General features: G+C 38.9%; 3 protein-coding genes and 1 long non-coding RNA gene across 8 annotated transcripts; 1 reads left to right on the top strand and 3 right to left on the bottom strand.

Annotated features, from left to right (window-relative positions):
• Window positions 1–3,539: 3,539 nt before the first annotated feature.
• GEMIN2 (gem nuclear organelle associated protein 2) lies at window positions 3,540–25,408 on the bottom strand. Its single transcript, XM_003587579.5, has 10 exons — window positions 25,262–25,408; window positions 24,797–24,881; window positions 23,333–23,422; window positions 23,001–23,060; window positions 18,006–18,119; window positions 16,459–16,503; window positions 14,961–15,029; window positions 13,572–13,682; window positions 12,178–12,236; window positions 3,540–3,955 (listed from the first exon to the last, which is right to left on the bottom strand). The coding sequence occupies exons 1-10, from the start codon at window positions 25,396–25,398 to the stop codon at window positions 3,916–3,918; spliced, it is 810 nt and encodes a 269-aa protein (XP_003587627.2). The 5' UTR covers window positions 25,399–25,408; the 3' UTR covers window positions 3,540–3,915.
• A 140-nt stretch (window positions 25,409–25,548) lies between these two features.
• On the top strand, window positions 25,549–106,447 carry SEC23A (SEC23 homolog A, COPII coat complex component). 3 transcript variants are annotated; one of them, XM_024981874.2, is made up of 22 exons: window positions 25,549–25,692; window positions 29,845–29,911; window positions 41,079–41,161; window positions 45,495–45,736; window positions 47,112–47,169; window positions 47,389–47,475; window positions 48,384–48,620; window positions 49,814–49,893; window positions 51,115–51,259; window positions 57,974–58,132; window positions 59,517–59,632; window positions 64,291–64,414; window positions 73,309–73,389; window positions 75,044–75,133; window positions 76,754–76,860; window positions 81,568–81,721; window positions 85,505–85,582; window positions 87,256–87,417; window positions 89,344–89,430; window positions 92,250–92,405; window positions 95,680–95,745; window positions 104,803–106,447. In XM_024981874.2, exons 4-22 carry the CDS (start codon window positions 45,516–45,518, stop codon window positions 104,890–104,892), a joined length of 2,298 nt encoding a protein of 765 aa, XP_024837642.1. In that variant the 5' UTR covers window positions 25,549–25,692; window positions 29,845–29,911; window positions 41,079–41,161; window positions 45,495–45,515; the 3' UTR covers window positions 104,893–106,447. The 3 variants fall into 3 exon arrangements, with proteins under 3 accessions (XP_024837642.1, XP_005222157.1, NP_001422014.1); XM_005222100.5 differs by lacking the exon at window positions 29,845–29,911; NM_001435085.1 differs by lacking the exons at window positions 25,549–25,692; window positions 29,845–29,911; window positions 41,079–41,161 and adding an exon at window positions 41,573–41,712.
• LOC782598 (kinesin-like protein KIF20B) lies at window positions 64,708–70,488 on the bottom strand. Its single transcript, XM_059879348.1, is given in 3 exon segments — window positions 64,708–68,606; window positions 68,608–68,868; window positions 68,870–70,488. Coding segments are annotated over 3 exon segments (5,484 nt in total). The 5' UTR covers window positions 70,364–70,488; the 3' UTR covers window positions 64,708–64,877.
• On the bottom strand, window positions 86,078–129,066 carry LOC101904185 (uncharacterized). 3 transcript variants are annotated; one of them, XR_009492181.1, is made up of 4 exons: window positions 128,694–129,066; window positions 128,430–128,583; window positions 102,473–102,639; window positions 86,078–86,192 (listed from the first exon to the last, which is right to left on the bottom strand). It is a non-coding gene; the product is annotated as an uncharacterized lncRNA (long non-coding RNA). The 3 variants fall into 3 exon arrangements; XR_009492182.1 differs by lacking the exons at window positions 86,078–86,192; window positions 102,473–102,639 and adding an exon at window positions 127,642–128,112 and having other exon boundaries at window positions 128,694–129,029; XR_239182.5 differs by lacking the exons at window positions 86,078–86,192; window positions 102,473–102,639 and adding an exon at window positions 127,642–128,032 and having other exon boundaries at window positions 128,694–129,019.
• Window positions 129,067–246,040: the final 116,974 nt, after the last annotated feature.

Below are 246,040 nucleotides of genomic sequence, written 5' to 3'. Positions count from 1 at the left end.
ATACGATACGCAGGTCCATGAAGATGCTAAGCATCATGACCAATGAGGGAGATGTGTATCAAAACCACCATCAGTTACTGCCCCACACCAGTTAGGATGGCCATTAAAAAAAACCCAAACCAGAAAATGTGTGTTGGCAAGAATATGAATAAATTGGAAGCCTTTGCACTCTCAGTGGGAATGTTAAAATGATACAGCCACTGTGGAAGATTTCACAAAAATTTAAAACTAGAACTACTATATATTCCAGCAATCCCACTTGAGAGTATTCATTACAAATAATTTAAATCAGGATGTTAAAGAGTTATCTGCACTCCCATGTCCACTGTAGCATTATTAATAGCCAAGAAGTGGAACCAACCTAAATGTTCATTGTATGTATAAGGATTTTCACTATTTGCTTATATTCATTGATGGCACTTGATTTGTACTGGCAAACAAGGAAATAATGTACAGCCAGTAAAAAGGATGAAATAGAGCTGTATGTATTTGCTTACATGGAATGATGTTAATTGGTCTTAGAAAGTTTTGTTTTTTTACAGGATACCACACATGCAATATATAAAATATATATTATAAACATAAATATACATGACTATGAGTGTATCCAAAAGACTTGAAAGTTATAAGTAAATTGTACAGTTTAAAGTAATCCCACAATAAAGATTTTTTTGGGGTATCTTTCTGTACAACTACATTTTAATTATAGTCATCAACAGCCCTAAGTGAACAGTAAACTTGTGTTGAAGAGCAGATGTATGTTTCAAAAGTAAATATACTATATGAATGACAAACTGTGAGGCAGCTTTATAAACTGTAGTCAGTGGCCTATTCTAACCATGATGACAGTTCAACCCTTGTCCACTAGCCAAACCTCTATAAAGGAACTTAAGCCTGGAGATGTCAGCAGAACCTGTCTTGGTCCATTTGGGCTGCTTTTCTACTATATACTGCTATACTCATCTTTCTCAGTTTCTAATGCATTTTTATTATTTTTGTCCCCAGATGGTAAAACTGGTAACTTGAACCACTTTTCATCTAGTTTAGTCTCTAACTGACTTATTCTGCTAAGAGACACAGATGAAATAATCTTATCTTAAAAAAAAAGTGTACAATAAAAGTACAAACAATTTAATGAATGCATAATGTTCTCCTGACCAAAAGAAGTAATGAATCTTTATGTGAAAAAAAATAGGTGCAATCCAATTTATCTGGTCCATACCCCCACAGACCTGATTAAACTACTGTATGGTAGCTATTATTTTCAAAATAATTACCTCTAAATTCTGTATTTAAAATGTGTAATTTCTCAATGAACTTAAAGCATTTCTGTGTCAAAGAATTGGAAAAATTTTCCTCTTCAATTTCTCATTAACATCAGAAGACACTTTTATTTGTTAAAGACTTGATAAACCCTTCAGCTATATTGGTAGTCTGCCTAATTATATTTGTGACTTAAAATACCTTGTTTCTACATTCCTGAAAAATATCCTTATGCCAAGTTAAGTTATTACAAAAATTGGTTTTCAGTTAAATATTAGAGACCTACAGCTTGCTGGAAAACAGAGGTATAACAGCATTAAAACAGTATAAATTGTTATACTGTTATATATAAACGATATATAATGTTATATATAACAGTATATATAATATAATATAACATTATATATACTGTTATATATAAAGTGTTATACCACGTCTTCTGTACATGCAAAATTGCGTTTTTTGTTTCTAGTCCTCAGGAATGTTAATTCTTCTGTGTGAGTAGTGACCATAACTACATGCTTAGCCACTAGCCATGGAAAAGTTATACATTAGTTACAACAATAACTGCCACTTTATACCTTTACTATTAATAAATCAGTCCCTAGCCTTACCCAGTAAAGATAAATAGCAAAGAACATGAGTCTATTACAAGGCTACTTGTGGTTATTGGTTGGAAATCTAAACTCTTCATGGTAGACACTGCTGGCTGCCTACTCAACAGCCCTTCTCCCCTCTGGTCTAACAGAACCATTTTTGGTAGGAGTGACAATGTACTCACCAATAATTACATTTTCCAGCCTTCATTCTAAGTAGAAAATATCGTAATTCTGGCAAATAATGTGTAAGTTGAGGATTTCTTATAATACTTTTCTCCCCTGATAAGACATCAGGAAGTGTGGTACCTTTTTATCCTCCCTGGAATGTAGATTCAAAGAGATAACCATATCATAACTAAAAAGATGAAAACTATCCTCTTAGATTGATGAAAGAGAAATCTGGATATAGCCTAGGATATTTAAGATATTGTTACAGCCAGCTGCTACACCAGCTCTGAACTTCTCAAGCCAGAATTAATGAGAAAAAAAATAAATTCTTAATTTTTAAAACCTCAGCTAAGTTTCAAAAGCAATACTTAACTGTTGGAATCTTATGACTTTCAATCCTACTCTTGGGAACTTCTGGTCAAAGAAAGGAAAAATTGTACATAAAGATATTTTCTATATTGGATTAACACTGAAAACATTAAATACCCAACAATGAGAGAATGTTTAAATTCTGGTAAAACACAACTTAAGACTACTAGGCTACCATTTAAAACTCAGTTTTTTGAGGGAATTTCCTGGCAGTCCAGTGGTTTGGACTCCTTGCTTTGATGGCTGAGGGCCCAGGGTTCAATCCCTGGTTAGGGAACTAAGATCCCACAAGCCATTGTGTGCCACCCCCCTCCCCCACTGCCAAAACCAACCTTTGGAAGACAACGTGGTAGAAAAGATTAAAATATAAAATTATATCTGCTCCATTTATAACTAGTGGCAAAACTATTGGTGGCCCGATCCACGTTTATTCCCAATCCTCTTTTCCTTTTCCATTTCCCATTAGAAAGATTGGAAAAGCTTACAATTTCGTTTTCCCATTCTTCTTGAAGCTAGAGGCAATTTATACATTCAAGGCCAACAGATGAACACAAGTCTGCTGTGGATTTCTGGAGAAGGTTTTGCTTTTATGAGAAAAGACTCAGATGTGGGAGGCTCTGCCTCCTTCCCCCACTTTTCTGTCTTGAACACAGACACACTGCGCTGCAGTGGCCATCTTACCATGAAGGAAACACTAACAGACTTTCGGACACCTTGGTAGAGTGGAGTCACTGAACCAATGCCAGCTCCTCTAGGATTCTTGTTATATGAGAAAAATAAATCCCTATTTGAAAAACCATTGCTACTTGGATCTTCCATCACTTAAAGTATGAAACACTCCCACCTGATATAGAAGTAGAAAAATTGTAAGTGATATGATAAAAGATGTGACAGAAAAATTAAAAGAGTTGACCTTCTATAGTATTACACAAAATGATTTGTAAAGAAAAAATTGCGTTTATGCAAGAAAGCTTTTAAAAATAAAAATACTGAGCTTAAAGGGAAAACATGAGACTAACTTTGTTGCTAACCATGACCACACATGCCATATAAACTAGGTCATCTTAATTCTAATACCAAGGACATTAGTCTGCTGTCTTGTTTTGTTAAAGAGTCAAACAAAATTGAGTAACCAAAACATATTTTCAATAAAATTTTATATGTGTATATGTAAATAAACAACAAAACAGCACCAAAGACCTCTGTACAATTTCACCATACAGTTTCCGTGTAGGATGCTTCATCAATCAATCTTTCACTTTTGCTTTAAAAGCACGTGATTACAGAAAACTGCTTATTCATTAAAAACTGGGTAAGATCTTTCAAAGATACCTCAGATGTTCAAAATAATACAATCTGTCTTCTGAAGATCAACGTGAGTTGCACAGGTTAAGCTGAAGACTCTTCACACAGTGCTGAAAATGTGAGGCAATCTGCACTTGAACTGGCACTGCACTTCCTCACACTCAGGCTGTCTTCATCACAAGTATCTTCTATCCCTCAGATATCAGCTACATCAAGATGGCTCATCAGCCAAGTCACGCTGGTCAAAATACCTGGTGAAAAAAGAATTTGCACAGTGAAGGAAAGCATAAAATGAAAAGGGAACTTATGAACTGGGAGAAAATATTTGCAAACAATGTGATCCATGAGGGTATAATTTCCAAAATAAAAAAAGCAGCTCATGCAACTCAAAAACCAAAAAACCCAATAAAAAAAATGAGCAGAAAACCTATAAAGACATTTCTTCACAGAAGACACACAGCTGGCCAAGAGGCACATGAAAAGATGCTCAACATCACTAATTTTTTGAGAAATGCAAATCAAAACTACAATGAGGTATCACCTCACGCCAGTCAGAATGGCCATCATCAAATGATGGAAAGGGTATGGAGAAAAGGGAACTCTCCTACACTGTTGGTAGGAATGGAAATTGGTGCAGCCACTATGGAAAAACAGTATGGAGGTTCCTAAAAAGAATTAAAAATAGAGTTACCATATGATCTAGCAATCCCACTCCTGGGCATATATCTGGAGAAAACTCTAAAAAGGTACATGTATATACACATATAAGGAATATTACTAAGCTATAAAAAACAATGAAATAATGCTATTTGCAGCAATTTGGATGGACCTAAAGACTATCATACAAGGTGAAGTAAGTCAGACAAAGATAAACACCATATGATATCACTTTTATGTGGAATCTAAAAAAACGATACAAATGAACAAAATGATACAAAACAGACACAGACCCACAGGCATAGAAAACAAGTTTATGGTAACTGAAGGAGAAAGGTGAGGGGCAGGGCAGGGGAGAATGAATTAGGAGTTCCCAATGAGCAGATAAGTCCCTAGCAGTCCACTAAGGACTTCCCTCTAAGGAGACACCCCTCGTCCAAGGTAAGGAGCAATGGCTGCACTTTGCTGGAACAGCCGTGAAGAGATACCCCACGCCCAAGATAAGAGAAACCCAAGTAAGACGGTAGGTGTTGCAAGAGGGCATCAGAGGGCAAACACACTGAAACCATACTCACAGAAAACTAGTCAATCTAATCACACTAGGACCACAGCCTTGTCTAACTCAATGAAACTAAGCCATGCCCATGGGGCAACCCAAGATGGGCGGGTCATGGTGGAGAGATTTGACAGAATGTGGTCCACTGGAGAAGGGAATGGTAAACCACTTCAGTATTCTTGCCTTGAGAACCCCATGAACAGTATGAAAAGGCAAAATGATAGGATACTGAAAGAGAAACTCCCCAGGTCAGTAGGTGCCCAATATGCTACTGGAGATCAGTGGAGAAATAACTTCAGAAAGAATGAAGGGATGCAGCCAAAGCAAAAACAATACCCAGCTGTGGATGTGACTGGTGATAGAAGCAAGGTCCGATGCTGTAAAGAGCAATATTGCATAGGAACCTGGAATGTCAGGTCCATGACACTGGCAAGGCAAACTGGAAGTGGTCAAACAAGAGATGGCAAGAGTGAATGTCGACATTCTAGGAAATCAGCGAACTGAAATGGACTGGAATGGGTGAGTTTAACTCAGATGACCATTATATCTACTACTGCGGGCAGGAATCCCTCAGAAGAAATGGAGTGGCCATCATGGTCAACAAAAGAGTCCGAAATGCAGTACTTGGATGCAATCTCAAAAACGACAGAATGATCTCTGTTCGTTTCCAAGGCAAACCATTCAATATCACAGCAATCCAAGTCTATGCCCCAACCAGTAATGCTGAAGAAGCTCAAGTTGAACGGTTCTATGAAGACCTACAAGACCTTTTAGAACTAACACCCAAAAAAGACGTCCTTTTCATTATAGGGGACTGGAATGCAAAAGTAGGAAGTCAAGAAACACCTGGAGTAAAAGGCAAATTTGGCCTTGGAATACGGAATGAAGCAGGGCAAAGACTAATAGAGTTTTGCCAAGAAAATGCACTGGTCATAACAAACACCCTCTTCCAACAACACAAGAGAAGACTCTACACATGGACATCACCAGATGGTCAACACCGAAATCAGACTGATTATATTCTTTGCAGCCAAAGATGGAGAAGCTGTATACAGTCAGCAAAAACAAGACCAGGAGCTGACTGTGGCTCAGATCATGAACTCCTTATTGCCAAATTCAGACTTAAATTGAAGAAAGTAGGGAAAACCACTAGACCATTCAGGTATGACCTAAATCAAATCCCTTATGATTATACAGTGGAAGTGAGAAATAGATTTAAGGGCCTAGATCTGATAGATAGAGTGCCTGATGAACTATGGAATGAGGTTCGTGACACTGTACAGGAGACAGGGATCAAGACCATCCCCATGGAAAAGAAATGCAAAAAAGCAAAATGGCTGTCTGGGGAGGCCTTACAAATAGCTGCAAAAAGAAGAGAAGCGAAAAGCAAAGGAGAAAAGGAAAGATATAAACATCTGAATGCAGAGTTCCAAAGAATAGCAAGAAGAGATAAGAAAGCCTTCTTCAGCGATCAATGCAAAGAAATACAGGAAAACAACAGAATGGGAAAGACAAGGGATCTCTTCAAGAAAATCAGAGATACCAAAGGAACATTTCATGCAAAGATGAGCTCGATAAAGGACAGAAATGGTATGGACCTAACAGAAGCAGAAGATATTAAGAAGAGATGGCAAGAATACACAGAAGAACTGTACAAAAAAGATCTTCATGACCCAGATAATCACGATGGTGTGATCACTCACCTAGAGCCAGACAACCTGGAATGTGAAGTCAAGTGGGCCTTAGAAAGCATCACTACGAACAAAGCTAGTGGAGGTGATGGAATTCCAGTTGAGCTATTCCAAATCCTGAAAGATGATGCTGTGAAAGTGCTGCACTCAATATGCCAGCAAATTTGGAAAACTCAGCAGTGGCCACAGGACTGGAAAAGGTCAGTTTTCATTCCAATCCCAAAGAAAGGCAATGCCAAAGAATGCTCAAACTACCACACAATTGCACTCATCTCACACGCTAGTAAAGTAATGCTCAAAATTCTCCAAGCCAGGCTTCAGCAATATGTGAACCGTGAACTTACTGATGTTCAAGCTGGTTTTAGAAAAGGCAGAGGAACCAGAGACCAAATTGCCAACATCTGCTGGATCATGGAAAAAGCAAGAGTTCCAGAAAAACATCTATTTCTGCTTTATTGACTATGCCAAAGCCTTTGACTGTGTGGATCACAATAAACTGTGGAAAATTCTTCAAGAGATGGGAACACCAGACCACCTGATCTGCCTCTTGAGAAATTTGTATGCAGATCAGGAAGCAACAGTTAGAACTGGACATGGAACAACATGTTCCATGTTGTTCCAAATAGGTTCCAAATAGGAAAAGGAGTTCGTCAAGGCTGTATATTGTCACCCTGTTTATTTAACTTATATGCAGAGTACATCATGCGAAATGCTGGGCTGGAAGAAACACAAGCTGAAATCAAGATTGCCGGGAGAAATATCAATAACCTCAGATATGCAGATGATACCACCCTTATGGCAGAAAGTGAAGAGGAACTAAAAAGCCTCTTGATGAAAGTGAAAGTGGAGAGTGAAAAAGTTGGCTTAAAGCTCAACATTCAGAAAACGAAGATCATGGCATCTGGGCCCATCACTTCATGGGAAATAGAGGGGAAACAGTGGAAACAGTGTCAGACTTTATTTTTCTGGGCTCCAAAATCACTACAGATGGTGACTGCAGCCATGAAATTAAAAGACACTCACTCCTTGGAAGGAAAGTTATGACCAACCTAGATAGCATATTGAAAAGCACAGACAGTATTTTGTCAACAAAGGTCCGGCTAGTCAAGGCTATGGTTTTTCCCGTGGTCATGTATGGATGTGAGAGTTGGACTGTGAAGAAGGCTGAGCACTGAAGAATTGATGCTTTTGAACTGTGGTGTTGGAAAAGACTCTTGAGAGTCCCTTGGACTGCAAGGAGATCCAACCAGTCCATTCTGAAGGAGATCAGCCCTGGGATTTCTTTGGAAGGAATGATGCTAAAGCTGAAACTCCAGTACTTTGGCCACCTCATGCGAAGAGTTGACTCACTGGAAAAGTGTCTGATGCTGGGAGGGATTGGGGGCAGGAGGAGAAGGGGACGACAGAGGATGAGATGGCTGGATGGCATCACTGACTTGATGGACGTAAGTCTGAGTGAACTCCAGGAGTTGGTGATGGATAAGGAGGCTTGGCGTGCTGCAATTCCTGGGATCACAAAGAGTCGGACACGACTCAGCGACTGATCTGATCTGATCTGAAGGACTTCCCTCGTGGCTCAGATGGTAAAGTGTCTGCCTATAACGCAGGAGATCTGGGTTTGATCCCTGGGTTGGGAAGATCCTCTGGAGAAGGAAATGGCAACCCACTCCAGTACTCTTGCTTGGAAAATCCCATGGATGGAGAAGCCTTGTAGGATATGGTCCATGGGGTTGAAAAAAGTCAGACACGACTAAGCGACTTCACTTCACTTCACTTCAATGAGTAGATATAAAGTACTACATACAAAATAAACAAGGTCCTACTGTACAGCACAGTGAACTATATTCAATACCTTGTAATAAACTATAATGGGAAAAAATCTGAAAAAGAATAGAATATATATATATACACATGCATAACTGAATCACTTTGCCAAACACCAGAAACTAGTACAACATTGTAAATCAATTATATTCAATTTAAAAAAATTATACTTAAAAATATTAATTGCAGCACATTCGAAAAGATATATCTATATACATACATAAGGAATATTACTCAGCTATAAAAAATAATGTTTTTGTAATAGCAAAAGACCACAAACAACCCAAATATCCATCAATAAAGCGACTGGCTCAATAAACTACAGTACATCTACACAGTGAAACATTACAAAGCTTTTATAAAAAAAGGAATGAGGAAAATATCTACACTGCTACCATGTGATTCCCAGGATTCATTAAGTGAAAAAATAAAGCACAGAATGGAAAGCTAAGTACGTTATGTTTTGTAAGCATGTGCAGGGTATATATACATTTGCTTATATTTTTAGAAAAGAAACAGTGAATGGGAGGATAAATAAAAAATTAACGATAAAACAGATAACTACAAAAGGGAGAAAAGAGACTAGAGGATAAAGGTGGATTCTAAAATGCTCCAATACAAATTACAATTTTAACTTTGGAACAATGTGAATATTTTATGAAATTATAAAACAAGTTTAACTGAAAATACCATCAGTAACCAGACTCCACTAAATGAATCTTCTCCTATACTGGGTTGGTGGCATAAATCAAACAGGAGAATAATTCCAAGTAATCTTAAACATGATGTTCTGATATATGTAACTAGTAAGATATAGCATGGACAAAAAGAACTGCAAAGAATTCTTAAAGGGACTTCAACAGTTTTACAACTGGCCATATTGTTAGTATTGTTATTCTGAAACTACCATGTGCATATTGTAGGATAAAGTCAATAATTACGTTATTAAGAAAAAATCAAGTAATCTTAAATTAGAACTGAAATATCAACTTAGACCTATGATTTTATTTTTCTTTCTAAAAAATACATACTTCATACCTGTGTTCAATGAAAAGGCCTAAATGCAATGACCAACCCAAAAACACCTAGCTTCCCTAATGTTCAAATTGTGGACTCTAGATACCATTTTCTACTTTGAAAGAGGAACGAACACTCCCAGGAGAAGAGATTAATTCCAGATCTGGATCCAGAAGTGCGCAAGATATAACTGAGTCATTTTGGCAGAGCAGAAAGTAAGAAAGCTATCAAAAGACCACTGAGGTTATAGACCAAAAAGCACAGGAACTGATCTGAAGGGTTCCCACTATCGAAAATAGAACAATTTGAGCATCAAAAAGAATGACTGCTATATCCCTTTACCTGAATGCGAAGATCAACCTCACACCGCTCTACCAGAGACAACTAGACACTGTATGCTTCCTGATGTGACACAAGAGCACACAGTTGTGTAAACACACACACAAACAAACCCCGTTATATATAATCAAACCTCTAGACCTACCTACCAGTTTACAGAAAACATGCAAGATAAATGAACCATTAAACACCACCATGCAGTTAGCTGTCAAAACCAAAATATGGGAAATTTTACAAGTCAAAGGATCCCGTTTTTTCAACAAATAAATAGCAAAGAAAAAAACCAGAAGGCCTGATGGGGGTACTTAAGAGACATACCAGACAAATGCAACGAGTGAATCCTACTTGGATCCTGGTTTGAACAAACATAAAAAGACATTCTTGGGACACTTAGGGAATATGAAACGACTGGGCATCAGATACTGAGTTATCACTAAATTTACTGGGTATGAGCCCAATATTACAGTCATGTTTTTTTAAAAGCCCTTTATCAGTCAGATACACCAAAACAGGAGAAATAATATGTCCAATATTTGTTTAAAATATATTAACAAAACAGATAAATGAAACATGCTGGTGTAGTTAGTAACTGTGGAACCTGGGTGGTGGATTGGTCTGGGGGGTTTATTTTACTATATTTTTATGTGTTTAAAAATCTCTAAAATAAGAAGCATAAAAATTAATTATGATTGGTAAAATAATTAAGGTGGCTAACAGTTATTGAGGGGCTTCCCCAGTGGCTCAGTAGTAAAGAATCTGCCTGCAATGCAGGAGACCCGGGTTAGATCCCTGGTTTGGGAAGATCCCCTGGAGGAGAGCATGGCAACCCACTCCACTACTGTTGCCTAGAGAATCCCACGGACAGAGGAGCCTGGTGGGCCACAGTCTAGAGGGTCACAAAGAGTCAGACATTACACTGAAGCAACTATGCATGCACAACAGTTATTGGATCCTGTTTGAATGGCATCCTACTCATCTGATAAGGTATTTCTATGAATTAGCAGCCATTGCCTTAAAGCTATCAAAAGAAAACCAACAACAAAAAACACAAAAGACTTATAACCATTTAAGTTACTTACACTGAAGCTGTTACAACAGAGTCAAGGCCTATGTTATCTGGTTATCAAACCTGCTATAACCTATAGGTTTTCCTAAGTCAAGTCTATAGCCTCAGAAATGTCTGCCCTACCTTCTAAGGATTAAATGAGTTCCTATTTTGAAGCACTAAGAAAAATGCCTGGCACAAACTGACCAGTAAGTATTAATTACCATCATTAGCATAATTATCGGAGAAGGCAGTGGCAGCCCACTCCAGTACTCTTGCCTGGAAAATCGCATGGATGGAGGAGCCTGGTGGGCTGCAGTCCATGGGGTTGCTAACAGTGGGACATGATTGAGCGACTTCATTTTCACTTTTCACTTTCATTCAGTGGAGAAGGAAATGGCAACCTACTCCAGTGTTCTTGCCTGGAGAATCCCAGGGACAGGGGAGCCTGGTGGGCTGCCGTCTATGGGGTCGCACAGAGTGGGACACGACTGAAGTGACTTAGCAGCAGCAGCAGCATAATTATTATAGATCAAGAAACTACATGCTGAATGTGTTTATATTTTGAAAAAGTATCTCATTTGGTAATGGGAAAAATGAACATAGTATTACTTAACATCCCAATATTTAAATATATTATAAAACATTTATAAGTTATTAGTGTTGGAATAAAAACAGACCAATGAACAAAAATAGCAAGTCAGAAAGAGACCTAAAATAAATACGTGTTTATGTATACACATATTCACATACAAGAATTTAGAATATGAAGACAGTTTCATGTAAATTCCAGGTGGAATTTTAATGTAAGAAATGAAATAAAAAATATACTAAATAAAAATATGTCCCAACTGAAAATGAACAAAGGACACAGCAATTTAAAAAAACTGCAATAAAATGGAACATATTCTATCCTTATGGATAACCATACAAAGAAAATAAAAATAATCTGCATCTTTTTATTACTAGAATGGAAATATTTACATCAACTGAAAACGCTCAGTGTTGAACAGTAGAAGATGGGCACTCTCACCAACATTTTAGTGGGAACCCAGAGTGGTATGATCTTTCTAGAAGGCAAATGCAATAAATATCTCAGTTTTACAAGTACATGCAAGCCCTTTAATTTATTTCCAGGAATTTGCCCTTAAGCAATAAATAGAGCTGTATGTATAAGAATCTTCAATGCAGCATTATTTATAGAGAAAAACTAGAAATAAAGGGAATTGTGATACATATAATGCTGTTTCCTTATGCCTCAACTTCCTCACTGTAAAATGGAAACAATACTTTCTACCACCATTAATAATGCTATTATAAAGCAAGAAGTCAAGGATTACTCACCTGCTAACCAAGCAGATTAATAAATTCAAAGCAGGAACCCTTTCATCATCTTTGCTGTCCTAAAAAGTAAGAAGAAAAAAAGAAAGCTTGAAATGTCATTTGTTATCCCCTAATTTTTTCTTCTTCTTTTATTGTGGCCTCGCAGCATTTGGGATCTTAGTTCCCTGACCAGAGGTCAAACCCATGCTCCCTGTGGTGGAAGCAGAGTTTTAACCACTGGATTGCCAGCAAAGCCCCAACCACCTAATATTCTTGAAGGAAGTTTCCTTTCAAGGTGCAAACCATGAACATTTTATTAGATAACAATAATAATCACATGGATATAGAAAACATCAAAGAAAACAGAGAAACTGTAGAGTTAATGATTCCTTGAGAAACATCTAAGATGTTCTTTTAAAGAAAGCTCCTGAATAGGTCCTAGAAAGGAATAAGAGTTTAGAGCTCTAAGGAGGTTAACTTGGGAGAGATACTTTTTCTGATTGCCAAGACTGAAAAAAGCCTGTGTCCTAACTGAACACTAATGGAAAAAACATATATAAACATATTTTAAAGAAAATATTTCAGATCAGGGCTCTCAATGACAAAGGAAGTTGTTCCTGAACTATACATTTCCTAAAATTCACTTTAAATATCTAGTGAGTAGTAAGTTACATTTTGCTCGGAGTACAGGGCATTTAAATTAGTCTGTGTCATCTCCTGGAAGTTTAATGAAAATATTTTGGAGTAGTCAGTGGAGAACAGTTATATATTTTGTACAGGTGAAAGAAGGAATGAAAAAAAAATCAGCTTAGCCTGGCATCGAATTAATTTACATTGTAATGCTGCAGGCATGAGTTAAAGGGTCTAACCTGAAAAATTCAAAACCATTGTTATGCCAGAGACTGTTGGTTGACCACTCTGGCTTCTTGATTCCCCTTATTATGTAGCAAATGAAGCTCATTTTTAGATGGGTACACTGCCACTCAACTAAAATAAACATTTCCTATAGTTCCTTATGGTCATGTGACCGAATTCTGGCCAGATGTGCTTGTAAGAGGCTCTGAGAAGGCTCTTCAGAGGGGAGGACCTTCCCTTCTCCCCAGCTTCCTTTAGTGAAACATACTGGCGGAGCCTGGATTGTGAAGTGAGCCTGGGGAGGGAAACCCCAAGTGGCAGAACCCGAAGGCCTGGTTATGCCACCTTAGGTCTAATCTGCCTGCCTTCAGACTCCCTTTGTCTGAGAAAAACACCTCCATTTTACTTAAGATAATGCTATTTTGGACTCTTCTACTACACGGCTAAATCTAATCCTGACTAACAACATAGTCCACCTTTTGTTATTTCACTGAAATCATTCTTTACCACCACAGAAGCTGCTGAGTGCTTCCGACGTGAAACAGTGAGTCTGAACTTACCACCAGAAGCCTCACTTCAGAGCACCTTCTTGCAAGCTGCCGAATCAGTGAATGAGCCTCCGGTAATAAAGGTTTTTCAAGACAAGCCAATAAAGCATAAAGCCATCTTCCCTATACAGGATTTAAAAAAGTAATAAGTAGGCAAACTACACCATAAGTTTAATTTATAATCACTTAATTGTACCTCAGAAAGGCCGTTATCAAGTTATATTCCACCAGCAGTACACATGACTGAGTTTATTTGGAGCAACACATCACTCCAGGGACTACTCAAAAGTGTTAGAACAAAGTTTAAATAGCCATTTGTGCAACACACTAAGTTAGCTCCTCAAGGAACCCCAAGTCAATGGCTTTTTTTTCCATTTAAAAAAAAAAAATGGTTTCGCTCTATTCAAGCTTTATTTCAATGACTTTTTCTTGAACAAAAAGATTCACATCTAGGTTTCTTTCATAAAGGGTGAGTGGGATTCTCTTCTACGTGAAAAGAGCAGGTATACATTTAAACTTGACCAGAAGCTTCTGGATGGCAAAGATTATATCTTGTGTTTTGACTGGGAGCCTTGAAGCTTCAGATACACTCTCTTTTGCAAATATCCACAATAGTGAAAAATACTTGTTTTTAAAATCAAATCTAACTGCAAAGGATGATAAAATTTCTTATTAGGGGATTAAGTGGGCAATTCATTTACATAACATCTATCAAATTTACCCAGTTTTGAAGGTGAAAAATTTTTAAGCTGTGAGTGTAAAGCAATAAAACAGAAGGGCAGTACAGTCGAGTTGGTCAGAGTACAGCCAAACTGCCCCAGCATGAGTCTCAGTTCTGCCAGTTATAATCTGTGTGCCCTCAGGGAAGATACTGAATCCCTATGTGCTCCAGTCTCCTCATCTATAAAATGGAAATAACAGCTCACAGGTTATTGAAGGATTCAAGGAGTTATTATACATAAAATCCTTAGAACGAAGCCTGGCACATATATTTGCTATTATTCCTATTTCTGATATTCTTTAGTGGACTGGATTTCAAAGCCATTTTAGAAAACGCATTTCAAACTTCTCTAAGCCAGGACTATTTGAAATGGGGTCTGCGGACTGGTAGCCATCCTGTTTGTTACTGATCTGTGAAAATATAAGCAGATTCTCCCAGGATATAAACCAACTATTCGGTTGATTTTTTTTTCTCCCCAATGCAAGATTCTCAATGAAGGAAGTACTATGTTGATTAACATTCTATTGTAAGTTCCTTATTTTACTGCAAACAAGCAATTGTCTGCATTATACATACAGATGAATAACACACATATATATATAATGTAGAACCATAGCTTACATATAAGGTAAGTATATATAATTTGTCTGCATTATGAAAAGAAAAAGATGCAGTACTACCAATTCCGGAGTAAAGTCTCTTTCTCCAAACCAATTATTCAGATATTCCAAGACACTGGTTACTGTTGCCTAAAAAAAGGGGGAGGGGTAAGAGATGGAAGAACATCATTAGTAATAAAACACTGACAAGTTCAAGCTGAGTTACATTAAGTTCAGTGAGAAAGCAACTCTGTTTAAAATGGACTTCTTCTTTAGACTTAAAGAGAAACCTTTAACTCTATTTAATAATTTGATTAGATGGAACACTCAGTGAGATGAGGCTGTTTTGAGAAATATTTTTATATATTTTCTATTATCAACACGGTTTAAATCCTAGGATTTAGTTAGTAACTACTAATGTAGTTCAGAACTATTTTTTTAAAATTCCCCACTCTCTTAAAAAAATGTCTTTGCATAAATTCAGCTTATTTGCATTAAATCAAAGTACAAATCTAAACACAAAGTTAGCTAGAGAAAATTAATTTTAAAGCTATATATCGATAGACTTTATCAAATTCTCTAGCTTATTCTAGTATAGATGCTGCTGCTGCTAAGTCGCTTCAGTCGTGTCCGACTCTGTGCGACCCCATAGACGGCAGCCCACCAGGCTCCCCCGTCCCTGGGATTCTCCAGGCAAGAACACTGGAGTGGGTTGCCATTTCCTTCTCCAATGCAGGAGAGTGAAAAGTGAAAATGAAGTTGCTCAGTCGTGTCCAACTCTTAGCGACCCCATGGACTACAGCCTACCAGGCTCCTCCATCCATGCGATTTTCCAGGCAAGAGTACTGGAGTGGGGTGCCATTGCCTTCTCCGTAATATAGATGGGACACTTACAAGTCACTCTCATTGAATTTAGTATAATCATTAGAGTATCTTAATGTAAATGATCAAGTAAGTAAAACTGTAGGCCAGTATATTATTTACAACAGAGTATGACTTGTTAAAAAAATTTATTTTCCAAGGGTATCCAATATATGTGAATACTAAACAATCAAAGTTTTATTTGCTCTTTAAGTGGGTAAAAGAGTTCCTAGTGCTGAGAGACTAAACAACTAAAATTCATATTGCTTCCCTTTTGACGCAAGAAATTCAAATTTCATTCTTAATGAAGTGTGCCCAACATCTGGAACTAGAAATAGCAATCTAACCTTAGTATTTTTTTCAAACCCCATCATCTAAGACTTATGACTGAAACATAAACGTATGAATAGTTTAGCACCATGATAAAGAGCATGAGTTCTGAAGTGAGATCAACCTGGGACTGAATTCCAGTGCTGCCATTAAAATTTGCTAATAAACCACAATGACTTAATCGCCAACTGTTTCCTCATTTACTAAAAAAAAGTAGATTAATAATAATTCCCCATATAAGGTTGTAGTGAGGATTAAATAAGAATTTTAAAGAGTTTAGGACAGGATCTTACATACTGTAAATATTAAATAAATGTATTCAAATATCTTAACACACACTGCAAACAGAAGAATGCATATATTCTTATTATTATTAGATATATTTTACCTGATTCATTCTGCTAACAATACTAAGCAAGGGAGGAAAACCAATCTGAAAGAAAAATGAGATTGAAGTTTACATTTTTTTTAATTGGTGAATTTCTCAAAATGCTGTTTTATAAAAACAAAAAATAGACAAAATTCATTCCTTATATATTACAATAAAACATTCCATGAACTACTATGCTAATAATGCCCAAGAAAACAATGTCTTGACACATGAATATATAAATGTAAAAATATAGAATGATTTGAGTAATGAAGATATTAAAATAAAGCATGTAATAGAAACACAGTATGGTATCAGTAAGTTGTGCACACTCTTTCAAAAATCTTTAGCTAAAGTAAACATTTTGGGGAAGTATGGGTACTTGAATGAGTTCTTTCAAACCTAATCTCCTTTAAATACAATTATTTTGGACTTTAATGTTGAGAGCTTTGATTATGAAAACAGTACCGACTTAGAGAAACTTAAGTGGACACACATTAAAGTGTATTTTGCAATAATAAACTGAAAAAATATACATTCTTTGCCAAATTAAAAAATTTTGAAAAGTAACATACATTAGGGATATAACCCAATAGAAGAAATGCTGTATGAGAAACAGCATCAAATTAGCTCCCAGAGAACTGAATCTGTCTACACTCCCACCACCATGCATTAAGAGTGCCTGTTTTTCCAGCCCTTATTAAGAGTATGTCAAACTTGCTTTACCAATGGTAACTGAAAAATGCCAGCTCAGTGGAGCTGTAAGTAATGTTTTGATTTTAAGTGAGTTTCCGCATCTTCTCATATAAGAACAATTTGTATTTCCTTCCTGTGAAATGTCTCTTTACATCCTTTGCTTGTTTTTTTTTTTTAAATTGGGGTCTTGGTCTTTTTTAGTGATTTTCAGCGCTTTGACATTTAGGGGGTAAACTACTTTTAAATGAGAAAAACAAAACGTGACACCAAAGAGGAAACAATAAATACCTATTCAACAGAACAGACAACATGGTATAGGGAGTTACCAGTAATGCAGATGTATGAACATCTGCAAGCTTGGGGGCAGGTGAATCCTGAAGGACAAGTAACAGCTGGCCACATACTTTATTATTAAAGTCATATGAAATATAAATAATCTTTATATTTATAAAATATAAATTAAATATAGCCTCAACATTTCACTGCCAGAAAATGCAATTTATTAAGCATTTTTAAGCACCTGAGTCAAGTTTTCCTTTGTTTCTCTGACTACTCAGAACTCATTGTTTGACCCTTGCCTAATCATTAAAAAAAAGTCCTATCTAGCTCAAAAAATTATTAAACAGCTAAAGCACATACTGTTTTAGAAAATACGCTGATATAAACCAGTCATATATTATTTGCTTTTTAAAACTTTTTTACAACCTTGGAAAACAAAAAAGCTATTATGCTTCTACGTTTAGCAAATGGGCTTACAAAAAGTCAGGAGACTGGATTTGGCCTAAGCTATATTCTGCTAAGTCTCTATACTGAATCTTGCACCAAAACTATGGCCTGTTTTTTGTTTGTTTAGTCACAGTATCACTTACTTGTACATAATCGATTCCAGGACTTTCACTTGCAGGTGGTCCAATAGCCCCTTCAGCACATAACCTTTCACCTAGACAAAATTTTTTCCAGCCTTCTTCATCTTCAGATCTTGGCTAAAAGAAAAAAAAAAATGAATTTACTTATGTATTTTCTTTAATACTGAACAATGAAAAAACAAGCGAGGATTCCTTCATATTCCCACCAGCTCACACAAGCATACAGTGCTTGTAATGGAGTGAACTGTGTCTCCTCAAAATTCGTACGTTGAAACCCTCACCTCCAGCATGTGATGGTTAGGAGACTGAGTCTTTATATCAGTGATTAAGTTAAAATGAGGTGGGAAGAGTGGGTCCTAATCCAATCTGCCTGACATCCTTGTGAGAAAGAGGAAATTTGGACAAAAAGACATTAGGGATGCATATGCACACAGAAGGCCATGTGCGGACACAGCTAGAAGATGGCCATCTGCAAGCCAGAGAGAGAGAGTGGCCCTTAGAGAAACCTGCTGACACCTCGATCTCAGCCCTCTAACCCACAAAGCTGTGAGAACACACCTTACTGTTTGGTAAGCTGCTCCATCTGTGGTGGTTTGTTACAGCAGTCCTAGCAAACCAGTACAGGACCCAAGTGGTCACACCACATGTGGGACACTTTTAGTCTGGATCATACTTTAATGAACACTGACAAGCAAGTATGTGCTCAAAAGAGGGTGATAAAGACGTAAAAAAAACCACACTAAGAATGCTTTCAAGAATGAAGCCTGTTTATCCCAAGGAAGGAGACATAATTACGTACTTCACATAAAAGGCTGTCCAATCAAAGAAGGAATAGATTTATTCTACACTGTCAGATGAAAAAAGCATGACCTTTCAGCACAACCTTAACAGAACCTAAAATTTTAAAAATATATATTTATTTATTTATAGTTGCTTTATAATACTGAGTGAGTTTCAGGCGTATAGCAAAGTGATTCAGTTAACAGAACAATTTTTATTTGGGCACATCACCTCACAAATCATTTTACATACACATGCAGTTTCCCCCCATGAGGATAAAGAGCTTTCATTATATTCTCAGGAGAACAAAACCCCTAAAAGGTAAAAGCCTACTGTCCTGGAACAACGTTTTCCCATTACTCCATTAAATCAGAGACTGTTTCTGCTTCAGGTAGCACTGAAAATCCTAATTATTACATATGGTTGGTGTTTAACAAATGATTAGATCAATCAATCAATGTTCAAATTTACATAGTTGCCTTCAGAGGTTGCTTTAAAAATTCGTCATCTTATAATTTACATATTTCTGCCATGATGAATATATATGTTCAGTTCAGTTCAGTCGCTCAGTTGTGTCCGATTCTTTGCGACCCCATGAATTGCAGCATGTCAGGCCGCCCTGTCCATCACCAACTCCCGGAGTTCACCCAGACTCACGTCCATCGAGTCAGTGATGCCATCCAGCCATCTCATCCTCTGTCGTCCCCTTCTCCTCCTGCCCCCAATCCCTCCCAGCATCAGTCTTTTCCAATGAGTCAACTCTTTGCATGAGGTGGCCAAAGTAATGGAGTTTCAGCTTTAGCATCAGTCCTTCCAATGAACAACCAGGGCTGATCTCCTTCAGAATGGACTGGTTGGATCTCCTTGCAGTCCAAGGGATTCTCAAGAGTCTTCTCCAACACCATAGTTCAAAAGCATCAATTCTTTGGCACTCAGCTTTCTTCACAGTCCAACTCTCACATCCATACATGACCACTGGAAAAACCATAGCCTTCACTAGACGGACCTTTGTTGGCAAAGTAATGTCTCTGCTTTTGAATACGCTATCTAGGTTGGTCATAACTTTCCTTCCAAGCAGTGTCTTCTAGTTTCATGGCTGCAATCACCATCTGCAGTGATTTTGGAGCCCAGAAAAATAAAGTCTGACACTGTTTCCACTGTTTCCCCATCTATTTCCCATGAAGTGATGGGACCAGATGCCATGATCTTCGTTTTCTGAATGTTGAGCTTTAAGCCAACTTTTTCACTCTCCTCTTTCACTTTCATCAAGAGGCTTTTTAGTTCCCCTTCACTTTCTGCCATAAGGGTGGTGTCATCTGCATATCTGAGGTTATTGACATCTCTCCCGGAAATCTTGATTGCAGCTTGTGCTTGTTCCAGCCCAGCATTTCTCATGATGTACTCTGCATATAAGTTAAATAAACAGAGTGACAATATACAGCCTTGACATACTCCTTTTCCTATCTGGAACCAGTATGTTGTTCCACGTCCAGTTCTAACTGTTGCTTCCTGACCTGCATATAGGTTTCTCAAGAGACAGGTCAGGTGGTCTGGTATTCCCATCTCTTTCAGAATTTGCCACAGTTTATTGTGATCCACACAGTCAAAGGCTTTGGCATAGTCAACAAAGCAGAAATTGATGTTTTTCTGGAACTCTCTTGCTTTTTCCATGATCCAGCAGATGGCAATTTGATCTCTGGTTCCTCTGCCTTTTCTAAAACCAGCTTGAACATCTGGAAGTTCACAGTTCATGTACTGTTGAAGCCTGGCTTGGAGAATTTTGAGCATTACTTTACTAGCGTGTGAGATGAGTGCAATTGTGTGGTAGTTTGAGCATTCTTTGGCATTGTCTTTCTTTGGGATTGGAATGAAAACTGACCTTTTCCAGTCTTGTGGCCACTGCTGAGTTTTCCAAATTTGCTGGCATATTGAGTGCGGCACTTTCACAGCATCATCTTTCAGGATTTGAAACAGCTCAACTGGAATTCCATCACGTCCACTAGCTTTGTTCGTAGTGATGCTTTCTAAGGCCCACTTGACTTCACATTCCAGGATGTCTGGCTCTAGGTGAGTGATTACACCATCATGATTATCTAGGTTGGGAAGATCTTTTTTGTACAGTTCTTCTGTGTATTCTTGCCACCTCTTCTTAATATCTTCTGCTTCTGTCAGGTCCATACCATTTCTGTCCTTTATCGAGCCCATCTTTGCATGAAATGTTCCCCTGGTATCTACTGCTATGTAATATTCCACTGTTTTGATGGAGGATCTTCATTTGTTAAATCAATTAATTATGTTGTCATTTCTCTTTTGACAAAATTATATCATTATCATGTTACTGATGCAGCTTCTTTTTGAATTACATAGGTACTCAAAAGTCCTTACCTTGAGCAAGGAAAAAATGTATCTACCTACCTACTGCCCTCTCCCTCTTCTTACCAGGAGGCCTCACCGTACAGTGAAAGGCTTTCGAATCAGACAAAGTTTGGTCTGTATCTCAGCTATACTTTTTATGAGTTAAATGATCTTGGGCAAGTGATCTTAGTGTCATTCACACTTTTCCTAGAGCAGAGCTTCCAACTAGTATACAGAAGCATATAGAGAGGTTATACTGAATCTCTCAGATTTCAGCTGGTAGTCTTAGGCCATGAGAACAGCTTCCTCCACTTATCCCAAAGTGACATCATTTAAAAGATGTTAGGAAGCACTGCCTAGAAGAAGCTTCTAAAATCTGAAATCTATGGGGAATTCCCTGGTGGGCCGATGGTTAGGACTCAGTGCTTACACTGCAGGAAGCACAGGTTTGATCACTGGTCAGGGAACCAAGATCCCACAGGGAGCATAGCATGGTCAAAAGAACCCCCTGAAATCTATGAACCACCTGAAACACTGAGCAAAATTGTATGAATAGGTGCATTTTCCCCTCTCTGAAAATAAAAAGCTTTCTTTTGATTCTCCAGATGAATATGAGACTCCCTAAGAGGTTAAAGAGGTTCCCTGTTTGCTCAGTGGTAAAGAATCGGCCTGCCAATGCAGGAGTCTCAGCTTCAATCCCTGGGTTGGAAATATCCCCTGGCAAAGGAAATGGCAACCCACTCTAGTATTCTTCCCTGGGAAATCCCATGGACAAAGGAGTCTGATGGGCTACACTCCATAGGGTTGCAAAGAGTCAGACACGACTGAGTGACAAACACTTTCACTTTTTCAATGGAGATACAGACATAGGGTACAGACTTGTGGACACAGTGTGGGAAGCAGAAAGTGGGAAGAATTGGGAGAGCAGCGTGGAACATACAAATTACCATGTAAAATAGACAGCCAGTAGAAATTTGCTGGATGAGACAAGGAACTCAAATCAGGTGCTCTGTGACAACCTAGAGGGGTTGGATGGGGTGGGAGGTACAAATGAGGTTCAAGAGGGAGGGGACATATATATATACCATTCATGTTGATGTAGGGCAGAAACCAATATAATATTGTAAAACAGTTATCGTCCAATTACAAATTTTAAAAAATTAGTCTGCTGCTGCTGCTAAGTCGCTTCAGTCGTGTCCGACTCTGTGCGACCCCAGAGACGGCAGCCACTAGGCTCCCCCGTCCCTGGGATTCTCCAGACAAGAACACTGGAATTGGTTGCCATTTCCTTCTCCAATGCATGAAAGCGAAAAGTGAAAGTGAAGTTGCTCAGTCCTGTCCAACTCCTAGCGATCCCATGGACTGCAGCCTACCAGGCTCCTCCGTCCATGGGATTTTCCAGGCGAGAGTACTGGAGTGGGTTGCCACTGCCTTCTGAGTCTAAGCTGATAAAACATGAAATAGTACCTTCCAGTCAGCCTGACAAACTTTACTAAAAAGTCAGTCACTGGTACTGGTACCATTACCTCATGAGGAAAATCCAAGAAGCCTTTATTCAATCTTTTTGTAAATACTGAAAATGTATTTACTTTCTTGAAAAAATGTCTAGAAGAACCTTTGCAGACTTGTAGAGACTGATCCAAAGTCTCTCAAGATGTGGATTAAGGGTGTCATAAACATAACTTGCATTACTTATTCTATCCTTTTCAGGCAAAAAGATAATGGAACTGTTACTATCAATAGTAGATGGGAGAGAATGAAAATAATATGGATTAAACAAGAGAATCTTTAAGAACTGGAAGTAAATACGGACTATTTCAAATAGTTATACACTGTACAACCTAAAGAGAGAAACTTACATACCATGGTCACATTACTATCCAACTGTTGTGATTTCCAGTGACTTCTATGTCTGTTCACACTCTAAAGGAAGAGAAATCAGACATATGATCTTCATAGAATGGATAACTCAAAAGAAATCAGTTGCTGCACAACATTCTAACAATCTTAAAGCCTGGAAAATATTTCAAATTGTATTATGTTGAGTGATTATAATAATAATAATTTGGTAACTGATTCATGAATATTCTTATCTTTATATATTTAGTAGTCCCAATTTTTCCAACTACAGTCTAAGAACAGAAAAAAATCTGAAGGAAGGCTTTAATTTGATTAAATGATTAAAGCACATCTACCTGCCGAACAGTCGAAAATTGTGCCACTTGTTGCTGTTGCCACTGAAGAGTGGGGGAGTATCCTTCCGGGGCAGGCTGGCATCCTGAAAGCTAAAGATCAGTTCATAAATTTTAGAATCAATGTTAAGTGTTACCACTAGAATCTCAAGCCTCTGCAAAGTAAAAGCAGAATCAAGAGGAAAAATGAGTAATAAAGCAAGTAAGACTATACAAGAAAGGAAGTACTTTTTGCAGATGTAAAAAAGGAGGCAATTCATTTATGTCTGAGTTTAAAACATCAGGAAAAGATCCTTATATAGTTGCTTTAGTAAAAGCAATGGAACAGTTTATAGTTGGAGTTTCTATAAAATCCAAATATGAGACCTAAAGATATAACCCAGTACTACCTTTCTATAATAGCAAAACTATTTGAAACAAAAAGACATAATGCAAATAAAACATTCTGGTATGAGCAGAATGCAAATAATTCAAGACATCTGACTTTACAAGGGCTACTTTTGTTTCTCAAAACAACACACAGGTCACAACTGATCACATATTGCCTTGAAATAAAAATGAGTATGGTCACATTTCAAAAGTCAGGTATACAAGATATCATCTGTCATCAACTAAATATTTCTGTAAAGGAATTATATGAAACATTATAGTGTCTGAGTTAAAATCTCCTGATAATAAACATCAGATAAACAAATAATTAGAACACAAAAGGAAAAGGAACTGTGGTAATTTAAAAACTGCTACTCTCCTTCCACCATAGGTTAAACAGCATCAAGTGGACCTTCTGTGGCTACTCCGTCCAGACTAGTTCTCCCTGTTACTTACTGGTCATTATATGTTAACTCTCTTCACAGCAATAGATATGATATATAACTGTTTGCTTTTTCAATGTTTTCCTCAGGAGAAGCAAATTCTACAAGGGTAGGGACTTTCTGTCTCATCCTCTGTTGTATTCCCAGTGCCTGGCACATACAGTTGCTTGGTTTAAAAATGTGCTGGATAAATAAGTGAATGAAAAGGTTCACAGTGGGCACCTAGGTAGAAAAGTGTGATACTTGGGTTTTTATTTTTAAAAAACAAAATCTAGTCAAATTCAAAACATACGAACTACTCTAAGATTAAACGCCAGCCCAATAATAATTATGAACTGGTAAAAGGTACCTTAAAAATAAAGGCTAGCATAAATAACCTATTTAAAGACTCCATGAAGACCGGATCATGCTCCTAAAATGTTATGAGCAAATCTCCAGGAATGTCAGGGTTACTGAAAGCCTCTCTGGAGGTAGTAAACGCCAGTTGTCCTTTTGGGGGAAAAAGTACAAGCAATTGTCTAACTGAACATACATAAGTCAAATCTTACATTGTAACTTAACCTGTCTCATACTTTCTTAGGGTGAGCCTCCATCTTTTAATTTGCGGGGAAGGAAAAAAAAAAAAAAAAATCCCCTGACATATAATAACACTCACAGAAATATTCACACTTTGCTTCCTTTTCAACTTCTTTGGGTCAATTTGAGCTACCACAACATCTGGACATTGAGCTGCTTCGATCCTACAAACAAGTAATAAATGCAAAAAAACGTGATTACTATTGTTCACGTGTAGTGTTAACAAGCGATCCAACTTCTACAGTTCAACATAAAATTACAAACTTCAGAATTGCAATGGAAGCTCTAAACAATAAATTTCTAAAATTATCTGGACTGAAAGCAATTTAAGAGCATGTATCTTGTCACGAGTAATCAGGTTTAATAAAATGAAGTTCACAGAAACTCGCTCACACAAAGATGTAATCAAGGGATTTTGTTCTGACAGAGTATGGGGACGGGACAGTACTGGGGCTTTATCGCACTTTGGGGTCGAGCGGGGTACGGGCGCTGTGCCCAAGGGCGTAAGGACAACCGGCCCACCCGCACAGGGTCCAACACTCACTGGACCCGCCTCAGGTATTCCTGGGGAGTCCTCGGAGGTACGCTGGGATCGAAACTTTCCGTCAAGTCGCAGGGCTCCACCGGCAAAAGCCGTGGCATCAACTCCTCCACCGCAGACTCCGCAGGTACCCACGCCATAGTTTTCAATGAAGAGCGTCCCACCCAGCGCATGCGCCAGAGCTGGGGGGTCACAGCGCAGGCGCACGTGAGGCGGATTAGGCGCGGAGTTGAGCAAGAGGCCGGCCTTAGGGGGCGTAACTGCGCATGAGCAAACCTGAAGTTTGTCCCAGAGTTAAACGTCCGGTGCTGTCGTGAAGACTGCGAACTGAGTTCCTTGTAGAAGTGGTTCTGAAGTTTTTCTGGGTTTTATTCTTATACCTTTCTAAGACTGAGGGTTATTAACTTTTATGCATCGTTAGTATTGAAGGAACTGTAAGTACTTTTTAAGTTAATGAGCAGCTACTGTAACAATCATGTATTGAGCTTTAAATTCACATCACCTGCATTTCCTCATTTAATTTTTACTGTCTTTTAAAGTAAGTGGTATTATGCAAGGTCTGTGGGGGCGGAAATCGACTGAAAGAGGGGTTAAGGACAATTGTAATTTTCTTATAAAGCAGAACCATTGGAAAAGACCCTGACGCTGGGAAAGACTGATAGCAGGAGGAGACGGGAGTGACAGATGATGAGATGGTTGGATGGCATCCCCAACTCCAGGGATATGAGTTTGAGCAAACTCTGGGAGATGGTGAAGGATAGGGAAGCCTGGCGTGTTGCAGTCTATGGGATCGCAGAGTCAGACACCACTGAACAAGAACAACAAAAGAGAAGAGCCAATTCCAACCCAGATTTATCTGACGCCAAATGAATGTAAAATTAGTTTCCCAGAGGAATTTCTTGTACTTGGCTGTGCCAAAGATCAGTTTATATTTATCCAAAATTGATATTATTACTACAGTAGCCATTCCTTTTTGTTTTTAAGAAAGATTTCTTAAATAGCGCAAAGAACAAAGTTAATGCCAACACCCAGAAGTTATCATTATTCTCAGGGGAAATCTTGTGAGGGGGTACTATTATTTCCACTTTACAAGTGAGTAAACAAGGCAGCAGCCATGAAATTAAAAGACGCTTACTCCTGGGAAGAAAAGTTATGACCAACCTAGATAGTATATTAAAAGGCAGAGACATTACTTTGCCAACAAAGGTCCGTCTAGTCAAGGCTATGGTTTTTCCAGTGGTCATGTATGGATGTGAGAGTTGGACTGTGAAGAAAACTGAGTGCCGAAGAATTGATGCTTTTGAATTGTGGTGTTGGAGAAGACTCTTGAGAGTCCCTTGGACTGCAAGGAGATCCAACTAGTCCATTCTAAAGGAGATCGGTCCTGGGTGTTCTTTGGAAGGAATGATGCTAAAGCTGAAACTCCAGTACTTTGGCCACCTCATGCGAAGAGTTGACTCACTGGAAAAGACTCTGATGCTGGGAGGGATTGGGGGCAGGAGGAGAAGGGACGACAGAGGATGAGATGGCTGGATGGCATCACTGACTCGATGGACGTGAGTCTGGGTGGACTCCGGGAGTTGGTGATGGACAGGGAGGCCTGGCATGCTGTGATTCATGGGGTCACAAAGAGTCGGACACGACTGAGCGACTAAACTGAACTTACGCTAGGTCACAAATTGCAAGAAACTGTGAAATTACTCTATCTCAGTCTTTTCTAAACAAGCTCTGAGTGAATACAATTGTTTTCTAAGGTCTTTAATTTAAGGCTTTTTTGCTTGTTCTTAAATCAGTTTTTAGATTGCACACAGTTGATTTTAAAACCAGAATGTAACTTTATAAACTGGAGATAAAGTAAGGACAATCTTTAGGTTAAGCGCTTAAGAATTAGTGCTTATAAATACTAACTAAACAACTGGAGATATGGAAAGAAACTGCCTGGCTGCAAACTAGAAAGTTATTTGGTTAAAAAATCTTACTGATTTTAGAAGAAACAAACTTATAAGAGATGTGGAGAAACACTCCTGTCAACAAACATTTTGGTGATGATCAAGAATAAATTAGAAATCATGATGTGTCATTTCTGGATTTTCTTGCACATACTTTTTTCTTTGGAAAGTAGCATATTAGCAGTTTTCCCCCATTTTTCTATAGAAAAGAACCTACTAGATCAACCACAAAGGGAACAATTCTTAATACTGGACTCCATATAAAAGTGCATGGCAAAACTACACATGGATGAAGGAAACAAGGAGAGAGATAACAAAATAAAACAAAGCTTGTCCCAGGAAATAATAAGAATTTTTTTTCAAAAGAAGTGTGTAATGAAAGACATCAATAATTCTGAAATGGTTCTAAAATTTTAAATACGCAGGGATGAATTCATTCAAGAGAGAGGAAATTAATTAAACATTTATAAGGGTTACTGTCTGCTCTTTAAAACTAATCTTGCTTAAAATTAAGGAATGAATTTTGGAACACGTTTAATATGGTTATAAATAGGAAGTTGCACTAAGTATTTTTTTAAGTCTTTATTGAATTTGTAACAATACTGCTTCTGCTTTATTTTTGGTTTTTCGGTCATGAGGCGTGTTAGCTTCCTGACCAGGGATAGAACCCGCAACCCCTGTATTGGAAGGTGAAGTCTTAACCACTGGAAAACCAGGGAAGTCCCCTGCACTAAGTATTTTTGAGTGTTTTGATTGAGATATGAGACAGTTGAGAAGAAACTATGAGACAGTTGATGAAGTTATTCTGAAGAAAAACAACTTATTAGAAATCTGAACATCTAAGACTATAATAACCATTTCTTCCTAGGAAGAACTATTTCTAAGATACTTAACTGCTTCTGAGGCCCTGTTTTTAAAGATTTCCAGTCACTTCTCAGTTTACAGTGGAAATATTTTTATGTTTCAATGTTTCTCACATTGGTGTTTGGCTGTAGGAGTAATATGAAGGTTGTGAGCACAGAATGTCTGTTTATTGATGACAGCAGCATCTGCTAAGTCAAACTTGCAGAGCTAAATGAAAAATTTGTCCCTGTATTTTATGTCCTTTTAAGCAGCTCAGTTATTTTCAAGTATTAGTGTATATAAGAATTATCTGCAAGAAATTCTTTAAAATACAGACTCCTGGGTCCTATAACTCTCTCCTCCAGAGTTTCTGACTCTGTTTATTGGCTGTAGGACTCTGAAACTGAAATTTTTCAAAAGCATTCCAAGTGAGAAACATAGCTTAGTACATCCATTTTACCTTTTCCTCCTTATTCTTTAAGATTTACTCCCGTAGAATTTGGGGCTTCCCAGGTGGTGTTAGTGGTAAAGAAATCACCTGGCAATGCAGGAGACATAGAGACATGGGTTCGATCTCTGGGTTGGGCAAGATCCCCTGGAGGAGGGCGTGACAACCCAGACCAGTATTCTTGCCTGAAAAATCCCATGGACAGAGGAGCCTGGCAGGCTACAGTCCATAGGCTGTCAAAGAGTCAGACATGACTCAAACAACTTAGCACACACCCTAGAATTCTGTCTTACCATACTTTGTCAGTTCTTTTCTCCTTGGCTACAGTCTGAAATTTAACTTCTCTCTTTTATGCATTAAACTTTAATAAATTCAGTCATCCAATTAACGTTTCAATTCAGTTAGTTCAGTCGCTCAGTCATGTCTGACTCTTTGCAACCCATGAACCGCAGCACACCAGGCCTCCCTGTCCATCACCAACTCCCAGAGTTCACCCAAACCCATGTCCATTGAGTCAGTGATGCCATCTAACCATCTCATCCTCTGTCATCCCCTTCTCCTGCCCCCAACTCCTCCCAGCATCAGGGTCTTTTCCAGTGAGTTAGCTCTTTGCATCAGGTGGCCAAAATATTGGAGTTTCAGCTTCAACATCAGTCCTTCCAATGAACACCCAGGCTGATTTCCTTTAGAATGGACTGGTTGGATCTCCTTGATGTCCAAGGGACTCTCAAGAGTCATCTCCAACATCACAGTTCAAAAGCATCAATTCTTTGGTGTTCAGCTTTCTTCACAGTCCAACTCTCATATCCATACATGACCACTGGAAAAACCATAGCCTTGACTAGATGGACCTTTGTTGGCAAAGTAATGTCTCTGCTTTTTACTATGCTGTCTAGGTTTATCAGTTTTCTATGATGTGTCAGACACGATCGTGGGCATTGGGCTTTATTAGGTGATGTGGGGACAGTGGAGGTTTGCTGTCAGGAAATGGGGACAATTTTGAGGAGGACAATTCTGATGAGTTCTGTTCCTTGGTTAAATACCTATATGTGATTTTTTAGGCCTGACCAGGTGTGCATGCTCAGTCGCTTCAGTCATGTCTGACTCTGCGACTCTATGGACTATAGCCTGCCAGGCTCCTCTCTCCATGGGATTCTCCAGGCAAGATGCTGGAGTGGGTTGCCATGTCCTCCTCCAGGGAATCTTCCTGACCCAGAGATAGAGCCAGGCTAATTTCAGGTTTTCAGAAACTGCTTTTCTCTTTCTTTGGGCTAAATATTTTATACAAATTATCATGATATGTTGTTATTCTAAGTGGTAAATACAATTATTATGTTTATTTTCAGATGAAGAAACTGGCTCAGAAAAGGTTATATAACATGCCCAGATCATACAGCTAGGAAGTGGATGGAGGTGAGAGTCCATCTTGGGTAGTCAGATTAATTAACCATTGCTCTAAAAATTACTATGCTCTACAAGATACAGCTTATCTCTTGTGAGAGCCTTTATGACCCACTGTAAAGAGCAATATTGCATAGGAACCTGGAATGTTAGGTCCATGATCAAGGCAAATTGGAAGTGGTCAAACAGGAGATGGCAAGAGTGAACATTGACATTCTAGGAATCAACGAACTAAAATGAACTTGAATGGGTGACTTTAACTCAGATGACCATTATATCTACTACTGTGGGCAGGAATCCCTTAGAAGAAATGGAGCAGCCATCATGGTCAACAAGAGAGTCCAAAATGCAGTACTTGGATGCAATCTGAAAAACGACAGAATGATCTCTGTTCATTTCCAAGGCAAACCATTCAGTATCACAGTAATCCAAGCCTATGACCCAACCAGTAACACTGAAGAAGCTGAAGTTGAACAGTTCTATGAAGACCTACAAGACCTTTTAGAACTATCACCCAAAAAAGATGTCCTTTTCATTGTAGGGGACTGGCATGCAAAAGCAGGAACTCAAGAAACACCCAGAGTAATAGGCAAATTTGGCCTTGGAGTACGGAATGAAGCAGGGCAAAGACTAATAGAGTTTTGTCAAGAGAACGCACTTCTCATAGCAAACACCCTCTTCCAACAACACAAGAGAAGACTCTACACATGGACATCACCAGATGGTCAATATTGAAATCAGATTGATTATATTATTTACAGCCAAAGATGGAGAAGCTCTGTACAGTCAGCAAAAACAAGACCAGGAGCTGACTGTGGCTCAGATCATGAACTCCTTACTGCCAAAATCAGACTTAAATTGAAGAAAGTAGGGAAAACCACTGGACCATTTAGGTATGACCTAAATCAAATCCCTTATGATTATACAGTGGAAGTGAGAAATACATTTAAAGGCCTAGATCTGATAGATAGAGTGCCTGATGAACTATGGATGGAGGTTCGTGACACTGTACAGGAGACAGGGATCAAGACCATCCCCATGGAAAAGAAATGCAAAAAAGCAAAATGGCTATCTGAGGAGGCCTTACAAATAGCTGTGAAAAGAAGAGAAGCAAAAAGCAAAGGAGAAAAGGAAAGATACAAACATCTGAGTGCAGAGTTCCAAAGAATACCAAGGAGAGATAAGAAAGCCTTCCTCAGTGATCAGTGCAAAGAAAGAGAGGAAAACAACAGAATGGGAAAGACTAGAGATCTCTACAAGAAAATTAAAGATATCAAAGGAACATTTCATGCAAAGACGTGCTCAATAAAGGACAGAAAAATGATATAGACCTAACAGAACCAGAAGATATTAAGAAGAGGTGGCAAGAATACACAGAAGAACTGTACAAAAAAGATCTTCATGACCCAGATAATCACGATGGTGTGATCACTCACCTAGAGCCAGACATTCTGGAATGTGAATTCACATGAGCCTTAGAAAGCATCACTATGAACAAAGCTAGTGGAGGTGATGGAATTCCAGTTGAGCTATTTCAAATCCTGAAAGATGATGCTGTGAAAGTGCTGCACTCAATATGCCAGCAAATTTGGAAAACTCAGCAGTGGCCACAGGACTGGAAAAGGTCAATTTGGATTCCAATCCCAAAGAAAGGCAATGCCAAAGAATGCTCAAACTACCACACAATTGCCTTCATCTCACACACTAGCAAAGTAATGCTCAAAATTCTCCAAGCCAGGCTTCAGCAATACATGAACCGTGAACTTCCAGATGTTCAAGCTGATTTTAGAAAAGGCAGAGGAACCAGAGATCAATTGCCAACATCCACTGGCTCATGGAAAAAGCAAGAGAGTTCCAGAAAAACATCTATTTCTGCTTTATTGACTATGCCAAAGCCTTTGACTGTGTGGATAACAATAAATTGTGGCAAATTCTTCAAGAGATGGGAATACCAGACCACCTGACCTGTCTCTTGAGAAACCTATATGCAGGTCAGGAAGCAACAGTTAGAACTGGATGTTGAACAACAGACTGGTTCCAAATAGGAAAAGGAGTACGTCAAGGCTGTATATTGTCACCCTGCTTATTTAATTTCTATGCAGAGTACATCATGAGAAACGCTGGACAGGAATAAGCACAAGCTGGAATCAACATTGCTGGGAGAAATATCAATAACTTCAGATATGCAGATGACACCACCCTTATGGCAGAAAGTGAAGAGGAACTAAAAAGCCTCTTGATGAAAGTGAAAGTGGAGAGTGAAAAAGTTGGCTTAAAGCTCAACATTCAGAAAACTAAGATCATGGCATCTGGTCCCATCACTTCATGGCAAATAGATGGGGAAACAGTGGAAACAGTGTCAGACTTTATTTTTCTGGGCTCCAAAATCACTGCAGATGGTGAATGCAGCCATGAAATTAAAAGACGCTTACTCCTTGGAAGGAAATTATGACCAACCTAGATAGCATATTCAAAAGCAGAGACATTACTTTGCCAACAAAGTCCATCTAGTCAAGGCTATGGTTTTTCCAGTGGTCACGTATGGATGTGAGAGTTGGACTGTGAAGAAAGCTCAGTGCCGAAGAACTGATGCTTTTGAACTGTGGTGTTGGAGAAGACTCTTGAGAGTCCCTTGGACTGCAAGGAGATACAGCCAGTGCATTTTAAAGGATATCAGTCCTGGTTGTTCATTGGAAGGATGGATGCTAAAGCTGAAACTCCAATACTTTGGCCACCTGGTGCGAAGAGTTGACTCATTGGAAAAGACCCTGATGCTGGGAGGAATTGGGGGCAGGAGGAGAAGGGGACGACAGAGCATTAGATGGCTGGATAGCATCACCTACTCAATGGACATGAGTTTGAGTAAACTCTGGGTGTTGATGATGGACAGGGAGGCCTGGCATGCTGCAATTCACGGGGTTGCAAAGAGTCGGACACAACTGAGCGACTGAACTGGAAGTGGAACTGGCTGTAGATTAGAGAGAGGCAATTCTATTAGATTCAAGGTCACACTTAGTCTTAGATCACACCCTTTGGGCATGAGCAGTCAGTCTCTTTATCTCTGAGAATGCTGTTCTTAAGCTTTTGAATCCAGATCCAACAAAGCTTACTTGATGCCGAAAAGTTGAGGCAAGGTCTAATTTAATTATAGAAACCCCAAACCCAATACTTTACTCCCCTTTTAAAGTAAAAATACAAATCTAGCTCCTTCCTTTTAAAGTAGGAGTTCTCTTCTTTGCTACATGGTTTTAATAATTCTTACGTTCTTTGGAAATCAAATAAACAGTAGATAAAAAGAAAAGGAAAAAAACTTCAAAAAATATTTTTCAAAAAATATTTTTTAAAAAATTTAAAAGTAACCATGTTCTGTTTCTTTAGCTATAACTGAATGAAGAGCAGAGCATACTGTTTCATATGTTTTGTTTGATTACATGTACTCTTAGTAATAATTATGTATTTGGTCAGAGTGGCAGAATGAAATGATATTGAAGTATAATACTGGTGGGGCACTCTGTGGAGTAGAAACAATTGCTGTTTGAACAAAAGCTAGAAATTTTAATGACAAGTCTCGCCAACATTTAAGGAGGATATGACAGGCATGAAACTAATACCAAGTGCTCTAGGTTTTAAATGGACATAAACACCCTGACCTTGGATATGCTACTTAAACTCTATTATCCTCACATTCATTTGTTATGTACAGGGATTAGACTAACTGATCACTCAGATCTGTTTGAGTTTAGAATTCTATAACTCTCATGTATAATTTTTTTTTACAAATTTATCAATTTTTTTATTGAAGTAGAGTTGAATTACATTGCTGTGTTTGTTGCTGCTGTACAGCAAAGTGATTTGGTTATAAATATATGTATATATTTATGCATTCTTTTTTTAATATTCTTTTCCATTATGGTTTATCATAGCATATTGAATATAATTCTCTGTGCTATGCAGTAGGAGTTTGTTGTTTATTCATTCTATGCATAAAAGCCTGTATTTGCTAGCCCCATCCTCCCACTCCATCCCTCCCCCTTGATAATCACCAGTCTGTTCTCTATGTTATGGTTCTGTTTCTGTTTCATAGGTAGGTTCATCTGTGTTATATTTTAGATTCCATATGTAAGTGGTATCTTATGTTATTTGTCCTTCTCTTTCTGACTTACATCACTTAGTATCATAATCTCTAGCTGCATCCATGTTGCTACAAATGGCATTTTTAAAATCACTGAGTAGTATTCCATTGTATATACGTGCCACATCTTCTTTATCCATTCATCTGTCCATGGACGTTTAGGTTGTTTCCATGTCTTGGCTATTGTGAATAGTGCCGCTATGAACATAGGGCTGCATGTATGTTTTTCAATTAGAATTTTGTCTGGATCTGTGCCCAGGAGAGGGATTGCTGGATCATATGGTAACTCTATTTTTAATTTTCTGAGGACTCTTCATGTTGTTTTCCACAGTGGCTACATCACAGTGGCTACATTCCCATCAACAGTGTAGAAGGGCTCTCTTTTCTCCATACCCTTTCCAGCATTTGTTGTTTGTAGACTTTTTGATGATGGCCATTCTGACTGGTGTGAAGTGGTACCTCATTGTAGCTTTGATTTGAATTTCTCTAATAAATTGTCATGTTGATTATTTAGGTCTTCTGCCCATTTTTGGAACTCATAAAATAGATCTACATTTTCATTAAGGTCAAACATGAATGAAAATTTATCACCATGTGTATACTGCAATAAGAATAGGCAAAACAAACTCCTGAAATTGAAAAGGATTCATCATTCAAGGTGATTTAAAACTAGATAACACTATAATGGAAAACTATTTTATGAAATTAATATAACATTCCAAGACTATTTTTCAGATTTTTTAAAATCACTTTGCTGATAAAGGTCTGTAGAGTTAAAGCTATGGTTTTTCCAGTAGTCATGTATGGATGCGAGAGTTGGACCAGAAAGAAGGCTGAATGCCAGAGAATTGATGCTTTTGAACTGTGGTGCTGTAGAAGACTCTTGAGAGTCCCTTGGACAGCAAGGAGACCAAGCCACTCAATCCTAAAGGAAATCAACCCTGAATATTCATTGGAAGGGCTGATGCTGAAGCCAAAGCTCCAATACTTTGGCCACCAGATGTGAAAAGCTGACTCACTAGAAAAGAAACTGATGCTTGGAAAGACTGAGGGCAGGAGGAGAAGGGGGAGATAGAGGATGGCATCATAGACTCAATGGACATGAGTTTGAGCAAACTCCAGGAGATAATGAAGGACAGGGAAACCTGGCATGCTGCAGTCCATGGGGTTGCAAAGAGTTGGACATGACTTAGCAACTAAACAACAGTTGTAGTTGTATGTGCAGACTATAACACTATATGGACTATGGCATCACATATGCAATATATATGGACACTCTGCTGATGCTTAGTATTACTTTTTCTAGTGAGTACTCCAAAAATAGTTGCGTGGTGTCTTATAATGTCACCATCTGAACAAATAGAAGACAATCCATGTTAGAAAAAACTACAGGTGCTTCATTTATTCCCTAATCTAGTGGTTAGGATTTGGTGCTTTTACTGTTGTGACCCGGGTTCAATCCCTGGGCAGAGAACTGAGATCCCACAGGACAAAACCCAAAAAACAGATTAAACCAGAAAGAAAAAGTAAAGGTGAAGGCACCATCTGCTGGTGACCATATGCAATTTCAAGAAATTTGTATTCTTTGACTCTACTACTGGAATCTCCAGTTTGGAAAAACCTGTGGGTTCAAAAGTGGGAAGGAAAATACTGGCTGTTACACATTAACTAGTGATTAAAGTGATTAATGACTGAAGACAAAGTCATAGGTTGTTTAGAATACTTGCCCCTAGATAGTCCCTGGAAAAAGTCCAAGGTCAGATATCTCTGGGAAATGTACACAAATGCCACTCTTAAAGATTCACAATGAATATTAACATATTAAAACTCTTGACAAATTAAGAGACCTATTTTACATAACTGGCATTTCCAGACTTTATTTGACCATGGGACCTCTCCTTCTTCCTCTTTTTAATTCGCTGTTGTTCAGCCACTCAGTTGTGTTCTACTTTTTGTGACCCCATAGACTGCAGTACGCCAGGCTATTCTGACATTTTCAAAAAATACCATTTTGAAGTAATTATCTTAGGAGTATTTGCTTTTAAAAAAGACTTTTTCTGTGGGGGGATTTATGTCAGATTTTATAGTTTTACAGTCAATCTAAATACATATGAATGATAATGATAAAAACAGTATTTTATAATTGTTTGTTTCATGCTCAATTCATAAATATTTGGGGGAACAGTCATTTTGTACTAGGACTTACAGGGTGGTGTAACTGAAAGCAAACAGTTATAATCAGTTGCATGTTGGTAAATGTTTAACTAGTATCCTTCAGGTTTACATATTGATCTAAAATGCCTTGGTCTAGGGATGTCTATAATTAAATAGAAAGCCAGTAAAGATTGTTTTGGGAGATTTTCCCTTTTTCCAATTCGTTGTCTGACTCCTTTCTCAGGAGCTCAAGAAATGTTCCATTCTTTAAAATGGCCATACTCTTCAAAGCAATCTACAGATTTAATGCAATACCTGTCAAATTGCCCATTACATTTTTCACAGAACTAGAACAAATAATCCTAAAAATTTTATGGAACTTCAGAAGACCCAGAATTGCCAAAGCAATCCTGAGGAGAAAGAACGAAGTTGGAGGCATAACCCTCCCAGACTTCAGACATTACTACAAAGCTAGAGTAATCAAAACAGTGTTGTTTTGTGTTGTTCAGTTGCTAAGCTCTTTGAGACCAGAATACTGCAGTGAGTTCTCCAGGGAATCCTCCCAGACCAGGGATCAAACCTGTATCCTCTTGCATTGGCAGGTGGATTCTATACCACTGAGCCCCCAGGGAAGCCCCAACAGTGTGCTAGTCCTACACATACTACACGTAAAACAGACATGTGGATCAATGGGACAGAAAAGAGAGAGCCCAGAAATTAGCCCACACGTGTATGGTTAATTGATCTTCAACAAAAGAGGCAAGAATATCCAATGGGGAAAAGACAGTCTCTTTAGCAAGTGGTGTTGGGAAACCTGAACAGTTGCATGTAAATCAGTGAAGTTAGAACACGCTCTCACACCATTTGCAAAAATAAGCTCAAAATGACTTAAGACTTAAATGACACGATACCATGAAACTCTTAGAAGAGAACATAGGCAAAACATTCTCTACTATAAATCTTACCTGTATTTTCTTAAGTCAGATGATCTAGTCAAAAGAATATATACACATATCTATCTATATCTATGTATCAGAATCACTTTGCTGTATACCAGACCAAAAACAAACACAACATTGTAAATCAACTATACTTCAATTAAAAAATTTCTTTCCCAGTCTCTATTCTTCTTCAGATCAAAACTACTTAATTTTCAATATATCAGAAAAAATAGTTTTCACCATTTACCATCTGGACTCATTGTTCTTTTTAAGTTTATATCTTCAAGTCATTTCATGAATAACCAATACATATTTAGATTAAAGGGATATTCAATAAAGCTATTATTTAAAAAAGAATAAAAGGATAATGGAAAACAACTTTATTGAAAATTTAAATAAGTATCTAAGCATAGAAAATCTCAGTTTTTATTCCCTATTTTCCTGGTTTTGAAGATAATACCGCAAATGGGCAATGTGCTCTGAATGCAACTACCTTCTCATTGCCTGCAATAATGTGTCTGGAACACACCCGTCTGGCACATGGTGACTGCAAATTCCAAATACATTACTACTGCATACTATGAATTGCTTATTGTTACTTCTGGTTCTTTTTGCAGTTGCATCATCAAAACACAAGACAAAGAGTTTTCTGAAACCTTTAAAAGCTCATCATTTTGTGGAATAGAGGACAGCCATCTTCTTTGCTACCTAGTTGCAAAACATTTGTATTCTTAGTTTAATAAATGAGCAACTCAAAGAATTTTTAATTTCTAGATTACCTGTTTCCTTATCATCTTTGTATACAAAACTGCCATTAGCAAATATCCCCTTAAAAATAATCAAGTAAATTATCCATATAAACATCATAAAAGATGAAAGAATTCCATAATATGTGCTCTTAGCAAAATAAGATCATGCAGATGCTTGCTGCAAATCTTGCGGAATGAAGTTATTCCTTTTGAATGAATAACTAAATGAGGATATCACAGTTTTTGTCTTTAGAAATATGTTGTTGACTCATTAGTTCTTGACTTTGAAACATTCATTTAGGAAATGGTCATCTAAAGATTCTAATTTAAGATTTTGCTCTTATTATTAGAGAGAAAGTTCTGTATTTCTATTTCTGTATTCATCTTCTGAATTCTCAACTATATTCAATGAAAGCTAGAGACATAGTATAAAGATCTTGAAAGAAGCTACAGTACTTGGAGCATTGTAAAAAGAAAACTGAAGGATAATGCAATAGTGATGCTTTACTTCACTATTCTATCATCTTAGGTAATTATATCATTTTCCATTTTCTTATTATTTGAGTATATTTTAAAGCATAGTTTGGAACAATTAATCATTAATGATGAAATAATTCCATGGATGATGAAGTAGCAGAATGTTGCAAGACAGGAAAAATAAGATCAGTAAGTTTCCATGATTTATCCTAGATTTACAAGAGTTCAATGGACCCATGTAACTACTGCAAATAGAATAAAGTTTTATCCTTTTTTTTAATTCTATTTTTTATGAATTTTTGTGTTTTGGAAGACCTTTAAGAAAGAATAAAAGTTGTAAAAAAATCAATCCTTACAAATAGTACTCCCAGAAGAGGAAATCTTTGAAAACTAAAGTTGGGTCTAATAGATCCTAATATGTAGAAGGGTTAACTCTTAAACTCATTAATCTTTAAGTACATAAAGACAGATATAATTGAATTTGTTACCCATCCTAACATTTATTTCATTGGAATAGGAAACAACAGCCTTTTGTCCAGTTGAAAACATAAACATTATGAGTTCTTAGACTTCATTGAGTTGGATGGCAAAGATCCCTCTCTGGGGACCATAACATGAATGAAATTACCAAAGGTGCTGTACTTTGATTTATTCCTCACGGAATTCCAGGATCCCAGTGGATCCTCTCATCTGTCTCTATTTACCCTACTCATTCTTAGATCTTGTTTTTTTCTGTGAATGTCCATATTCCACCTTTATATCATCGTCTACAGCTATTTACTTGCTGTACTTTCAGTCAAGAATCCTTGTTAAGGTGGCACACTGACCCCACTTTGTTTGCAGGTCTGTACAGAATTTTGATTCCCATTTCCTCTTCAGGAGTGTTTAAAATTTGACAACCAAAGTCACCCTCTTTTATCTTACAAAACAAGCTTAGAGAAAGTAAAATATATATTTGCTATGTATCTTCTTTCTTGTGAATATAAGCTTTGAAGAACAAAAAAATTAATCATTTTCTCTGTGCAGTAAAATGCTTATAGGGCTAAGCTTGGCAAGAATTTAGGTATTGTCCTTTTTGGAAATAATTTCATGAACAATCTGTTACGTGAAGTAACTCCTGCCATATCAATAAATAAGAAATGTCACAGACATCAGCAATTTTGGAACACAATGCCTTCTGTCCACCAGATGCTGCCATGCCCCCCTCCCTACCCTCCACCCCCAGGATTGCTGAGAAGCTAGGGGAAGCAGCCATCTGCCACATTTGCCACTCCTTAAGGTGAACAAGGAATTAAGGATGTAAACAATCATAAAACAGGATTTGGCCCCAGAGAGTTGAGGTCCATACGAAAGGAATGAAGTCAGTGAGCCCAGAGACTTGCATCTTCCCATACGTAGAATGCTAAATTCCTTAACTTGATATCTGATTTCCCTTCAGTTCAGTTCAGTTCAGTCGCTCAGTCGTGTCTGACTCTGCGACCCCTTGGACTGTAGCATGTCAGGCCTCCCTGTCCATCACTAACTCCTGGAGTTTACTCAAACTCATGTCCATTCAGTTGGTTATGCGATCCAACCATTGCATCCTCTGTCATCCCCTTCTCCTGCCTTCAATCTTTCCCAGCATCAGGGTCTTTTCCAATGAGTCAGTTCTTCACATGAGGTGGCCAAAGTATGGGAGTTTCAGCTTCAGCTTTAGTACTTCCAATGGATGTTCAGGACTGATTTCCTTTAGGATGGACGGTTGGATCTCCTTGCAGTCCAAGGGACTCTCAAGAGTCTTCTCCAAAACCACAGTTCAAAAGCATCAATTCTTCGACACTTAGCTTTCTTTATAGTTCAACTCTCACATCCATATATGACTACTGGAAAAACCATAGCCTTGACTAGAAGGACCTTTGCTGGCAAAGTAACATCTCTGCTTTTTGATAAGCTGTCTAGGTTGGTCATAACTTTCCTTCCAAGGAGTAAGCGTCTTTTAATTTCATGGCCGCAGTCACCATCTGCAGTGATTTTGGAGCCCCCCAAAATAAAGTCAGCCAGTGTTTCCACTGTTTCCCCATCTATTTGCCATGAAGTGATAGGACCAGATGCCATGATCTTAGTTTTCTGAATGTTGTTTTCTCTTACCTCACAATAATCTTTGATGGTCAGACTGCCTGCCTCACTTTGTTGTAAACTTGTATATAGCATGACTCCCCCTCTTGCCTCCTTGGAGCAGATTTCTCAGGTCTAGTGAGATGCTGCTTCTGGGCTCAAAGTCCTTAACATTTCCACCAAATAAAATACCTCTCTTCTTTAAGGTTGTGACTATATTATTTTTTTAGTCAACAAACTCCTCACTGAAGGGTGGGATTGCCTCGGACCATCAAGCTTCAGTGTCTTTCCAGCCAGTTTCTGTCTTCCCCATTTTGCTCAATTCTTTTCTTGAAAAGAGAAGCAGAAAACACATCAAGATGAATCAACCAAAGATTGTAGAGGGTGTGTGTGTGTGTGTTTGTATGTGTTTAGCGGGGAGAGGTGGCAGAGGCAGTGTAGGAGGGGAGGTAAACTGGGAATACATCAATAGTGTATAAATAGTATGTAAGTTCTTCCAGACCGAATATTTGGCCTTTTTTGCCTACGCGGTATCACAGCATCGCTACTGTGCCTAGCACAAAGCAGACGAACGTTCAGTAAATGTTTGTTGCACTAAGTGAAAGAATGAACTTCTCACTTTGCTTTTTCAGGGGAGATGCGGCTTGTTCTTGGAATCAACCAGGGCCCTAGAGGAGAGGATGTCCTCGGGAACACCTCCGTTTCTCTCAACGAGGTGAGGAGTCTGGCGACAGAAGGTCGTACATCGTGGAGGCCCACGGGGAGTGGGATCCGCCGTGACTCCTGGGAGAGGAGACCGCATCGCCACGACGCAGCCCCACCCTCGCGTTTTAGTTCCACCGGGTTTCCGCGCCTCTCCGGGGTAGTCGTGGTGGGTTTGTCACTGTCGCCCCGCCCCTCCAGCTCCGTCTCCGCCTTTCCCCCCTCCCCTCTCTCCTCCCCTTCTCCAACCTCCGGGCTCCGCCGGGGTCCCGCTCGCTCCCCTGCGGTTCGGCGGCTCGGTCGCCCCGCCCCCAGAATGGCCCCGCCCCCGCCCCAGCATGGCCCCGCCCCCGCCCCCCAGCTCCCGCCCCGCCCCTCCCCCTCCCTTTGACGTGGCAGAGGCGGCACCAGCCATGTTGGTCCAGCGGTGTTCTGTGCGCAGGCCGGGGGCGGGGCTGCGCGGTCCCTGATTGCGGTGCCACGGCCGCTGCCGCTCGGCGGAGGGGACGGATTTGTAAGGTAGAGGCTGCAACAGGCGCAGATCTCGTACGTGGTGGCACTGTGGTAAGGATCGATTTCGGGGCCGCGAGCGCTCACTGGGAAGCGGGGGAAGGTCGGCGGCGGGTCCGCGGGCCGGGGTCTCGAGGGTGGTGCCCACTCTGCCTTCTGGGTGCCCCAGGCCAGATGGGGGTGCGCAGGGGCTGCGACCCGGCCCGGCGGGGGCTGCCTTGAGCCCTGAACTTGTGACCTTCTCACCCACCCCCTCTGCTTAGTTCTATCAGGGCCTGGGAACCCGGCTCCCTCACCCACCTACCCCGGATCAGGATTGAAAGATAGAGTCGAGTGAAAAACAGCAGTTAGGGCATCTCTCGCAGCACCCCACCCTCCGTTCATGGCCGATCTGCCTTCCCCACCGCACCCCACCCCACCCCATCGCCGCTTCTGGGTACTTTGGCTTCTTGGTTCATTCCTTGTCTCATCCGAAGAGCCCTAGACTTTGGCCCGACGTGACTTCGTCACTCGTAGTTTGGCCTTGGGAGTTAAAGGGGATAAGGAGAAAAGTGCAGGTAGAGCTCACACCTTGGGCCTTGATTACAAATAGACTTGAGTTTTAAGATTGGACCCATCTTCCGTACTTCCATTCGGCCCTAAATGTTTTCCCGTTTTGGTGGGAAGGGAAAAGTCATAGTAAATCTGCTTGTAATCACTGGAGTGAGTATGTTGAATCCGGGAGCTTCCTCAAGGTCCACCGTTCAAAGGAGTGGATAACTAGCCAAGTGAACTTGGTTAAAAGAAGTTTTAGATTTAATTATAGATGTATGTTAAGTCTTCCTTTTCTGCCTTCTCCAGTAGTCTTAACTGACATCATTTTGGAAGTTCAGTCATTTTTAATTGGCTCAGAATTTTAGATTTGGAAGGGGCCTTGTAGTTTTCCAACCAAAACCCCTCATTTTACTGATGAGAATTTGAGGATCAGAGAGGTTAAGCTATTTGTACAGTATAGTAAATCTAGTCGTGGGAAGTAGTTGAAGACACTACTTTGAGGATTTTAGGACAGAAAAGTGGGAAAGCCACATTTAATTGTCTATTAACAGATATATCTGATTGGAAGGAACTCAAATTTTACTTGCAATTTACAATGTTTCTCACTTATCTACCTATAAAATGGCTAATGGGCATATATCTGATGTGCTAGGTTAAAGTGACTTAATGTTTCTTTACTTTAGTTATACCATAAGAAAGTACATTCCCAATGATTATAAGTTGTGCTGTACAGGAGACGTTTCTTTAGAATGGTCTTTTATGTTTTGTACCACTTAATAAAATGTAATGACTAGTATATTGTCTGCATCCTAGTTTAGTGTTTGAATCAAAATTTTTTAGTTTTATGCTTTTATACAGACAGTACTAGGGGAGAGAATGCTTATCAAATAATGCCATTTCATAAAGAGCTGGTTTGCAAAAGGACTTTATTTCAGATATGCAGTTGTTGAATATGGGACCAAGCCTGGCAGGATTGGTTCTAGAGTGAGTGATTTTAAGATTAATTTCTCCCTTGGAAAGGTGAGGGAATTTGGGGAGGTGTTTTGCATGTCTCTGTAATCGGACCAATTAAGAAGAAAAACGTGGGACTTTTTCAGACTGCTGTTGAAAAGTGATAATGTAAGAAATAAATAGATGTGATTTAGAGGACAAATATGATCTTAGAGCAGAGCGATTGAGGAGACAAACAGTGAGGAAGAGGAGGGGAATTGTACTTAAATATCAATCAGGTGATACTCAGTATGTCTCAGTAAAAAGTAAGGATGTCGAGTTACAATCCAGGCTTGTTACCTCTTGTAGAAACTTAAACCTGGCCAATGGCTGTGTGTAGATGTCTTCACGTTAAGTTTCATAGAGCCTGCTCTACCAGCTTCCATGCTTTTAAATTAAGCCCTAGAGTCCTAAGGAAGTGATTCTCAGGACCTCTTTATAATCTTAAACATTATTGAGGATCCAGAACAAAAGAAAAGAAAAAAAAAAAGTCCCTTAGTACGTCCTACTCTTTGCAACTGCATGGACTATACAGTACATGGAATTCTTCAGGCCAGAACACTGAAGTGGGTAGCCTTTCCCTTCTCCAGGGGATCTTCCCAACCCAGGGATTGAACCCAGGTCTCCTGCTTTGCAGGAGGATTCTTTACCAGCTGAGCCAGGCTTAATAGAAGACAGGTGGATTTTCGAATCTACTTGCTGTTTTGATATGTTGTCTGGTTGAACTGTATGAAGGAAATCTGGCTTCACGTATAGAGCTGGAAAACTCTTACTGTTTCCTATGCTAAAACTAATGTTGGCATCTTTTAACTCCCCTCTGATTATCCTTGACCTTTGTTTTATCATTATCTTTCAACAGCCATTTTTTTCTTGAATGCTTCTTTTTTTCTCAAAGCCATCTCCTATATTTAGCTTTAAAATAATCTTTTCTAAACAAATCTAGTTATTTTAGGATTTCTCTGTACCCTTTGTCAATCTTTGAAAAATCCATGATTGCTTTTGCTTAGTATAAAATTCCCTAGTTGTCTCTGAAATTCTGATAGGAGGAAATACAGTGTCTAATTTCTATTTTCTTATTATATTTTCAATTAGGATATAATTGACTAATAACATTCTTATTTCTTTAAAGAAGGGAAAGTTCTTAGCTATTTAAGATACTTAGGTTTGTTAAGCATCAGTTTCTGTAATTTGTATTATCAAAATATATTTGAGCATTTTTATGAAAACTATTATATCTAATAATACCTTTTCTTCCCTCACTTATATTTTAGAATCAGTTCCTCATCCCATCATTATTCTTAGCAACTTCAGCATCCATGCTGGCTCTGTTGGTACCCTACCTTCATAATTCTCCAATTCTTGATGCCATTCATCCCTCCCACAAATCTTTTAGCCAGCCAGATAGTACTTGAGATTCTATCTTCTTAGACCTTTAAATTTTATAATTTCCCTCCATCACTAACCACTGCTGCAGTTTGAGAGCATGAGACAGACCTGTTGCCTAGGTAGGAGAGCTGGCATCCTAGTCAAGCAGTTAAAGAATAACAAGGTGAAGATGTCTTTTGATACCGGGCCCTAACCAAAATGGCATCTCCCTCTTCTGGTAGTGAGTTTAAATGATTATTTTGAAATTATATATCTCAAATTAGAGTTTAAAATGCTCTCATATGTTGGAATGTTAGAAGTATTCTGAATTGTTTCTGCAAAAGAAGTAAGTGATATATACATCACATGGAACACACTTATCATGTGTTTATTTCTTGTTCCTCAAATGTCCTGTATTAGTATAATAAAAAATTGCCTGTCTAAAATAGAAGTACCTCATTTTAGAAAAATCTTTTTGTTGTGTACTCTTAAGCATTATATTTAACAAGTTTAATGGAAGCTTACTTCGTTCTGGGTAGAAAAGCATGTGAGTTTTAGAATTTAATGTTTTTGACAATCTGTTTATTAGAATGATGTAACTGATAAGGTTGATACAGAAAACTTAAGACCTGGATTTTCCCCATTTTTGACTTAAATCAATGGGACATCAATTTTATCATTTATTATTTTTTCTGTAGTTTTTTTCAAGAGTGAATGAAAAAAAGGATAAAATACCTCTTTGGGGGCCTAATGAGCTTTGGGTTCTGTAGAGCCATTCATTATTTTGTTATAATTGAGGTCATTGTTCACTTGCTAATTTTTTTCTAAGATAAGTATTTTCTTTCGTTTATGATTTCTAATGGATGAGTATCAGTGGAATTGGGAAAACCATACTTATTTTGAATTTTCTTAATAGGATTTAAAAATATCTTTTAATTTTGTTACAGAAATAAGAATCAAGCTCTACAATGACAACCTATTTGGAATTCATCCAACAAAATGAAGAACGAGATGGAGTCCGATTTAGTTGGAATGTTTGGCCGTCGAGTCGATTGGAAGCCACAAGAATGGTCGTTCCAGTAGCAGCCTTATTTACACCACTGAAGGAGAGACCAGATCTGCCACCCATTCAATATGAACCTGTTCTCTGTAGTAGGACCACTTGCCGTGCAGTTTTGAATCCTTTATGGTAATTAAAGCATATGGAAAACACTAAAGTGTCCTTATGATTTAAAAATGTAGTTTCTTACTTGTTCATTTATATAAAATGTTTTTGTTTATATTTTTTCAAATTAAAGTAGAACCAAAGAGCTATAAAATTTTAGACTCATACTAGCTGTAGTGAGTTACAAAGAAACCAAATACAAAATTGTCAGTATGTAAACTGTTAGATTCTATCAGTATTCTCTAGATACTGATGCTGGCTGTCACCTCATTTTGTGTCATTTGTAAAGTCATAATTGGGTAGTATGGTGTTTCGAAAATGTTATGACTTCTTGTTATATAAGCCAGAATCTGAAGAATCACCTTTTATTCCTCTTTCCACTCTCCCTCTCTTTCCACTCAATCCACTGGCAAATCTGGTGCATTCTGTCTTAAGAACAGTACTCATCCTGTCTCTTACTCTCATTCTCTGCTAATACGTGGTGCTTCAAAAGATGGTAATCTTTTCTTGGGTGGTTTCAATATCTTCCTAACTGATCTTCCTGTTTCCATTCTTGCCTTTCAGTAATCTCTTCTCCACCCAGAAGAGTGGAGAATTTACACTTATAATGAAAAATCCAAACCCCTTATCAAGACCTGTAAAGCTCTATATAATGTAGCCTGTGTATATTTCTGCCTTCATCTGTATCATCCATTTTCTTCATTTTCACCTACATTACACCTTATCTTCTTTCTATTCTATACTTAACTTATTTCTGCCACAGACTTTGTGCAATAGCTATACGTGCTGCCTGGATTGCTTTGCCCCCAGATTTTCCTGTAACTGGTTTCTTTTCATTTCAGTTACATTTTAGTTGTTTATTAATGAAGGCTTTCCTTTAAAGTTGCCCTCCCAAATACATTCTCATGTCTTGCTTTGTTATCTTTAGTTTTTATTATCACTTTCTAAAAGTATCTTCTGCATTTATGCATTTATTGTTTATTGTCTTTCACTTCTAGAATATAAGCTTTATGAAAATAAGACCTTTGATCTCATTTACTTATCATCAGTACCTAGAATAATGGCATTCAGTAACTATATATATTTTTATTGAATATGTGTTTTCTAGAGCTGAGTTTAGAAGTTACTGAGTCACTTGGAGAAAAAAAATAAGATTATCTTAATTTATCATTGGTATTTGCTATACATTAAAAGTTACAATATATTCATTTTGGTGAGCTTGTATGTGTTAAAAGTATGAATTAAATATTGGCAACACCTAAAAATAAATGGCTTTTAAAGATTGCTTTCACTGTCAATTTGAATTAATTCATTTTCAGAAAATAGTTAATTTTATTGAAATTGGAATTACTGCACAGTTTAGCTAAATCATGAGCTATTGTATCTTTTCTTAAAACAGTCAAGTGGATTATCGAGCAAAACTCTGGGCTTGCAACTTTTGTTATCAGAGGAATCAGGTAAGAAAGCCCCCAATGTAGATGTTAATGCTGTAATACTAATACTGTAGGAAAATACATATTTGAAAATAAAGATTACTTTTTTATAGGATTAAATAAATAAGTGATTAAAGTATCTATTTTTAAGTAATTAAGTGATCAGGAAATAATTTGTTTCAGTTTAAAAGTTCATTACTTGGTAATAATTTGTTAAAATATTTTGCTTTTTTCTGCCTATAGTTTCCACCGACTTACGCTGGTATATCTGAACTGAATCAGCCTGCTGAACTTTTACCTCAGTTTTCTAGCATTGAATATGTAGTTCTGGTAAGAACATAAAAGTAACTTTTTAAGGAAGTTTAAAATATCCAGTAATATAGCAATACTTTATACCAAAATAATTATTCAATTGAGCTGACTTAAAAGGCATCATTCTTCATTCTCACATTGAATTGATTGAGCATTTCAAAGGTAAGAACTGTCAAGGTCAGTTTGAGCAAGGTAATTTCTATTATAGTTATTTGAAAGGTGGCCAGGATTTTGGGTGGGGAGGTTTGATTTGCTATATCAAGTAGGTTAATAAATAGTAAAGTATCAATTTTGCTTTGTAGTTGGAAGGTTAGTTACAGATACTTGGTCAATATGAAACTGGAGCCTAATGATATATCCCAAAGTCTAATAATGAAATTACTCTTGAATTGGTTCTTGTTAGGAAAATAATTTTTCTTCCCTTTCTGAACAGCTTTATATAATTTATTTTAATATTAAGTATTAAGGTAATGTCTTTTATGAATGTTGTAGAGATAGCAGAATATGACTCACTTGAGTCTGTCACTGATTTGTCCATTCGGACTAGTTTCTAGTTCCCTTACAATGCAATTCAGATTAGATGATTATTTTATAAAAATCACCTAATTTTGCTGTTAAGCTTTAAAGTTACTGTGTTCTTGTTTTAAAAAAAGTGCTTGTTGTAAGAAATGAAACTTCATGCAGTTAAGTAAAATTGAAAGTGAAACTCCCCTTCTTGTAACATAACTAATGTTCATAAACTTAATTTTTCACTTGATGATGTATTAGATATATAATGTTTCATTTGTAAAATGGCTTTTTTAGAATTCCATTGTTAAACATATAATAAATTATTTAATTAGTCCTCTATTGATTATCCTATGTATTGAGCTGAAGTGTTAAACTTTTAAAACAACATTTTTTTTAATCACAATCTTTTTTAAAAGCGTGGTCCTCAGATGCCTTTGATATTCCTCTATGTGGTTGATACTTGCATGGAAGATGAAGATTTACAAGCCCTGAAAGAATCTATGCAGATGTCACTAAGCCTTTTACCACCTACAGCTTTGGTTGGCTTAATTACTTTTGGGAGAATGGTGCAGGTTCATGAACTTGGATGTGAGGGCATTTCAAAAAGCTATGTCTTCAGAGGAACAAAAGATCTGTCTGCCAAACAACTGCAGGTAAGCAACAAGAATGGTAGTTTGCCTGTCTCTGCACATCACTCTATGTGTGTCTAAAAATGCCTTCTAGATATATGTTTCCAGAAAATATTATGAATGACTAATATAGTTGTATTATAACAAAGCCTTTAAATTTAGTGATGGCCTCAGCTTTCTTTCGTTTGCCTTACACTGTAATCATAGAGATTGAAGACCCTTTACTTTTGAAGTATCTGTAAAACTTAGAGTGAAACTGAAGCTGTTTTACTAAAGATTTGAAGGCTTGTAGAAGAGTCATGCTGAAGACTGAGAGAAGGCAACCACTTTTGTTTCCTTGCATGTCACTTAGGAACTAAACACTTGGTGTTTGGCAAGGGGAGATATTTTAAGGCTTGAGAGTTAATAGGTGAACTGTGAATATATATATTTTTTCATACACTGGGATATTTTTGTCTTTGAAGCAAATTAAAGCCTTGTCTTCCAAGGCAGGGAGTTATGTGCAACATACTAGGATTATCTTGGTATATTTTTCAAAATCTTTTTCTGTCTAGATATTTTGATAGATGATGAGAGATATTCATGTTACTTTAAATATGTTCATCGATTGGAAGATAGTTGACAGGGCAGAGAATGTTCATATAAGTCAGAGAATTAAGAAGCATAGGCATGCAAGATGTTTATTACTTTATAATAATAACCCCCCTTGTATAACCCCCCTTTATACAATTGCGTATTATCTCTCCCTCATATTTATTATTACACTTATTTAGCTAATGCTTCAACTTTTGTTGGTTTCACCAGATTTAAATTTTCATACAGTCAGGGACTATTTATATTTTTCACCATTACATTCCTGGCCCATAACAGATACTTGAACTATATAGCTGCTGATGAATACAAGCTAAGAATACAGACATCCAAGTTACACAGTAATCTGTTTTGACTATTAATTAGAAGTGAAGTATTCTAGGCTAGTTTCCCCCTACTTTGCTCACATAGCACTTTGTACTTTGCTCTCTTATGATGTCTATTTCATTATATCACTGTTGACCTCATAGTCTTCCCAACTGGAAGTTTTGCTTTCAAGGGAAGAGATTTTGTGTTCTTTATTTTTGTGTTTCTAATGTCTATGGAAGCACCTTCCATGCCATAAATAGTTAATACATCTTTGTAGGAGTAATTAAACAGACATCACAGAAATAATCTCTTTACAGGAAATGCTGGGGCTCTCTAAAGTACCAGTTACTCAAGCAACACGTGGTCCTCAGGTACAGCAGCCACCTCCTTCCAATAGGTAATAAATATGTCAAAAAGAACTTCACAGTTTTACAGTTGATACATCTGTCTTCACCCTTAACTTGAACACAGGCCTTCAGTGATCCAATACCGTTAAATATTTTTAGGAATATAAATACTGAATTAGTATACTTTTTAAAGAGTTGTGGTAACATCACATTGCTGAAATGGTTGGTTTTTCATCATGACAATGTAAGGAGTTACTTCAGTTTTGATATAGTCTTTAAAATTTTTTTTTAAATATTGGAGTATAGTTGTTTTTTTTTTTAACTTTATGTGGGGCATTTTATTTATTTATTTGTTTGAATGGTACTGGGTCTTTGTTGTCGCACGGACTTTTCTCTAGTTGCTGTGAGCGGGGGTTCCTCTTCAGTTTCGGTGCAAGGGCTTCTCACTGTAGTGGCCTCTCCCATTGCCGAGCACAGGCCCTAGAGTGTACGGGCTCAGAAGTTGCGGAACACGGGCTCAGTAGTTGAGACTCACAGTAGTTGAGACTCGCAGGCTCCAGGGCACAGGCTCAGTAGTTGTGGCATAGGGGTTTAGTTGCTGTACAGCATGTGGGATCTTCCTGGATTCGAAATCAAACCTGTGTCTCCTGCATCGGCAGGCAGATTCTTTACCACTGAGACACCAGGAAGGCCCCTGGAATATAGTTTTGATATATTCCTGATTTTCTGTTTTTAAGTTCAAAAAATTTTATTTTTGTGCTTGAGGGCAGCCAAGCAAAAATAGGTCCCCATAAGCTTTTAATTTTGCCTTCTTAGTTTTGTGGGTAGCTTTTTCTGCTAAACTTACTAATCAGAGATGGTATTAGTAAAATCGAGTTGATGTATCTTCTCATAATTAATTCAGTAACTCTAAAACTTACTAGATTGGTAAATGGAAGATGCAGTCCCAAAGTAATACTTGGTTTGAGTGTTCTCTTTACAGTAATTGTACTCACTGAGTTCCTCAGCAGTAGACAGCATCACTTGGGAACTTATTTGAAATGCGAATTCTTGGTCACCACCCCAGACCTACTGAAACAAAACCCTGGAACCAGCAATCTGTGTCAGTACAAACCCTCTCACCGATTCTGATATACACAAAAGTTTGCGAACCATTTGGTCTGCCTTGTATTCAGCTTCTTTTTCTGTTTTTAAGAAAGTGGACAATTTGTTTCTTAAACCTTCACCCACAAACATTTATCAATGGCTTTTTATTTTGTTCTGTTTTGTAGATTCTTACAGCCAGTACAGAAGATAGACATGAATCTCACAGACCTTCTGGGAGAGCTTCAGCGAGACCCCTGGCCTGTACCACAGGGAAAGAGACCTTTGCGTTCCTCTGGGGTGGCACTTTCCATAGCTGTAGGACTCCTTGAGGTAGTGACAGTAACTTAATTTTGGAATGTAAATACGTACATGTATGTATGGACTGGTGTGCACAAGATGATGCTGGGTGGAAAAATCAGGTTACAGGATAGGACATACATGATTTTATTTAAAGTTTGATCTGTGGTGTATCCTTTTGTGTGTAGAGAAGCTTCTGGAATGATGTTTACCCAAATATTAAGAGTGGCAGGATAAGGAGAATTTTATGAAATACAATTTGAAAATTTTAAACTTGACGTATCTTAGCTTTATATTAATAATTAGAAGAGTTTTTGTAAAAAAAAGTTTTTTTTTTAAAGTTTGAAATGTTACTAGAAAAGTTTCAAAGGACTTTTTTCTCTGAACTATTTGTGATTAAGTGATGTTCCTAACTCCTTGAATACTTTAGCTATATTTTCTATAAACTAAGATATTCTCCTATATAACCACAATACAACTTTTAAAATCAGGTTTTAAAATATGTGATATATATATATCAGTATATATATATATACACTGATGTTTTATACAATACATGACACTGATGTATTGTTGTGTTGTTGTTGTTCATTTGTAAGTTCCATCTGACTCTTTGCGACCCCATGGACTGCAGCACACCAGGCTTCCCTGTCCTTCACTGTCTCCAAGAGTTTGCTTAAATTCATATCCATTGAATTATACAATACATAACACAGATATATTACTGCCATCTAATTCTCAGAACTCATTCGAGTTTCACTGATTATCTCAATAATTTTTTTTGCTTAAAAGGTTTAATTCAGAGGCATGTAGTGATTGGGCTTCACAGGTGACGCTAGTGGTAACGAACCTGCTTGCCAATGCGCAAGACATAAGAGATGCAGGTTTGATCCCTGGGTCGGGCAGATCCCCTGGAGAAGGGCATGGCAACCTTCTCCAGTGTTCTTGCCTGGAGAATCCCATGGATAGAGGAGCCTGGTGGGCTACAGTCCATGGGGTCATAAAGAGTTGGACACGACTGAAGCAACTCAGCATGCATGCACGCACATGTAGTGATTATGTCTGTTTAGTCTCCTTCACCCGAGTACATTTCCTCAGCCTTCCTTTGCTTTCATGACCTTGGCATGTTGAAAAATTCAGGCCAGTATATAGAATGTCTCTCAAATTAGGTTTGTCTTGATGGTAGCCTCACAATTAGATTGAGGTCTTGCATCATTGGCAGGAAGATCACAGAAGTAATGCTCTGTTCTTTTTATAGTCTATCAGGTGACACATGATTTTCATTTGTCCCATTATTGATGATGATCACTTTGATCATTCATTAAAATGTGTCTGGCAGAAGTCTCCACTGTAAAATTACTCTCATTTCTCTTCCCTTTATGATTAATAAACGTTAGATGGTGAGGATCTTTAAAACCATGAAAATATCCCATTCCTCATCAAACTTTCAATTTACTCATTTATTTATTAATATCACTGTGGGTTGATGGTCTCCTGTTTTATACGAGTTACAGTCTGTTACTTTCAGTTTTGTTTTTCTTTTAACTTTCTAGTTTGACATAATTCCAAACATAGGAAAAGTCACGAAAATCGTTCAAAGAATTCCTTTATATCTTTTAACCAGATTCCTCAAATGTTAACATTTATTGCATTTGATTTGTCCTTCTCTCTCTATATAGATAGTGAAACCATTTGAAAGTCAGTTATAACCATATCCGTTTACTTCTAAATACTTTAGTGTGTATTTCTTAATTACACAAGAACATTCCTTTTGTAATGCAGCTCATTCAACAGTTACGAGATTAACATTGATAGAACACTATTTTCCAAATCTTTAAGCTTTATTCAGATTTCACCAGTTATCCTAATTCTGTATTGTATTCAGTTGTTGTGTCTCTTTAGTGTCCTTTATTCTAATAGTTCCTTAGTTTTTCTTTGTGTTTTGTGACATTAATATTTTTTAAGAGTACAGTCTAGTTATTTTTTTAATTTTAATTTTGAAATTTTTAATTGTAGGACAATGGCTTTATAATTTTGTGTTAGTGTAGGCTAGTTATTCTGTAGAATGACTTTCAATTTGGGTTTATCTGATTTTTTCTCATGAGTAGATTGAGCTTTTGCACTTTTGGCAGGAATATTGCGAAAAAAAAATGCAAATACTGATTTGTGATCTGCTTAGTGCAGCATCTCAGGAAGTCCATGATGTGACGTTAACTTATTTTATTACTGCTGGTTTACTTAGCTTTGATCACTTGGTCGAAGTGGTTTCAACCAGGTTTCTTCACTGTAACGTTATATTTTTCCCATTGTAAGTATCTAGTCCCATCACTTCATGGGAAATAGATGGGGAAACAGTGGAAGCAGTGTCAGACTTTATTTTTTTGGGCTCCAAAATCACTGTAGATGGTGACTGCAGCCATGAAATTAAAAGACGCTTACTCCTTGAAAGGAAAGTATGACCAACCTAGATAGCATATTCAAAAGCAGAGACATTACTTTGCCAACAAAGGTCCGTCTAGTCAAGGCTATGGTTTTTCCTGTGGTCATGTATGGATGTGAGAGTTGGACTGTGAAGAAGGCTAAGCGCCAAAGAATTGATGCTTTTGAACTGTGGTGTTGGAGAAGACTCTCGAGAGTCCCTTGGACTGCAAGGAGATCCAGCCAGTCCATTCTGAAGGAGATCAGCCCTGGGCTTTCTTTGGAAGGAATGATGTTGAAGCTGAAACTCCAGTACTTTGGCCACCTCATGTGAAGGGTTGACTCATTGAAAAAGACTCTGATGCTGGGAGGGATTGAGGCGCAGGAGGAGAAGGGGATGACAGAGGATGAGATGGCTGGATGGCATCACTGACTCAATGGACATGAATCTGAGTGAACTCCGGGAGTTGGTGATGGACAGGGAGGCCTGGCATGCTGCAATTCATGGGGTTGCAAAGAGTCGGACATGACTGACCGACTGAACTGAACTGAATGGGGAGATTCCTTGTTTACTCATCAAACTTTTACCCAGTAGTTTTAGCGTCCATTCTTGATTCTTGCTTGATCGATTATTATTGAGGGGGGCTAAATAGTGACTTTCTAATTCCATCATTTCTTCTACATTTATTGACTTTCTACTTGAGTGTTCTGTTCTTCATTTATGTGAATCAATGTGAATTCTTATTTCATCCAATGGATTATATTCCTTTACTGTCATTATTTTTGTTTTGAAACTCAAATTGTCCAGATTTTGCAATGGGAGCCCTTTCAAGCTGGCTCCTGGGTCCTTATTATATGTCCTCATCACTGTTTGAACATTAACTTGCTTTCTAGTATAGTAAGATGCTCATCTTACATGGTCCCTGCCCTTGACCTGAAGTTGGCCATTTAGAGCCCTGGTTTCTTTTAGCTCTGTTTCTTTTGGAACATGACCATGCTTCTACTTCTGCTTTATTGACTATTCCAAAGCCTTTGACTGTGTGAATAACAACAAATTGTGGAAAATTCTTAAAGAGATGAGAATACCAGACCACCTTACCTGCCTCCTGAGAAATCTGCATGAAAGTCAAGAAGCAACAGTTAGAACCAGACGTAGAACAGCAAACTGCTTCCAAATTGGGAAAGGAGTGCATCAAGGCTGTATATTGTCACCCTGCTTTTATTTAACTTATATGCAGTACAACATGCGAAATGCTAGGCTGGATGAAGGACAAGCTGGAATCAAGATTGCCAGGAGAAATATCAATAACCTCAGATATGCAGATGACATCACCCTTATAGCAGAAAGTGAAGAGGAACTGAAGAGCTTCTTGATAAAAGTGAAAGAGGAGAGTGAAAAAGTAGGCTTAGAACTCAATATTCAGAAAACTAAGATCATGGCATCTAGTCCCATCACTTCATGGCAAATAGATGGGGAAACAATGGAAACAGACTTTATTTTTGGGGGCTCCAAGATCACTGCAGATGGTGACTGCAGCCATGAAATTAAAATACGCTTGCTCCTTGGAAGAAAAGCTATGCCCAGCCTAGACAGCACAGTAAAAACCAGAGACATTACTTTGCCAACAAAGGTCCATCTAGTCAAAGCTATGGTTTTTCCAGTAGTCATGTATGGATGTGAGAGTTGGACTAAAAAGAAAGCTGAGTGCCAAAGAACTGATGCTTTTGAACTGTGGTGTTGGAGAAGATTCTTGAGAGTCCCTTGGACTACAAGAAGATCCAGCCAGTCCATCATAAAGGAAATCAGTCCTGAATATTCATTGGAAGGACTGATGCTGAAGCTGAAGCTCCCATACTTTGGCCACCTGATGTGAAGAAGTGACTCATTGGAAAAGACCCTGATGCTGGGAAAAATTGAAGGCAGGAGACAGAGGATGGATGGTTGGATGGCATCACTGACTTGATGGACATGTTTGAGCAAGCTCCAGGAGTTGGTGATGGACAGGGAATCTGGCATACTGCAGCCCATGGGGTCGCAAAGAGATGGACACAACTGAGTGACTGAACTGATGGTTCATGTGCTCACTGTTACTAGAATGTCATTGCTTTTATGTCCTAGTGAATAGAGCTAAGAAGCAGATATGTATAAGAAGAAGATAAGTGTGTATGTTTCCCTTTCTCTCTATAGCTATATATTTATATATATACACACATACCCATATAATTGTTTATGTGTGCATATATTTACACATATATCTACATTCCCCTGCAAACATCTATGTCTATCTCTATTACAACCATAAACACTATATATATTAGAAACCAAGATTTCTTTCAAATATATCTAATTCCAATTTAGTACCACAGGATTTATTCTGTCCTTCCCACTTTGCATATTTGTAATTCCTTTGACCGTGAGAATCTGGCTGTGACTATTTAAAATATATTTACTTATTTGCTCAGTCTTAGAATACAGATAGACTAGTTTTAGAATTTTTAGCTCAGATCTCTGTGAAAAAGCCTAGGAGTTAGAGCTCAATGTTTATTTAACATTCTGAGGATATATAAGACAAAATACACTATACTCAAAAGTGAACTGGGTTAGTTATCCCCACCCTCCCCTCCCCCCACTTCATGTGGTTATGTTTTTGATTTGTTGCACATTCTGTACATTTCTTTTTAAAAAATCCCATTCCTCTTTTGCGTGTGTGTGTATGTAAAGTGAAACATTAACATGCCTCCAAATCAAAGTTGTACAAAACTATATGTTGAGAGTAGTGGCAGTCCCTTTGTTGTATGAAATTTGTCTTCTAGTAAATTTCTTAAGATGTAAGGGTCCAGAATTTCATAAACTGTCTAATGTTTGAACACTTCTTCTGTGGCTTTTTTATAGTTGAAGGATAACTTGGCAGGATATAAAAAGCCTTGCTTCTCACTTTCTTTCTGGTAGTTTTTGAAAATGATGCTCCATTGTTTTCTTGCTTTGATGATTTTGAGAAGACTGATGCCAGTCTAATTCTCTTGCCCATGTAAATTAGTTGATCATTTTGCTTGGAGGTCTTGAGGAATTTATCTTTATTATTTTAATAGCGTTATTAGAATGTCTTGTGGGTAAATATTCTCTAGTGTCTGGTGATCCTTTTTTATATGTGTATTCAAATCTTTTGTTTCTATAAAGTTTTCTTGTATCATAGTTTTAAGTATTAGTTTTTTAACTGTTTTATCTTCTTTAAGAACTTCAGTTACACATAAATTGGATCTTTGCCTGTTTTCCATTTCAGCCACTTTGTCTCTGCTCTCTTACTCTTTACTTAGTTTTTATGCTCTTGGGTATTTTCTTGCTTTTCTTCAGTTTCCTTTAAGTTTTCATTTGAGTCTGGCAGTTGTTCTGTGCTGGTTGCTAGCTCCCTTCTTTCTTCCCTCTACTTTTCCCCAAACTGCCCTTGCTCTGTGTGAAGGTTTGCTTGGGAGATAGCTCACTGGGACTTAGTGTTTATTTTTTTCTTTAAAAGTAATTCAAAGTTTAAATGTTTTTTGTGTTCTAGTTATGAAGATGTGCGGTTTGTATACTTTTATTCGTTCTTCTTTACTGATGTTTCAGCTTTACATGATTGGTATTACATCAGCAAGATGATACCCAGGATGAAAAGAGTATTTTTATTTATTAACCTAATTTAAGAAAGTCATAGAAGTAATAAGTATACCTAATAAAAACATTCCAACAATATATAAGGATATATGAAAATGAAAATTAAAAGGCAGTTTTCCTTGCTCTTCCCTAGATTTGTTAAGTATGTGATTTTTAAAATTATTATTAAAGTTTATATCACTTACATTCTTTTCTGCACTTGATCTTAGCCAAAAGCCCGAGAAGTGATATATTCTTTTCTGAATGTAATGAATAAGTAGCTTGAAAATGCACTCTGTATTTTTTTTTCAATAACTGCTTATAGAAATTAAAAATAAAAGCATTTTGAATATGATATTATTTATTTGTGGAACAAATAGAGTGCCCTATTTTCTTCTTCTTTCCCTACTCCTTCCTGTCTGTACTAGTTAAGAAGGAGGAACAACCTTGCTTATAGGGATTAGGTTTATAGATAATTTTAAAATTAGGAAAAAAAAATAAAATTAGGAAAACATGACCATTAGAATAGAATTTCAAAAGAAAGATATATCTTGTGTTTAAATTTTGTTAAACATTTGATTGTTCTTGAAATATGTGTGCTTTCCTGTTGTTTAGAAAGAATATATCAAAATTCAGTATCAGAAATGTGTATCCATTTGTTTCCCTTTAAACTCTTCTCATGGGTTACTTTTTCCTAATAGTGTACTTTTCCCAACACTGGTGCTCGTATCATGATGTTCATTGGTGGTCCAGCCACTCAGGGGCCTGGAATGGTGGTTGGAGATGAATTGAAGACACCCATAAGATCATGGCATGACATTGAAAAAGACAATGCCAAATATGTCAAAAAGGGAACTAAGGTAAGTTTGATTTTTAAGTCTTTTTGCCTTATTAGAAAAATTCATTTGGTGAAGAAGGAGGAATATAATTACTTGATGATAAATCCGATATTGTGATGATCCTATAGCTGCCATTCAGAATTAGAGAAATAGTCTTTTTTTCCTTGATAACTTAGGGTATTTTTTTTCTGGTTTTAAATATTTAGAAACTTAATTTTGTTGTTTAGTTGCTCAGTTGTGTCCGACTCTTTGCGACCCCATGGACTGCAGCACACCAGGCCTCCCTGTCTATTACCAGCTCCTGGAGTTTACTCCAACTCATGTCCATTGAGTCAGTGATGCCATCTGACCATCTCATCCTCTGTTGTCCCCTTCTCCTCCTGTCTTCAATCTTTCCCAGCATCAGGGTCTTTTCTAATGAGTCAGATCTTAGCATCAGGTGGCTGAAGTATTAAAAATTTAATATTTTTAAATTTAATTTAAATATTAACTTTTTAATTAAAAACTTAATAGTGGACACCAGTAGGTGTCTCTTTAAAAATTAATCCTGGGAGAAAACCTGTGTGTCTTTTTAATATTCACGTTAAAGAATGTCTTTCCCATAAGGAAGAATTTCTTAAATTTTCCTATTTCTCATTTCCAAGAGGCTGCCCTTTAGATGTGAATATTATTCGTAATTTGAATAGTCCATCATTTTCTCATGAGTTGTTCTGTGTTCATGAAACTTCAGTTTTACCTGGGTTTGTGTCAGTACATTTTTACTACTTTTGATTCTTGACACCCTTGTATTGGTTCTGCTTGTTAATTCCCAACCAACACCCTTTTAAAAAAATTCTCTAAAGTTTACAATTTTAGTTTAGTTGTGCTGTATTGTCTCATTTTTTTTTTTTGGTAGTCATTATTCAATTTTTAGTGTGTAGTTAATAACAGATAATTTTTGTTACTATTAATGGATACTATTTTCCTGACACCTAATTTCCCTTTTGAGCTTGGAATATTTCTTAGAGCTATAAAAAAAGTTTTGTATTTGTTTATCTTAACGATTTTGTTATTGTCTCTCTATTTTTTATGTTACTTGGGTATAGATTTAGCCAAGAAAAAGTTCTGTGTTGATTCTTCTATTATTTTTATGTATGAAGAGCAGGATGTTCCCTATGCTTTTCTTCAAGGTTAACTTGATTGAGGAGTTTAGAAAGAATTAAAGAATGTGAAAGTGCCAGACTTACTAGAATTTATTGTATTATTTTATGAGACATTATAGAAAATTAAATTAGGACAAATCCCATTTACATTATTATGGACTCTGAACATTTCTTAGATCATCTTGATCTATTGATGGTGAAAGAGTTATAGGATGATGAAGTTTGTACGTTACTTTGATTTGGTCTTCAAAATTCTGTTGTAGCATTTTGAAGCATTGGCTAATCGTGCTGCTACCACTGGTCATGTTATCGATATCTATGCATGTGCATTAGATCAGACAGGTCTCCTGGAGATGAAGTGCTGTCCTAACCTTACCGGGTATGTATTCACATTTTTATAAGTTTTGCAATTATAAACTAATAATGAGAGTTTACAAGTATAAACCAATGACAATTTTAGAAAAAGTAACCGAGTCATCATCCTGCCACTCTAGGGCAACAGCTGTTAAGTTTCTTATACTCCTTTCAGTGATGCTCACTAAATTTTTTGTAAAATACAGTTAAAAAGGCACAAGTTCTGTTTGAAAAGCTCATCTTGATACTCTTAACTCATTGTATTTTATTACTTTAGTGGCTTTTGTGAATTTTAATTAACATACCATAAAATTTACCCATTTAAAGCATATAATTTATTTTACTTTCTTTTGGCTGTGCTGCATGGTATGTGGCATGTGGGATCTTAGTTCCCCTACCAGGGATTAAACCAGTGCCCCCTGCATTGGGAGCACAGAGTCTTAACCACTGAACAGCCATGGAAGTCCTTAAAGGATATAATTTATTTTTTTAGTATATTCTAACTATCACCATAATTTAATTTAGGACATTTACATTATCCCAGCAAGAAACTCTGTACCCATTAGCAGTCACTCTCTATTTCTCCTTCCTTCCCCTCCCCTTTCAGCCTAGACAACCACAAAACTACTTTCTCTCTCTATAGATTTGCCTATTCTTGATATTAGGGGGAAGCCATTTTGTCCTTCACCATTAAGAATAACGTTAGCTGTGGGTTTTTGTAGATGCTTTTATCAGGTTGAATATGTTCCTATCCCTGGTTTGTTGGATTTTACTTTGAGTGAGATGGGAAGTCATTAGTGAGTTTTCGGGAGAGGAGTGATATGATTTGAATAAATGTTTTAAAAGGGTCACTGATTTCAGTTGTCTTCAGCGGTGAGATACAGGAATAGCAGGTGGTGGAATCACAGGTGGTGAGACATGGTTGGATTTTGGATATATTTAGAAGGTAGAAGATTTGCTGATAGGTTGGATCTGGGGTTTGAGAAACGCAAATGAGTCTAGAAGGATTGCGCTGTTCTTTATTGAAATGGGTACAACTGGGAGGAAGAACAGTTGGGGAGAAGATTAGGAGTTCAGTTCCGAACGTGTTTGGTTTAATATGCCAGTAGACATCCGTTGGAGGAGTTGAGTAGGCAGTTGGTTATTAGAACCTGGAAGGCAGAAGATAGGTCTGGATTTATATCTGTAGATATAAATGTGGGAGTTGCCAGAATATTACAGGTTTTTTTAAAGTAGTAAAAGTGGATGAGATTATAAGATTATGTAATTTATCACTAGGAAGGTCATTGGTGACTTTCCTAAGAGCATTGAAAGTTGACTTAGAATGAATAAGAAAAGGAACAGGAGAGGGGATTGGGAGCAGCTGGTATAGACCAGAACTTCTCAGACTTCCTTTTCACATTTACATGTCAGCTGGATATCTTGGTAAAATGCAGATTCTGGGTTTAGTATGCATAGGATGGGACTTGAAATTCTGCTTTTCAAACAAGACCCTTGATGATGCTAATGTTGATGGATCAAGGGCCACACTGACTAGGAAGGGTATAGACAGCTCTTGCATAAAAGTTTGTTGTAAAAGGGAACAGATAATAGGGTGCAGTATATGTTGCCATTAATTTAGGATGCTTAACTAGGTTTAGTGATAACATAGATCATTATAGATGGTATGTTTACAAAAATGGAAAATCTGAAAGAATGTACATGCTGACTATAAAATTAGTATGTTAGGTTGTCAAGACTTCTAAATCAGGGTCAGTGTACAAGCTTCAATTATATTTTTGTATACCAGTAACAAATACAGTGGGAGAAGGCAATGGTACCCCACTCCAGTACTGTTGTCTGGAAAATCCCATGGATGGAGGAGCCTGGTAGGCTGCAGTCCATGGAGTCACTAAGAGTCAGACACGACTGAGCAACTTCACTTTCACTTTCCACTTTCATGCATTGGAGAAGGAAATGGCAACCCACTCCAGTGTTCTTGCCTGGAGAATCCCATGGATGGAGAAGCCTGGTGGGCTTCAGTCCATGGGGTCGCACAGAGTCGGACACAATTGAAGCGACTTAGCAGCAGCAGCAGCAACAAATACAGTAGACCCTTGAACACCATGAATTTGAACTGCACAGGTCCACTTATATGTGGGTATTTTTTCAGTAAATATACACTGAATTACTACACCATCCTTAGTTGGTTGAATCTGGGGATATGGAACTGTGGATACAAAGGGGTAACTAAAAAGTTTTACATAGATTTTTGACTGAGCATAAGGGTCTGTGTCCCAACTCTGGGTTGTTCAAGAGTCAACAATAAAGAGCAAACAAAATTTAACAACATACAATCTATAATAGCATCAGAGATGACATAAATAAGGACTTCAGCAGTATCAAAAATAAAATTATTGTTGAGTACTTCTCTGGTAGTTCAGTGGCTAAGACTCCATACTCCCAATGTAGGGTGTCTGGTTTCAGTCCCTGGTCCAGGAACCAGATCCCACATGCCTCAATGAAGACCTGGCACAGTCAAATACATAAATAAATACAATCTTATTTAAAAAATTACCATTGATTAATTATACCACAGCGGTTTTATTCTTTTGCCTAATTTAATTTTTGATTGCTTTTATTATTTAAAAACTATACAAAATGTTTATAAATGTTTGTATTCATGTTGTTTATGAGTATATGTGTCCTCTTTTAATTTTTTACTAAAATTTTTTTTTAATCCCCCATTTAATGGGGGATTAAATGTAAACAGAAATTTTACATGCCTTCCCCTACTTTGGGCTTCCCTGGTGGCTCAGAGGGTAAAGCATCTGCCTGCAATGCAGGAGACTGGGGTTCAGTCCTTTGGTTGGGAAGATCCCTTGGAGAAGGAAATGGCAACCCACTCCGGTATTCTTGCCTGGAGAATCCCACGGACAGAGGAGCCTGGTGGGCTACAGTCCAGGGGTCACAAAGAGTCGGACATGACTGAGCAACTTCACTTTCCCCTACTTTGCATTTTTTCCTACTTTACATTTTTTACTCACATCCTGGAAATATCTTGAACAATTTGAGGATTAGGGGAACTGACCCTTTGCATAATGGAAAGTCTGAATATAATTTATAGCTGGCCCTCCATATCTCTGGTTCTTCCATATTTGCAGTTCTACGTTCTCAGATTCAACCATAGTGAATAGTATGGTTCTGTGTATTTACTACTGAAAAAAAAACCACACGTGTAAGTGAACCCATGCAGTTCAAAACCTGTGTTGTTCAAAGATCAATTGTATATTACTCTACTGTGTGGATGTACTGTATTTTATTCAGCTATTCAGAACTGTATTTATTCAGTTCAACAGATGATCATCTGGATTATTTCCAATCTTTTATTACTGTAAAAAATACTTAAGTGAATAGACTTGTGCCTATATTTTGCTTTTTGTTTTTGTTTGCCCAGTGATCTTTGGGATGGATTCCTAACAGTATGTTTGCTGGATTAAGGAGAAAATACATATTTAATTTTGTTATATACTGTCACATTCCCTTGAGTTGGGGTTGCACCATTTTCCATTCCCATCAGCAGTTATGAAAGTGCCTACTTTTCCCACAGTCTCCTCAACAGGATACATTGTCAGGCTGCTTTGCTGATTTATTAGGGTGGAAATGGCATCTTGGATAGTTTCTATTTGACAGTTAATGTTTTTTTTAAAACTTAAATTTATAGAAGTACATGGTTATGGAAAAAAATTAACAGTATGTAAGTGCATAAAGTGAAAATGCTCCCAAAGTATCCCTGTATTCTCATTCACTGGTATAACACTGTTAAGCTTAATGTGGCACACAGAGACCAACACATGCATATACACATACACGTGTAGATGTTCTGTTTGTAAAAATGAGAATGCATGCCATTAACTCAGCTGTCTGCACTAGCAGGAAGAACTGGGTAACTGGGGTAGGAGAGACACACATGTTCAGTTCGATTCAGTCGCTCAGTCGTGTCCGACTCTTTGCGACCCCATGAATTGCAGCACGCCAGGCCTCCCTGTCCATCACCAACTCCCAGAGTCCACCCAAACTCATGTCCATTGAGTCGGTGATGCCATCCAACCATCTCATCCTCTATCATCCCCTTCTCCTCCTGCCCTCAATCTTTCCCAGATTAGGGTCTTTTCAAATGAGTCAGCTCTTCGCATCAGGTGGCCAAAGTATTGGAAGTTTCAGCTTCAACATCAGTCCCCCCAATGAACACCCAGGACTGATCTTTAGGATGGACTGGTTGGATCTCCTTGCAGTCCAAGGGACTCTCGAGTCTTCTCCAACACCACAGTTCAAAAGCATCAATTCTTCTGCACTCAGCTTTCTTTATAGTCCAACTCTCACTTCCAACACATAGGTTACTGTGTACCCATTTGTGCTTTCTGAATTTTGTAATGTATGATGTATAACTTATTTAAAAAAGATTTTTAAAAAATTACTGAGGACAAATACAAGTGTTAGGGGCACTCAGGTACCCTCAGAATTGAGATTATTTGTGGGGTAGGAATATTTTCATATAATTGAGTTTTTAAAATTAATGTTAATAAACACATTTGAGGAAATATCTTTAAAATGTTAGTAGTGTTGAGAAATAATTTGCTTTTCTGGTTTTATCACATGGACCCAAGTACTCGCATCACATTGTTTCTTGTTCTTTTCATGCAGAGGATACATGGTAATGGGCGACTCTTTCAACACTTCTTTATTCAAGCAGACCTTTCAAAGAGTTTTTACCAAAGATATGCATGGGCAGTTTAAAATGGGCTTTGGTGGTACATTAGAAATAAAGGTAAGAGCTAAAACTTGACATGTGTGGTATGTTACCAAGAGAGAAATTTGTAGGCTTGATCATAATTTTAAAATACCATCAGTCAAATTCAATATATACTTTAAAAATTGTGGTTATTTTATATTGAAACCTGGAGTTAGAGATTTTATTCACCATAATACTGTTCATTATTAAACATATAATGAAATTTTACTTGAGCATCCATAGGTAATTGTTAAAACAAGAAAAAATCATATAAGTAAAATTTCCTTTGACTCCATTTTTTGTTTAAATAGGGTTTAACTTTTTTTTTTTTTTAACATGTTTTCTTTATTGAATTAAAATTATACCAGTACAAAATAACAATGTATATACAAAGGGATTTGATGCAACACAGTATATACAATTATCTTTAAAAAGTTATGATACAAGTTACAATGATTATGAATATAAAATTTATATTAAAATATTCTCCATAAGTGATTTATTTGACTGTTCTGGTTCGAAGTCGTCGTTTGAGAATCTGATGATCGCTTTCTTTCACTTTACGGTCCATCAAAATCACTTGGCCAGATATATCAATAGGAGATGAAATTTCATTTGTGTATAATTTTCGTTTGGCCCGTTTTGGTCGAGACACATTTTCTTTACTTACTTCTACATTTGAGAACTTTGAAGAGCTCATTGTTTCAATTATCTTCTTTGCTTTTGACTGAAGAATAGTTGGAGAATGTTGTAAGAAGTCTCCAAATTTCTGTAGCATTCCTTCTTTTTTCTTAGCAGACCCGTTTACACCAACTGTGGATGCATGACTCCGTAAAGAATAAGTTTTCTTAGATGATGGGTGTATGGAAACCTTTTGTTCCTTTTTGAAAGAATTTCTATGCTCAGAAACAGGGGACTTCAAATTAATTCTTGGTGTAGCATTCTTCTTATTTTCAAATTTCACAAAGTCCTCTTCCATTTCATGACTTTTCCTCTTTCGGGCCTTGGGAGTCTTAACCGTCACTGGTGAGGTACAACCTGGGTGTTTCACTGCCATTCTGTTTGGCTGTAAAGGTGTAAATTGAATCTCTAACTCAGGTTTTGGAAATCGAGTGCTTTGATTATTTTCTGTTGACACTTCACAAGAGTCAAGGACTACAGATCCATCCTCCACTTCACCTCTGGAAATTTCAAAACTTGTTGACTGAGGTGCAATTTCAACCCTGCCAGGATCTGTTGAACTCATTTGTGTGGGGTGGATATCCATGGTCTGTTTTTCTGTCTTAGAAGCCTCTGATGTGATCTTTTTTAATTGTTCGATTTCATTATCTTTTTGTACATTACTGGAGATCAGTGCTTTCAGCTGTATTTCTAAAGCTGCAACAAGTTGATCGCGTTCTTCCCGCCACTGCTGGAGGTTACCATCTTTCTCAGCCAACTGTCCTTTAAGTATTTCCATTTCATTTTGTTGCTTCAAACAATGCTCTCTGTCTTCGGCATATTTTTTCATCTCTTTGTTTCGTAGATTCTCAGCTTCTTTTGCTTGAGTGATAAGCATCATTTTTTCTTCTAACCATTTTTTTCTTTCAGCTTCATGTTTCTGTTCCGATTCCTGTAACTCATCTTGAAGCTTACTGAGTTTTGTATTAAGTACATCTGTGTTATCCTCAAATTCTTTATTTGAACTTTGATTGTGTTTGGCTTCCAAATCTTTGTATTTTTCCTTCCATTCTTCCAATTCTGTGGCCAGTCTTTCGGTTTCCTCTAATTTAGCCTCAAGCACTTGATCTTGTTCTACCTGAGTCTGCTCTTGTTCTTCCAGGGTCATTTGCATGTCTTTGATTATTTTTTCTTTAACACTCAGATCTTTGCACACTCTCTCATACTGTATAGCTTCTTCCACTTTTTGATTATTTAACTGCTCCTTAAGTTGCTGAATGGTTCGCTGTTTCATATCTATTTCCTGAGAACACTGGTTTTTCTTTTTCTCCAGTTCATTAATTTTAATCCTCAACAATTTCTCCTCATCACGCATTACAGAGATCTCTTTCTGTACTTGCTCAATCTGCTTTTTGGCATCAGCCAGTTTCTCTTTGAGCTCAGCATAATCTTCTTCCTTCCTCTGAAGATCAGCTTTCAGATTCTGGGTAAGAGTAGTGCTTGCAGAGAGCTCCTCTTTCAACTTTTCTGTTTCTTGCCAGTTTCTTTCCTTTTCTTCTTCCTTTAATTGAAGTGAATGCTTAGCATCTTGCAAATTTTTTGTTAATTGCATAATTTCTTCTTTCAATTTGACTTCCCTTTCACTTAAATCTCTGGCATTTTGGATAGAATCTTTAAGATTTGCTTGACATTCATTCAGATTTCTTGCTTGCTTTAAAATGATAGATTCCTTTTCCATAATTTCTTGTTCTAACTTGGCTGAATGGCTACATTCATCTTTCTTAGTTTCTAACATTGCTTCAAGTTCCTTTATTTTCACCTTATAGCAAGTAACATCTTGCGTAAGTTCTGAAAGTGCTCTCTTTCCTTCCACTACATGCTGTACTTCAATATCAAGACTAATGGTTTTTTCTTGCACTTCTTCCTTCAGCTGCTGTATAAGACTATCTTTTTCTTTTAGTAAATCATCTTGATTCTTTTTCTCCCTCTCCTCTATTTTTAGTCTATTGTTTTCATTTGTATAGTCTTTTACTTCTGCCTGTAATTTTTCAATTTGTTGTTCTAGTTCCTCAATCTGATGGGGTTTTTTGGAGGAAGTCATTACAATCTCTTTACATTCTTCCCAAATGGCTTCAACAGTAGAGTGGAAAGACCTTTCCCTACTAAGTTCTTGAATACCATGTTCTTTAACCTGCTTACTTATCAAATAATCATTATCCAAATGATGTAACTATGTGTTTGGCAAATTATCTTCTTGAGAACAACTGGACAGATCCCTGAGATGGAGTAAATCTATGTTTTCGATCTGAGAAACTGAATCAAGTCTACGCAGTTCATCTATTTTTGCTTGCATTAATTTTATTTGTGAAACATTGTTTGTGATGTTTCGTCCAGCAGTTTCTATCTCCTCTGACAATTTCATGATCCTTTCCTTCTGTTCTTGATTTATACTTTTCTGCACATGTAATTCAGAAATCACATTGTCATAACTCGACTGAATTTGTTGGATCTCTATACTAAACCCTAAACTTTTTTTTTCAGAAGAAGAAAGTTCCTGCTGCAAACTAACAATCTGTTTATTTAATTCTGTTTTTTCTTCCTTTTCATTTTTAAGTTCATTCTCAATGGTGAGTAAATGTGTTTTTAGCTCTTCATTATTTTCTTGTAGAAGTCTAATGTTTTCCTCATCTGAAATGGTCTCTTGCATTTCTTCACTTTTCTTTTGGTCTTCAGTGATAGCTGGACTAGCATGCGTAAGTCCTTTCTTTGCTGGTGGTTCATCTTGTTGAAGTTCATTTTCATTTAATCTTTTTCTTCCTGAATACGTTTTAGTTTTGCTGTCCTTATACATTTCAGTCGTTTCATCACAAACCAATTTACTGTTTATTATTAAAGAAGAATTACCAACATTGTCACTGCCTTTACATGTGTTTTCCATATGAAATTTTAGGTTCTGAAATTTGTTAATAGTATCCTCTTTTTGGTCAGTTTTATCCATCAACTCTTGAATTCTTTGATTCTGCATAATTATTTTCTTATTAGATTTCTCAAGCTCTTGAACCAATGAATTTAAATTAATTTCTGATTCACTTTCTCTCTTTTATAACTCTTCTCGGGTTTTGATTAATTCTTCTTTGGTTTTAGCTAATTCAGCTTTAACTTGATTAAACTTTATTTCTAAACAAGCAATAGCTTCCTGGGGGTCAGCAAGAGATGCAATATATAAGTGAGCAATTTCAGCCTGTTTCTTAATACCAGTGACATCATCTTGAAGAGAATCAATAATATCTTCAATTCCTACATAATTATGTCCTTCTTCAGTTTCATCTTTTATGGCATGATCTTCATTCTTTGGTTCCTCCTGAGCATCACATTTACCAATCAAATCCTTGAAAATAGCCAAACGACATTCAGCATTTTCTTCTAAAATTTCTCGTTCCTGAAGGAGAGTTTCCTTAAAGTCAGCTTCTCGTTGGGCCAAATACTGAGTAAACTCCTGTGTAACTTCGTCACAAATTTTAAATTCCAATGTTAACTTTTCCTTTCTTTCATTTATTAGTTTTTTTTTTCAAATCTTCTATTAAATCCAGAAGTTTTCTCTTCCCCGCATGGCTACTAAAAGCCTTATCATCCTCTAATGTATCATCTAGATCTTCATCAATGAATTCAGTTTCCACATTCTGCTTTTCTTCAGCTTTTTCTAGATCCTCAACCAAATCTTCATCTTCCACCACATCTTCTAGGCTACTTTCCCATGAAATCGTGGATCTTTTTTCATTTAGTATTTTATTATCTGAATTATTAATATCTAATGATTCATCTTGAGAAGAATTTGACAGGTCCAAATGATTTCTCTTGAGAGCAATTTAAAATATCTGGAACATAAACTTTTTGTGCAATGGCTGAGAACTTCAACACATTGAGTGTCTCATCATAGGTAAAAGAACATTGGCTAATGTTGACAATCATACATATCTTCCCTTTACCATTAAAAAAACTTTGAAAATAGTGGGTCAATTTACTTTCCCGGAAAGGCACATGCTGTTGAAACTTTGACTTTTCGCTATTCTTCAAAACACTGATACACTTTCCCAGAGTCAATAAAGAAGTGTTGATATTCCCGGTCTCTCTTAACCTTTCACCTTCATTCTGTGTCCTCATGCTTCGTTCTGAGCCAGCAAGATCACATAAAGACAATTCACTGACTCGTATTACATGTGGTATTTCTGAATCTTCAATCTGTAATATTCTAATGGTAAATATGCTGTGACTTCTACTAGAAGCATTGTTCAGTTTTGTGAAAGCAACACTCTGGTGCTTTGTTCCTAGCTTTAAAAGTCTATACGCTTCTTTGGCATCAGATACTTGAATCCACTGTAGATCTTTTATGAAAGAATAGCCCTTTACATCTTGGGAAAGGCGCAGTGTCTTTCTCTTTTGGAACTTAGATGATACAGGAACAAACAAATCGTAAATACATTCGTTGTAAATCTCAAAGAAAGATACCCACACAGAAAATTTTCTATTAATATCTATGTTCAAGTTTGAGTGTTCACAATCTTTCATGGATTCTTCAAACTCTGGGATACTCAAAGAGTTTGTTAGACTTCCATAAAGAGCACCATAACTGTCATTATGCATAACAACCTCTTTAATTTGCCGAAGTAATGCACTTTTGCTAGCGACTTCTTCTTTCTCTTGATCTGGTGATAACCGTAAGTATTCTCTGGACCTATGTGGTTTAAGGTTCATCTTTGTATACAGTCTTTCCTGAAGACTATCAAATAATACATTCAAAGTTCGAGGAAGAATGCCAGTATTTTCTTCTGTGCCTTGAAACGTGTAAGTTTTTCCAGAATTGGTTAGCCCGTAAGTAAAAATCAGCCGACTCTGTCCTTTCAAGAGGTCTTTAACTGGCTGCAGAATGCAACCCTGGAAGAATTCCTTCTGTGTAGTTTCTGGGCCAAAAACCTTGGAAAAACTGAATTTTTGTGCCATCTGCCCAGAGCTTTTCTCACTTAAACGACCAAGGGTAGTATACTGAGGATCCTTCAGGACAACAGTCTGTGAATCCAGAATATACACACAGCCCTCAGACTCATGTTCTTTTTCTGGCTGTGTGAATGGTCTTACTCGAAGACAAACTTGGAGATAATCTTTAGATTCAGAACTGTTTGCCTCAGTGCTTGAAGCAATTAAGGAAAATTCACGAGAGAGGTCAAGCTTAATGCCATCAAAATTTATTTCTGAAGGTCTTGCAAGTGGGTCAGCACTGAAAACATAAGATGGTCTAGACATCCCATCTTGATTTAAATTAGATTCCATTCTGGTATGTACGGAGTCCCCTATTTCCTTCCTCGGGCCCTCACCTGCAAATGTTACCCTGCCAGCCCCACCCCGGGTTTAACTTTTTAAGGCTAGGTATACCTTGTTTTATCATGCTTTGCAGGTACTATGCTTTTTACAAGTTGAGGATTTATGGCAACCCTGGTGGAGCAAGTCTGTTAGCACCATTTTTCCACCAGCATTTGCTTATTTTATGTCTCTGTCACATTTTGGAAAGTCTCACAATATTTGAAACTTTTTCATTATTATTGCATTTGTCATCTGTGATTTTTAATGTTACCATTAATACCATAATTGTTTTGGGGCACCATGAACCATGTCCATTTAAGACAGTGAACTTAATCAGCAAATGTATATGTTCTGATCACTCCATCTATCTCTGTCCCTCTTCTCAGGCCTTCCTATTCCCTGAGACACAATAATATTTTAAATTACATCAATTAATAACTGTGCAATGGCCTCTAAAGCATTCAAGTGAAAGAAAGAGTCCCACGTCTCTCACTTTAAATCAAAAGCTTACTGAGGAAGGCATGTCAAAAGCCAAGACAGGCCAAAAGCTAGGCTTTATGGCACCATTTAGTCAAGTTGTAAAGGCAAAGGAAAAGTTCTTGAAGGAAATTAAAAGTACATGAATGATAGCAAAAAGAAAGTGAAATAGCCTGATTGTGGATATTTTTAGTAGCCTGGATAGAGGATAAAACCTGCTATAACATTCCCTTAGGCCAAATCCTAATCTCGAGCAGGCCCTGCTGCTGCTGCTAAATTGCTTCAGTCGTGTCTGACTCTGTGTGACCCCATAGACGGCAGCCCACCAGGCTCCCCGTCCCTGGGATTCTCCAGGCAAGAACACTGGAGTGGGTTGCCATTTCCTTCTCCAATGCACGAAAGTGAAAAGTGAAAGTGAAGTTGCTCAGTCGTGTCCGACTCTTCGCAACTCCATGGACTGCAGCCTACCGGGCTCCTCCGTCCATGAGATTTGCCAGTCAAGAGTACTGGAGTGGGTCCTAACTCTCTTCAGTTCTTGGAAGGCTGAGAGAGGTGAGGGAGCTGCAGAGGAAAAATCTGAAGCTAGCACAGAGTCAGTTCATAACATTTAAGGAAGGTATGAGAGTGCAAGGGAAGCAGCAAGTGGTAATGTAGAAGCTGCAGGAAAATTATCCAGAAGATCTTGCTAAGATCCATGGCCTGCATAACAGATACTGGGTTAGTTAATGAAGGTAGTTAATTAAAACAAGTTTTCAGTGTAGGTGAAATTGTATTCTACTGGAAGAAAATGCCATTGAGAACTTTCATAGCTAGAGAGAAGTCAATGTCTGGCTTCAAAGGACAGTCTTGACTCTCTTGTTAGGGGCTAATGCAGTTGGTGACTGTAAGTTGAATTAAGACTCATTTACCATTTCTGAAAATCCTTGGACCCTTAAGAATCTTCTCTCCATGCTCTTTAAGTGGAACAGCATATCCTGGATGACAGCATATCTTTACCGCATGTTTACTGAATATTTTGAACCCACTGTTGAGACCTGCTGCTCAGGAAAAAAAGCTTCTCTTTTAAATACTACTGCTCATTGAAAATGCACCTGGTACTCCAAGAGCTCTGACGGACAATGAGATTCATGTTGTTTTCATGCCTGCTAACCCAGTATGTGTTATGCAGCCCATGGATCAAGCAGTAATTTCAATTTTCAAGTCATATTTTTTAAGAAATATATTTCATAAGGTCATGCTGCCATAGACGGTGATTCATTTGATGAATCTTGGCAGAGAATTCACCATTCTAGATGCCACTAAGAACATATGTGATTTGTGGAAAGAGGTAAAAAATATCAGCCTTAACAGGCATTTGAAAGAAGTTTCAAGCCTCATGGGTCTCTGAGGGGTTCAAGACTTCAGTGGAGGAAGTAATTACAGATATAGTGGAAACAACTAGGGAACTAGAATTAGATGTGGGGAATTAGAGCTAGCTAGAATTAGAAGGCGATGGCATCCCACTCCAGTACTCTTGCCTGGCAAATCCCATGGACAGAGGAGCCTGGTAGGCTCCAGTCCTTGGGGTCGCTAGGAGTCGGACACGACTGAGCAACTTCACTTTCACTTTTCACTTTCCTGCATTGGAGAAGGAAGTAGCAACCCACTCCAGTGTTCTTGCCTGGAGACTCCCAGGGACGGCAGAGCCTGGTGGGCTGCTGTCTATGGGGTCGCACGGAGTCAGACACGACTGAAGTGACTTAGCAGCAGCAGCAGAATTAGAGCCTGGGAACTTCTCTGGTGGTTCAGTGGCTGAGACTGTGCTCCCAGTGCAGGGAGCACTAGTTTCCATCCCTGGTCAGGGAACTAGATCCCACATGCCGCAAATAGAAGTTCATATGTTGCAACTGAAAGAAGCCACGTGCCATGACTAAAAGATCCTGCATGTTGCAGTAAAGATCAAAGATCCTATGTGCTGCAACTAGGACCTGGCACAGTGAAATAAATAAATACTTAAAATAAAATGAAGCCTGAATGTGTGACTGAATTGCTACAATCTCATGATGAAGCTTGAATGGAGAAGAGTTTCTTCTTCAGAATGAGCAAAGAAAGTGGGGTTTCTTGAAATAGAATCTACTGGTGAAAATACTTTATAGATTGTTGAAATGACCCCAAAGGATTTAAAGTGTTATATAAACTTAGTTGATGAAGCAGTGACAGAGTTTGAGAGGACTCACTCCAATTTTGAAAGAAGTTCAATTAATGGGTGAAATGCTGTCCGACAGTGTTGCATTCTACAGAGAAATTGCTTGTGAAAAGAAGAGCCATTTGATGCAGCGAACTTCATTGTTGTCTTATTTTAAGAAATTGCCACATATATCCAGAAAGCTCTCATTCAAAAAGGTGCCGATGTGGAGCCCACCAATATGGGGTGCTGACTGTATATTCTTATTTTGCAGACCTCAAGGGAAATAAAGATTTCAGGAGCTATTGGACCCTGTGTGTCTCTCAATTCTAAAGGACCCTGTGTGTCTGAAAATGTAAGTCACTACCTTTTTTTCTAAAAAGAAAATCATTAATTCTCAGGGTAGATTCAATAGAGTCTTGGGCAATATGTAGCATTCTTTCAAAATGACTGTGTGGGCTGCTTTTCAGTAGAACGTGGTTCAGCTTCCATTGGTATACCTCTGTGTGTGGTGGTTCTTTCCACATTCTTCTTTTCCCATCTGTCCCTAAATTAAAACTTCTGTACTGTCTCACTAGTCTTCTATTTTTTATGCCTAAGTTATTCCTTGCCCCATTGTGCCTGGGGGAGAAAAAGCAACTATTATGATTTGGAAAGTTGGAGATTTCTGAAAGTCAAAATTGATTCCCCCATTGTTTTCATTAATAGAGGTTCCATTGGAGTAATTGAATTAGATTTAAGATTTTGAAAGTGAAAGTGAAAGTCACTCAGTCGTGTCTGACTCTTTGCGACCCCATGGACTATACAGTCCATGGAATTCTCCAGGCCAGAATACTGGAGTGGGTAGCCTTTCCCTTCTCCAGGGGATCTTCCAAACCCAGGGTTCTAACTCAGGTCTCCCACATTGCAGTCTGATTCTTTACCAGCTAAGCCACAAGCTGAATTAATTCCTTTCTTTACTATTATTCTATCTAGGAGATGTATAAGGTGCTTTGAAATGGTAGAATCATGTAGCTGTGAAGAAAATGATGGGATAAAATACAAAGTGTGCAATCATCTTTGAAATGACACTTTAAAAATTAATTTTAAGCAGTTTGCATGGTAAAAATTTATATCTAAGATGTTTTCTTGGAAATTAGATGGCTTAAATTACACAGTTCTGATCCGAAGAACCTGTATTCATATATGCGTATGTTAAATCACTATCTCTTTAAGTGGATTAAATCATTGGATAGAAGGATAATGTTAGTTGTAATTACTTCATTAAATTGAGTATACTTGTAATGTCTCCAATATGAGAAACTTATGCTAATACTTTTATAATTTACTTAGCAAGGATTTGAATTAATTTTATTTGTGTGAAAACTGCTTAATTTTATTTCATGGCATATTTATATGATCTTAAAAAAATCTTAGACATTTGACATTTATTAAATTAGTTAGAAACCTGAAGTAAATTTTTTCTCACTGGTTTTTTTTCCTACGTTTCCACCTTTATATATATATGCATATATGTGTGTGTGTGTGTGTGTGTGTGTGTGTGTGTGTATAAGTAAGTAAATGTTAGTCGCTCAGTCGTGCCCGACTTTGCGACCCCATGGACTGCAGCCCACTAGGCTCCTGTGTCCATGAGATTTTCCAGGCAAGGATACTGGAGTGGGTTGCCATTTCCTTCTCCAGGGAATCTTCCCAACCCAGGGACCAAACCCAGGTCTCCTGCACTGCAGGCAGATTCTTTACCGACTGAGCTACAAAGGAAGCCCATATATATATAAATATATATATATATACACATATATATACACACACACATATATATAGTGGTAAATTCCCACTCCAGTACTCTTGCCTGGAGAATCCCATGGACAGAGGAGCCTGGCAGGCTACAGTCCGTGGGGTTACAAGAATCAGACATGACTTATTGACTAAACCACCACCACCACCACCACCACCACCAGAGATAAATTATATTCTCTAGCTTTCAAATATGCTGTGTTTTATTTTTACAGGAGATAGGAACAGGTGGCACTTGTCAGTGGAAGATATGTGGACTCAGTCCCACTACAACCTTAGCCATATATTTTGAAGTTGTCAATCAGGTATGACTTTTATATTTGAATATTGAAATGTATATTTGAAAACGTAATTTAGGCCATGAGTATTTCCAGAGCTATGACCAAAAGCTTGTTCTGTTTTGAAATTTTTCTTTGTCATTTTCTGTTTCTCAAGGCTACACGCCTTGGTGAGAGGACATACTGTATAATAAGAGATGTCAGGGAGAGCTGCAAATACCCAACCTTGGACAACCCAGCTTTTAGTCTTTTGTTTTAAAGCTGTAGCATAAATAAAATCTTAAATTCTGCTCTAGTTATGCATTTTTGTAGGTGGGTATCTAGTTCCTCCTAGGTGTCGCAAGGTATATACTGATATGTGAGTCCTTTTGAAAGAAAGTTTAAGATATCAAAATTTATAGAAAAAGATTGGAAGGTAAAAGATGCCAGTATTTGGAAAGATATTTTCTTCTGCTGCAGGAGAACATTATCATATTAAAGAATGATATAACGTATAAATATTGATATACCAATAGTTATTGGGCATAAAATGAACTATGAAGTATTAGTAGTGAGCCTGCCTAAAATACATGCAGTAATTTTCTTTTTTAACTATTAAAATTTGTGAAAAAGATAGTGGCTCTTATTGACAGACAGTAACAATAACAACAAAGCAAGAATGGCTGTTGTCAAAGGGCATGAAGAAAGTTTCCCTTTTGACGGTCTTGTTTCTTTCTGAGGATGATTATCATATATTACTGTTGGTCTCTTCTCATTAATGGTTTTCTGTTGGTCATCTGTTCATCATGTGATTATCTTCCTAAAATCTGTGTTTTCATCTTATGTACGTAGGGGAGGAAACTTAACTCTTTTTCTTTTATTGAATTGTAGTCAATTTGAAATGTTGTGTTAGTTTCAGGTGTACAGCAAAGTTATACATATATATTTTTCTATTCTTTTTCAGATTCTTTTCCCTTATAGGTTATTACAAAATATTGAGTATAGTTCCCTGTGCTATACAGTAGGTCCTTGTTGGTTATCTGTTTTATATATAGTAGTGTGTATATGTTAATCCCCAAATCCTAATCCCCCACCCCAGCCTTCCCCTTTGGTAACCATAAATTTGTTTTCTATGTCTGTGAATTTATTTCTGTTTTGTAAATAAGTTCATTTGTATCTTTTTTTTAGATCCTACATATAAATGATACCGTATGATATACGTATTTCTCTGTCTCTCTTACTTGGTATGATTATATCTCAGTCCATCCATATTACTGTAAGAGGCATTATTTCATTCTTTCTTATGTTAGTTCCATTTCTTTTTATCCAGTTACTGTTAGGCAGAATTGCCTCACATATGCTTTTTTTATCTTTTAATTTCTTTACACTTCTCCTTTCATTTTGCTTTTTCATGTTTCTCTGAATTATATTACTTGAAATTGGTTTACTAGCTTGACTCAGTCCCCTCTTATCCTTCATAATTTTGCTCCTCTCCCCAATACATTTCTCCTTCATGTGGTAAATCACCATTGTTCTGTATGCCCTTGAAATAAGCATCCTTCTGATAGATTTTAGAATGAATTGTTAGTGCTAGAATATGCAATCCATGAGTATATGAAAACATTGTAATAGACTTTGCTTAGATTCTGCTCTTTTATTTTTATGCAGCATAATGCTCCAATTCCTCAAGGAGGGCGTGGTGCAATCCAGTTTGTGACTCAGTATCAGCATTCAAGTGGGCAGAGACGCATACGAGTGACCACCATTGCTAGGAAGTAAGTTGTATTTGTTAGAGATTTAATTTATGTGTCATGCTCCCCAAACTGGCTTCCTATTTTGAGTGACATTTTGGAGTGAAGTTAGTCTGGAAAGGATTCTTAGATGAGGTGAGTCTAGACGTGAACAGACTTTTGGTCTATTTTTGTTTGTCTTGGACTTGATTGTCTGGGTAGGAAGTATTGGTCAGTATAAACTTAACCTGATCTAGGTATGGTTTAGAAAATGCACACTGAAGGAAGGCATCATAGCTCTCCTTTTATTGAAATGTATTTAAATTCCAGCTTCATTTCTAAAATCATGAGACTATTTTGGTGAGTGATGGACACGGCCTAACGTTTCAACAGAGTGTTGTGTTGGATGGCCTGTTAAATAGTAGAGGGCATTAGATATATTGTCCTGCTATAACTTTGCTCTGACTTAAAATCCTTGAATGAATGTTAAGGGAGTATATTACTCTTTTGAAGAAAAAGTGCCAATTGAGCTTTCCTTTATGTTTGTTCAGATTTTATACTACAGACTTTGAAGTATTGATTCTTGGCAAATAGGTCAATTTATTTATGCCGCCTCAACATGTACACTGGAGAAGGAAATGCAACCCACTCTCATAGTCTTGCCTGGAGGATCCCAGGGACAGAGGAGCCTGGCGGGCTGCCGTCTATGGGGTTGCACAGAGTCGTACACGACTGAAGTGACTTAGCAGCAGCATATACACGTTCCACCCCCACATGCCTGTATAACTTAATTTGGAATTCAAAATATTTGCTTAAGGAAACAACTGAGCATGTCAAATTGAGGGATACTTTACAAAGCCACTGGCTTAGACTCAACAAAAATGTCTTAGAAGGCAAAGAAACTGTTAGTAACTTGTCCAAATTAAAGGAGACTAAAGAGACATTATAACTAAAGCCAGTATGCAATCCTGGATAAAATCCTGTCAGGAAAATTTTTGCTATAGGGGCATTGTTGAGACAATTGGGGCAATTTGAATTTGGTCTACATATAGGATAATAATATTTTATCTTTTTTTTTCCCTTTAACCACGGAATTTATTGTTTGAATATTTGCAACTATTATTCTATACACAAATTTTAATTTCTTACAAAAGTCTATATTCCATATTGCTAGGTCACTTCACTTTCCATTTTATGCCAAATTTCCATCAAGAACTATTTCCCCAAATCCCAGTCTCCAGATTGTGTGGTGGTGGTGGTGGTGTTCATTTGCTAAGTTGTGTCCGATTCTTGGCAATGCCACGGACTATAGCCTGCCTGGTTCTTCTGTCCATGAGATTTCCCAGACAAGAATACTGGAGTTATATCAGTGTTTAATTTCATTAATTTTGTAACTGGAGCTGTATAAGGGAACTTTTTTATTCTTAGGAGATACACATTGAAGTATTTAAGGAGAAGGTGAAATATCTATCTTTAATTTAGTCTCACAAAGTTTGGCAAAAGAAAAAGTGTGTGTGTATGAAGGAAGAGAGAATGGCAAAACAGAATGTTACAGTGCTGAGAATTGTTTAATCTAGGTGATGAACATATAGATTATTCTACTCATTGCTTTTATGTTTGAAATATTCTTAAAATGAAAAGTTTTAAAAAGAGGTTAATCTTTCAAGAGAAAGGGAACTTTTGTTATAAGAAATTTTTCATGGATTTATAGATCTTCAATTTTTTTTTGCTTCGAATTTTTGAGGCTATTTGTAGAGAGATACCATGTGTGTTTTAGTGCCATTTATATCTTTGAGTCTCACCAAAGCACCCACTTCTTCAAATTAACTTATCCTGGCCATTTTCAATAATCAAGTCTTATTTTTTTCCCTTTATTTATTGGCCAAGGCAAGTGCATTTGTTAAGTGAATAAACCATATGAAAGTAAAGGACTTAAGTTCCTGAGATACAGTCAAGTTATCCTGTGTTGTATAGAGAAAATAACTTTGATCTGGAAAGTTTGGTTTGAAACTACTGGTAAGAATCATAGTGAAAGAGTATTGAAAATACAGAAGACAGATTTTGCCATGTGAACAAACCCTTTAAACTTTAGGAATAAAATTTTAAATTGATGGCTAAATAACTTTTAAGTAGTAAATTTGTATGTGTTTGCTTGCTAATGTATTTTTCACTGCTGAACCGTTTTGTTTTCAGGAGAAAAATGTTTCAGCAAGTGAATATCATGGTCGTACAAGTTGGGGAAAAATTCCCATTTAAAACAGTTTTGCTTTTTAGAATTCCGTGGTGATCTAGTGGTCCTAACCATTGGTACTTCAACTGCCCTGGGCCCTGGTTCACTCCCTGGTTGGGGAACTAAGATTCTGCAAGCCCTGCTGCGTGGCCAGACAAGCAACAGCTTTGTTTTTAGTTCTATGATATTTTTTTAGTTAAAAGTAATTAAATTAAACTATTAGTATAATCACTAAGTGTTTAAGTTGCACTAAAAGTAACCTTTAAAATTACCAGTTCTTATTCCTTTATTCAGTCTCATTGTTTTCTGCTTTCTGGTATTTCATTAGACTGAGATAATCTATGGCTATAAGTCACCTGGAAAATATTAAACAATTATTTGTCTACTTGAAAAAAAATTAAAAGCACAGGAAAAAAGGAGAAGAATTTGAGTGCTGCTGCCTGAGTTTTCTTGGGATCCCTTCTTAGAGCTCTGAGTCATGTAAAAGTGGTTCAGCTTTTCACGAAGCTATAAGTATTGCCAGAATTGCTTTAAGTGAGGTGCTTTAGGAACAGGATCAGCTGAAGTATTAAAAAACTCTGCCTGTGAAATGTTAGACAAACAAACAAAAGCTATTGCTGGGTCTCCTCATTATCAGCTTGACTGGATTAGATTTATAGAACAGGTGAGTTTAATAAATTGTGTTATTTTATATATAATATCAAATGAATCACTTAGACTAAAATTTTACTTATTTTTTATTGGTTTTAGTGTATCAATATGGAGAGAAAAGAATACATAATAATTTTAATTAAGTAATTTTTATTACTAATAATTGAATTAAAGACCAATGAGAAAAAATTCTGGTACTTTATTCATTTTCTGGTTCAGGAAATGATAATTATTTAGTCTGGGAGAAAATTTTATATTTTGTGTTTCCATTTTTCTGTTTTTATAAGATTGAAGATTTTATAAGATTGAAGAAATGAATTTTTAAAGTCTGATATACCAACCCATGTCAGTTCAGTTCAGTTCAGTCGCTCAGTCGTATCTGATTCTTTGCGACCCCATGGATTGCAGCATGCCAGGCCTCCCTGTCCCATCACCAACTCCTGGAATTTACTCAAATTCATGCCTATTCAGTCGGTGATGCCATCCAACCATCGCATCCTCTGTCATTCCCTTCTTCTCCTGCCTTTAATCTTTCCCAGCATGAGAGTCTTTTCAAATGAGTCACTTCTTTGCATCAGGTGGCCAAAGAATTGGAGTTTCAGCTTCAACATCAGTCCTTTCAATGAATATTCAGGACTGATTTCCTTTGGATCTCCTTGCAGTCCAAGGGACTCTGAAGAGTCTTCTCCAACACCACAGTTCAAAAGCATCAATTCATCGGCTCTCAGCTTTCTTTATAGTTCAACTCGCACATCCATACATGACTACTGGAAAAACCATAGCTTTGACTAGACAGACCTTTGTTGGCAAAGTAATGTCTCTGCTTTTTGATATGCTGTCTAGGTTGGTCATAACTTTCTTTCCAAGGAGCAAGTGTCTTTTAATTTCATGGCTGTAGTCACCATTTGCAGTGATTTTGGAGCCCCAAAAAATCAAGTCTGTCACTGTTTCCACTGTTTCTTCATGTATTTCCCATGAAGTGATGGGACCAGATGCCATGATCTTAGTTTTCTGAATATTGAGTTTTAAGCCAAGCCAACTTTTTTTCACCTTCATCAAGAGGCTCTTTAGTTCTTGTTCGCTTTCTGCCATAGAGTGGTGTCATCTGCATATCTGAGGTTTATTGATATTTCTCCCAGCAATCTTGATTCCAGCTTGTGCTTCATCCAGCCCAGCATTTCTCATGATGTATTCTGTATGTAAGTTAAATAAGCACAGTGCCAATATATAGCCTTGATGTGCTCCTTTCCCGATTTGGAACCAGTCTGTTGTTCCATGTCCAGTTCTAACTGTTGAATTTTCCACAGTTTGTTGTGATACCAACCCGTGTATCTGTGTGCATACACACACACATACCTATGCTGTTATTTTTATATGTAAAGATCTTAATGTTTTAAGGAATGTGTTTGGAAATCTACTGCTTCTGCGGTGGCACTGGTGGTCAAGAACTTGCCTGCCAGTGCAGGAGACATAAGGGACACGAGTTTCATCCATGGGTCAGGAACATCCCCTGGAGGAGGGCATTGCAACTCACTCCAGTATTCTTTCCTGGAGAATCCCATGGACAGAGAAGCCTGGCGGGCTGCGGTCCGTGGGGTCGCAAAGAGCTGGACAGGACTGAAGCACCTAGGCACATGCAGTTATTTTAGAGGATTTTATTAGGTTTGGATATTTTTTTCTGAAAACAGTGAGTACTATACTGAAACTACTATTAGTGATTTTTTAAACCTAATTTTTCTAGGTAATATTGGAATTTTGAAATATTGATGTAATTTTCTGTATCTTTTAAATTTAAATCTGTGTAATAGCCAACTAAGGTGTCATGAACATTATAATTTAGCAGCAATTCTGTATTTTCTTCTTGTTTTTAGCTGGGCAGATGCTCAAACTCAGATCCAAAACATTGCTGCATCTTTTGACCAGGAGGCAGCTGCCATTCTTATGGCTCGGCTGGCGATTTATAGAGCTGAAACTGAAGAAGGTCCAGATGTGCTTAGATGGCTAGACAGACAGCTCATAAGACTGGTAAGAAGTAAACATACTGTTCTGAATCGGTATGCATTTATTGATGGTCAGTATTTTCTGATAATCTCTTTCAAAGGTACTTGACAGTGTAACTGAAGGACTGTGGAGGGACTACTGATCAAGTTGCTGAGAAAGGCATAGTCATGAATAGTAGAGCTCATCGATCTCTTCCAGTAAATGAAAATGCCTTTTTTCCTTAAAATGAAGGAGTGACAATTATGTAACCTATTATTATTTGGGGGGACTGATACCAAATTAATTCCCAATTTAATTGCTGTATTTGTTTTTACTGTATTTTTGCATAGTTTCCTCCACTGCTGTGGTTTTAATTTTCTATTTTTATTTTAGTGGAAGTTTGAAGAGAAATTAATTAGGATATAAAAATTATACACATTAACATACAAAACATAGACGAGTCTTTATTATCTGTATCTAGGCTACCAATTTACTACCATTTATATGTTAGTAAAGTTGTTAAGAATGCTAATTATACTTGGGCTTTAACATGTCAGGAACCCATTACTTTCCTTATGACCTAGAATGCTTAGTTAAGTTCTGTTCTTAATGCTTCCTATTTACTCAGCAAATTCTGGCCTATAATTTCCTTGAAAGTACTTCTTCAATTCTTCCTTGAGTTTGGAAATTCTATTGAGAACTGTCTTTGCTAGGCTATCAAATTTCTTTTTTTAGCAGGAAGTTTTTGTGTTCTTTGTCTAAATTTTCATGTATATTTAAAACATTATTGAGGGAACTAGTCTTTGTTTAATAAAGTTAACCATTTTTGTAGCATCATCCAGTGCTTTCATTCTTTCACTTTTGAGGGCGTTTTTACTCTAGGACCTCTTTGTGAAGAAAACAGTGTTGTGGCAACATCAGCCTGTCTTTTTTTGACAAGAGTCATAAAACCTTTCTTGGAGCCAACCATTAATTGGACACCGTCAGTACAAATGCCAGCATATTTTCTCCAAAGTAGACTTTGGTTTCCATATAAGAAGATCAAAACATTAAATATGTTTTGCCCTTTGCTTGTTTAGGGCAGCAGAAAAGTCCTCTGGAATTTCACAGTTATTTAGCAACTTGGCATGACATTGGTGAAATCTGTTGACTTGTTCGCTTGATTAGGGAAGCTGTTATTTTTCAGCCAATTATGCAGACCTCTTCAACATCATTTAACATGTCCTGAATGCATTCACTTTTTATATTGTTTTACAATGGAACCTTTCTAATTTCTCAGACTTCATCTTATCCTAGCATTTTACTTACTGTAATTTTACATGTGGTCATTATTAGGTTCTTATCTACTGTGTGATTTTTTTCTTCTCTAGATAATAAATTTTGCTCTGAAATATCTTGTTTCCTGAGCTTTTTCACTAATTGTGACTATGTAATTTTAACAAATACTTTACTGCTTTGAGAATCTAAAAGCTGTTTGAAGTAATCAGCACATTTATTTGTCATATGGTTATGATTTGTAGTTAACCTATTATCACTGCATTTGTAGGTTATGACATATGACACGAAATCGGATAGTACACCTTGGGTTATCAACCTGTGTAAAACCCACTGATAAGTAGCTTTCCGTGTGAAGCTGCACTTTTTCTGGTATACTGGTGGGACCAGGCACTTTAGTTGTGCTGTTTTTAAGGAGGACTGCTTCCATCATTACCATTTTCTTACAGAGGTTAGGCTTTGACCCTTTGGGCTCATTTATGTGGCTGGCTTTGTGCATTACTAATAGCTGAATTAAAGACTAAAGTTCTTACAAGTGTTGTTATTTTCTCCAAGAAAATTGTGTTACTATCGCTTTATTTGCCCAGTCTTACTACTACTAAATAACTCAAACAGTGGATCTTTAATATACCTCCTTTTTGCTTCAGTTTTTGTTTTTTTTCTCATTTGTGGTAGTGTTCTGGTTGGGTTGTAAATAAAAACTACTCCTCTCAATTCCAGTAATTAATGCCAGGGCATTTGAGTGTTCAGTAAAATTTTAAAAAGTAACCCAAAGATTAGAAATTTATGTATGTGTATATTATACAAAATTTATATTGTTATCTGTGGCATAGGCAATATTTATAAAAAATAAGTTAATATGCATTTAACCTCTGGATGAAAAAGGACTTTAAATATGAAACATAAAATCAGGAGCCATTAAATAAAAATATTAAAAGATTTATTACATTCAAATGAAACAAAAGTCTGTGTGGTAAAAATACCATTAGCACAATTTATTACCAACATTATTACATGTATGGCAAAATGTGAAAATTTTCATATATAAGAGCTATTGCAAATGAGTAGTATTTGGGTAAAAGATAAGCAAAGATCATGGACAAGGAATTAGCAAAAGAAGGAATGCAGTCACCAATAAAAATGAAAATGAAAAACATGAAAAAGTTACTGATCATATAATAAAATCAAATGATGTGTGGCATACTGGCTTTTCTGAAAACTCTTTCCAACGTGTTTGATGTTCTAGATCTCAAGTATATTTTATATTTTAGACCAGTCCAGGAGAACTTTCTACAGTGGCAGAAATGTTCTGTTATTGGCACTGTCCATTATGGAACTACTACCAACATGTGGCTCTTGAGTACTTGAAATATGGCTAGTGCAACTGAGAAGCTGGATTTTAATTTAATTTTAATTAATTTTAATTTATCATAGCTAGTGGCTTTCATATTGGACAGTGAAAATTATTATCCTAATCTATAAGTTTCATCAGTGAAACGTTATTAGGGCACATTGATGTCAGAAGTACTCTTATTCCCAGATACCAAGATCTGTTTTCTGAGGATTAGTGCTGCATCTGCAGCTTTTTTATCCTTTGGATAGCTGTGGTTCTGAAATGATTTTTCCTGAAAACCAAAAATGTGGTCAAACCAATTATGCCTTTTATGTGTTGTTTATGGCACAGATAGCTATGTAAATGATTTAGTTGAACATTTTAGGCTACAAAAGCCCTGCACTACTTTCAGCAGTGAATCTCTTGTTACTTTTTGGTGGTTATTTTTGCCCTTGATCATATGCAAGTACTAATAGATGTTGCCAGGAAGTAGACCAGTTACATAAGTACTATAGAAACTTTTCAGGTCAGAGACTTTGCTGAAGAACAAAGAGGAAGCTACCATTTACTCAGTGCTTAGTGTCCGCCGTTGTGCTGAGCACTTTTCTCCTGTGGATTATCTCAGTTACTTTGATGCCTTTTGTTATATTATCATGGAGGGTTTACTTCCCTATTGCTAGAGTATGTGTCTCCTTTATTGCCTTTTAGTTTCTGCCTTTGTGTTCTTTCTGTCCGGGTTTACCCGTTGATCTTGATTTTCTTTTCCTCAGTAGCTCTTTCTTTTTGGTATTTTTTCGAGTGTACCCAATTTTATACCATCATTTTGCCTTTAGAGCCACTGTGGTATCTTGACAGCACATCTTTCTGTCTATAGACTGTTCTCTTTTTTAGGTAGGGTCTTAGGGGGCACATACTGAGCTCCTTGGGCCGTCACCCAGAGCTCTTTATTTGCTATCAGAGACACTTAGTTTAAAAAAATGCAAACACTTTTAAGATGAGTTGTTCTGCACTGAAGCAAATGTATTGTTTGCTTCCAAAATTCAGATTTCTGTCTTTTTTGGTAATCATTCTCTTGGTAAGTCTATAAATAATATCCCAGTTTTACTGTGTCCAGTATCTGCCTCCTAAAGAGAATAACTTTTTAAAAATAGAAAACACATAGGCAGAAGTTTTACCTCTGTGCCAGAGTATGTATTACTAACAAGTTTTATTTTATTTAGTGTCAGAAGTTTGGCGAGTATCACAAAGATGATCCAAGTTCCTTCAGATTTTCAGAAACTTTCTCCCTTTATCCACAGGTGAGTAGACAGAAAATCTGTGTTCTTAGTGTTGACAGTAGCGTCGGGTCTCACTTTTCCTGTTGTCTTTTATTACTCATCTTATAGGATTATTCTTTTGGTTAGGTTTTAAGTTTTGAGATAGCTAAGAAAACAGTATTATGGTTGAATAGTTAGTGAAAGTAAGTAATATTTTTATGATAACCTTGCATATAGCATATATTTGTGGTGAGTAGAAATTTACACCAGAACCTTATCAGGGAGCACAGTTTGGTATGAAGCAGATTAGCTTTCCATCTGATAAAAGGGATCTAACTAATAGTAGTACTGCCGAAAGGAAGTAATTTTAACAATCTGCTAGTCTTATGGTATCGTTGCCTGAGGACAACTTTATGGAGATATCCCAGATAAATAGAAAAGAACCTTTATCTTACAGAACCTTTCTACTTGGATAGTGGAGTCTATCTGTCTGTTGTTTTGGTAGATATTCCCAAAAGTATAGGTTTATATGATGAGTAATAGAGATAATATTTATTCAACTGAGTATATACGAAGTGCAAGTAATTTAGGAGAATAAAGATGGTTGACGTGGATTCTGTTTTCAAGGAGTGTTCATTTTGAAGGGTGAGATCTGAAATATATGTAAACAATGCAGAAAAGAAAGTGAGATTCAACACTACAACAGAGACACAATATTTAAAGGAAACTTTAAAGAATCCTTCCAAATGGATTATTTGGTATATCTTTATGGAAGAAGTGGTATTTTATATTACCTTAACCTGGAAGGATGATTAATATTGAGATACAGAAATTCAAATTTTTGCTCCTCACAAAAACTTTGTTTAAAGCTTCGACCTTCTTTTCCGAGATACTCTTATTTTTTGAAAATAGTTTATTGATCTTTAACCTAGAAACTCCATGTTTATAGGGGGAGACTTCCCCAAGTCTCTTGTTGAGATTTTGGAGGATTAGAATAAGGCAGTGTCTACTTGTCTTAGAGGAGAAGGGAGTGGCTACCCACTCCAGTATTCTTGCCTGGAGAATTCCGTGGACAGAGGAGCCTGGCAGGCTATATATAGTCCATGGGGTCGAAAAGAGTCAGGCACAACTAAGTGACTGTCACTCACTTGTCTTAAGGGAGGCAACCCTTTGTGTTTTGAGAATTCTCGGATCTCACTTTATATCAGAAAATAGTAAGGGAATTGAGGGCATTAGTTTAAGTTATTGTTGTTTAGTCACTAAGTCGTGTCCAACTCTTTTGTGACCCTATGGATTGTAGCTCGCCAGACTCCTCTGTCCTTGGAATTCTCCAGGCAAGAATACTGGAGTGGGTTGCCATTTCCTTCTCCAGGGGATCTTCCATCCCAGGGATTGAAACTGTGTCTCCTGCTTTGGCAGGCGGATTCTTTACCACTGAAGCACCAGGGAAGCCCTCAGTCTAAATATTTGACTTAGATCCAAACAAGGGGTTTTTGTCCCTAGTCTTGGTTTTCTTTTGAGTCATCTCTTTCTTTTTAGCTGTTGTTGAGTTGCATTTTTAAGTAACTGATAAATATCATGGGTAAGATTCTGAGAAATACAATTTAGAAGTTGTTTTTTTGTATTAATGGCTGTAATCAAATGTGTTCATAGTAGTAAACTTCTGTTGCCATATTAAAATCAGTTAAAGCTGTCTCGCATGTTTTATCTTGTAGTTTATGTTTCATTTAAGAAGATCTCCTTTCTTGCAAGTTTTTAACAATAGTCCTGATGAGAGTTCCTATTATCGTCACCACTTTATGCGTCAAGACTTGACCCAGTCTCTCATCATGATTCAGCCTATTCTGTACGCTTATTCTTTTAGTGGACCACCGGAGGTGAGAGGGGTAGAAAAAGAAATTGGTTTTGTTACTGTGCTGTCTGCTATTAAAGTAAAACAACTAGGTTTTTCTTGAAATATAGTTATTAAATGTAAGAATTTAATTCAGGCGTGAATATCTTGTTATTCATATGTACTCTTAATGTTTATGAGTGCTTACTATATGCTAGATAAAATGCTAGGCTATATTAGGAAATTATTAAAAAGATAAACAGCTATAAGAGACTTTGTATTTATTAAAAAAAATTTTTAACAGACTTTTTAAAGATTATTTTGTCTAGTCATTTGGTTGATAAAAATCCTATCGGTCTCATGACTTATGTCCTTACCAATGTCTGCAGGTGATGACGATTCTAGAAACTGTATTCCAGAGTTTAGTGTCTGACAATTAGGGCATTCTGTCTAAACAAAAGCTTTGTTTTAATACAGTCCCATTCTCCTATAGTCTTTTGGAACATAAGATACAGTTGATTATAAAGATATATACTTAGAAAAATGATAAAGCTATCCATTTTGCCTTCTTAGCAAACTGTCCCAATTATTTTTACCTATTTTCAAATAGATAGTTTTTCTGTTTCATGATTAAAACAATTTGTTTACTTAAAAGTGTGTAATGACTATATTTGAAAATAATAACTTTAGGAAGGGTCAGTATAAAGAGAATATGATATCTATTTGTTAATGATCTCTAATGCTGCCTTTATTCACTTTTGTAAAAAAATAGTGGGTAAAAAGTTATATTTTGTTGCCATTTTTTATAGTAATTTGTCATAGTTTTTACTTTTCTAGAAAATGCATTTGTAATTGGTCTAGCTATACATTTGGTCTCATAGTTATTTGAATGAGGAAAGTAAGTTTTAGAAATACCTTTTTTTTTTTTTTTAATTTCATAGTAATATATGTAAGTTGTAAACATCTGGAAAATGTCAAAAAGTGTTTGGAAGAAAAATAGAATCCCACTGCCTGCTCTTGTCAGGTTTCAAACTCTCCATTTAATCCACGAATCCCATTCATTTCTTAAGGCTTTGCATTTAAAGTTATCCTCTTTCTCTTCTGCATTGTCACTTCTCTCATCACCATCATTCTATTAACACAGAAACCTTAGTGTCACTCTTGTTAAACAAAAGCCCCTGGACTTCACATTGTCTCTAGTTGCCGCCTCATTGCTCTGGTCCCAGTCACAGCTAAACGCAGAGAGTTGCTTGTTGTCCATATGTTCCCACGTTACATTCTCTTCTCCACCTATATTAGTCAGACTCTTGGCCCTGAGATTATTCTGAAACAACTCTTATAAAGGCTACCAAGCCCTCATCTTGCTGGAACTCACAACAGCATTTACCCAGTGAGGACTCTCCTTGAAAAACTTTTGGTCTAGGCTTCTCCAATGCCTACAGCACCTACTGGTTTTCCTCTTCCTCACTGCCTGTTCCTTCTCAGACTCCCTCTGCTGGCTTCTCCCTTTCTGAACTCTAAATGTTGGTGTGGTCTGGGCTCAGTCTCTGGCTTCTCTGGATTCCCTTGAAACAGTGCAGTCTAATCACATAGCTCTAATTGCCATCTTCATGCATGTGATACCCAAATTTATGTCAGTTCAGGCCACTTCCATTTCATATTCAGAACTATGTTTCCATCTCCAAATTTTCTCTGTCCCAAGCCTTTCCTCTCTCAGTGGTGCCACACACCATCAGACTTAGGAATCTATTCTCTGATTTCCTCTTGACTACTCTATTTTCAATTGTTATTTCAGTTGAGCGATTCCTCAGAAAATTAAATTGAAACATCCTTTAAGAATTCATAATAGCAAGAGGTTTTAAGTAGTAAGATAATACATTTAAAAGATTTAAAAGATCCTAAAAAGATCAATTTTGTATTTTTAAGTAATTAATTTTTCCTTCTTCCTCTTTCATTATTATCCTCACATCAGCCGGTTCTTCTTGATAGCAGCAGCATTCTTGCAGATCGTATTCTCCTCATGGACACATTTTTCCAGATTTTGATTTATCATGGTGAGGTAAGATTCCCTTGTGTTTAAAGCTATGCACGTAGTTTCAGTAAAGTCTTTTAATTCGTATTGCTAGAAGTTTTCCTCCCTTTACTATATGAGTAGTGTCTCCTCTATGATAAACTTTATTTCCACTTTTATTAAGTTATGTGTAAAATGTGATTCTTCCTTTTGTGAATTTTTAGACTTAATTTTCAGTTGACCTGTCTGTGGTTGTTTTGTCTGTTTGTCTGCACATAATTGGAGAAATGAATTTTATACAAAGCATAGCTGTGAAAGAGTGAGCATATCATACCTTTGGGTTTTACCTGAAGACACTAAGAAGGGAAAAGTCAGTAGGCGGGCTTTCCTTTTTGTTATTTCATGTATCCATTTAAAAAGTATTCTGGGACTTCCCTGGTGGTCCAGTGGTTAAGATTCCATACTCCCAATGCAGGGGGCTAGGTTTTATCCCTGGTCAGGGAGCTAGAGCCTGCATGGTGCAACTAAAACCCGACACAGACCCCATCCCCACCCCCCAAATATTCCACACGAAGTATTTAAAGTAAAAAAAAATATTTCAGTTGATCTTAAAGATTCATTTAAAGCACAAGCTAATTAAAATTTATGACTTAATTTGATAGGTAAATGAAAAGAGCAGACTATTTGAGTAGCAATTGAGTTAATCTAGGTTATTTAGCATAACTCTGTTCATTCCTATATTTATTCATTCAGGCAGTATTTAAGTGCTTCCTCTGTGTGGAAAGCAGTGAAATCTAGATGCTTTGAGAAATACAGATCTTTTTCATAAACTTATATTCAAGCTTATAGTCTAGTGTTCAGGTAACTTGTGCAGATATATTTTTCCAGTGTTATAACTGTAAATGATTTTAGATTTGCACTGTAATAGGGAAGGGGCTTTCCAGGTGGTGCTAGTGGTAAAGAAGCCACCTGCCAGTGCAGGAGACATAGGAGACATAACCCAGGGTTCGATCCCTGGGTTAGGAAGATGCCCTGGAGGAAGGCAAAGCAATCCACTCCAGTAGTCTTGCCTGGAGAATCCCATGGACAGAGGAGCCTAGTGGTCTGCAGTCCCCAAGGTTGCTAAGAGTCAGATGCCACTGAAGCGACTTGGCGCGCATGCACTCAGGGAAGATCTTATTTGAAATATCACTTTAAATATATGGGACTTTTAAAGACCTATTGATTATTATTTTTAACTGTTACCAGTTACTAGAGCTATTTAACTTTTTGGGGGGGGGGGTTAAATTTTTTTAATTTTTATTTTATTTTATTTTTAAACTTTACAATATTGTATTAGTTTTGCCAAATATCAAAATGAATCTGCCACAGGTATACCTGTGTTCCCCATCCTGAACCCTCCTCCCTCCTCCCTCCCCATACCATCCCTCTGGGTCATTCCAGTGCACCAGCCCCAAGCATCCAGTATCGTGCATCGAACCTGGACTGGCGACTCGTTCCATATATGACATTATACGTATTTCAGTGCCATTCTCCCAAATCATCCCACCCTCTCCCTCTCCCACAGAGTCCAAAAGACTGTTCTATACATCAGTGTCTCTTTTGCTGTCTCGTATACACGGTTATTGTTAACATCTTTCTAAATTCCATATATATGTGTTAGTATACTGTATTGGTGTTTTTCTTTCTGGCTTACTTCACTCTGTATAATAGGCTCCAGTTTCATCCACCTCATTAGAACTGATTCAAATGTATTCTTTTTAATGGCTGAGTAATACTCCATTGTGCATATGTACCATAGCTTTCTTATCCATTCATCTGCTGATGGACATCTAGGTTGCTTCCATGTCCTGGCTATTATAAACTTTTAAGAATAATGCCTGTGATACTAGCTCTGTGACAGAGCTAGGTTTTTGATTATTTCTTTTGTCTTTCAATAGTTTTATTTCTTCAAATAGCTTGTTAACATGCATAAATGAGAAATCGGAAATTCAGATGACTGTTCCTCTGTTAAATATAGAGATATAAAGATATACATTGATTGATTCAGTTAACTTAGAAATCAAGCCAGGTTAAATCTTTGGATGATTTAATTAAATGGTGTTTTGGAGTCATTTACCTTAATAAACGTTGATTAATAAAATCAATATTTTTACCTTAAGAATATTGATTCAGATGCTCTTTTATAGGTGTATTATCTTTATAATATTATTGCTATTATTATTAAAGTTTTTACCTTTATGTATCTTGTGAGAATGTAACTCCATTGGTAAAGATTCATAATATAAGAGGTAATTAATTTTGAAGTCTCCAGGAAATCTTCTGTACCAAAAATCCCCTTTATTTATCATAAGCTTAGGTAGATACCTTTTTGTTGTTGTTGTTCAGTCGCTAAGTCATGTCCGACTCTTGACGACCCCGTGGCCTATATAGCCCACCAGGCTCCTCTGTCCTTGGAATTCTCCAGGCAACAATTCTAGAGTGAGTTGCTGTTTCCTTCTCTATGGGATCTTCCCGACCCACGGACTGAACCTTTGTCTCCTGCATTGATTTGTGGATTCTTTACCACTGAGCCACCTGGGAAGCCCAGGGATACCTTTTATCTAACTTTAATATGATAAGTGTAGTGTTTTAAATTTTTTCATTATTATTGCTTTTTACTTTTAAAGAAGAAATATCCTAATTTTGCATCTGTTTACGCAAGAATACTGAAATTAGTATTGTAACTTTAAAAAATTAGTAACTTAAAAATAAATGGGATAATAGTCTATGATTTTCTTATTTTCTGATGATTGTTTCATTTGAAAAACAAATATTTGGTTAGGCAAGAAAAAAAGTAATAATTCCTTTAATTGTTTTAAAATTAGACCATAGCTCAGTGGCGCAAGTCAGGATACCAGGACATGCCAGAATATGAAAATTTCCGCCACCTTCTGCAAGCCCCAGTGGATGACGCCCAGGAAATCCTTCACTCCAGGTTTCCAATGCCGAGGTACATTGACACGGAACACGGGGGCAGTCAGGTAATGCTCTTCATTTGTTTGCATGTGTGTTGATGATTTTACAATGAGTTGTTCCTGTTTGCCTTCTGACATTAGTTTGAATAGACTGCTTCACCAGGCAAATGAAAAGGAAGGAGATGGGCAGATGGTTTCCAGAGGAAGATATGCTTCCTTCTTGCCTTAGTTTTGAGAGCAGAGCAGTAAGATCATTGACTAGCTGACTACAGGTGGCGGTTTCTCCCATCTTCTTCCTCCAGCTCAGCTCTAGTCAAGAGCCAGGGTGGTGTTTTGGTGATATGCCAGCTTTAGTTGAGCAAGTAGATATGAACAACTTAGGAAATAATTTAGTGTACTTTTCTCAGATCTCTTTGTTTACTGACAAAGTCTATGAATATGAAGTTTATGGTAACATAATTTTTGTTTTCCTTGTTCTATCATTTCACTTTTCTAGAAAATGTCATGTAATAGGAAAGCATTATGGCATTATAAAAAGGTGTGTAATTTTTAGAGTTATTAGGGTTAAATAACGTACATATAGCCTTTTTTGGCCTTACAGAAGACTCAATTAGGACCCCATAACATACACTTTTTTTTTTTCTGTTTTTAAAAAAATTTTTTTTGTTTATTATTTTTGGCCACACTGGGTCTTTGTTGCTACACAGGCTTTTTCCTAGTTGTAGTGAGCGGGTACTACTCTGTGGTTTGGCGCGCAGGCTTCTCACTGAGGGGGCTTCTCTTGCTGTGGAGCACGGGCTCTAGGGTGTGCAGGCTGTAGTAGTTGTGGCACATGGGTTTAGTTGTGGCTCCCAGCTTTTAGAGCACAGGCTCAACAGTTGTAGCACGCGGGCTTAGTTGCTCCGTGGCATGTGAGATCTTCCCAAACTGGGGATTGAACCCGTGTCTCCTGCACTGGCAGGTAGATTCTTTACCACTGAGCCACTAGGAAAGCCCAACTCTTTTTTTTTTTTTTTAAGTATTTTATTTTATTTATTTATTTTTTAAAATTCATTTCCTTTTTATTTTTTATTTATTATTATTATTATTTTTTACTTTACAATATTGTATTGGTTTTGCCATACATCAACATGCATCCACCACGGGTGTACACGTGTTCCCCATCCTGAACCCCCCTCCCACCTCCCTCCCCATACCATCCCTCTGGGTCATCCCAGTGCACCAGCTCCAAGCTTCCTGTATCCTGCATTGAACCTGGACTGGCGATTCGTTTCTTATAAGATATTATACATGTTTTAATGCCATTCTCCCAAATCATCCCCCCTTCCTCTCCCACAGAGTCCAAAAGACTGTTCTATACATCTGTGTCTCTTTTGCTGTCTCGCATATAGGGTTGTCATTACCATCTTTCTAAATTCCATATATATGCGTTAGTATACTGTATTGGTGTTTTTCTTTCTGGCTTACTTCACTCTGTATAATAGGCTCCAGTTGCATCCACCTCATTAGAACTGATTCAAATGTATTCTTTTTAATGGCTGAGTAATACTCTATTGTGTATATGTACCACAGCTTTCTTATCCGTTCGTCTGCTGATGGACATCTAGGTTGCTTCCATGTCCTGGCTATTACAAACAGTGCTACAGTGAACATTGGGGTACACGTATCTCTTTCAATTCTGGTTTCCTCCGTGTGTGTGCCCAGCAGTGGGATTGCTGGGTCGTGTGGCAGTTCTATTTCCAGTTTTTTAAGGAATCTCCACACTGTTCTCCATAGTGGCTGTACTAGTTTGCATTCCCACCAACAGTGTAAGAGGGTTCCCTTTTCTCCACATCCTCTCCAGCATTTATTGCTTGTAGACTTTTGGATCGCAGCCATTCTGACTGGCGTGAATACCTCATAGTGGTTTTGATTTGCATTTCTCTGATAATGAGTGATGTTGAGCATCTTTTCATGTGTTTGTTAGCCATCTGTGGAAAGCCCAACTCTTGAATAACTTTTACTGCTGCTTTTAAATTCTTATTAGAGGTATATAAATTAATTATAGGTTATTTTTTCACTTGTTCCTAGAAAGTACAGACCTTGCTTTGTTTATTGATGTATCCCTAGTGCCTAGCACAGTATTACAAAGTAGGTAGTAGATATCAGTAACTATTACTCAGAAATGATAGCAATTATTATTAGGGTTTTACTATATTTATAATAGGAGCTACTATACCCTATTGAGAATTTGCAAAGCTGTTAACACTTTACATAACTTCTCTCATTTGATTCTCTAGCAGTCCTATTATTGTTTCCATTTTACGGATAATAAAACTGAGACTTAGGTTACTTGTGGCCAAGGAAAACTGTAAATGGAGGAATTGGGATTTGAATCCAGATGTTCTATGCTGCTGCAGCTGCTGCTAAGTCGCTTCCGTTGTGTCCAACTCTGTGTGACCCCATAGACAGCAGCCCACCAGGCTCCCCCGTCCCTGGGGTTCTCCAGGCATGAACACTGGAGTGGGTTGCCATTTCCTTCTCCAGTGCATGAAAGTGAAAAGTGAAAGTGAGGTCGCTCAGAGGTCGCTCAATGAACCCATGGACTGCAGCCTACCAGGCTTCTCCATCCATGGGATTTTCCAGGCAAGAGTACTGGAGTGGGATTTTCCAGGCAAGAGTACTAGAGTGGGGTGCCATTGCCTTCTCCAAGATATTCTTTAGAAGTAGAAAAGATTTTGTATGGTACTAAATTTCAAATGATAGGACTGTCTTGTTCTTTTAATGTGAAATAATAATTTATGAATTGTTCTCTCATTGATGTCTCACCACATGTAGTGCTGTATTCCTTTTCAATTCTGGTTATTATTTCATGATGATAAGGCATAGTGGATAGATGGGCAAAATGTTGGGCAAGTGCTGTCATGGAATAGCCTATAGTTTGAAAAAGTTTGACAGTCATTGTTTAAAGTGAAAGAACATGTAGAGACTTTGAACCTTTGGAGACTTTGAACCTTTGTTGATGTTTCAGACCAGGTGTTTGGTAAATGTCACACTAACTTTGTCATAATTGTTGCACACATACTCTTTATATGTTGAGTTTTGAATTCTACAATTTGTATTTGTTACTGTAAATGTTATTGTGTATGTATGATTTGGAGAGGTTACACTTATTTGTAACATATAGTGGTCTACGTATTTCAAGATTTATCTCATTTTTTTAAAGTTTCATTTTAATAAAATTAATTTTATGAAAATATATTAAATAGAATTGATTTTATATGGCATAATGTATTTGTTTAGCCTATATTGACCAAATCTTATATTTGATGGATAATATTATTTCTTCTTTGCTTTTAAGGCTCGTTTCCTGCTTTCAAAAGTTAACCCCTCACAGACTCATAATAATATGTATGCCTGGGGACAGGTAAGTGTAAATAGCAGACCGTGGAAATTATTTCTTTGTGTTTTTTATAGTTCGTTATTTTAGTGAAAGCTACGTTTTTTGCCTTTGTTTTTGGTAATGGTTTCTGCTGGAAAGTAATAAAAAAAAGAGGTGAAAATAGAATTAACATTTGGTGGCACCACAGAAAATACAAAAGTGATTATATCAAATATGTAGAACCCTTTCATATTTCAAGCTTATCATGTTTCCCTTGAGACAAAAAGCAATAAAGTGTATAGTAAATGAACTAGAAGGTGATGATTCAGACTTAATGCTAGGCTGAGAACCACAAAAGGCCACAGTACGCAGGGAGTGGTCAGGGATTGTGGTTGAACAAGAGAGGCTGGAGGCCTGGACATCATTATTAATGTATTTTAATTTGGTAGAAATTCTCTCTCTTGATACACTGCTGCTGCTGCTGCACTATATCACCACTTATCAAGTGTCCAATCTGCAGGACTCTATATTGGTACTTCAGGATCCCAGCTATCATCCCTGCCTTTGAAGAGCTTGTAGTCTAGTATTAGAAATAAAGCACATACCTAAGTCATTAAAAATACAAGGCAGATTGGGTTGTATGCTTTTAGGAAAATTTAAAGTGTTACGGGGGGATAGAGGAGAAGGAGGGAAAAAGGTCGCATGATGGCAGAAGAAGAGATATTTCCTTTAGAGTGCTTATGACTCCAATAAGTAGAAATTATGTGAGGAATGGAATTCTAGGTAGATGACAGTATGGACTAGGATAAAGAGTATATGTCAGGATGAATAGTAGAACAATAAACTGGAAATGTAATTGTACAGTTAGTTATGGAGGCTCTTGAGTACCAGGCTGAGGACTGAGGAGCTGAGTTTTTATTTGCTAAGTTATGGAATGTCATTGAAGGTTTTTGGCCAGAGAGCCAATTCTGATTCTTGGATAATACAGTTGAATCTTAAGATTAATTGGAAGCAGTCTGTAAGTTGGAACTGTTTCTGCTGAAGTAATCCAAGTGAGAGAGAAAGAAGATGAGATGGTGAAAAGGAATAGATTTGAGTTATATTTCGAGAGGAGACTCAGTGAGATTTGATTAGCAGTTGCAGGAAAGTAAAACTTACTCTGGGGCCAGACAGCTGTATACAAAATCTGAATTCTGATTGGATTCTGGATTAGAGCAAACAGCTTATAAAGAACATAATTGGGATGATTTGTGAAATATATAGACTGTATATCAGATACTAGTATAGTAATAAATTTCTTAAGAGTAATAATGGTGTTGTGGTTATGTAGGCGATTGTCCTTGATCTTGGGAGATATATCCTAAAGTGTTCGGGGATAAAATGTGATGTCTTCAGCTTGAAAAAATGATTCAACAAGAAGAAAAAGAAAAGAAAAAATAGATACAAACATAAAATGTGGCAAAATGTTCATCATTGATTTTAAGTTCAGTGCTATGTTGGTATTCATTGTACTTTTTTCCTAAGGTTTGAATTTTTGAAAAATAGTTGAGGGGGGGAACAAGGGAGTAAGGCGCTCTGAGCCTGGGTAACTGAGGAGAACGTGTGCCGGTAGGAATGAGAGTGAAAAGACAACGTTTTAGACCTTGAGTTTGAGATACCATCTAGATGCCCAAATGAGCAGGCTGTTGAAAACTTGGGTTTGGTGGTCAGGGCAAGGATTAGACAAGTGATACTGAAAGCCATCACAGTGGATGGTTGTCCAAGGAGAGGCTACAGAGGCAAAGAAGGATGAGACAGAACCTTGAGGAAGTACAAGTGCTAGGAGTATTTTATACATAATCAGAGAAGTGGAAGGAAAAAGAGAGGAACACCGTGTCCTAAGTGGCGAGGGAGAACTTTATAGAAGGAAGAAGAAGGGAGTAACAAATACTGAGATGCTGCAGATACTTGGTTTGAGGACTAGGCGGTTATTTGTGCCCTTGCTAAGCAGTTTTAATATAGTCATTGTGTAGAGGATAGATTATTAAAGAATTAATGAGTGGTGAAGAAGTGGAGATCATTAAGTATAAATGGTTCTTTTGCAAATTTAGCCTGAATGAATAGTAGAAGGATGATTGTTATTAGAGTAAGGGCACAAAACTTACTTGTAGGCTAAGTGTAAGGAGCTAACGTTGGGGAGACCCAGAAGGACACTGTATAGATGTTTAAGATCCTCAGAAAGAGACAGTGTGATCGCATTATGTGGAGTTTAAGCACTGGTAGGGAGGCAGGACATTTCTTTCTGCAAAAGCAAAGAGTGAGAAGAAGGGTGAAGACAGAAAGATTTTGAGGTGGAGAGAAAAACTCTCATTGGAGAAGCCTGTTTCTTTTCAGTAATAGATTATTGCTAGAGTGAGAAATGCTGGGGTTAAGGACTAGATAACAGAACAGGTTGCTGCTGCTGCTGCTAAGTCGCTTCAGTCATGTCCCACTCTGTGTGACCCCATAGACAGCAGCCCACCAGGCTCCCCCGTCCCTGGGATTCTCCAGGCAAGAACACTGGAGTGGGTTGCCATTTCCTTCTCCAACGCAGGAAAGTGAAAAGTGAAAGTGAAGTCACTCAGTCGTGTCCGACTCTTAGCGACCCCATGGACTGCAGCCCACCAGGCTCCTCCATCCATGGGATTTTCCAGGCAAGGGTACTGGAGTGGGGTGCCATTGCCTTCTCCAACAGAACAGGTTAAAAACAGCTATAAAGAATATAAGAAAGCAATAGAGGGTGAGTAAAAGACTTACAGCAGTGTTGAGGGTCCATTTTATTTACCAACAGTTTCTTGAGCATGGTTCCGTAATGTTCTTTAGCCATGCTGTGTAGTTAGGCATTGCATCAAAGATGAAAGAACTGGGGCTAATTTAGAACTAGAGGTAAGAAAGATGGACACAGCAAAGAGAGTAGAATATTTGAGAGCATTGTTAAACAATTGACTATGGGGCCCAGGCTAGTTAGAAGAGAAATAAAGCAATAATTGGAATTCAGGCCTTTTTCTTTGAATATAGTGAGTAAGTGAGTGAAAGTTACTCAGTCATGTCCGACTCTTTGTGACCCCATGGACTTTACAGTCCATGGAATTCTCCAGGTCAGAATACTGAAGTGGGTAGCTTTTCCCTTTTGCAGGGGATCTTCCCAACCCAGGGATCGAACTCAGGTCTCCCCCATTGCAGGCAGATTCTTTTACCAGCTGAGCCACCAGGGAAGCCAAAGAATACTGGAGTGGGTAGCCTATCCCTTCTCCAGGGGAACTTCCCAACCCAGGAATCAAACCAGGGTCTCCTGCATTGCAGGCAGATTCTTTACCAACTGAGCTATGGGGGAAGCCCTTTGAATATAGAGGTGCCTCAAAAGTTTGCCTTGAATTCTCTACATTTTAGAGAATTTTTTCTGGGTGATTGTATCCATTCTTGTGGCTTCAGCTTTCATTTGAGTCTAACTTGTAAGTCTCCATCTTTGCTTTGGCTTCACAGTGACCTGCAGACTGGAGTTTATAACCACCAGGTGCAGAGCACTTGAGTTTCCTGTAGACATTTCATAAGCAGCATGCCCCAACTTGAGCTCTCTCATACCATCTTGTACTTACTGACTTGCAGGTTTTTTACAGAGGAGCCCACCATTCTCTCAGTTGCCAGGGCTTGGAACTTTAGTCATGTACATTTTCTCTCTTCTGCCCCTAATCATTGACTTATTTTCCCTGGCCGTTCCCTCCTTTCCCTGTCGCTAATCAAGATTAGGCCCTGTTAGTCTTCACATAGACTGTTGGAATTACCTGCTGGCACCGCTTCAGCTGTTTCTTCCCATTTTGGCACTGATCAGAGTGGTCTCCCTAAAACAGTTCTAAGTCAAAGCACTGCATGGAAATCTTTAATAACCCCCTATTGAGTTACTAAAAGCTCTGTATTGCTATTGAGGGTCCTTTGTAGTGTGCTCCACATAGCTTTGCCCACTTTTAGCTACTATTTAGTCTTTTTAATCAAACTGGCCTTCCTACTGCACTCTGAGTGTACTGAGCATGTAACTTACAGAGCAGCCATCCCTCAAGGCTCAGTTTTAAAAGTTTACTGACTCCATGAAACTTTTTCTGTGATTGTATGACTGGATATTGTGGAATATCCCTGACCCTTCATTCCCCTTCTCTTTCCCCATCCATTTCTGATGGCACTTATTTTTCCTGTTAGAATATAAATTACTTGAGGGTAATAACTGTGTCACTTTCATTTTTGACTTTCCACAGTACCTTAAACATTAGCACATATTGACTATAATACATCTGGACAGGACAACAGAGATTAGAGTAGGGGAATCTGTGGAGATGCTTTAGGAGTTACAAAGCTTTTGTGAAATAGATAGATAAATTGAGTCCATGGTCTAAAAGTCCTGAAAAGTGAGGAGGTTTTTTTTTTTTTTTTTAATAGCAAGGAAAGGAACTTACTCCTGGAAATTGTTCAAGGGGTACATAGCATGTGTGAGAAAAATTTGTCTCCACATAATACATGTACATATAGATTTTCAATATCATCCCTCACCATCTTCCACTTGGTAGGGAGTGGGGGGGAGACAAAAAGCCAAGTATAATCCTGTGATGTGGAACTTTGGGCTACAGGATGTCCATGAGTTAGCCTTTCTTTTATACTTTAGTCGGTTGAGTATTGGTTTTGGTTCTGGATCCCACAAGGTAAAAGGAACTTATTTAAGAAAAGAAAACCACAGGAACATAGAAAATATAGCACCAATAAATAGAGTTAATGAAAATAGTAAATAATCAATATGAGGGGGAAGTTAAAGGATACTTTAAAACAGTATTCATCAGGGGTCGTTTATCAATTGCCCGTAAGGACTAGGTGAACAAATGAGTGAAACTGGCTGCATATAAGAGACGCTTTCAGTCTCAGTGTCAGAAACCAATGCCTGAGGGCGGGGGCTGTGGCCAACTAGGGCTTATGGGGAGGGTCCACAGATGTTCCTATTTCCAGGCAGTAATAATTAAGTTCCAGTTTAATTATTATAGGTCATATTATTTTTTTTTATTTTATTTTATTTTTAAACTTTACATAATTGTATTAGTTTTGCCAAATATCAAAATGAATCCATCACATAGGTCATATTATTTTAAGCTATGGACAAATGGAGGTGGAAAACCATCATGGATGTATTTTTAAAGAGAAAAAGGGTACAGTTGAAGAATCGAGATCAATCAACTGGAATTTTTGATAAGATTGAGTTGAGCATTAGTATTTATCATTTCAAATAAGATCACAGTATATAAATTAGAAGACCCATATGTATTTTGTCTGGTCTAGGAGAACTAGATCTGAGATTGGTGAATTGAGGTAGAAAGGCATCAATCCATGTGTCGTTCTGGGCTGATAGTTGAAAATTCTGCAAGTTACTAAACTTTCCTATGCCTTCTTTTCCTTATCTGTTACAGAGTTTAATGACACGTACTTGATATACCCAGTAATACTCAGTAAATATTAGTTATTAGTTTTCCTTGTTATCACTGGAGAAAACAGTCTCTCTCTAGAGATATTTAAGATAGGAAAGAAAACCAATAATAATATAACCTATAATAATTAAACTGAAACTTAATTATTACTGCCTGGAAATAGGAACATTAGAGGCATAAATAAGAGCCCTAACATTTTTTAAGCCAGACCCTGAAGGAGGGAGATCATTTCATTGGGTGAATATGATGGAGAAGGAAATCCCAGGCCAAGGAACAAACATGCAGTATTGTTTATCTTATTCACTCATTCATTTATCCATCCACCCATCCATGTATTCAACTTTGAAAGCATCGTCTTTGGAGAAACTTAAATATGCTTTGTTGTTATTAAAGGAGTTCTTTTTATTCATTTGATAAAACCTTGTTTAAATATTTTCAATCATTCGGTTAAATTATATCCTTACATATGGTGGTTTTAATTACATTATCAGGTCTGTCTCTCCTTAGGTTATTTTATAAAGTTTTTTCCTCAAAGAGGCAGTTAAAAGCAGTTTGGATTTCTTCTCATTATTACATTTTAGAAAATATAATAATCTTTTCCAGAAATGCCATCTGGTTTAGGAAAATTGAAGAATTAGTCACAGTTATACCTTTGGGGCAAGCTGGCATTTGATCCTATCTTTTATGAAGAGAATCTTATGAAAACAAAACAAACAACTCCTTTTAGATTGGTTTAAAACTATTTCAAAGATCTTTCAGTCTATGTTGAATTAGTTCATGTGTCTAAAAACAATGAAATTTTGGTCTGATGTATTTAAATCAGTGTTTCTCAGTCTTTATATTTTGTTAAATTTGAAAGCATCCCTTTTTTGTAATGGTGTTTGAAATGTCAAAATTAAATAAATGTGATAATTAGGAGTAAGAAAGAAACCAAGAGCCTAAGGTTTTTCTTGACATATGACTTTTATAAGAGAAATTATGTTAATATTTTTATAGATAATAATAAGCTGAATCTGCACTGTTTTAGTCATTATGCTAAGATTTTCATAAACTCTTATTTATTAAAACACTTGTGAGGTGAGTACTGTTAATCTTATTTTTCAGAAGAGTAAATTGATGCTTACGTAGATTAACTTTCCCCAAGTCACATAAACTGTGACAAGGGTTTGGATTTGATCCTATGTCATTCTAACTCCAGAATCTGAACTTTTAACCATTAAGCTAAATTGATGATTGAAATTTAGGGAGTTAACATGATACCCAAGCATTTTGCTAAAAATTATGGAATCTAATACCTTAGTTTTCTTTTTGTCAGAAATCGAGAGTCCAGTATAAGTATTATCCATGGATGACCTGAAGGGGGCGCCGCTGCAGCACTGCTTCTGTGATGGTGCTGGAGGCCTCTGATGCTGTAGTGCTTCATATGCTAAATGATATAAAACGTGGCCCTCTCTGCCCAATCCTGGGTGTATGTTAAAGAGAAAAAGGGTACAGTTGAAAAATTGAGATCAGTCAACTGGAAATTTTTGATAAGATTGAGTTGAGCATTTAGTATTTATCATTTCAAATAAGGTCGCAGTATATAAATTAGAAAACCCATATATATTTTGTCTTTACTAGGAGAAATAGATCTGGGATTGGGTGAATTGAGGTGGAGAATGTGTAAAGTGGAAAAAAAATCAGGTATAATTATAGGAAGAAAAAAACGAGCTATTGGCTTATTACTAGTTTAAGTCACATTTTTGATACCTTACTTCCTATGTTAACTGTGAATGTAGAATAAAATATAGAATAAAATATAATAAAACTATATATGTAGCCTATAAAAGAATAGATTTTCTAAAATAGATACTAATGTTATAGGCCACCTGCGTGTGTCAGGTATTGTTCTATTTGCTTTACACAATTTAACTCATTTAATCAGTATGACAGCCATGTGTGCAATAGGTTCTGTTCTTATCTGTATTTTACAAATGAGGAAACTAAGACTCAAAGAGCTAAAGTCACTTCTTCAAAGTCACATAGGCAGTAAGCGGCAGAGTCAGGATTTGAGCTCAGTCTGCCTGGCTCCAGTCTCTAAGCTCTTAATTCCAGTGCTGTTGTCTCCCTTCATTATGTAGTTTTTCAAGTTCTTATGAATTCACCTGTGAAAACATGTAATAAAATTGATTGTCCTTTTCAGGAGAGGTTATGGCATGTCTGTGGCTATGCCAGAGAAGAACCACAAGAGCTGTGAATTCTTATCTCATGTTTGCCACTAATTTGCTGATATCCTCTGAAAATTACTGAATTTCCTTATTTTAGGCTTTTATATATACCTCTAAATAAGAAAGTGGATATCAGGTGAAGAATTTAAAAATCCAGATATAAAATACTCCAGGAAACTTTCTTGCTACAATAAAATTTCATTATTAGTGGATTGGATTATTAAGATCATTTCATCAACACAGTTTTTATTAAAATAGAAGTCAGGAATTTTCCCTAACTTTAGAACCCACAAGAATCAATGAAAATGACTTGAATGAAAAAAAAAAAAGAAAGAAAGAAAATGACTTGAATGAAAATATATGTGTGTTTTATTTAAAACATGATATAAATTCTCTTCCTTCCAGCTGGCAGTTCTGCCAAAATATATGTAATTGAAATTTTATTTTAGTAAACAGGCAGCAATGAAGGAGGCTTACTTCTTAGTAGAGATAAAAGCACCAATACATTCAAGAACACTTTACTACTTGAAAGACTAAATTGGATATGGAGCTATTTTAATGCCAATTGATGAATTGCAGTACAAATCTGACTCTGACCACTTGGGGTTAGTGCAGACCCCAAAAGTCAAAGGACATGGTCCACAAACAAGACCTACCCTATTCAGATGCCAGCCGAAAGTCGAATCCCAGGTTACCCACGTTTCCGACCAGCTGGCTACAAATTCATGTTTGGGGGTGGTGAGAAAGGGAGAGTGGTCGGATGGGAGATGGGTGGGTGGGGTAGATAAGAGGATGGGTTCCACAACCCCCCATCAGATTTGGAAATTCCCTAGAACAACTCACAGAACTCAGGAAAGCACTATATTTATGATTACAGTTTTATTATAAAACTGTGATAATTCCTCTTCCCATGGAATCGGGGTTTGTCACCCTCCCAGCTGATGTATTGATGTATTTATTCCTCAAATAGGAATCTCCACTTGGCTCTGGTATCCAGTGGGTTTTTTTTTTTTTTGCCTTTGCCTTTGTTTTGTATGATTGATTGAAAATCTAGCCCCCCACTGCCCCCACACCATCCCTTCCTCCCTGGAGGTCAGGCTCTCTTAAAGCCCAGCCATCTAATTACATGGTTGATCTTTTTGGTGACTGGTCCCTATCCTGAGTCATCTCATCTCACAGCATAAACTCTAGTGTGATCTGAAGGGCTCATGAATAACAGATGCTGCTGTCGGGTAATTCCAAGGATGTAGTCTCCCCCCTCAGGAATCTGGGACAAAGACCAGTCAGATTCTTTATTATACAAGAACATAGACATTATTCTGCTTAAAATGATTTCCTTGTCTATTTTTTTTTACACATTTGCTTATACATTTTATCCTTTGTTTTTGATTATAGCGAATATCTTTGTTTTCTTCTAGGAGTCTGGAGCGCCGATTCTCACAGATGATGTTAGTTTGCAAGTGTTTATGGATCACTTGAAAAAACTTGCTGTGTCAAGTGCTGCTTGATGTGCTGAACTTAATAAGATTGAGAAGATGAAATAGTATTTGTTTCTTTTTTCTCTTCTTTTCAGTTAATCTGTGGAAATCAACAGAGATCTCTGTAGACTCTTTTTGTATTAGTATGGTTTGAGACAGCATTTGGAAAAATGTTCATGTTTGTAGATTAAGCTAGAGTATAAGAGCAATACGAACAAATTTGTTTTCCTTGCCACAGTATTATAACTGGTTTTAGAAATTTGAGGTCTTTATAACTTCAGTTCAGTTCAGACGCTCAATCGTGTCCGACTCTTTGCGACCCCATGAATCGCAGCACGCCAGGCCTCCCTGTCCATCACCAACTCCCCAAGTTCACTCAAACTCATGTCCTATCTAGTTGGTGATGCTTTATAACTTAATTATGTTAAAAAGTAAAAATAGCGTCTGCCTTGCATTGCAGGGATATAACTCATTTGTATGTTGCAGACAAATTCCAAGTGGCACTGAATGTTCCTGACTTTGTGAAAACTTGTTTCTTAATTTTAACCAGAAAGTAAACAAAATCATCAACAGTAATGATAAATGTGAACATTTTTGCCTATTCATTGAATATTTTTCCATGATATTCAGCACTTATGTATACACTTCTTCTGTACTTACTCTGTTAAGGCAGATTTATTTTTATGATGACTTGTTTAGGAATTATTTGACTTTATATATGGTAATTTTCATGAAGATAATTTAATGTTTTTCGTCATTTGAAAAAAATAGTTTAGAGATGAAAGTTTTTTTGGATGACAGTTCCATAATTGATAACATGTGAAATTCCCACAAAGGACCCAACTATGTGATTAAACATATTTTTTTTAATAAAGGGAAATAGAAAAGAAATAGTTTCGTCACAGTACATTTTAGAAAGGCTTTGCAGTAAAAAGACTATTGTAACTTCTAAACCAAATTTAATATTCACTGCATGCTTTTGTTATTTCCTTTTGTTTTTCTGAGGTAAGTTTTATATTATATCCTTCAGTATTTTAAACTCTTGGGAGTTTACACACTACTTTCTGTTTTTGCTTCCATTTCGTGAACAGTTGTAGTTCTTATTGAAACAGTATTATCTAATATTTTGTTGAATTTTATCATGTGATGATGCTCAGTTCTCTTTTGATTTATTCATTAGTATCATTCACTTTTACCTTTTAAAGTTTACTTGTAGCAGATGTTTACATTGCTAAAGCCAGATATGTTTGACAATGAAATTTACATCAAGTACTGCAATAAAAGGTGGTGCTACTATATGGGCTTAGAAGGACTGCAATGATTGTATTTGCATGAACACAATCATTTGATGGGAAAACAGATACTTTAAATGAATTGTTTGTATGTTTTATTTGATTAGAGTAAATAAATTGCTCTATTCCATTTTATTTGAACTATGATAGGTCTGAATACCAATAAAATATACATTTGCTCTGTTTTCCCGCTTATTTTGAAATCTAGTAAGCCTGAAAAGCCGAGTGTAAAAGTAGAGCATTTATAAAACCTGCTATTGATGGATTAAAAAGTCACTTATTTAAAGAAAAAACAGCTTTATTGAGTTTTAATTCAAGATAAATTCCTTTTAAATCTGATAAAAATCCTCCAAAATTTTTCTTTTGCAAAAATGAGAACAGATACCTCAATGCTGGTGAACATTGACATTATTTGATCCATTGATTTAGAACAAAGGTCCTTTTATGGTGAAGATGATCAAGGCATTTGAACATTGCTCTTTTAATTTCTTTGATCATTTAAGACCAACATCTTTTTGTTGCTTTCCTGGCATTCTTCAAATTTGATTATTCAATGTAAATGCATATCTTATATTTTTGTCACTGCATAGCTGATAGTCTTCTCTACAACTGCTGTGTGCTGCTCTTCACAATTTAAAAATGGAGGAGCAATTTAAAAAATGTTTTACTGTACACTGTTTAGTTCTGTTTAGACTGCAACTATTTTAATTTCTGATCAACCTCATCTAAAACTTTGCACCAAGAAAAATTTCTAAATTGTGCTATTAATGTCATGTTTTATTTTCTTGGTCAGTCCTTTAGTTTTAAAACAGTTCAAAAAGAAAGTTTTAATTGTAAAGATACTAAAACTCATTAAAGGTTTCCATGTGTACACTAAAATTTGCACTTACAAAAAAGATTACACCTCAAAGTTCACACTGTTTCACTGTTTTAAAATTTAACCCCAAACAAAAACTCTGGGTGGCCATATAAAGACTGAGTGAATTGTTTCTTCATCTTTGTAATTACCACTGTTTATTGAACCTACTGTTTAAACACTAGGATACTTTGACCAATGGATATTGAAGACCAAAAAAAAAAAAAAATCTCTTCAAGGGAGACAAACTGATTCAAAAACTGTTACTAATTTAACCTTCCAAAGGCAAGGGTGTGTGGGTGTTGGGACTGGATTGTATGGGGTTTCTCTGAATTAAGTTCTGAGTATGGGACAAATACAGTGTTTATGAAAGGATAGGTAGTTCAGTTCAGTTCAGTTGCTCTGTCGTGTCTGACTCTTTGCAGCCCCATGAATCACAGCACGCCAGGCCTCCCTGTCCATCACCAACTCCCAGAATTTACTCAAACTCACATCCATTGAGTCGGTGATGCCATCCAGCCATCTCATCCTCTGTCATCCCCTTCTCCTCCTGCCCCAAATCCCTCCCAGCATCAGAGTCTTTTCCAGTGAGTCAACTCTTCGCTTGAGATGGCCAAAGTATTGGAGTTTCAGCTTTAGCATCATTCCTTCCAATGAACACCCAGGGCTGATCTCCTTCAGAATGGACTGGTTGGATCTCCTTGCAGTCCAAGGGACTCTCAAGAGTCTTCTCCAACACCACAGTTCAAAAGCATCAATTCTTCGGGGCTCAGCTTTCTTCACAGTTCAACTCTCACGTCCATACATGACCACTGGAAAAACCATAGCCTTGACTAGATGGACCTTTATTGGCAAAGTAATGTCTCTGCTTTTTTAATATGCTATCTAGGTTGGTCATAACTTTCCTTCCAAGGAGTCTTTTAATTTCATGGCTGCAGTCACCATCTGCAGGGATTTTGGAGCCCCCCCAAAATAAAGTCAGCCACTGTTTCCCCATGTATTTGCCATAAAGTAATGAGACCAGATGCCATGGTCTTAGTTTTCTGAATGTTGAGCTTTAAGCCAACTTTTTCACTCTTTCACTTTCATCAAGAGGCTTTTTAGTTCCTCTTCACTGTCTCAATGTAATAATCAGAAAATTACACACATATTATGACTCAGAGGTAGCCATAGCAATTGTATAGACTGTAGACCAATAAAAATTGTTTCAAGCTGGAGTATTTTATCACTGATATTATTTGGAATTGCTGGCATATGGCAATAAAACTCAAACCAAGTGCTCTGACTTTGTTACACTGCTGTCCTTGGAAACAAGATTATTTTCTCATGAGTTATATAAGAAATTTCAATGAAAATTATAAAATATTTAGAATTGAACAATAAAAGTACTCTTTCAAAACTTGTGGTATGGAAAAAAAATTATTAGAGGGATATATTGTTTTAAAGGCAACTGGAGAAAAAAGATTGAAAATAAATGAACTTTGTATTCAACTCAATGAAAATGAACAACAAATATATCTAAGGAAAGAAGGAGAAAGGAAATAAAGGTAAAATAAGAATTTTAATGAGATAGAAAATAAATGGAGGTGATGCTTCATAAAACCAAAACCAAAAGGATAATAAGCGTTGAAAGTCTTAAATGCATTTCGAAAGCAAAGAAGGAAATTGACTATCAGCTCATCTTCTGAATAGTTTTTTAATGGAGATCTTAAATGAACAATTATTCAAATTTTTTGTTCCAGGCCAATTAAGCATAATTGTTTAGTTGTATAATTACCAAGGCATCTAAAATTTATTCTCTAATGAATTTCAGGGAAAAGTTGATGTTAAAATCATATACTTACTCCTTATGAACATAGAAGTACTTACAAAGTTGAGAAATTATAGTTAAAGGAGTCCGTTGAGATCATTAAATCCTATTTCCTTACCCAGTTCAAGAATTCCCTCACAATATCCCTGTTGGTTGATTGACCTCTGTAGATCACTTGCAGTGTCAGTTAAGACAGGAGAGCGTAGATTGCTGAACCCTACAAGTGACTTACACCTTTAAAGAAAAGATAGTGAACTGGGAAGGATTAATATGTGACATACCAAAAAGAAGCCTTGACCAGAATTTGATGGCGAACATTTAAATCTGTTTTACACAACACATTCTGAGGACTATAACCATTGACCTACAAAGCCATCTGGCCCTCTGATATTGTCATTAAATGAGAGTGGGGCAGCCCGTAATGCAGGAAGTCTGTGCTACTTCAGAAATACACTTTCCAAGCAGGACATCATGTACCTACTTCCCAGCAGAGCCCTGTAATCAGAGTACACTTCTAGGTAGAGAGAAGGGCATGAAAAGCCAGGGGGTGCGAATCTGTTTCCTAGGGAAAATGTGGCCTGAGCTGCTGCTGGGAAGAATTGTTTTCTGATCTGTGTCAGGATCTTGCTCAGCTGCCTTAACAGGGTGAAGCAGCCACAGAAGGATGCTATGTGTACATTTAAACTTGTCTGAGGACTGCACTGTTTGTTTTAGCAAAACAGGGAAATCCATAAAATCAACAATTTCTGGAAGGGTTAGACATTTTTCTAAGGATAACAAATGTGTAGATTACTTAGGAGTTACAGTAAAGACATCATTTGAAGTGATAAGCGTTGTGATTGAAGAACCTCTAATGAGTGAGGATCACATTTCACTAGATTTACTGGTTTAGGGCTGATAGTACCTGTCATGAAGGCAATTTAAAAACAACTTAATCTGCAGAAAATTAATCTTCATAAAATCCTTGTGAGATGTTGACAGGTCAAGTTATTTGTGTGTTTGAAAACATCTGGGAAGAAAAACTCAATGGAGATGAGAGAATCATAGCACAGTGCTTCTCAAGCTTGACCAGGCATAGCAATCACCTGGTGATGATAAAATGCAGACATTGACTAAGTACTAACAAGGTAAGTGGGGAGTACAGAGTCAGACACAGTCCTCCTCTGCTGAGCCCAGGTTATTCCATCCTGTCTGATCTCTTGAAATGTATCATTCTAAAATTCTATTTTTAATGAGAACATTAAGCCAACTGATTTATCAAATATCTCTTTTCAGCAAGTAAGTATTTCTATTACAAAGGTTATTAAGTTACTGAAATATTAATGGGAGTACAGTATCATGTACCTGAAGAGAATGTGTTCATTGAATCTTGGGTTTTGGTAATACCTGGAATCAGCTTCTATATTTGGATAAAGGTGTTGAGAAAATAAGATTCTGAGTAATAGACTTTGGAATAGCTTTATTTATTTTAGGGAAGATGCCTCCCATTTTTTAGGACTGTGCAAGCGAAGGCATGTTATGAAATGTTCTTCACTAGGTATATTTCAACATTCAGAAAACTAAGATCATGGCATCTGGTCCCATCACTTCATGCGAAATAGATGGGGAAACAGTGGAAACAGTGGCAGACTTTATTTTTGGGGGCTCCAAAATCACTGCAGATGGTGACTGCAGCCACGAAATTAAAAACCACTTACTCCTTGGAAGGAAAGTTATGACCAACCTAGATAGCATATTGAAAAGCAGGGACATTACCTTGCCAACAAAAGTCCGTCTAGTCAAGGCTATGGTTTTTCCAGTAGTCATGTATGGATGTGAGAGTTGAACTGTGAAGAAAGCTGAGCCCCGAAGAATTGATGCTTTTGAACTGTGGTGTTGGAGAAGACTCTTGAGAGTCCCTTGGACTGCAAGGAGATCCAACCAGTCCATTCTAAAGGAGATCAGTCCTGGGTGTTCTTTGGAAGGAATGATGCTAAAGCTGAAACTCCAGTACTTTGGCCACCTCATGCGAAGAGTTGACTCATTGGAAAAGACTCTGATGCTGGGAGAGATTGGGGGCAGGAGGAGAAGGGGATGACAGAGGATGAGATGGCTGGATGGCATCACCGACTCGATGGATATGAGTTTGAGTGAACTCCGGGAGTTGGTGATGGACAGGGAGGCCTGGCATGCTGGGATTCATGGGGTCGCAAAGAGTCGGACACGACTGAACTGCACTGAACTGAGGTATATTTATTAGTTGCTTAGACAACCATTATGGGTTAGATAGACATGGATATCCGGTGGCTCAGATTATAACCTGCCTGCAATGCGGGAGACCTGGGTTCAATTTCTGGGTCAGGAAGATACCCTGGAGAAGGGAATGGCAACCCACACCAGTATTCTTGCCTGGGAAATCCCATGGACAGACAACCTGGCAGGCTATAGTCTGTGGGGTCGCAAAGAGTCAGACATGACTGAGCAGTTAACACACTAGACAACCATTATGGATTAGACAGACGTGGATATTCATGCAATTAGAAAAATAAACTCAACAGTCTGAGCAGTCTTTACACCAACAGACTACCGTTCTGTGTATATTACATCATCTTTTTAAAAATTTTATTTCTTTGAATTTATTTTCAACTAGAGGATAACTGCTTTATAATATTGTGTTTCTACCGTATATCAACACGAATCAGCCATAGGTATACTGATGTCCCCTCCCCCTCGAACCTCCCTCCCACCTCCCACTCTGTCATCTTCTTATATATTTATTTACAGTAGCATTTTCAATTACATTCACTTATTGAGTATCATACAGCTTTTGATGTGGCTTGTTGTAAATGACTCTAATGATTAGTTTCCATTTGGAGTCTAAAGTCCAGCATGGTTTCAGGGAGCTCATGCTTTGTTATTACAGGTTCTCTGGCAAGAACATTCATGGCGCCCCTTGTGCTTACTCAGCCTCTATGGGAGACAGCTACATCTGCTTCTCCATCTGCACCTTTCAGTTTTAAGTCCATATGTCCATAACATTAGCTGTCCAGCTGTCTAATGAAATTAACTGGATTCAAACAAATCTCCACCTTTCTGAAAGACCTTCCACAAAACAATAGTTATGTGGAACACTGCAAGGATTTCTTATGATTAAATAGATCATGAAACGGTGATGGCTGAAAAGAGATATGTTAAAATATGACCAGAGTTTACTTTTATTTATTAAGAATATAATCACAAAATATTTTTAATAATGAAGTAGCCATGCTACATGTTATATATGGCTCTGCACCTGTCATAGATAAAACCCACTCATAAATAAAATCTAAGGTTGCCACTACAGGGTAAGAAAACCAAATCCTTGAGATGGCATTCTAGACGTTATCAATCAGCACGCCTGTAACACTCAGGAAGTCCTCTGCTTGCAGCCCCTCTGCCGAGATAAGCAGTCAGTCCCAGTTTCTTCCTTAAACAAAGGCGTGGGATCATTTAAAGGCATCTCTAAGGTGCAGACTGGCTGCTAACCTATAAAGTGATTTGGCATGAAAAAGTTTTCCCAGTAAGGATCAGTTCAGTTCAGTTGCTAGGTCGTGTCCAACCCTTTGCAACCCCATGGACTGCAGCATGCCAGGCTTCCCTGTCCATCACCAACTCCTGGAGCTTGCTCAAACTCATGCCCATCGAGTCGGTGATGCCATCCAACCATTTCATCCTCTGTCATCCCATTCTCCTCCTGCCTTCGATCTTTCCCAGCATCAGGGTCTTTTCAAATGAGTCAGCTCTTCACATCAGGTGGCCAAAGTATTGGAGTTTCAGCTTAAGCATCAGTCCTTCCAATGAATATTTAGGACTGATTTCCTTTACGATGGACTGGTTGGATCTCCTTGCAGTCCAAGGGACACTCCAACCCCACAGTTTAAAAGCATCAATTCTTTGGTGCTCAGCTATCTTTATAGTCCAACTCTCACATCCATACATGACTACTGGGAAAACCATAGCTTTGACTAGACGGACCTTTGTTGACAAAGTAATGTCTCTGCTTTTTAATATGCTGTCTAGGTTGGTTATAGCTTTTCTTCCAAGGAGCAAGCATAAGGATATCCCAGTACGGATACTGGCAATTAATTAGACTATGTATACTTCCTCTCCTCTAAAATTTGAATAGGAAAACTCAGAGAGCAGCAGCTGTTCTGTAATGAGAGGAAAAATGATAGAGAAGAAACAAAGAGTGGAAGAGGCATGTTGACTGTAGAACCAGAGGGTGAAGGTTCATGAGCCGTGGCTGGGTAGGGATCCTAGATGCCCTTGAATCTTGAAGCCTGGCTATTTTATGGAATCCTTTCACCCTTACTCCCAAATGTTTTGTCGTCGTTGCTGTTCAGTCGCTCAGTTGTGTCCAACTCTTTGGAACCCTGTGGACTGTAGCACACCAGGCTCCATGGGGTTCTCCAGGCAAGAATACTGGAGTGGGTTGTCTCTTTCTTCTCCAGGGGATCTTACCAACCCAGGAATTGAACCTGTCTCCTGCGTTGCAGGCGGATTCTTGAACCAGTTGCAAATGTGCCCTTACACCAAATCCCCAATATTGAAAAAGAGTTAAACTTGTTGGTGAAACAATGGTCACAGTGACAATGATGATACTACTTTTTCAACTGCCTGTTGGAAAGAAAAGGGATTCAGCATTGAGGACACTAATCAGACAGTGAGATATTTGGCACATTTGAGTCCCAGAAGATGCCTTATCTGCTCATTTGGAACAGATAAGGTTCACCTGGTTTGGATGTCTTTCTAACACTGTCCAAGAGGATTCCTAACAAAAAAAAATATCGATGAGTAATGGGAATTACACAAGACTCAATCCACTTTTCACTTTCATGCATTGGAGAAGGAAAGGGCAACCCACTCCAGTGTTCTTGCCTGGAGAATCCCAGGGACGGGGGAGCCTGGTGGGCTGCCGTCTATGGGGTCGCACAGAGTCGGACACGACTGAAGTGACTTAGCAGCAGCAGCACTCCACGTCTTTATAATTAGTGCATTGAAAGAGCAGGGATCGTGAATCATAATTTTGAGAGCTACTATATTTTTATCTCTGTCCCTTTAAACTTGTTCAGTGTGTGTAATTTTCCATCCATCAACCACTTGAGGAAGACCCTAGCAGGTTGATAATTTGGGCGTCACTTCTACCTAATGGATCTCTCTTAATTCATAGACATAGTCCCACTTAACAATAGTCATATTCTTGCTAGGTGGAAAGCATTCATCATTTCATTCACAGTTCTGCATGTGGTCTCTATTACGGCTCACGTATTCTGCTATCTATGTTATCTTAGTGCAAGTTACCTGTTTCACATTTATCCACAAGAAGAGTATAAACTATACATACACAGAGAATTCCATTGTCAGTCTCTGGTTCTTCTCTCAGTGAAGCTTCCTAATCAGCATGTCTTGGGAATAGTTCTAGTCTCCATATACTCTTTTCCCAGGACCTGGAGATTGCCTCCTGGGTCCGACCTGTTCACCTCTTCCTCCACAGCGTTTGGTCTGTGATACACAATTCTCACTTTAGGACCTTTATTCCAAGTCACAGGATTTGCTTATAAGCAGCTCAAAGTAAACCCGAAGAGACAAATCTTTATCATGAATTCTAGTGGAGGGCTACATTTGCCTCTCAAATGCTGCTGCTGCTGCTGCTAAGTCACTTCAGTCGTGTCCGACTCTGTGCGACCCCATAGACGGCAGCCCACCAGGCTCCCCCGTCCCTGGGATTCTCCAGGTAAGAACACTGGAGTGGGTTGCCATTTCCTTCTCCAATGCAGGAAAGTGAAAAGTGAAAGTGAAGTCGCTCAGTCGTGTCTGACTCTTCGAGACCCCATGGACTGCAGCCCACCAGGCTCCTCTATCCATGGGATTTTCTAGGCAAGAGTACTGGAGTGGGGTGCCATCGCCTTCTCCGTCTCAAATGCTAGACAAGGCCATCTGTCTGTTTTTCCTGTTAAGGTGGTGACCTGATGTGCAGCTTTGTGCAGAATGTTGGTGGTTATGTTCTCCTCTGCCCCCTGGGTCTGCTCTGCTGGTGGGGCTTCTCTGTGGGCTGTAACCATGGGAAGGGTGTTTCAGTGACGAGAGTCCCACCCTGGTGGGAGTCCATGCTGAAACTGGATGCTCCTTTGCACAAGTCTATGACACCTTGTTTAACACCTAAGTGTTTCTCAGTAATTGTTGCTAAAAAATATCTCAGAGATACAACCGTTCACTCACTTTATATGCAATACTATGTAGATTACATAAGTGCTGTAGACTAGGGATGAAAATTATTTATAGAGCAGTGCCTTGTGCTAAAAATATCAGTTGCTGATGTTTCTAGAAAGTTAGAAAAAGAACTAACCTACCAGTCAGATATATGCAGGGAGGGAGACATGAAGTATTTTATCATTTATCCTTCTCGTAAAGAAAATTATAATTTCATTTCAAATAATCAATGAAAAATTTCTGTGTGTTAGATGATTCATACATTAGAATGTATCTGTCCTTTATTTCTGACTTTTGTACTTAAATGAGATTAATACTAAAATATTTCCTGCCACGTCTTCCTTACGATTAGATTTTAGGACTGAAAAACAAATTTGTCAAGAGAAAAAAATTATTCTGTGCTTTTTTTTCTGTTAAGGGCTGTGTCATTACATTTCTCTGTATTATTTTCACCTTCTACTTATTTGTAGAATTGCTGAACTAGTTGTTGAATTGTGTGAAAATTTTAATTCACTGTGGTTTTTTTATGTTAATATTATTAGGCCTTCAATAAACAAAAGAGAAAATGACTAAGGGAAGAAAATAATGACATAATAAAAATAACAAGGAAAGCATTTCAGAGAAATGTTAGAGGTGAAAATAGCTTGAAGGCACTAACACTTTTTCACCACACGAGGGCAGCAGCTACCACATAACTGGAAACAAGTCATTTTCTTAGTATTTCTCCTCCACTTTAAATTCTGGACATTTCTAATTATTTTTTGTGATTTAAAAAATATCAATGCCCATGCCTTAGTGTGTGATTTTTGACAGCTAATCCCTACGCCTGTCTAAAATAATGGGACCCCCAGAGTAAAAAAATAGTTTATTGAAAGTGTACAGAATTCCAAAGTCTGAGTTAATCTCCGCATCACGCATGGAATACTTTAAAAAACAGAGTTCCCAGAAGAAAATTACAAATGCATAAAATTTAAAAATTTCTGTAAATCAATTCTCTTAAAAGTATCAATTGTGAAAAAAAAAAAGTATTAATTGTGGACTCTGCAGCACAATTAAGAGAGACTGGGAGGGGATTCCAAGGTCACACATAACCCTAAAATCTCCAGATTGACCACGTTTTTGACCTATAATTTCTTGCAGAATATTTAATATTTTAGTCATGTTTCATTTGGTTACCATCTAAATATAGATTTAAAGTATGATGTTCGTTTTTTAAGCAAAAGCACAATAACCATAACCAGGAGAATTTGTGTAAGAAAGTTATATTTAGTAGAAGATCCTAAAATGTCAAAAATTCTCTGACTCTTTCCATGCTCGAGTGAATTACTTATCATGTGAGTGGAGATCTGTGGGGATAAACAGCTTTGGTAAATGTTAGATATAGTGGGTGTTTCAGCTATTTTTAAACATCAAGGTTTGAGCATTTGCTATTTCCAGCAGGAGTAATCCAGCAGAGTTTAGATTAACAGGTGCTTTCTCTTTTATTTTTCTTCTGTATAATCAATGTTTGTCTATCTAGCAAACAGGGGGAAACGGATAGTGTATCTCTTTTAAGAAGAAGAATCCATGGGTGTTGATATTAAGCACACACGCAGGGGACAGAGGGTGCCGAGTGAGGTGTTTAGAAGCATGACTGCATGGGTTAGAGTCCCAACTTTGCCACTCCCCAGCTGAATCACTTTGGGCACGTTAATCACTCTGAACCTTCTTCTCAGGTGTAAGATGGGGAAAATTACAGTACCTACTCATAGGGTTGTGTGAGCATTAAATGATCAAGTGCCTGTAGTATGCTTAGAACAGTGCCTGGCGCTTATTAAATGCCCTGTAAGTGTTGCATATTGAAAAGCAGAGACATTACTTTGCCAACAAAGGTCCGTCTAGTCAAGGCTATGGTTTTTCCAGTGGTCGTGTATGGATGTGAGAGTTGGACTGTGAAGAAAGCTGAGCACCAAAGAACTGATGCTTTTGAACTGTGGTGTTGGAGAAGACTCTTGAGAGTCCCTTGGACTGCAAGGAGATCCAACCAGTCCATTCTAAAGGAGATCGCCCCTGGGTGTTCTTTGGAAGGAATGATGCTAAAGCTGAAACTGCAATACTTTGGGCACCTCATGCAAAGAGTTGACTCATTGGAAAAGACTCTGATGCTGGGAGAGATTGGGGGCAGGAGGAGAAGGGGACGACAGAGGATGAGATGGCTGGATGGCATCACCGACTCGATGGATGTGAGTCTGAGTGAACTCCGGGAGTTGGTGATGGACAGGGAGGCCTGGCGTGCTGCGATTCATGGGGTCTCAAAGAGTCGGACACGACTGAGTGACTGAACTGAACTGAACTGAACTGAAGTGTTGGTTGCCATCCTTGTCATGGGAGGCTTTACTCCTCTCTGACTCTTCATTGTCTGTTGGGCACCCCACGTTATTATCTGCCTTTTACAGATAAAGTAACTAAGACTTAAAGGCCTTATAAAAGTGTTCATGGCTGATAAGTGGTAAAGTACATGGATTATATTATACTGATTGTACACAAATACACCAGGAACTGCAACTGAATAACAAACTTAATAGTAATTAATAACGAATGGAGCACTCACTTTGTGCCAGGCACTGTTTCATGTGCTAAGGATAACCTCTGAGACAGGCACCATTATTATTTTCATTTTGTCAATGAGGAAATGAAGGCACAGAATGATCAACTGACTCACGCAAGATGGCATAGCTACTTAGTGGATAGACTTGAGTAAGTCCAGGTAATTTGCCCTAGAATCCACGACTTATTTTTGCTGTTTTCCCTGGGGGTGATTAAAAGTTCCTATGGAGCTTCTATGGAGTCCTGAGATGAGGGAAGGGTATGGGAGGAACTCATTGAAAGGATGTGACTACCAGTTGTATGGAGAACTGGACCAATACAATTAATGCTCCTCACCCCTGCCCCTGTTCTTGGAATGATGCTCTGCCCACTGTTCCCACACTAGAGGCTCTTTCAAAGACACAGCCTTAAAAGAATAGGTGTTGATGAGACCATCTGAACTGAAAAAGTGACAGAACCTAATTAAAGCCTCTGTATAAGCTTTTAAGGTTCTGGTGGGTGAGTGAAGAGATCAGCTCATCTAGCGGGCACCCAAGACAAGTCTTGCATGCAAATTTTCTTGTTTATTAAAACTGTCACCCACCAATCTGGAGTGGTCTGCCCCTTTCCTCAATTTCTTCCTCGCTCTCAGTGTATGGGGCCAGTTGAGCCAACAAAGTGTCATTTGGTCATCACTGGCTCGGCTGGAAGGCCATTCCATTTGGTGTTTGGTCATCAGCCTTCCCCTCGCTGCCTGTGGCCCCTGTATCTTGTGGACTGTCTCTCTTGATGATGCTTCAGGAGAGCCCAGCCAGGAGCCCCTGCTGACCAGCTCCCACGCCTGCTCGCAGGGGTCCTACTGATCTTCCCAAACTCAGTCGGTCCACACTTTGGCCACTGGCTGTGGGCTTCCATCACTGCCCCATGCTGCAGTGACCTCTTGCTTGGTATACTGATTTGTGATTTTTCAAGTAACTTCAGGATCCTTCAGTAAAGTTGCTGTTGCTCTCTCTAGCTCTCTGCCTACATCCAGGTACACCTGAGTAGGGGTTAAGCGCCGTTCTCATAGACCTTATCCACACTGCTGTCTCCTCCATTATAATTGCTTATTAGAATAGAACTCCAGGCAGGAACAAAGACTCAAACTCCTATTGATTTGGGATTTACACTTGCCAGAACTCTCTACTACTTATCTCCTCCACCGCGGGTGTTTTGGTATTGAGTTGAGGTGCCCAACCTCGTAAACATGTCCTAGATATCCCTCCTTTACTCCCACCCACCTCCCACCTACTTTCCTCTCCCTCTTTACCCGGACTCCTGATTTCTTTAACTTAAATGGAGGTATAGTCAATTTCCAGTACTGTCATTATTACAAGCATTGTCACCATCACTGAGAATATACAGTGAATTCCCAGGCCTGGGCGTTACATTAGGGATGTGTTGCAAACAGACTGTTGGAACTGCAAGAAAATCTAACATGAGAGTCTAGGGGGTTATTTCAATTGGGCAATATCTGCTTCTCCAAATTAATCCACTGGGAAAATACAGTAGATGAAACAGCTGAGATAGACATGGGCCATATATTGAGGGGCCATGTAAGCCAGGTTAAGAAGTTTAGATTTTAAAGGCACTGAGAATCCCATGGCAGATTTTAAGCAGGACAATGTCTGATCGGAGTGAATAATCTGGAGGTCGGTAAGGCTCAGTTCAGTTCAGTCACTCAGTCGTGTCTGACTCTTTGCGATCCCATGGACTGCAGCACACCAGGCTTCCCTGTCCATCACCAACTCATGAAGTTTACTCAAACTCACGTTCATTGGGTTGGTGATGCCATCCAACCATCTCATCCTCTGTTGTCCCTTTCTCCTCCTGCCTTCGATCTTTCTCAGCATCAGTCCTTCCAATGAATATTCAGGACTGATTTTCTTTAGGATGGACTGGTTGGATCTCCTTGCAGTCCAAGGGACTCTCAAGAGTCTTCTCCAACACCACAGTTCAAAAGCATCAATTCTTCAGTGCTCAGCTTCCTTTATAGTGCAACTCTCACATCCACACACGACTACTGGAAAAACTACAGCTTTGACTAGATGGACCTTTGTTGGCAAAGTAATGTCTCTGCTTTTGAATATGCTATCTAGGTTGGTCATAACTTTTCTTCCAAGGAGTAAGCATCTTTAATTTAATGGCTGCAGTCACCATCTGCAGTGATTTTGGAGACCAAAAAAATAAAGTCTGTCACTGTTTCCACTGTTTCCCCATCTATTTGCCATGGAGTGATGAGACCAGAGGCCATGATCTTAGTTTTCTGAATGTTGAGTTTTAAGCCAACTTTTTCACTCTCCTCTTTCACTTTCATCAAGAGGCTCTTTAGTTCTTCTTCACTTTCTGCCATAAGTGTGGTGCATCTGTGTATCTGAGGTTATTGATATTTCTCCTGGCAGTCTTGATTCCAGCTTGTGTTTAATCCAGTCCAGCATTTCTCATGATGTACTCTGCGTTGAAGTTAAATAAGCACAGTGACAATATACAGCCTTGACGTACTCCTTTCCCGATTTGGAACCAGTCTGTTGTTCCATGTCCATTTCTAACTGTTGCTTCTTGACCTACATACAGATTTCTCAGGAGGTAGGTAAGGTGGTCTGGTATTCCCATCTCTTTCAGAATTTTCCACAGTCTGTTGTGATCCACACAGTCAAAGGTTTTGGCATAGTCAATGAAGCAGAAGTAGATGTTTTTCTGGAACTCTCTTGCTTTTTTCAATGATCCAACAGATGTTGGCAATTTGATCTCTGGTTCCTCTGCCTTTTCTAAATTCAGCTTGAACATCTGGAATTTCATGGTTCACGTACTGTTGAAGCCTGGCTTGCAAAATTTTGAGCATTACTTTACTAGCATGTGAGATGAGTGCAATTGTGTGGTAGTTTGAGCATTCTTTGGCATTGCTTTTCTTTGGGATTGGAATGAAAACTGACATTTTCTGGTCCTGTGGCCACTGCTGAGTTTTCCAAATTTGCTGGCATATTGAGTGCAGCACTTTCACAGCATCATCTTCTAGGATTCGAAATAGCTCAGCTGGAATTCCATCACCTCCACTAACTTTGTTCGTTCTGATGCTTCTTAAGGCATGCTTAACTTTGCATTCCAGGTTGTCTGGCTCTAGGTGAGTGATCACACCATTGTGGTTATATCTGGGTCATGAAGATCTTTTTTGTATAGATCTTCTGTGATTTCTTGCCACCTCTTCTTAATATCTTCTGCTTCTGTTAGGTCCATACCATTTCTGTCCTTTATTGTGGCCATCTTTGCAAGAAAAGTTCCCTTGGTATCTCTAATTTTCTTGAAGAGATCTGTTGTCTTTCCTATTCTATTGTTTTCCTCTATTTCTTTGCATTGATCACTGAGGAAGGCTTTCTTATTTCTCCTTGCCATTCTTTGGAACTCTGCATTCAAATGGGTATATCTTTCCTTTTCTCGTTTCCTTTTGCTTCTTTTCATGGCTGTTTGTAAGGCCTCCTTAGACAACCATTTTGCCTTTTTGCATATCTTTTTCTTGGGGATGGTCTTGATCACTGCCTCCTGTACGATATCACGAACCTCCATCCATAGTTCTTCAGGCACTCTATCGGATCTAATCCCTTGAATCTATTTGTCACTTTCACTGTATAGTCGTAAGGGATTTGATTTAGGTCATACCTGAAAAAAGGAGGACAGATGAGAAGTACTTGCTATGAGTGAGGGGCCTTGTGCTATTCTCTGAGTTTTGAGGCATTTCCTTTCTCTAATTCAGAGAAGGCAATGGCACCCCACTCCAGTACTCTTGCCTGGAAAATCCCATGGATGGAGGAGCCTGGTAGGCTCCAGACCATGGGGTCGCTAAGAGTCAGGCACGACTGAGCGACTTCACTTTCACTTTTTACTTTCATGCATTGGAGAAGGAAATGGCAACCCACTCCAGTATTCTTGCCTGAAGAATCTCAGGGACAGAGGAGCCTAGTGGGCTGCCGTCTATGGGGTCACACAGAGTCGGACAGGACTGAAGCGACTTAGCAGCAGCAGCAGGCAAGAGGGATGATGCTGGGAGAGGGGTAATGAGAAGGATAGAATTCAGAGACTGATGTGGGAGGGAGAAAAGACAGGCTGCCTCTGCCTGGAGTTATTTTAGCTAGAAAATTCATAGTTATTCTTTCGTTTTTTAAAACAATTTTATTGAGATATATTTGACATATGAAATTGTATATATTTAAAGTATTCAGCTTGATGTTTTGATAAATGTGAAAATATCACCATAATCAAGCTAAGTAATTTACAAATCAGCTCTAGTTACAATTGCATGTACAATTTTATCTTGAGAAGATTTAAATTGAGATCGGTTCTCTTAGCCAATTATAAGTATGCAATATAGTATTGTTGAAAATGTGAAAAATATGTATATACATGTACACACACACAAAGAGAAATATTATTCAGCCTTAGAGAAAAATCTTGCCATTTGAAACTACATGAATGAACGTGGAGGGCATTATGCTATGTGAACTATGCCAGAGAAAGACAAACACTCTGTATTTGTCCTTTAAGACTTCCCTTTCTTCTCATGGCTTGCTCCCATAGCTTACCTGTGCACATTTGATATGATAATTTTTTTTTTTTAAACTGTGTCTGTCTGTCTCACTAGATTGTGCTGTCTCTAATGAGGGCAGTAATTTTCCCCCAAAGTTTTTGTATTCTCCGACTTTATTCCATTGCTTGATACATAAAAGTCTGTTAAATATTTGGTTAACAAATGAATGGATGAATAAACAAATGAGAGACCTATCAGAGTACTAGGTGTTACTCTGGAAGTTATGCCATGTTGTGCCTTGGCACCCAAATCCCCTGAGTCAACGTGATTGAAAACACCTGGATCCTACAGTGCAAGTGTATTGACCCAGACAAGGAGACTGGCCCAGAGCTGGCACAGCAGGAATGTCAAGGAATGAAATCTGAACATTAGCACAAGCAAGGCAACTTGACTTCTTGCAAAGCAAAACCTGTCTGGATTTTAATGTATCTTAGGGTACAAAAAAAATCAGGGATCCCTCCAGTCTGTACTTCTCTAACCTGGTGGACTGGAATTCTACTGTGCCACCACGAAAAGCAAGAGAAGTTACAGGCAGCCACATCCACCCACCTGCATCATACCCTTTGCACTATTTGCTGCATTGGGAGCAGATCAAAGGAAAAGCACCTTTTTGAACTACTTGATGTCTCCGGTCTTTCCTGCCCTCCAAACCAAAGCAGCGCTCGGCACATCCACCACACACGTGCAACACTGGTTGGATTTTTATGATTTTTGCTAGCCTAATTGGTGTGAAGCTGTATTCCATTGTTTGATCCAGATTTTCAATACTTTAAATCTTTTACTTTAAAAAGTTTCTCTTATCTAGATTCTTGATCCTCTGTAACTACTTTTTATCTTTGCTTTCTGATTACAGCCAACAGAAATTTGTCCTTTTATTTTTTTTTTTTAATTTCAAAGAACCATCTTTGGGGTTATCATTCTGATATTTTTCTATTTTCATCTTCATTACTTTATTCTCTTATTAATTCCTTTGTGCTTACCCTTGTCTTGCTTTATTGCTTTCTTAGGAGTTCTCAGCTCATTTACTATGATGCTTTCTTTGAGTGTTAGTGAATATTTTCCTCTGGGTACCTCGTTGCTGATACTGTATTCTTTAATGTGTAGTGTTTTCATTTCGGCTATTTCTAAATTGATCTTAATGATTTTTGTTTTACTTAGGAGGTTTATAGGAGTTGGTGTTTGGTTTGTGGTATAAATAATATGATACACATATCCAATAAGTTGATCTTATGTATTTCTTGAAATGTTATCCTTTTTATTTTTTTTATTTTTTGGCCTATATCTGATTGGCCAGGAAGCAGACAGTGTCAAAATTCTCTACTACTATTGCATTGCTGAAAATGTATCCTGGTATGTCTACGGACATATTTCCTGTGTGTGTTTTCAATACAATCCTAGTTTGCATATAAAGATTTGACTGTTGTACACATACTAAGGACTGTATCACTTATTAACGTAAAATAATCCTATTTTAATGTAAAACAATCCTATGTAATGCTTTTGGCCTTATATTCCTCTTAATTAGTTATTAATATTTTCATCACTGCTTCTTTCTCCTGTGCCCTTGTTTCCCATACATTTTCCTTCCCTTTTACTTTTTTCCTTTTTATGTCACTTGATATTATATGGGGCTCTTAAACTCAGCAGTTTGGGACTCGATCTGCAACCCTCTGACTTCAATATGTTTGGTGTTACCTGTCATCTTGTTTCATGTTTTGTTTTCCTATTTCTGTGCGTTTCCATTGTTTTGAAATATGGATTTCATTTTCTTTGCTTTTATCTTCCTTCGGAGATAGTCACACACATATTTAAATTTTGCTAGTGGTACTTAGCTTTCAAAGTTTTTCAAAAGCATTCATAAATTTACATTTCTGTAACTCCCAAAGAGTAAAACCATATCTTTGATTACTGTTTAGAGAAGTTTAAACTCCCCTCCAACTTCTCCTTGAGGATCCCTGGGGGCTCAATGGTAAAGAATCTGCCTGCAATGCAGGAGATGTGGCAGAAGCCATAGGTTCCATTCCTGGGTTGGGAAGATCCCCTGGAAGGGAAATGGCAACCCACTCCAGTTTTCTCATCTGGGAAATCCTGTGGACAGAGGAGCCTGGTGGGCTACAGTTCCTGGGGTCTCAAAAGAGTCAGACATGACTTAGCACCTAAACAACCACCACCACCTTCTCCTTGCTTATTACTTCTCACCCACCCAGTTCTTCTTAAAGAAATCTGAGTTTTAAAATTTGGATTATTATACAAATTTTAAAAATATTTTTTTCTTTCAAAAATGTTTCTTTTTAATTGTAGCATCAGGAATGTTTGGATACTGCTTTAGTTTCTCTTTTTAAACTCTTCCTAGATGATTAAATCCATCTTTCAGCCATTTTTGGAGCTCTGGAACACTTCTATTTTTACCTCCTTCATATTTACCTCCTTCTAGGCTTCTTCTCTTGGCCAGTTGAAATTGGTTTTCAAATGTATATTTTTTTAAAAGGTTTTAAAAATATGAGTGGGTATAGTTTCTGGAACACCCGAGTCTGTTTTATTGCTTTCACAAGTATGCAACAGCTTGGGTGTATGGATGAGAAATGCTGCCTGCCATACCAGTAAAGGAAGGATGCCATGGCCATCAAGAGGGAGGCCACTACAGCCATGCCCAACCGTGCCCCCTGAGGGGATCCAGGATGGACAAAAACAGGACACCCACCCTAGACAGCCTATCAAAGACAGGATTTCAATGAGCCCAGACTCTTGCCCCTACAGAGAAATGTGCTAAAATCATTAACTTCAGATGTATGATTTTCTTTAATTAACAGTGATCTTTTGATGTTCCAACTACCTGGTTTTTGTTGCAAAGCTTATATATACCATACCTCCTCTTGAACTTCTGCTGGAGCAATCTATTCCAGCTAGTTGAAAGCTTGGCTTAAGTCCTCAGGATATCTTCAGAATAAAACACAATTATCAAATTTAAGGCTTTTTTTTCCCCCTTAGTCAACAGTTGTGTATAAAATTCTTGGATTACCATGAATTTCCCCTCAGGTGTCGCAGGGCAGAGACAAGGCCATGCACACTTGATGGTGCTCCTCAGAGTGGCCTGGCCCCTGAACTGGCACCACTGGTGGCCAGGAGGCCCTTCGGGTGGCTGCCTTTTCCCCAGCAAACTCCTCTGCACTGACTGGGCTTTGTCCTTCAGGCTCCAGCACTGAAGGTGAAGAGAGAGCAGAGAGGGTTTGTGGAGGACCCGGCCCCTGACTCAAGATCATCTGGGTTCCCTGGGGGACGACTGTGCAGGGTCACCGTCTGGCCGACTCCTTAACTTGGTTTGCGCGCTCGGCGAAAAGCCGAGCACAACCCACGTGTTGATGACGCGGACGACCCACGTGTTGATGACTGGCGCAGAGAAGTAGTGGGCTCTGTGGAAGGCTGAGGCTGTGTACGGAGCCGGGCTCTGTGCACCTGTACCTCCCGGCGCCCCGAGACCGCAGCCCCGTGGCCAGAAGGCCTGTGCGGAAGTGGCCGTCGGTGCTGCGCTTGCACAGCCCACCCGCCGCCTGCACTCCAAGACGTGGTCTAAGACCCTCTCTGCCCCGCCCAGCTCCTGGGTCTCAGGTCCTGGTCTTGTGCACAGCTCACGTGCAGTCCCCACGTGCCGCTAGTGCAGCAGGTGGGTCACAGGCAGCAAGTGGGTCACGTGTGGTCCCTGCGGCCAACCAGGAGCGCGGGCCGGTGCCTGGAGGTCTTAGTGTAGCTGATGTCCACCCGCAGCAGCGCCTTGTGCCCAGGCTCGGCTCCAGTGGTGTTTTGTACTAAATATAGGATGGCTTTGGTTGTTCATTGTTTCACAACCTAGTTATATCCTATAGAGATGCATGATATGCTTTGAAAGGCTTTTCCGGCAAAAGAGGGTTAAAAAAAACATACGGGGTCATACATTCTGAACAAAGTAACTAAAATAGCATAATATTTAAGGGCCATTGTCGTTGGTTACTTTGTACTTTATTCTGCAGAACAAGGGCAAAGAACCTAGAAATTAATTAGTGTTTCTAACCAGAGCCTGTGATTGCTACTCCCAGTTAGTACCAAGGTAAACTTGACTTTCTTTTATAGAGAACATTAAGTAGAAGGTGTTTTTTTTCCCCATTCAAGCATGACTTATTTAAAGTTTTTTTTTTGTTTTAAAATAAGGTTTGGACTCTGTAGTAAATATTGAATACGTCTGGTTTTGTAATAAATGACTCATAGTTGTTGGTTCAGGAAAATCTATATTTTTAATTCTGTTTAGTTTGAATAAATACTTTTTGTAATGAGTGCTCATGGTTAGAATTGGATTAAATGAACTCTGGAAAAAACGAACAAAAAAACCCAACCGAAAATCATGCCCAAACAAATAAATAAACAAATGAAAAATGAATTTCTCCTTAAATCTTTTAAAGGATTTTTTTTTCCTCTATCTTTTGGCTTTGAGTGTTGCAGTACATTTTATTTTAATCCAGGACAGGAAAAAAGAGGGGGCAGTATTGTATAGTGTTTCAGAGGACTGGCTCTAGTACTTCACAGACAGAGGTTTAAGGTTTCTATCTGCCACTTACCTACCTACCAGTTACCAGTCATAAGATCCTGGGTAAGTTAGGCTTCAGTTTTCCCACTAGCATGAGGAAGAAACCAGTGACGGTATTGAACCTCATAGAGTTACTGCAAGCATTCAGTGAGTTAATTTCTATGTTTAGCCCAGTACTTACTGTTCTCTTCTGTGCTCTACTAAGTCCCTTCCATTGTCTGACTCTTTGGGACCCTATGGACTGTAGCCCGGTGGGCTCCTCTGTCTGTGGGATTTCCCAGGCAAGAATACTGGAGTGGGTTGCTCCACGGATCTTCCTGACTCAGGGATTGAACCTGCATCTCTTAACATCTCCCGCATTGGCAGGTGGGTTCTTTACTACTAGTGACACCTGGGAAGCCTTCAGTACCTATTTTACGTTACTCGTTTATTTACTTGATTTTCCCTTCTGTCTGTTGGGGCTTTTTTCCAGAGATGTCAGTTGTCTGCATTTCAATCTTTCCTTTTCTTTTTCTTCTGCTGTCATCGTGTTACGTCTTATTGTTTTATATTTCATAAGAGTATACAAGTTCAGGAACTTCCCTGGTGGCCCAGTAGCTAAGACGCTGTGCTCCCAGCAGCAGGCCTGGGTTTGATTATGGGTTAGGGAACTAGATCCCACATGCTGAAGCTAAGACCTGGCACAGCCAAATAAATAAATACTAAAAAAAAGATATACAAGTTCATTCTCATTTTTTATCACACCTGCATTTTCTCTCAACCTAGATTTTAATTTTGCTAATGTGTTTCCAAAACTTTTTGTCATGAAATGTAATGCACATACAGAAAAGAATATATCCTAAATGCACACACTGAGAAATTCTAAGAGAATAAAGTTTATTCTCTAAGAAGGAGGTTAGAAACAGAACATGGCGGCATCCCAGGAGTCTCCACATGCCCCATCCCTAGGGACAAACTCCTTGTTCCTTTCAAAGGTAGTGGTCTTCCGACTTTGACGGTAATCACTGCCTTGCTTTCTGTTTTTTAATCGTTTGGCAGCCTACGTATACATCCCTAAATATAGCAGTTTAGCTTTTTAACTTTATGTACAAGAAATCAGCCGGTGCGAATTGTTTGTTTGGCTCCTTCCATAAGTCACTGTATTTGTGGCACTCAGCTGTGTTGGGGTGAGTAGGTGTCGTCTGCTGCATTTTCGTTTCTGTATGGTAGGTATCTCATCGTTACGTACAGCGCCATTCTACCCTGTCTGCAGGGGTTAGATTGGGTCCACACAGTTGGGTTGACTATGGTTTTTGGCTACTAAAAAAATGGTGCTTTAAACATTCTCTAAAAAAGTACAAATTATATATATTTAAGGTACATACCATGATGATTCGATGTACATATATACATAGTGAAAGAATTACCACAGTCAAGCTAATTAACATATTGTTCCCTTGTATAGTTTCATTTTTAAAAATGATTAGAGCACCTGAAATCTAAGCAAGTTTCCAGTATCCAATACAGTATAATTAACTTGAAATTTGTATTCTGGTGCACTCTGTGGTATTTCTTAGGGTAAATATTATATATCCACTAGAAGGTTTGTTGACTAATAGAGCACACAGATAATCAAGTCTAGTAGGTATTTTCAGACCACTTACCAGAACAGTGTGCAATAGTACTTGTAATTTCCTTAAAACTATTCACTTGACCTTCTCATTTCACCCTGCTCTTTCTTTGTCCAGATTCTCCTCGTTAGATCAGATGTCTTTTTATATTGTTCTTGAAGACTAATCAGAATTTGGAAATTTTTTGCTGGAATATAAAGAGTTTATTTTTAGACATTAGCTCTGTTTTTCCTGGGCTCTCATATATGTTGTTCTCTTTTTCTTTATCCTGTATTTTTTCCCCCCTCACAGACTCACGTTGGGTTTTTCTCCTTTTGTTTCCTTGAACAAAATGAGATGAATCCAAACTCCTTGTTTGTCATCAGATAGGGTGAGTAGACTTTTTCTTACCTCCTCACTCATATCTTTAACAAACCGTATTGGTGTATTGATACAGTTCAAAGATATTTAGATATGATCTCTTTTTCACAGGACATGTGAAGGGCAGGTTGATGCATTGCGCTTTCAGCCCAGTTTTCCTTTTCGAAGCGGGCATTTGTTCAGTTGACGTACCGTTCGTTTGTCTCTAATGCTTGATTCTGTGACGTGTGAATCGCTACGGTGCACACAAGCTTCAATCCTCAGCATTCGGTGCTCATAGCCGAATAGTTCGGTGTTCACAGAGAAGGCGGATGTCACCCATCCCTTCATGCGTCTCCTCGCCTCTGTACACATACTCATTGTCCCACTGCTTTCTGGTGTTTACTCTCTCTGCCCGGACGCAGAGATTTGGAGGAGTGAGGAAGGGAAGGGGAGTCCTGTGTGGTTTTGTGTCTCACACATAGAAAAACACCCAAGGGGCATGGACGGCTTCGTCTCTGTTTGCTACGTTCTTTTTTACTTATTTACTTGTATTTTGGCTGTGCCGGGTCTTCGTTGCTGCTCTGGGGCTTTCTCTAGTTGTGAAAAGCAGGGGCTGACTTGGTTGCGGCGTGCACAGCCTTCTCATTGCGATGGCTTCTCTTGCTGTGGCGCACAGGCTCTAGGCACGCTGGCTTCATTTTTATGGACTCTGAGTTAGGCGACTGAAAGTGGGATACTATAAATATCTTTTTTGAATTTTAAATAAAGCTACAAACCATGGTGTGGGGGTTAGTGGTTGGCAGGAGCCTGAGGCAACTCTCTGGGCAGCTGGTATTACTCTGTCTGTTGATCTGTATGCTGGTTACACAGACGAGTTTGGTTAGTGAAAATTCATTGAGCTATATACCCTAATGATGCATAAACTTTTCTATATGTTACTCCGATAAAAAGTTTTTTTAAAGGTTAAAAATAATTTTGGGTCGTGTATTTTTTTTCCCTTAAGTGGCTTCTTTTTCATGATTCACACCAGAGTATGTGGTGTGATGAAGAGCATAAGGTTTTTCTCAGTGTATTTTCAAATGCCTTGGGCTTTGTGTTGATTCCACTGATTGTGGCATGAGGTTATTGATCACTTCATTGTGTGTGCAGTGGATTTAGTTTTATATTTCCATGGGTTATTAGGGTAGACATAGGAGCATCTTTTTGGAGGTTGTTAACCAGATTCCAACCCACTCCAGTATTCCTGCCTGGAGAACCACCATAGACAGAGGAGCCTGGCAGGCTTCAGTCCATGAGGTCACAAACAGTTGGACATGACTGAGTGACTAATCACAAAACCAGATTCCACATTGATCTTGAAACTATAACACATTACATTTAATTATCATAGTAGAGAAACATGAGGGCAAGGTATATATGCTTGAATCTACTGTACTAAATCAGCTGGAAACATTATACTTAAGATGCATTAGTATCTGTTCAAAGAACCAAGCCTAAATCTACCTGGCTGTTTTATGGGGTAATGGTACCAGTTTTAGGCTGACTGCTGAGATTTAAAAACTCACCTTTTGAGATACTAAACTGATTTTACACAAGTCAGCATTAAAGAAGATGGTTGATGACATCTAGTGAATTGAAGATGTCAAGATAGACAGTCCACATAATTAAAAATGTATCATCTTTCACGTACCATTAGTATGACATGTGCTCTGAAGGGTAAAAACTAACAGTTTTTCCTGAATTAGTTATATTTTTAAATGGACCAGAACAGTGGTTTTCAAACCTGACTGTGCATCAGAATCAATTGGGGAGTTTGTAAAAAGTACATATGTTTTTGCTGTTACACCAGACTTACTGAGCCAGCATATACATGGATGCACCCGGATATGGGTCAGCATTGTGGTGCATTGGACTGGGGCACATAGCTTCTCTTCTTGCTTTTCTAAGCTTCTGGGATGTTAGTTTTTTCTTTTTTCATACATTCTGCTTTTTTTCAATCCACTCTTTATGAGTTTTTTTAAAGATTTATTTTACTAAAGTATAATTAATTTAGTGTTGCATTTATTTTACTGTACAGCAAAGTGATTCCGTTATACATATTTTTGTGTACATATATGTACATTCTTTTTATATTTTTTCCATTATGGTTTATCACAGGCTATTGCATATAGTTCCCTGTGCTATACAGTAGGACCTTATTGTTTATCCCTTCTATACATCCGATCAGATCAGATCAGTCGCTCAGTCGTGTCCAACTCTTTGCGACCCCATGAATCACAGCACGCCAGGCCTCCCTGTCCATCACCAACTCCCAGAGTTCACTGAGACTCACGTCCATCGAGTCAGTGATGCCATCCAGCCATCTCATCCTCTGTCGTCCCCTTCTCCTCTTGCCCCCAATCTCTCCCAGCATCAGAGTCCTTTCCAATGAGTCAACTCTTCTCATGAGGTGGCCAAAGTACTGGAGTTTCAGCTTTAGCATCATTCCTTCCAAAGAAATCCCAGGGCTGATCTCCTTCAGAATGGACTGGTTGGATCTCCTTGCAGTCCAAGGGACTCTCAAGAGTCTTCTCCAACACCACAGTTCAAAAGCATCAATTCTTCGGGGCTCAGCCTTCTTCACAGTCCAACTCTCACATCCATACATGACCACAGGAAAAACCATAGCCTTGACTAGACGAACCTTTGTTGGCAAAGTAATGTCTCTGCTTTTGAATATGCTATCTAGGTTGGTCATAACTTTCCTTCCAAGGAGTAAGCATCTTTTAATTTCATGGCTGCAGTCACCATCTGTAGTGATTTTGGAGCCCAGAAAAATAAAGTCTGACACTGTTTCCACTGTTTCCCCATCTATTTCCCATGAAGTGATGGGACCGGATACCATGATCTTCGTTTTCTGAATGTTGAGCTTTAGGCCAACTTTTTCACTCTCCACTTTCACTTTCTTCAAGAGGCTTTTCAGTTCCTCTTCACTTTCTACCATAAGGGTGGTGTCATCTGCATATCTGAGGTGATTGATATTTCTCCCGGCAATCTTGATTCCAGCTTGTATTTCTTCCAGTCCAGCATTTTTCATGATGTACTCTGCATAGAAGTTAAATAAACAGGTTGACAATATACAGCCTTGACGAACTCCTTTTCCTATTTGGAACCAGTCTGTTGTTCCATGTCCAGTTCTAACTGTTGCTTCCTGACCTGCATACAGATTTCTCAAGAGGCAGATCAGGTGTTCTGGTATTCCCATCTCTTTCAGAATTTTCCACAGTTTATTGTGATCCACACAGTCAAAGGCTTTGGCATAGTCAATAAAGCAGAAATAGATGATTTTCTGGAATTTTCTCTTTTTTTTTTTTGGAACTCTTGCTTTTTCCATGATCCAGCGGATGTTGGCAATTTGATCTCTGGTTCCTCTGCCTTTTCTAAAACCAGCTTGAACATCAGGAAGTTCACGGTTCACATATTGCTGAAGCCATTTGCATCTGCTAACCCCAGACTCTCAATCCATTATCTTTATGAGTTTTTAATGTTATATTTGTTGCTATGGCAATTTTGTAGCAAAGCAATACAAATCAAGAATTTCATTCATTCATTAATTGACTCAATCAACATATATTTTCCAGGTACCTTTTCCCAGTTATCTTTTATTACATTATAAATCTGAAAACTTAAAACAGTTTAAGTTTGCTTAAAACAGTAAGACTTAATTTGCTTATAGTTCTGCAATATGGGGTCACCTGGAGAGTTCTGCTGATTTTGCTGATGGTCACTCTGGTGACTCATTCAACTTGTAGATCAGGTGGTGCTTGGATTAAATTGGGACACAAAGATAATGGGGGCTCTCTTTCTCCAGCAGAGTCTCCCAACTCTCCACGGGTCTGTGGACTTAAAAGCAGAAGTTCCAGGTATTCTCAAGGCTTAGCCTGGGAACTGGCACCACCACTGTATTCTATGATTAAAGCTAGTCATGAAGTATACACTAATTATGGGGAGGGAAGCACATGAGTATGTTTAAATCAGGAGTTTTGGGTCACTGGGAGCCACTGGCATATTAATAATAGATTATCACAATGATTTCTACTGTGGTAGATACTGACAAAGGGGTGGAGACAGAAGGAAGTGAAACTGATGTTGAGAAGTTACATTCTAGTTGGAGATACGGTGAATATACAGGTATTGTTAAATAACACTGAATTAAGGCTATAAGACCTTAGACAAGCGCCAAATTCATGATAACAGGGGATAGAGGGTCAGGCAAGGTCACAGATCTGTGGTGAATGAGGTAGATTCTTGATAGACAGGTAGGAGTTTCCCTTGGAGGAAGAAGGTATGTTGTGTGCCTAAAAGATCATTAAGTTCTATAATAGTTCACACTCCACAGTGAAGTCACTCAGTTGTGTTTGACTCTTTGCGACCCCATGAACTGTAGCCTACCAGGCTCCTAGTCCTACATCCATGGAATTTTCCAGGCAAGAATGCTGGAGTGGGTTGCCATTTCCTTCTCCAGGGGATCTTCCCGACCCAGGGATTGAACCCAGGTCTCCCATGTTGCAGCAGACACTTTACCATCTGAGCCACTAGGAAAGCTGGCTCCACAGCTGGGATGTTTTTTAAAGTCCTTTCTGAACAGCTGCTTTGTTTTAGAACCTTTCTAAGCCACCACCAGTCAACAGATGCATTTTGATTTGTTGGGCAAGGGTTAGCTCAGGAGGGAAGGAAGTGTGGGCACGTGTGTAGTCAGAACAAAAAGGATAAAACTGGCAAATCAGGGTTAGGGTTATTTTAGGGTTGATCTACCTTTAGAAGAACATGCATTTTTAGCTTTTGCAGGAATGATGCCTGTATTTTCATTGTTGGAGTTTTCCAAAGGTCCAGTTTTCCTAGGGCTATCTTTTGTTCCTTAAAATTTTTGTTTGTTTGTTTATGTTGAGGTAACATTGGTTTATAACATTGTTAGTTTCACATGCACAACACTGCATTTCAGCTTCTGTAATGGCTACAGGGTGCTCACTGCCAAAGCTTTAGTTTCTGCTCGTCACCGTGCAGTTGATCCTGTCTATCCATTTTGTCCCCTACCTCCCTTTCCCTCTGGTAACCTCTACTCTGTTCGCTATATCTACTTGTTTGTTTTTATGTGGTTTGTTTTGTTCATGTAGTTTGTTTTTCTGTTTGTGTTTCCTTTTTGCTTTTCACATGTGAGTGAAATCGTATGGTATTTGTCTTTCTCTGTCTGATTTATTTCACTTAGTATAGTGCCCTTGAGGTTCATTTGTCACGAATGGTGAGATTTCATCCTTTTTTGTGTGTGACTGAAAAGTATCATCTTTTTAATGACTGAAAAGTATATTATACATACACACACACACTGCACCCTCTTTACCCCTTCACCTGTTGATGGACATTTAGGTTTCCATATTTTGTCTAATGTAAGTAGTGTTGCATGATCACAGGGCTGCGTGTATCTTTTTCAATCTGTTTTTGTATTCTTTGGTTTAGAACTACTGTATTATAGTTCTGTTCTGTTTTAAAGGAGTCTGAATACTGTTTTCCATTGTGGCTGTGCCAATTTACACTCCCATCAGTAGTGTATAGGGGTTTCCTTTTCTCCTAACACTTGATATTTCTCCTCTAACACTTGATATTTCTTGTCTTTTTTTATCTTCTGTTTTAAAATACTGTTTGCCTGACAAGGTAGGATTTTCAATTTAAAATTCTTTTGCAAAGAGACCAATAGTCTCATTGTTCTATATCTGACTTTACATATGGAGCTTAAATTTTTAGTCATACCACAGTTATTTGATGCTCATAAATGACCTGACTTAACGCACAAAATCTCCATCCTTGAGCAAGTATCATGGAAAGAACAAGCATTTAGTGCCAAAGGATCTAGGTTCAAGTTCAAATGCTTTAAGTTCTTTAACTTCTCTGGCTTTCTGTTTTCTTAAAGTGAAGTGCATTTCTATAGTAATATAAACTTTTACCTAACTAACTCATCAAGTTGGGAGACTTAAATGACATAATGACACATAACTGCCACAATTATTCTCAAAACAATTTGAAAAAATGAGTACCATATATATGTTTTTTTAGCTACCTCAGTTCCTTTATAGAATAAGAGAATATTCATTGCTATTGTTATCCAGTATCTGAATGATGTTAACTGAATCAATGCACAAATTTAGAAAAGCTCCCCTCCCCTGGATCAACTGGTTATTTGATCAACTTGAGGCTGACTGAATTGTAATGTGTTACCTAAATTAACCACATGTGTACTGGTAATCGAAAATTCAGTATGCTAGAGACAGACTTTCAAATCTGCAGAGGTTTTCTTGATATCAAGCATCAATGGCTTCAGTTCTCAAAAACACCAGTGAACATGGCTAAATGTTTTTTGTAGGCTGTCAGACTGAGAACAGCTTTGAAAGAGCTTAGTACACTTAGGTACCATCACACTGAAAGCTCAACTGGTTATCACCTTTCAAAAAGTTAACCTTCAAGTGGAAGTTTAAACTTGTCTTATTTACTTTTTGCTTTTATCTTATTCCAGTAAAGTCAGAAGAAGGTCCTTCTTAAAAAACCTGAACTACTCTAGAACAAGGGTTGGCAGAGTATGGCCCCTGAACCACTTCTGGCTCTCTGCCTGCTTGTATATGACCTGCAAGCTAAGAATGTATTTCTCAGTTTTAAATCGTTGAAAGAAAAATCAAAAGAAGATGATATTTTGTGATACATGAAAAGTATCTGAAATTCTAATTTCAGTACCATAAATAAAGTTTTATTGGAACTCAGCCATGCACATTCATTTATGTGTTGTCTATGGCCGCTTTCATGCTGCAGAGTTGAATAGCTGCAGTAGAGACCATGTGGCCCGCAGAACCTGAATTTGTACCATCTGCTCCATTACAGATAAAGTTCACTGGTCCCTGCTGTAAGTTCTTCAGAAAGGAAGCCGAGCACCTGGAATTTTCCCTACAGCATAAGGAGTGGCTGACATTTGGGATTTCCGTATAGGGAATCAGGAGCATCTGGGGTCTGTCACCCTTGTAAACACTGTCTGTTGTCCCCAGAGATGGAAATTTCCCCCAGTGTTGATGGAAGTATCCAGCTCTATAGAGCCTCTGAGTCTTACACAGGGCTTCTCTCTCTCTCTCTTTGTAAAAGGAATTTTCTTATTCAGTGAGTGTGTGTAGAATATTCACTAATAATGTGTTTCATAATAGGTTGGAAGATGAAGGATAGTGAAAGTCTCTGATTTCCAAGAACTTACTGTCTAGGTGAAGTGAAGTGAAGATGCTCGGTCGTGTCCGACTCTTTGCGACCCCATGGACTGTAGCCCACCAGGCTCCTCCATCTGCAGGATTTTCCAGGCAAGAGTACTGGAGTGGGTTGCCATTTCCTTCTCCAGAGGATCTTCTTGACCCAGGGATCGAACCTGGGTCTCCTGCATTGTAGGCAGATCAGGGAAATCCCACCAGGGAAATTTACCGTGTCTAGGTGAATGATGCATATAAATCGTCATTATCGATAGTATTGGTGCTAACTTGAGAGGATGACGTGTGTGTGTGTGTAACACTGTTGCTTTTGGTGTCAGAATCCCTCCTTTCTTTTTGGGATTTTCCCTTCCTTCTTTGTAGTGCGTGGATTTTGGGTAGAACTGATCTTGATCCCTGTTCCTGAGGTGAGCATCTAACTCAGGGCTGGGCCTCTTACCAAGAGCCCTTAGGACTTCTCCTAGAACTCTGGGAAGGAGAGTCCTTTTCTCCTGGGATTTTCAACTGTTAGGATTATATAAGCCACCTTGTAGGGAGAACTTGCTTGAGAGAGAAGATGCACAGAGGGAAAGCAGAGCCAAAGGGATGGAGAAGGAGGCAGAGAGTCCAGTGACACTGACTGAACCTCTGGACACAGCTAGGCCTTAATTCCTTTTCTTTCCTGCCTTAGGAACCAGTGCAGTTCGTTTATTAGACTTCTTCTTCTTCTTTTTTTTTTATATTAGACTTCTTGCCAGCAAAAGAGAAGAGAATGTGGGCCTGAGTGCCAAATGAGTTTTATAAACAGAAAGAGTCAGGGAGTCAGAGATTAAGATCAGAGGGAGCTGTGCAAACTGGGGAAGTTGATTTTGAAGAAGTGGACTTATCTGGGCTGGGAAGAATAAAGGTGTAGGCTGAGAAAAGGAGGGATGGAAGGGCAGAGGAGAAGTGTATGGAAAGAAAAATTTCTTCCATTAATGAAATACTGCAAGCAATAACATGTGAGAGGGAGTAGATTAAAGCAATCTCAAAGCCTAGTTAAGTCTTGCAGAAGTGGAAGTTAACTAGACTTCTTATCCCAAATCTTCATGCCTTCAAACAGTTCTTTTTCATAGCAAAGGCAGCCTAAATTTTCTCTTTGAACAGTATTTGGAAAGAAAAATGAAGTGGAGAAAGACAGTAGTTATTAACTAATTCTTCCAAAGAGTGGTCTGGATAATAACAACAAAATGGTTTGCATCCATCTAGGTTGAACAGGGCACCTCTTCTGGGTTCAGTCCAGCAAGTCTCACAGACACAATAACATCAGGTACAATAATGTCAAATCTGGCCTTTAGCATTTAAAAGGGAAATTTGACCTTTAAATTTTAAAGGAAATGAGAAACAAAGGGATTACATAATTAAAAATCTGTTTCTGTCTCTTAAAAGCAATTCAATTTAGGTCAGGAGCCAACAGACTCCTTTCCCTCTAATTGTTTTGTCTTGGCTCCTGGTACCCAGTTCTTGTTTCTCCTGTGAATAGCTCATTAATGTTGGGCAGATGTTCTCATTGGGTGCCCCATATTAAGGGGAAATAATAGAGGCAGGATTGTCATCCAAGAGACGTTAATACTGACTCCAAAATAGAATGATGAACGAGAACATGGCCTCTTTCATGCCTCTTAGCGGCTAACCCCCAGCTAGGGTTTGTTTTCTATTTGACTTCTTTGGTAAACCTGCTATTAAGAAACACTGGGCAGGGACTTCCCTCTCAGTCCTGTGGTTAACACTCGATGCTTCCAACACAGAGGATAAGAGTTCTGCCCCTGGTCGGGGAACTAAAAGCCCACATGCCACGTGCCCCACCCCACCCCCCAAAAAAGAAAAGCATGGGGCAAAAATATTCAGTCCTATTCAGTTGGTAGGATGCTGAGACTGTCCCCACCTACCCAGGTCATCTAATCTTTAACATTCAGAAAGAGAGAAAGTAGAAATATTAAAAAATATCATGGAGATGGACATTTGAATATAATTAATATTAAATCAAGAGCAAACCACTAAGCCAATCACTTATAATTCTGACGATACATGACAAGTCATTGAAAAGTATAAAAGATTAATTAAAGTTTTAATTTTTGACTAGGTAATAAATTTACAAGTTTCAAATGTAAAAAAACACCCAAAGGTTTATCTCTGTCCCCCATCAGCTCAGTCATTATTCCCCACAGGCAAACACTGTTAAGTTTCTTATTTACCCTTTCAGATCATTTTTATGCACATGGAAGCCAATCTGATATATCCTTTTGTGAACAATTGGCTGCATACTTTATACTTTTTCTGCTTCTTCATTTTGCTTTTTCACTTCATAACACGTTAGAGATGAGAAGCCTTATGATTTTAAAAGAGCACTCTATGTGGACTCTGGAGGTTTATGTACAAATCTCATCACTGTATCTATAGCATAACATTGTCTGCTTTTAGAAAGAGACATTAGTACAAAAAAAAGCCAATGCTGGGTAACGACTTGAATGATAATCTTCAGCCACAACTACTCAGTTTTCTTTATGGCAGCCTTCTTTACTTTTTACATTTGTAAGTCATATCTCATATAGAAAAATAATTGAAATAAGCAAGAAGAAAGAAACCATCCATAATTTTTGCCTCTCAAAAATATCCATTTTCATCTTGATGTTTATTGAGACTCTTCCCTTCCTCCTCTCTTTCTCCTGTAGTTTTCTCCCTCTTTCCCTGTGTACACATATACATTTATATGTGCAAACATACATATTTTAAAAAGGAGATCACATTATACATGTAGTCTGTGATGTGATTTTCTCTTCTAACAACTGTCCATTTCAATGAAAATAGGTGTATACAATAACTTTAAATCACAGCCAATTACTCTAATGCATGGATAATCCATAAATTATTTTGCCAGTTACAGTTCAGCAACTTCAAGTATTTACTATCATAAACAGCTTCACACTCTACAACATTCTGAAGTGCTTAATGTCTTATTGACAGGAGATTTCCTGATACTTTGCCAAAACACATTTATTTCTCCTTCATTCTGTCCCCCCCCCCCACCCCCCACTTCTTTTCCTCTTCTCACTCCCCTCTGTCTCTTTCTTTTTTTAGAAACACTTCCATTAGCAATGTATTTCATTCTGTTCTGGTAAGATACCAAGCCTGAATCAGGGTGGGCAGCTGGCTAAGGAGGCTAAGAGGATGCTTTAAAAGCTGCCGGTAAGGAAGAAAGGTTTCTGCCTCGCTAACTCCCCATGGTCATTAAGGCAGTGTACAGCCCCGCCTTTCCACATGCCCCCTGCAAGCTGATGTCTATCATCCTTCTCTGATGGTGCCTCTTTTCTCTTTCAGAGTTTGTCTTGACACAGTATTTTCATGAAAGCTCACTGGTATAAAAATGCAGCCATGTGACCTAAATAATTATCCTCCCAAGGTGATTATTTAGAAAGACAAGACTTGTTTGGATACAGAAGTTCTGATATGTTTGTTCGAAACAAGAAGCCTCACTGTCTTATACTAATGTTAGACATTTCACCGGGTAGAGTCCGTAGGCTGCAGGAGTTGATATGGGAATTAAAATAAGGACCACTTTACCTGAGCCTGTTGGAAAAGAAAAATACATTGGAATAGCGTGAGAACAGCCATAATTATATCAACATTATGTCTTAATTTGCATCTCATCTTCCAGGCAGGTCATGCTGGGTAGCAGAAACAATTAGCATTTCATAATGTAGTAATCCTGTGTTCTAGAAAAACAAGCCACATGTGAAAGCCAGATTAATTAACAAAATATGATGCTGAACTCACCGGCACCATGTCTGGTTCTGTTACTGCATGGTTTGTACTCGCTGAGGCAGGGGAAGCAGAGAGAGTTTTGGAGATAAGGGCTTCCGTCTTTTGAGGAAGATACATGCTAGTGTAGTAATTTTCCTTCTGCTCTTTCAGTGTGGTGTTGGGTATTTGTGTGTGTTCACATCTGTGCTTTTGGGCTCAAGTCTCCATTTTTTTTCTCAGTTTATAGTTTCTGTGAGCACAGTATCACAGAGGCAGGAGCCTTTGCTGTTGACAAAGGCTGCACACCTGAAACTAACACAGCATTGTTAATCACTTATACTCCAATATAAACTAAAAAGTTGAGAAATAAAATAAGAAATATGGAGGAATTTGAACCACTTAACAAGAAAGAGACATCCATTAAGTTGCATTTGATGTGAGACACCCAGTGGGTTTACTTATCCCTGTGTGATAACTGACTGATTCTGTCTCCCAGATCACCTGGCCTTAAGGTTTGAAAAGTGGGGTGTTATTTCCTAGCTATGAGTTATTAAAGTAAATAATCTTTCTCACTTCAAAGACAGCTTAATGGATGTCTCTTTCTTGTTAAGTGGTTCAAATTCCTCCATATTTCTTATTTTATTTTTTTTAAGTTTTTATTTTATATTGGAGTATAAGTGATGAATGTTATGTTAGTTTCAGGTGTGCAGCAGAGTGATTCAGTTATACATATACATGGATCTACTGCTGCTGCTGCGTCACTTCAGTCGTGTCCGACTCTGTGCGACCCCAAAGATGGAAGCCCACCAGGCTCCCCCATCCCTGGGATTCTCCAGGCAAGAACACTGGAGTGGGTTGCCATTTCCTTCTCCAATGTGTGAAAGTGAAAAGTGAAAGGGAAGTCGCTCAGTCGTGTCCGACTCTTCGAGACCCTGTGGACTGCAGCCTACCAGGCTCCACCGTCCATGGGATTTTCCAGGCAAGAGTACTGGAGTGGGGTGCCATCGCCTTCTTTTTCAAATTCTTTTCCCATTTAGGTTGTTACAAAACACTGAGCAGAGTTCCCTGGGGGTATACAGTAGGTCCTTGTTGGTTATCCATTTAAAATAAAGCTGTGTGTACATGTCAGTCTCCAATTCTCCCGTATTTCTTAAAAGAAGTACTATGTAAATGAATGAGTCATTGATACTCCAGAGCCCATCTTTCTAACCATTTTAATGTGGCATGAAAGTGAAAGTGTTAGTCACTCAGTCGGGTTTGACTGTTTGTGACCCCATGGACTTAGCCAGCCAGGATCCTTTGTCCATGGAATTCTACAGGCAAGAATCCTGGAGTGGGTAGCCATCTCCTTCTCCAGGGGGTCTTCCCGATCCAGGGATTGAACCCAGGTCTCCTGCATTGCAGGCGGATGGACTTCTTACCATCTGAGCCACCAACTGCATCTGAGCACAAGACTTTTCTGGAATTTAATTTTAAAGGTTTTCAAGTCTTCTGGCTAGATAGCCTGCATTTGCTTCTCTGGATTCCCTTTCTACGCTTCTCCATTCTGCTCCACATCCCAGGAGGGTGACCTGTAGAAACCCTTCAGTGGGCTTCTGTGACTTCTGGTTGGGTTCAGCCCTGGCAGGAAGTTGGAGGGAGGGAAGTTGGGGTATTTACCTCCCCGGCTCTCTCCCTGCAGACTACAGCGTTACAAATCATGATGAAACAACTGAGTGCTTACTTTAGACTAGGACCTACTTGCCACCAGTCCCCAAAGATAAAGAAAAACAGAGCCTTTTTGTTGTTTCTTTTAATGTTTCTGTTGTTAATTCCTATGGAGAGTGACAAAAGTAAATGACATTATGAAAGTCTAAGAAATCTTATCTAGGTCTTAAAGTTGTTGTCTTTGGGCTGTAGTTCCTGACTCCTTTTTTCTTAAGTTGTAACAAGATCTTCGTGTTTACTCATATTGAAAAATGATGAAGAATAGCAATTCATTTCTAGATTGATTTCTATATAAGGTACCATATAGAATGTGCAGCCCTTGGCTCAGCCAACATGGAAAATATGAATGGACATATGTAGCATGGTTGCAATATTCAATCTGGTCTTTTAGCTATCAGTTTAAGGCTCCATAAAATCGATTTAGTGGAGACAGATATTGATCATGAAGACAGCTAATGCAAAGAGATCAACTCTGCCCATTTCTCCTTATTTTCCCAACAGCTCTTCAAGGTCAGGGAACATGTCTGCTTCTTTCTGTAAATCTTCATTAGGTGTAGGACAGGGCTGTCTACAAAGGGAGCCCTTCCAGGTGCCCTTGAGAGAAGAGAAGCTATTAAAGGACTCAGTGAGTTGTTTTGACTAAAAGTAAAAACAGTATCTTGAAACAGTGACTGGATAAAACCTGACTGAGAAAAACATACATGTGAAAAAGTGGGAGAGATGAGATTGCAATTGTGGGTTGAGAATAGCCCAAGGAAGGCCTGGGAAACCAGGTCAGAGAGCTGGAACTCTGTAGACAATGAAAAGGGATTAAAGGGAATTCCAGATGCATTTCTCTTCCTTATACTGGAAGGAAGCTACGGGGAGCTTGGGAGGGAAGAAAGACAATTTAGAAAAACTATCTTTTCTCAGTTCTCATCTGTCTCATGTCAGTTCCATGAGGGCAAAGGACATATGTTTTGTTCCCTGCTACACCCTCAGAGCCCACTGCAGTGGCTGTACAGGATGGGTCTTCTGGAAATGCCCATCTCCCCTTCTTCTTTTCAGTTGTTTATAGAAAACTTATAGTAGGAGGAGCTAAACTCTCCACCTATTTTTGTTTTTAATCCCAATCAGGTAACATTCTTTGTTTTTCCACTGGGATGCTTATAATCTCCTTGATAGCACCTTCATCTGGTTATTATATTTTTCTTTTTTATTTACACTTAAGGGAATGCACTTGATGTAGTTTTGCATTTAATTTTTATATTTGAGTTTTGATACTAAATATTATACTCATAATGCCGTTTTGTGACATGATGTAAAAGCTCATTTTATTTTGCTTTCTGTTTTTTAACTTTTCTAGCTTTTTGCCATGGAGAAGGCAATGGCACCCCACTCCAGTACTCTTGCCTGGAAAATCCCATGGACGGAGAAGCCTGGTAGGCTGCAGTCCATGGGGTCCCTACGAGTCGGATACGACTGAGCAGCTTCACTTTCACTTTTCACTTTCATGCATTGGAGGAGGAAATGGCAACCCACTCCAGTATTCTTGCCTGGAGAGTCCCAAGGATGGGGGAGCCTGATGGGCTGTCATCTATGGGGTCGCACAGAGTCAGATACGACTGAAGTGACTTAGCAGCAGCAGCTTTTTGCCATGGGTAGCATGCCGGATCTTAGTTCTCTGAGCAGGGATCAGATGCATGCCCGCTGCTGTGGAAGTGCAGTGTCCTAACCACTGCACCACCAGGAAAGTCCTAAAAGTTCATTTTAAAAAAGGAAATAAATTTACTTTGTTTAAAGCTTAAGACATCACATTTTTATATTAATACATTTTGTATATACATATATATTAATGTCTTGTGGTAAATTCCCAGGGGATTATATCTGAAGTAAAACCCTCAGGGACATTTTGTGTGTTAAAGATATAATGCCAAACTACAAGCAAATCTTTTCCAGTCTAACCAAGGATGGACCTCAGCTTATATTTTTCATTTTGTTTCAAGATATATTAGTTCCGTAAGAACTCAAGGAATTAAGATAGTCAAAAATAGATCCTTTTTTTTGGTTACTAAAGCATCATAAGCCCCAAATTAATGTATGTTAGTGATGATAATTTATCTACTCAGGCATTTTAGTCAGAGAGTATTAGAGTTTCTGAAGAAAAGTTTCAAAATTATTTAAAGTGTAATTCATCTTAAAAACCATATTGAGAGCACTGGCTGTTTTTACTGGTCATTTGCATTTTGCTTGCCTGTCACTCACACCATTAGCCCCGCTGAGACTCATGTGCAAAGATGCATTTTCCCCATGACCATCTGGTACTATCACACTGACGGTCGCTTACCTGGTTACTAGCCATGCTGTGTGGCTGTCACATTTTTTCTTGAGAGTTAGCTTGATGGGCTAATTTTTAAGATTTACCAGTAACGTGGGCTGAATTACAAGCTGCCACTAAAATAGCAAGTCTTTATAGGATGTGAACCTCCTTTTCTTGCTACAGAATCTCTCTTTAATGGGTGTCTTCTGCCTGGAATGTATATCCCCTTCTTTGTCTAGTTCAGTCTTGCTTTTCTATGTTGCTTGACACCAAGCCCACATCAAAATATTTGTTCATCAAATGAAAATGTTCAATAATTAACAGGAGAGCGGTTTTAAAGCCTGAGGAAGCAGCAGAAAATAAGTTAGTGTATGTGTGTCCATTAATATGACACGCCAATTATATTCAGATAGGATAAAGTTGTTAGGAGGCTAAAGGGAGCTGGCAGTATTTATTTTCTCCAGGCTAAGGAAGATAGAATCCAGTAACTACCAGAGTCATGTTGGGGGGAAAACATACCAGAGTAGAAGAGATACTGTGAAAGCATCAAAACAATGCCTCTTTTCTCTCTCCCTCCTGCTCCTGTTCATTCATGCTGACCGCTGAAACTGATCAGGACCCATGCTTGGGGTCTTGATAGTGGTGTCTGAGATGTTAAGTGGGAGTCGGTTGTCACTGATTTTGTGACAGTGCTTAATCAGATTTCATTTATCCTGTAGTACATTTGCATATGTGGTTGTTGAGAAATAATAATTTATCTTTTTTAAAAAGTGATTTGATCCAGTGTCTTATTTATATATGAATTTTGATTATATATTGTGGAGATCATCAGGCTTGTCACTGAAACTAACAGCAGTAATCTGGGATTGGAGAAAGTATTCTTAGTGAAGATCTTAATATTAAATGCAAAAATCTTAAAAAGAAGATCAATGATCCCTAGGACTAGAAGAAACCAAAGTCCCCAGTGGGTGAGACATAGCATGGCCTCTGCTGTTGGCTCTACACATAATAGTTGCTTTAAAAATGCTGCTGTTATTTGTATTTCCAAGTGCTGAATTTTGAATTACCTTTGGGTTATATAATTACAGCCTCAAAAATAATATGAATATTTGTAGATTTAAAAAAGAGTATTAGCATTTCTATTTTTTATTTATGGGAGGGAAATAAACCTCACTCCTTACTCTTGGTTATATTTGATACCTTGGGACTATTTGTTAAATTCTATTTGGGCTCTTATTGGTTGGCAGGTGGGCAGGGGTGCATCATTTTGAAAGAAACCTAGTAACTATTGACCCTGGGTTGTGAACAATGGTTTACTCTGTTTTCACTTGGCCACCATTGTCACTGGAAGCACAAGTAAAAAACAATTATACACATCTTGATTATACATTAATTTGTCCAGAAGATGTCAATTTGTTTTATAACCCAGATATTGAGAGGAAAGGATAAATCTGTGGAGATAAAAGTAGTATTTGAAATAAATTTTTCTTAAATTCACTAATCTCAGCTTGTCATTCTTATTTGAAATGATAAAAAAAATACCTTAGGGAAGAAGGCAGATTCTGACTAATGATTAAATCTGAAGGCAGCATGGGACAAAGGAGTTTGAAACTCATATCATTTTATTATTGTCAATAGCAGTCACACAGACAGATAGGAACACCTAATAGATACCTCCTTCAATAAACTTATGAGCTAATCTGAATTAATCTTTATAAAATCCTGTGAGCCATCTATACCTGGACACTCCACTGAGCAATCCATGAGACGCCGCACGGCTTTGTCGTAATTAGAAGAGAGAGTTGGAGCCTGGTGTACTCTACGCAATCATAAAGAAGCCTCAGTGCACTCTGCTGTGATTAAAACTCCGGGATATACAGAGAAAGAACAAAAGGCTCTATATTAGAATTCTCTGGCATGTTTAAGAATGAACTGAGTGGCTCAGACCTAAAGCTATCATACAGCACATTGATTAGTCAAAACACAAATGTGAGCAGGCCCCAGGCTGCTGTTAAGAAGAATAGACTACCACTCCAGTGTTCTTCCCTGGAGAATCCCAGGGACGGGGGAGCCTGGTGGGCTGCCGTCTATGGGGTCGCACAGAGTCGGGTACGACTGAAGCGACTTAGCAGCAGCAGCAACCCTGTACTGACAGGGTTAAATTGACTAAACTATGAGGCAGGCAAAAATGTGAGACTCAGTTTCCTTGTCTCCCAAATAAGACTTTTGGATTTAGATAATCTGATAAATATCTTTTAGGTTTAAAATGTCATAAGGGTATAAGTCTAAAATTTAGGCAATCTCCATTTTCTGGGGTTGTAAAATGTCTTTTTGGGCTTCCCTGGAAGTTCAGGGGTAAAGAATCCACCTGCCCAAGTTTAGTCCCTTGGCCGGGAAGATCCCCTGGAGAAGGAAATGGCTACTTACTCCAGTATTCTTGCCTGGGAAATCCCATGGACAGAGGAGCCTGGTGGGCTACAGTGCATGGGGTTGAAAAGAGTCGGACATGACTGAGCAAATAAAGAGTAACGGCAAACAACAAGCTGTCTTTGGGGCTCCTCCTTCATCTATGAGATGTCAGCCTTTGCTCCCCATCTCACACCTCGCTAAGGGACTCCACCAAGATCTGTCTCTCACTCAGCCATGGATGTTTTTATTTCCTCTGTACTCTCTCCTCTCACAGATTCTTCTCCTTCAGGACCTCCTAGGCCAGAAACCTAATTTGTTCAAATGATGATTTTAGTGTGTTAACCTCTTCCATCATAGATCTCCAGTTACAGAGGGATGTGTTCATGTTTCCCTTTCTTATTTCCTTTAGTCCTTTCAGCATTAAAGTTAGATAGTGAAGCTGAATTCTCTACTCTCAGGGAAAAGACGTATACACACAAGTAAAGAGAGAAGGAAGGACTTCACTGAGTTTCTTTCGAGATTTAAACAACAGCAATGACACTAGAGGGAATAGGCACAGAATTCCTGGCTTTTGATAGCAGGTGCTAGTTTCTGCTTCTGACAATGGCTTAGAAGCTCCTGTCAGAATGACCTTTCCACAGATAACTATAAACACAACATAAAACGGAAAACACAATCATCTGAAGGCATTAGGGAGCAAACCAAAAAGGCACATTTGTATGTGTTTTATATGGACATTTAGAGGAAGGGACCAGCACTGAGTGGATTTCCAGTTCCTCATATTAATAGATTTTAGCCTGGAGGAAAGTCCCAGGCTGGCACACTCAGAAACCAAACCATGGATAGTAAACCCATAGCCTTACTGAGGATAGGATTTGAGATAACCATAGCAGCTGAAGAGTAAGGCAGGAAGTAAGAGAGAGCCATGGAAAAGGAGCCCCACATTCTTTGTATCAGTTGCCCAAATATCTAGATGGGCCCTGGATGACACATAAAGAGATGAGCTGAGATTTCAGAATTTCGAGTTTGAGTTCAGCCTAGGTAAGTTTTTGTCAAAACAAACAAAAATAAATCTCTCCGGAGAAACATAACAGTAACCAGAGTCTCTGTAACGTATCATTTATCATATCCAGGTTCATTTAAAATTATTAGACATGAAGAGACCTGAAAATGTGACTCACACTGAAGAGAAAAACTGACCCAAAGATAGTTGGATGTTGGATTTAGCAAACAGATTTTAAAGCAGTGATTATAACTATGTAAAGGATATAAAGGAAGATACTTCTGTAATGAATAATGATATCTCAGCAATTATATCTCAGATATATCTCAGAAATTACAAAAAAGAACCAGATATAAATTTTAGAACTGACAAGTATAATACGTGAAATAAAAATTCACTGAATGAGCTTAATACTTGATTGGAAATGACAGAAGAGTCAGTGAACTTTAAGATAGATCGATAAAAATTATCTCTTCTGAAGGACATAGAAAAAACGTTTTAAAAAATGACCAGAGATCACAGACCTGTAGGGCAGTGTTAAAGAAGGTTGAAAATAAATGGATGGAAAAAGGGATACTGTGTGAACTCTAACCATAAGAAAGCTGAGTAAACTGTATTAATATCAGACAGACTAGACTTCAAGACAAAAGTTGTTATTAGTGTTAAAAATGTAACAGTCATAAATAAGTGTGTACCTAATAGCAGAGCTTCAGAGTACATGAAACAAAACTGGACAGAATTAAAGGTAATAGCAACTACTGGGAACTTGAGAGTTTTCTGGATCCCCAAAGCTTTTCTTACTGTTATTAAAATTCAGAGTCTGATGGACTAAGTACAAATAAAATGAGCCTGAAAATAGAAAGGATGCAGGATGTGGATATTTATAGGGAGATGCTCAGAGCGTAAAGATTTGTGCTGTATTTCCCATAGCATGGTGCAGGAAGATGGAAAGCAAAGGATAGAGAAATGGATAAGCCTGGGGAAGCCTCAGTCAGTCCTCAGATTTTCTGAGCCAGCAGGGCCATGCATAAGTGCTGAGAGGGCTGGTAGGTTAAACAAGGGCCCAGGTCTCAGTGAGGAGGTTTCAGAATATGCTGCCTTCAAGATTGGATTGGGGTTGAGGCAGGAATTGAACTCATATTTATCAGGCACCAGTGCATGATGCCCTGCAACCAGGTGGGTGAGCTAGATGCTACTGGATCAGATACTTCAGCTGCCAAGATTTCTTGCAACCACCTTGGGAAATTATGTTATCTTCAGGGGAGAAGGAAGGTGGAGGGGAATGCGAGACTCTTGAGCTGATATAATACCCAGTGCTGCTACTGCTGCTAAGTCGCTTCAGTCGTGTCCGACTCTGTGCGACCCCATAGACGGCAGCCCACCAGGCTCCCCTGTCCCTGGGATTCTCTAGGCAAGAACACTGGAGTGGGTTGCCATTTCCTTCTCCAATATAATACCCAGTGAGACAGGTGTAAATCAAAAGTGGCAAGACTAAGGAATTAAAAACATTTTTTAAATGTTGAAATTGAACAGCTTGTAAAAGTACATAAAATGCATATGTACAGTTTAACAAATCATTCAGATTAAGAAATAAGACATTGTGAGTACTTGAAAATCTTTTAGTATGTTCATTCATGGTCACAGCCGCCTTCCTTCCTCTTAATGGTAGCCACTATGTTGATGATTGTCTGTTCTTTCTTTTTTAAAAAATAATTTTACTACCTATATAAGAGCAGTCATGCCATGATTATTCTTGTATGGGGCCGTGATTACATACACACACATTTCTATAATATGTATAACTAGGAATGCCTGCTGGGTCACAGGATATGAACATCTTTGCCATTACTGAATTTTGTCACACTGTTTTCCAAGTGGTTCTACCAGTTTTCATGTCCAGTAGAAGGAAATGGCAACCCACCTCAGTAATCTTGCCTGGAAAATTCTATGGACTCCTTCCATAGAAGGAGCCTAGGAGGCTATATATAGTCCATGGGATCGCAAAGAGTCGGACACCACTGAGCAATTCCACTTTCAATTTCACTTTCAGGGAATGCAAAGAAAAAGAAAAGCATGAAGGCAAAGTGGTTATCTGTGGAGTCCTTGCAAATAGTTAAGAGAAAGAAGAGAAGTGATAAGCCAGGGAGAAAGAGAAAGGTATATTCAATTAAATGAAGATTTCCAAAGAATAGCACCAAGAGACAAGAAGGCTTCTTCAATCAACAGTGTATAAAACTAGAAGAAAACAACAGAAGAGGAAAGACTAGAGAGCTCTTCGGGAAAACTGGAAATATAAGGGAACATTTTGCCCAAAGATGGGCACAATAAAGGACATAAATGGTATAGACCTAGCAGATGCTGAAGGGATCAAGAGGAGATGGAGAGAATACACAGAAGAACTGTACAGAAAAGGTCGAAAAGGACTGGATTGCTCCAGTGGTGTGGTCAGCCACCTAGAGCCAGATATTCGGAGAGAGAAGTCAAGTAGGCCTTAGGAAGCACTGCTGTTAATAAAGCTAGTGGATGTGATGGAATTTCAGTAGAACTATTCAAAACCCTAAAGGATGATGCCATCAAGGTGTTGCATTCAATATTTCAGCAAATCTGGAAGACCAGCAGTGGCCACAGTACTGGAAAAGGTCAATCCTCACCCCAGTTCCCAAGAAGGATAGTACTAAAGAATATGTTAACCGCTGGACAATTGCACTCATCTCCCATGCTAGTAGTTCAGTTCATTTGCTCAGTCATGTCCAACTCTTTGCGACCCCATGGACTGCAACATGGCAGGCTTCCCTGTTCATCACCAACTCCCAGAGCTTGCTCAAACTCATGTCCATCTAGTCAGTGATGCCATCCTACCATCTCATCGTCTGTTGTCCCCTTCTCCCCCTGGCTTCAATCTTTCCCAGCATCAGGGTCTTTCCTAATGAGTCAGTTCTTTGCATCAGGTGGCCAAAGTATGATTATGCTAGTAAGGTCATTTTTAAAATCCTGCATGCTAGGCTTCAGTATTATGTGAACCAAGAACTTCCAAATGTCCAAGCCCAGTTTAGAAAAGGAAGAGGAAGCAGAGATCAAGGTGGAGGGGACAGAGGGGACAAGGTGGAAGTAGTGACAGACTTCCTCTTCTTGGGCTCTAAAATCACTGTGGATGGTGACTGCAGCCATGAAATCAGAAGACGTTTGCTTCGTGGTAGGAAAGCTAGGACAAACCTATACAGTGTGTTGAAAAGCAGAGACATTACTCTGCTCACAAAGGTCAGTATGGTCAAGGCTGTGGTCTTCCCAGTGGCCACATATGGTTCTGAGAGCTGGATCTTAAAGAAGGTGAAGCGCAGAAGATTTGATGCCTTTGAACTGTGGTGCTGGATAAGACTCCTGAGAGTCCCTAGGACAACAAAGAGATCAAATCTGTCAATCATAAGGGAAATCAACCCTGAATACTCGTTGGAAGGACTGATGCTGAAGCTGAAATTCCAGTATTTTGGTCATCTGATGCACACAGAGAGCTCATTGGAAAAGTCCCTGATGCTGGGAAAGATTGAGGGCAGAAGGAGAGGAGGGCATCAGAGCATGATGAGATGGCTGGATGGCATCACCGATGTAATGGACACGAACTTGGGCAAGCTTAAGGAGATGGTGGAGGACAGGGAGGCCTGGCATGCTGCATTCCGTGGGTCAAAAGGAGTTGGACACGACTGGGTGACTGAACAAGTGTATGCAAGTTTCTGTTGTCCACATCATTGACAACTCCTTTTTCTGGTATGTCAGTCTTTAGTATTTTTTTTTGGCAGCAATGCTTGCAAGATTTTGCAGTCTTCATTCTAAGATGATGACTTTCCTTTCCACTTCTCTGAGAAAATAGAAAAATCAGAAGAGATAGGCCACGTTCCCATCACTGCTTCTACCTGCATACCTGCATCAGGGCCCCTACAGTCCGCCTTTCCTCCATTATTGTGGAGGAACTGTTCGTGCTCTCAGCCGTGACAATCATCCCACTTGTGCGCTAGATCCCATCTTCTGTATTGACTCAGGGACATTGCTCCATTAATTCTGTCCTCTTTCTTCTGCACCGTCATTTCCCTTTCCTCCACTGAATTGTTTCCATTAGTAACAGGCAACTATTTCTCCCAACTTAAAACAACAGCAGCAGCATAATGATAATTAAAGCAACTGCCAGCAACTGCTCCATTTTCTACTTTCCTCTACGAAACTTCTACAGTTGCTTCTGCTTGCTCTCCCCAGTTGCTCACTTCTCATTCTACTCTTGTCAGTCACCAGTGACTGCCATACTGTTAACTCCAGTGGTCACTTCTCAGTCCTTATCTTACTTGATCAATCAGCAGTATTATTATCATTCTTTCTTTAAATTTCCAGGATACTTCTACTTTCTTTGCTGGTTCCTCTTCATCTTTCTCATCTCTTAACATTGGATATTCTAGACCTCAGTCCTTAGATTTCTTCTTTATTTTTTCCCTCTTCACTGATAAACTTATCCAGTCTCATGGTTTTAAGTAGTATAATTAAGCTCACAGCTCCTAAATTATATTTCCTTTCTGAACCTATTCAGGGAACTCCAGATTTGTTTATTCAGTTACTTGAGAGATTAACTTGGATGTCTAATAAATCCCTTAACATGCCTGAAACCAAACTCTCAATACTTCCTGGAGTTGTTATACATTTGTTTTATGCAGATTAGAGAAAGACTTATCTTTCTCTAAACAGAAGCTCCCTGTGTAGGGTGCACAGTTTTGGCTCCCCTCCCCGCCCCCCCCCACCCCCCCCCCACCCCCGCCCTTTTTGGTAACTTTTCCTTCCTCTAGTTTTCTTTTCAGCTAATAGCAGCTCCATCTTTCTTGTTGTTTTGGTCAAATATTTTTGAGTTATCCTTTGCTTCCTTTTTCTTTTTAGCCATTTCCAATTAGCCAATAAGCCCTGGTGGGTATATTCAGTTGGAGAAGAGGGAAGAGATTTGTAGCTAAAGCAAAGCAGAAAGACAAGGAGGCCAAAGAGCATGAAACACACATTTGAGGCAGCTCTTCAGCCTTGCCAACATTCCAGCCTTGCCACTGGAAATGTCTTTTCTGTCTTTCATAGCCCAGCTCATCTTTTACAGCTCAGCTCAAATAGGATCTATTCTGTTGAAATGCCTTTAACACTGTTTTAGCACCAAACTCTTTTTACTACTTTTAATCCTTTGTGTCAGTTTGGTTTTTGCCTTGGTTTCCTTATCTGTATGTACAATGCAGGTATTAAATTACCCAATTCATAGCTTTATGAGATTAAATGAGTGCTTATAAAGTGCTTTGAATTGTGCCTGGCCCATGGGTAATATCAAAAAAAGTTAGCTCTTTGGATAATGCTGATGATGTCACTGTCTTTTTGGAAGACTGTGTGTCTCTGAGGGGTCAGGGATGTTATCTGAGTCACCTTTGGATGCCCGGCTTTTTTTTGCAGGGGGCGGGGGAGGGCTTGAATTTATTAATTTTATGCAAAAATCTCCTAAATGACCACATTTTACAGGTTGGGAAAAGCCCTTTTGGAGGCCACCTAGACATACGACATTCTACAATACATTTTTCAACATGAAAAAAAGTATATAATATTTTGAGTCCAGGTGCCTAAAAAGTCATGTGCTATTTTGTCTGATGGGGTAGTCCTGCGCAGTTAGCCTGGAGAGCAGCTGTTAGTCTCTGTTTATGGGACTCATCATTGCAGTTGTCTCTCAGTATCTAGGTATCTGTGGGGAACTGGGTCCAGGCTGTCTGTGGAGACCAAAACCTGAGGATGCTCCATATGTGAAATGGCATTGTATGGTCTGTCCTCCGAGCCTGTAGATTCTTAATCCAGGGATTCAGCCAACCGGAATTCTGTCTGTGGTTGGTCTAATCTGCTGATGTGAAAACCTTAGCATACTGTTAGGCATAGAGTAGGTGATCAGTGTTTATTGAAGAGGTGGATTCATATTATTGGGCATGCAGATATGATTTGATAGACGTAGGTACATGGAGGCAACAGTGGTGCGTTGGAAAAAGTGATGGAATTAGATTTTATGGCAAAGCTCTGGCTCAGACTTCACCAGTTACATGACCTTGGGCAAGCCCCTTAACCTTTCTGAACCTTAGTTTCTTCAGCAGAAATGAGAGATATATCTCAGGGTAATATTTTAAGGATTATTGGAGTTAATGCATAAGAAAGTACTTGGTAATCTATAGCTTATGATGCAAATTAAGGTTGTTTGGTATTAAGGTTTGTAATTCAAAAAATAATAGAGCAGTGAGACTTAGTGTAAATTGTATAAGAAAATCAGTCCTGTCATTTTATGCTTATCTTTGTTATATTATCTATATGGATCTCTTTACTCTTCATCTTGAAAGGGGATGAATGGCTTATGGTTACTTTTTGTGCATATCCTGGATGCTATGAGAACATTTCCACACTCTGTTCCCAGAAGGTTATTTTTTTTTTTTGGCTTGCTTGAGTAGTCACAACTGAAGTCTGTTGTTCTTTTCTACATGGCTTCTTAGTTTTCTCCCTTAGAAAATCAGTTTGTGAAAAATTATGTAGGTTGAGCACAATCAAGCATTTTGAAAGTAATTTGTAGGATTAAATTTTTAAAAACCTAATTATTAGTCAATGAGATTATAGCTTTTTTTTCCAGAATAAATTGCTGGATGAAGAAATCTACGTGAAAACCCCTGACACTTGAATAGCTTTCTCTTAGGTGTGTTTTCCACAGTCAGTTTGTGTACAGTTATGAGTGGTCAGCTTGAAATCTTCCTCAGATGGAACCCGCACCTCCCACATTCCTCACTGCTGTGGCTGCCTGTGCTGGTGTTTTTCGGCAGATCTCAGCTGTCAGGTCTAGTGCAGTCTTGGAGCAGAGAGGGGCTGCTCAGATACAAGCTTTTTGCTCGTGCAGCTGCGTCTTATCCCACTTGTTAAGTGTTTCTTCCATGTCTCCTCACAGAAGTAAAGAAAGAACTGCATTTGTATTCTGCTGTTATCCTTTTAAACCTGGCCATGTTGAAACATAATAAGCCTAGTTTCTATGTTGTAGTATTGATTACATTTCAGGCCCTGGGTATTGGTGATCTGTCTCATGGTTTAGTGCTTAGCAACATTGATGACACTGCTCAAGGAGCCGTGTATGTCATTGGTGGCAGTTGCAGATTTTACAGTCATATTAAGGCTTATATGTTACCATTTTTTTTCTGAAGGATGTGACCCAAACATGACTACCTTGCAATTCTTTAAGGTATTTCATTGCTTTTAAACTTATTTTGAGACTAACTGTAGTTATGGTGGTTTCAAGAATATCTCAGTGTTGTTAGAGTAACTCTCAGTTGAGATTCATTCATTTCTTCATTTCACCCAGAAAGAGTTATATAGAAGGATCTCGGCTTATTCTGTGTGAGAAAACAATATCTAATATGTTGGAATACATTGTTTTTTATTTGTAAAGTTGAGCTGAAGTTCTCATATATTCTGGATAATTCAAATTTGTGATTAGGGAAAGCACCATGATATCCAATTTATATTTATAAAGTCAGATGACTCTTTAGTTCCTGTCATATGTACATATGTGTGTGTATATATAACACTCCTTTTCCTGGGGCAGTGAAGACCTTTGACTCAGAAGAGGAAAGTCAGGAATCAGCAAGGAAAATCAGCTTATCTTTCCACATAGGCAATACTGCTTACAGTGCCATTGGCTACAAAGAATATCCTGGAGGTCCTCCTGTAGGAAGTGGCAGCGTGACCTGTTTTGAAAGATGAGTGAGAATGAACTGGATTCAGAAGGTGGAGGGTGATACTGTTGGCTAAGGGAGGAGTGTATAGAAACATAGCAGGAAAGATCGCATGTAATTGGGGAATTATATTTGGTCTGCTGGGATCAAAAAGAGAATGTAGGGGAATGGTGGGAATAAGCCTAGACCCACAATTGGCAAATAATTAAGTTGTTGCTGAAGTAATTGTCATCAAGATCATCAGTAACATCACCACCTTACCCTCACACCCACCATCATTGTTATCATTCTGACAAGTTGCACACCAGGCTCAATTAAGGAAGTGGCAGAAAGGGAGATGTTGGGGCAGTCTAATCTACAGGATTTGGGGACTGATTTGATGTGGGGTGACTTATGCATAGATGCTACTACTACTAAGTCGCTTCAGTCGTGTCCGACTCTGTGCGACCCTATGGACAGCAGCCCACCAGGCTCCTCTGTCCACGGGATTCTATAGGCAAGAATACTGGAGTGGGTTACCATTTCCTTCTCCATGCATAGATGGGTTGTTGTATTTGGACTGCTTGTGGGACATCCAGTAGAGCTGTCAATCAGGAATATGGGCATGCAGAACTGGAATTCAACAGAGAGGTCTGGGATGCAGATGCACTTTGGGAATCATACTTGAAGTTTTCCTTCTTGTGTATCTTTTTTTTTAAAGTGTGTAGGAGAGGAAATAAGGGAAGAGAGAGCAAGCTATATTTTTGGGGTGGGGGGCTTGAAAAAAATGTTAATGTTGTTGGAAAGTAAAAAGGGAAAGAAGAGAGTTCATAACGAGGACAAAAAGGACTAAAGGGGAATTGGAGAAAATGTGAATAGCAGAAAGAGAAAGAAAGTTCTTTTTTTTTTTTTTTACTGAGTGCTTGTTGTGTGTAGTCATGTGCTAGATACTGCAGAGACAGAGTGAATGACTGTGCTAGGTGTTATGGGCAATGCATGATGAGTCTGAGAAGAGTCCCTGTTTTCAAGGAGTTCATAGTATTTTAGTGAGGGAGGTACATAAGCTGCTAACAAGAAGTAATAGGAGGGAAAATGTAATGGCACAACAGTAATAAATTATTCCTGAATGTAACTGGAGAAGGCTTCTTGGAGATGATAACATTTAAGTGGACACTGAGTGGAATGTCTCTCAGGGGAAAAGAGAGGGGGGACCTTTCTCGACTGGTGATAGTGCGTGAGTGTTAGCTACTAAACTGTGTTCCCACCAATTTCATATGTTGAAGCCATAACCACCCCCTAAGTGACTATTTATTTAAGGAGGTAATTAAGGTCCATTGAAGTCAGAGGGTGGGATTCTTACAGGACAGATGTCTTTATAAGAAATGAAAGAGACACCAGAGCTGTCTTCCTCTTCATCTACTCACAGAATAAATTCATCTAAAGGCATAGCAGGAAGGTGGTTGCCTGCAAGTTGCAAAGAGAGCTTTCATGAGAATCTGAATTTTCTGACACTTTGATCTTGGAGTTTTTGCTTCCACGACCGTGAGAAAATAAATTTCTGTTGTTTAAGCCAGCAGCTGATGGCATTTTGTTGTGGTGGCCAGAGTAGACTAGAACAGTGAGCAACTCATAGAGACACACAGTGTATTTAAGGGAAGATGAGCAGCTCTGTGAATCTAGAGACAAGGACGTAGGAGGGGGTGTGGTGGGAGATGAGAGAGTTAAGTGCATTCTTTGAGTAACTGTATAACCTTAAAGGCAAATGGCCACTTGGCTTAATACCTCTTGGGTTTTGAATACTGATCAAAGGGTCCTGTGGGCAAAAGGAGCAGTACTGGGAAAACCTGGGGGCTCCTTAAGGAAGAGGAGAGCTAATGGTCAAAATAGATTTATGTCACAAAGGCAGTTGGAGTAGCCACCCCTTATAATGAAGACCTGAAAATTTAAGATTGAAATTAAAACATGAAACATTTCCTACATTTCCTAATAGACAAGGTCTGTTACTATATAGACATTAGATATGATCTGTTTCATTTTGTGATTTTTGGATCTTTGGTTGGTAGTATTTGGAAATCAGTTTAAGGGTAGCATTGAAAGCACCATCCAGGTGACTATATTCATTAATTTTGTTACTGTCAGTGAATGGAATGCTTACACAGGCAACCTCACTGAACTCTGGTGAAAATGTTCCTTTTCCGTTGTGTTGAACTTGTGAGTTTCAGTGTTGATATGGTGGCTGGTTAATGCTAGTCTGGGCCAAGACAAAGTCATGTACAATGCAGCCAGCATTCCCTTGAATAATCAACTCGCATTTGGAAGGAAATGGAAAGTTGTTGTAGATTAAATACTAAAGGGAAAGTGGTGACAGATGTTTAATTGGTTGCTTTCTTGTCACTTCGTAATGTGTGAGATGCCCTTACGAGAAGGGCTAGAGTAGACAGATTGAATGGAAACAGCCATTTAACTATCCTCTGACTCATCCTTATGATAGTATTCATTTCTCATTTTATTTCTAATATATTCACTGTTTATTACAATTTTCAGCATCTGATTATAGATAAAGAGTAACTGCCCCCCCCCATATATTTGTCATTGTTTGGAAAGACAATATTGCTGCTGCTGCTGCTAAGTCACTTAAGTTGTGTCCGAATCTGTGCGACCCCATAGACGGCAGCCCATCAGGCTCCCCCGTCCCTGGGATTCTCAGTGAATTTTATACTCTCTCATCACACATGAAGTACAGAAAGCTAAGCATGGCCCAGCCTTGAGAAGTTCAAAGAACTTGTTGCTTTTGTCCTTTACCCTTCAGATACTTTTGACCTCCTCAGATGAAGGTCTGTCATAAACACACAAGCCAGGCACACTGTTCAAGCTCATTTTCTGTAGTGTTCATCAAGACTGTCAAGAAGTTCTCTTCCTGTTTCTACCTTTCATTTTTGATCTGCCCCAGCCTCTGAAACCCATCTTTCTGGCTATGACCTTTGGCATGAACTTGGGATTTGTTTTCTGGCTTTATGCAATAATGCCGCTGCTGCTAAGTCACTTCAGTCATGTCCGATTCTGTGTGACCCCATGGACCCCACCAGTCTCCTCCGTCCATGGGATTTTCCAGGCAAGAGTACTGGAGTCGGGTGCCATTGCCTTCTCTGTTATGGAATAATAGCTGCTAGTAAAAGTATACTTCAGTCTGTGGAGGGGACTGACTGGAGGATTCAACACTCTAAAGCCACCTGCTGAATGGGGTCATACATATAAAGTATTGAGCATGGAACCTGGTATCAGGTAATGCTATATATGTCAGTAAATGTTAATCCCTTGCAAGTTTTCCATGCTTAGCATTTTCAGATGTCAGAAGGAGAGGATGGTAGAGGAGAGACTGTTAGGCTGTTTGCTGTACAGAATCAGAATTGAGAAGGGAGATTTTGGAATGTGAACATTTTTTTTTCTTTCCTTTGATCCATCACAAGATCTAGTGTCATGTTAAATCTTCCTCCTAGGCGTGGCTACTGAAGTTGGAAACGTGTTCAAATCAAAACTTGCTAGCTAGGTGCCTCTGAGAAAATTACTTAATGTCTGTGCCTCATCTGTAAAATGGAGATAATAATAGTACCTAACTGAGAATCGTTGAGATGAGTAAAAGACATCACGTGAAAAGCACCTAGAAACGGAGCCTGGTTGTTAGTGAGTGCTTAATAATATTAGATACTACTATTGTTCCTATTATTTTCTTGTTACCCACCAAAGTCCCTGCCATGTATGAATTTTTTTGTTATGACTATCATTGTTACCTACATTAGTCATTTTCTGTAGACATAAATGAAACAAATTCAGCGGTACTGTTTCTGCATTATTAGTCTTATTTAAATGGCACATGCATTTATTCATGTATATGTTACTAGATCAATAAAAATGCACACTCTTATTTCAGCTTTTATGTTTGGCTTCTCTTTTTCAGAACCACCAGAAGCCATCTCCTAGACAGGTGAAGCCACTTATCTCTTTGCAGCTGTGTGCAGAGACTTGGCAGCCAGCATATGAGATGCTTGGCTGAGACAAATTTTGTATCAGAGTCAGATTTACAACATGAGGCCTTGACTGCTGATGCCTTAAAATGACCCATTTTTCTCCCCAGGCTTTGGATCTTTTACTTGCTGGTACTTTGCTTCCCCCACCTATGGATCGTTCTCCGTGAATTACTGCTTGCCTGTCTCTCCTCTCACTGTGAATTGTTTTGAGTCCTAGCTCTTGTCTGTAAAATCTTATCCCTTGTCTTGTTCCTGGGTTCAAGTAATTGCATACTGTTTATCTTGCTGGCCTGGAGGCTGACCCTTCTGTCCTGACTCTTGATTCTCACCTCTCCTCATATTATCAGTGGCCTCTCAGTCTAAACATCTTCCTGGTCCTACTAACCCATTAAAACTAATTCTGCCCAAGTGACCAAAACCTTTCCTGAAAAATTGCTGTGGTTGATATACACCATGCCAGGTTCAGTTGCCATTTGGTAGTTTGTTCTAGAACATTCTGAGATAATTCTCTGCCTTGCCTTTCATGAGAAGTGAGTCAGTGTATATTGTTCAGGCACAAATGAAAAGTGGGCTTGAATTTTTATCCTTGAAATGGATCCTTGGACTGTTAGGGGAGGGGTACGGGTCAGAGAACAGTTCCTAGTGAACTGGCAAATCCATACACATTCTTTACCCCAAATAGTGGACATTTCTTGTTTCATTGTGCTGCATACTTTTTTGAGAGAGTAAGTTTTGTTTGTGTCACAGACTCAGAGAGTCCTTGATGGCTTGTTGACAGGTATTGAAAATGATGGGATTGGAGCGCTGACAGGTGATTCATGCATATGGATGTCTTCTGTGATTATACATAGCAGTCTATCTGGGGTTATTTATGGTAGCATTGTCATGGCGATCAATGAGCAGTAAACAAGGCCCTCAAAGCCATAGGAAGAGTTTTTACAGCCTTTGTGACCAACTGTGGAACCTCTAATTTATTTGTTTATTTAATTAGTTTTTTAAAAGTTAGAATCTATGTTTTATTCTTTTTCTAAGTTTTTATGAAATATAAAACTCTGAAAATTAGGAAGTATAAGTCATTGCCTATTTTCTTATAAAATTTATGGATTAGATCTTTTTATTTGTGTGCTTAATAAGTTTTCTGAACATAAAGGTACAAATCATATTAAAAATTTAAAAAATAATCTTGGTAACTTTTTAAAGATTAATTAATTTATTTTAATTGGAGGCTAATTACTTTACAATATTGTAGTGGTTTTTGCCATACATTGACATGAATCAGCCATGGGTATACATGTGTCCCCCATCCTGAATCCTGCTCTCACCTCCCTCCCCATCCCATCCATCCTGAACTCCGCTCTCACCTCCCTCCCCATCCCATCCCTCAGGGTGGTCCCAGTGCACTGACTTTGAGTTCCCTGTTTCATGCGTCGAACATGGACCGGGGATCTATTTCACATATAGTAATATACATGTTTCAATGCTGTTCTCTCAAATCATCCCACCCTCACCTTATCCCATAGAGTCCAAAAGTCTGTTCTTTATATCTGTATCTCTTTTGCTGTCTCGCATATAGGGTCTTCATTACCATCTTTATAAATTCCATATATATGCATTAATATACTATATAGGTATTTTTCTTTCTGACTTACTTCACTCTGTATAATAGGCTCCAGTTTCATCCACCTCATTAGAAATGACTCAAATGCATTCTTTTTAATAGCTGGGTAATATTCCATTGTGTATATGTACCACAGCTTTCTTATCCATTCTTCTGCCAACGGACATCTAGGTTGCTTCCATGTCCTGGCTATTGTAAACAGTGCTGCAATGAACATTGGGGTACACATGTCTCTTTCAATTCTGGTTTCCTCAGTGTGTATGCCCAGCAGTGAGATTGCTGGGTGGTATGGCAGTTCTATTTCCAATTTTTTAAGGACTCTCCACACTGTTCTCATAGTGCTTGTACTAGTTTGCATTCCCACCAACAGTGTAAGAGAGTTCCCTTTTCTCCACACCCTCTCCAGCATTTATTGTTTGTAGATTTTTTGATAGCAGCCTTTCTGACTGGCGTGAGATGGTACCGCATTGTGGTTTTGATTTGCATTTCTCTGATAATGAGTGATGTTGAGCATCTTTTCATGTGTTTGTTAGCCATCTGTATGTCTTCTTTGGAGAAATGTCTATTTAGTTCTTTGGTCCATTTTTTGATTGGGTCATTTATTTTTCTGATATTGAGCTACATGAGCTGCTTGTATATTTTTGAGATTAATTCTTTGTCAGTTGCTTCATTTACTATTTCTCCCGTTCTGAAAGCTGTCTTTTTACCTTGCTTATAGTTTCCTTCATTGTGAAAAAGCTTTTAAGTTTAATTAGGTCCCATTTGTTTATTTTTGCTTTTATTTCCATTACTCTGGGAGGTGGGTCACAGAGGATCCTGCTGTGATTTATGTCAGAGAGTGTTCTGCCTACATTTTCCTCTAGGAGTTTTATAGTTTCTGGTCCTACATTTACATCTTTAATCCATTTGGAATTTATTTTTGTGTATGGTGTTAGAAAGTGTTCTAGTTTCATTCTTTTACAAGTGGTTGACCAGTTTTCCCAGCACCACTTGTTAAAGAGATTGTCTTTTCTCCATTGTATATTCTTGTCTCCTTTGTCAAAGATAAGGTGTCTATCTGTTCAGTTCAGTTCAGTTCAGTTGCTCAGTTGTGTCTGACTCTTTGTGACCCTATGAATCGTAGCACGCCAGGCCTCCCTGTCTATCACCAGCTCCTGGAGCCTACCCAAACCCATGTCCATCGAGTCGGAGATGACATCCAGCCATCTCATCCTCTGTTGTCTCATTCTCCTCCTGCCCCCAAACCCTCCCAGCATCAGTCTTTTCCAATAAGTCAACTCTTCGCATGAGGTGGCCAAAGTATTGGAGTTTCAGCTTTAGCATCAGTCCTTCCAATGAACACCCAGGACTGATCTTTAGGATGGACTGGTTGGATCTCCTTGCAGTCCAAGGGACTCTCAAGAGTCTTCTCTAACACCACAGTTCAAAAGCATCAATTATTTGGTGCTCAGCTTTCTTTATAGTCCAACTCTCACATCCATACATGACCACTGGAAAAACCATAGCCTTGACTAGATGGACCTTTGTTGGCAAAGCAGTGTCTCTGCTTTTGAATATGCTATCTAGGTTGCTCATAACTTTCCTTCCAGGGAGTAGAGTCTTTTAATTTTATGGCTGCAATCACCATCTGCAGTGATTTTGGAGCACCAGAAAATAAAGTCTGACACTGTTTCCCCATCTATTTGCCATGAAGTGATGGGACCAGATGCCATGATCTTAGTTTTCTGAATGTTGAGCTTTAAGCCAACTTTTTCATTCTCCTCATTCACTTTCATCAAGAGGCTTTTTAGTTCCTCTTCACTTTCTGCCATAAGGGTGGTGTCATCTGCATATCTGAGGTTAGTGATATTTCTCCCAGCAATCTTGACTCCAGCTTGTGCTTCCTCCAGCCCAGCGTTTCTCATGATGTACTCTGCATATAAGTTAAATAAGCAGGGTGACAATATACAGCCTTGACATACTCCTTTTCCTATTTGGAACCAGTCTGTTGTTCCATGTCCAGTTCTAACTGTTGCTTCCTAACCTGCATACAGGTTTCTAAAGAGGCAGGTCAGGTGGTCTGGTATTCCCATCTCTTTCAGAATTTTCCACAGTCTATTGTGATCCACACAGTCAAAGTGTGGATAGTCAATAAAGCATAGTCAATAAAGCAGAAATAGATGTTTTTCTGAAACTCCCTTGCTTTTTCCATGATCCAGTGGATGTTGGCAATGTGATCTCTGGTTCCTCTGCCTTTTCTAAAACCAGCTTGAACGTCTGGAAGTTCACGGTTCATGTATTGCTGAAGCCTGGCTTGGAGAATTTTGAGCATTACTTTACTAGCATGTGAGACGAGTGCAATTGTGCGGTAGTTTGAGCATTCTTTGGCATTGCCTTTCTTTGGGATTGGAATGAAAACTGACCTTTTCCAGTCCTGTGGCCACTGCTGAGTTTTCCAAATTTGCTGGCATATTGAGTGCAGCACTTTCACAGCATCATCTTTCAGGATTTGAAATAGCTCCACTGGAATTGCATCACCTCCACTAGCTTTGTTCGTAGTGATGCTTTCTAAGGCCCACTTGACTTCACATTCCAGGGTGTCTGGCTCTAGGTGAGTGATCACACTATCATGATTATCTAGGTTGGGAAGATCTTTTTTGTACAGTTCTTCTGTGTATTCTTGCCACCTCTTCTTAAGATCTTCTGCTTCTGTTAGGTCCATACCATTTCTGTCCTTTATTGAGCCCCTCTTTGCATGAAATATTCCCTTGGTATCCCTAATTTTCTTGAAGAGATCTCTAGTCTTTCCCATTCTGTTGTTTTCCTCTATTTCTTTGCATTGATCACTGAGGAAGGCTTTCTTATCTCTCCTTGCTATTTTTTGGAACTCTGCATTCAGATGCTTGTATCTTTCCTTTTCTCTTTTGGTTTTCGCTTCTCCTCTTTTCACAGCTATGTCCATAGGTGTGTGTATTTATCTCTGGGCTTTTTATTTTGTTCCATTGATCTATATTTCTGTCTTGTGCTAGTACCGTACTGTCTTGATGACTGTAGCTTTGTTTCCATACAAATTGTGAAATTATTTGTTCCAGTTTTCTGAAAAATACCATTGGTAGCTTGATAGGGATTGCATTCAATCTATCTGGCATCTTTGGTTTTGATATTAGGGTGATGGTGGCCTCATAGAAAGAGTTTGACAGTTTACCTTTCTCTGAAATTTTTCTGGAAGAGTTTGAGTAGGATAGGTGTTAGCTCGTCTCTAAATTTTTGGTAGAACTCAGCTGTGAAGCCATCTGGTCCTGGGCTTTTGTTTGTTGGAAGATTTTTGGTTTCAGTTTCAACTTCCATGCTTGTGATGGATCTGTTAAGATTTTCTATTTCTTCCTGGTTCAGTTTTGAAAGGTTATACTTTTCTAAGAATTCATCCATTTCTTCCAAGTCCATTTTATTGTCCTATAGTTGCTGATTGTAGTCTCTGATGATCCTTTGTATTTCTGTGTTGTCTGTTTCGATTTCTCCCTTTTCATTTCTAATTTTGTTAATTTGATTCTTCTCCCTTTTTGTTTTTTTGATGAGTCTGGCTAATGGTTTGCCTATTTTATTTATCTTCTCAAAGAACCAGCTTTTAGTTTTGTTGAATTTTGCTATAGTCTCCTTTGTTTGTTTTCCATTTATTTCTCCCCTAATTTTTATGATTTCTTTCCTTCTTCTCACCCTGGGGTTCTTCATTTCTTCTTTTTGTAGTTGCTTTAGGTGTAAAGTTAGGTTTTTTATTTGATTTTTCCCTTGTTTCCTGAGGCAAGCTTGTATTGCTATGAGCCTTCCTCTTAGCACTGCTTTTGGTGAATCCCATAGGTAAAACCAGATTCTTGATTCCCTTCCTTTTCCAGTGTTTCCATTTCTGTAAATGATACTTTTCAGCTGAAATCTTTTTTCTTCAGAGTATGTATATGACTATGTTATATATTTGTATATGTTTTTTAATCTGTCTCCATTTCCAGTATGTTAATTCCACAGGAGCAGGCAGCCTAACTGTCCTGTTTATAGTAGTATTGCTAATACCTAGGGTAAAGACAAGCACGTAGCAGACACTGATATGTATTTGTTGATTTATTGCATGAATGACTACTTAAAATGCATTAAACAGAAAAGGATGCATAAAGTATTACCACTGATTAACTCTTGAAGGCAGAATAAGGTGAGATTTTAGAGCTGTTGTATGTGTGTGTGCTTAGTCACTTAGTTGCTCAGTCATATCCAGCTCTCTGTGGCCTCATGGACTGTAGCCCTCCAGGCTCCTCTGTTTATGAAAATTTCCAAGCAAGAATACTTGATCAGGTTGCCGTTTCCTCCTCCAGAAGATCTTCCAGACTTAGAGATTGAACCTGTGTTCTCTTATGTCTCTGCACTGGCAGGTGGATTCTTTACCACTAGCATCACCTGTGAAGCCTGAGCTCTTCTGTTTTCCAATTTTCTCACTAGTTATTAAAATTGGTATAGAGAGAGTGATTTGTAAATTCACTGAATTTTAGAAAGTCATGTGCACTGTTATTTTTAATAATCAGAAAGAAAAGCAAAGAATGAAACTGAATAGTGTGGTGTAATAAAGTTTCAATTCAGCTCAGCCGCTCAGTCGTGTCTGACTCTGCGATCCCATGGACTGTAGCACGCCAGTCTTCCCAGTCCATCACCAACTCCCAGAGCTTACTCAAACTTATGTCCATCGAGTCAGTGACGCCATCCAACCAGCTCATCCTCTGTCGTCCCCTTTTCCTCCCACCTTCAATCTTTTCCAGCATCAGGGTCTTTTCAAATGAATCAGTTTCTTCCCATCAGATGGCCTAAGTATTGGAGTTTCAGCTTCAGCATCAGTCTTTCCAGTGAATATTCAGGATTGATTTCCTTTAGCATTGACTGGTTGGATCTCCTTTCAGTCCAAGGGACTCTCAAGAGTCCTTTCCAACACCACAGTTCAAAAGCATCAATTCTTTGGTGCTCAGCTTTCTTTATAGTCCAACTCTCACACCCATACATGACTACTGAAAAAATCATAGCTTTTACTGGACAGACCTTTGTTGGCAAAGTAATGTCTCTGCTTTTTAATACGCTGTCAAGGTTGGTCATAGCTTTTCTTCCAAAGATCCAGCGTCTTTTAACTTCATGCCTGCAGTCACCATCTGGAGTGATTTTGGAGCCCAAGAAAATAAAGTCTCTCACTGTTTCCATTGTTTCCCATCTATTTGCCATGAAGTGATGGGACTATGGTAAGTGATGGATGCTGTAATCTTAGTTTTCTGAATGTTGAGTTTTAAGCCAACTTTTTCACTCTCCACTTTCACTGTCATCAAGAGGCTCTTTAGATCCTCTTCACTTTCTGCCATAAGGGTGGTGTCATCTGCTTTATCTGAGGTTATTGACATTTCTCCTGGAATCTTGATTCCAACTTGTGCTTTATCCAGCTCAGCATTTCACATGATGTACTCTGCATGTAAGTTAAATAACCAGGGTGGCAATATACAGCCTTGATGTACTCCTTTCCCTATTTGGAACCAGTCTGTTGTTCCATGTCCAGTTCTATCTGTTGCTTCTTGACTTGCATACAGATTTCTCAGGAGGCAGGTCAGGTGGTCTGGTATTCCCATCTCTTTAACAATTTTCCACAGTTTGGTGGAGAGTTCTGACAAAATGTGGTCCACTGGAGAAGGGAATGGCAAACCACTTCTGTATTCTTGCCTTGAGAACCTGTGAACAGTATGAAAAGGCAAAAAGATAGGAAACTGAAAGATGAACTCCCCAGGCTGTTAGGTGCCCAGTATGCTACTGGAGAACAGTTCAGAAATAACTCCAGAGAGAATGAAGAGACGGAGCCAAAGCAAAAGCAACACCCAGTTGTGGATGTGACTGGGAATGGAAGTAAAGTCCAATGCTATAAAGAACATTATTGCTTAGGAACCTGGAATGTTAGGTCCATGAATCAAGGTATAATAAAAGGACTGTATTATTAATACATCATCAGAAGATCAAACAAAATAATCATAAATATTGACAGCAAAGAAAATTATTTAGTTCAGCTGTCACCGCAGAGAAATAACTCCTCCTAAGACAGCAGTGTACTATCCTTGGAGAAGTCTTATTTCATAAAAACTGGATCAATATGGTTAAAATCACAGAGTTTCTAATTTTAGGAAACTTTGGTTCCAGTTTCCTTCATTCAAGATGCATTTGTTTTTATCTTATACTAAATTCAATTTTTGTTTTTTTGATTTTGGAAAAATAATTGGTGGAATTCTTTATGAGATTGAAATTTCTACTGTGTTGAATGAAGCTGAACTTATCCTTTGGAGATCTTGTGTTCATCCCACAAGTATATAATATTATTTTAAACTCTTTACCTAGAAGAAGTCTTTGTACCTCTTTACACCAAAAAACTTCTCATCCTATTTTCTGTATTTACATTGTTTTATACTGTGTTATAAGTTCCTAGTGAGCTAACTATACTTTTGTTATTAATTTTGGTCAAGTACTATTCACATCTCTATAATTAAAAAATGTTACTTTAAATAAATCTTAACACATGGAGAATGGGAAGGAAAGAAAAATTTACAGGAAAGAGTGAAAACAATCCTTTCATAATACATTATTACTGCATGTATACCCTGGGATACTAAATATGAAACAGCTTTGATGGTACATGTTTGTTAAATCCAACAGATAATGACATATGTGTAGTTGTAATGAAAAAAGAACAACTCATTTTAATATCATCACTGAAGTAATATTACCTCCAGCATTAGAAACATGATATTTCTCTGAGCATATGCAATTATTTTATAGAAACACTATACTGTTCATGGATGTTAATAACATCATTTCTGTCACGTAACTTGTCTTTTTAATATTCAGGTAAAAGTCTTGTTAAAATGACTGAAAACATGCATATTTGGTTATTAGCATTTGAAATTACAGTAGGTATTCATGATAATGCTTTGGGGCTAATTTAGGGGCAATTATGGAATCTTTATTACTGTTCATCTTAAACAGCACATTTAGTCAAATAGTTATAAAACAATTCTAATAGGGCAAATAGCAACATAGGCATTCCTATCTTTATTCCACATTATGTCATGGTGTTATTGTATGCTTCCAAAGGGAACTAAGAACTATTAAAACTGTGACAAGAATAATAACATGTCCTTAAAGCAAAGCTCATGCAGCAGATTTGGTTTTCACTCAGTCTTTCCTCCCTTCCTCCCTCTCTTCTTTCCTTCTTTCCTTTTTTTCCTTCAGTAACTATTTTTGGAAGGCTGACTATCCATTACATGCTATACTGGCTCCTGAGAATAGAGTAGGGAATAAAACCTTTCTGACCTTGTAAAGCTTACAAACTAGGAGAAGAAACAATTATTCATTGATTTAACACATATTTATTGCGTAGCTAATCTGTGCCAAATACTCTCCAGTAGTAAAAACTACAGACAAGGGCAATGAGGTGGAAAGCACTTGGTATGCTCCAGGAACAAAAAGTAGGCAGACATGATCAGTGGATTGGATTGGGCCAGAGTAGAAGAAGAACATAGGTCATTGCAGGCATTGAGGTGAGACATAATGATGGCTGGAGCTAGGGTAGTGGCAGAGCAGCTGCAGAGAAGGGAATAGATGTCAGATCCACTGAGGGGGGTATAACTGACAGGATATTCAGAGCGTACCCTCCAAATATTGAGGTCTTTGACTTTGCTGATCCCTCAAAGTCTACTTCAAATCTGATTTTCCACAAAACTCTGATAATTTACAGTTAAAAAGACCATTATTCACTACATATGTGGTCAGCTTTATGTCCATTGTGGTAGGTATATAGTAGCTTTTATTGTTTTGCAGTATATCTTTTATCTACCAGCTTGTTAGCTCTTGTAACTTTGTTTTATATAAATTAATAATAGTATTATATATGATGCTGATATAATATAATTTATAAATACATATGACTTCCCTAGGTGGCTCAATTGATAAAGAATCTGCCTGCAATGCAGGAAATGCACATTTGATACCTGGGTCGGGAAGATCCCCTGGAGGAGGAAATGGCAGTCTACTCCACTATTCCTGTCTGGAGAATCCCATGAACAGAGGAGCCTGGCGGGCTATAGTCCCTGGGGTCGCAAGAGTCAGGCACAACTTAGCGACTATACCACCAACCACCATCATAAATATATATATTTAAATCTTTAAACCTAAAAAATGTAAGTCAGTGAACAATTAAGGATTTTGTACAGGTACTCTTTTCCTGGGGATTTTTTAAATAGAAAGTCTTCCACTACATCCTGGCACTACTTTTAAAGACAGCATTTGTCAGGACACGAATCATAAAAAAGGAACAGAACTAGGGCTTCCAGAGTAAATCATACTATTTCCTCTACAAGTTTTATCCTGTCTTTTATTTAGAACTTGGATAAGCCATCAGATATTTCTAGAATAGTAGAGTCATAGCACTAAGCAGACTTAAGGAAAGGAGGCTTTATTAACTTCATCTTGCTTTTTGTTTCCTTTGTAGACCTTGATCATAATTCCCTTTTCCTTGAAATGTCTTTTGGACATTATTCTATACTTTTTGGAAAATCACTAAAGAATTGTTCCAGAGAATCATAGGAATAACCTCATGAACCCTCAGCAAGACAGTTTTAAGGTGAATAATACCAAACTCTCTGCTTCAACAACAACGTTTTATCTTCTGTTGAATCTTCATCTCAGTGATTTGCAATGGTACTCATCAAATAATATGATGGGAAAAGGGATGTGGCTGGAGATGAGGCCAAAGAAGGATGGATCTTGACAGATGGAACTAACTTCAAAGACAGGAGAAAATTGATTTTGGTTTGTGCTAAGTGTACTTGGAAATAGAAGGTTGTAGTCTTTATCCCTTGAGTGTATTAGTCTTCATATATCACTAAGTCCCTTGGGTAAAATGGCTACTACCACTGAGGTGCTTGTCACATCAGATTTATCTAATGCATTTGCTGCAGAGTTTTATTCTTCTCGGTCAATGTGGCATATGAATCCATCTTTTTTGTGTGTTTTTAAGGCCTTATCTCGGTCAAAAAAATCTGTATTAAAGTCACAAAGTCTCTAGAGCAAACCTTGGAGAAAGGTGTGTGCATATTGTTCCAGGTTGATTGTTATTGAAATGTAGATGCAGGACTTACTATTGTGAGATTAATGAAGAAAATTACCCACCATTGCCCACATTACTTGGCAATTTATTCTCTCCATAATGGAGAGAAGTAAAATTCAAAGAACAGCAAAGAATGCCTTAAAGGACTCGGAACTGATGAAATAGTAGGACTTGTACATGAAATCATGAAGGTTAGATCTGTACGAAATCTTAGATGCCATGTAGGTCTGTGTTTTTATTTTATGGAGAATCACAAATCTGGATAAAATCTCCTTTACCCAAGAGTCGTAGCCAGCATCCCTTTTGTAGGGGCTTTAGTTAGTTTAGAGCTGAGCTGAGACTCAAGGAGGGTCATGACCCCTTTATCCTATTCTCTGTGTCACCCTCATCTATCTTGAAGCTTGAACTATTATTACTTATTGAAATAATCTGTAAGGTGCCTTCCTGTTTAACCTACTTCCTGTCATTTCTTGCTACACCCTCTCTACTTTCTGGTGGGTTTACTCATCTCCTGGGACCAGAGATGCATCAGCCTGCGTTGGTTCTTACATTTGTCAGATTAATGCTCATTTCTAGAGAACTCATGCCCTTCCCCTGCTCTCAGTTTACAGTCAGCTACATCTGATGACCTCTATTCTGCCCAGTCAAACCTGACTTAGGCCACAGAGATTTCCCTTCCTGCTCAGTCCTGACAGATTCATGGTTCCTGAATTCCTAAATGATTTGCAGTTTCCAACTGTGATTCCCAAAGCCCAGCCAGTCTTCAAAATCAACTGGAAAGGTTTTTGTTTTTTTTGTTTTTTTAATTATGTGAAAATTTATTTTAAATATAGATTCTTGGGCCCTACTTCCAAAATTCTATTTTGAGTAGGTCTGGAGTGGAGCCCAGGAATCTACTAAAAAAAAACCCTCAACCGCCATCCGCCCCGCCCCCCACCCCAAATAACTTCCGTGTGATTTTCATGAGCAGGTAGATTTGGGAACCAATGATCTGAAATACTAACTTAAGTTTGTCCCGTGTGGAGGTTTTTTTCATGTGAGTTCGTTTTAAATTCCAACCTGCAAGGTGAACCTCAACCTGTAAGGTTGAGGATAGTGGAAAGTGAGGAGAGTGGTCAGATCTGTTTGTAAAAGCAAGTGAAGTTTTTTTTTGCAAAAGAAGTGGTGGGAAGGAAGCAGGCTCCTTGAAGCCATAGCAGCTTACTGTCTATGATAAGACAAATCTGGTGAAAATTAAGATGAAGGGAGACTCCTAGAGATATTTCTTCCACGAAGCAGCTAGTTAATAAGCATCACTTGATACTGTGAAAGGAAAAAGTGCTTTAAAATCTAGCACAGCTCATAGAGTTTCAATGCATATATATTCAGTTTGGGCCTTAGCAAACACTTCTGGGGACCTTTTCAGTATTGCCTTTACTTTGTTTCTTTACTAAATTTCCTTGATTCTCAAACTTCTGTATGTGTCAGAACATCCTGGGGACTTGGTTAAAACTCAGTCCTCAGATTCAGTAGGTCCGAGGTGGGGTTTGAGACTTGCGTTTCTAACAGTTTCCCAGTTGCTGCCCTTGCTGCTGGTTCACTGCTGAAAACTTGCTGTTTTTCACTTGACTTGTAGGACTTCTTTCTCTTGCTGCCCTGCCCAGTCCTTCCAGGTGTTCTCTGCTGAACACTCCTGTTCTTTCTTAATTTGAAATTGTGTCACAATATTGGGAGTGCTGTCCTCAGACTTCTTCTCTGTGTACACTCACTCCCCAGGTGTTTCTTTCCATTTTCATGGATTATATACCATTATATATACTGCTGCTGCTGCTAAGTCGCTTCAGTCGTGTCCGACTCTGTGCGACCCCATAGATGGCAGCCCACCTCAAATATACGCCCGTAGCCCATCTTCTCATTTGAATTCCAGAATTCTGTGTTTACCTGTCTACAAGGTATCTCCACTAGGGTCAGATAGGCATCTCACAGTTCACTTGACCAAAACTTAACTCCTGATTCCACTCCCCAGCCTTCTCTTCTTCCTGCCCTCTTCATCTCAGGGACAGACACAGTTGTTCAACAGGCTACAAATCTTGGAGTCATCTTTAGTCATCTCTTGTTCTCTAATCTCATGTCATCTAATCCTATAAGCTTTACCTTCAATATATATCCTAAATTTGATCACTTCCCATTTTCTGCTCCAAGGTGTAGCCCATACCTGAACCATCAACAAGGAATCTAATCTACTCAAGTCTCATCTGGATCAATGTGGTCGGCTGCTAGATGGTCCTCTCTGTCTGTTCTAAACATAATAGCCAGAATTCTTTAAAAGTACCAAGTCAGATTATCTCAACCACCTGTTAAAAATCTCCAGTGGTCCTTAATCACAGTTGGAGAAAATTCCAAGTCCTTACTGTTTGCCTCCAAGAGCATGGGTGAATTTGCCATTGGTCACCTCTCTGACCTTGGCTCTAGACCATACAATATGAATTTGCTGAATGAATACATTTGACAACATACATGCGTTTATGATAGATGGGTTTGGAAGGTTGTGTGAATGACAGTAAGAAGACTTTAAAAAATAAGAAATGGCTTTACAAGTAATAAATGGCAATGAAGATTAAACTTGGAAATACAGTACAAAGTCTATATAGATCAAGGACATAAACTCAAAGGCCTTTGGCATCAACAAGCCATGTGGAAGAATAAAGTTGTTTGGTAACCCTTCAGTTCAGTGCAGTTCTGTTCAGTCGCTCAGTTGTGTCCGACTCTTTGCCACCCCATGAATCGCAGCACACGAGGCCTCCCTGTCCATCACCAACTCCCTGAGTTCACTCAAACTTACGTCCATCGAGTCAGTGATACCATCCAGCCATCTCATCCTCTGTCGTCCCCTTCTCCTCCTGCCCTCAATCCCTCCCAGCATCAGAGTCTTTTCCAATGAGTCAACTCTTTGCATGAGGTGGCCAAAGTACTGGAGTTTCAGCTTTAGCATCATTCCTTCCAAAGAAATCCCAGGGCTGATCTCCTTTAGAATGGATTGGTTGCATCTCCTTGCAGTCCAAGGGACTCTCAAGAGTCTTCTCCAACACCACAGTTCAAAAGCATCAATTCTTCAGCGCTCAGCCTTCTTCACAGTCCAACTCTCACATCCATACATGACCACTGGAAAAACCATAGCCTTGACTAGACGGACCTTTGTTGGCAAAGTAATGTCTCTGCTTTTGAATATGCTATCTAGGTTGGTCATAACTTTCCTTCCAAGGAATAAGCATCTTTTAATTTCATGGCTGCAGTCACCATCTGCAGTGATTTTGGAGCCCCAAAAAATAAAGTCTGACACTGTTTCCACTGTTTCCCCATCTATTTGCCATGAAGTGATGGGACCAGATGCCATGATCTTTGTTTTCTGAATGTTGAGCTTTAAGCTAACTTTTTCACTCCCCACTTTCACTTTCATCAAGAGGCTTTTGAGTTCCTCTTCACTTTCTGCCATAAGGATGGTGTCATCTGCATATCTGAGGTTATTGATATTTCTCCCGGCAATCTTGATTCCAGCTTGTGCTTCTTCCAGCCCAGCGTTTCTCATGATGTACTCTGCATATAAGTTGAATAAGCAGGGTGACAATATACAGCCTTGATGTACTCCTTTTCCTATTTGGAACCAGTCTGTTGTTCCATGTCCAGTTCTAACTGTTGCTTCCTGACCTGCATACAGATTTCTCAAGAGACAGGTCAGGTGTTCTGGTATCCCCATCTCTTTCAGAATTTTCCACAGTCTATTGTGATCCACACAGTCAAAGGCTTTGGCATAGTCAATAAAGCAGAAATAGATGTTTTTCTGGAACTCTCTTGCTTTTTCCATGATCCAGCAGATGTTGGCAATTTGACCTCTGGTTCCTCTGCCTTTTGTAAAACCAGCTTGAACATCAGGAAGTTCACGGTTCATGTATTGCTGAAGCCTGGCTTGGAGAATTTTGAGCATTACTTTACTAGCATGTGAGATGAGTGCAATTGTGCGGTAGTTTGAGCATTCTTTGGCATTGCCTTTCTTTGGGATTGGAATGAAAACTGACCTTTTCCAGTCCTGTGGCCACTGCTGAGTTTTCCAAATTTGCTGGCATATTGCAAAGACCTTAGGCAATGGCAAAGATGCTGGTGGACAGTGTATCCTGGCCTGAAGGTACCCAAATCCATTGACAAGAAACCATGCACACTACGTTAGCCAAACCCCAAACCCAAAACACTTCTAAATGCAGAGCAGAATTCTGCTCCACCTGTCAGTCTGCAACTGCTGACAGCATACAAATTCTATGATAAAGTAATTGTAATCCTCCTAATTACTTTTATAAATGTAAACATGTGGTATAAATCACAGAAACTGCACTGAACAGGAAAGGTGTTTAGCCTTTAGGGTTCTAGAAGATTCTCATTGACACCTCTGTGATTCTGGACTAATTAACTGTTGAGGGATTCAAGTCATTCATGTAGATAAAAATGTCTCTCCTTCAGGTACAAACAGATTTATGTTTTTAATTCCCTGGTATTCAGGTGCCTTTTAAAGTTAAAAGTAATTAATATGATATTTTAAAGCACTGGGACTTAGAAAAAAGTCTCTTTTTGCATGTATTTTATTTTTCCTCCTTATTTCTGCCTAAAGAAACATAGGCACGGTTTCAGCCTCATTGCTCATTTTAATCCATGTGCTGTCCATAGGAAATGCATAATGAATGTATTGATGAATTACCATGCAAGCCGAGAAGCAGCATGCTGGTTTGCTTGAGGATTCAATTAAAATTGAACAATGTTATTTTGAATAATAAAATGCTGTTTTGAATAAGAAATTCAAGTAAACAATGCAATTAGCAAAAAGTGATGTTGATGAAGCTGAGTTAGGTCTACCTTTATATATTTATATTAAATATAGTTCTTATATATATCACAAATAAAATTTCAGAATTGAAAAAATAATAGCTTGTGGGAATGGAAAATTTATATTGGAATTAATAATATATTTCTGAATAACAGCCAAGATGTCTTTTTAGTTTGCAGTAAGTATATAACTTTCCTTGATAATACAGGCTTAATAAAATTTTAACGTTTTTATAGTGCTATGTTTGGTGATAATTTTGAAGATTATCCCTGCCCAGTAGGCTGCTGTGTTAAATGTATATCTGTAAATAAATAACATGTATGTCACTCTCTGTCGTCTCCATAAGACTATTATACTATACATATGATCTGATTTTTTTTTCAAATGGGAAATTTTTGAGCTAAGACCTGAAGATTAGAATTCACAGATGTAAGAAATATGGATGTTGGCACGTTTGTGAAAAGCAGAAATGGACATTTTCATAGGATTTGCCTAGAAATGTGGCCAGGGAAGGGTAGTCAGTAATACTTCAAGGCAGAGACTCCCAGACAGAGAGTACTTGAATGGAAGGGAAGGGCTGCTCCTGTCATGAGGCAGCCTTTGAAGTCACCTCACTGTCCTGCTGCTTTCTGCTCACCTTTGCTCTCTTCTAACCCCCTGCCCATCTTCACTCTCTTACAGTCCCTGCCCAGCCACCTCCCTAGATCTTGAAATGGTAGCATATCAGATTGTGAATGACAGTATGAATCCAGTCATGTCTTTATTAAATGAAAGTCACTGATAATGTTGAACATTAGACCAACTTTTCCAAACATTGGGGGATGTTTGAATCGTGCGTGTGTTAGTCGCTCAGTCATGTCCGACTCTTTGTGACCCTGTGGACCATAGCTCAACCAGGCCCCTCCGTCCATAGGAATTCTCCAGCAAGAATACTGAAGTGGGTTGCCATTTCCTTCTCCAGGAGATCTTCCCAACCCAGGGATTGAACCCGGGGCCTCCCACATTGCAGGTATGCTCTTTACCATCTGAGCCAACAGGGAAGAAATTTCTATAATTTATGATGTATAATTATATATAATAGTTTACTGTTGTATAGCTTGGTTATTAGCAAACTGGCAGAGGTGCCAACACTGAGAGCACTCCAGGTCATAGGTGGTTCTCATGGTATCTAAAGTGATGATTGAGCTAGAGCCACAGACAAAATGGCAAAGTAGAAGTTAACTTTGGTTCCCACCCACTATTTCTTTGGTTCACTTTTCTAGCAGTCAGAGGAGAGGATAGTGATCTTCATACCAAAGTCATCTTTGATCGGTCTGCTTGGAATTAGGTGGATGATGGAGTCACAGAAAAGCAGAGGGAGTGTGATGGTGGCGTGTCCCAGGCACGGACAGTGACTCTCTGAAAGGGTGGAGGAGTCATGGTTTAGAAGAGCACTTGTGGAGTGAGAAGGCTCCTGCACCCTTCTCAGCTCCAAGGGATCTGGAATGATGAGCAGCCTTTACCCAGATGGTTGTTAGAGAAGTGGAGTCCTTAGTGGGGAGCCAGGAGAAGCATGTGGGGTTCAGAGAGGCTGTTCCTGCGTGCTTGCTCAAAGGGAAGCAAGCTGCCTCTGGATCTCAGCACGCCAGCTGTCAAGGGTGGAGGGAGAGGATTTTCCAGGCAGTCACTGGTGGTCTGGGCTCTTACTCATTCTCTCTGGGCCTTATGTGGAGGTGCAAATAGCTAACAGGCAAAGCTGTTGTACGGATCTGCTATAATTGCCCTCTTTGGACATACCCTTTGTTTCAGAATAGTTTTCCAACCCCACGTCATAATGTAAAAGTCTATTCCCAAAGTGGTGCAGATCTCATCTATGGGGGAGAAGAAGATTCTTGCCTTTGCTTTTTCCTTTATTGTTGCTCTCCTTCCACTCTGCTTCAGATTGCTTAAAGAAAAGAGGTCAGCCACTTGACTACCCCATTCCTGAACTATTGCCAGCTGTTGGTAGATGCACAGCATAGGCAAGAACTTCCAAGGCTTCATTTGCTTTATAAAACCTTAAAATCACTTAGTGACGCTCATCAACAGCTAATATTAATGGATAATTTTGAAAACCACAGATGTCTTCCCAGAACTGACAGCATGAAATTAGTGTAGACTGGGCCTTTTTCTTGTTAGAGAATGTTCCTAAATCTTTATAAATGTTTTTTATAAAGTGGTTGTTTATAAAAATTGTTGCTAAACAGGCCACAGAAAATCTGATCGATTCGTTTGGATTGTGTAGGCACCAATCATCAAACCGTTATCTTCGACTATGAGATCAGCCCTCTGGAGTGAGCTGAGAGATAAAACTGTGCTATATGTTTACTCTGAATGCAGTAAAAACTGATGGCTGCTTTGGTTTTATTTTTGATTTTGGTTGGAGTCAGAAAATTTTGTCTGAACAGCCCTTGATTGTTAAGAACTCCCTGTCTGGATACATATAGCAGTAAATATTGTATTCTTTGAAAATTTCTGGTTAAATTTAACAGTATTTACCCAAGTACTTATTACACATAAAGCTCTTCAAGCTAACCATTTAGTGGGAGATATATATATATATATATATATATATATATATATATACATTTATATAATTATAAAAAATATATGAATTTCAAACTTCAAATTGAATCTTAAGTGTTTCTGAATATATGTGTATGTATATATATATATATATATATATATATATATATATATAGCGGTGGTGGTTTACTCCCTAAGTCGTGCCCAACTCTTGAGACCGCATGGACCGTAGCCCACTAGGCTTCTCTGTCCATGGGATTTCCCAGGCAAGAATGCTGGAATGGGTTGCCATTTCCTCCTCCAGGAGATCTTCCCAACGCAGGGATCGAACTCACAGCTCTTGCATTTAGGTGGACTGTTTACTGCTGAGCTACCACAGAAGCCCATGTACATATATACACAGACAGACAGACAGACACAGACAGACAGACACACACGTACATGTACAAACACCTGTATCTATGTATATATAGAATAGCAGAAAAGCAGAAATATTATCTTTTAAAATAGCTGGTGCAGTAATGTTTTAAAAGAGGCTGATTGCTTTCCCTGAGGAGGAATTCACTGATGATCTTGAGGGATCTAAGCCCATACTGTCAGAGCTGAGTGAGAAAAGGAGGCCCGGGCTCCCTTGTTCAGGATTCCTTTGTTTTAATTATACCTCAGTGTTACCCTTAGCTTTGCCTGGAGCTCCTCCAGTTTAGCAGTAAACTTACTTTCTGCCTATCCCATGTTTGCTGGAAGGAGGGGAATTGGGACGCTATTCTTGATGCAGAGTTTCAACAAAGCCCTCCATTGTTAGCCCTGTGTCACACTTCATCTATGAGGGAGACTTTGTTTCTCGTTCCTGAAAATTTCTTGACCATCTGCTTATCAGTTTCCAAAGTTTGTTGACGTTATTTACTGTCATTTCCTTTACCAGACTTCTTAGTATTTTGGGTTTATTAGTGTTAATTCCTTTACTTTTATCTTTTGGGGTTTTGAGAAGCAGCAGAGATAATCCCTTTTACACAAAAATGTGTGCCATTACCTATATTTAACCCTGTGGGATCTCAATGACCAACATCTTCATGGCATTATTCCCAGATCATTGCATGTGTCATGTGTCGGTTGGAATGATTCTCAGCTTATCTCATCTGTGCTGCGTATTGACACAATCAGAAATTTATTGTCAAATAGCACCTGCCATATATCAAGTCTGAAGGACAGTACATCAGTCTGTGGGGTATTTTTGTGTCATTATATGCTGTAGTGGCCTTGGTACCTTCTCTAAATACTCCAGTGTGGAGAGTAGTATCTGAAGTGCAATATAAGATTTAAATAAGACATTCAGTTGGCTTTTAAGGAGTCTGGACTCCAGGTACTCCACTGAGGGAGCTAAGAACACACATCAGTAACTGTAATTCAGCAAACGAAATACCAAGTACTCCATTACTAGTAAGTCTTGAGAAGGTACTCTGAGAATTCAGGGGAGGGAAGAATTATTTGTGATGGGAAAGACATGAAGATCAGTGATAAGTGGGCATCGTACCTGGAATAAAAAGATGAATAAAAAGGGCTTTCCAGGAAGAAGGGGAAAATGTTAAAAAAAAAAAGGACTGGAAACATGAACACTTGAGTATTGCATTTACTAAAATTCTTTGCTTTTAAGATACCAGATGTGAAAAATAATCAACTATTTTATGTATTATTGGAAAAGGAAAAGCCCTACTCCCAATTAATCCATGATACCATATATTTTTTCATAATTCAAGTTTTATTCTTATCAAGAGAATTCTTTTAGATATATAGACATGGATTCTATCATACTTTATTGTGCATTCATAAAAATGAAAATTTAGACAAAATAAATTGAGTAAGTTATTTCAGGTACATTTTAAAGTTTAGAATCTGATTCTTCGGAATTATTAAACCATGTAGAGTTTTTGTGGTCCACATTCTTTCAAAGAGTGTTATCCTTGTATCTTCAGGTGTTTCGGTGATAACAGCAGTTCTTAACAGAGTGGTTTACTCTTGTCTTTGTATTTTATTCCAAGTCATAGATAACTTTGTGAGTTTTGATTCAGGTCTCATCTTGACTTTATCAGGAGATATTAACAGGAAATGCCTTCTTGATCTTACCAGAAGGTATTAATGGAAGATTTTCTCATAATGACCAGGACTTTCTTTAAATGATTCTTCTGTAATTTTTTATCTGAAGTGTTGAGGGGTTGCCTTTTGTCCTGGTCATGCCACTAGGAATAATGACTGAGTTCCTGTATGTGTAGGCAATGAGAGTTTGCCATAACTAGCCTGACTGGCGTGGTTGTAAGAGCATCATTAGTATGAGGCATACACCCTGCTTGTAGAAATGTTAATATATGAAAAACTTAACATCTTATAATTAATGAGATGTACTGTGATTTGAAATTAAGAACTTCTTTGTTGTATTTAGCTTCTCTGGTGGCTTAGAGGGTAAAGAGTCTGCCTGCAATGCGGGAAACCCGGGTTCAATCCTTGGATCAGGAAGATCCCCTGGAGTAGGAAATGGCAACCTGCTCCAGTACTCTTGCCTGGAAAATCCCATGGACAGAGGAGCCTGATGGGCTACAGTCCATGGGATCGCAGAGTCAGACACAACTGAGCAACTTCACTTTCCTTTCCTTTTGTTGTAATTGAGGAATAGCGATTTCCCTCAGCTTTTGTAAGATCAGAGGTGTCCTGTACACCATAATATGCTCAGAGCCTAGCATGATGCATGGCCCAGAGCAGATGGGCAATAAATACAAATGGAGTAAATGAGTAAAGGATAAGAAAGGACAAGTGGGTCTCTTTGTCTAGAGAATACACTGTCCAGTATGGTAGCCACTAGCCACATATGGCTATTTAAAATTCAATGAATTAAAATGAAGTAAAACTCAACTTTTAGATCCTCAGTTGAACCAGTGATACGTGTACAATAGGCATAGATGGCTAATGGCTGCTGTATTGTATAGTGCAGTGCATTTGCTTCATCACAGAAACTTCTTTCAATAGGCCTGGTCTGGAACACAAGGAGCATGAAGGAGCGAACTGAGAAAGGATGGAAAGGGATTTTGGAGATTGATAGTGATCCTGTGAAATTAGACAACGTGATGCTCAGTCAATTGAAACATGAAAATACATGTCTGGAATATACTTAAAATAATGTGCCTAATTTTTTTAAACTGAATTTATCAGATACAGGAGTACTGAAGGTCTGCAGCATGAATGTTTCTAAGCTATTCTTAGATTCTTCTAAGAAAACCCAAAGAACTACTGTACGTGCTATGTAGCCAGGAAGTATTGTAGCTTGTAAATTGCAGTTGTCAACTTTTGCTTTCTCCTGTGACTTACTCAGAAGCTTTCAAAACTGTTTGAGGCAGGGTTGTGTGTATGGTAGAAGATGTAGAATCTTATGAGCAAGTTAGCGCCAAGAGGGATATAATAGAGATTAGAGGATAGAGTGGATATAGTAGAGATTCAGGGAACCAAATATGTACTTATATTAGGAAAAACATTCAGTCTTTCCCTTGTGAGTGGGGAAAATCCTGCTCTCCACCTCATGTGTCTTTCTTTCCTGAGTGTCTCCTTTATGTTTGCCCTTCTGCCACTCTCCACTCTCATAGCACTTCTGACCTCAGATGTGTGGACTTTTTTCCCCACACCAAACAATTCATTGACACCGGCTGGGTGTCCTACAGTTTAACTCAATTCTGACACTTGCTGGAAATAGTGCCAGATCACCACGGTAAGGGCTCAGTCCCACAAGACTGTCCCCAATTCAGATGTCAATTGCAAGTCCAGGTTGTCACGTGTGCTTCCAACAGATTGGCTATAACTTAGAGGTTCAGATGACCCTTTCCTGGGGTTGGATTAATTTATCAGAGTGGCTTATAAACTTAGGGAAACACTTATGTTTGAAAGTGACAGTGAATGTCGCTTAGTCTCACAGTTTTCTCTGTGTAGAATTCAGATTTACTTTTAAGCTAAATGGTTCTCTAAATCATTTTTTTTTGTTGTTTGTTTGTTTTGGTGAGTGCTGAGAAAATTTATTACGCATTGTTTTTTGTTTGCAGGTGAAAAACACACGTACTCTAAATTAATTATAAGATTAAGACCCATCCATAGCTCAGCTAACTTCTTCACATAAGTCAAGGAACTAAATAAAATGGGAGTCTCTCCTTTTTTCTACTCTGAAAGATGTAATCAGCTACTCCAGCAGCTAAACAGCAGCTATGAGTATTTCAGCAGCTAAACAGCAGGCTTCTCTGAGGGTCTTTACTTGGGCAGAGCAGCAGTATGACCTTGGAGCTAAGAGCATGGACCCTGGAGCCAAGTGGACTGGGTCACATCCTGGCTTTGGAGCTGTGTGACTTCAGACAAGTCATTTATCTCTCTGTGTCTCAGTTTTAGTCTGTAAAGTGGGAATGATGGCAATAGTAGTTCTGTTGCATGATTGTTATGAAGATTAAATGAATATATATATATAAGATCATTTAATAAAATGAACAAATAACATGGTAAATTAACAAACAATAAAAGCTTAGAACAATACTAGGAGCAGAGTAAGCCCTATGTACGTGTTTGCAGTTATTTTCTGATGTCATTCTAGCTGTCTTCTGAGAGGCTGAATCATTGAATGTCTTTTAGGCATGTTCATTTTCATTCCCTTCACAGGATCTTACATCTGGTATGCCAGTATGATCTGTGCATGGAGATGGCGAAAAGGAAAGTTTTATAAACACAGTTTCTATACCCTTTGGGGAGAATTGAGCCCAGAAGATAGCAGATTTTATTGTGATAAAATATTCTGTTGTTTTCTGCAACAGAATATTCTGGTTAACAATTTAGTTCACAGTTGTTTTGGGGGATGATTTGACATTTGTAAAGTCAAGTACAGGAATGTCACTTGAAAGACCACGTGGTGTGTGTCAGAATCTGCCAAACAAAATTCTAGACAATTGGAATAGACATGGAAGGATACAGAAATGTCTTCATACTTTCATGACCCAGGTAGCCTTCCCACCTTTTCTGTCATGGCATGAGCAGTTACTTACATCCCAAGTATGTGACTCTGTGTTAATTTTTGAGTAAAAATAGGAAAAAAAAAAGTGGAAGAATTCTGCTGGAAATCTAAATCTCTATTGTACTATCTCCCTGATTTAGTAAGTCTGTCCCTTTTATTTAGTGATTATAAAATAAACACTTGTAAAAGTATTTACAGCTTCTGGGTAAACTTATCAAAACATACATTTCATGAATTCTTTATTGAAATGGAAAGCAGATTGGTGGTTGCCAGGGTCTAAGGGGAGGGTGCAGAAGGGAGTAACTGTTGAATGGGTACAGGGTTTTGTTTGCAGTGAGGAAGATGTTTTAAAAATAGAGAGAGCTGGTGGTTGCATATATTGTGAAAGTACTAGATGTCACTGAATTGTTCACTATAAAATGGTACATTGTATGGTGTGTGTTTCACCTTCAGAGAGAGAAAGCAAAAACCAAATCAACACATGCACACAACTTCCAAGTCCCAAGTTTCCCAGGCTATGGCCTCACAAAACAATAGGCCATTTGCTTGCAAAACAGAACAGAAAACAGAAGGATAATCTTGCTGTTATTTAACCTTTAAAATTGTTAGGTGTGTTTATTACTTTCCTGGAAGATCATGGTTTATATTGCCACCTCTGAGGCTTTGTGACTGCAAGTATTTGCTGACTTAAGGGGAATGTCAACAGTTCTGTTTTCTTATGTCATCTGTATAGTGTTTGTTCACCAGTATGTTGTTTTAACTTAATAAAGGATATTTTTACCTCTATAAGTATAGATTTGATTGTGTTACTATGTTCCCTTAACCTTGGGTTATGATGACACAGGTTTTAATAACTTGCACTGTATATATATTTTGGTTTACTATTCTCTCCTCTATCATGTTATGAGTATATATTTGTTTAATTTGAAAAAATGTAATTTAGTATCAGTGGCATGCATCCTTTTGGTGTGGTGATCAAACAGACTTGTCTTATAGCAATAAACAAATTGAGATGTGAGTGCAGTGTCTAAGCTAAGCTGATGATGCTGCTGATTTATATTGGCTCATACTTAATCTATGGGAAAATACGTTAGCTTATACAAAAGCTTTTAGCAACTAATATTGCTTTAAAAATCTTTTAAAGTCCTGTGGCTCAGGATTCTTGGGCCCACAAAATGATGCTATATAGACTAATGGTTTTTGTAACCTAAGAGTCTGTGTTGAATCTGCAATTTATTGCTGCGTTATCCAGTTCAGGCAAAAGTATTCTCAGTTTATGGGAGAGCAACAGATGTTTAACAGAAGTCTTTGGCCTATTACCATAGTCCATCTGAAAAAGAGACTATGAACCTTCGAGTCTCAATCTCCTACTTGACTCACTCTAGGTTTTTAAAAAAGATTTGTTTATTTGTTCAGGTCTTAGTTGTGGCATGTGGGATCTTTGATCTTCATTTTGGCATGCAGGATCTTTTTTTTTTTTTTCAGTTGTGGCATGCGGATCTAGTTCTGTATGTATGTGTGTGTGTTAGTTGCTCAGTCGTGTCTGACTCTTTGCAACCCCATAGACCCTAGCCTGCCAGGCTCCCCTGTCCATGGAATTCTCCAGGCAAGAATACTGGAGTGGGTTGCCATTTCCTTCTCCAGGGATCTTCCTGACCCAGGGATTGAACCCAGGTCACCTGCATTGCAAGCAGATTCTTTACCATTGAGCCACCAGGGAAGCCCAACTGTATATTAGCTTCCTTGGTGACTTGGATGGCAAAGAATTTCCCTGCCAATGCAGGAGACCGCCTGCAGTGCAGGAGATTCTGGTTCGATCCCTGGGTTGGAAAAATCCCCTGGAGAAGGAAATGGCAACCCATTCCAGTGTTCTTGCCTGGGAAATCCCATGGATAAAAGAGCCTGGTGTCAAGAGTCAGACATGACTTAGCGACTAAACAACAAACAACATTATACAATTAGCACTTGCTTTATTGTAGTTGGGCTTCCCTGGTGGCTGAGCTGGTAAAGAATCCACCTGCAGTGTGGGAGACCTGGGTTCAATCCCTGGGTTGGGAAGATCCCCTGGAGAAGCAGGGAGTGGGGGGAGGGTAATTATTTGTCTATCTAGAAAGTTGGTCAGTATTTCAGTTCTGCCCTGTTGGCCCTTTGCTAGTTGGTAAGAGATATGGGTATTTTATCCTTGCCTTTGAGACATTTGGCACTTACCTAGAAGTCTTTCCCCATTTCTGTATTAGAGAAACTTGAAAGATGAGACATTGATAACTGAGCTCTTAAATTACATTGCTAACTCAGAGGGAATATCTATTCTAAGTCTACAACTGAAACTAATACAGGCAGTAATCATATGCATCAGAAATTAGTCTCACTTTTGTCTGCAAAGAATGGGTAGGGGGCTTTTAAAAGACAGTCTGGTTTCTAGAGTGACCAGTCTACATCTTGTTGTTATTTTTCAGCCTTTAACAGCAGATAGAACTTGCAGCAGCCATCCTATAACCTTAAGGGAGAAAGTCATACATCAAGAGAGGCAGAGCAAAAATAACAGAAGGATCCGGGTCCTTGGCAACATACCAGCTCAGTAGAGATTCCTTTAAAACTTGCGGCTGGAAATAACTGAATCCCTCTTGAGTGATGTAGGCTTTTGGTATTTGCCGCTTAATGCAATCTTAACATTGCATTCAAAACATCAAAACATTACGTTCAAAACATCAAAACATTGATGTTACATTTAGTTAGGGACATTTAAGAGATGTAATGATTTAATTCCAAGGAGTGACTCTCATGGTGGGCATATTGAAAATAAATTTTGCTGGGACTTGGTGTCCTTGAGCCTTCATCCCGGCTGAGTAACCTTCTGCCTGTACTGACTCTGTGGTTGCCTCCTATTAGTTTTTAAAATTTATTTTTAATTGGAAGATAATTGCTTTATAATGTTGTTGGTTTCTACTATACAGCAGTGTGAATCACCACAAGTATTCATGTATCCCCTCCCCCTTGAACCTCCTCCCTACCCCTCTAGATGGTCACAGAGCTCCAGGCTGAGCTCCCCTTGCTATACAGCAGTTTCCCACTAGCTAGCTGTTCTTTGCATGGCAACGCGTATATTTCAATGCTTCTCTCTCAGTTTGTCCCGCCCTCTCCTTCCCCTGCTGGGTCCAGAAGTCCATTCTCTACGTCTGTCTCTCTCTTCTGGTCCTGCAAATAGGACCAGAAAGATTCCATGTATATGTGTGTTAACATGTGATATTTGCTTTTTACATCCTGACTTACTTCACTCTGTATAACAGGCTCTAGGTTCACCACAAAAAGGAATGAATTTGAGTCAGTTGAACTGCGGCTGCCTCTGAATGTAGTTGTGTTTCTGTGGTGAAGCTAGCTAATGGAACAGGGAGTCGGTTGAAAAATTATATGAAAAAAGAACACTTTCACTTTTCACACAAAAATAATCTTTCTTGTGTATTTAAGCACTGTTTTTTTTTAATTTTATTTTATTTTTAAACTTTACAATATTGTATTGGTTTTGCCAATATCGAAATGAATCCGCCACAGGTATACATGTGTTCCCCATCCTGAACCCTCCTCCCTCCTCCCTCCCCATACCATCCCTCTGTCCCAGTGCACCAGCCCCAAGCATCCAGTATGTAAGCACTGCTTCTTTAATTGAGACATTTGGCTTGGTCAGTAGAGAGTCTAGTCCTTTGTAGTTAGTGACGTTAAACTGTTCTCTTTTTGCGCATTTGTTGTGTGTCAGTGGGTCTGTTAATCGGTGTTTCCTTTGCATTGCCCGGGTATCAGGTCACTGTTTTGCTCCAGAGGCAGTTCTATGGGACTTGTGCCCTGAGAATCATGCCACAGCGGTGCTTCTTCTGGGGGAAATGATGGCTTCAGCCTTGAAACCACATATTACAATGGCTTTTCCTAAAGTATTTCTTTTCTTTGCTTATGAGACAACAAAACTTTGCCCAGCTCAGCCTCTGTTGTTTCCACTTATTCATTATTTTTGGAAACGGTCTGTTTTCTGGCAAGGATACACATTAATCTTAGGTAAGTGAAGCTTGTAGTATCTGGGCATCTTTAACTCTTTAATCATTTAATCAAATGGTTGGAAAGAGTATTGATTACACCTTCTAGCCTGGAGAAAATTAGGAGTCCATCATGGTTTTTGGTAGGCATTTCTCTGAATTTTTTTTCCACTCTGCATTTTTCAATGCTTTCATTGTTTGCTGTTCTGCAGATGACTACTTTTTGGACTAAAGTGAGACTCAAGTAACTCTGAATTTCTAATTATTATTGTGAAATATTTTCATTATCTTCCATGATTTTCTCTTCTACAGAGTAATTGCCCTGACTTTGTCAAAACTATTGATTTTTTAAAAAAAATCGGTGTCCCTTGTTTGTTATTTAACATTAAATAACATGTATCTTTTTTGTTCTTTGACAGCAAATTGTTTCCCATGTGTAAGCTTTGTTCAGCTTGCACTTAGCTATTTTTCTTATTCCTGCCTTCTGTTCATCAATTTAGTGTACAGTTATTGGAAAGAACATAATGAACTATACTGGATTCAATCAGAGTCTATATTTTAACATGTTATGCCTCTCTATTTTGACAGGATTCTTACATATACAACAGGGAATTACTATTTCACAAATGTACAATATGCAATTTTCATATATTTGATTGAAAAGTTAATTTTTATGTTGTAGGGAAATTTCAATTTAGTTGCATTTGGTAAATGCTACAGCTATTATTGAATGAATCTCTTTCACATGATAACAAGGCTATAATGTTTCCCATTTGTTATTTTAAAAAAAGTCCTAGAGACAAATTGAGGCTTTTCTATATGTTCTGTTTTTTTTTTTTTTTTTAATTAAAAAAATTTACTTTTGGCTGTGCTGGGTCTTTGTTGCTGCATGGGCTTTTCTTTAGTTTTGGGGACCAGGGGCAGCTCTCTAGTTGGGCTTACTGTGGTGGCTTCTCGTGTTGCAGATGGGCTTAAGTAGTTGCAGTTTCTGGGCTCAGTAGCTGCAGTTCCTGGGCACTAGAGCACTGGCTCAATGGTTGTGGCGCACATGGTTTCTTTACCACCGAGCGAAGCCCTGTCTGTCTGTTTTACAGACATTTCAGGGTGCTTGCTGAAATCCTCATCTTTTCAAATTGTATTAGTGCTATAATTTTAATCTTCTTACCAGGGCATCACAGTGGACAAGTCACTTCACGCTGGAAGAGAATTAACAATTTATTTTTGTTTAACCAATTTTGTATACTAGTACTTTTTTGTGCCATGGTTATGTGATTTTTAAGTCTATTTTTCATACAACTCATTGATGTTTTTACTCAGTCATGCAGCCATGTCTGACTCTTTGCAACCTCATGGACAGCAGAACCGCAGGCCTCCCTGTCCCTTACCATCTCCTGGAGTTTGTCCAAGTTCATGTCCATTGCATCAGTGATGCCATCAGCCATCTCATCCTCTAACGCCCTCTTCTTCTGTCCTCAGTCTTTCCCAGTATCAGGGTCTTTTCCAACAAGTTGGCTGTTCATATCAAGTGACCATAATATTGGAGGTTCAGCTTCAGCTTCAGCATCAGTCTTTCCAATGAGTATTCAGGGTTGATTTCCTTTAAGGTTGACTGATTTGATCTCCTTGCTGTCTGAGGGACTCTCAAGAGTCTTCTCCAGCACCACAGTTTGAAGGCATCAGTTCTTCAGTGCTCTGCCTTCTTTGTGGTCCATCTCTTACAACTGTGTGTGACCACTGGAAAGACCATATCCTTGACTATATAGACCTTCGTCGGCATATCATTAATAATGTGTGTGCCATGCTCAGTCGGTAAGTCATGACTGACTCTTTGCAACCCCATGGACTGTATCCCACCAGCCTCCTCTGTTTACGGGATTTCCCAGGCAAGAATACTGGAGTGGGTTGCCATTTTCTTCTCCATGGGAACATTCCAATCCAGGGATCAAACTTACTTCTCCTGCATTGGCAGGTAGATTCTTTAACACTGAGCCCCCTAGGAAGCCCATCATTAATAACAGATTCCTTTAAAGTAACACATTTTAATTATAAAAGCAGCATACAATTAAAGTATAGATAAGTAAAATGAGGAAATGTAAAATTCATCCTTAATCCTACCACTCAGAGATAATGATGAATTTATTATGCATTCTTAGACTATAATATAATATTAATAAAAACTATATAGATTATTACAGAGGTGAGATCATATTATCCTGACTGTTTTGGAGTCATCTTTGTTATCTAAGAGATAGTATACATTTCATCAGTTACTATTTTTAATTATCATTAAAGATAGGAATTAAAAATTTAATTTCTGTAATAAAATACATGTTTAATATATAATAGTAAAAATGTGGATGATAATAATGAAAAAACAATGGTTAATATAACCATACAGAGATATATTTTGATATCATTTTAGTTTGTGTGTACTTGAGTTTTTAAAAATGAACGCACATCGTACTCAATGGTAAAAGGTTGATGGCTTTTCCTCTAAGGAACAGACAAGGGTGTCCACTCACCACTCTTATCAACACAGTACTGGAAGTCCTAGATAGAGGACAAGAAAAAGAAATAAAAGATATCAGAATTGGAAAAGAAAAAGTAAAATTGTCTCTATTTGCAGATGATATGATTTTATATATATATATATATAGAAAATCATAAAGACTCAACCAAGGAAGTGTTAGCTCTAATCAATGAACTCAGTCAAGTTGTAGGATACAAAATTAACATATAAAAATCAGTAGCATTACTATATACTAACAGTGACATTTGTGAGAAGCAAAGAGAGTGATCCATTTATAATAGCATCATAAACAATAAAATACTTAGGAATAAATTTAAGGAGATGAAAACCTCTATGGTGAAAACTGTAAGACATTGATGAAAGAAATCAAAGGAGACACAAATAAATGGAAAAGTGCCATGTTTATGGATTGAAAGAAATAATATGTTAAAATATCAATACTACCAGAACCATTTCTATAGATTCAGTGCAATCCCTATGAAGATCTCAATGGCATTGGTTATAGAAGTAGAGAAAACTCTTAAAATAGTCAAAGAAATCCTGAGAAGGAAGAACAAAGCAGGAGATTTCACAGTTAGATGTCAAACTCTACTATAAAACTGTAGTCATCAAAATAATATGGTGCTGGCATTTGCTGTTGTTCTGTTACCAAGTCTTTGTGACCCCATGGACTGCAGCACACCAGGCTTCCCTGTCCTTCGCTATCTCCTGGAGTTTGCTCAAGCTCATGTCCATTGAGTTGGTGTTGCCATCCAACCATCTCATCCTCCGTGGTCCCCTTTTCTTCTTGTCCTCAATCTTTCCCAGCATCAGGGTCTTTTCCAGTGAGCTGGCTCTTCGCATCAGGTGGCCAAAGTATGGGAACTTCAGCTTCAGCACCAGTCCTTCCAGTGAATAATCAGGGTTGATCTCCTTTAGGATTGACGGGTTTGATCTCCTTGCTGTCCAAAGGACTCTCGAGAGTCTTTTCCAGCACTACAGTTCGAAGGACTGGCATAAAAACAGACAAATAGACCAATGGGGCAGGAGCAAGAGCCCAAACGTTTATGGGCAACTATAGTGTTTTGAGAAGAGAGCCAAGAATACTCTGTGGAGAAAAGTGAGTCTTTTCAATAAATAATACTGGGATAATTGGGTGTTTATGTGTAAAGGAATGAAACCAGACCCATATCTTATACTACTCACAAAAATTAATTCAAAATGACTTAAGACTTAAATGTTGGACCTGAAACCATGAAACTCTTGGAAGAAAACATTGAAACAAAGTTCCTTGACATGGTTCTTGGTAATGATTTTTTTATATGACACTTAAAATATAAGCAACAAATGAAAAATAAATGACTGAGACTATATCAAGCTAAAAAGTTGTGCATAACAAAAGAAAGCATGACCAGATAGAAAGATAACCTATGGAATGAGAAAAATATTTTCATATTTTGATAAGGGGATATATATCTGATGGAGAAGGCAATGGCACCCCACTCCAGTACCATGGACAGAGGAGCCTGGTGGGCTGCAGTCCATGGGGTCGCTAAGAGTCAGACACGACTGAGCGACTTCACTTTCACTTTTCACTTTCATGCATTGGAGAAGGAAATGGCAACCCACTCCAGTGTTCTTGCCTGGAGAATCCCAGGGACGGGGGAGGCTGGTGGGCTGCCGTCTATGGGGTTGCACAGAGTCGGACACGACTGAAGCGACTTAGCAGCAGTAGCAGCAGCATATATCTGATATATATAACTCCACATATCTAATAAGGGGTTAATATCCAAAACATAAAGAACTCATACAATTCAGTAGCAAAAACTCAAATAACCCAATTAAAAATGGATAAGGACCCAAATAAAAGATTGAAGAAAGAAGATAGATGAAAAGCCAACAGGTACATGAAAAATGCTCAATATGACTAGTGATTGGGGTAATGCAAAATAAAACCACAATGAAATATCACCTCATGTCTGTTAGCATTGCCATCACCAAAAGGATAAGAGATGACAAATACTGGCATGGATGTTGAGAGATGGAATCCTTGTGCACTGTAAGTTGGACTATAAATTGTCACAGCCACTATAGAAAATAGAATGAAAGTGCCTCAAAAAATTAAAAATAGATCTACCATATGATAACAGAAGTTTCACTTCTGAGAATAACACTGCTCTATGAATGTATAAAACTTGTTAAGAGAATAAATCCTAAGCATTCTTATCACAAGAAGAGAATTCCTTTCCTTTTTTCTTTCTTAAAAACTTATATGTATATCAGAAGATGGATGTTAGTTGAACCTATAGTGGTAATCATTTAATAATATATGCAAATCAAATCATCATGCTGTATGCCTTAAATTCATGCATTGATGTATGTCAATTATTTTTCAATGAAACTGGAAAAAATATGTGTATATACATCCATCTTTATAAACAATATACTTTATATTCTGTTTTATATGTGCATTTCAGTAAATTATATGTATAGCTTTTATTCTATAGACATAATCCTTAATAATTTTGCAATGATTATACAGTACATGTACATTATTTTACATGCTTCCATTGACCTTGCTGAACATATGTATGTTAGTAAAAGTTCAGTTTCTGTTGGGTAAATTGTAAGGTTTTTGACAGAGAATGTCAAAATACTCTTGGAAAGGTTGTACCAGTTGACACTCTTGCCAGCAGTCTTTGAAGCCTCTTCGTACTTCATGTCCTTACTATCACTGGGTTTTTCAGGTGCCTTTGACTTGAGCTGACAGGAACCGGGAGATGATATGGATGCAGCATAGCTTGGTTTCACATCTTGGTTCTGATACTCACTAGTTTTGTGACACAGAGCACTCCAGAGGGCTTCCATTTCCTCATCTGTAAATTCAGCTAAAAATGCCCATTTTACAGAGTTATTCTGAGGATTAAAAGAGATGGTAGATATAATGCATTTAGAACTGTCTCTGACAATTAAAAAGCAGTAAACAAACATTAGCTGTTTTATTAATTACATATTTAAAATGTTGTGTTGATACATTGGTTCTATGTCATCTTGTTGGTTTGTATACTGTTGCTTCTTAATTTGTTATAAACAAATTTTTTTCTGTTTGACTCTTAGCATCTTAAAAAATCATGCCGTATATCTGCTTTATTTTCTAAATCTTGTATCAGCCCCAAACAAATCCTGACCTAAGATATGAAATGTAGCAGCACGATAGAGACGAATCTTGCATACCTTATAGAATGAGCTGCTGACATTAATCATCTCTTGCAAAGCTAATTAATTCAGGGAAAGGAGAGCAGCTGGAGAGCATTTCCCTTGTAAAAGTTTTAACAGCCATAACAATACTTTATTTGCAGAGAGTATTTGTGGACTCCAGAATCTAACTCCATCCCTCTAAATACATGGCAGCACATCTTTCAATAGCATGAGGTAGTTGAATGCTGAGAAACAGCCACTGGCAGACTCAGCAGGCACAGAAGTTTGTTCGGGTGGGATGTGTTTTCATAGCAAATTAAAAATTGAGTTTTTAGCTAAAAATTTCAAATGAGATAAAAATGGTGCCATCTTCAGATGGTTCTACTGACACTACAAATTTGGTTTTGAGAACATCAGTCCACTCTGCATAGGTCCTCCACTCAGGAGTGGTGTGGACAAAGGGAATACCTCACAGAAAAGAAGCCAAGAAAACAAAAGTCCTGTCAGTCAAGAAGGAAGTAGAAGGAACCTGGAGTGTTCAGCTTGTAAAGAAGATTTATAGAAATTATAGTAACAGACTTAGTCATAATAACAGATGAGACTTGCCCCATCTTGGGTAGAAGCAGGACAAATGGGACAGAAGTTACAAAGAGGTGGATTCTGGTTATTTAGGTTCAATGTAAAGAAAACTAAATTCACAGTGATAATGCAAATAGCTTTAAATATGCTTTTGACAGGGGACACACAAGCTGTGGTGTGTATGTCAGTGTGTGTATTTAATGCTTAATCTTCAGAGAGGTAATATATTCAGGGGTCCTGAGGAATTTGTGGTTCTCATAAATTGTTATTTTTCTGCATACTTTGTGAAGCAACCAATTTTTTTTATCTGAATGTAATCATTTCTTGCAGCCGTGAAATTAAAAGACCCATACTCCTTGGAAGGAAAGTTATGACCAACCTAGATAGCATATTCAAAAGCAGAGACATTTCTTTGCCAACAAAGGTCCGTCTAGTCAAGGCTATGGTTTTCCCAGTGGTCATGTATGGATGTGAGAGTTGGACTGTGAAGAAAGCTGAGCACTGAAGAATCGATGCATTTGAACTGTGGTGTTGGAGAAGACTCTTGAGAGTCCCCTGGACTGCAAGAAGGTCCAACCAGTCCATCCTAAAGGAGATCAGTCCTGGGTGTTCATTGGAAGAATGATGCTAAAGCTGAAACTCCAATACTTTGGCCACCTCATGCGAAGAGTTGACTCATTGGAAAAGATCCTGATGCTGGGAGGAATTTGGGGCAGGAGGAGAAGAGGATGACAGAGGATGAGATGGTTGGATGGCATCACCGACTCAATGGACATGAGTTTGGGTGGACTCTGGGAGTTGGTGATGGACAGGGCAGTCTGGTGTTCTGCGATTCATGGGGTCGCAAAGAGTCGGACATGACTGAGTTACTGAACTGAACTGAACTGAATCATTTCTTTTCATAGACACAAGTATATTAGAATTTGCTTCCTCCCTACCACCCTCCCTCTCTTCCTTCCTTTTTTTTTATAGCAGTGTTGGGGACATTGGAAGAGCTCAATTTCATAAACATACAATGATAAACTAGTGCACATGGAAGAAACGTCTGACCTAGTAGACTCCACTGGGTCAGTCCTGAGATGGGACAAGGGGAATCTGCTGCTTGTACTTCCTGAGTACATATGGCTTTAAAGCAAAAAACAGACCCAGCATTCCTCATTACTGTGTCCTAGAGGACTAAAGACTGCACTTGTGTACTGAGGTGAAGATGCCACCTAGCATGATGTCCTACAACAGTAAACACTCAAAAACATTCAGTAATGAGAGGGAGGGGAAGAAAGAGAATGATGAGGATGATGGCTGTGAAAGCAGTGGATGGAGGTGGCAGCATGATGGTGATTACATGATAGTGATGACCATACTTTCTGGTTTTGAAGATTTAAGGAATCAATTTTTATATATTATGGGTAGAATTAGGACTTTTTGGGGAAAGGCATCATCCTGGAACACATTTTCAGTTTCTTTTCAAGCAGTAAATTTATGTATGATAAAATTCAACCGCAGATTTAATCTGATAGAAGTCAGTTGTACCCTCTTTTTCTGTGCATACTGTACACTTGTCAAATGGGCTTGGGGATCAAAACTTGGATAGGGATTAGAGGTGCTGTAGCAGGCCTGACCTCAAAAATTCAAAGTTGAAGGGCCTAGAGAGGGAATGATACCAGAATTCTGATAAATGAAGCGTCTTAGCCATCAGGCCAAACCAGACCTGGAGCCCTACCCAGCTTCATCACCCAAGGAGTTAGTGTGTCCCCAGAATCCAACAGGAACTCAAGGCCAGGTAATTACGTCCTTGGCATCTTGGTCCCCGCCCAGGACGCAAGCCTGTGTGTCACCTCTCTGCTTTCCTTCGTGTTTGCTCTTCCTTTCTTCCCTCCTGGCTCGACTTTCCAGGGCTGCCCTTTCTTCCAGCACTTTGACCTACACTCTGAACTTTTAATGCTAGCAGTAGCATTAAATATCCTAATCATAATAGATTTTACACCCAGAAATGTAGTGCTGCCATGGAAACATCTAAAATATGGGACATTGGCTTAAGGCTGATTGGTGGTCAGTGAGAATTACTGGAGGCTGGAAAACAAAGATGCATTCAGTACAAGCCCCTACTGGGTGCCTTGGTTAAGGTAAGACAAGAAAGAAATGAGCTCAAGTGGGCAAGCAGAAACGAAAGAGCATAGAGGAACAGGCTTTTCTATTCAGACACTGTTATAAGTTTCTTTAAATAGTCCTTGCTGCTGCTAAGTCACTTCAGTCGTGTCCGACTCTCTGTGACCCCATAGACGGCAGCCCACTAGGCTCCGCCATCCCTGGGATTCTCCAGGCAAGAACACTGGAGTGGGTTGCCATTTTTCTCACAAAAAATCTGTGAAATTTACTAGTGGTGTTTTTGCACATAAGGAAAAGGAGAGTAAATAATGTGTAGGGAATAAATAATGTGTCCCAGATCAGCTAGTAAATGGAGGGAATTGGACCTGAAGTCTTGCTATTTAAACTCTAAAATTTATCTTTTTAACAGCATTCTCTGGTTGATTTTCAGAATTTGTTACGTACTCTGGTATCTGGATTACAATATTTTTCTTTACCTTGAACTCCTGTCAGTCTGGTGGCGCTAGTGATAAAGAATCTGCCTGCCAGTGCAGGAAAGATAGTGAGATGTGAGTTTGACCTGGATCAGGAAAATTCCCCTGGAGGAGGGCATGGCAACCCACTCTAGTATTCTTGCCTGAGGAAGCCCATAAACAGAGGAGCCTGGTGGGCTGTAGTCCATAGGGTCGCAAAGAGTTGGACACGATTGAAGCAATTTAGCATACATACACCTGTCAATCTGGGTGTTTAAAATATCCATCCGGACAATCCCTCCAACTCCCCAGTTTACAACTGTTTTGCCATTTTTTATATCATGATCTTTACCTCCACACCACTTTGGTATGTTACTCACAAGGTCTCTTATAACCTTTCTCTCCTCCCATTAAAGAAAAAAAGACACAAAATTTCCTTTGTCCGTAAATACCACATTCCCAATATTTCTGTTCAAATCCTTCCAGTTTTGTTTTTTTTTTTTTGGTCTATCATTCCCCCACCTTGTTTCTCTGTATTAAAAAAAAAAAGTCTATGTAGGACCTGCCTTACCAGTGAATAATTTAAACTATTCTCTCACTGAAACTTTCAGCTCTCTTCCCATCTGTTTTCCATGGCACCCGCTTATCAAATTTGCAACTCTAGACCAATGTAACCATCTGCCTTCTGATCTCACTCACTGGAGAAAACCGAACAGTTGCATCCATTGGGAAACTCCCAATTATGGCTTCCAGTTGTGAAGCCATGGTCTCTTGGCTCCAAATCTACCCTTCTGTACTCTGCTGTGAGAGATGGCATATTTGTGCTGGAGCTGAGACACTGAAAGCTTCATTTTCCCCATTCTGTAGTTGATCCATAATGAACACGATGGGGCTTGGATAGGAGCAAACCTATTTGATATTCCAGCTCTTTTCATGGTAAAATATAATCTTATCATTTCAATCCATCATTTTTGAAAGTTATAGGATGAGGTACTAATGTGAGTTAAAGAGATCTTATTTTAGATAAGAATATTAAAAATTGCAGTCTTTAACATACTCTAAATACATGTAAATGTAATGATCTAAAATATTTAGATGTATTTAGCAAGAAACATGAACTATTTTAAATTGATACATTAGAATGAGGCTTTTCAACAAATAATAAATTGAAAATGACATTATTTTGTGTTTGATTTTAGGATAAAATAGATATTTAAGAGTAACTTAATTTCTAACATTTTGAATGAGTTAAAAGCCTTCAGAAGAGTTATAAGAATGGGACAAAGAAATTTTTTCCCTTGACCCTTCCAAGAGCAGGCTACAGACATAATACCCCATCACATTGTTTGGAGGTATCTAAAATAGAAGAAAATATGTGTATGTTTTTAAAAACCTGATGTATGGAGTTCTTGCATTTTATGCTTTAGATAAAAAACATTTGCTTTATTTGGTATCTTTTTTGTGTGTTCTGTTTCCCCTCTGATGAGAAACAAAAAATTTTCTGCCTTCTCTTTTGTAAACACTTTTCTATACTGCTTTGCAGCTGTGGATAACCTTTATTTCCAATGAGTTAAAATACCGCATTTAATGTAACTGTCACTCTGTTTCATCTTCTTGCATCCTAAGGTGAGTATGAAGTCGCTTCAGTCGTGTCTGACTCTTTGTGACCCCCTGGACTGTAGCCTGCCACATTTCTCTGTCCTGGGGATTTCCCAGGTAAGAATACTGGAGTGGCTTGCCATTTCCTACTCCAGGGGATCTTCCCGACACAGGGATGGAACCCTCATCTCTTAGGTCTCTTGCATTGGCAGGTGAGTTCTTTACCACCAGCGCCACCTGGGAAGCTCTGTTTCATCTTCTTAATCTTATTTTTTTTAAGTATTGAAAGCCTCGAGATACTATATAAAAATCTTTATCAGAGGATGTAATTTAGAATTCTGTAAAATATCATTTTGAGGTGAAATGTGAGAATTGCTATCACTTTTATGCTGAATTGGTTGCTAATGTTGATGTTTCTTAAACTTGCTGAGTTTAACCAATAGTCCACAATGGGTGTACATTAAGCAGGTGACTATTAGAAATAAAAGGACTCTACAACTGTTTGGTGGCCATGTGCACTCTTGCAGCTGGCTGCACTCAGCAGTGTGGGAAATAGGATTGTGGGGGTGTTCTTTGTATCCCTTCTACTGATACCCATGCAGACTTGGATCATTCTTCGAGGCTCTCAAAATGCTGTTTTAAAGCTTCAGGAGGTTCATGCATTCCAGGTTAAGCCCCTTTCCTAAACTGTTTTTTTTTTAAGTTGAGATATAGCTGATTTACAATTTTGTATTAGTTTCAGGTGTACAGCATAGTGATTCAAAATTTTTATAGATTCTACTCCATTTAAAGTTATTTTAAAGTCTTGGCTATATTCCCTGTGCTATATTATACTATTGGCTTTTATAGTTTGTAACTAAATTTAGAAAGTGGCAGAAAATGAATAATTCCAGAGCAATAGGAAATCAGGGATTCACTTTAATTTTTAGTTTCTTTCTTTGAGTAGAGATTTATGAGAACAGATCTGCTTCTGAAACATAATTTTGATCACCTTCAAGACTTAGAGGATTGATTAAAATGGTTTATCAACAAATAACCATTAAAAAAAACTGATTTCAAATAAGTCTTCAATTTTCCTGTTATACAGCAAGTGTCTAAGTCAGAAACCAGGCCAATGTTTTATGCTTTCTGGGCACTCGGATTCTGAATTGTCTGCGGCATGTGCCTCAGTCTTGGGATTTGTGACGGCAAGCATCCTGGCTTCTAATAGTAATAGGGTGATTTTGAATGAAAGCAACTTTCAAATTCTACCTGGTGAGCTGATCAATTTGAGATGTGCTCAGCAGTAAGGAGGAAAGTCAGATTTCAGACTTTGCCCACAGCGCCTGTTGGGCTTTGTGTTGAGGATGGTGAACAGAAGCCAGTCCATTTTGTGGTGAGAGTCCAGTTGGAAAACTCAGAGAAAAGACTGATCTTAGCTGAAAAATCAGTAAAGCCAATGACTAAGCGCAAAGACAGTGAGATAAAAAAGTAGCTAATTATAAGCCTGAGTCTTAAGGATTTAATAATGATAAGTAATAAAATAAAGCTTAATTTAAAAGGCATAGAATTAATCATTTTGCAGCTCAATATTCAAAATACAAAATTATCCTATGTTTTAGATAATAGATTCATTAATTGATATATTTTGTTCCAGATATCATTTTGGGGTTTTTGTTTTGCATATATTGTCCTGCTTAATTTTTAAAATATTTTCTCAAGAAGGCATTGACTTTACCATTATCTAGATGAAGAGACTGAGGCTATTAAAGCAACAAAATTAGGACCTGATACAGCAGAAGTTTGAACCCAGGACATATTGGTGTGACTCCAGACCCAGGCAATTTCCATTCTCTGTGTGGCCTTCTTGTAGGCCCTGGATGGTAAATTCTTGGCACTTATATTAGAATGAATCATGGTACTATTGTTTGCATTGTGTTAACTCAAAAATTTATTTTTTAAAGTTTATTTTTAAATTGAAGAATAATTGCTTTACAGAATTTTGTTGGTTTCTGCCGTACATCAACACGAATCAGCCACAGGCATACACATGTCCTCTCCTTCCTGAACCTCCTTCCCACCTCCCTCCCCAACCCCCTTCCCACCTCCCTCCCCAACCTCCTTCCCACCTCCCTCCCCATCCCACCCCTCTAGGTAGTCACAGAGCCCCAGTTTAGCTCACAAATCTTAATGGCTTAACACAGTAGACCTTGATCTCTCATCATGCAAAACCTAAAGGAGGAGGTGCCCTAGGTTTTAGTCATCAGACTCCCGTTGACAGTGGCTCTGCCCGCTTCAGCATGTTATTGCTTCTAAGGTTACTGGAGGTGTTGACATTTGGCTGCCAGATTTAGCAGATACAAATACTGGCTGCTGTTGGGGGAGATCACTGAGAAGACCTGACTGCTTGCTGACCTGTGAGCTGGATCCAGGCGTGGCAGGCTCCTCACCCCGAGCCTGTCCTTGGAATGTATGCTCTCTGCCACTGCCCCCACAGTGGGAGCCACTTTCAAGGGTGCAACTTGGAGAGGGAAGTGTGTTGTTGAGACTGTCTGGGTGGTATATGGGACTAAACCCAGTTACAGCTTCTGTGTAAACTTTGAAGTGAGTGAGGAGATTTACTCATCCTGTGACCACCCAAGGCAGGCCAGGTAAGTAGTTTCCTTGCTTGTTAAACCTGCCACCTACCAACCTGGAGCAGGCTGCCTCTTTTTTCAGTCTCTCTTTGCCCTCTGTGCCCGGAGACTGCAAACTGACAATTGGTGAGCTGGACAGGAAACCAAAGAACTGGGTCTTGGGACCGAGGCTTCCCTGAGGGATATCCCAAGTTGGCCATTCATCTCTCTGCGGGGCAGGGCGGCTGTATGTGAGATGCTGCAGACCATTGTGTGAATATGGAAGTGACGCCCAAGACACTGACTGCTATAAGGTCCTTGTTTGAGGAACTGCATGCAGCACTCTGTAGCATGGAAGGGAAGGAAATGCAATGCTGTGTGGTGGGCTGGCCTCTGCTGAGGGCAGTTGGGCTGGACACTGATACTCTACTAGAGGCTTAAGCTCAAGTTAGAGAATCAGAAGAAAATCTGAGATGAGAGAAGGACTTGGAGCTATCCCTACTCTGCTGGCTTTGGGGCTGGCAGACAAGGTGGGAGAGCAGGATAAGAAGTCAGAGACCTTAGTGTGCCATTTTGCAAAGCCAGGAGAGTGCAGACTGCCTCTGATTAAGGTATCAGTGCTTGGGATGCTAAGAGGTGGGAACCCTGGGAAAGTGAGGGGAAAAAAGAGGAGGATGTTGTGGTGACTGAAGTGAAAAGGACAAGATGCTCCATGCTGTCTGCTCCCTGATCCAAAGGAAAGCCAAAGCACAGTGACAGCCCCAGCGGTGGGACCGTCCTGGGTTCCCAGGAAGCATTGACGGTGAGAGAATACGTATTATGCTGAGCTTATCGACACAGCTGCCAGGTTCCAACAAGAGGCCAGGAAGTGTCCAGGCCAGGTTTTGTGTGGCTGTGGAATCAGGTGGGGGTGGGAGGCAGGTGGTGGCATTTTTCTGATGAGTTGGGGAGGCAAAGAAAATGAACAGCATGACCACACACCCTGCCTTTGCTGTGCCTGCACAGCAGGGCTGGAGGGGGGTGTTGGGATTCAAGGTACTCATTCCTTCATAGATTGGATTATTCTAGCTCGCAAGGACACTTGGCTCAAAAAGGGGAATCTTCCTGAGCACATGGGACCCTGGAAATCTATAGAGAAGGTACAACAAATCCTTGGGGAGCTGGGAATGAAACAGGCCATCTGCTGTCTCTGAAGGCCCTGACTGGGCCTCGTTCATGGCAGGATGAGGCCAGGATACTCCGTTACATCCCCAGTACCTGCTCTAGGACCCTGACATCCATGGTGAGCCCAGGAGTGGGACAAGGCATTTATGATGTTGGGCAATCCGCTGCTGATCTGGGGGAAGCTGACAAATAAGTATGGGGAAGACCCAAGACACAGCGGGAGCCTGAAAAGCCAGGAGGCTATCCCAGTCAGCTGTGAAGAAAGAGTCTGGTGAAAGTACCCTGGAAGCAAATGTGGTTTGACCTCATTGCCAGTGGGACCCTCCATGAAAAGATAGTCCAGCAACCCAAGGCTGTGCTGCTCGGCCCGGGACAAGCCTTACAATCTGCACGCCAGTTCAGCTCTGCCCCACCTGGTCCGGCCATACCTGCTGCCCTGCCTGCCCCAGCAGTGGCCTCAGGGCTGCAGTCCTATTGGATGTTGCCTCCCATGCCCTGGGCTGAGGATGCAGGCTGGTGCTCCCTCCTGATGATGAGCATTGAGGCCTCACTAGTGAGTTGAGCTCACCAGTCACTGGTCCCCCAGAAATAAGTGAAAGCTAACAGCTTTGGTTAATACTGGAACAGAATATGTGGTATCTCTCAGGAGTTTTCTGGCGCCCTTAGTGCCATCAGTAGTTACAGAGGCACACAGTTGCCTTAAGGAAAGGTTTCTTTGATGCCGCACACCGGGTGTTCTGGGTTTCCCAGATGGCGCTAGTGGTAAAGAACCGGCCTGATAGTGCGGGAGACTTACGAGGCGTAGGCGATCCCCTGGAGGAGGACATGGCATCCCACTCCAGTATTCTTACCTGGAGAATCCCATGGACAGAGGAGCCTGGCAGTCTACAGTCCAGGGGGCCACAAAGAGTCGGTCACAACCAAAGGGATTCGGCGTGCATGTACTGGGTGTTCTCCCCTGTGAGAATACGAGATTTTTAATTTCTCCAATACCAGAGGACATATTGAGCATCGATATTCTACAAGGTCAAAATCTGCCAACCTGTGGTGGCAAATTCTGCCTCCAGGTCAGAGAAATCAAACCAGTGCTGAGGGGATGTAACAGCTGGGAACCAGTAAATCTACTACTCCTGGGAAGAGTGGTACCTGTCAAACAATATAGATTGTTTGGGAGTTGGGCATAAGGAAAGAGGAGAAGCTATCCGAGAATTGTGCTGAGTGGGTATTGTACACCCAGCACACAGAGCTTTCAGCAGCCTCGTATGGCCAGTAAAAAAGACAATTGGCTCATGGTGGATAACTCATCCACCAAGAAACTGTCATTAACCACAGTGGCTGTGCCCCAAACTGCCATCACCGTAGATCCTTTGCTCCTGGTCCTAGTACCATGCTGTACTACACTTCAGTTCAGTTCAGTCACTCAGTTGTGTCCGACTCTTTGTGACCCCTGAATCGCAGAACGCCAGGCCTCCCTGTCCATCACCAACTCCTGGAGTTCACTCAGACTCACGTCCATTGAGTCAGTGATACCATCCAGCCACCTCATCCTCTGTCGTCCCCTTCTCCTCTTGACCCCAATCCCTCCCAGCATCAGCGTCTTTTCCAATGAGTCAACTCTTCACATGAGGTGGCCAAAGTACTGGAGCTTCAGCTTTAGCATCAGTCAATGCTTTTTTTCAATATACTCCTGGCCTCTGAGTCACAAGATCAGTTTGTCTTCACAAGGGAGGGCCAATAATCGGCCTTTCAAGTGCTTCCCCAAGGCTGCCTCTACAGTTCCACATTGTGGCATGGGATGATAACCTGAGATCTATTTCTGTTCTCCTTCCCCACATCATGAAACGGGCCCATTGTATTGATCTTATTGTGCTGACGTGTGAAGGCTTACCTCTGCTGCAGGTGTAACACTCTGCAGATGTTTCCAGAACATCTTCCAGGGAAAGGATGTGTCCTGAACCCACAGAAAATTCCCACACAGTTTTTGGGATTCATCGGGTTGGGTATGACAAGTGTTGTCTCAGAAGCTGGGCTTGATAAGATGCCAGCCTGTCCAGCCCTTAAGAACGTGAAAGAGGAGCTAGCCTTCTGGGGATTTTGGGGGTTTGCTAGGACTTCCACTTCCTGTCTGGCAAAGCGCCTTCTTCCCTTAGTGCTACCTGGGTAAGATGGGCAGGTATGGGACCAGAGATCAGGGCAAGAAGCCGCCTTTGGGAGGACAGTGCTGGCAAAACAGATGAAAGCGCTGGGCTTCTCCCAAATAGGGCTACCATTTGAGTTAGATGTGTTTGTGATTCCATCTTGAGCTAGAAACAGAGAGAATCCCTGTGATATTGGTTCCAGCTCTGGAAAGGGGCAGAAACCCAATATTCCTCCACAGGGGAACAGCTCTTAGCAGTGTACACAGCACTCCTGCCTAGTTTTTAAGTGTTAGTCGCTTAGTCGTGACCAACTCTTTGCAACCTAATGGACAGTAGCCCACCAGGCTCTTCCGTCCATGGAATTCTCCAGGCAAGAGTACTGTAGTGGGTAGTCATTCCCTTCTCCAGGGGATCTTCCAGACCCAGGGATTGAACCCAGGTCTCCTGTATTGCAGGCAAATTCTTTACCGTCTAAGCCTCCCGGGAAGCCCCTCCTCCCTAGAACCTCTTACAAAGGAGCAGCAGATCATGGTAAGAACTCCCTTTACCATCAAAGGGTGGGTTGAGAATATGTCTCATTAACCCACCTCTGCCATGGCTCAAACCCCCACATTGGCTAAGTGGCCTGTTTGCAGCAGAGGAGCACTCTGTCCACCACCCACTGTTCCTAGAAATGAAGGTGCCCTGTAGAGTATGTAGAGCCTTTAAATGCTCCCACCTCTGTATCTCTGGCAGCCCCTGCAGCCTGTAGAGAGGGAGTGGGGGAAATGCCCACTGATGCCTGGTATACAGATGGGTCTGGTTGCAGCAACACAGTCACATGGACTGAAATCACTATTCAGCCAAACACTGATGCCAACTGGATGAAAATAGGAATGAAGTGCAGTAGCCAGTGAGCTGAACTCAGGCAGGTTTGACTGGTGATCATGCAAGAACCCGGGCCATACACTTTAGGCTGTGCTAAAGGGATGGATATTGTCACTCTGCTTATTTAACTTATATGCAGAGTACATCATGAGAAATGCTGGGCTGGAGGAAGCACAAGCTGAAATCAAGATTGCCGGGAGAAATATCAATAACCTCAGATATGCAGATGACACCACCTTAATGGCAGAAAGTGAAAAAGAACTAAAGAGCCTCTTGATGAAAGTGAAAGAGGAGAGTGAAAAAGTTGGCTTAAAGCTCAACATTCAGAAAACGAAGATCATGGCATCTGGTCCCATCACTCCATGGCAAATAGATGGGGAAATAGTGGAAACAGTGTCAGAGTTTATTTTTGGGGGCTCCAAAATCACTGCAGATGGTGATTGCAGCCATGAAATTAAAAGATGCTTACTCCTTGGAAGGAAAGTTATGAACAACCTAGATAGCATATTGAAAAGCAGAGACATTATTTTGTCAACAAAGGTCCATCTAGTCAAGGCTATGGCTTTTCCAGTAGTCATGTACGGATGTGAGAGTTTGACTATAAAGAAAGCTGAGCGCTGAAGAATTGATGCTTTTGGACTGTGGTGTTGGAGAAGACTCTTGAGAGTCCCTTGGACTGCAAGGAGATCCAACCAGTCCATTCTAAGGGAGATCAGTCCTGGGTGTTCATTGGAAGGACTGATGTTGAAGCTGAAAATCCAATACTTTGGCCACCTCATGCGAAGAGCTGACTCATTTGAGAAGACCCTGATGCTGGTAAGGATTGGGGGCAGGAGGAGAAGGGGATGACAGAGGATGAGATGGTTGGATGGCATCACTGACTCAATGGACATGGGTTTGGGTGGACTCCAGGAGTTGGTGATGGACAGGTGTGCTGCAGTTCATGGGGTCACAAGGAGTCGGACATGACTGAGCGACTGAACTGAACTGAACTGAACTGAATGGGATGGACCCTGTGTCTTGGACAGTGAGAAGCTGGAAGGTGGATGATCATGAATAAGCCCTCCTGGGATCAGGATATGTGGTAAAACATCTGGGCTCCCCTGCTGGAGCCTGAGGCCATCCTCACGGTCTTTCACATCATGGCTCACAGGCCCTGACACCCCTTGGCAGTCAGGATGCTGATGCCCTGGCCTCGTTGTGAGTGCTAGAAGCTGACTCTTCAGTAGATACGGCCGATTGAGTGCATAGAAAGAACACCCACTGCAACTCCTGGTTGGGAGGGCATAGTTCCATGGATGCTGGATTGTCCTTGAAATATGGTGACTTGGTTAATGCAGTTAACAGCATGTCCTGTGTATTTTAAGGAACACCTGAGGCAACTGTCAGAGGACTCGGGCCATACACTAGAGTTCCCAACCAGTGAAGGGTTGACAGATTACACTGGCCCCCTTCTCCATGAGTGAGTTCTCTAGGTATGCCTAAGTTTGTGTGGACACTGAGTCTGGCTTATGGCAAGCTTTTACCTGTCACTGAGGAAACCAGGCTACCACCATTAGGGGATTAAAGAAGCTGAATACCATGTGCAGATACTATTATCAAATGGGCAGTGATCAGGAATTAAATTTCCAAAGTCATGATATATAAGACTGGGCAAAAGAACATGACATTTAATGGAGGTTCCATCTCCCTATAACCTGCAAGCAATAGCATTGATAGGAAAAATGGAATAGTAAAGCAGCAGATTAAATTTCTAACAGGTAATCAATCGCCTTGGTCAGGTGGACTAAAGGACTATCCCAGGTTTTAATACATTTCAGTGATCAATCAGACCGGGGACCTCGGCTGAGACACCTGATACCACAAAGGTCTGCATGTGATGGGAGATGGCCATTGTCCTGACTCTCGTTGAGGGTCAATATGCTCTGTTGCTGAAAACAACATTCTGTCACCCCTGGGAAAGGCATTGTCTGTGGGAATTTGCAATGTGCTCTCCTGTGAGGTTGGGTGAGTTACTTAGAACTCCTGGGTGAGAGGGGAACTACTACTCAGTCTCCATTGGGAGACTGCTGTGAACAGGACCTGTTGAAATGCACTGTACCTGGAGTGGAGCACACACCATTGAAAGAAGGGAGAAGGTGGGGGTCCTGGCCTGGGGCATCCCACCCCCAGCCCATCTCCTCATACCTGACAGTGCTGCCTCCCCCTTCAAAGTGTGGTCTGCACAGCCAGAACCAGGCCTCATCTCAGGACCAGGCCTCAGGTGTAATTTTGGTAGAAGGAGAAGACCTCCCCGTACAAGTTCCTACTCAATATCTGTCTTTTCCACCTTAGACTTCTGTTTCTTATAGTGCACACAGAAGCTCTTACTAAGTTCACCTAGCAAGCTTTAAATGGTAGCCAGAGAAGCCTGTCCTTACTGAGCACTGAAATGTCTCGAGAAAAGCTGTCCTGAAGATGGGATGGCCTTGGATGTTACTGCCGCCTCCCCAGAAGGCACCTATGCCGTTATCCAAACAGTGCTGTGTGTTCATCCCTGATGAGTATGGTAATGTATCATCTTTATTATATCACATGAGGATACACGTAAATGCCCTCAGTGGTCTGACCCCTAGCGTAGGGCACTTATTAAATCAGTGATTCAGGTCATGGTGGGAAAAATCATTACTTATTTTGGGAATCATTATTTTAATCGGTGTTTTCTCTTGCATGTACCTGTACGGTTCCTATGGGGTCTGCCTCCATGGTAGCGAGATGGCCACCAAACAAGCCATCTCCATGCTAATGAGAACCCTCGCTGACTGCTTAGGGCACTCTTTGAAGAGGGAACCAGTCAGGAGTGGGGAATGTTAGAGAAGGTCACTGAGAGGACATGTCCCATGAGCTGGGCCCGAGTGCCTGGAGGCTTCCACCCCCTCCCCTGTCCTCGGAGTGTGTGTTCTGCCTGCCATTCCCACAGTGGGAACCAGTCTCAAGGACACTTGTTAGGACCATCTGGATTGTATATGTGACTGAACCCAGTTAAGCCTCCGTATAAACTTTTAAGATGCTAACAGGTGGGTGCAGAGAGCAACCTGTCTTTTGGTTACCCAAGACAAGCCTCATATTTAACTTCCTTTGTTTAACCTACCAGCTGCCCACCTAGAACATTCTGCCTCTTTCTTTGGTCTCTCCTTGCTCTCTGGGTACTGGGCCAGTTTGTGAACCAACGGTCACTAGTTGAGTTTGAATTTCAGATAAATGATGAATAGCTTCTTTTTTAAGAAATTGAAATATAATTGATTTATAATGTGCTAATTTCTGCTATATAGCAAAGTGATTCATTTATATATATATATATACTTTTAAAAATATTTTTTTCCATTATGGTTTATCACAGAATATTGACGATAGTTCCCTGTGCTATATAGTAAAATCTTGCTATTTATCCATTGTGTATATGGATAATATACATATAATGGTTTGCATCTGCTAACCCCAAACTCCTAGTCGATCCCTCACCCACCCCCTCCCTCTTGTCAACCACAGGTGTGTTCTTTATATCTATGGGTCTGTTTCTGTCTCATAACAATTCAAATAACTTCTTAGGATAATTATGTCCCATGCAATATTTGGGACATTTACATTTTTGATGCATTTTATTTGCTAAATCTGGGAACCTGAATGTCAGTGCCCCTGATAAATATAAGTATGTCCCAAATATTTCTTGGGACATGCTTACACTGAACCATCATTTGTTGTTTTTCTGAAATTCAAGTTTAACTTGTCGTCCTGCATTTTATCTGGCAGCCCTAATTGACCTCAAATTGAAGATGGAATGGTGGGTGAGCATGGAGCACCTCTTGGCAGGTTTTTATAGGCCAGGTATGAAGGCGGCATACCTCAGTTCTGCCCATATTCCTTTGGTTACAACCTGTCTGTGTTATAGTCTTACCTAGATCTAAGAGCTAGGGGTTGAAAATGTAGTCGTTGAGTAGACATTTAGCAACAGTATTGTGCATGGAAGGCTGGCACAAATTTTAGACAGCTTATCATTTCTGCCTCAGCACATGAGCAGATATCACATGCCAGATTCCATGTGGGTCTGTGTCTGCACATAGAGACAACATGTCGTAGTAATTGAGCACTTTGTCCAGACAAATCTTAAACCATAGGTCATTTCCTAACTAGCTCTATAATATGTGGTTTGGGAAAGTTGCTTTAACTCACTGAGTCTATGTTTGCATTGATCAAATGAAGATTAAATAGAGCATCTTTTGAGAGTTCTTATTCGGGCTTCCCTGATAGCTCAGCTGGTAAAGAATCCGCCTGCAATGTGGGAGACCTGGGTTCAATCCCTGGGTTGGGAAGATCCCCTGGAGAAGGAAAAGGCTAGCCACTCCAGTATTCTGGCCCGGAGAATTCCATGGACTGTATAGTCTACAGGGTCGCAAAGTGTCGGACACAACTGAGCGACTTTCACTCACTCATTCAATGAGGTTTAAATCAGATAATCCATGTAAAGTACTTTGCACAGAGCCTGGGAGCACATCATGGTAGCTACTTCTCTGAGTCATAGATGTTGTCAGTCTGTCTACTTTGTATCTTGTTCTGTTCCTAATTTTTCTGATGTCTTGTTCAGTTGCTCTGTTGTATCGGACTCTTTGTGACCCATGGACTGCAGCAACCCAGGCTCCCCTGTCCCTCACTGTCTCTTGGAGTTTGCTCAAGTTCATGTTCATTGCAACAATGATGCTGTCCAGCCATCTCATCCTCTTGACACCCTCTTCTTCTGCCCTCAATCTTTCCCAGCATCAGGGACTTTTCCAATGAGTCATCTGTTTGCATCAGATGACCAAAATACAAGATTCTGATGTCTAAGAGAAGGTAAAAATTAGTTTCAAACTGACACTGTAGAACTGGTAAAGCCTGGCTTTTAGGTGCTTATTTTGTGAATTATGGCAGAAAACTTAGAATTATAATTAAAAATACATAAAGGTGGTAAAAGTTAATATGCTTTGTGTTGCTAATAATTAAAAACTATGGAGAAGCTGAATATCTGCTTGGGGAAGGAAATATTTTCAAGACAGGAAAACTGTTAAAAATGAATGATAAATAATGAGTATTCATTACTTGTCAGATGTAAATATTTACCTAGTTTATTCATACACACACAAATTGTTACTCTGATGTCTCATTGCACTGCCTTATAACTTTTTCTGAGCACGCTTAGCGCTTAGAACTAAAATTATGTCATTCTTCAGAATGATGGGTCTTATGAAGATTTATCTGTCAAGTAGCCAGCTGTGTTATGGCAGGTCATTCAGATTCTTCCTCTTCTCACTTTAATTTACTTTTGAGAGAGGGATGGCTGGCAAGGTTTAAGCAAGCATGATAAAGACTAATTAAAGAGTTGTTCCTCAAATCTCCTTGAAATTAGAGGTTGATTCACTGAAATAATTCATATTTCATAACCCAAAATAAGCAAAACTTTGAATCTTAGCAAGAAAATTGAAGCGCTATATGGATTACCCAGTTCTTTGGTGTGGAATTGTGCAATTGAATTTAGAATATAATAGAATTTGTGTTTCCAATAAAACCAACTCAGAACAGCTTTGCATCATAAAACTAAATTAGACCATAACTCCCTCTAATTAGTTTGGATAGTAATATTTTTAGTCCTTAATCACACCTTTTAGTGAAGAATTCTGAAATCTTTAGAATAAAAGTCTATTGTCTTACATCCTTGGGGGGGGTAGTTCTTGAGAGGGGGAAGTTAACAGATGCAGTGACACAAGAGGTGATCTAAGCCATTTTTTTCATTGTTGAAGTATGGAGCTACTTTAGAACTACTTGTTTACATTTTTGCCATGTATTGGAGCTGCCTTGTCACACCATCCTAGGGCGTAGAGACAACAGAGGGAACCCTGCTCAGAGGGACCCCAAAGAGGAATGACCCAGGCAGAATGGGGTGGTTCATCTCTAAGGATTCACTGGCCTGCCTTTGCTAGTGCGTCCCACTACTCACTAGGGCGTTTCTGTGATAGCCTTCCTTCTTGTGAAATGGGCTGGAAAATGGGTGTTGTGGAGAGCCATCAGAAATGGCAAAGGGGCGACTGGACTACTCAGAGTCACTTGAATTGAGGCGGGTGAATTTTATACACATTATCCAGTTGTTTGCATCAGCCTTTCATGTCATTTCCTGAATCTAGTTTGTGAGTTTTTAAAAATTGAATACTTAGAAGTATGATATAACTGCTCATATATATTCTGAATCATGATTAATGGCAGAACATACGATAATGGTCATATATTTCATTTTCTGGAAACTTCGTTAAAGTTATGAATATCAGTTGTAAAGTTGTGCAGATGTCCCGTGGTGGCAATAGCTGTGCTACGGGGAAAAGCCCTTCTCTCAGATGATTTATTTTCTGTATCTGCTCTCCTCTGTTCAAGAACCTGTCAACACGTACAGATCAATTCTTTATTGTGTGTTAAAGCCATATCACGTTCCTTATTATAGTCTTCAAATCTGTCTCCCCTCGATATCTGCTATTTTCTAGGCTGAGAAAAGTGTTGTTAGACTATCACCAAGGTTTGGTTGCAACACTTTAGAAGCAGTGAGGATATGTGAAGATGGTGAGGCGATTGGAGCGTCCTCCGGGAGATATTTAGATGGAATCTCTGAGAGTATGTTTCACACCAAAGAAAAGAAAAGTGAGACAGAAATTATTCTTTGATTTCTGTTCAGTGTAAATCTCAGGACAAGCTTATCGAAAGCAAGGTGTTTGCTTTGCAGTTAAAGTCCTGAGTAGAACAATGGGACTTGAATCTTGTCAGCAGTGACATTTTCATCAATGACATTAAGAATTTATTGAAAACCTGAAGGGCACATAAGAACAAACTAGAGAATGTGTCTGTGGATAGGGTGAAGTGGGTTTTGAGGATGGAAACTGCTTGGAGGGTTGGGGTCAGATGTTCTCAGAAGACTGACAGTGATCCCTTTAGACGTATTTATAAAAAATGGTGAAAATTAACTAGGCAGGCTTATTTGTTCTTACTGCCCTAAATGAGTTTTATCTTCCAAATATGTTTAAACAGTAGGTAGCTATGTTGGGAAAGGAGGAGCCCTAGTGATAAATGTGCTTAGTCTTCTGTTTTGTTGTTATTGAAAAGTTGAATTAAACCACAGACTCTGGGCAAATCATTTTAGTATGATTAAAAACATTCATTACATTTCCCTCCTAAAAGCAGCTTCCCTAAAGCATGGGAAAATGTTAAAAATGCATTCACATTAAAGTCTCATTCTTTTTCTAAACTGGAGGACACAAAAGCACATTAAATTTTTTCCCAGTGAACAGTCATTAGAATAATTAGGAATTCGCTGGTGATGAATGTCTAGAGGGAACATGACCCTACCTTATCTTTTAGTTTTCTTCTCATAAAAACAACATTTGGTGATAACCCAATTCCTATGATTGCAATAAAAGTTTATAGCAAGTAAAGTCCATGGACATTGAGGTTGACTTGACCTTGAAGTTAACAATTCCACAGTCCTACAATAAATGAAAGGGAGGAAAAAACTTTAAAGTATATAATTACTTAGACCTTGTTTGTGAGTTATCGGTCTCATCTCTATCTCTGTATGTCCTTATTTCTTTTTATACCATTTCATGTCCTGGCAGTACCTTTCAGTTCAGTTCAGTCTCTCAGTCGTGTCCAACTCTTTGAGACCCCATGAATTGCAGCACGCCAGGCCTCCCTGTCCATCACCAACTCCTGGAGTTCACTCAGACTCACATCCATCGAGTCAGTGATGCCATCCAGCCATCTCATCCTCTGTCGTCCCCTTCTCCTCCTGCCTCCATTCCCTCCCAGCATCAGAGTCTTTTCCAATGAGTCAACTCTTCGCATGAGGTGGCCAAAGTACTGGAGTTTCAGCTTTAGCATCATTCCTTCCAAAGAAATCCCAGGGCTGATCTCCTTCAGAATGGACAGGTTGGATCTCCTTGCAGTCCAAGGGACTCTCAAGAGTCTTCTCCAACACCACAGTTCAAAAGCATCGATTCTTTGGCGCTCAGCTTTCTTCACAGTCCAACTCTCACATCCATACATGACCACTGGAAAAACCATAGCCTTGACTAGACGGGCCTTTGTTGGCAAAGTAATGTCTCTGCTTTTGAATATGCTATCTAGGTTGGTCATAACTTTCCTTCCAAGGAGTAAGCGTCTTTTAATTTCATGGCGGCAGACACCATCTGCAGTGATTTTGGAGCCCAAAAAATTAAAGTCTGACACTGTTTCCACTGTTTCCCCATCTATTTCCCATGAAGTGATGAGACCAGATGCCATGATCTTCATTTTCTGAATGTTGAGTTTTAAGCCAACTTTTTCACTACCCTCTTTCACCTTCATCAAGAGGCTTTTTAGTTCCTCTTCACTTTCTGCCATAAGGGTGGTGTCATCTGCATATATGAGGTTACTGATATTTCTCCCGGCAATCTTGATTCCAGCTTTTGCTTCTTCCAGCCCAATGTTTCTCATGATATACTCTGTATAGAAGTTAAATAAGCAGGGTGACAATATACAGCCTTGACGTACTCCTTTTCCTATTTGGAACCAGTCTGTTGTTCCATGTCCAGTTTTAACTGTTGCTTCCTGACCTGCATACAGGTTTCTAAAGAGGCATGTTGGGTGGTCTGGTATTCCCATCCCTTTCAGGATTTTCCACAGTTTAATGTGATCCACACAGTCAAAGGCTTTGGCATAGTCAATAAAGCAGAAATAGATGCTTTTCTGGAACTCTCTTGCTTTTTCCATGATCCAGTGGATGTTGGCAATTTGATCTCTGGTTCCTTTGCCTTTTGTAAAACCAGCTTGAACATCTGGAAGTTCATGGTTCACGTATTGCTGAAGCCTGGCTTGGAGAATTTTGAGCATTACTTTACTAGCGTGTGAGAGGAGTGCAATTGTGCGGTAGTTTGAGCATTCTTTGGCATTGCCTTTCTTTGGGATTGGAATGAAAACTGACCTTTTCCAGTCCTGTGGCCACTGCTGAGTTTTCCAAATTTGCTGGCATATTGAGTGCAGCACTTTCACAGCATCATCTTTCAAGATTTGGAATAGCTCAATTAGAATTCCATCACCTCCACTAGCTTTGTTCGTAGTGATGCTTTCTAAGGCCCACTTGACTTCACATTCCAGGATGTCTGGCTCTAGGTCAGTGAGCACACCATCGTGATTATCTGGGTTGTGAAGATCTTTTTTGTACAGTTCTTCTGTGTATTCTTGCCACCTCTTCTTGATATCTTCTGCTTCTGTTAGGTCCATACCATTTCTGTCCTTTATCGAGCCCATCTTTGCATGAAATATTCCCTTGGTATCTCTAATTTTCTTGAAGAGATCCCTAGTCTTTCCCATTCTCTGGTTTTCCTCTATTTCTTTGCATTGATCACTGAAGAAGGCTTTCTTATCTCTTCTTGCTATTCTTTGGAACTCTGCATTCAGATGCTTATATCTTTCCTTTTCTCCTTTGCTTTTTGCGTCTCTTCTTTTCACAGCTATTTGTAAGGCCTCCCCAGACAGCCATTTTGCTTTTTTTCATTTCTTTTCCATGGGGATGATCTTAATCCCTGTCTCCTGTACAATGTCACAAACCTCAGTCCATACTTCATCAGGCACTCTATCTATCGGATCTAGTCCCTTACATCTATTTCTCACTTCCACTGTATAATCATAAGGGATTTGATTTAGGTCATACCTGAATGGTCTAGTGGTTTTCCCTACTTTCTTCAATTTAAATCTGAATTTGGCAATAAGGAGTTCATGATCTGAGCCACCGTCAGTTCCTGGTCTTGTTTTTGCTGTCTGTATAGAGCTTCTCCATCTTTGGCTGCAAAAAATATAATCAATCTGATTTTGGTGTTGACCATCTGGTGATGTCCATGTGTAGAGTCTTCTCTTGTGTTGTTGGAAGAGGGTGTTTGCTATGGCCAGTGCATTTTCTTGGCAAAACTCTATTAGTCTTTGCCCTGCTTCATTCCATATTCCAAGGCCATATTTGCCTGTTACTCCAGGTGTTTCTTGACTTCCTACTTTTGCATTCCAGTCCCCTATAAGGAAAAGGACATCTTTTTTGGGTGTTAGTTCTAAAAGGTCATGTAGGTCTTCATAGAACTGTTCAACTTTAGCACCTTTACCAGAGTTTTATTACATGCTATGTGTAGGGCAGTGTATTTTTAGTAACATGTATGGTTTTTCCAGTGGTCACATATGGATGTGAGAGTTGGACTGTGAAGAAAGCTGAGCACCGAAGAATTGATGCTTTTGAACCGTGGTGTTGGAGAAGACTCTTGAGAGTCCTTTGGACTGCAAGGAGATCCAACCAGTCCATCCTAAAGGAGATCAGTCTTGGGTGTTCATTGGAAGGCCTGATGCTGAAGCTGAATCTTCAATACTTTGGCCACCTGATGTGAAGAGTTGACTCATTGGAAAAGACCCTGATGCTGGGAGGGATTGAGGGCAGGAGGAGAAGGGGATGACAGAGGATGAGATGGCTGGATGTCATCATGGACTCCATGGATGTGAGTCTGAGTGAACTCTGGGAGTTGGTGATGGACAGGGAGGCCTGGCATTCTGGGATTCATGGGGTCACAAAGAGTCGGACACAACTGAGCGACTGAACTGAACTGAACTGAAGATGTTGTTGCTCTCCCAGCTGCAATCCAGCTGAGGTCAGATATTGACTGATGGATCTGTACATAGCATTATTAAAGAAATGTCAGCTAGGAAGAGGCAACACCCTTGAAGTTAATGGATTAGCATAATAGTTTTCTCTCACTCATATGAATTGCAAAACCCTTTGTGGTAGACAGAATGATGCGTACCCTCACCCCGCAAGTCCTAATCACCTGAACCTTCCATGGCAAAAAGAACTTTGAAGATGTTACTAAGTTAAGGATCTTGAGATGGAAAGATTACCCTGGATTATCTGGGTAGGCCTAGTGTAGTCACCAGGGTTATTAGAAGGGAAGGAGTGAGGCATGACAGATGCAGTAGGCATGTGATGACAGAAGTAGAGGGTTGAAGAGAGAAACTGAAAGATATTATGCTGCAGGTTTTAAAACTTGAGGGTGGTCCATGAGTTATGCAGATGGTCTATACAAGCTCTAAAAGGGAAAGAAGTGTTCTTCTCTTGAGTCTCCAGGGACACACAGCCCTGCTGAACCCCTGTAGGACTTCTGACTCCTGAAACATAGGAGAGTACATTTGCGTTGTTTTAAAAAGGCCCATAAATTGGTGGTGATTTGTTACAGCAGCCAAGGGAAACTAATATACTTTCCATGTGGTCATCCAGGGACCCAGTCTCCTTTTTAAAATTTTCTTTTTTGTTTGTTTTTTGCTCCCACCCCATGGGTTTCTCTACCAGGGATTGAACCCGTGCCCCCTGTCTTGGCAGCACGGAGTCTTAACCCCTGGTCTACTGGCGCAGTTCTCCAGTCTCCTTTCTTTTATGGCTCCACCAGACACCAGGCCCTTGCAGTCTGCTGCATTCAGCCAGTACATGGAGAAACAATGAAGGATGGTAGTGGGAGGTTTTTTTGCACCAGGGTGATAAGTGGCAAACGCAATTTCTATTCACATTCATTCCATTGTTTTCACTCATGCCAAGATGTCATACTGACTGAAATTCTCTTTTACACTTTATGATCACTTTTATCAGCCTGGCACTCTTCTTTATGTCATTATGCACTCCTGTCCATGCAGCTGCTCATGCTAGACATCTGGTAGTCATTTTTGATACCTCCATCTCGCCTCATCTCCTACTTTTAATCTGTTACTGAGTCCTAGTGATTCTGCTGCTGCTGCTGCTGCTAAATCGCCTCAGTCGTGTCCGACTGTGCGACCCCATAGACGGCAGCCCACCAGGCTCCCCCGTCCCTGGAATTCTCCAGGCAAGAATACTGGAGTGGGTTGCCATTTCCTTCTCCAATGCATGAAAGTGAAAAGTGAAATTGAAGTCGCTCAGTCGTATCCGACTCGTAGCGACCCCATGGACTGCAGCCTCCCAGGCTCCTCCGTCTGTGGGATTTTCCAGGCAAGAGTACTGGAGTGGGGTGATTCTACCAAACCTCAAATCTATCACTTTACTTCATCTCCACTGCCACCATCCTCTTCCCAATACCCATAAGGCTACAGTCAGTGTAGCTGTGCATTTAGGAAGACGATGTAAACTGCTTGGTGAGTAGGTAGTCTGCTTTTGCAGTAGATGCCAAATTGAGTAATCAGCTGCTGGTCATTGTTTTTTCATCATAGCCATAATTTGATATTGGATTTTAAATAACTTTAGCTTTTCAAAATGTTAAATATTGTAAGGGTAAGTCTTGGTGTTTTTCTTATTTTAAGGATGCATTTAAAGGTCTGTAGTGACCTCAAGCCCTTGAGATGAAGGCAAAAAAATAATGAGCAAATTAAAAAAAATACATTCATGCCTCTAATGGTAAATTAACTTGACTGATATGAGCCAGAAAGCCTGGGGTAGACATGAACAAATTCAAATAATTAAGTTCACGCTCTTTCTGAGAAATGATTTTGCCTTCATGTCTCAGCACTATTGATGAGCTATGTTGGGCCCATGAGCATCAGCCTTGCTTACCACTTTCTTCAGTGTATTGAGCAAGTTAACGCCCTGGGGAGCATTTGAGTAGATGCTGTGAGCCTTGAAATATTACTCTGCCACACTTTACCAGATGAGTTTGATCTGAATACCAGATGGTGGCACCTCATTTGTATCTTCACAAATATGCGATTCTTTTATTTTTTTTTTAAAGAAGAAATATACATCATACTGATCCCAGAAAAATATAAAAAGGATTGTACTTTTCTACAGTCTTGCCTCATCATTCTGTTTTAAATAAGTCATATTGCAACATTTGTTGTTCAGTTGCTTGGTAGTGTCTCTTTGCAACTCCATGGACTGCAGCATGCCGGGTTTCCCTGTCCTTCACTGTCTCCTGGAGTTTGCTCAAACTCATGTCCATTGAGTCAATGACAACCATGTATTACAACATATGTGTTTAATGTATATTTTAAGATTTTAAAACACTATTTTGAAATATTCCAATATTTTTCATGCTATAAAGTGACATGTGTTCATACCAAAACAAGTAGAAGGAATAGGTAAGAGTCCATCATACTGATTTAGAAAATATTAATTTGGTCTATATTCTTCTATAAATATATTGATATATCCTTCTCAAGAGCTCACCTTTTAAAGTATTCTTACCTGTACCCAAGATGCTATACTGAAAAACCATTTTCTTCAGACTTTGTGATCTTCTTATCAAACACCTTCTTATCCACTTCATTATAGGATACTACCGTGTACACAGTTCTTATGCTAGGTATCTGGTAGTCATTTTCGGTTCTTCCCTCTCTTTTACCTCCCACATCCAATCTGTTACCAAGTCCTATTGATTGTAACTATCTTTATCCAGTTTCTTTCATCTCTACTGCTATCACCTGCTTACTCGTCCATGCATGTCTTTCTTCCTGCCTAAAATACTTCCATTTCTCTGTATCCCTGCCCCTAGCTTTCCCAAGGCTACTTTCTTACTCACCATCACCTTCCTAATAACTGCTTGCCCTTTAGATTTCATTTCTCGGTATTGTTTCTTCCAGGAAGCCTTTTCTGATAATCGCATAGAGACTGCCTTCTGTATGCTCTGTTAGCACCGTATGCGTATCTCTGTCATACCACTTAACACCACAGTATTGCATTGTGTTTACTTATATACTCTTCGCTGTGTTCCTAATGCTTAAAAAATTCCTCCCCTTGCAGGATGGTCATACATTGTTGAATGGATAAATAAATAAAGTAGGAAATGAGGCTGAATGGTTAAATGGGATCAGTTTTGGCCTTTGAGAACTATATCGATTTTTGAGTAAAAGAGTGGTGCAGAAACACGTAGCTTTAGAACTGGCAGTATTATGGAGGTGAAAAGAAATGAGATAAACTAGAGAGTCCTGAGATTGTTGCTTGACCTCAGAGTGAAGTAATGAGGACATTGACTTTTGTTATTGGGAATAAGAAGGTATGAATGTGAGAATGCTCAAATCAATAGACAAAGGCTTGGTCCTGGTCATGGTGGGGTTAGATAATAGAAATAGAACTCTCAGGGTTCCATTCCAAATAACTGAGAGAGGAAATTTCAAGAGAAGAGGTGATGGTTACCAGCTGGAAGGACACTTTGAGGAAAAAATGTGGATGATCACTAAAGGTAGCCCTCTTCTTTCCTGCCACCTGCTCTTCAGTAATGAGGCCACTTGGTTGAACTCCTTCTGTTCTGGTTACATGTTGCGGTCAGCACAGCAGGTAGGGATTGAAAGTGTTCGTCACACAGTTTGAGAAAAAGAAACTAGAGACAGAATTAAAGGTTTAAAGATGGGACCGGGGGACTCAAGACCTCTTAGATCAAGAGCCCTGTTCCTCGGAGCCACATCACTTTTATTCAGTGTGTTGGCAAGCAGAAAGCATCTGTTGTGTTTCGATGAAATCAGCCTCCTGTGTCCCCAGTCATGTCTCCCATTTTATTGATTACTTCAAACTATATTTATTATTTTCTTGTACAAGGGGTTTCACCTAGCTGGAGGTCATAGACCCGCATATGCCTTGGGAAAACATCTTGGTGTGTGCACAAGCAGCGTTATGATCTTGTGCTTGACCCGGCGTTCCAAGGTCCACACTACATTTTTCCCTAGCTTAGCCGGGCATACTGACCCCAACTAATCAGCCCGATGTACTTTTACTTGGGTTATGCTCTATTGCTATATTTTGCTTTTATTCTTTTCCCACGGTGATTTTCTCATGGCTTAGCCAGAGCAACAGGTGGCTGACTATTAACCCCTACAGTTACACAAACTTTTTCCCAGGGGGAGGGGAATCTCACTGTCCCTCTGGGTAGTATATTTATTCTCCCAAGGGCTGCTTTATGTTTTTCTTAGTTAGTATTTTAACACAGACTAGTTTTAAAAGTAATATAAGGAACAGCACACAACATAATCTGTCATCCAAAAGTTGGAAAACAGAGGCAGGAGGTTAATTCCTGGTGTTTGCAAATACTGAGGAAACACTCCTGAACAACATATGTACTTGTATGTAGGTCATGCAATGGATCATAATAATAAACAATAGCATTTTTAGCAAAAAGGAAAAAAGATGTCAACATAAAACCATAATTAATGAGCAAGTATTTAAAACTGGCTTACTATATTCAATGTATTACTGTATTCAAACAATATATTGAATGTATAATTATATATCAATATATTACTATTGTGTGGGATCAGATCAGATCAGATCAGTCACAGCCATGTCCAACTCTTTGCGACCCCATGAATCGCAGCACGCCAGGCCTCCCTGTCCATCACCAACTCCCGGAGTTCACTCAGACTCACGTCCATCCAGTCAGTGATGCCATCCAGCCATCTCATCCTCTGTCGTCCCCTTCTCCTCCTGCCCCCAATCCCTCCCAGCATCAGAGTCTTTTCCAATGAGTCAACTCTTCGCATGAGGTGGTCAAAGTACTGGAGTTTCAGCTTTAGCATCATTCCCTCCAAAGAAATCCCAGGGCTAATCTCCTTCAGAATGGACTCGTTGGATCTCCTTGCAGTCCAAGGGACTCTCAAGAGTCTTCTCCAACACCACAGTTCAAAAGCATCATGTGTGTGTAAAGAGTATTGTGTAGTGTATGTGTAAGGAGTATAAAGAGTAATCTTTGCTCTCATGGAGCTTATACAGATGAGGAAGTAAGTTGTAGTTTTGTGGAAGTATAAATAAAAATATGACAGTAACTAATTTAATGTGTAATTGTATGATTAATTAAGGCTTTGGGTTTTAGGTAGCAAATCAACTCAAGGAAAATTAAGCAAAAAAAGGGAATTTATAATGAGGAGACAAGACTATATCACAAGAGCAGGAATGCATCAAGGACTCTGAAAAAAAGCTGGAAATATTGGAAAGCCATTAGCTCCTTTCTGTTTTCTAGCCCCTCACCCCTCAACTGACTCATTTCCTAAGGTGCTCCAAAGTGCCTATATTGGCATGTGGCAGACTGGCTATTTGATTCCAAATCAGATTTTCAGCTGAAGAAATCTGATTGTGTTAATTGGATTGAGTATCCATCCTCAGTCCCACCAACTATTATGTGTAGTAGAAATAGAGCTGTCAAGGTTCAGAGACAATTTCAGAGAAGATGCCCATTATACTGAAAATATTTTGTTTAGGAGTATCTATCCTTATTTTTACCACCAGTCGGTGTGGCTGAACTATTAGATTCCAAATGGATAACAGGTCCAGGGTTGGAAAAATAATGAGGACTTGTCATGGTGACCCATGATTTGGTCAGAATTTCTGTTTGGTGCTGTGCAAATTTTTTTCTATCGAACGGATGTTTGCACATACATTAATCACATCTGCTCTTGGTGGGAATGTCACTCTGCTGTCTGTCATGCTTTTCTTCCCTGTATTTCAAAGGAGTGTAGGATTCCATCTTCGTTACCAAATTAACTTTTATTAAGTATAGCAGAGACAGCCTCAGCATTGAGGACAGGTCTGTAAATGCTCAGGAGAGCACAGAATTTTTATTACTTATGCATGGTTCTCTCTTCAAGTTTTACATTATTTGCATTCTCCCTATCTTCAGTTTCTGTTAATGTGATGCCTTGGTAGGAAAGTATATGAAAACTGTGGTTCTTTCAAAATGCCTTCTAATGTGCCATGGGACTAAGTGGACTCAATGGCAGAATAGTGCCGGAGATGGAGTTTCATTATAGTTCAGATGGCTTGAACGGAATGCTGAGAAGATCTTGGATGGCTATTAAAATTGTCCTTGACATGATCTTGATAAGGAGGTAATGGGTGTGATGGCATTTGTTCAAGTTTCCTTTTGAGGATTCGTTTACTTGATGTTAGTTCCTTAACCTTTTCACTAGTTTATTACTTAAATACATACAGCCAAACTTTTTATCAAGAGAGTCTATAAGAAGTACTGAGTATGGTTTCATGTAGGACATGTAGGTATAATGATTCTTTAGTATTACCTTAGAAAATGGAAAGGCCCTAGGAAAAATTAAAATCAAAATTAAATATGAAAATAAAAATTTTAAATTTTAAAGAAACTTCAAATAGGGAACTTAAAAAATAAAGTGGACTTTTATGTCTATATGTTCAGAAATAAAGTCAAGCTATTCTTTTTTCATCTTTAAATTAACTTTCAAATGGGTGAAAAGCTGTTAACTACAGGGTTTGAAAGTAATTGGAGAATGTAATATGAAAAACACTTTACATTATTAAAGTCCAGGAATGTATATTGCATACAACATATTTGTTTCCAGGTAGAATGCTTATTCATTCATTCATTTTTGGCCTGGCCATGGAGTTCCAGATACTTATGATCTCATGCTAGGAAAATGAAAGAAATGGAATTACAATGAGATTTCTAGAGTAAGAAAGTGTTTCTTCTTCACTGTGGGTCAGGTGAGTGAAACTGATGGGTCCTGAGCTGAGACTTTGATATAAAAGTAAGACCTCAATTTACTATAGCTTTAATGGCTTTTTTTCTGGGGGCTGATGTCGATGTAAGTGGTATAGCATGTGACTTGTCTGCTTCTCAAATCAGTGGGGAGACTCGAAGAAGTGGAAGGAGCAGTTGATTAATCTGGTTCCATGTGGAAATTAATGCTTGGAGCCTGAGTGACTCAGCTTAGCATCTTTCTGTGTCCCTGGGCTACTTGCTGATGGCATTCTTCATTTATTCACACAACACATTTTTTATTAAGAATCTAGCAGTGGCTCAATACATATATGTCAAGCAATCTAGATGTGCATTGATTTAGGATTCTGACTATAGAATTAACAACACCAAAAACTGCCTAAAACAGGAAAGAAAGGGAAAGTTGCTCAGTCGTGTCCAGCTCTTTGAGACCCCATGGACTGTATAGTCCATGGAATTTTCCAGGCCAGAATACTGGAGTGGGTAGCCTTTTCCTTCTCCAGAGGATCTTCCCAACCCAGGGATTGAACCCAGGTCTCCTGCATTGCAGTCGGATTCTTTACCAGCTGAGCCACAAGGGAAACCTAAAACAGGGGTAACAGGTAAAACAGAAGCTTATGAAAAGACTTGTAAATCTCAAAAAATTCTTTGTTACATTGGTTAGATTTTTGAGTTTGTAGCTGACTCTGACACTAAATTGTCTTGATCTACATCAAGGCTTTGCCTCAGTTAACTTTGTAAAAACAGTTAAATTTGTTTTAGTTTTAGATTTGTGGTATAGTTATGCTTGAATTATAATTCACCCCAAGTATTGAATACATACAATGTATAAGGCATTTTGTTAAATTCTCTGAGGACAAAAGTAGACTTGTGTCCTGTGCTAAGTCACTTCAGTCCTGTCTGACTATTTGTGAGGCTATGGACTGTAGCCTGCAAGGCTCCTCTGTCCATGCAATTCTCCAAGCAAGAACACTGGAGTGGGTTGCCATTTCCTCCACCCGGGGATCTTCCTAACCCAAGGATCTAACGAACCCATGTATCCTGTGTCCCCTGAATTGCAGGTGGATTCTTTACTGCTGAGCCACCAAGTGGTGCATGGTTCTTTTTCTCAAAGAGTTCATGGTCTAATAGTGAAATTGAGAGGTATGAAAATATAATAACTGCTAATGGACTGTGATAAATGCACACACAGCAAAATTAAGTTTAGCTATGTGAGTTTATAGTTTCATATAATAAAGCAGTTCCAAATACCATTTTTGGAATGATTTAAAGTTTTCCTGATTATTTTCAATTAAGGAGAGCCTGTGTGTGCACACATGAGCACATGTTTACACTGGTGTGCTGGTGAAGGCACTTTGCTATGTCCATGTGTCTTGCCGGATTGTGTGTGTGATATAGTGAAAGGCAGAGGACTAGATGTGATTTTTCTTTATCTTTCTGTGTGACATTGAGCTTATCATCAAATATATTTGGGTATTGTAAATTGAGGATGCAGATAACTCTCCTGGGTAAAGGATTATTTTCTAGGTCAAATGAGTAGTCAGAAAAGGTATTTTGGAAATGATAAATCCACACAGAATAACTCAACTCTAAGGAAATATTTTCCTTTGATGTAAGGTATTCTGTCTAATTCTATGCAAGCATTTAAATATTATGAAGGGTAGTTGCATTATGATGATAAAATGTTATAGTTTTCTTTGTACACATTAAAAAGCCATAAGTGTTTTTAATTGTCCTTAATTCTCCATGGCATGTTCATTTTCATTCTTAATGACTCCACATGGTTCCAAATTAATTTGCATCCTTATCCAGTGTCATATCATGGCTCTTTGATATACTTTGATATACTTGCAGAATTCTGTGATAAATCTTAAGATGCACAAAGATTTTCTTTATGTGCATATTAATAACTAATTATAAACATGACCCAAATTTTATAGTCTTTATCCCCCACCTCATTCTCAAAAGGATAACCTTATATAGCTTTCACATAATAGCTAAAATACTAAACTCAACTGAAATAAAATTAATTTTTATAAATGAAGAGATGTACAAATTCTAGGTCAAGGACAACTGCTTCTTAGTAACCCTTTATTTAATGCCTGTGCTATGCTGTGCTTAGTTGCTCAGTTGTGTCTGACTCTTTCCAACGTCATGGACTGTAGCCCATCAGGCTCCTCTGTCCATGGGGATTCTCCAGGCAAGAATACTGGAGTGAGTTGCCATGCCTTCCTCCAGGGGATCTTTCAAACCCAGGGATTGAACCCAGTCTCCCACATTGCCTGGATCTGACTTAACACAAAGTTCTTCTGTGAAATGAAGATACACTGCTTGACTTTCCTGGCTTGCTGACGGATGAACAGACTGAATAAGGCTTCAGTAGATGCCCTTTGGGACTTCATTTAAAAAATTTTACGTACTTGTTATGATTTTAGACTATCTAGTCAAAACACAGTTTTTTTTTTTTTCTTCTTTAAGGAGCCACAGAGCCTTAGCATGATGCTGGGCTATAGATAGGATGGAGAAGTCAGATAGCAACTGGGAGAGGTAATGAGGAGGTGACTTTGGAGCTGGCTGGGGGATAAGGTGGCTTCTGGGCTTCAGTCTTGAGTGGAGAGACACAATGCAGAAGGCCAAGAGCACTACTGAGTCTGTCAAACTCTGGGGTAAATTGAAAGCATCTTTTCTTAGCAGGAGCTGTCAATTTAGGAAAGGAGCAATTAGGTGATAGCAGTAGGATACTGAAAAAGCAATTCTCACCTTTAATCTGAGAGTCAAACGAATAGGAGAGAAGTGATGGTAAACTAAGCAGTCAGGAATTGCTCAGATGTGACTCTATAGGGTAGAAAAGATACTCATCTGTTTTTAAGGAGGAGATTTTCAGGCCTTTTAAAGAAACACAGTTCTTACTTCCAGGTGGAACCTTACATGGCTTCTTACAGTCCCTGTGTACCTGCTTCATTTATAAAAGAAGTTAAAGTAGAATTTCTGCAGTTTGAACCCAGGAAGGGGGCCCATCCAAACTCATCTTATCGTCATTCTCCCTGGGGACCTCGAGTAATCTCTTGGAGCTTGAAGGTTCCACAGACCACTGTTTAAAAACTGCTACCTCAAGCTATAAAGGAAAACAAATGTTTAGACGAGAAATACTACTAACTCTATAAGTAAATGAAGTCGCTCAGTCGTGTCTGACTCTTTGTGACCCCGTGGACTGTAGCCTACCAGGCTTCTCCATCCATGGGGTTCTTCAGGCAAGAATACTGGAGTGGGTTACCATTTCCTTCTCCAGGGGATCTTCCTGACCCAGGGATTGAATCCGGATCTCCCGCATTGGAGGCAGACGCTTTAACCTCTGAGCCACCAGGGAAGATACCAACTCTGTAGCTTGGTCAATTCACTTAACCTTCTTAAACCTCGGTTTTCTTATCTATAATTTGGGGCTAATACTGTTTACTTTGTGTGATTGTTGTGAGGATTAAGTTAGATGAGCGCTACTGGAAATCAGTGGAGAAATAACTCCAGAAAGAATGAAGGGATGGAGCCAAAGCAAAAACAATACCCAGCTGTGGATGTGACTGGTGATAGAAGCAAGGTCCAATGCTGTAAAGAGCAATATTGCATAGGAACCTGGAATGTCAGGTCCATGAATCAAGGCAAAATGGAAGTGGTCAAACAAGAGATGGCAAGAGTGAATGTCGACATTCTAGGAATCAGCAAACTGAAATGGACTGGAATGAGTGAATTTAACTCAGATGACCATTATATCTACTACTGCGGGCAGGAATCCCTCAGAAGAAATGGAGTGGCCATCATGGTCAACAAAAGAGTCTGAAATGCAGTACTTGGATGCAATCTCAAAAACAACAGAATGATCTATCTTCGTTTCCAAGGCAAACCATTCAATATCACAGTAATCCAAGTCTATGCCCCAACCAGTAATGCTGAAGAAGCTGAAGTTGAATGGTTCTATGAAGACCTACAAGACCTTTTAGAACTAACACCCAAAAAAGATGTCCTTTTCATTATAGGGAACTGGAATGCAAAAGTAGGAAGTCAAGAAACACCTGGAGTAACAAGCAAATTTGGCCTTGGAATACGGAATGAAGCAGGGCAAAGACTAATAGAGTTTTGCCAAGAAAGTGCACTGGTCATAACAAACACCCTCTTCCAACAACACAAGAGAAGACTCTACACATGGACATCACCAGATGGTCAATACCAAAATCAGATTGATTATATTATTTGCAGCCAAAGATGGAGAAGCTCTATACAGTCAGCAAAAACAAGACCAGGAGCTGACTGTGGCTCAGACCATGAACTCCTTATTGCCAAATTCAGACTGAAATTGAAGAAAGTAGGGAAAACCACTAGACCATTCAGGTATCACCTAAATCAAATCCCTTATGATTATACAGTGGAAGTGAGAAATAGATGTAAGGGACTAGATCCGATAGATAGAGTACCTGATGAACTATGCAGTGAGGTTCGTGACACTGTACAGGAGACAGGGATCAAGACCATCCCCATGGAAAAGAAATGAAAAAAAAGCAAAATGGCTGTCTGGGGAAGCCTTACAAATAGCTGTGAAAAGAAGAGAAGCGAAAAGCAGAGGAGATAAGGAAAAATATAAACATCTGAATGCAGAGTTCCAAAGAATAGCAAGAAGAGATAAGAAAGCCTTCTTCAGTGATCAGTGCAAAGAAATAGAGGAAAACCACAGACTGGGAAAGACTAGGGATCTCTTCAAGAAAATCAGAGATACCAAAGGAACATTTCATGCAAAGATGGGCTTGATAATGGACAGAAATGGTATGGACCTAACAGAAGCAAAAGATATTAAGAAGAGATGGCAAGAATACACAGAAGAACTGTACAAAAAAGATCTTCACAACCCAGATAATCACGATGGTGTGATCACTGACCTAGAGCCAGACATCCTGGAATGTGAAGTCAAGTGGGCCTTAGAAAGCATCACTACGAACAAAGCTAGTGGAGGTGATGCAATTCCAGTGGAGCTATTTCAAATCCTGAAAGATGATGCTGTGAAAGTGCTGCACTCAATATGCCAGCAAATTTGGAAAACTCAGCAGTGGCCACAGGACTGGAAAAGGTCAGTTTTCATTCCAATCCCAAAGAAAGGCAATGCCAAAGAATACTCAAAAGACCGCACAGTTGCACTCCTCTCACACGCTAGTAAAGTAATGCTCAAAATTCTCCAAGCCAGGCTTCAGCAATATGTGAACTGTGAACTTCCTGATGTTCAAGCTGGTTTTAGAAAAGGCAGAGGAACCAGAGATCAAATTGCCAACATCTGCTGGATCATGGAAAAAGCAAGGGAGTTCCAGAAAAGCATCTATTTCTGCTTTATTGACTATGCCAAAGCCTTTGACTGTGTGGATCACAATAAACCGTGGAAAATTCTGAAAGAGATGGAAATACCAGAACACCTGATCTGCCTCTTGAGAAATTTGTATGCAGGTCAGGAAGCAACAGTTAGAACTGGACATGGAACAACAGACTGGTTCCAAATAGGAAAAGGAGTTAGTCAAGGCTGTATATTATCACCCTGTGTATTTAACTTCTATGCAGAGTACATCATGAGAAACGCTGGACTGGAAGAAATGCAAAGCTGGAATCAAGATTGCTGGGAGAAATATCAATAACCTCAGATATGCAGATGACACCACCCTTATGGCAGAAAGTGAAGAGGAACTAAAAAGCCTCTTGATGAAAGTGAAAGTGGAGAGTGAAAAAGTTGGCTTAAAGCTCAACATTCAGAAAACGAAGATCATGGCATCCGGTCCCATCACTTCATGGGAAATAGATGGGGAAACAGTGGAAACAGTGTCAGACTTTATTTTTCTGGGCTCTGCAGATGGTGACTGCAGCCATGAAATTAAAAGACGCTTACTCCTTGGAAGGAAAGTTATGACCAACCTAGATAGCATATTCAAAAGCAGAGACATTACTCTGCCAACAAAGGTTCATCTAGTCAAGGCTATGGTTTTTCCAGTGGTCATGTATGGATGTGAGAGTTGGACTGTGAAGAAGGCTGAGCGCTGAAGAATTGATGCTTTTGAGCTGTGGTGTTGGAGAAGACTCTTGAGAGTCCCTTGGACTGCAAGGAGATCCAACCAGTCCATTCTGAAGGAGATCAGTCCTGGGATTTCTTTGGAAGGAATGATGCTAAAGCTGAAACTCCACTACTTTGGCCACCTCATGCAAAGAGTTGACTCACTGGAAAAGACTCTGATGCTGGGAGGGATTGGGGGCAGCAGGAGAAGGGGACGACAGAGGATGAGATGGCTGGATGGCATCACTGACTCGATGGACGTGAGTCTCAGTGAACTTTGGGAGTTGGTGATGGACAGGGAGGCCTGGTGTGCTGCGATTCATGGGGTCGAAAAGAGTCGGACACGACTGAGCAACTAATCTGATCTGAGCTTATCTGAATGGATATAAGATGCTTAATACCATGCTAAGACTCTGATGCTGGGAGGGATTGGGGCAGGAGGAGAAGGGGACGACAGAGGATGAGATGCCTGGATGGCATCACTGACTCGATGGACATGAGTCTGAGTGAACTCTGGGAGTTGGTGATGGACAGGGAGGCCTGGCGTGCTGCAGTTCATGGGGTCGCAAAGAGTCTGACACGACTGAGCGATTGAACTGAACTGAATACCATGCTTGATACATTGCAGTGACTCAGAGCAATCAGGTATCTGTGACTTGGTTCAATTTCATTTATCAAATTGTTTTTGAACCTCTTGCTTCCAACGGAAATAAACTATTATGTGTCAGTTATTAAGTTACTGTCTCTCTTAGCTCTAAACCTATCATCCTCCTATTGCCTACTCTGTCATGCCAAAGCTGGGACTCACATTTCTGCTTAGTCAGCAGTCTCCACGTTGGGCTCTGCCAACAGGGGCGCCAGGGAGAGTGCGCAGCTGGTGGAGGCAGAAGGGACCTGCGCCTTTCTGTTGGTTTGTGCAGGCTTCTTGACTTTGTCGGGGTCATCCTTACCTCAGTTTACCCTGGCGGCGGCAGCTGAGTCGGCAGCAGCAGCTGAATCGAGTTTTCATTTCACTAATACTGGCAGGATCAGCCTAGTTCAGCTCCCTCAGAGACACCAGCATCAAGAAAAACAGTGTCCCCACCTCAGTGGTCTGGGTCCCGGGCATACGAGGCCCCCCTCAACAAGCTTCTAAATTTTAATAATTCCCCCATCTTCCTGCAGTTGTTACTCTGTGATAGCTTAGAGTTCTCTCTGCCCTTTCAGCTATTCAATATATGATTAAAAATCATCCATATTGAAAGTGAAAGTGAAGTCACTCAGTCGTGTCCGACTCTTTGCGACCCCATGGACTGTAGCCTATCAGGCTCCTTTGTCCATGGGATTTTCTAGGCAAGAGTGCTGGAGTGGATTGCCATTTCCTTCTCCAGGGCATCTTCCCGACCCAGGAATCGAACCCGAGTCTCCCTCATTGCAGGCAGACGCTTTACCGTCTGAGCCACCAGGGAAGCCATCCATATTAAATTCTATTAAAAATAAATGTGGCTTCTCTGCCCCAACTGGACCCTAACAGATACTGACACCTGTTCCCTCCTTTGTTTCCCTTCTGGGATTTGTTTTTGGGTCCCAAGTGTCTTCATAACTAAGTGGTACATGGTAAGTCCATGCACACGGTAAGTCCAGACAGCCTACTGGCTAACACTACCTGAGTATCTTTCTTTGGATCCCACACTCAGTATTTCCCAACCTGTATTCATCATCTTTGCTCACTGCCACATGTGCAATGAGTTCCTTCTTTATATCGGTCTGCAGCATCAGTGTGTGCCTTTATTCATTCATTTATTTGCTACACCATGTGACTAACAGGATATAAGTTCTTATTTAGTTCCTGTACCTGTGATTGAACCTGTGCCAGCAGCAGTGAAAGTGCAGAGTCCTAACCACTAGGCCACCAGGGAGTACTCTCATTGTGTGCTTTTGTATGAATGGAATTCACAGTGTTCTAAACTTGACCTCTATAGCAATTGAACCAATGTGAACAAAAGAAAATTACTAACATCTTAGAACTTCAAGTTGTTTTAACAGCTGAAATAAATTTTTGTTTTGAAGATATTAACATAAGTCATTTTAGAATTTGAATCTTTAAAAGTTAATAATCAGAACAGATGCACTTGATTAGGAATTGGGAAACCCAAACCCTATTCCTTTTGTTTCACACATTTTCACAACTCATTAGTCTTTCACTTTCTCCAATAAAATGGGATTAGAATAGTTGCTCCCATATATATCAAAATAGATTTAATATATACATGAACATACACATTAAATAATGTAGCAAGTTATTATGATTAAAAAATTTTAATTATGTAAAATTTTAACATATTTTAAAGACTTTTCCCCCTGACTGTAATTAAAACAGATGGGTCCAAAGTACCATCTATAAAAGGAGTGTGAACTATACTTAAAATTTTAGACTATTCCACTTAACATAAGAAATTTATTGCATTTCACCAAATAAATATTATTGCCTAGAGCTTGGGAGCATTTGAATTAAATAGTTATTAAATAATTATCTGACATAACTGTGTTTTTTTTTTGAGAAGCTATTCCTGTCTTGCATAACTGTGTTTGAAAAAAGGAGACTTTGATATAAAAGAATGATGCAGCAACTCAATTTCACTGGCATAGAGTTGTGGGAGGGATGAAGAGTTATTTTATTTCTAATAGGGAATGGGTGAGGGAACAGATCAAGTGATGAATTTTAAATTATTTCAGTTTTCATGCTGGATCAATGTTTGCTATTGCTGAAATTTTTCTTGAGTAATTTTAGTTTTGAGAAAATTAGAATTGATTTACTGGTAATGTAGATTCAGAATGGAAACAACTAGAAGCCATGCTGAATAATAAAAACTAAAATATAGATTTCTTGTCCCAGTGTTTAAAAGTCACCATTTTTTGAAGAAAAAAAAGTGAACTGTAGTTAACCCAATGTTTATAAGGGTGGATATGAATTATGTCTATAGTGTAGCAAGAAAAACTTGATGCCCATAATGTGCCAGCTTATTATCAAAGAATTCAATAAAACTCCAATGAAATGCCAAATTGTTCTTCCTTTTAGATATAGTTAGGAATTGAAATACCATCAAATGAATGCAATTCTGCATGCAGTGAACTGGTTATTTTTATTGGAGAAACAAACAATTATATAAATATTTTCTTTGAGTAAATAGGCAGTTGAATTTCAATGATTTACACAGATTTCTTTTCAATTAAAAAGAGCATGGAGTAAAGTTATAAGGAAATCCAGGAAAAATAATAAAAATACATTTGTAACAGACTTCAGCAGTTATTTTAAGATAGTGAGATGTTTGGCTTCCTTTTCTGAGTTTTTTCAGTATAGGGCCTATTTGAATTAGTATTCATTGGCCTCCTCAGATTTTCAAATGTATAAGGATTTCTAATAATATATATAAATATATATATATATATTTCCTCTGTATTATGTTTAGCTACAAAGAAATGCCAGTCATTTGACAAACATTTATGAGTTGTACAGTGTTCTGGAAACTGTCATAGGTCCTGGGATGGGGTTGAGGTTAGAAGACAGGGGAGAAGGAACAAAGATGAGGACCATGGCCCGATCAGATAGCCTTTATGATGAAAAATGGGAACGCTGCAGTTTCATAGTTCATCATGGTTCTTAAGGGAGAAGTGGGGGAAAAAATGAGAAAACTGGAGTTAGGAGTTGTTTGTTTTCCATGTTGGCCACTTTCTGGCCATAGTCCTATTGATTTTGTGTCTGTCTGTCAGAGTATGCCCAGAAACCATAACTTGGAAGAGTGCATATGGACTTGTCCACCTGTTATTACACATCTGTAGGAAAGAGAAGATCACCAATACCTTTTTCCTTTTTGACTAAACCTTATGGAAACAGTTGATTCCATCAATGGGATCTGCAGCCTGGAAGATGCAGAGCAGGACTCACCACCTAGAGGAGTGCACAGCAACCCCGAGGCCTCTCTGTGATGGCATGGCTGGTTGGTTTGCAAGTGATTCTATCCTGCCTGTTTCTGCTGTAAACAGATGTACTTGTGTGTTATGTTTAAAAGTAAAATAAGGAAAGTAGTGGTACATACACATATACAGTGGAATATTACTCAGCCATAAAAAGGAACACATTTGAGTCAGTTCTGATGAGGTGGATGAACTTAGAGCCTGTTATACAAAGTGAAGTAAGTCAGAAAGAGAGAAACAAATATAATATATTAACACATATGTATTGGATCTGGAAAGATGGTATTGATAAACCTATGTGCTAGGCAGCAGTGGAGACACAGACATAGAGAACAAATTTGTGGACACAGAGGGAGGAAGAAGAGGGTGGGATGAATGGAAAGGATTGCATGGAAACATATACACTACCACGTGGAAATAGACAGCCAGGGGAATTTGCTGTATGACTCAGGGAACTCAAACCGTGGCTCTATGACAAACTAGATGGGTGGGATGGGGTAGGACGTGGGAGGGAGATTCAAGAGGGAAGGGACATATGTATACCTCTGACTGATTCATGTTCACCAATATTATAAAGCAATTATCCTTCAATTAAAAATGGGTAAATTAAAAAATAAGGAAACTAGAAGCCAGTATTTGACATTAGTATGAATCCTTCAGGGAATCTTTCATTCATTTGGTCCTTCCTGAGTTCTGAAGCATCTCATACAGGGGAAAACATGCTAGTACCACACCCTGGGGACATGATGAATGGCTTGGTCTCTATCCTCTGAAAGCATGAATTCTAGCAAGGAGGAGCCCATTTGCACTGTGGTAATGGCTTATTGCAGAATGGCTTTGGGCCAAGTATTTTTTCTAAGACGTTGCTGAACTCCTTTACGTGTTTTGACCAAATTGAGCATTTTCTACAAGGCACTTGACAAAGTTGCAGAACAAAGAGCAGACTTGGTGGTATGGAGTGATCTATTTCGTATTTGCCCCTCTTATCAGAGCCATAGACTTTGCGGGTCAGCCAGTGAATTTCCCCCTACAGAACAAAACCATCTGGAGGAGGGAGACTCAGCCATGTGATCTCTGTCTCGCCCTCTCCGGTTAGGTGATGTTAGAGGAGAAAATACTGGAAATGATCAGGATGGAAGAGGTATAATGACTTTGTGATTAGGTCTCAGACTTCTTCATAGAGCTTCATTGCTCTCCCCTGTACATACTCTCACGCTAACTCCTGACTGGTCTTTCTAACAGAAGGGCTGTTACACCTCAGCTGTAGGGCAGAATGGGGTGGCCTCATCTGCTATCCTTTCATTTCTCTTTAAAGCACAGAAAAAGGAGGCTAATTGCTCAAGGAGATAGACTGTGGTTATCAAAACTTTGTTTTTTGTCAGGTCTGGACCATCAGTTCATTGTTACCACACCAGACTCATAAAACATTAACATGTCTTCTATTTTTCTTTCCAAACAAGTGATATTAATAGTGTACATTGAGAAAACTTCCAAAACATAAACTGACACTTTGTTTTCCTTTTCTCACCTCCAAGACGAGCTCATTATCCAATAGAGCTTTTAAGAAATGTTCTTTATCTTGTTAAGAGAGACTATAGTGCACCTGCTATGGTCTGAATGTTTGTGTTCCTCCCAAATTCATAGGTTGAAATTTTCACCCCCAAAGGTATTAGTTAGTGGTGCCTTTGGGAGGTGATTAGATCAGGAGGCTGGAACCCTCATGAGTGGAATTAGTGCTCATATAAAAGACCCATCAGAGAGCTCTCTTGACTGTTTCATCATGTGTGGATACAATGAGAAGGCTGAAACCCAGAAGAGAGCTCCTCCCTGACCATCAGTTCAGTTCAGTTCAGTCGCTCAGTCATGTCCGACTCTTTATGAACCCATGAATCACAGCACGCCAGGCCTCCCTGTCCATCACCAACTCCCGGAGTTCACTCAGACTCATGTCCATCGAGTCAGTGATGCCATCCAGCCATCTCATCCTCTGTTGTCCCCTTCTCCTCCTGCTCCCAATCCCTCCCAGCATCAGGGTCTTTCCCAATGAGTCAACTCTTCGCGTGAGGTGGCCAAAGTACTGGAGTTTCAGCTTTAGCATCATTCCTTCCAAAGAATTCCCAGGGCTGATCTCCTTCAGAATGGACTGGTTGGATCTTCTTGCAGTCCAAGGGACTCTCAAGAGTCTTCTCCAACACCACAGTTCAAAAGCATCAATTCGGGGGGGAAGAGCTAAGATGGTGGAGGAGTAGGATGGGGAGAACACTTTCTCCCCCACAAATTCATCGAAAGAACATTTAAACGCCAAGTAAAGTCCACAAAACAACTTCTGAATGCTGGCAGAAGACATCAGTCACCCAGAAAAGCCACCCATTGTCTTCAAAAGGAGGTAGGAAAAAATATAAAAGACAAAAAAAGAGACAAAAGAGGGAGGGACGAAGCTCCATCCTGGGAAGGGAGTCTTAAAAAGAGAGAAATTTCCAAACACCAGGAAACATTCTCGCTGCCGAATCTGTGCTGAGCCTTGGAAGCACAGAGGGCAACATAACAGGGAGGAAAAAATAAACAATTAAAACCCGCAGATTACAAGCCCTATGGTAACTCCCCGGAGAAGCAGTGCAGATGCCTGCACACGCCACTAGCAAGTGGGGGCTGGGCAGGGAGGTGCGGCGCGGGCTGCATCGCTTAGAGTAAGGATCTGGCCTGAATACCCCGAGTACTATCTGAGCGAAATAATCTGGGCATCTGGTCCCATTACTTTATGGGAAATAGATAGGGAAACAGTGAAAACAGTGTCAGACTTTATTTTGGGGGGCTCCAAAATCATTGCAGATGGTGACTGCAGCCATGAAATTAAAAGACACTTACTCCTTGGAAGGAAAGTTATGACCAACCTAGATAGCATATTCAAAAGCAGAGACATTACTTTGTCAACAAAGGTCCGTCTAGTCAAGGCTGTGGTTTTTCCAGTGGTCATGTATGGATGTGAGAGTTGGACTGTGAAGAAGGCTGAGCACTGAAGAATTGATGCCTTTAAACTCTGGTGTTGGAGAAGACTCTTGAGAGTCCCTTGGACTGCAAGGAGATCCAACCAGTCCATTCTGAAGGAGATCAGTCCTGGGATTTCTTTGGAAGGAATGATGCTAAAGCTGAAACTCCGGTACTTTGGCCACCTCATGAGAAGAGGTGGAAAAGACTTTGATGCTGGGAGAGATTGGGGGCAGGAGGAGAAGGGGATGACAGAGGATGAGATGGCTGGATGGCATCACTGACTCGATGGACGTGAGTTTCAGTGAACTTTGGGAGTTGGTGATGGACAGGGAGGCCTGGTGTGCTGCGATTCATGGGGTCTCAAACAGTCGGACACGACTAAGTGACTGAACCGAACTGAACTGAGCAGACCAGACTGTGGGATATCTACCACGAGAAAAGCCAGCCCTAACCTAAGACACTACCAGGCCCATGCATGCAACAAAGGACTGAACAGAGATAGCTGGCTGCAGACCATCCCCCTCCGGTGACAGGCAGCCAGAGCCGGAAGGGGGCAATCGCAGCCCCAGAGAGACATTATCTACAAAACTGTAAGCAGGCTTCTTTTCTAACTAAAACTTCTTGGGGTTCTGGACGGTCAACATCCGCCTGAGAAGGTGTGCCGTTGTACACCTAGATAACTGAGTGGCGGGGAGGTGATAAGTCACAACAACCGTGCTCGCCAAACACCTCATCACCTCAGCTGCTCGGACCTGGGAAGGGCACAAAACGCAGGCCCAACCGAGTCTGTGCCTCTGAGGACTACCCTGAGTGCTGGAACTTGAGCGGCTTAGACCTGGGAGATGCAAGCAGCCCAGGGCCGGCCGCGGATGGTTCCTGGCAGAGCAACCTAGAGCCCGAGCAGTGTGGGCAGGGAGGCTACATGTGCTGTGTTTGGGGGCAGGTCCAGTGCAGCTGAGGCACTGCGAGCACACGCCAGTGTTATTTGTTTGCAATAACAAAGTCCCCACAGCGCGACTGAACAAGTGAACCTAAAAAAAAAAAAAAAAGTGTCCACCACCGTCCCCTTTGTGTCAGGGCAGAAATCAGACACTGAAGAGACCAGCAAACAGAAGAAGCTATAACAGAGGGAACCGCCTTGGAAGCTACAGGCAATAGATTAAAACCCTGTGGTTAGTACCGACTACGTAGGAAGGGGCCTATAGATCTTGAGAAATATAAGCTGGACCAAGGCACTAGCCGAGAATGAACTGACCCCACAATACCCACAACAACACCAGAAAAAGTCCTAGATATATTTTTACTATTTTTATGATCGTTCTTTCTTTCTTTCTTTTTTCTTTTTTTTAATTAAAAAAAAATTTAAGTCCTTTATTACTCCTTTAATTTTCACTTTTATAACCTACTATTACTTTGCAAAAAAAAGACCCTTTTTTTTTTAAAAAAAAAAGCAAACTTCATATATATATTTTTTATAATTTTTGTGACCTTGTTTTTTTTTTTCTTCTTCTTCTTTTCTTTAACATTGTATATCTGAAATTCCAAACTCTACTCTAGATTTTTAATTTATGCTTTTTGGTATTTGTTATCAATTTTGTACCTATATTTTCTTTATAATTTTTGTGACTTTTTTTTCTTTTTCTCTCTTTCTTTTCCTTAACATTGTATTTTTGAAATTCCAAACTCTAGATTTTTAATTTTTGCTTTTATGTATTTGTTACCAATTTTGTACCTTTAAGAACCCAATCTTCAGTACCTATTTTTTACTAGGGGGCGAGATTACTGGCTTGACTGCTATCTCCCCCTTTGGACTCTCCTTTTTTCTCCACCAGGTCGCCTGTGTCTCCTCCCTAACCCCTCTATACTCTACCCAACTCTGTGCATTTCTGTGTGTTCCAGATGGTAGAGAACACTTAGGGAACTGATTACTGGCTGGATCTTTCTCCCTCCTTTTCATTCCCCCCCTTTATTCTCCTGGCCACCTCTGTCTTCTTCCTCCTTCTTCTCTTCTCTGTATAACTCCGTGAACCTCTCTGAGTGGTCCAGTTGTGGAGTGCACATAAGGAAGTGATTACTGGCTAGCCCACTCTCTCCTCTATTGATTCCACCTCATCTCATTTGGGTCACCTCTAACTCCCTCCTCCCTCTTCTCTTCTCCATGTAATGCTGTGAACCTCTCTGGGTGACCCTCACAGTGGAGAAACTTTTATTCTTTAACCTAGATGTTTTATCATTGGTGCTGTATAGAAGGAGAAGTTTTGAAGCCACAGTAAAAATAAGACCGATAACTGGAAGCAGGAGGCTTAAGTCCAAACCCTGAATCCAGGGAACTCCTGACTCCAGGGAACATTAATTGACAGGAGCTCATTAAAGGCCTCCATACCTACACTGAAACCAAGCACCACACAAGGGTCAACAAGTTCCACGGCAAGATATACCAAGCAAATTCTCCAATAACCCAGGAACACAGCCCTGAGCTCCAAGATACAGGCTGCCCAAAGTCACCCCAAAACCATAGACATCTCATAACTCATTACTGGACACTTCATTGCACTCCAGAGAGAAGAAATCCAGCTCCACCCACCAGAACACCGACACAAGCTTCCCTAACCAAGAAACCTTGAGGAGCCACCTGTACAAACTGACACACAGCAAGGAAATGCCACAATAAAGATAACTTCCACAAACTGCCAGAATACAGAAAGGACACCCCAAACTCAGCAATTTAAACAAGATGAAGGGACAGAGGAATACCCAGCAGGTAAAGGAACAGGATAAATGCCAACCAAACCAGACAAAAGAGGAAGATATAGGGAATCTACCTGATAAAGAATTCCGAATAATGATAGTGAAATTGATCCAAAATCTTGAAATCAAAATGGAATCACAGATAAATAGCCTGGAGACAAGGATTGAGAAGATGCAAGAAAGGTTTAACAAGGACCTAGAAGAAACTTTAAAAAGTCAATATATAATGAATAATGCAATAAATGAGATCAAAAACACTCTGGAGGCAGCAAATAGTAGAATAACAGAGGCAGAAGATAGGATTAGTGAATTAGAAGATAGAATGGTAGAAATAAATGAATCAGAGAGGGAAAAAGAAAAACGAATTAAAAGAAATGAGGACAATCTCAGAGACCTCCAGGACAATGTTAAACGCTACAACATTCGAATCATAGGGGTCCCAGAAGAAGAAGACAAAAAGAAAGACCAAGAGAAAATAATTGAGGAGATAATACTTGAAAACTTCCCTAAAATGGGGAAGGAAATAATCACCCAAGTCCAAGAAACCCAGAGAATCCCAAACAGGATAAACCCAAGGCGAAACACCCCAAGACACATATTAATCAAATTAACAAAGATCAAACACAAAGAACAAATATTAAAAGCAGCAAGGGAAAAACAACAAATAACACACAAGGGAATTCCCATAAGGATAACAGCTGATCTTTCAATAGAAACTCTTCAAGCCAGGAGGGAATGGCAAGACATACTTAAAGTGATGAAAGAAAGTAACCTACAGCCCAGATTATTGTACCCAGCAAGGATCTCATTCAAATATGAAGGAGAAATCAAAAGCTTTTCAGACAAGCAAAGGCTGAGAGAATTCAGCACCACCAAACCAGCTCTCCAACAAATACTAAAGGATATTCTCTAGATAGGAAACACAAAAAGGGTGTATAAATTCGAACTAAAAACAATAAAGTAAATGGCAACGGGATCATACTTATCAATAATTACCTTAAACGTAAATGGGTTGAATCCCCCAACCAAAAGACAAAGACTGGCTGAATGGATACAAAAACAAGACCCCTACATATGTTGTCTACAAGAGACCCACCTCAAAACAGGGGACACATACAGACTGAAAGTGAAGGGCTGGAAAAAGATTTTCCATGCAAATAGGGACCAAAAGAAAGCAGGAGTAGCAATACTCATATCAGATAAAATAGACTTTAAAACAAAGGCTGTGAAAAGAGACAAAGACGGTCACTACAAAATGATCAAAGGATCAATCCAAGAAGAAGATATAACAATTATAAATATATATGCACCCAACATGGGAGCACCTCAATATGTAAGACAAATGCTAACAAGTATGAAAGGAGAAATTAACAATAACACAATAATAGTGGGAGACTTTAATACGCCACTCACACCTATGGATAGATCAACTAAACAGAAAATTAACAAGGAAACACAACTGTAAATGATACAATAGACCAGTTAGACCTAATTGATATCTATAGGACATTTCATCCCAAAACAATGAATTTCACCTTTTTCTCAAGCTCACATGGAACCTTCTCCAGGATAGATCACATCCTGGGCTATAAATCCAGCCTTGGTAAATTCATAAAAATTGAAATCATTCCAAGCATCTTTTCTGACCACAATGCAGTAAGATTAGATCTCAATTACAGGAGAAAAACTATTAAAAATTCCAATATATGGAGGCTGAACAACACGCTACTGAATAACCAACAAATCACAGAAGAAATCAAAAAAGAAATCAAAATTTGCATAGAAATGAATGAAAATGAAAACACAACAACCCAAAACCTGTGGGACACTGTAAAAGGAGTCCTAAGGGGAAAGTTCATAGCAATACAGGCATACCTCAAGAAACAAGAAAAAAGTCAAATAAATAACCTAACTCTACACCAAAAGCAACTAGAAAAGGAAGAAATGAAGAACCCCAGGGTCAGTATAAGGAAGAAATCTTAAAAATTAGGGCAGAAATAAATGCAAAAGAAACAAAAGAGACCATAGCAAAAATCAACAAAGCGAAAAGCTGGTTCTTTGAAAGGATAAATAAAATTGACAACCCATTAGCCAGACTCATCAAGAAACAAAGGGAGAAAAATCAAATCAATAAAATTAGAAATGAAAATGGAGAGATCACAACAGACAACACAGAAATACAAAGGATCATAAGAGACTACTATCAGCAATTATATGCCAATAAAATGAACAACGTGGAAGAAATGGACAAATTCTTAGAAAAGTACAACTTTCCAAAACTGGACCAGGAAGAAATAGAAAATCTTAACAGACCCATCACAAGCACGGAAGTTGAAACTGTAATCAGAAATCTTCCAGCAAACAAAAGCCCAGGTCCAGACGGCTTCACAGCTGAATTCTACCAAAACTTTAGAGAAGAGTTAACACCTATCCTACTCAAACTCTTCCAGAAAATTGCAGAGGAAGGTAAACTTCCAAACTCATTCTATGAGGCCACCATCACCCTAATACCAAAACCTGACAAAGATCCCACAAAAAAAGAAAACTATAGGCCAATATCACTGATGAACATAGATGCAAAAATCCTTAACAAAATTCTAGCAATCAGAATCCAACAACACATTAAAAAGATCATACACCATGACCAAGTGGGCTTTATCCCAGGGATGCAAGGATTCTTCAATATCTGCAAATCAATCAATGTTATACACCACATTAACAAATTGAAAAACAAAAACCATATGATTATCTCAATAGATGCAGAGAAAGCCTTTGACAAAATTCATCATCCATTTATGATAAAAACTCTCCAAAAAGCAGGCATAGAAGGAACATACCTCAACATAATAAAAGCTATATATGACAAACCCACAGCAAACATTATCCTCAATGGTGAAAAATTGAAAGCATTTCCTCTAAAGTCAGGAACAAGACAAGGGTGCCCACTTTCACCATTACTATTCAACATAGTTTTGGAAGTTTTGGCCACAGCAATCAGAGCAGAAAAAGAAATAAAAGGAATCCAAATTGGAAAAGAAGAAGTAAAATTCTCACTGTTTGCAGATGACATGATCCTCTACGTAGAAAACCCTAAAGACTCCACCAGAAAATTACTAGAACTAATCAATGATTATAGTAAAGTTGCAGGATACACAGAAATCCCTTGCATTCCTATACACTAATAATGAGAAAATAGAAAGAGAAATTAAGGAAACAATTCCATTCACCATTGCAATGAAAAGAAGAAAATACTTAGGAATATATCTACCTAGAGAAACTAAAGACCTATACATAGAAAACTATAAAACACTGGTGAAAGAAATCAAAAAGAACACTAATAGATGGAGAAATATACCATGTTCATGGATTGGAAGAATCAATATAGTGAAAATGAGTATACTACCCAAAGCAATTTATAGATTCAATGCAATCCCTATCAAGCTACCAATGGTATTCTTCACAGAGCTAGAACAAATAATTTCACAATTTGTATGGAGATACAAAAAACCTTGAATAGCCAAAGCTATCTTGAGAAAGAAGAATGGAACTGGAGGAATCAACCTACCTGACTTCAGGCTCTACTACAAAGCCACAGTCATCAAGACAGTACGGTACTGGCACAAAGACAGAAATATAGATCAATGGAACAAAATAAAAAGCCCAGAGATAAATCCACGCACCTATGGACACCTTATCTTTGACAAAGGAGGCAAGAATATACAATGGATTAAAGACAATCTCTTTAACAAGTGGTGCTGGGAAATCTGGTCAACCACTTGTAGAAGAATGAAACTAGAACACTTTCTAACACCATACACAAAAATAAACTCAAAATGGATTAAAGATCTAAATGTAAGACCAGAAACTATAAAACTCCTAGAGCAGAACATAGGCAAAACACTCTCCGACATACATCACAGCGGGATCCTCTATGACCCACCTCCCAGTATACTGGAAATAAAAGTAAAAATAAACAAATGGGACCTAATTAAACTTAAAAGCTTCTGCACAACAAAGGAAACTATAAGCAAGGTGAAAAGACAGCCTTCAGAATGGGAGAAAATAATAGCAAATGAAGCAACTGACAAACAACTAATTCAAAAATATACAAGCAACTCCTACAGCTCAACTCCAGAAAAATAAATTACCCAATCAAAAAATGGGCCAAAGAACTAAATAGACATTTCTCCAAAGAAGACATACAGATGGCTAACGAACACATGAAAAGATGCTCAACATCACTCATTATCAGAGAAATGCAAATCAAAACCACTATGAGGTACCATTTCACGCCAGTCAGAATGACTAGGATCCAAAAGTCTACAAGCAATAAATGCTGAGAGGGTGTGGAGAAAAGGGAACCCTCTTACACTGTTGGTGGGAATGCAAACTAGTACAGCCACTATGGAGAACAGTGTGGAGATTCCTTAAAAAACTGGAAATAGAACTGCCTTATGATCCAAATCCCACTGCTGGGCATACACACTGAGGAAACCAGAAGGGAAAGAGACACGTGTACCCCAATGTTCATCGCAGCACTGTTTATAATAGCCAGGACATGGAAGCAACCTAGATGTCCATCAGCAGATGAATGGATAAGAAAGCAGTGGTACATATACACAATGGAATATTACTCAGCCATTAAAAAGAATACATTTGAATCAGTTCTAATGAGGTGGATGAAACTGGAGCCTATTATACAGAGTGAAGTAAGCCAGAAAGTAAAACACCAATACAGTATACTAATGCATATATATGAAATTTAGAAAGATGGTAACAATAACCCTGTATATGAGACAGCAAAAGAGACACTGAGGTATAGAACAGTCTTTTGGACTCTGTGGGAGAGGGTGAGGGTGGGATGATTTGGAAGAATGGCATTGAAATATGTATAATATCATATATGAAACGAGTCACCAGTCCAGATTCGATGCACGATACTGGATGCTTGGGTCTGGTGCACTGGGACGACCCAGAGGGATGGTATGAGGAGGGAGGAGGGTTCAGGATGGGGAACACATGTATACCTGTGGCTGATTCATTTCGATATATGGCAAAACCAATATAATATTGTAAAGTTTAAAAATAAATTAAAAAAAAAAGCATCAATTCTTCGGCGCTCAGCCTTCTTCACAGTCCAACTCTCACATCCATACATGACCACTGGAAAAACCATAGCCTTGACTAGACGGACTTTTGTTGGCAAAGTAATGTCTCTGCTTTTTAATATGCTATCTAGGTTGGTCATAACTTTCCTTCCAAGGAGTAAGTGTCTTTTAATTTCATGGCTACAGTCACCACCTGCAGTGATTTTGGAGCCCCAAATAATAAAGTCTGACACTGTTTCCACTGTTTCCCCATCTATTTCCCACGAAGTGATGGGACCGGATGCCATGATCTTCGTTTTCTGAACGTTGAGTTTTAAGCCAACTTTTTTCACTCTCCTCTTTCACTTTCATCAAGAGGCTTTTGAGTTCCTCTTCACTTTGTGCCATAAGGGTGGTGTCATCTGCATATCTGAGGTTATTGATATTTCTCCCAGCAATCTTGATTCCAGCTTGTGTTTCTTCCAGTCCAGCGTTTCTCATGATGTACTCTGCATATAAGTTAAATAAGCAGGGTGACAGTATACCGCCTTGATGTACTCCTTTTCCTATTTGGAATCAGCCTGTTGTTCCATGTCCAGTGCTGGCACCTTAATCTCAGACTTCCAACCTCTAGAACTGTGAGTAATAAATTTCTATTGTTTATAAGAACAACATTGTTTATAAATTTCTATTGTTATAAGCTACCAGCCTGTGGTATTTTGTTATAGCAGCCCAAAGGGGCTAAGACAACATCTCTATTATAACAGTAACTCGAAGCTCTCTTTGAATGTATACCTTTAATAGTGTTCTTATCGCTCATGTTGCAGAATCCGCTTCCCTTCTTCCTCATAGACCCTAAGCATCATGAGCGCAGAGCTTATCTACATATTTTCAACACCTGGTATGATGTGTAACATGTGGTAGGATCCAGTAAATAGGTGGTAAGGCAATATTTGTTGAATGAAGGAGTGAATGTTTTAAAAAATTTCCAAGTCAGAATGGAATTCCATTGTATGATTTTTGTTGGATGTCCAATTTCAAAGAAGTCGTTTTCCTTGTCTGAACAATTTGATAATGTCATTTTATAATCTTCTGATTAAATCAAACATACCAGCATTTCCTTTCAAATATATCAGCTTATTGTTCTGTAATTTAGTCATCTCTCTCTTGGTAATGAGGAGCTCTGAACTCTAAAAGACGAAAGCTCTACATCATTCAAATGTATTATACTCAAAGCAAAGTTTCTCTTCAGATATGAATACTAACATTTCTTAAATCAAGTGAAAGTTAATATTAACATTCACTGGAGAGTTTTTGTTCCCATTACAAGCCTTTGACTTTCATTTACTCATGACCTATTTTTTCATGACATTTAAGTAGATGATGCCCCTTTTCAATGAGTAATGGGGAAAAGGAGGTAATGAGGCATACGTGGAAAGAGGTAATACGGATGGAATTAGTGACACAGCTATGACATTGATATTATCACCGTAATCTGTTTCAACATGATGATTCAAGGTGATTTATTAGTATTGATGGTATTTATTCACCTATAACCTGCTAATAAACAGAACGATGAGTCATTACTGTCAGTGTATGAGCTTCCTCAGAGAGTTTTTGTTAATGGCCAGTGACATTTACTGTGTTTTGAGGTGGTCGTTCACAAGACTTGGAAGAATTTGTTGACTGCAAAGTGTAAAATAATAAACTTTTTCAGATGATTGCAATGGGCAAATCTAGTTAATTTTGAAGTATACACTTTGTATTTAATGTCATGGATTAATTTTTATGTGCAAGCAGTTATTAGATTTAAAAGCTATTCTCAATAAAATTTACTCATTTTAACAATTTTCTTTATTTTAAAAATATACTATTCTCTTTAGATCAGATATACAAAGCACGTATTTTATAAACATCAATATCTTTCCAAAGTGATTGGCTGTTTTTCTCAAGGTTCAGTAGAAGATTATGAAATCCATAACTTATCCAATGACTAAGGATAAAAATTGCCATCAATTTTAGATTTATTCTTTGGATATTATGTCTGTATCTCTACCCTAATGGCTAGACAGTCCAGAAATGAGTTGCCTCCATCCTGGCTTGGGAGTTATACTCGGGTGGAGGAGAGGGAGAGGGATGGGTCGGGACCCTGGGATCTGTAAGTATCGAGCTAAAATGTAAAATCCTGCTTTCCATTTCTTTTTCGGAATGTGATAGATACTATTGGGATAAAAATAATTCTCTGGGATGAAATAAAATGAAAATTATTCTAGCATTAGTACTAAACTTCTGATTAGTTAAATATGGCAGTGATTGATGAAAATATCTAGTATTGGTAGGAGTGTTAGTAATGGAAAAATGTTTTCAACCTGTCTGTGAGACAGCATTGCATTATTACCTAGAAGTCATTTCATTAAAGGTAAACTTTTATTTTATTCTCTAGATTCATATTTCACTTAAAGTCAAAATTGAAAAGTATGGTGATTAATCTCAGTGGAATTTGTGTCTCTGTTCCCATAAATGTTGTCTAAATTTTCCCAGATGTTATGATTAATTTTCATTATTGCTTTTAGCTTATCTTTCTTTCTAGTTTCCCATTTTCTTTTTTCTGATCTCACCCTGTTCTATCAGAACAAATTCCATTTCTTATGTAAGAAACAAGGAAGGACTCAAATTACTTGTAATTGTAGAGTTTGTTTTGAACCTTGTTCCCTAGTCCTTTTTTTGGCTGTGTGTCTCCATTTTCTGGGGCTTCTCAAGTGGTGCTGGTGGTAAAGAACCTGCCTGCCAGTGCAGGAGATGTAAGAGATTCAGGCTCCATCCCCTGGAGGAGGGCATGGCAACCCACTCCAGTGTTCTTGACTGGAGAATCCCAAGGACGGAGGAGCCTGGTGGGCTACAGTCTATGGCGTCACAAAGACATGACTGAAGTGACTTAGCAGCAGCAGCAGCCCCATTTTCTCCTCTTTTAAAGCCTTGTTCAGGTTACTTTTACTATTGTCTTTTACATTGAGCTGTTTGGAAAAATGAAAGCCCTGAGTCTTTCAAATATTATTCTTGTGGCCCTCAAATTTTCTGAGCATTAGTAATTGATCCTTTCATTTCCAAGCTTAATTTGCAACTGCTTTCCTCTTGGACTTTATTATGGATGTTAATGGAATTTTTGAAGTGATTTTACATAAAGTTAGGATTATGAGTAGAACATTATATTGAATTTAAACTATCTTGACCTTCCTAATTTGTGAGACTATTTAAAGTGATTTTTAAATAGTAGAGCACATGCTTTACAAAACTGGTTTATTACAAGATGAAGGAGCTAGGAGAATGTACTAAGCAGTAAATTGTCGGCTCTATATAGATAATCCTGTGTCCTGATAGTGGAGCTAAGGAGCTTTTGTGGGAGGGAAGATTAACATTATTTTACCAGACTAGAGAATATATCCAAAATATTTGGAGATTTGAAAAATGAAAACTGACTAATCATAGTGATTTATCTAAACCCTTTTTGAATTCACTAAATTTTTAGGCAAGTAGGTGTTAGGTATTCAAGAAGGCTACTTCACTTTATTCATTGGTTTTTATTTATCTTCAAACTTATTATTTCAATCATTAAGAAAGATTGGCTTTGGTAAACAAGTGTATGTCTTATTTTTCTCACATCCTATGATCAAGATCACATTGTAGCACAGCCTTTATAACATATTTAAAAATATTTTTAGTAAGAAATATTTTAGACATACAAAATAATCGTAAGCATAATGTATAAATCAGGGTCCTGGAAAGCTAAGACAATTTGTGGAGAGCTTAATAAGGAATTATTAACCAAGGTTAGAGGGCTTCCCTGGTGGTTCAGTGGTAAAGAATCCGGCTGCCAATGCGGGAAACATGGGTTTGATTTCTGAGTTGGGAAGATACCCTGGAGAAGGAAATGGCAACCCATTCCAGTATTCTTGGTTGGGAAATCTCATGGACAGAGGAACCTGGTGAGCTACAGTCCATGGGGTCACAATGAGTCAGACACGACTTAGTGATTAAACAAAAACAACAAACCAGCGTTTGAGGAAACCTGGATGATTGTTTTAGTAACCATACGGCAGTAGGGCAGTAGCAGCTGGTTATTGCTCCAGGCCTGGAGGAGTGTGGTGAACAGTCTCTGAGATGGCCCCCACCCATCCCCTCTTCCCAATAAGTATGGTGTTCATGCCCTCGTGCATTCCCTTCCTCTTGAGTGTGGGCTGGACCTAGTCACTCGCTTCTAGTGAATTGAACATAATGGGATATAACTTCTGAGTTTAGGTTGCAGAAGACTTGCTT

This window comes from Bos taurus, chromosome 21 (genome assembly GCF_002263795.3).
Source record: "Bos taurus isolate L1 Dominette 01449 registration number 42190680 breed Hereford chromosome 21, ARS-UCD2.0, whole genome shotgun sequence".
Classification (NCBI taxonomy): domain Eukaryota; kingdom Metazoa; phylum Chordata; class Mammalia; order Artiodactyla; family Bovidae; genus Bos; species Bos taurus.
Note: the sequence above shows the minus strand (reverse complement) of the source record. Positions and strands in the feature narration are given on the sequence as shown.

Excerpts from the sequence above, each read along its gene's own strand:
- SEC23A (XM_005222100.5), top strand. The coding sequence starts at position 45,516 with ATGACAACCTATTTGGAATTCATCCAACAAAATGAAGAACGAGATGGA. Across the intron at positions 87,418-89,343 it reads CTTTTAGTGGACCACCGGAG|CCGGTTCTTCTTGATAGCAG; the intron begins GTGAGAGGGGTA and ends TCCTCACATCAG. Across the intron at positions 89,431-92,249 it reads TTTTGATTTATCATGGTGAG|ACCATAGCTCAGTGGCGCAA; the intron begins GTAAGATTCCCT and ends TTTTAAAATTAG.
- GEMIN2 (XM_003587579.5), bottom strand. The coding sequence starts at position 25,398 with ATGGCGTGGGTACCTGCGGAGTCTGCGGTGGAGGAGTTGATGCCACGG. Across the intron at positions 16,504-18,005 it reads CTGGAATCGATTATGTACAA|ATTGGTTTTCCTCCCTTGCT; the intron begins GTAAGTGATACT and ends TTTTTCTTTCAG. Across the intron at positions 3,956-12,177 it reads TTAATCTGCTTGGTTAGCAG|GTATTTTGACCAGCGTGACT; the intron begins GTGAGTAATCCT and ends TTTTTTCACCAG.